Source organism: Oncorhynchus keta, chromosome 25 (genome assembly GCF_023373465.1).
Source record: "Oncorhynchus keta strain PuntledgeMale-10-30-2019 chromosome 25, Oket_V2, whole genome shotgun sequence".
Lineage (NCBI taxonomy): Eukaryota > Metazoa > Chordata > Actinopteri > Salmoniformes > Salmonidae > Oncorhynchus > Oncorhynchus keta.
Window position 1 is genome coordinate 23,766,300 of NC_068445.1, and position 228,957 is coordinate 23,995,256.

Consider the following 228,957-nt stretch of genomic DNA (forward strand, 5'->3'; position numbering starts at 1 on the left):
GGTGTATTGTATTTGTTGTGGTAAATGGATGGTGTATTGTATTTGTTGTGGTGTATTGTATTTGTTGTGGTAAATGGATGGTGGTTTATTGTATTAGTTGTGGTAAATGTATGGTGGTGTATTATATTTATTGTGGGAAATGGATGGTGGTGTTTTGTATTTTTTGTGGCATATTGTATTTGTTGTGGTAAATGGATGGTGGTGTATTGTATTTGATGTGGTGTATTGTATTTATTGTGTTAAATGGATGGTGGTGTATTGTATTTGTTGTGGTGTATTGTATGGTGGAATATTGTATTTATTGTGGTAAATGGGTGGTGGTGTATCGTATTGTTGCGGTAAATGGATGGTGGTGTATTGTATTTGTTGTGGTAAATGTATGGTGGTGTATTGTATTTGTTGTGGTAAATGTATGGTGGTGTATTGTATTTATTGTGTTAAATGGATGGTGGCGTATTGTATTTTTTGCAGCATATTGCATTTGTTGTGGTAAATGGATGGTGGTGTATTGTATTTGTTGTGGTGTATTGTATTTATTGTGTTAAATGGATGGTGGTGTATTGTATTTGTTGTGGTAAATGGATGGCGGTGTATTGTATTTGTTGTGGTGTATTGTATGGTGGTATATTGTATTTGTTGTGGTGTATCGTATTGTTGTGGTAAATGGATGGTGGTGTATCGTATTGTTGTGGTAAATGGATGGTGGTGTATCGTATTTATTGTGTTAAATGTATGGTGGTGTATTGCATTTGTTGTGTCAAATGGATGGTGGTGTATTGTATTTGTTGTGGTAAATGGATGGTGGTGTATTGTATTTGTTGTGGTAAATGGATGGTGGTGTATTGTATTTATTGTGTTAAATGGATGGGGGTGTATTGTATTTGTTGTGGTAAATGTATGGTGGTGTATTGTATTTGTTGCGGTGTATTGTATTTATTGTGGTAAATGGATGGTGGTGTATTGTATTTATTGTGTTAAATGGATGGTGGTGTATTGTATTTATTGTGTTAAATGGATGGTGGTGTATTGTATTTATTGTGGTAAATGGATGGTGGTGTATTGTATTTGTTGTGGTGTATTGTATTTGTTGTGGTAAATGTATGGTGGTGTATTGTATTTGTTGTGGTAAATGGATGGTGGTGTATTGTATTTGTTGTGGTGTATTGTATTTGTTGTGGTGTATTGTATTTATTGTGGTAAATGGATGGTGGTGTATTGTATTTGTTGTGGTGTATTGTATTTGTTGTGGTAAATGTATGGTGGTGTATTGTATTTGTTGTGGTAAATGTATGGTGGTGTATTGTATTTGTTGTGGTAAATGGATGGTGGTGTATTGTATTTGTTGTGGTGTATTGTATTTGTTGTCGTAAATGTATGGTGGTGTATTGTATTTGTTGTGGTAAATGTATGGTGATGTATTGTATTTATTGTGGTAATGAGGTTTCATTGATTCAAAAACTCCATTGCTTCAACCTTCCTTAATTGAAGTAGTGCCTAAATGTAATGCCGTATAGTACATGCGACAAGAATACTATATAAAATAAGGGTAGTACAGATAGTATTTGTACAATGTGGGGCGGCAGGTAGTCTCGTGGTTAGAGTGTTGGGCCAGTATCAGAAAGGTTGCTCGATCGAATCCCCAGGCTGACAAGGTAAAAATCTGTCGTTCTGCCCCTGAACAAGGCAGTTAACTGTGCCTAAGAATTTGTTCTTAACTGACTTGCCTAGTTAAAGGTTAAATAAATGAATGTGCGTATATAGTGCATTGGAAAAGCCAATTGTGTCAGCTACATTAGGCTTTCCCCTTGTACTAGGATAGGACTATTACGAAGTATTAAAACCCAATTTGGATAGTCCCAAGTAGATGGTTTGTAGATGTTCACAATAACTGTCAGCGTTTCAACTAACTATCCACTTGCCCTAAACCTAACCTTAACCGTAGCAAGCAGTTGCTTATCAACAGATTTGTTGATAGTATGACCATCTAAATAAAGTGTGACTTAAGTATTCTCCCAAAATCATATGATGGCCTATAAATGAGAAATTGGCTCAAGGCCATAAGGATTTCAATCTCTGTCCAATCTCAAGTGTGTGTATTCATTTGGGTCCTACAGTAGAAAGCCTCCTCTTCAAATATTCTAAGGACATTTAATGGAGAATTTCCATGACTCAGCTGTAGCATCATGTTGCCTCTTCCTTCTGCATGTTACAACCAGTAGGTCTATCCTGAGCCCAAACAGTGGTTTCCAATCCATATAATTGTGGAGTGGAGGTATGTTTTTTTATCACAGCTAGATTATAAATCAGGAGTGAGAGATCATCAGGCTAATAATCTCGGTCTTGTGACCAAATGTAATAGATCACTCACATGTGACTCAGGTCAGGTGACCGACCGTTCACCATGGCAACTTAACTGGTTAAACCAGAACCTCATCCCCACATGATTCATGACTACAGTCTATGTACAGTAGGATTACAGTAGGTGTGTTATTCCTCTCAAAGAGTAAGCATTACACCAGATAGCATATACAGTAGCCTTTAAGAAAATCTGGTATACAGAGTAGCCTACAATTACGCATTGGCTTGGCAGCACAGTCTTGTGTTATCCAGAGTTCTCAGTGTCATACAAGGCAATACATGAGTCAAATACCTTTTTGAATGGAGATACAGTCTTTATTGTAACAAGCCGAGGGTAAAGCGCGCGTGTGTGTGAGCATTACTGAACCTAGACGGCATGAGTATCTCACCCCTTTCCTTTTCAGATTCCTAAAAAGTAAGTTATATTCACTCACTGTAATACACTTTGGATGACAGTTCAATTATATTATCATATCCCTTCTATTGAAAAAAAGTTTACATTTTCTCTAATATCCTGAAATGCACTTTTCACCTCCTGAAATGCACTTTGTCATCATTTACATTTACATTTAAGTCATTTAGCAGACGCTCTTATCCAGAGCGACTTACAAATTGTTGCATTCACCTTATGACATCCAGTAGAACAGTCACTTTACAATAGTGCATCTAAATCTTAAAGGGGGGTGAGAAGGATTACTTATCCTATCCTAGGTATTCCTTAAAGAGGTGGGGTTTCAGGTGTCTCCGGAAGGTGGTGATTGACTCCGCTGTCCTGGCATCGTGAGGGAGTTTGTTCCACCATTGGGGGGCCAGAGCAGCGAACAGTTTTGACTGGGCTGAGCGGGAACTGTACTTCCTCAGTGGTAGGGAGGCGAGCAGGCCAGAGGTGGATGAACGCAGTGCCCTTGTTTGGGTGTAGGGCCTGATCAGAGCCTGGAGGTACTGAGGTGCCGTTCCCCTCACAGCTCCGTAGGCAAGCACCATGGTCTTGTAGCGGATGCGAGCTTCAACTGGAAGCCATCAGAGACATGCCGTCATCAGCAGATCTATGCGTTGAAAGCCCAATCTTCTTTCAACAATGTCTCAAAACGGGCTGCACCCACTCCACACCTGTTGTCGCCTTAGGATGCCACCATAGGGAAGAAACTGCGTTTTGGATTGAAGGAGATGATTCAGGACAGTGAAAAAGAGGTGGAAAAGGGAAGGAGGAAGTGGAAAAGATAAAGAGGGAGAGAGAAAGCAAGTACATGGAGAAGAGGGTGAAGAAGGAAATGGAGCAGATGAGAGAGTGAGAATGAAATAATGATGGAAGGCGGGAAGTAGAGAACAAAGGAAGAGAAGGAAGTATATGAGGAGGCATTAATGGAGCTGGAGAAAGACCAAAAAAGACTGGAAAGTGTAATACAGAATCTGGGGGACGTGATGGAGAGCGTAGCGATGGCAAGGGATTCCCTCAGAAAGAGCAAAGAGAGAGAGTAGGAGGACGATGAGAGGACGACAAAATAAATGCAGGATGAGAGGAGGGAGTTTAAGACTTTTCAAGAAAAAGTGCAAGAAAACAGGATGGAAAATACAGGTACAGACACTTCACATAACGAGAATTTGAGTAAACTAACTTCTGTAATTACCTCAACGGTAGTCTATAAGACAATGATATTGACACCCTTGTTTGTGTACTGCACAACACCAGCGTCATATGAATAGAATACTATACAAGTACCTACAGTTCAAATGGAAAGTTTACATACACTTAGGTTAGTCATTAAAACTTGTTTTTCAACCACTCCACAAATTTCTTGTTAACAAACTGTAGTTTTGGTAAGTCGGTTAGGACATCTACTTTGTGCATGACACAAGTAATTTTTCCAACAATTGTTTAGACAGATTATGTCACTTATAATTCACTGTATCACAATTCCAGTGGGTCAGAAGTTTACATACACTAAGTTGACTGTGCCTTTAAACAGCTTGGAAAATTCCAGAAAACTATGTCATGGCTTTAGAAGCTTCTGATAGGCTAATTGAAATCATTTGAGTCCATTGGAGATGTACCTGTGGATGTATTTCAAAGGCCTACCTTCAATCTCAGTGCCTCTTTGCTTGACATCATGGGAAAATCAAAAGAAATCAGCCAAATTGTAGTCCTCCACGAGTCTGGTTCATCCTTGGGAACAATTTCCAAATGCCTGAAGGTACCACGTTCAGCTGTACAAACAATAAAATGCAAGTATAAACACCATGGGACCACACAGCCATCATACCGCTAAGGAAGGAGACGTGTTCTGTCTCCTAGAGATGCACCTACTTTGGTGCGAAAAGTACAAATCAATCCCAGAACAACAGTAAAGGACCTTGTGAAGATGCTGGAGGAAATGGGTACAAAAGTACGTGGGTGGCAGCATCATGTTGTGGGGGTGCTTTGCTGCAGGAGGGACTGGTGCAATTCACAAAATAGATGACATTGAGGCAGGAAAATGATGTGGACATATTGAAGCAGCATCTCAAGACATCAGTTAGAAGAAGTTAAAGCTTGGTCGCAAATGGTTCTTCCAAATAGACAATAACCCCAAGCATACTTCCAAAGTTGTGGCAAAATGGCTTAAGGACAACAAAGTCAAGGTCCTATAGAAAATTTGTGGGCAGAACTGAAAAAGTGTGTGCGAGCAAGGAGGCCTACAAACCTGACTCAGTTACACCAGCTCTGTCAGGAGGAATGGGCTAAAATTCACCCAACTTATTGTGGGAAGCTTGTGTAAGGCTACCCGAAACATTTGACTCAAGTTAAACAATTTAAAGGCAATAATACCAAATACAAATTGAGTGTATGTAAACTTCTGATCCACTGGGAATGTGATGAAAGACATAAAACCTTAAATAAATCATTCTCCACTATTATTCTGACATTTCACATTCTTAAAATAAAGTGGTGATCCTAAGACAGGGAACTTTTACTAGGATTAAACGTCAGAAATTGTGAAAAACTGAGTTTAAATGTATTTGGCTAAGGTGATTGTAAACTTCTGACTTCAACTGTATATGGCCACCGCAGATGTCATTCACTAACTAACATTAGCTTGTATTCATAGCCAGAGCCACTATTCAGTTGCGAATGAATAGTAGCATGGTCTTGTCTGAATGCAGAAACCACATCATGATGCTGTAACTATAAAACTGTTTCTTTCACCTTCAGATTTCCTGACCTCATCAAAGGGGAGTAGGATGGAGGAGTGCATGCACACACACACACACACACACACACACACACACACACACACACACACACACACACACACACACACACACACACACACACACACACACACACACAAGCTAGTACTTTTCTAAAATGTCTTAGTGAAAAACTCTAATTCAAATAAAGTCATGCAATGGCAAAGCGGTTGTGTTTTGGTCCTTAGTGTAATGCCACCTTAGCTTTAGAGGTTATAATGAGGTAAGAAACACAGCAAATTCCTCTAGGTATTTGAAATGATATCCATTTAATTTTGATTGTGATATTATGGAATCTGGTTGGTTTCAATCCGTATCGCAGAAGTATCACAGAAGATCTGCATTATAGCTTGATTGAAATTTAAAGGCAATCGTTACGGTAAACTCTGCATATGACGGCTCAATTGGAAATGATCTTTACATTTTAACGCGGCTCTTCTGGGATACGGATTGAATCCAGTCCTTAAACAGCATATGCTGAGGAGACTTCCGCACCTTACAGTACATATGTTATGCAGCACTTACTGTAGGCAAAAGCAAGAGTCAAAACAGTCAATCTACCATTACTGACAACACAGATTCAAAGGCATTGGGCGCTAAAAGCTCAATAACAATGCATTTCATTTACTATTCCACTGATGCAAAATAAAGCAATGTTTTCTTGTTGTTAGGGCAGACATTTGTGCAGACTCAGACTGTTCTCACATTATTACACTGTACAATCAAGACCCTGAAAACCTAGATGAGATGATGGATTAAAAAATATATAATACATTGTAATGGTTTCAAAATAGTTGTTTTCGTAAATGAATAGGCACATCTGCAAGGCAACAACAAAGAAACAATTTAAAATACTAAAACAACCCCCAAAATGGCACCAAATGTAACAGAATGTCAATGATTTAGAATTTTTAAACGATTGACAACAAAGGCCTCTGGAATGATTGGAATGTGTGTGGATGGAATGAGAATGTTCCCCCAGGGTTCCATCTCAGAACGTGGCTGATCTATCTGGAACACAAACATCTGTGGTAGGAATCTGGGTTGAGTCGGAATGAGCTGTAATGAACCCAATGCGACCTCTTGCACCCACCCAATCCCTCCAGTACTTTAATGTTAACACTGTAGCGCATTGGCTTACTATTTAGTACATAACACTGCACAGTATAACAGCAACGGTCTCAAACACAAAGACGCATTAGTCAACATTCAACGATCAATAAATACATCGATAAAGACTCTGATCAATATATTATGAATCAGTATATTATTTACATTTGTTTTCTTCTCTTGGTCAGAATATATTACTCTATGCATACTTCTCACTTGGGGAAAACGCTGTTAGCCAGCCCAAAAGGGTGAGTTGTGTTACAGTAGAAACTGTAACAATAATTAGGTTTGTCACAATTTGGCAGCTTGCTACTGGAGGGCTTGGCATCTGGAACAGAGTAAAACAAACTCTGCAATTAAACATTTATTATTCTAATCATAAGTATTATAAAAAATATGTTGTATCACACTTAAAATAATTGCATTAAAGGCTTGGTCATAAATGATCAAAAGGAAAACCTTTTTCATTGGGTGGTATAAGTTTAAACTCATGTAGCTGTTACTGTAACTGTAGCTAGACCCTCAGGCCAAGGCAGAACCACTATGCTTTAACTCAGAATGACAGGGCACCCACTACAGAGTGGTAGTAGGCTCATTTGTCCGGTCCTGTCTGGCCCAGAGAGGTCAGAGCCTCCAGCTGCACCCCCTCACTCTGTCTTCCAGACCGTGTTGAGAACCTTGACCACCTCCTCATAGATGATGAAGACGATGGCCACATCCAGACACACACGGCCCAGCCGAGGAACCGTCCCCTTATAAAACCTAGAGAATATAGAACAAGGAGAGTAGAACATAGAATTGCATATAGAACACATGATCTCTGGAGTAGAACCTCGAGAATCCTTATGCTCCTGAAGGGTGTCATGAATAAAGTTTGATTGTATAGAAGAGTATAGTGGTGCACTTACGCTCGTACACCCTCGTGTCTCATGATCTTGACGGCACAGTCCAGTGTACTCTTATACTTATGAGCCTCCAGACCCTTAGAAAGAAGAAAACAGGGTTATTCCCTTAGACAGAGGTAGAGTTAAGTCAAACATATATTTTTTAACACATTCAATCCTTTCAGATCTAAACAAGTGCCTGTAGATGCTACCCTATGCTGTACCTGCATCCTGGTCTTGATGACATCCAGTGGGGTGTTCCCGAACACACTGGCTGCTCCTGCAATGGCTCCAAACGTTCCCGTCACCACAGGGTTAATAGCCTTATTGGGGTTATCCCCTGGGAAAAGGAGACACCGGCAGAATGCTGTTTAACACTCACCCAAGTGACATACTCTCTTTTGACGCTTGTCAAAGAGAGTACCTTTTTCCAATTGACCACTAGAGGTCAGCATTTTCTGTCTGTGTGGTGTAGACCTGTACTCAAGCTTCCTGATGATGATGGCTCAGGGTGCTTTTGACCAAAGTCCTATATAGGGAACAGGATATCATCTGCCACACAACTTTGAAGTCTCATACCTTTGTACCAGTTCCTGAGGGAGGTCATGACGTAGAATCGGATGGCTTGGTTGGAGCCCTGCTTCAGAACGGTGGCTGTCAGGCCTTGGTAGGTCCCCCTAATACCTTGGGGACAAAAGCAGACAGCAGCACTTAGCAGCACTTAGCATCACTGGATGTAGTAGCAGCATATGCATTACCCTCTTTAAACAGTGAATGTCAGTGTGAATCCACATGTAAGGCCTTTGTTGACCGCTACAGTTTAGAGTGGTAGGACAAAGATTACCCTCCCTAAACCCTAACCTTACCATGGAGAAATGCAAAAGTGACCTTAGATCAGTGTCTATGGGTAACCTCCCCCTACACCTTTCTTACCTTGGGTTCTGATGATCTCCCTGACTCCATGGTAGAAGCCTCTGTATTTGGGGTTGGCTGAAGACTGGTCATGGATGAACTTAACCTTGAGAAAGAACACAGGGACAGTGTGATCGCCACACACACACACTTTTATTAACAATCTCAAGCCTGCTCCAGGAAAATAGCATTATCACTTTTTCCCACTGTTCCTTATTATTTTATTATCAGTTTCTCAGAGCACTGAGAGCAGACAAGACAGCCTTGGGCTTTACTTCAGAGAATATCAGAGTACACTCCTTGAAGGATCGGGTCAACTCACCCTCACACAGCTGTTGGATTAGACAGTTAACAAATCTAGAGACTGATTTGGGATCAGCTCTTTCTACCCATCTCCATCTAAAACAGATAGCCTAGCGGTTAGAGTGTTGGGCCAGTAACCATAGGTCGCTAGTTCATATCCCCAAGCTGACAAGGTGAAAATATGTCGATGTGCCCTTGAGCAAGGCACTTAACCCAAATTTCTCCAGGGTCGCCGCTGATAATGCCAGACCCTGGCCGTGACCTCAATATCTGAGGGTGTCTTAGGGAGAGTGGGATATGCAAAAAAAAAACATATCTCCAATTCACATGTGTGAAATAGGAAAAATATAAGCACCCACCAAATTATTATTAAATATTATTATCATCAGCTGAACAGCCAATCTGACCTCAGTGGGTAGGGGATATCAGTGACACTGAATCGGAGAGGAGTGGAAGATAAAGACAAGAAAGAGGAGAGGGGGGGTGAGAGGTGGGCATGGAGGAGAGAAAGAGATACAGGAAAAGAAAGGGAGGAGGAGAGCAATAGGAAGAGGAGAGGGGTATAGAGGAGAGGAAGGGGAGAGAGACAGGAAGAGGAGAGGAGGAGAGCAATGGGGAAGGGGAGAGACGAGGAGGAGGAGAGCGATAGGAAGAGGAGAGAGGGGTATAGGGGAGAGATACAGGAGGAGGAGAGGAGGAGGAGAGCGACAGGAAGGGGAGAAAGACAGGGAGAGGGGTATAGATGAGAGGAAGGGGAGAGAGACAGGAAGAGGAAGGGGTATAGAGGAGAGGAAGGGGAGAGAGAGACAGAAAGATGAGAGGGGGGTAGATAGATGCTCTGTCTCACACGCACCTTGACAGTCTCCATGGGGCAGACGATGAATACAGCCTCCATGACTCCAGCCCCCAGCCCACATAGTAGACCCCTGGTGCTGTTCAACTTCCCTGCCTCGTCACGGGCATGGTTACTGAGATACTCAAACACTCCAAACCTGAGGGAGGGGAGGGGAGGAGAGAGAGAGAAAAAAAAGAGAGATCGAGAGAGAGAACAGGTTAATATACAGTCCATTCAGTCAGTTTGACCAGTTCAATCAATGTAGTTCTTCTGAGTTAGAGTCATCAATAACAAGCAGAGCTGCTGCTCAGGTTTGAGTGTGGTACAGTGATATCAGGAAGAGGAGTTTAACATTAGTCTATCTCTAAGAATATCAGACTAGAACCTAAATCTAAAATGTTTTAGAATCATATTAGAATCTCATTAGAATCTCCCTCTAGCCTACGTCCTCTTCAGCTGAGTGGCTGAGCTTGTTACCTTGGTGACAGTAAAACACAGAAACTGATACTGTATAACTGTGAAGATGAGGAAGGTCAGAGTTACTGATATCTCTGGATGAGCTACAGAAACAATGAAAAGTCTTCAAAGAGTTCTAATCCCACTGGACACCTTAGAGGAAGCCATTTTGGGTTTAATCAGTTAAACTACCGATGAGCAGAATTTCACACGAGTTTTATCTCTGAACCCATAGTAAAGAACTGCTTAGCAATCACAGTAGAAGTCTTGCCTCAGTCCTATGGAAGTGGATACATAGATACACCTCAAGGCAAGAGGCAAATGACTTCCTTCGATGCCCAGGTGAAGTGAAACAAACTGCTAGTGAACTCAATTGTTTTTACAACCCAGCACAAGGCGCTTCCATGTTAAAAAATGTAGCAATAAAGTCTGATGCCTCAGCAAGCAACGGATGCCCAGCAACTGCAACCATGGAAGTGAGCTGAGAGTTCCGTTTCACCTCAGGAAGCAAGTGTGTGTGTGTGTGTGTGTGTGTGTGTGTGTGTGTGTGTGTGTGTGTGTGTGTGTGTGTGTGTGTGTGTGTGTGTGTGTGTGTGTGTGTGTGTGTGTGTAATCAGTTAGGAGATGCTGTTCCATAGAGTCCTTCACTGGGAAGGTTATTTATAGCAGGAATTGGATTGTGGTGATAGCAGGGACAAACTGAACATGGTGGAAGATAGGAGGAGAGGGGGAGGAGGAGAGGGGGAAGAAAGACACTTTGCCACTTAGTGTTGATGAACAGTATGTTTTCATGTAGCCTATTAGAGCAGTACACTCACAGAATGTGAACTACTGCAAGATCAGGTTGGTTTCACAAGGCTAGAGTTCTTGTGCCTCTGCCCTCTCACCCAAGAGTGTCTGGTCTGAACGATGTCTTCATGTCTGTCTCAGACATTGATGATCTGTCTCCATCTCTGGGTTTGTTTTGCGGTTCTATTTCCCCATCTCTTCTCCCTCTACCCCTCCTTTTGCTCTCACTATCTTTCTTTTTCTTTTTTTTTACCTCATATTTCTTTGTTCTTTCAAATTCAGCATATGTTTATCTGTCTCTATTCAAGACTCGTGTTTGTTTGTTTGAGTGACAGCCGCTTCATGACTCACATACTCTCTCTGCCGTGCAGGAACACACACACTCTGACTGGCAAACAGAAGGCAATGATACCTCTATACCGTGAAAGGAGTTTCAAAACAGGTGTCTCTCATCTCCCTCGCTCTTTCTATTTCTCTCCCTCTCTCTTGGTCTCTCTCTTTCTCTTACTCTCTCCCATACACCTGACTACAAGGAAGTGGCAAAATACTTTTTTGAACTACACTTTAGATTAGCACATTAAAATGACTAAATAGACAAGAACTACCTCCTCTCTTTAGCCAATTCAAACAGAAGAGAAAAAAGTGTATTGTTACAACATGACGGATGACAGCTGGGCCTTCATCCATAGTCCAGGATAAGTCAGAGGCACTTTGGTTGTCACAGAGACCATGGAGAGTCTCCTAAACCCCATCAGGGCTCTATCTGCAAGGTCAGTCGCTCTTTGCCAAGAGATGGGGGGGTGTATGGGGATGAAAGGACGGGAAAGAGGATGAGCAGGGGATGCAGGGAGAGTTAGGTGGGTGGATGAAAAAGATCAGTCTCTCTACATTAAAGCCCAAGGCCTCTATCTGCCCCCCCCCCCCCACAGAATGTGAACTACTGCACACACACACACACACACTGCATAAAGACAATCAGCTAATGGGATGGGGGAGATGGTAGGAAAGGGGAGAAAAGGATGGATTGGTAGGGGAAGGAGGGAAAGAGGGAAAAGAGGGAGGTGGGGAGAAGACAGAGGATGAAAAATACCCCCCCCCCCTACACACACACGACTGTCACTGAGAGTGTAGACAGATGATGTGGCCTACTCTTGTTGCCCTGTCCATCTCTATGCCCTGTTTGCCTAATGTCCCCCTCCCCTATCTGACTGACACACACAAACACACATCCACAGGTTTTCCTCTCTGTATCTCCACTGAGAGACTGAGTGGCAGCTCTGTCCAGTCTACAGACAGGCTCTGCCCTTTAAGACACACACACACACACACACATCCACAGGTTTTCCTCTCTGTATCTCCACTGAGAGACTGAGTGGCAGCTCTGTCCAGTCTACAGACAGGCTCTGCCCTTTAAGACACACACACAGGTTTTCCTCTCTGTATCTCCACTGAGAGACTGAGTGGCAGCTCTGTCCAGTCTACAGACAGGCTCTGCCCTTTAAGACACACACACACACACACACACACACACACACACACACACACACACACACACACACACACACACACACACACACACACACACACACACACACACACACACACACACACACACACACAAACACACACACACACACACACACACACACACACACACACACAAAACACATCCACAGGTTTTCCTCTCTGTATCCCCACTGAGAGACTGAGTGGCAGCTCTGTCCAGTCTACAGACAGGCTCTGCCCTTTGACACACAGAGAAAGATGATAAATGCCCCGGTCTCAGACGTTCCTTAAGCCACACTACAGAGAAAGATGATAAATGCCCCGGTCTCAGACGTTCCTTAAGCCACACTACAGAGAAAGATGATAAATGCCCCGGTCTCAGACATTCCTTAAGCCACACTACAGAGACCAGTGTGACATTTGTGCTATGCATTGTGGGTATGTGAGTGAGTGTGCATGTGTTTGTGTGGGGTTAGGTGCCTTCTACATACCTGACAGCTGATTTGGGTATGGATCCGTAGAGCAGTGAGCTGAGTCCTCTATACAGTCCCCTCACCCCATGACCCTGTACTGTCTGCTTCACACAATCACCTACACACACACACAATTAACACACAACCTAAAATTAACATACAACCAGCTATAGACACACAGTGAGCATTAATCACATATTCATATTCACACACACTAGCTAGTATGAGACAGCGACATCTGTCTGCAGGCCTCATTAAGATGGTCTCAGATCCTCAGAGCTCCAGCCAAGAGAAACCAGACTGACACTGTGTGTGTGTGTGTGTGTGTGTGTGTGTGTGTGTGTGTGTGTGTGTGTGTGTGTGTGTGTGTGTGTGTGTGTGTGTGTGTGTGTGTGTGTGTGTGTGTGTGTGTGTGTGTGTGTGTGTGTGTGTGTGTGTGTGTGTGTGTGTGTGTGTGTGTGTGTGTGTGTGTGTGTGTGTGTGTGTGTGTGTGTGTGTGTGTGTGTGTGTGTGTGTGTGTGTGTGTGTGTGTGTGTGTGTGTGTGTGTGTGTGTGTGTGTGTGTGTGTGTGTGTGTGTGTGTGTGTGTGTGTGTGTGTGTGTGTGTGTGTGTGTGTGTGTGTGTGTGTGTGTGTGTGTCTGTTTACAGTCATACAAACAAGCACAGTGACAGCCTGCCAGAATCACTAATGCACCTGAGGATGATGGGTAATTTGATCATTAGATCCTGAGAGGGCCAGAGAGAAAGAGAGAGAGAAAGAGAGAAAGAACGCACGAGAGAGATGAAGGTTGATTGGTTTGGTAAACACAATAATGACCTTGTATCTTTTGAGGGTTAGGGTAAGGGTTAGGGTAACGGTTGGGATGGTTATTTCAAGTTTTATTAGTCGTATGCAGGGGCGCAACATTCACTAGGGACGGAGGGGACATGTCCCTCCACGACATTCTGAAATTGCATTTTTGTTCCCCCCAGTTTTATCATTGGAATGTGATAGAAAACGAGACAACCATGTGCTTTAGGACCATGGGGACACCTCCGAACGGTACGGTAGGCTGTTTGGAGTGTTTATCAGACTGGATTTAAAAAATGTATATATACAGTACCAGTCAAATGTTAGGAAACACCTACTCATTCAATGTTATTATTATTTTATTCTTTTTACAATTTTCTACATTGTAGAATAATAGTGAAGACATCAAAACTATGAAATAACACATATGGCTAGCTAGTTAGCTGTGGTGCGCGCTAATAGCATTTCAATCGGTGACGTCACTTGCTCTGAGACCTTGAAGTAGTGGTTCCTCTTGCTCTGGAAGCGATGGGGAACGATGCTTCGAGGGTGACTGTTGATGTGTGCAGAGGGTCCCAGGTTCGAGCCCAGGTTGGGGCGAGGGGACGGATTAAAGTTATACTGTTACACCTACTTGAAATGTAGTCAATTAACAGAATTCTCACATCGGTGTTCCTCGTGTCCAGATGTGTTACGGCCAGCTGGTCAGCACACACTCTGAGGACACGGCCAAGGCCTGCGGCTTTGTGAGTATTCACGAGAGTTTTCCTTACAGAGTGAGAGCATCTTGTCATCCGGAGCAGTGAGAGTCTTCCTTATACACAAGCAGATACGAGACATCAGGGTTTGTTCTTCTGACATAAAATGCTGCAGTACGGGCTCTCAGCATGGCACAGATATCTCTGTTCATCCAGGGTTTTTGGTTGGGGTATGTCCGTACTGTTATTGTGGGTACAACATCAACACATTTCCTAATGAAGCCTGTGACTTCATTAGGAGAATGAAGCTGAGCACGCCCCCATTCTCATCGACGGGGCTGCAGTGGAGCAGGTTGAGAGCTTCAAGTTCCTTGGTGTCCACATCACCAACAAACTAACATGGTCCAAGCACACCAAGACAGTTGTGAAGAGGGCACGACAAAACCTATTCCCCCTCAGGAGACTGAAAAGATTTGGCATGGGTCCTCAGATCCTCTCGCACCATCGAGAGCATCCTGACTGGTTGCACCACTGCCTGGTATGGCAACTGCTCGGTCTCTGACCGCAAGACGCTACAGAGGGTAGTACGAACGGCCCAGTATATCACTGGGGCCAAGCTTCCTGCCATCCAGGACCTCTATACCAGGCGGTGTCAGAGGAAGGCCCTAAAGATTATGGACTGTTCTCTCTGCCACCGTATGGCAAGTGGTACCGGAGCGCCAAGTCAAGGTCCAAGAGGCTTCTGAATAGCTTCTACCCCCAAGCCATAAGACTCCTGAACATGTGCATTGCCCCCCCCCCCATCACCACTGCTACTCTCTGTTGTCATCTATGCATAGTCACTTTAATAACTCTACTTACATGTACATACTACCTCAATTACTTGTTACTTGTTACTTTTCTGTTGGTTAGAAGCTCGTAAGTAAGCATTTCACTGTAAGGTCTACACCTGCTGTATTCGGCGCGTGTGACTAATAAAATCTGATTTGATTTGACTAACGATAAATATTCTTCAATGTTGATGGATTAGTCCTGGGTGGATGAATCTTTGAACATATTCCAATTAGTATTCTCAAAACAGTCCTGCAGCATTGAGTCTGCCTCTGTCCACTATTCTCTGTGTTGGTGGCTCCCCATTGAAATGCTGCTTGTAGGCGGAGAGTAGGAACAGAAAGATGTGATCTGATTGACCGAAGTGGGGGTGGGGGATGACTTTGTATGCATCAGGGATCTTTGTATAGACTGCATTCAGAAAGTATTCAGAACCCTTGACTTTTTCCACATTTTGTTACGTTACAGCCTTATTCTAAAATGGATTACATTGTTTTTTCCCCTCACCAATCTACAACAAAACCCCATAATGACAAAGCAAAAACTGTTTAGACATCTTTGCAAATGTATTACAAATAAAAAGTGGAAATATAACATTTATATAAGCATTCAGACCCTTTACTCAGTACTTTGTTGAAGCACCTTTGCCAGCAATTACAGCCTCGAGTCTTCTTGGGTATGACAGTACAAGCATGGCACACCTGTATTTAGGGAGTTTCTCCCATTCTTCTCTGCAGATCCTCTCAAGCTCTATCAGGTTGGATGGGGAGCATCGCTGCACAGCTATTTTCAGGTCTCTCCAGAGATGTTTGATCGGGTTCAAGTCCGGCGTCTGGCTGGGCCACTCAAGGACATTCAGAGACTTGTCCTGAAGCCACTGCTGCGTTGTCTTGGCTGTGTGCTTAAGGTCGTTGTTCTGTTGGAAAGTAGACCTTCACCCCAGTCTGAGGTCCTGAGTGCTCTGGAGCAGGTTTTCATCAAGGATTTCTCTGTACTTTGCTCCGTTCACCTTTCCCTCGATCCTGACTAGTCTCCCAGTCCCTGCCACTGAAAAACATCCACACAGCATGATGCTGCCACCACCATGCTTCACCGTAAGGATGGGGCCAGGTTTCCTCCAGATGTGACGCTTGACATTCAGAACAAAGAGTTCATTCTTGGTTCCATCAGACCAGAAAATCTTGTTTCTCATGGTTTGAGAGTCTTTATGTGCCTTTTGGCAAACTCCAAGTGGGCTGTCATGTGCCTTTTACTGAGGAGTGGCTTTCGTCTTGCCACTCCACCATAAAGGCCTGATTGATGGAGAGCTGCAGAGATGGTTGTGCTTCTAGAAAATTCTCCCATCTCCACAGAGGAACTCTGGAGCTCTGTCAGACTGACCATCTGGTTCTCATTCACCTCCTTGACCAAGGCCCTTCTCCCCCAATTGCTCAGTTTGGCCAGGCGGCCAGCTCTAGGAAGAGTCTTGGTGGTTCCAAACTTCTTCCATTTAAGAATGACGAAGGCCACTGTATTCTTGGGGACCTTCAATGCTGCAGAAATGTTTTGGTACCCTTCCCCAGATCTGTGCCTCGACACAATCCTGTCTCAGAGCTCTACAGAGAATTCCTTCGACCTCATAGCTTGGTTTTTGCACTGAAATTTTTGCTCTGGGACCTTATATAGACAATGGTAGTGTCTATCCAAATCATGTCCAATCAATTGAATTTCCCACAGGTGGACTCCAATCAAGTTGTAGAAACATCTCAAGGATGATCAATGGAAACAGGATGCACCTGAGCTTAATTTTGAGTTTCATAGCAAAGGGTCTGAATACTTATGTAAATAAGGTATCTGTTTTTATTTTTAATACATTTACAAAAAATTCTAAAAACCTGTTTTCACTTTGTCATTATGGGGTATTGTGTGTCGATTGATGAAGAACACACACACACAAATTATTTTTTAATACATTTTAGAATAAGACTGTAACGTGTAACAAATGTGGAAAAAGTCAAGGTGTCTGAAAACTTTCCGAATGCACTGTACAGTCGTGGCCAAAAGTTTTGAGAATGACACAAACATTAATTTTCACAAAGTCTGCTGCCTCAGTTTGTATGATGGCAATATGCATATACTCCAGAATGTTATGAAGAGTGATCAGATGAATTGCAGTTAATCGCAAAGTCCCTCTTTGCCATGCAAATGAACTGAATCCCCAAAAAACATTTCCACTGCATTTCAGCCCTGCCACAAAAGGACCAGCTGACATCATGCCAGTGATTCTCTCGTGTTGAGTGTTGACGAGGACAAGGCTGGAGATCACTCTGTCATGCTGATTGAGTTCGAATAACAGACTGTAAGCTTCAAAAGGAGGGTGGTGCTTGGAATCATTGTTCTTCCTCTGTCAACCATGGTTACCTGCAAGGAAAAGGGTGCTGTCATCATTGCTTTGCACATAAAGGGCTTCACAGGCAAGGATTTTGCTGCCAGTAAGATTTATATGATCATCAAGAACTTCAAGGAGATCAGTTCAATTGTTATGAAGAAGGCTTCAGGGCGCCCAATAAAGTCCAGCAAGCGCCAGGACCGTCTCCTAAAGTTGATTCAGCTGCGGGAACGGGGCACCACCAGTACAGAGCTTGCTCAGGAATGGCAGCAGGCAGGTGTGAGTGCATCTGCATGCACAGTGAGGCGAAGACTTTTGGAGGATGGCCTGGTGTCAAGAAGGGCAGCAAAGAAGCCACTTCTCTCCAGGAAAAACATCAGGGACAGACTGATATTCTGCAAAAGGTACAGGGATTGGACTGCTGAGGACTGGGGTCATCCGGAAAAAAGCTTGTCCGGAAAAGACAAGGTGAGCGTTACCATCAGTCCTGTGTCATGCCAACAGTAACGCATCCTGAGACCATTCATGTGTGGGGTTGCTTCTCAGCCAAGGCAGTGGGCTCACTCACAATTTTGCCTAAAAACACAGCCATGAATAAATAATGGTACCAACAGATCCTCCGAGAGCAACTTCTCCCAACCATCCAGGAACAGTTTGGTGACGAACAATGCCTTTTCCAGCATGATGGAGCACCTTGCCATAAGGCAAAAGCGATAACTAAGTGGCTCGGGGAACAAAACATCGATATTTTGGGTCCATGGCCAGGAAACTCCCCAGACCTTAATCCCATTGAGAACTTGTGGTCAATTCTCAAGAGGCGGGTGGACAAACAAAAACCCACAAATTTTGACAAACTCCAAGCATGGATTATGCAAGAATGGGCTGCCATCAGTCAGGATGTGGCCCAGAAGTTAATTGACAGCATACCAGGGCGGATTGCAGAGGTCTTGAAAAAGAAGGGTCAACACTGCAAATATTGACTCTTTGCATCAACTTCATGTAATTGTCAATAAAAACCTTTTGACACTTATGAAATGCTTGTAATTATACTTCAGTACTCCACAGTAACATCTGACATAAATATCTAAAGACACTGAGGCAGCAGACTTTGTGAAAATGAATATTTGTGTCATTCTCAAAACTTTTGACCAAGACTGTATGTGTTGTAGGGTGGGAGGACACACACATACACAAACACACAACCATACAGTCAGAAACTCACCGATGCCCCTGTATTTGGGAGGGTTGGCCTTCTCGTCCAGTTGTAGCTGAGTCTTCACATACTCTGTAGGGAAGGTGATACAGATCTCTATACCCCCTGCTATACCACCTGTAGAAAACACAGAGAGCAGAGGTCAGATAAAGCTATACCACCTGTAGAATAGATAGCCTAATTTAGTTACTGTCAACCTGGCACTGCTAAGGATTCAGGGATGAACCAAACGTTGTAAATGTATTCAGAACCATATGTGCTTACTGTCATTACAGTTTGTTGAATTCCTTCGAACTGGGCTGAACAGAGAGCAATGGTCAGATAAAGCTTATCAAGCAGAAGATTTATTTTGTGAATCTTCAGGTAGCTAGCCTTGGTACCAGACTGCTTCTGCTTTTAATAAAGTACACAATGACAGGCTGGCTGAAGCAGGCTTCACTTTGGGTAAAGTCATTATATCAAGATAAATAACAATAACCCTACAAATAGCTGTTATCCATAAACCTTAAAAGCTCAGAGAGTGTGAGAGGAATGTTATGGGGAGATGCGGCCATTTTCTCTGTGTATGAACGTGTAGCTGTTAGATCGAACAGACAAAGGAACAAACAAACAAACGAATGAATCGATTCATTAATAAATGATGTTGGACAGCTCTATATTGTGGATGAATTCAGAGGATGGGTATGAGTGTCAAGAGCAGAACTATGCAGATGAGTCACTTGGGAAGAAGGGAGGATGAGAGGGAGGCAGGGAGGGAGGGAGGGAGGACGAGGAAGCTGACATTAATTAAATTATCTGCTCTGCCCAGAGGGAGGGGCTCCCTTACACAGCCCAAGACCAACCATTAGCTCAATAACACACACAAACACCCCCCCCCCCTCTCTTTCTCTCCCTCTCACATTCTAATCCCAGAGGCCCTCTCTCTCACACACACACACACACATTCTAATCCCAGAGGCCTTCTCTGTATAAAGAAATAATGGGAAGTATACAGATATGTCATCCAACTGTGTGACAGCTTGGCATCCATCCCACTGCTGCCATTATTATAGGCCAAGGCTCTCAATCTCTTCTCTACAGCACATAGCATTTTATCATCCTGGAGGTGGTAGGAGATACTGTATATTTAAACTATGACACATACAATACATGTACAGTAGATATAGAAGGAGTTTAAGAGGTTGGTGTCAATTACACATTGATATATGGTTGAGTGAGAGTATTCAGCAAAGCAAATTGCCCTAACAAGGCAAAGCCGCGTATACAGTAGCTGATACATAATGCATTTGTACAGTATTTTCCACAGGCAAGATAAGGTTGTACAACAGTCTAGAAAGCTGAGTTATGATGCTGCATTATTTTTTATTGCATTACAACCTGTAATTTAAAAGGATTTTTATTTGCATTTCATGTAATGGACATAAACAAAATTGTCCAAATTGGTTAAGTGAATTGAAAAAAAATACTTGTTTAAAAAAACTCTAAAAAATAAAAAACGGAAAAGTGGTGTATTCACGCCCTTTTCTATGAAGCCGCTAAATAAGATCTGGTGCAACCAATTACCTTCAAAAGTCACAGAATTAGTTAAATAAAGTGCACCTGTGTGCAATGTAAGTGTCACATGATCTCAATATATAAACACCTATTCTGAAAGGTCCCAGAGTCTACAACACCACCAAGCAAGCGGCACCATGAAGACCAAGGTGAGGGACAAAGTTGTGGAGAAGTGCAGATCAGGGTTGGGTTATAAAAAAATACCAGAAACTTTGAACATCCCACGGAGCACCATTAAATCCGTTATAAAAAATGAAAAGAATATGGCACCACAACAAACCTGCCAAGAGAGGGCCGCCCACCAAAACTCACAGACCAGGCAAGGACCACTTAGGACCACTTTAAGCCGTACACTCCACAGAGCTGGGCTTTACGGAAGAGTGGCCAGAAAAAAAGCCATTGCTTAAAGAAAAAAATAAGCAAAGATGTTTGGTGTTCGCCAAAAGGCATGTGAGAGACTCCCCAAAAATATGAAAGAAGGTACTCTAGTCAGATGAGACTAAAATATAGCTTTTTGGCCATCAAGAAAAACGTTATGTCTGGCGCAAACCCTACACCTCATCACCCCGAGAACACCATCCACACAGTGAAGCATGGTGGTGGCAGTATCATGCTGTGAGGATGTTTTTTCATCGGCAGGGACTGGGAAACTGGTCAGAACTGAAGGAATGATGGATGACTCTAAATACAGGGAAATTCTTGAGGGAAACCTCTTTCAGTCTTCCAGAGATTTGAGACTGGGATGGAGGTTCACCTTCCAGCAGGACAATGACCCTAAGCATACTGCTAAAGCAACAATCGCGTGGTTTAAGGGGAAACATTTAAATGTCTTGGAATGGCCTAGTCAAAGCCCAGACCACAATCCAATTGAGAATACTGTGGTATGACTTAAAAATGGCTGTACACCAGCAGAACCCATCCAACTTGAAGGAGCTGGAGCAGTTTTGCCTTGAAGAATGGGCAAAAATCCCAGTTAGATGTGCCAAGCTTTATAGAGACATACCTCAAGATACTTGCAGCTGTAATTGCTGCAAAAGGTGGCTCTACAAAGTATTGCCTTTGGGGGGGTGAATAGTTATGCATGCTCAAGTTTTCAGTTAAAAAAAAAAATCTTATTTCTTGTTTGTTTCACAATAAAAACTTTTTTTGCATCTTCTAAGTTGTCACTGGTGGGTGTAGCTTGTGCATGGAAGTCAGGCGCAGGAGAGCAGAGATGAATGGACAAAGCACTTTACTGGGCAATCATAATACAGAACGCAACCGCGTGACAAAACAAATGCCCACAGAAAAAGTGAGGCAGCAAAAGTACAAAACCCAAGTACAAAGTAACGGCTGCCACAAAGCACGGTTATAAAACAAAACCCGGCGTAAACCAGCCAGAAGCGTGCCAACCTTGACAATAAACAATACCCCACACAGACATGGAGGGAACAGAGGGCTAAATACACATGGTAATTAGTAGGAGATGTAAACCAGGTGTGCAGGAAGACAAGACAACACAAATGGAAAATGAAAGGTGGATCGGCGATGGCTAGAAGACCGGCAACGTCGACCGCCGAACGGACAAGGAGAGGAACCGACTTTGGCGGAAGTCGTGACAAAAGTGGGCGGCATGTTGTGTAAATCAAATCATACACAACCCCAAAAATCCATTTTAATTCCAGGTTGTAAGGCAAGAAAATAAGAACAATGCCAAGGAGGGTGAATACTTTCATAAGCCACTGTACATACATATTAAAAATAAAAACAGAAAAGAAAAAAAATATTTACATAAGTATTCAGACCTTTTGCTATGAGACTAAATTGAGCTCAGGTGCATCCTGTTTCCATTGATCATCTTTGAGATGTTTCTACAACTTGATTGGAGTCCACCTGTGGTAAATTCAATTGATTGGACATTATTTGAAAAGGCACACACCTGTCTATATAAAGACCCACAGTTGATAGTGCATGTCAGAGCAAAAACCAAGCCATGAGGTCGAAGGAATTGTTCGTAGAGCTCTGAGTCAGGGTTAAGCACAGATCTGGGGAAGGATACCAAATAATGTCTGCAGCATTGAAGGTCCCCAAGAAGACGCAGGGCCTTGGTCAAGGAGGTGACCAAGAACCCAATGGTTTCTCTGACAGAGCTCCAGAGTTCCTCTGTAGAGAGGGGAGAGCCTTCCAGAAGGACAACCATCTCTGCAGAACTCCACCAATCATTCCTTTATGGTAGAGTGGCCAGATGGAAGTAAAAAGGCACATGACAGCCCGCTTGCAGTTTCCTAAAAGGAACCTAAAAGACTATCAGACCATGAGAAACAAGATTCTCTGATCTGATGAAGGTAAGATTGAGCTCTTTGGCCTGAATGCCAAGTGTCACGTCTGGAGGAAACCAGGCACCATCCCTATGGTGAAGCATGGTGGTGGCAGTATCATGCTGTGGGGATGTTATTCAGTAGCCGGGACTGGGAGTCTAGTCAGGATCGAGGGAAAGATGAACGGAGCATAGTATAGAGACATCCTTGATGAAAACCTGCTCCAGAGTGCTCAGGACCTCAGACTGGGGGTGAAGGTTCACCTTCCAACAGGACAACAACCCTAAGCACACAGCTAAGACAACGCAGCAGTGGCTTAGAGACAAGTCTCTGAATGTCCTTGAGAGGCCCAGCCAGAGCCTGGACTTGAACCCAATCGATCTCCGGAGAGACCTGAAAGTAGCTGTGCTGTGACGCTCCCCATCCAACCTGACAAGAGCTTGAGAAGATCTGCAGATAATGGGAGAAACTCCCGAAATATAGGTGTGCCAAGCTTGTAGCGTCATACCCAAGAAGACTTGAGGCTGTAATCGCTGCCAAAGGTGCTTCAACAAAATACTGAGTAAAGGGTCAGAATACCTATGTAAATATGATATTTCAGTTTGTCATTATGGGGTATTGTGTGTAGATTGATAAAGAAAAAAAACTATTTCATCAATTTTAGTATAAGGCTGTCACGAAACAAAATGTGGAAAAGTCAAGGGGTCTGAATACTTTCCGAATGCACTGTATGTCTACATTAGACTTCATTCATGCCAGACAGTACTACTACAGTTTTACACGTGAAGGCTATTGGGGAAGCAGTGTCTCCATCACAAACACATATGCATGCGCACTAACACAACTCAGATGATTAATTCTCATCAGACATGCAAGAGCGTGTTTGCCATCCAACCCATAACACACACACACACACACACGCGCACACGCACACGCACACCCACTTAAATGACTCCAGTAGTACTTGATATATTTCTGAATCAGACACACAGAAAACAGAACATTCTCATTCTCTCTCTCCATCAGTTTCCCCCCTCTCTCATTCTCTCTCTCCGCCAGTTCCCCCCTCTCTCTCACCTTTCCTCTCTGCTTCTCTCTCTCTGCCAGGTCCCTCCTCTCTGCTTCTCTCTCTCTGCCAGGTCCCCCCCCTCTCACCTTCCCTCTCTGCTTCTCTCTCTCTGCCAGGTCCCCCCCCTCTCTCTCACCTTCCCTCTCTGCTTCTCTCTCTGCCAGGTCCCCCCTCTCTCTCACCTTCCCTCTCTGCTACTCTCTCTCTGCCAGGTCCCCCCCCCCCCTCTCTCTCACCTTCCCTCTCTGCTACTCTCTCTCTGCCAGGTCCCCCCTCTCTGCTTCTCTCTCTCTGCCAGGTTCCTCCTCTCTCTCACCTTCCCTCTCTGCTTCTCTCTCTCTGCCAGGTTCCTCCTCTCTCTCACCTTCCCTCTCTGCTTCACTCTCTCTGCCAAGTCCACCCCTCTCTCTCACCTTCCCTCTCTGCCAGGTCCCCCCTCTCTCTCACCTTCCCTCTCTGCTTCTCTCTCTCTGCCAGGTCCCCCCTCTCTCTCACCTTCCCTCTCTGCTTCTCTCTCTCTGCCAGGTCCCCCCTCTCTCTCACCTTCCCTCTCTGCTTCTCTCTCTCTGCCAGGTCCCCCCTCTCTCTCACCTTCCCTCTCTGCTTCTCTCTCTCTGCCAGGTCCCCCCTCTCTCTCACCTTCCCTCTCTGCTTCTCTCTCTCTGCCAGGTCCCCCCCCTCCTCTCTCTCTGCTTCTCTCTCTCTGCCAGGTCCCCCTCTCTCTCACCTTCCCTCTCTGCTTCTCTCGCTCTGCCAGGTCCCCCCTCTCTCTCACCTTCCCTCTCTGCTTCTCTCTCTCTGCCAGGTCCCCCCTCTCTCTCACCTTCCCTCTCTGCTTCTCTCTCTCTGCCAGGTCCCCCCTCTCTCTTACCTTCCCTCTCTGCTTCTCTCGCTCTGCCAGGTCCCCCCTCTCTCTCACCTTCCCTCTCTGCTTCTCTCTCTCTGCCAGGTTCCCCCCTCTCTCTCACCTTCCCTCTCTGCTTCTCTCTCTGCCAGGTCCCTCCTCTGTCTCACCCTTCCTCTCTCATTCTCTCTCCCTGCCAGTTCCCCTCTCTCTCTCACTTCCCTCTCTCCTTCTCTCTCTCTGCCAGTCCCCCCCTCTCTATATACCTCTTCCCTAGGCTGTGCTCTCTCTCTCTCTCTCACCCTCCCTCCCTCCCTCCTTTTCTCTCTCTGCCAGTTCCCCCCTCTCTCGCCCTCCCTCTCTTCTTCTCTCTCTCTCTCTCTATACCTCTTCCCTAGGCTGTGCTCTCACTCTCACACTCCCTCTCTCCTCTCTCCCTGCCAGTTCTCCCCTCTCTCACCCTCCCTCTCTCCTTCTCTCTCTCCACCAGCCCCCTCTCTCTCTATACCTCTTCCCTAGGCTGTGCTCTCTTTCTCTCTCCCTCTCTCTCTCTCTGCCAGCCCCCCCCCCCTCTCTCACCCTCTCTCTCTCTCTATACCTCTTCCCTCGGCTGTGCTCTCTCTCTCTCTATACCTCTTCCCTCGGCTGTGCTCTCTCTCTCTCTATACCTCTTCCCTAGGCTGTGCTCTCTCTCTATACCTCTTCCCTAGGCTGTGCTCTCTCTCTATACCTCTTCCCTAGGCTGTGCTCTCTCTATACCTCTTCCCTAGGCTGTGCTCTCTCTATACCTCTTCCCTAGGCTGTGCTCTCTCTATACCTCTTCCCTAGGCTGTGCTCTCTCTATACCTCTTCCCTAGGCTGTGCTATCTCTATATATATATATATATATACACACACACAACTTCCCTAGGCTGTGCTCTCTCTCTCCCCTAGGCCGTGCTCTCGCTCTCTCTCTCTCCCCTAGGCTGTGCCCCCTCTCTCCATACCTCTTCCCTTGGCTGTGCTCTCTCTATTTACCTCTTCCCTTGGCCGTGCTCTCCCTCTCCCTCTTCCCTCGGGCCGTGCTCTCGCTCTCTCTCTCTCTCTCTATACCTCTTGCCTAGGCTGTGCTCTCTCTTTCTCTATACCTCTTCCCTAGGCTGTGCTCTCTCTCTATAGCTCTTCCCTAGGCTGTGCTCTCTCTCTATACCTCTTCCCTAGGCTGTGCTCTCTCTCTATACCTCTTCCCTAGGCTGTGCTCTCTCTCTCTATATACCTCTTCCCTAGGCTGTGCTCTCTCTCTCTATACCTCTTCCCTAGGCTGTGCTGTCTCTCTCTCTCTCTATACCTCTTCCCTAGGCTGTGCTCTCTCTCTCTCTATACCTCTTCCCTAGGCTGTGCTCTCTCTCTCTCTCTATACCTCTTCCCTAGGCTGTGCTCTCTATATATATATACCTCTTCCCTAGGCTGTGCTCTCTCTATATATATACACCTCTTCCCTAGGCTGTGCTCTCTCTCTCTCTCTCTCTCTCTCTACCTCTTCCCTAGGCTGTGCTCTCTCTCTCTCTCTCTCTCTCTCTACCTCTTCCCTAGGCTGTGCTCTCTCTCTCTACCTCTTCCCTAGGCTGTGCTCTCTCTCTCTCTCTACCTCTTCCCTAGGCTGTGCTCTCTCTCTCTCTCTACCTCTTCCCTAGGCTGTTCTCTCTCTCTCTCTATACCTCTTCCCTACGCTGTTCTCTCTCTCTCTATACCTCTTCCCTAGGCTGTGCTCTCTCTATATATATACCTCTTCCCTAGGCTGTGCTCTCTCTATATATATATACACACCTCTTCCCTAGGCTGTGCTCTCTCTATATATATATATACCTCTTCCCTAGGCTGTGCTCTCTCTCTCTCTACCTCTTCCCTAGGCTGTGCTCTCTCTCTCTCTCTCTACCTCTTCCCTAGGCTGTGCTCTCTCTCTCTCTCTCTACCTCTTCCCTAGACTGTGCTCTCTCTCTACCTCTTCCCTAGGCTGTGCTCTCTCTCTCTCTCTACCCTAGGCTGTTCTCTCTCTCTCTATACCTCTTCCCTACGCTGTTCTCTCTCTCTCTATACCTCTTCCCTAGGCTGTTCTCTCTCTCTCTTTACCTCTTCCCTAGGCTGTTCTCTCTTTACCTCTTCCCTAGGCTGTTCTCTCTCTCTCTCTCCCTCCCTCTCTACCTCTTCCCTAGGCTGTGCTCTCTCTCTATACCTCTTCCCTAGGCTGTGCTCTCTCTCTCTCTCTATACCTCTTCCCTAGGCTGTGCTCTCTCTCTCTCTCTCTCTCTCTATACCTCTTCCCTAGGCTGTGCTCTCTCTCTCTCTCTCTCTCTATACCTCTTCCCTAGGCTGTGCTCGCTCTCTCTCTCTCTCTCTATACCTCTTCCCTAGGCTGTGCTCGCTCTCTCTCTCTCTATACCTCTTCCCTAGGCTGTGCTCTCTCTCTATACCTCTTCCCTAGGCTGTGCTCTCTCTCTCTCTCTCTCTCTATACCTCTTCCCTAGGCTGTGCTCTCTCTCTCTCTATACCTTTTCCCTAGGCTGTGCTCTCTCTCTCTATATATATATATATCTCTTCCCTAGGCTGTGCTCTCTCTCTCTCTATATATATATATCTCTTCCCTAGGCTGTGCTCTCTCTCTATATATATATATACCTCTTCCCTAGGCTGTGCTCTCTCTCTATACCTCTTCCCTAGGCTGTGCTCTCTCTCTATACCTCTTCCCTAGGCTGTGCTCTCTCTCTATACCTCTTCCCTAGGCTGTGCTCTCTCTCTATACCTCTTCCCTAGGCTGTGCTCTCTCTCTATACCTCTTCCCTAGGCTGTGCTCTCTCTCTATACCTCTTCCCTAGGCTGTGCTCTCTCTCTATACCTCTTCCCTAGGCTGTTCTCTCTCTCTCTCTCTCTCTCTATACCTCTTCCCTAGGCTGTTCTCTCTCTCTCTATACCTCTTCCCTAGGCTGTTCTCTCTCTCTCTCTCTCTCTATACCTCTTCCCTAGGCTGTGCTCTCTCTCTCTATATATATATACATCTCTTCCCTAGGCTGTGCTCTCTCTCTCTCTATATATATATATATCTCTTCCCTAGGCTGTGCTCTCTCTCTCTATATATATATATCTCTTCCCTAGGCTGTTCTCTCTCTATATATATATATATCTCTTCCCTAGGCTGTTCTCTCTCTATACCTCTTCCCTAGGCTGTTCTCTCTCTCTATACCTCTTCCCTAGGCTGTTCTCTCTCTCTATACCTCTTCCCTAGGCTTCTCTCTCTCTCTCTCTATACCTCTTCCCTAGGCTTCTCTCTCTCTCTCTCTCTCTCTCTCTCTCTCTCTCTCTCTCTCCCTAGGCTCTCTCTCTCTCTCTCTCTCTCTCTCTCTCTCTCTCTTCTCTCTCTCTCTCTCTCTCTCTCTCTCTCTCTCTCTCTCTCTCTCTCTCTCTCTCTCTCTCTCTCTCAGGCTGTTCTCTCTCTCTCTCTCTATACCTCTTCCCTAGGCTGTCTCTCTCTCTCTCTCTCTCTCTCTCTTCTCTCTCTCTCTCTCTCTCTCTATACCTCTTCCCTAGGCTGTGCTCTCTCTCTATACCTCTTCCCTAGGCTGTGCTCTCTCTCTCTATATATATACACCTCTTCCCTAGGCTGTGCTCTCTCTCTATACCTCTTCCCTAGGCTGTGCTCTCTCTCTCTATATATATACACCTCTTCCCTAGGCTGTGCTCTCTCTCTATACCTCTTCCCTAGGCTGTGCTCTCTCTCTATACCTCTTCCCTAGGCTGTGCTCTCTCTCTATACCTCTTCCCTAGGCTGTTCTCTCTCTCTCTCTCTCTCTCTCTCTATACCTCTTCCCTAGGCTGTTCTCTCTCTCTCTCTCTCTCTATACCTCTTCCCTAGGCTGTTCTCTCTCTCTCTCTCTCTCTCTCTATACCTCTTCCCTAGGCTGTTCTCTCTCTCTCTCTCTCTCTATACCTCTTCCCTAGGCTGTGCTCTCTCTCTATACCTCTTCCCTAGGCTGTGCTCTCTCTCTCTATATATATACACCTCTTCCCTAGGCTGTGCTCTCTCTCTCTACCTCTTCCCTAGGCTGTGCTCTCTCTCTCTCTACCTCTTCCCTAGGCTGTGCTCTCTCTCTCTCTCTACCTCTTCCCTAGGCTGTTCTCTCTCTCTCTCTATACCTCTTCCCTACGCTGTTCTCTCTCTCTCTATACCTCTTCCCTAGGCTGTGCTCTCTCTATATATATACCTCTTCCCTAGGCTGTGCTCTCTCTATATATATATACACACCTCTTCCCTAGGCTGTGCTCTCTCTATATATATATATACCTCTTCCCTAGGCTGTGCTCTCTCTCTCTCTACCTCTTCCCTAGGCTGTGCTCTCTCTCTCTCTCTCTACCTCTTCCCTAGGCTGTGCTCTCTCTCTCTCTCTCTACCTCTTCCCTAGACTGTGCTCTCTCTCTACCTCTTCCCTAGGCTGTGCTCTCTCTCTCTCTACCCTAGGCTGTTCTCTCTCTCTCTATACCTCTTCCCTACGCTGTTCTCTCTCTCTCTATACCTCTTCCCTAGGCTGTTCTCTCTCTCTCTTTACCTCTTCCCTAGGCTGTTCTCTCTTTACCTCTTCCCTAGGCTGTTCTCTCTCTCTCTCTCTCCCTCTCTACCTCTTCCCTAGGCTGTGCTCTCTCTCTATACCTCTTCCCTAGGCTGTGCTCTCTCTCTCTCTCTATACCTCTTCCCTAGGCTGTGCTCTCTCTCTCTCTCTCTCTCTATACCTCTTCCCTAGGCTGTGCTCTCTCTCTCTCTCTCTCTCTATACCTCTTCCCTAGGCTGTGCTCGCTCTCTCTCTCTCTCTCTATACCTCTTCCCTAGGCTGTGCTCGCTCTCTCTCTCTCTCTATACCTCTTCCCTAGGCTGTGCTCTCTCTCTATACCTCTTCCCTAGGCTGTGCTCTCTCTCTCTCTCTCTCTCTATACCTCTTCCCTAGGCTGTGCTCTCTCTCTCTCTATACCTTTTCCCTAGGCTGTGCTCTCTCTCTCTATATATATATATATCTCTTCCCTAGGCTGTGCTCTCTCTCTCTCTATATATATATATCTCTTCCCTAGGCTGTGCTCTCTCTCTCTATATATATACACCTCTTCCCTAGGCTGTGCTCTCTCTCTATACCTCTTCCCTAGGCTGTGCTCTCTCTCTATACCTCTTCCCTAGGCTGTGCTCTCTCTCTATACCTCTTCCCTAGGCTGTTCTCTCTCTCTCTCTCTCTCTCTCTCTATACCTCTTCCCTAGGCTGTTCTCTCTCTCTCTCTCTCTCTATACCTCTTCCCTAGGCTGTTCTCTCTCTCTCTCTCTCTCTCTCTATACCTCTTCCCTAGGCTGTTCTCTCTCTCTCTCTCTCTATACCTCTTCCCTAGGCTGTGCTCTCTCTCTATACCTCTTCCCTAGGCTGTGCTCTCTCTCTCTATATATACACCTCTTCCCTAGGCTGTGCTCTCTCTCTCTACCTCTTCCCTAGGCTGTGCTCTCTCTCTCTCTCTACCTCTTCCCTAGGCTGTGCTCTCTCTCTCTCTCTACCTCTTCCCTAGGCTGTTCTCTCTCTCTCTCTATACCTCTTCCCTACGCTGTTCTCTCTCTCTCTATACCTCTTCCCTAGGCTGTGCTCTCTATATATATATACACACCTCTTCCCTAGGCTGTGCTCTCTCTATATATATATATACCTCTTCCCTAGGCTGTGCTCTCTCTCTCTCTACCTCTTCCCTAGGCTGTGCTCTCTCTCTCTCTCTCTACCTCTTCCCTAGGCTGTGCTCTCTCTCTCTCTCTCTACCTCTTCCCTAGACTGTGCTCTCTCTCTACCTCTTCCCTAGGCTGTGCTCTCTCTCTCTCTCTACCCTAGGCTGTTCTCTCTCTCTCTATACCTCTTCCCTACGCTGTTCTCTCTCTCTCTATACCTCTTCCCTAGGCTGTTCTCTCTCTCTTTTACCTCTTCCCTAGGCTGTTCTCTCTTTACCTCTTCCCTAGGCTGTTCTCTCTCTCTCTCTCCTCCCTCTCTACCTCTTCCCTAGGCTGTGCTCTCTCTCTATACCTCTTCCCTAGGCTGTGCTCTCTCTCTCTCTCTATACCTCTTCCCTAGGCTGTGCTCTCTCTCTCTCTCTCTCTATACCTCTTCCCTAGGCTGTGCTCTCTCTCTCTCTCTCTCTATACCTCTTCCCTAGGCTGTGCTCTCTCTCTCTCTCTCTCTATACCTCTTCCCTAGGCTGTGCTCGCTCTCTCTCTCTCTATACCTCTTCCCTAGGCTGTGCTCTCTCTCTATACCTCTTCCCTAGGCTGTGCTCTCTCTCTCTCTCTCTCTCTATACCTCTTCCCTAGGCTGTGCTCTCTCTCTCTCTATACCTTTCCCTAGGCTGTGCTCTCTCTCTCTATATATATATATATCTCTTCCCTAGGCTGTGCTCTCTCTCTCTATATATATATATCTCTTCCCTAGGCTGTGCTCTCTCTCTCTATATATATACCTCTTCCCTAGGCTGTGCTCTCTCTCTATACCTCTTCCCTAGGCTGTGCTCTCTCTCTATACCTCTTCCCTAGGCTGTGCTCTCTCTCTATACCTCTTCCCTAGGCTGTGCTCTCTCTCTATACCTCTTCCCTAGGCTGTGCTCTCTCTCTATACCTCTTCCCTAGGCTGTGCTCTCTCTCTATACCTCTTCCCTAGGCTGTGCTCTCTCTCTATACCTCTTCCCTAGGCTGTGCTCTCTCTCTATACCTCTTCCCTAGGCTGTTCTCTCTCTCTCTCTCTCTCTCTATACCTCTTCCCTAGGCTGTTCTCTCTCTCTCTATACCTCTTCCCTAGGCTGTTCTCTCTCTCTCTATACCTCTTCCCTAGGCTGTGCTCTCTCTCTCTATATATATATACATCTCTTCCCTAGGCTGTGCTCTCTCTCTCTCTATATATATATATATCTCTTCCCTAGGCTGTGCTCTCTCTCTCTATATATATATCTCTTCCCTAGGCTGTTCTCTCTCTATATATATATATATCTCTTCCCTAGGCTGTTCTCTCTCTCTATACCTCTTCCCTAGGCTGTTCTCTCTCTCTATACCTCTTCCCTAGGCTGTTCTCTCTCTCTATACCTCTTCCCTAGGCTCTCTCTCTCTCTCTCTCTCTCTCTCTCTCTCTCTCTCTCTCTCTCTCTCTCTCTCTCTCTCTCTCTCTCTCTCTCTCTCTCTCTCTCTCTCTCTCTCTCTCTCTCTCTCTCTCTCAGGCTGTTCTCTCTCTCTCTCTCTATACCTCTTCCCTAGGCTGTGCTCTCTCTCTATACCTCTTCCCTAGGCTGTGCTCTCTCTCTCTATATATATACACCTCTTCCCTAGGCTGTGCTCTCTCTCTATACCTCTTCCCTAGGCTGTGCTCTCTCTCTCTATATATATACACCTCTTCCCTAGGCTGTGCTCTCTCTCTATACCTCTTCCCTAGGCTGTGCTCTCTCTCTATACCTCTTCCCTAGGCTGTGCTCTCTCTCTATACCTCTTCCCTAGGCTGTTCTCTCTCTCTCTCTCTCTCTATACCTCTTCCCTAGGCTGTTCTCTCTCTCTCTCTCTCTCTATACCTCTTCCCTAGGCTGTTCTCTCTCTCTCTCTCTCTCTATACCTCTTCCCTAGGCTGTGCTCTCTCTCTATACCTCTTCCCTAGGCTGTGCTCTCTCTCTCTATATATATACACCTCTTCCCTAGGCTGTGCTCTCTCTCTCTATACCTCTTCCCTAGGCTGTGCTCTCTCTCTATATATATATACACCTCTTCCCTAGGCTGTGCTCTCTCTCTATACCTCTTCCCTAGGCTGTGCTCTCTCTCTATACCTCTTCCCTAGGCTGTTCTCTCTCTCTCTCTCTCTCTCTATACCTCTTCCCTAGGCTGTTCTCTCTCTCTCTCTCTCTCTATACCTCTTCCCTAGGCTGTTCTCTCTCTCTATATATATATATACCTCTTCCCTAGGCTGTGCTCTCTCTCTCTATATATATATACCTCTTCCCTAGGCTGTGCTCTCTCTCTCTATATATATATACCTCTTCCCTAGGCTGTTCTCTCTCTCTATACCTCTTCCCTAGGCTTCTCTCTCTCTCTCTCTATACCTCTTCCCTAGGCTTCTCTCTCTCTCTATATATATACCTCTTCCCTAGGCTGTGCTCTCTCTCTCTATATATATATACCTCTTCCCTAGGCTGTTCTCTCTCTCTATACCTCTTCCCTAGGCTTCTCTCTCTCTCTCTATACCTCTTCCCTAGGCTTCTCTCTCTCTCTATACCTCTTCCCTAGGCTTCTCTCTCTCTCTCTCTCTCTCTCTCTCTCTCTCTCTCTCTCTCTCTCTCTCTCTCTCTCTCTCTCTCTCTCTCTCTCTCTCTCTCTCTCTCTCTCTCTCTCTCTCTCAGGCTGTTCTCTCCCTAGGCTGTTCTCTCTCTCTCTCTCTCTCTCTCTCTCTCTCTCTCTCTCTCAGGCTGTTCTCTCTCCTAGGCTGTTCTCTCTCTCTCTCTCTCTCTCTCTATACCTCTTCTCTAGGCTGTGCTCTCTCTCTATATATATATATATATATATATATATACACCTCTTCCCTAGGCTGTGCTCTCTCTCTATACCTCTTCCCTAGGCTGTGCTCTCTCTCTATACCTCTTCCCTAGGCTGTGCTCTCTCTCTATATATATATACACCTCTTCCCTAGGCTGTGCTCTCTCTCTATACCTCTTCCCTAGGCTGTGCTCTCTCTCTATATATATATACACCTCTTCCCTAGGCTGTGCTCTCTCTCTATACCTCTTCCCTAGGCTGTGCTCTCTCTCTCTATATATATACACCTCTTCCCTAGGCTGTGCTCTCTCTCTATACCTCTTCCCTAGGCTGTGCTCTCTCTCTATACCTCTTCCCTAGGCTGTGCTCTCTCTCTATAACTCTTCCCTAGGCTGTGCTCTCTCTCTATACCTCTTCCCTAGGCTGTGCTCTCTCTCTATACCTCTTCCCTAGGCTGTTCTCTCTCTCTATACCTCTTCCCTAGGCTTCTCTCTCTCTCTCTCTCTCTCTCTCTCTCTCTATACCTCTTCCCTAGGCTGTTCTCTCTCTCTCTCTCTCTCTACCTCTTCCCTAGGCTGTGCTCTCTCTCTATACCTCTTCCCTAGGCTGTGCTCTCTCTCTATACCTCTTCCCTAGGCTGTGCTCTCTCTCTCTACCTCTTCCCTAGTCTGTGCTCTCTCTCTCTACCTCTTCCCTAGGCTGTGCTCTCTCTCTCTACCTCTTCCCTAGGCTGTGCTCTCTCTCTCTACCTCTTCCCTAGGCTGTGCTCTCTCTCTATACCTCTTCCCTAGGCTGTGCTCTCTCTCTATACCTCTTCCCTAGGCTGTGCTCTCTCTCTATACCTCTTCCCTAGGCTGTGCTCTCTCTCTATACCTCTTCCCTAGGCTGTGCTCTCTCTCTATACCTCTTCCCTAGGCTGTGCTCTCTCTCTCTATACCTCTTCCCTAGGCTGTTCTCTCTCTCTATACCTCTTCCCTAGGCTTCTCTCTCTCTCTCTCTCTCTCTCTCTCTCTCTCTATACCTCTTCCCTAGGCTGTTCTCTCTCTCTCTCTCTCTCTCTACCTCTTCCCTAGGCTGTGCTCTCTCTCTATACCTCTTCCCTAGGCTGTGCTCTCTCTCTCTACCTCTTCCCTAGGCTGTGCTCTCTCTCTCTACCTCTTCCCTAGGCTGTGCTCTCTCTCTATACCTCTTCCCTAGGCTGTGCTCTCTCTCTCTCTATACCTCTTCCCTAGGCTGTGCTCTCTCTCTCTATACCTCTTCCCTAGGCTGTGCTCTCTCTATACCTCTTCCCTAGGCTGTGCTCTCTCTCTATACCTCTTCCCTAGGCTGTGCTCTCTCTCTCTCTCTCTCTCTCTCTCTCTCTCTCTCTCTCTCTCTCTCTCTCTCTCTCTCTCTCTCTCTCTCTCTCTCTCTCTCTCTCTCTCTCTCTCTCTCTCTCTCTCTCTCTCTCTCTCTCTCTCTCTCTCTCTCTCTCTCTCTCTCTCTCTCTATACCTCTTCCCTAGGCTGTGCTCTCTCTCTCTATATATATATATACACCTCTTCCCTAGGCTGTGCTCTCTCTCTATACCTCTTCCCTAGGCTGTGCTCTCTCTCTATACCTCTTCCCGAGGCTGTGCTCTCTCTCTATATATATATACACCTCTTCCCTAGGGACTGCTCTCTCTCTATACCTCTTCCCTAGGCTGTGCTCTCTCTCTATACCTCTTCCCTAGGCTGTTCTCTCTCTCTCTCTCTCTCTCTATACCTCTTCCCTAGGCTGTTCTCTCTCTCTCTCTCTCTCTATACCTCTTCCCTAGGCTGTTCTCTCTCTCTCTCTCTCTCTATACCTCTTCCCTAGGCTGTGCTCTCTCTCTATACCTCTTCCCTAGGCTGTGCTCTCTCTCTCTCTATATATATACACCTCTTCCCTAGGCTGTGCTCTCTCTCTATACCTCTTCCCTAGGCTGTGCTCTCTCTCTCTATATATATACACCTCTTCCCTAGGCTGTGCTCTCTCTCTATACCTCTTCCCTAGGCTGTGCTCTCTCTCTATATATATATACACCTCTTCCCTAGGCTGTGCTCTCTCTCTATACCTCTTCCCTAGGCTGTGCTCTCTCTCTATACCTCTTCCCTAGGCTGTGCTCTCTCTCTATACCTCTTCCCTAGGCTGTGCTCTCTCTCTCTCTCTCTCTCTCTCTCTATACCTCTTCCCTAGGCTGTTCTCTCTCTCTCTCTCTCTCTCTCTCTCTATACCTCTTCCCTAGGCTGTTCTCTCTCTCTCTCTCTCTCTCTCTCTCTCTATACCTCTTCCCTAGGCTGTTCTCTCTCTCTCTCTCTCTCTCTCTCTCTCTCTCTCTCTCTCTCTCTCTCTCTCTCTCTCTCTCTCTCTCTCTCTCTCTCTCTCTCTCTCTCTCTCTCTCTCTCTCTCTCTTCTCTCTCTCTCTCTCTCAGGCTGTTCTCTCTCTCTCTATATATACACCTCTTCCCTAGGCTGTTCTCTCTCTCTCTCTCTCTCTCTCTCTCTCTCTCTCTCTCTCTCTCTCTCTCTCTCTCTCTCTCTCTCTCTCTCTCTCTCTCTCTCTCTCTCTCTCTCTCTCTCTCTCTCTCTCTCTCTCTCTCTCTCTCTCTCTCTCTCTCTCTCTACCTCTTCCCTAGGCTGTTCTCTCTCTCTCTCTCTCTCTCTCTATACCTCTTCCCTAGGCTGTTCTCTCTCTCTCTCTCTCTCTCTCTCTCTCTCTCTCTCTCTCTCTCTCCTCTCCCTAGGCTGTTCTCTCTCTCTCTATATATACACTTTTCCCTAGGCTGTTCTCTCTCTCTCTCTCTCTCTCTCTACCTCTTCCCTAGGCTGTTCTCTCTCTCTCTCTCTCTCTCTCTCTCTCTCTCTCTACTCTCTCTCTCTTCCTCTAGGCTCTCTCTCTCTCTCTCTCTCTCTCTCTCTCTCTCTCTCTCTCTCTCTCTCTCTCTCTCTCTCTCTCTCTCTCTCTCTCTCTCTCAGGCTGTTCTCTCTCTCTCTCTCTCTCTCTCTCCTCTCAGGCTGTTCTCTCTCTCTCTCTCTATACCTCTTCCCTAGGCTGTGCTCTCTCTCTATACCTCTTCCCTAGGCTGTGCTCTCTCTCTCTATATATATACACCTCTTCCCTAGGCTGTGCTCTCTCTCTATACCTCTTCCCTAGGCTGTGCTCTCTCTCTCTATATATATACACCTCTTCCCTAGGCTGTGCTCTCTCTCTATACCTCTTCCCTAGGCTGTGCTCTCTCTCTATACCTCTTCCCTAGGCTGTTCTTCCCTCTTCCCTAGGCTGTTCTCTCTCTCTATACCTCTTCCCTAGGCTGTTCTCTCTCTCTATACCTCTTCCCTAGGCTGTTCTCTCTCTCTCTCTCTATACCTCTTCCCTAGGCTGTTCTCTCTCTCTCTCTCTCTCTCTCTCTATACCTCTTCCCTAGGCTGTTCTCTCTCTCTCTATATACCTCTTCCCTAGGCTGCTCTCTCTCTCTCTCTCTCTCTCTCTCTCTCTCTCTCTCTCTCCTCTCTCTCTCTCTCTCTCTCTCTTCCCTCTCTCTCTCTCTCTCTCTCTCTCTCTCTCTCTCTCTCCTCTCTCTCTCTCTCTCTCTCTCTCTCTCTCTCCTCTCAGGCTGTTCTCTCTCTCTCTCTCTATACCTCTTCCCTAGGCTGTGCTCTCTCTCTCTATATATATACACCTCTTCCCTAGGCTGTGCTCTCTCTCTATATATATATACACCTCTTCCCTAGGCTGTGCTCTCTCTCTCTATATATATACACCTCTTCCCTAGGCTGTGCTCTCTCTCTATACCTCTTCCCTAGGCTGTTCTCTCTCTCTCTATATATACACCTCTTCCCTAGGCTGTTCTCTCTCTCTCTCTATATATACACCTCTTCCCTAGGCTGTTCTCTCTCTCTCTCTATATATACACCTCTTCCCTAGGCTGTTCTCTCTCTCTCTATATATATACACCTCTTCCCTAGGCTGTTCTCTCTCTCTATATATATATACACCTCTTCCCTAGGCTGCTCTCTCTCTCTCTCTCTCTCTCTCTCTCTCACAAAATCAATGTGTTCACAAAATCAATGTGTTTTCAAATGACACTGACACTTGTTATTAGTGGGAATTGATGTACCTAGAAACCAGTTTACCATTTCCTACCCAACAGTCACTGGGAGAGAGGCTCTGCAGGGACTGACAGAGGAGCTGTCAAAAACAGAGCATGCACAGCATGTAAACCAATCAGACAACTAGGATATACAGTTGAAGTCAGAAGTGTACATACACTTAGGTTGGAGTCATTAAAACTCATTTTTCAAGCACTCCACAAATTTCTTGTGAACAAACTATAGTTTTTGCACGTTGGTTGGGACATCTACTTTGTGCATGACACAAGTAATTTTTCCAACAATTGTTCACAGACAGATTATTTCACATACAATTCACTGTATCACAATTCCAGTGGGTCAAAACTTTACATACACTAAGTTGACTGTGCCTTTAAACAGCTTGGAAAATTCCAGAAAATGTTCATCTGTACAAACAATAGTAAGTATAAACACCATGGGACCACGCAGTGTCATACCACTCAGGAAGGAGACGCGTTCGGTCTCCTAGAGATTAACATACTTTGGTGCGAAAAGTGCAAATAAATCCCAGAACAACAGCAAAGGACCTTGTGAAGATGCTGGAGGAAACAGGTACAAAAGTATCTATATCCACAGTAAAACGAGTCCTATATCAACACAACCTGAAAGGCCGCTCAGTAAGGAAGAAGCCACTGCTCCAAAACCGCCATAAAAAAAGCCAGACTACGGTTTGCAACTGTACATTGGAACAAAGGTTGTGCTTTTTGGCGAAATGTCCTCTGGCCTGATGAACCAGAAATAGAACTGTTTGGCCATAATGACCATCATTATGTTTGGAGGAAAAGGGGGGAGGCTTGCAAGCCAAAGAACACCATCCCAACCGTGAAGCACGGTGGTGGCAGCATCATGTTGTGGGGGTGCTTTCCTGCAGGAGTAACTGCTGCACTTCACAAAATAGATGGCATCATGAGGCAGGAAAATTATGTGTATATATTGAAGAAAGACATCAGTCGGGAAGTTAAAGCTTGTTCGCAAAAAGGTCTTCCAAATGGACAATAACCCCAAGCATACTTCCAAAGTTGTGGCAAAATAGTTTAAGGACAACAAAGTCAAGGTATTGGAGTGGCCATCACAAAGCCCTGACCTCAATGATATAGAAAATCTGTGGGCAGAACTGAATAAGCGTGTGCGTACAAGGAGGCCTACAAACCTGACTCAGTTACACCAGCACCAGCTATTTTCATCAGTACATTTTGATAGAGGAACTAGTGAGTTTATTTGCAGGAGTGTATTAAACGCAAGGTAACAGTGAAGAAGGAGTGTATTAAACGCAAGGTAACAGTGAAGGAGTGTATTAAACGCAAGGTAACAGTGAAGAAGGAGTGTATTAAACGCAAGGTAACAGTGAAGAAGGAGTGTATTAAACGCAAGGTAACAGTGAAGAAGGAGTGTATTAAACGCAAGGTAACAGTGAAGAAGGAGTGTATTAAACGCAAGGTAACAGTGAAGGAGTGTATTAAACGCAAGGTAACAGTGAAGGAGTGTATTAAACACAAGGTAACAGTGAAGGAGTGTATTAAACACAAGGTAACAGTGAAGGAGTGTATTAAACACAAGGTAACAGTGAAGGAGTGTATTAAACGCAAGGTAACAGTGAAGGAGTGTATTAAACACAAGGTAACAGTGAAGGAGTGTATTAAACACAAGGTAACAGTGAAGGAGTGTATTAAACACAAGGTAACAGTGAAGGAGTGTATTAAACACAAGGTAACAGTGAAGGAGTGTATTAAACACAAGGTAACAGTGAAGGAGTGTATTAAACGCAAGGTAACAGTGAAGGAGTGTATTAAACACAAGGTAACAGTGAAGGAGTGTATTAAACGCAAGGTAACAGTGAAGAAGGAGTGTATTAAACACAAGGTAACAGTGAAGGAGTGTATTAAACACAAGGTAACAGTGAAGGAGTGTATTAAACACAAGGTAACAGTGAAGGAGTGTATTAAACACAAGGTAACAGTGAAGAAGGAGAGTATTAAACACAAGGTAACAGTGAAGGAGTGTATTAAACACAAGGTAACTGTGAAGAAGGAGTGTATTAAACACAAGGTAACAGTGAAGAAGGAGTGTATTAAACACAAGGTAACAGTGAAGAAGGAGTGTATTAAACGCAAGGTAACAGTGAAGAAGGAGTGTATTAAACGCAAGGTAACAGTGAAGAAGGAGTGTATTAAACGCAAGGTAACAGTGAAGGAGTGTATTAAACGCAAGGTAACAGTGAAGGAGTGTATTAAACGCAAGGTAACAGTGAAGGAGTGGTAACAGTGAAGGAGTGTATTAAACACAAGGTAACAGTGAAGGAGTGTATTAAACGCAAGGTAACAGTGAAGGAGTGTATTAAACGAACAGTGAAGGAGTGTATTAAACGCAAGGTAACAGTGAAGGAGTGTATTAAACACAAGGTAACAGTGAAGGAGTGTATTAAACACAAGGTAACAGTGAAGGAGTGTATTAAACACAAGGTAACAGTGAAGGAGTGTATTAAACACAAGGTAACAGTGAAGGAGTGTATTAAACGCAAGGTAACAGTGAAGAAGGAGTGTATTAAACGCAAGGTAACAGTGAAGAAGGAGTGTATTAAACGCAAGGTAACAGTGAAGAAGGAGTGTATTAAACGCAAGGTAACAGTGAAGAAGGAGTGTATTAAACGCAAGGTAACAGTGAAGAAAACGCAAGGTAACAGTGAAGAAGGAGTATTAAACGCAAGGTAACAGTGAAGAAGGAGTGTATTAAACGCAAGGTAACAGTGAAGAAGGAGTGTATTAAACTGGTAACAGTGAAGAAGGAGTGTATTAAACGCAAGGTAACAGTGAAGAAGGAGTGTATTAAACGCAAGGTAACAGTGAAGAAGGAGTGTATTAAACGCAAGGTAACAGTGAAGAAGGAGTGTATTAAACGCAAGGTAACAGTGAAGAAGGAGTGTATTAAACGCAAGGTAACAGTGAAGAAGGAGTGTATTAAACGCAAGGTAACAGTGAAGAAGGAGTGTATTAAACGCAAGGTAACAGTGAAGAAGGAGTGTATTAAACGCAAGGTAACAGTGAAGAAGGAGTGTATTAAACGCAAGGTAACAGTGAAGAAGGAGTGTATTAAACGAAGAAGGAGTGTATTAAACAAGGTAACAGTGAAGAAGGAGTGTATTAAACGCAAGGTAACAGTGAAGAAGGAGTGTATTAAACGCAAGGTAACAGTGAAGAAGGAGTGTATTAAACACAAGGTAACAGTGAAGAAGGAGTGTATTAAACGCAAGGTAACAGTGAAGAAGGAGTGTATTAAACACAAGGTAACAGTGAAGAATTAAACACAAGGTAACAGTGAAGGAGTGTATTAAACACAAGGTAACAGTGAAGAAGGAGTGTATTAAACACAAGGTAACAGTGAAGGAGTGTATTAAACACAAGGTAACAGTGAAGAAGGAGTGTATTAAACACAAGGTAACAGTGAAGAAGGAGTGTATTAAACACAAGGTAACAGTGAAGGAGTGTATTAAACACAAGGTAACAGTGAAGGAGTGTATTAAACACAAGGTAACAGTGAAGGAGTGTATTAAACACAAGGTAACAGTGAAGAAGGAGTGTATTAAACACAAGGTAACAGTGAAGAAGGAGTGTATTAAACGCAAGGTAACAGTGAAGAAGGAGTGTATTAAACACAAGGTAACAGTGAAGAAGGAGTGTATTAAACGCAAGGTAACAGTGAAGAAGGAGTGTATTAAACACAAGGTAACAGTGAAGAAGGAGTGTATTAAACACAAGGTAACAGTGAAGAAGGAGTGTATTAAACACAAGGTAACAGTGAAGAAGGAGTGTATTAAACACAAGGTAACAGTGAAGAAGGAGTGTATTAAACACAAGGTAACAGTGAAGGAGTGTATTAAACACAAGGTAACAGTGAAGGAGTGTATTAAACACAAGGTAACAGTGAAGAAGGAGTGTATTAAACACAAGGTAACAGTGAAGAAGGAGTGTATTAAACACAAGGTAACAGTGAAGGAGTGTATTAAACACAAGGTAACAGTGAAGAAGGAGTGTATTAAACACAAGGTAACAGTGAAGAAGGAGTGTATTAAACACAAGGTAACAGTGAAGGAGTGTATTAAACACAAGGTAACAGTGAAGAAGGAGTGTATTAAACACAAGGTAACAGTGAAGGAGTGTATTAAACACAAGGTAACAGTGAAGAAGGAGTGTATTAAACACAAGGTAACAGTGAAGAAGGAGTGTATTAAACACAAGGTAACAGTGAAGAAGGAGTGTATTAAACACAAGGTAACAGTGAAGAAGGAGTGTATTAAACACAAGGTAACAGTGAAGAAGGAGTGTATTAAACACAAGGTAACAGTGAAGAAGGAGTAAAACACAAGTAACAGTGAAGGAGTGTATTAAACACAAGGTAACAGTGAAGAAGGAGTGTATTAAACACAAGGTAACAGTGAAGGGAGTGTATTAAACACAAGGTAACAGTGAAGGAGTGTATTAAACACAAGGTAACAGTGAAGAAGGAGTGTATTAAACACAAGGTAACAGTGAAGGAGTGTATTAAACACAAGGTAACAGTGAAGGGAGTGTATTAAACACAAGGTAACAGTGAAGAAGGAGTGTATTAAACACAAGGTAACAGTGAAGAAGGAGTGTATTAAACACAAGGTAACAGTGAAGAAGGAGTGTATTAAACACAAGTGTGAAGGAGTGTATTAAACACAAGGTAACAGTGAAGGAGTGTATTAAACACAAGGTAACAGTGAAGGAGTGTATTAAACGCAAGGTAACAGTGAAGGAGTGTATTAAACAAGGTAACAGTGAAGGAGTGTATTAAACACAAGGTAACAGTGAAGAAGGTAACAGTGTATTAAACGCAAGGTAACAGTGAAGGAGTGAAGAAGGAACAGTGAAGAAGGAGTGTATTAAACACAAGGTAACAGTGAAGAAGGTAACAGTGAAGGAGTGTATTAAACACAAGGTAACAGTGAAGGAGTGTAACACAAGGTAACAGTGAAGGAGTGTATTAAACACAAGGTAACAGTGAAGGAGTGTATTAAACACAAGGTAACAGTGAAGGAGTGTATTAAACACAAGGTAACAGTGAAGAAGGAGAGTATTAAACACAAGGTAACAGTGAAGGAGTGTATTAAACACAAGGTAACAGTGAAGAAGGAGTGTATTAAACACAAGGTAACAGTGAAGAAGGAGTGTATTAAACACAAGGTAACAGTGAAGGAGTGTACCACCTCATATAAATAACACTTTCCTAAATAGAGCCCTACCCAACCCTGTCCACCCTTACCCTTAATATAACCCATCCACCTTACAGGACAGGACACCAGAGTTACAGCAAATGTTTCTATGTTTTAAAAGTCAACTCGGCGATCGCATGATTGTTGATGACTACAGGCTAGCACACTTGGCAAATGATGACACGGCCAAAATGAAAACAACAAAAAAGCAAAAAAGGAGAAGAGAAAGGGAACAATGTGAACATCACCATCTCTCTCTCGCACACACACACACACACACACACACACACACACACACACACACACACACACACACACACACACACACACACACACACACACACACACACACACACACACACACACACACACACACACACACACACCATCAGTCCAGAGCATGTACAGTGCCTTCAGAAAGTATTCATACGCCTTGGTTTATTCCACATTTTGTTCCACATTTTGTTACAGCCTGAATTTCAAATGGATATATGTTGTTTAAGTATCTCACATCTACACACAATACCCCATAATGACCAAGTGAAAAAATATTTGTAGAAATGTTTATTGAAAATGAAATACAGAAATATCTAATTGACATAAGTATAAGAACCTTTGGAATAAGTCAAGGGGTATGACTACTTTCTAAAGACACTGTATAACTGTGGACCTGGTTGAGTGGATAGGCTGCAGCCCAGCAGTAGACACATATCCCAGACAAGCCACCCAAAGGCACTTTTCACACCATTACACACTAGTAGATCAAACATGGAGGAGAGACAGAAAAAGAGACAGAAAGAGAGAGAGAGAAAGAGAAAGAGAGAGAGAGAGAGATTCAAATTAGGAGAGAAAGGGGATAGCAACAGATGGAGAGCGATCAAGGGAGAAAGAGGGAGAAAATAAGTGCATTTATTTATTATTTATTTATCCAGACATGTCAATTGAGAACAAATTCTTATTTACAATGATGGCAAAGAAAGAGGGAGATAGAGAAGAGAAGACCTCTGAAGTGCTATCTATCTTCCTGCTGTTGAGGTAAATCTAATGAGTGTTTTCCACATCTGCTCCTGATGAGAACTTCCAGTTTTTCACTGAGAAAAACAAACTTTCAAATCACCCAACCTGGCAACCAATAAACATAAATCTGGCAACCCCACAGTTAATGGACCAGAACACAGTTTATGGACCATAACATGCAAGAACCAAAACACAAAAAATACTACTAAACAGGGGGGAAACCATTTGTACTTTAAATGTATTCTTATTTATCCAGACCAGTCACATTAAAATGAAATATGTTCTTCAACAACAGAGTGAGAGAGAGATTAAACTACTTGTTTTCAGGCCAACTCATACGTTTAATCATATACATATATGGACCAGAACACTATAATGTGCAAAAGCCAGGACACCAAATTACCCGAAAACCCTCTCTATACCTTTAGTTATCCAGGCTCATCTCATTTATGAAAAATATGTTTATCGGGGACTTGGTGTGAAGAGAGATGAGAATACAGGGGAGAGTGTAGAAAGATGGTGCCACATGTCCCTATTCCTCAACCCCAATGTAGACTGTAGCCAGAGGTCTTAACATCAAACACGATGTATTAATACAGTCTTAATATTTCTGTTTGCCTCATCTGAAAGATGAAAGGAAATCATCTATCGTCTTCCTTTTTAGGCTTTGCCTGTTCAAAACACTGCTCCCAAACCCTACACTAATGTTTAATTACACATGTCTATTAATTTTACATGGAAAATCTTTTGAACTGCTACTAACCCTCCAGTAGGCCGTTCCCTGCAGACTGGATGGACGGAGTCTGATGTTGTTCTGGCAATGTTGCTGTGTTTTCCTAAAACAGTTTGTCTCTCATGAGGATGAGTTGGATGTTATTGTCACTTTCTTAGACAGCAATGAATACATCTGTCAGAGAGAGCGAGAGAGCGAGAGAAAAAGAGGCAGAGAGAGAGAGAGAGAGAGAGAGAGAGAGAGAGAGAGAGAGAGAGAGAGAGTGTGTGTGTCTGACAGAAAGGACAGCAGGGGTTTCATGATTTGACGTCTTGCCCCTCAAGGCGCTGGTGGGTCATGAGTCATAGATTCAGAGTGTATTGCCTAGTGCATAGTGTGCAGAGTTCAGTGGGGTATGAATGAGCAGGGAGTGAGTGCACACTTTGACAAGCCCTCTGAGTCTAAGAGGAGACAGCCACTCAAAGAACTTAACCGGCTGCCCTGCGGCAAGAGTGAGAGAGAGAGAGAAAGTTACAAACAGAGCAATACAGTGCTCTCTCAGACCTCACACACATGCACAGATGCACACAAAACCAACACACACACATACACACACATTGTATGACAATAAAAACCTCTACTACAAAGGAACACACAAATAGAAAAAGAAAATCAGGACCAGAAACCCATTTAAAGTTCTCAGCCCCAGGCCAATCCTGTCTCATATCATAGCCTCCACCTCTCAACATCGGCCATCACCATTGGCTGCTGAGCCCAGGAGAGGGAGTATAAAGAGCTCATACACCCTTCATGTAGAAATGTGCCTCATTGCCATTGTCTGGGTTTGTAAGATGCAAGATTTTTCTTCCATTAAGCTATGACTCTCAATGTTCTGTCCATATAACTTCCCCCCAGTGCCTCCAGGCCGATACAAGAGACCAATACGCACACACACACACACACACACACACACACACACACACACACACACACACACACACACACACACACACACACACACACACACACACACACACACACACACACACACACAGGGTTACTGTAAGGGTGAGACAGCACCATTAGCTAAGACTAAACAATGTTTCTTTTACAACGCCAGATGTCATCTAAGACAAGCTCTCTCTCCTCTCACTCTCCCCCTCTCCCCCTCTCTCTCCTCTCACTCTCTCTCCTCTCTCTCCTCTCACTAACTCACTCCATCCGGTAGGCCATCATTGTAAATAAGAATTTGTTATTAACTGACTTGGCTAGTTAAATTAAGGTTAAAAAAATCAAATAAAAAATCCTCTCATCCCATCTTGCATTACAATCAGTCCCAAAAGTGGAATATTTCTCACAAGCAAAGCTAGGTCCGTTATGGCACCAGACACATGGAGTCATACTAGAGGCATCCGGGCTATGGTCTTTATCTACAGCCCTGAGTTCAAACAACCAGGTTTATGTCATTGGCACAGAAAGATAATGTCTTGCTGTGGTCCTAGGGCCAACAAGGATACTCTCAAGAATATGTACTTTGGAACTCAGCCAGTTACTGAGAAAAGAGTGCAGGCAAAGGAGAGAGGTCTCTAACAAGCAGCACACACTCACAATCTCTCGCATACACACACACTCATTACCACTCCGAGTGCAGGGTTAAGTAACCAGATATAGCTGTGGTTCCATGTCTAGGCACTGAGAGAAGTGCTTGTCAGATTTATTAAGTGTCAAACCGGGTGTCAGGAGGATTCTCTATAGTAAAGCATTGGCTTGGCTGTTGAGTAATATCTCAGATCAGAGTTATAGACAAGAGCATTTTACCTGATTGCTTTTATCTCACTGAGTCATAGCGACTCCTTCTCTGAGAGTAGATCAGTTCCTAGGGTAACACAGTGTGATTTCAACACACACTCATCTACTATACATACATACACAAGCCATTAATCAAAATATCTAAATATTCTTGGTCTCCCCCTAAATTTGCACCCATAGATTCAGACAGGATGAAAAACAGAGAAAGAGAGAGAAATATATTCTATAGATAAGGAGTTATCAACTGGCTTTAAAGAGTGGAGTGTACAACTACACAAACAGCTTAAATAAGAGTTGGGCTGACAGAGAGAGAGAAGAAAGATGGAGTCTGTTTCGGCTGTTAGCGTTCCCAGCCAGCTTGTCTGGTTAGTCTGGTTGAAAGGATAGGAAGGGAGGGAAGGAAGAGGCCAGGCGGGTTTCTCCAATCTAACATCTAGATGGATGGCCTCATTTAAATGTACCAATAGCTGAGAGGAGGAGAGTCTGGAGAGACTGTGTGTGATATGGCACCATAGGTTATTAGGATTGTGAAAGGATATCTACAGAGGAAAAGGTTGCACAAACCTGCAGTACCAAAGAGTACTGTATGAAACTGTGCATGCTGGCCAGTTTTACAGCTGGAACAACATTACTACAGTACAAGGTTTCAGGGTCACTGTGGTCTCTTGTCAAGGCTGTAATCAATAGAGCGGTGGCCTCTCCATGAGGGTGCCTCTCAAGGCCTCGAAATGCACCAGCCTGCCCTGCCTCACTCTAATCACACACAAAGTGTGTGGGGGGGGGGGGTTCATGAGTTTCAAATGCAACCAGGTTCAGTCTGAGGTTACTTTGACGAACCAATATGCGTAATATCCTATGGAAGAGTATGGGATATGGGCCTGTTATAACTGCATACTGCAGCATTACTAAGATATGTATATTACTACTGCATTATTCAACCTAGTCCTCCACTATAACAGACATGATTCTGCCCTTTTATACATGCACTCACGCCACTGAGGAATGTTTATTGTGAATCTCATGCTTTCTACACGTAGGCCTAGTGTATGGCAATTTCGTAATCAAACTACTGCAACCAAATGGCATATCAATGGTTTATGTATAGTACAAGCACAACCCCAGATTCCTGAAGCCTTAATTGAACTTAATAGCATTATCGAATGACAGCATCTCTCCTTCAGCATGGTCTACATTTAAATATATCCAGTGTGATGTAGTTGAAGGTAACTAGCAGTGATCACTAGACTAGATCAGAGTAATAGAATGTCAGTGCACTGATCCGACCGTAGCCGTTTGGGGCTACGGAGAGAGACCCTGCCAGCCAGGCAGGATAAGGACACAAGTAGAAAACAGATTCTTTCATTCAGTGCTTGAGAATGTCTTAAGTCCTCGCTCTACCAGTATCCCTCACAGCAGTGGAGGTTTCAGAGATGAAGGCTACTAGCCTACTACTGCTAATGGGGAGATGTCTGAGCTACTCAATACTCATTTTAGAGACATTATCCTGCTCAGTCCACAGTGCTTGGGTTTCTATATTTGATCCTCATCCAATGCTTGTTATGGTCTTTCTTAAGAGACAGAGGTGGTGGTTTTACTTCAAAGACATTCCAGTCCAATTTCAGGGTTATTCGTTTTAATTTCACTGTGTGGAGGGAGCAGTCCAGAGGAGAAACATGTAATTTTAAAGAAGGATACACCCGAGAAAGATGACTGTGTCTGCTGCCTAACAGAACAGGGCTGCAGAGTGGGGACTACATGCCTTGGCCTGCTAAGAGTCTGCCTGTTAATTCCTCTGAACCAGATGGAGATACAACAGATGCTCTTTGTCATCACAGGTAAATTGCACAGTAACATGAATGAAGGATCTGTATATCCTAACATATGCAGGTAAACATTTCAGCATTCCCCAGTCCTTCTACCTGAGTAACTACTGTCTGCTGCTGAGGTGGGAAATGAGGGGTGTTGGCTCTGTGGTGACCATTCATAACCCGACAGTTGTTTTGCAATACAGTATTAGAAGGCTAGTGTTACAACAGTCAGTTACAGAAAAGATCATAAGATAATTTCATAATCATCCATTTTCAAGTATATTCGAAATCGTATTCATTAGAATCTAAATAATATTAAGTTAATAATAACAATAATAAAGCCTACAATTCAACAGCTCCATGTAGCCTACTAGTCTAAAAAGAGTTCACTATTTTGTCATGCGCTCTACGGGCAGCTAAGCAAATGGCCTCTTTATTGAAATGCAAACATACAGCGCATGTTAAACTGACAATAATAACACCGAAGACTAGCATATTCCAACTTTTGTTGTGAATTAACTGTTGAACACAATACAACACATGACAGTTGTAACTTATTCTAATGGACGCTCTCGCTTCGTGCACGGCTTCTAATGAAACACCGTCAGTACATCATTTACAACAACCCCTGGCTGTCAAGTGAAAGTGACATGATCAGAAACAATGTTACTTTACTCTACAGGCTAACGCTTTCTCTCCACGACGGTGCGCTATACAGTAAAGTCACTTTAGTGTGTATCTGAAAAATGTTAAGTCATCTCTATTGGCAAAAGGTGGTGTCTGAACAAAGGATGACAAAACTTACCTGCTAGAATTGCCTTCCCTGGGTGAGTTAATTTCGCTTTTCCTCCAGGTGCCGCCGCCGCCAGACACCTGGGTCTGTGAAAGAGGCTGGTGAATTTACTGTTTCCTTCCATTGTCAAGAAATAATTCAACCAATATCTATCTAGCTATAAACTAAGTCTACGAAAGTCCTTAAACTAGTTTCTAGTTGATATAACGTTCAGTGCATACCATGGATATCATGTCAGACATCCGCTGTATGTGGGCAGTAAGCTACTACACAGCTCGCAGTTGCGGGGAGAAAGCCTATCTATCCCTGGGGCGGAGGGAGGAGAGACGGGGCATTTTCGTTCCACACCAGGAGAAGGGCGGGGCTGTGTCGCTCTCGCTCTAGTCTAGGCGCGTCACATCCTTGTACGCGTCAACTCGCAAAAATGAATACATTAGCAAACATACATTTCTCAGTTCAGAAAACAAACACACAGCGATGTAAATTAAAGTATCAGCCCCAGTAGAGAGCGTAATGTTGAAATAGCACCTTCCTCCACCCTGCTCCCATCAGAGCAAGAGAGCCGTGGTACAAAGGCGCTTCAGACACAAAACACCATCAATCAAGTGGTGTGACTCAGTGACATCCACCCCCCTTATAGGCTACATCCATGAGAAGACTGCATCCACAACAATATTCATACAGATATCTGTCTTGCTATGAATAGAAACATCATATCAAAATAAAGTTTAAACCATCAACAATTTTATTTTGTTCCTAACCTCACTTACAAATAAGACCTATGCTTACATAATTAACTTTTTACCATAACCAATTTTTCACTTATCTATTCTGATTATCAAGTTGAATAGATGCTGCTTTGCATTGATGTAGCCATTACAGAAGGCCTAGTACAATAGGTGTACAAAAAGGCAGTTTCTCCATCAGTAGCAGTTCCCAGGTTGAGGACAAAGTGCAGCAGTACATTTAAACTCAACTGATGCAGGGCCAGTTTTGCTCCTCAGCTTCAGCTGGTGATCCGCAGGACTGTGGCATCAGAAGTTGAGGGCACAAGTCACAACACTCTCTCCACTATTTATTGTAAATCCAAAAGTTAAAAACATAGCCTGACGTATCGGTCAGAGACCTTCATCAGACAGAGCCTCAGTACTGGTCCTGAAACCACTCTAGTAGAGTGAAGTCTTGCCATGGAGTAGTCTGGCCTGGTTACAGAACTATATGTGCTTTTACAAACTCCGCTGACTTGTCATGTCATAGGAGTAGCTAGGCTGCTAGAGGATTTCTGCAGTGCAAGACAAAGACCAGTTGGATAGAACAGAAACCAATACATTCTGGAGATATACAGTCCATTGTATAGTATTGATTGCATTGTCAGAACTGAAAGAAGCAAGAACATCCTTGAAGTGGCGAAAACCGCTCAACACCAAACCTAATCTCAGACGTTTGTTGATGACCTATTCTCCCCAAGGCAGGAAGTCAGATTTCATTGTCAACTTACTCTATACAATTTGCTTGAACTATTCATCATAAGGGCCACACAACATATCAATGACATAGCACTTTATGAACAGCCGGGAGGGACAGTGTCATAAGCTGAGATGAACCATTGTGACAGTCTGTGCCAGTGTTATGTAGGCCTTATGACCAAATGTTCTTAGGAAAAGCCGGGGTTAATAGTATGACAATGCAAACATATGGTATTACCACAAACATCCACGTTCCCTCTGGGGTTACTGCTAGGAGCATTGTGAAATGATCACAGCCAGATGTGTGTGTAAACTTTATTATCCTTGAGAACACTTGTCTTGAACAGAGAGTAATGGGTGTACACAGGTCAGATTTCAGTGTTTTCTACAAACCTCAAGCCAACATTTGTACAATATAGTGGCACAGCTCCGGATGCATGAGGCCAGATTTACCCATAAACCATGGTGGTAGTTTTCCAGAATATTCTCACTAGACATGTGCTACTTGAAGAGGAAGAAAACAAACCCTAGAATGATGGCTGCTGCAAGCAATCGTTCTGAAGAGTTTTATGTTTGTATCCTGCTCTTTTTGTATACTGTCAATTTTATTTTTAAGTATCATGTTTATGACCAACTACAACAATACACTATACACAATGCATACTGTATGGTATTCTATCATACTGAACTTCTTTCTTTAAGTATCACAACATATCATAAATTCTACAATGTTTCTTCAGTACATTAAATAACTCTGGACCACTGGCACAGGGACATACAGGAGTTCTATTCCCTCTTATGTTTTTATTCTCCTTTGTGTAATATTGGACTTCCTTCACACTCCTGTTAGTTGGTGTCCATGGTGGGACAGTAAAGGCTTCAAAATACATGTGTTCAGCCTTGAACACAACATAGGTAATACTTGTTATTAAATGCATAACATGGACATTGTGCTCCTGGTTGCATTGTTACAGCATTATATGTTTGGCAGCACATGCACAGACATCAGCATATAGCAGTTATATTTCACATCATCATCAACTCCAGAGCTGTGGGATCGTGTATCATACATCACAGTGTTAAGTGGAGAGACCCAAACGTCCATGTTCACCTAGATATTATCAGCTAGCACATGAGCATTTGGAGAGGAGAATCAATGCAAACCTCCCCAGTCTTGGTGTTGTCAACATATCCCTACATGCTTGATAAATTACACACAGTAAAATTACACCATAATCCCAATAACTAGTGTTCCTAGTCCATAGTACTGTATAGTGTTGTGTCTTCAACACATAGTACCTGTTCAGATGGACAAACAAAAACGATTGAACAGAAACAGTCAAGAACCAAACGTAGGAGAGAGAGAGAGTGGTGGTGAACCAAACGTAGGAGAGAGAGAGAGTGGTGGTGAACCAAACGTAGGAGAGAGAGAGAGTGGTGGTGAACCAAACGTAGGAGAGAGAGAGTGGTGGTGAACCAAACGTAGGAGAGAGAGAGTGGTGGTGAACCAAACGTAGGAGAGAGAGAGTGGTGGTGAACCAAACGTAGGAGAGAGAGAGTGGTGGTGAACCAAACGTAGGAGAGAGAGAGTGGTGGTGAACCAAACGTAGGAGAGAGAGAGTGGTGGTGAACCAAACGTAGGAGAGAGAGAGTGGTGGTGAACCAAACGTAGGAGAGAGAGAGTGGTGGTGAACCAAACGTAGGAGAGAGAGAGTGGTGGTGAACCAAACGTAGGAGAGAGAGAGTGGTGGTGAACCAAACGTAGGAGAGAGAGAGTGGTGGTGAACCAAACGTAGGAGAGAGAGAGTGGTGGTGAACCAAACGTAGGAGAGAGAGAGTGGTGGTGAACCAAACGTAGGAGAGAGAGAGTGGTGGTGAACCAAACGTAGGAGAGAGAGAGTGGTGGTGAACCAAACGTAGGAGAGAGAGAGAGGTGGTGAACCAAACGTAGGAGAGAGAGAGAGTGGTGAACCAAACGTAGGAGAGAGAGAGAGTGGTGAACCAAACGTAGGAGAGAGAGAGAGTGGTGAACCAAACGTAGGAGAGAGAGAGAGTGGTGAACCAAACGTAGGAGAGAGAGAGAGTGGTGAACCAAACGTAGGAGAGAGAGAGTGGTGAACCAAACGTAGGAGAGAGAGAGAGTGGTGAACCAAACGTAGGAGAGAGAGAGAGTGGTGAACCAAACGTAGGAGAGAGAGAGAGTGGTGAACCAAACGTAGGAGAGAGAGAGAGTGGTGAACCAAACGTAGGAGAGAGAGAGTGGTGAACCAAACGTAGGAGAGAGAGAGTGGTGAACCAAACGTAGGAGAGAGAGAGTGGTGAACCAAACGTAGGAGAGAGAGAGTGGTGAACCAAACGTAGGAGCGAGAGAGTGGTGAACCAAACGTAGGAGCGAGAGAGTGGTGAACCAAACGTAGGAGAGAGAGTGGTGAAACAAACGTAGGAGAGTCGTGAAACAAACTTGAAAAATGACTCAAAGTTGACACCTCCTGTACAAGGCCAAGCTGTGCTCAGAGGGCAGGGGCACTGCGTGATGAGCCCTTCACCCACTCCCTCTCTGGCTCCTCAGTAAAAGTCTCCACTACCAGTACTCTATTATCATCTCTAGAAAAACAAATATTTTAAAAAGCTGCTCTATGGTTGATACAGTCTATGGAACAGTGATAGAATATACCTGGACAGAGTGGTGTACTGTACATTAGCTATTTTCTCTAGGAGCTAAGAGCTGTCGCCATGCTGTGCAGTGGTGAATGGGGGGGCTGGTCAGGCCAGCCTAAGTAGAGGGGTCAGTTAGCCTTGCTCTAGTCCATTGGAGAGGGAGGGGGAGCAAGAGGAGGTGGGGAGTAAGAGGAGATGAGAGCAAAGAGGTCTTTTTGGTTGAGTTGGGTGTGGTGGTGTTGAGGTTTGGAGTGTCCTAGGTGTCTCACAGAGTAGAGAGATTGTGTATTAGGGGTTTCAAGGCAGGGAATCCATATTGAATCCATAAGCAAGCTGCATCTGTAATGTATTTGATCCCCGTGTAGGGTAAGTTTGATTCAGATTGGGATGTGGGGTTACTGGGGCCTTATGCTCTACATGATCTGCAAACCCAAATGGACACCTTAAAGCCTATATAGGACACTACTTCTGACTGGAGCACTATTGGCCCTGGTCAAAAGTAGTGCACAAAACAGGGAATAGTGTGCCATTTGAGATGCATGGACCCATGTTGTAGCTGTAGGGGGGCTGGGTGGGGTAGAGGTGGTCTACATGTTGTAGCCGTAGGGGGGCCGGGTGGGGTAGAGGTGGTCTACATGTAGTAGCTGTAGGGGGGCTGGGTAGGGTAGAGGTGGTCTACATGTTGTAGCCGTAGGGGGTTGGGTGGGGTAGAGGTGGTCTACATGTTGTAGCCGTAGGGGGGCTGGGTGGGGTAGAGGTGGTCTACATGTTGTAGCTGTAGGGGGGCTGGGTAGGGTAGAGGTGGTCTACATGTTGTAGCTGTAGGGGGGCTGGGTGGGGTAGAGGTGGTCTACATGGTGTAGCTGTAGGGGGGCTGGGTGGGGTAGAGGTGGTCTACATGGTGTAGCTGTAGGGGGCTGGGTGGGGTAGAGGTGGTCTACATGTTGTAGCTGTAGGAGGGCTGGGTGGGGTAGAGGTGGTCTACATGTTGTAGCTGTAGGGGGCTGGGTGGGGTAGAGGTGGTCTACATGTTGTAGCTGTAGGGGGGCTGGGTGGGGTAGAGGTGGTCTACATGTTGTAGCTGTAGGGGGGCTGGGTGGGGTAGAGGTGGTCTACATGTTGTAGCTGTAGGGGGGCTGGGTGGGGTAGAGGTGGTCTACATGTTGTAGCTGTAGGGGGCTGGGTGGGGTAGAGGTGGTCTACATGTTGTAGCTGTAGGGGGGCTGGGTGGGGTAGAGGTGGTCTACATGTTGTAGCTGTAGGGGGGCTGGGTGGGGTAGAGGTGGTCTACATGTTGTAGCTGTAGGGGGGCTGGGTGGGGTAGCCTGGAGCAGTGTATCCATAGCCTCCTGGATATCCTGGCTGGGGAGCCACTGGAGCGGAACCTGCTGTCAACATCTGCTGTTGACCTGTATGTGTACACACACACACACACACACACACAGTTATACATACAGGGTTGTCTACATTTCATCAGTAACACAGCCAGTTTTCTAGCGTTACATTCAGATTCCATGACTCATTCCCCACCACAGAGGATTCCTTTAACAGGCTAGAAGGAACCGGAGCAGAAGGACTGGAGCCAGTTTGGGATTTTAAAAGCATCATAGACTGCGCTACCGAACCTACCAAACACTATGGGGGTGGGATCTGGGACTTTTCCCTCAGTCTTCCTTTGGCTTTCTGACTCCTCCAGTTTGTCCACCTGAGAACAGAGGGTAAGACAGGAGTCAGAGAGAGGAGCCAGTCAGCTGCCTAATGGGTGGGCTCACTAGACAAAAATAAAATTAAAATAAACTACAAATCTTAATGTTCTGCAGACAGAAATTAATTTATTGGTGTTAACTTTTGTCATGAAGACAACACTACACACAATATTATACACTACACCTTTCAATATCATAGTTTATAGACCAGTATATAGCTCTACAGTGAGGATGCCTTAGCGAAGATGTCATGCGGAACTGGTGAGAAACTTCACTACAGCTTTCCTTACAGGTGAGGAAGCGTCTTTAAAACTACTCTTTAAAACTACTCTTTATTAGCATTTCATTGCGTCTCGTGTTGAGGAGAAGCTCAGTCCATGCCAAGATACTGACAGTCCACTTTTATCCAATCTTAGAAAACACAAACGCATCTCAGTCCAGGAGCAAAACAGACAAACCAAAATCATAACTTAGCATGCTTCTACTACAGGGCACTCCTTACCTAGCAAAATGCTACATTTCATCAATTCATCTAGAGCTGTTTATCAAAGGTATTTTGCTTGGTTAAGAGCATGCATCTTTATTTTCCTTTTTACTGTAAGCGGTACATTTAACTGCTATCTTATCCAAGGCTAGTTTGTGGTAATTTTGTTAAAGTAAAATGTGCAGCAATCTTCCCAGGCAATAATTCAGAAGTGTGAGAAGCACATGGTCAAATAAAGGCTAAATAAAACATAAATCAAGCAAGGATTCTGATGTATTCAAGAGTCAAACAGAAATGTTTAATTTACGTCATGTAATACTCCTTGTATAAGTCTTAGAAATCACTCCATCTACAGGTAGTTCAAAATGCTGCAGCTCGGCCTTTAACAGGCACCAGGAAATGTAACCATATCGCACCTATTTGAGCTTTTCTATAGTGGCTACCAGTCACTTTTACAATTGATTTTCAAATTGTATTAATCACGTTTAAGGCTATGAGTGGTTTAGCCCAATCCTATATCTCAGATCATTTCTCTCCCTTTCGAGCCAGGACACAGCATGAGATCCTCTGGCAGAGCAACGTTGACCATTCCAAAGTCTAGGTTGAAAATAAAAGAACACTGGGCATTTGCCATTAGGGCCCTTAGACTTTGGAATGGATTTGCAGATTCAGTGCCTCTTTAAATCCCCACTGAGGATCCTTTCGTAAAGATACTTTTATGTATGATTTATTAGCGTTTGTGTTTCATTGTCCTTCCTCCAGTCTTTGTTAGTACTTTTTATTGTATAATTTCATGATGGGAAGGACTTTGTTGCCTCTATTGAAAAGCGCTATACACAAAAGTATTATTAATAATAATAAATTCATGCAATTAAATCATTTTGAAGTTATTCCAAACGGCAAAGGGCATTTGGAATCTCTTATGAGTAATAGCTCCAAGTGACAAAGATGTGCCCGGTCTGTACAGCCAATTAAATAAAACCAACTGAACAATTACAATGGAATAACGACAACATAAACTGGCAGTGTAATGGTAAGAATTTCAGCAGCAGAGGGGAAAGAGACTACAAGGGAGTACAGGCCTCTTATGATTCAAATCATTAAAGTGTAGAAAGCTAGTAGGGAATATGGTGCCATTTGGGACACACAGACAGTGTGTGGGAGAGGTGCATTTGGTTGTCTGTGGCTGTATACCTAGGGAATCTTCTCACCATGTGGTACTGTGCACTACACTGTTGTTAAAGCTATATGAGAATAGTACAACAGATCTGTATCTGCAGCAGGGGTCTGTGACTCCAGTCATCCAGGAAACGCCACTGTGTCTGTGACACTTCATCTGCTGCCCATCTAACCAGGTGAGTACAGAGGAAACCAGCAGACCCTGCAGCTGCTGACTACTAGCCTGCTCCCAGATCTGTTAGTACTATTGCCAACTCCATTGCCGTCATTGTCAGGCCAATATGTGACAAGGAGTTGGCATGATAGAACAAACAGATTGACACTCAGGCTAGCTGACTACTGATGTGGAGGATTTCAGCACAGCACCTTCCAGAGTTGTGGACTGGAGTCATAACGTGGACTCGAGTCACAAATATGTTGACTCAAGACTTGACAGAAAATAAAAATAACTTGACTCAAGACTCGACTTTGACTTGGAACTTATCTGGCCAGATTTCGTAATGTTTTGTGTGTCACTCATTTTGTGGATTATTCTACACAGCCAGGGGCAGTAGCTTCACACTTGGAAAAAAAACCTGCAAAAGATTGTATAGTGAAATGTACACTGATTGGAGCTAGTGAACAGATTGCTGATTTGCTGTGAAAATGTCAAATTGTGGAGAGAGGATTGCCATATTAAAGAAAATAAATATGTATCTTCAAAAATGGTTTGGTGATCAAGAATATTAACTGTTTACTTTTCAAGCTCACCAGCAATGGAGCAACAACTACTAGCATGGGCCTACTGGTCTTTTGGTATGTAACAATTGCTTGAAATTGATCATTTACTGAAGCTTGCATTTGGAATTTGTTTTTCAAATGAATTATTGCTGTGGCGAAGGCGCAACATAGTCGCGGTCTTCACTTGCGGTCTCCAAACTCCCGTAAGTGAAGTGCTTTTTCTCTTGTTGAAAATGTTTGCTTTTAATTTCAAACATTTAAATGCATAGGTCCCATGTGGTCAATCTATATTACATCTAATACCACAATAATTGCTTGCGTTTCATCATTCCATCCCTGTAGTTGCAACACATAGACATTTCTATTTCATGTTTGATAGGCCTTTCATTTAGCCGACCATTTCTTACCCTCCGAGTGGCGTGATGTTTATTGTGCACATGAACGTTCACAAGACTCATGAGGTACAAGTTCCCTTAATTTAATTCAACATATGGTTCCCTTTGTTCAAATTTCCCAGAGTTGCGTGTGTCTGTGTCCTACTTCCGCGTTCAAAACAACCGGAAACTCTGAAATCTCCGACTTCGGTACATTCAAGACAACTGGGAACTTGAAAAAAAGCGAGCTCCGACTCAACGGTCATCCAACTTGGGATGTCGGGACTCTATCTAGAGCTCCGACTTTCCAACGTGATATCACCGACGTCATGATTTGACCTTGTACTTTTCAGAGTTCCCAGTTGTCTTGAAAGCACCATTAGTCTCTGTCATTCTGGTTGTGCGTAACACGAGCGTGCACGCCTCAGTGCCCATAGAAATAGGCCTGTGCTCCACACTTTGGAGTCAGAACGTTGAATAAAAGAACATTGTTCCATGTATGCATGGTGTTGAAATATCAATAATAATCATTACGTCTGATTAAGAGGAATGTACCAACGGATGTGGAAATGGACTTTTACATTGTAGAACCAGTTTATTGGTTTTAATTGCCAATTGGGAAATGGTATGGTCCTAGGGGCCAAGTGCTTTTATAATTTATGTAGACCTACCGGTTAGATCTTTGGTTTCTCAAGGCGAGGCTGTACAGTCTTGCCCTCTACCTGTGTCTGTTCAGATAGGACAGGTTAAGCCCGATAAGCCCGATAGAGGATATTTCTCTTGGGCTATTGCTTGTGTATATTTGGTAAATCTACGTATACCTTTTGTAGGATATGGCACTTTCACCATTGGATCACCAAGGCCTGTAAATAAATGTACACTGAGCACATCAACCTGCCTTGCCTTCTGCTGATGTCATGCCCTCACGACTGATGTCATGCCCTCACGACTGATGTCATGCCCTCACGACTGATGTCATGCCCTCACGACTGATGTCATGCCCTCACGACTGATGTCATGCCCTCACGACTGATGTCATGCCCTCACGACTGATGTCATGCCCTCACGACTGATGTCATGCCCTCACGACTGATGTCATGCCCTCACGACTGATGTCATGCCCTCACGACTGATAGTCAAAATGCCCACACACACTGACACACACACTATTTTACAATTATATATGTTTTTACACAACTTGTGACTAGTCTTGACCCATTCTACCACGTGTTACTGTTCCACCACGTGTTACTGTTCCACCACGTGTTACTGTTCCACCACGTGTGACTGTTCCACCACGTGTGACTGTTCCACCACGTGTGACTGTTCCATCACACCGTACATATACTGTTCCATCACACCGTTCTACCACGTGTGACTGTTCCATCACACCGTTCTACCACGTTACTGTTCCATCACACTTCTACCACGTGACTTCTACCACGTGCTACTGTTCTACCACGTCTACTGTTCTACCCATTCTACCACGTGTTACTGTTCTACCACGTGTTACTGTTCCACACACTGTGTGCTACTGTTCTACCACGTGCCACGTGTGCTACTGTTCCACCACGTGTTACTGTTCCACCACGTGCTACTGTTCCACGTGCACTGTTCTACCACGTGCTACTGTTCTACCACGTGCTACTGTTCTACCACGTTACTGTTCTACCACGTGCTACTGTTCTACCACGTTCTGTTCTACCACGTGCTACTGTTCTACCACGTGTTACTGTTCTACCACGTGTTACTGTTCTACCACTGTTCTACCACGTGTTACTGTTCTACCACGTGTTACTGTTCTACCACGTGTGACTGTTCTACCACGTGTGACTGTTCTACCACGTGTTACTGTTCTACCACGTGTTACTGTTCTACCACGTGTGACTGTTCCATCACACTGTTCCACCACGTGTGACTGTTCTACCACGTGTGACTGTTCTACCACGTGTGACTGTTCTACCACGTGTGACTGTTCTACCACGTGTGACTGTTCTACCACGTGTGACTGTTCTACCACGTGTGACTGTTCTACCACGTGTTACTGTTCTACCACGTGTTACTGTTCCATCACACCGTTCCACCACGTGTTACCGTTCCACCACGTGCTACCGTTCCACCACGTGCTACCGTTCCACCACGTGCTACCGTTCCACCACGTGCTACCGTTCCACCACGTGCTACCGTTCCACCACGTGCTACCGTTCCACCACGTGCTACCGTTCCACCACGTGCTACCGTTCCACCACGTGCTACCGTTCCACCACGTGCTACCGTTCCACCACGTGTTACCGTTCCACCACGTGCTACCGTTCCACCACGTGTTACCGTTCCACCACGTGCTACCGTGTGCTACCGTTCCACCACGTGCGTTCCACCACGTCCGTTCCACCACGTGTACCGTTCCACCGTTCTACCACGTGTTACCGTTCTACCACGTGTTACCCGTTCTACCACGTTCTACCACGTTACCGTTCTACCACGTGTACCGTTCTACCACGTGTTACCGTTCCACCACGTGCTACCGTTCCACCACGTGTTACCGTTCTACCACGTGTTACCGTTCTACCACGTGTTACCGTTCTACCACGTGTTACCGTTCTACCACGTGTTACCGTTCTACCACGTGTTACCGTTCTACCACGTGTTCCACCACGCTGTTCCACCACGTGCTACTGTTCCATCACACTGTTCCACCACGTGCTACTGTTCCATCACACTGTTCCACCACGTGCTACTGTTCCATCACACTGTTCCACCACGTGTTACTGTTCTACCACGTGTTACTGTTCTACCACGTGTTACTGTTCTACCACGTGTTACTGTTCTACCACGTGTTACTGTTCTACCACGTGTTACTGTTCTACCACGTGTTACTGTTCTACCACGTGTTACTGTTCTACCACGTGTTACTGTTCTACCACGTGTTACTGTTCTACCACGTGTTACTGTTCTATGACACTGTTCTACCACGTGTTACTGTTCTATCACACTGTTCTACCATTTGTTACTGTTAACTAGGAGCAAGCAGTCAGGGATTAGCAGTTAGAGACCCGGGGGTGGTCAACCCTGGTCCTAGAGCACAGGAGGTTGGTGGCACCTTAATTGGGGAGGACAGGCCCGTGGTAATGACTGGAGTGGAATGATGTCAAACACATGGTTTCTATGTGCTTGATGCCTAGAGGTTTTTGTTTCAGCCCTGCACTTACACACCTGATTCAGACTTCAATCTAGAAACACAATTTGCTGAATCAGGTGTGTTGGTGCTGGGCTGGAACATAACTTCACAGGGGGTGCAGGGTTCTCTAGGACCAGGGCTGGCCAGCACTCCCTCCAATATCACACTGTTCTACCATGGTAGGTTCCTACATCAGAAACCCAGGGTCTATGTTACAACAGAAAACAGACTGAACAAAAAATAAATAAATAAAGATCCAGAGACAGTCACCTTCTCCGCAACCTCATCAACCTGGAAGAGAACCAAAAGTTATTTGACCTCACATGGCTTGGGGTCAAAGGTTACAGGAAGTGGTGTCATGAGAGATTGCTTTAACTCTAGAGGAATGCTAAGGTTCCCCAATTTAGTGGCTCATGTTTTTAACTTAGTGAAGAAATACAAAATAATCAACTTGTATAATTGTACAGAATCATTCTAGCCTTGAAAAGAAACCGAGTGAAAGCATTCCCTAGCAGCGTTATCACATTTTTCAGTAAACTTTCCACTACTTTCCTCTTCATTTGTATTGCCAAAAGTATTGCTTCATGTCTACCCTGTCTGTTAGCAGGAAGAGATCCATTATTCATCTTATATTTTACAACATTTTCACCCACTGAAAACAAATGTGATGTGTGTCTGAAATGGCACCCTATTCTCTATATAGTGCACTAATTTGACCAGGGCTCATAGGGTTCTGTTCAAAAGCAGTGACAGGGTGCCATTTGGGACACAGACTGTGCTTGCTGTGTTTACAGCAGGACTGACCTTGGTGAGATACTCCCTCATGACCTGGATGAAGTATGGCATGGCAAAGTCCACGATGTTGTGTCTCCAGGCCAGCTCCAGCACCACATCAGGGTGCAGCAGGTCATAGGAGGCAAACAGACAGGCAGCGAAACACTCCTTCCTACCCTCCTCCAGGAACCACTGCAGCAGGGTCTCAGCCAACTCTGCATCCTTAGACTCGGCAGCATACAGCATTGCATCCTGACGAACAAACACAGGAAGAGGGGGCTTTATTGACTGATCGATTAGTGGATTGATTTGCGATCGATTAAAAGATTGATTTGAAACTACAGCAGAGTGTCTAGAGCATCCAGCATCCCATCCTGAGACAGGCTGACAGAGGAAGGTACGGATATTTTTTATTTGAAACTTTATTGAACTAGGCAAGTCAGTTAAGAACAAATTCTTATTTACAATGACGGTCTACCCCGGCCAAACCCTAACACGGACGATGCTGGGACAATTGTGCGACGCCCTATGGGACGCCGAATCATAGCCGGTTGTGAAATCGAACCAGTCTGTAGTGACGCCTCTAGAACTGCGATGCAGTACCTTAGACCACTGCACCACTCGGGAATATTTTGATTCTCATAGATGTTGCACCAGTGGTTACATACTATTGCAAAGCTGAAAAGCTACTGAGGAGAAAACTGAAGACACTTATTTCAACAGGTTGCAGTTGGCCAAATGTATTCACTAGAATTTCCCTCCTACAAAGCGAAACAGTGTCCGCATCAGGCTATAGTCAGAGTAGAGTGAAATGTTAAAGGGTCCAACAACAAAAATGTTCAGTGCAAAAAGAGGAAAACCCTGTGCACAGCAGTGTGTCTGCATCCAGACGCTGGTTTGGCAGGAACAGCTAGTATCTAAAATGTTTACCTTGTATAATTTGTCCTTCTTGCAGAGTTCCACGCTCTGTCTCCAGCGGTTGTTGCCTTTGTAGAGGTATGCTGCTATGCGTCTGAACTCAATCAGCTCATGCTTCTCCAGTCTCTGGGCCAGAACAATGGTGTCAAAGTTACCATACGCATCGATCGATGCCCTCAGACCCTATAGACAACACAGGCAGACAAATCAGGCTCAGAGTCTATGGACAAAAACACACACACACAGTACACACACTCACCTGGTAGTCCTCCTCCTCTGTCAGTAGGTTATTGAGGGCCTCGTTGACTCCCTTGTTGTTGTGACTCTGGACTGACCGCAGGTAAGGCTTTACCAACATCAACTGGTTCATCTGGAGACAGACGTCACATTATTTGGTCTTGTGTTGCTGCTAAATTGAAAGTGTTCTATTGTGCAATTAAATGTATTTTTTATTTACATTCATTCATTCATTCAATTCCTGGTTTAAATGACTGTTTTTTTTATTGATTACCTTGGTGAAGTATGTGACCACCCGGCTGTGGTCTAACCGTGGTGATAGTATGGTTAGAAGGTCGTTTGTCAGCAGAGGTTTGTAATCCAGGTAAAAGGAAAGGGATTTGTAGTACAGCTCCACATTGGCCACCTAGAAAGAGTCATACAACACAATGAAGTTCCTTGTGAAGAGAGGTGAAAGAACTACAAAATGAGAGCGATTGGCTACAGTTGTGGTTAGTATACTTTTAGTCCTTCAGTGAGGTTCTCAACTGTTTTGTGAGAGAGGGCTGCGGAGGTTATTACCTTGGCGATGATGTCCTTGAACTGCACCTCCTTCCATGCATCAGTAGGGTGTGACATCATCGTGAGGACAGCATTGTCATACTCCTCGTATTTATCATACAGAAACACTAGCTCCGCCCACAGGTGGGACTGCTCCGCCGCTCGCAGCACCTGATTAGAAAACCGCAGGAAGTGAGGTAACAGACATGACCGATATGGGAGAGAGAAATATTTACTTCCAATAAATATTTTCAGAGCCACACATACACATGCGTCACACCTTAGGGATGTTGACACGGGACCAGAAGAGTTCCAGATGTTCTCTCATCTTCTGGGGTTTGAATTTGGAGTAGAGGATGGCCAGCTCTGTGAACATGCCCATGTGAGCGCGCTCTAAACCCAATGCTGCCTCCAACAGGGCTATCAGCTCCTCATAATAGCCCCGGTCCTGATGCACACAGAGACAAACGTGAGTTAACCACAAAACATAGATACTGTACAGACACCTGAAATATCTGAAAACAGTAAACACCTGACAGTAAACTATGGAGGGCCTCATCAGGTGAATGATAGTGTATTTACCTGATAGTCACCGATGAGCTCCTCCAGTTCATCAGCGTGGATGACGATGTGAAGACCACAGATCTGAGCCAAACGAAACTCCTCCCCAGCCACACACGCAAAACACACCTGGGGGGAGAAAGAAAAAGAAGTCATGATACACAGCCCAACAAATGGAGCTTCCATCTATCTCTTCCCCATAGAGCAGAATGCGTGTAGAAATGTTAAGGTGCACCTCCTTCCAGGTGCGTGTGCTGTTGGCTTTCCTGGCGCTGTCCACAGCAGCTTGGTACTCTCCTAAGTGGACCAGCGTGGACGCCAGGCGGGCAAAGTTGGACACATTATTATACAGCAGCTTGGCCGCATCATACATGCCCTCCTCAAAACACCTATCTCCCACCTGGATGAGGAGAAGAACAGGAAGAGAGAGAAAGGGAGGAATGAGAGGAGAGGGAGAAAGAAGAGTTGAGACAAAGGGTCTCAGTGACCAACCGTTGCATGTTAATATACAGTGTCTTCGGAAAGTATTCAGAACCCTTGACTTTTTCCACATTGTTACTTGAGAGCCTTATTCTAAAATTCAAAAAAATGTCAAAATAACTCAGCAATATAGTAAACACAATACCCAATAATGACAAAGCAAAAACAGGTTTAGACATTTTTGCAAATTTATCAAAAGTTAAAAACAAATACTTTATTTACATAAGAAATCAGACCCTTCGCTATGAGACTAAATTGAGCTCAGGTGCATCCTGTTTCCATTGATCAATGTTGAGATGTTTCTACAACTTCATTCTTATTTGAGTCCACCTGTGGGAAATTCAATTTATTGGACATGATTTGGAAAGGCACACACCTGTCAATATAAAAAAGGTCACAGTTGACAATGCATGTCAGAGCAAAAACCAAGCCATGTGGTCGAAGGAATTGTCCGTAGATCTCCGAGATAAGATTGTGTCATGGCACAGATCTGGGGAAGGGTACCAAAACATTTCTGCAGCATTTAAGGTCCCCAAGAACACAGTGGCCTCCATCATTCTTAAATGGTCGCCCATGCAAACTGATCAATCGGGGGAGAATAGCCTCGGTCAGGGAGGTGAATGAGAACCCGATGGTCACACTGACAGTGCTCCCAGAGCTGCTCTGTGGAGATGGGAGAACCTTCCAGAAGGACAACCATCTCTGCAGCACTCCACCAGGCCTTTACGGTAGTGGCCAGATGGAAGGCACTCCTAAGTAAAGGGCACATGACAGTCCACTTGGAGTTTTCCAAAATGAACCTGAAGGACTCAGACCATTAGAAACAAGATTCTCTGGTCTGATGAAACCAACAGTGAACTCTTTGGCCTGAATGCCAAGCGTCCAGTCTGGAGGAAACATGGCACCATCCCTACGGTGAAGCATGGTGGTGGCAGCATCATGTGGGGGGAGGAGGTTCAGCTGCAGGGACTGGGAGACAAGTCAGGATCGAGGCAAAGATGAACGAAGCCAAGTACTGCAAGATTATTGATGAAGTCCTGAGCGACCTGGACCAGGTTCTCAGACTGGGGCGAAGGTTCACCTTCCAACAGGACAACGACTCTAAGCACACAGCCTCTGAATGTCCTTAAGTGGCCCAGCTTCAGCCCGGACTTGAACCCGATCAAACGTCACTGGAGAGACCTGAAAATAGCTATGCAGCAACGCTTGAGAGGCGCATACACACACACACACAGTGGGGCAAAAAAGTAATTTTCATCATAGGTACACTTCAAATTTGACAAACAAAATGAGAAAAAAAAATCCAGAAAATCACATTGTACTTTGTAAATCACATTTAATCAAATTATGGCAGAAAATAAGTATTTGGTCAATAACAAAAGTTTCTCAATACTTCGTTATATACCCTTTGTTGGCAATGACAGAGGTCAAGCGTTTTCTGTAAGTCTTCAAGGTTTTCACACACTGTTGCTGGTATTTTGGCCCATTCCTCCATGCAGATCTCCTCTAGAGCAGTGATGTTTTGGGGCTGTTCCTGAGCAACACAGACTTTCAACTCCCTCCAAAGATTTTCTATGGGGTTGAGATCTGGAGACTGGCTAGGCCACTCCAGGACCTTGAAATGCTTCTTATGAAGCCACTCCTTCGTTGCCCGGGCGGTGTGTTGGGGGATCATTGTCATGCTGAAAGACCCAGCCACGTTTCATCTTCCATGCCCTTGCTGATGGAAGGAGGTTCTCACTCAATCTCACAATACATGGCCCCATTCATTCTTTCCATTACACGGATCAGTCGTCCTGGTCCCTTTGCAGAAAAGCAGCCCCAAAGCATGATGTTTCCACCCCCATGCTTCACAGTAGGTATGGTGTTCTTTGGATGCAACTCAGCATTCTTTGTCCTCCAAACACAACGAGTTGAGTTTACCAAAAAGTTATATTTTGGTTTCATCTGACCATATGACATTCTCCCAATCTTCTTCTGGATCATCCAAATGCTCTCTAGCAAACTTCAGACGGGCCTGGACATGTACTGGCTTAAGCAGGGGTACACGTCTGGCACTGCAGGATTTGAGTCCCTGGCGGCGTAGTGTGTTACTGATGGTAGGCTTTGTCACTTTGGTCCCAGCTCTCTGCAGGTCATTCACTAGGTCCCCCCGTGTGGTTCTGGGATTTTTGCTCATCGTTCTTGTGATCATTTTGACCCCACGGGGTGAGATTTTGCATGGAGCCCCAGATCGAGGGAGATTTTTAGTGGTCTTGTATGTCTTCCATTTCCTAATAATTGCTCCCACAGTTGATTTCTTCAAACCAAGCTGCTTACCTATTGCAGATTCAGTCTTCCCAGCCTGGTGCAGGTCTACAATTTTGTTTCTGGTGTCCTTTGACAGCTCTTTGGTCTTGGCCATAGTAGAGTTAGGAGTGTGACTGTTGAAAGGATGTGGACAGGTGTATTTTATACTGATAATGAGTGGAGGACAGAGGAGCCTCTTAAAGAAGAAGTTACAGGTCTGTGAGAGCCAGAAATCTTGCTTGTTTGTAGGTGACCAAATACTTATTTTCCACCATAATTTGCAAATAAATTCATTTAAAAATCCTACAATGTGATTTTTTTTGGATTTTCTCTCATTTTGTCTGCCTTAGTTGAAGTGTACCTACGATGAAAATTACAGGCCGCTCTCATCTTTTTAAGTGGGAGAACTTTTGCACAATTGGTGGCTGACTAAATATTTTTTTGCCCCACTGTATATACACCAAGCTTGTAGCGTCATACCCAAGAAGACTCAATGCTGTAATAGCTGCCAAAGATGCTTCAATAAAGTATTGAGTAAAGGGTCTGAATACTTATACAAATGTGATCAGTTTAAAAAAAAACATTTATTTAATTTGCAAACATTTCTAAAAAACGTTTTTTTTGTTTTGTCATTATGGGGTATTATGTGTAGATTGATGAGGAAAAAAAACATTTGAATCTATTTTAAAATAAGACTATAATGTAACAAAATGTGGAAAAGGTCAAGGGGTCTGAATACTTTCGGAAGGCACTGTATATCAGCATTTTATACGTATTTGACACCTTTACCTGTTGTATATGGGCATTGTTAGGGCCGTTAACAAACTCATCTAGTTCGGCCAGTCTGCCAGTTTTAGCCAGAGCAAAGATGAGTTCTGTCTCTACGTAGGACTCCCGGGCCTTCTTACGAGCCATCTGAAGGAACTTCACCAGATCCTCACAGTTATCTACAATGCACACATCATACATTACATACACGCAAACATTATACACTACTTGACCAAAAGTATGTGGACACTTGCTTGTCGAACATCTCATTCCAAAATCATGGAGTTGGTCCCAACTTTGCTGCTATAACATCCTCCACTCTTCTGTGAAAGCTTTCCACTAGATGTTGGAACATAGCTGCAGGGGCTTGCTTCCATTCAGCCACAAGAACGTTAATGAGGTCGGGCACTGATGTTGAGCGATTAGGCCTAGCTCGCAGTGGGCGTTCCAATTCATCCCAAAGGTCTTCGATGGGGTTGAGGTCAGGGATCTGTGCAGGCCAGTCATGTTCTTCCACACCGATCTCAACAAACCATTTCTGTATGGACCTCGCTTTGTGCACAGAGGCATTGTCATGCTGAAACAGGAAAGGGCCTTCCCCAAACTGTTGCCACAAAGTTTGAAGTACAGAATCATCTATAATTTTATTGTATGCTGTAGCGTTAACATTTCCCTAGCCCAAACCACAAAAAACAGCCCCAGATAACCATTCCTCATCCACCACACTTTACCGTTGGCAATATGAATTCAGGCAGGTAGCGTTCTCCTAGCATCCTTCAAATCCAGATTAGTCCGACTGCCTGATGGTGAAGCGGATGAATCACTTCATAGAACGCGGTTCCACTGCTCCAGATTCCAATGGCGACGCTTGGCATCGCACATGGTGATCTAAGGCTTGTGTGCAGCTGCTCGGTCACAGAAACTCATTTCATGAAGCTCCTGACAAACAGTTCTTGTGCTGACGTTGCTTCCAGAGGCAGTTTGGAACTCGGTGGTGAGTGTAGCTTAGTTATGGTGATGTGTTGTCTTACCGTTCTTGCTGGCCGCGGTGACCACCTCCATGTAGGCTGACGGGTCATCAGCTTTGATGTAGGAGTCGATGGCTTCTTTAACCAGGTCTCTCTGGAGCTGGGCTCTGGCCAGCTGACTCCATACAGCAGCCTCATTACAACGCTCTGCAAACTCATAGGCTCTGTCCAGGTTACTGATATGCTCGATCAGAACCTAGAGACACAGGTGGACGGTATGGTTACGCTGTGTGAATGAGTAAATGGCACAAAGAAAAGTATTATTGGTATTAAATAGAGGGTACCGTGATAAAATATTTGTAAGGAGCACGAAGAAAAGCAAAGCATTATTGGTGCATTGAAATAAAGCAGATACAATGATTAGCTAAATATTTGGATCATCTTCAGACTCGTTTACCTGAATGGCGGAGGTGTTGACGTCAAACTTTTTGAAGATGGCGAAGGCCTCCTCGAAGAGCTCGTTGCTGATGGCGATGTTAGCGATGTCTGGGGCGTCGTAGTTGTCTAGGCGGTTGATGTACTCCATCACACGTGTCCGGTCTGCCTTGATGGCCGTCAAGATCAACAGGTTCTGGAGGTTTCTGGAGGAGAAACAGAAGATAAAGACGCTAGATAAGATATCAACTACAGATATTCGTACAACTTCTGAAATATTTTAGTCTTTTCATCCTCGAAGCTTAACTTTGGTGACAAGTAGTGTGTGTGTGAGAGCGAGAGAAAACGTGTGGTGACTGACCGGTGCTCGCTGAAGACGGAGTTGTCCAGTACAATCTTCTCCAGTAGTTCAATGAGCTCATTGGGCAGGTCAGCTGTCATAAAGGCCTTGACAGTCACCGATACCTCCTCTGGGTCCTGGGTCTCTGACAGAGCTGTCTGTACCACCTGGCCAACACAAGTTACCACAGGGAACCACAGGTCAGAACACAAGGAAGTAAATTCTCTACTTCCGGGGCCGACAGAGATGGCCGCCTCGCTTCGCGTTCCTAGGAAACTATGCAGTTTTGTTTTTTTACGTGTTATTTCTTACATTAGTACCCCAGGTCATCTTAGGTTTCATTACATACAGTCGAGAAGAACTACTGAATATAAGATCAGCGTCAACTCACCATCAGTACGACCAAGAATATGTTTTCCGCGACGCAGACCCTGTGTTCTGCCTTACAAACAGGACAACGGAATGGATCGCATGCAGCGACCCAAGAAAACGACTCCGAAAAAGAGGGAAACGAGGCGGTCTTCTGGTCAGACTCCGAACAAGGGCACATCGCGCACCACTCCCCAGCATTCTTCTTGCCAATGTCCAGTCTCTTGACAACAAGGTTGACGAAATCCGAGCAAGGGTGGCATTCCAGAGGGACATCAGAGACTGCAACGTTCTCTGCTTCACGGAAACATGGCTCACTGGGAAGACGCTATCCGATGCGGTGCAGCCAACGGGTTTCTCCACGCATCGCGCCGACAGAAACAAATATCTTTCTGGTAAGAAGAGTGGCGGGGGCGTATGCCTCATGACTAACAAGACATGGTGTGATGAAGGAAACATACAGGAACTGAAATCCTTCTGTTCACCTGATTTAGAATTCCTCACAATCAAATGTAGACCGCATTATCTTCCAAGAGAATTCTCTTCGATTATAATCACAGCCGTATATATCCCCCCCCCCAAGCAGACACATCGATGGCTCTGAACAAACTTTATTTAACTCTTTGCAAACTGGAAACCATTTATCCGGAGGCTGCATTCATTGTAGCTGGGGATTTTAACAAAGCTAATCTGAAAACAAGACTCCCTAAATTTTATCAGCATATCGATTGCGCAACCAGGGGTGGTAAAACTTTGGATCATTGTTACTCTAACTTCCGCGACGCATATAAGGCCCTGCCCCGCCCCCCTTTCGGAAAAGCTGACCACGACTCCATTTTGCTGATCCCTGCCTACAGGCAGAAACTCAAACAAGAGGCTCCCACGCTGAAGTCTGTCCAACGCTGGTCAGAACAAGCTGACTCCACACTCCAAGACTGCTTCCATCACGTGGACTGGGACATGTTTCGTATTGCGTCAGATAAAAATATTGACGAATACGCTGATTCGGTGTGAGAGTTCATTAGAACGTGCGTCGAAGATGTCGTTCCCATAGCAACGATAAAAACATTCCCTAACCAAAAACCGTGGATTGATGGCAGCATTCGCGTGAAACTGAAAGCACGAACCACTGCTTTTAATCAGGGCAAGGTGTCTGGTAACATGACCGAATACAAACAGTGCAGCTATTCCCTCCGCAAGGCTATTAAACAAGCTAAGCGTCAGTACAGAGACAAAGTGGAATCTCAATTCAATGGCTCAGACACAAGAGGCATGTGGCAGGGTCTACAGTCAATCACGGACTACAAGAAGAAACCCAGCCCAGTCACGGACCAGGATGTCTTGCTCCCAGGCAGACTAAATAACTTTTTTGCCCGCTTTGAGGACAATACAGTGCCACTGACACGGCCTGCAACGAAAACATGCAGTCTCTCCTTCACTGCAGCCGAAGTGAGTAAGACATTTAAACGTGTTAACCCTCGCAAGGCTGCAGGCCCAGACGGCATCCCCAGCCGCGCCCTCAGAGCATGCTGGCCGGTGTGTTTACGGACATATTCAATCAATCCCTATACCAGTCTGCTGTTCCCACATGCTTCAAGAGGGCCACCATTGTTCCTGTTCCCAAGAAAGCTAAGGTAACTGAGCTAAACGACTACCGCCCAGTAGCACTCACTTCCGTCATCATGAAGTGCTTTGAGAGACTAGTCAAGGACCATATCACCTCCACCCTACCTGACACCCTAGACCCACTCCAATTTGCTTACCGCCCAAATAGGTCCACAGACGATGCAATCTCAACCACACTGCACACTGCCCTAACCCATCTGGACAAGAGGAATACCTATGTGAGAATGCTGTTCATCGACTACAGCTCGGCATTCAACACCATAGTACCCTCCATGCTCGTCATCAAGCTCGAGACCCTGGGTCTCGACCCCGCCCTGTGCAACTGGGTACTGGACTTCCTGACGGGCCGCCCCCCAGGTGGTGAGGGTAGGCAACAACATCTCCTCCCCGCTGATCCTCAACACGGGGCCCCACAAGGGTGCGTTCTGAGCCCTCTCCTGTACTCCCTGTTCACCCACGACTGCGTGGCCACGCACGCCTCCAACTCAATCATCAAGTTTGCGGACGACACAACAGTGGTAGGCTTGATTACCAACAACGACGAGACGGCCTACAGGGAGGAGGTGAGGGCCCTCGGAGTGTGGTGTCAGGAAAATAACCTCACACTCAACGTCAACAAAACTAAGGAGATGATTGTGGACTTCAGGAAACAGCAGAGGGAACACGCCCCTATCCACATCGATGGAACAGTAGTGGAGAGGGTAGCAAGTTAAGTTCCTCGGCATACACATCACAGACAAACTGAATTGGTCCACTCACACTGACAGCGTCGTGAAGAAGGCACAGTAGCGCCTCTTCAACCTCAGGAGGCTGAAGAAATTCGGCTTGTCACCAAAAGCACTCAAACTTCTACAGATGCACAATCGAGAGCATCCTGGTGGGCTGTATCACTGCCTGGTACGGCAACTGCTCCGCCCTCAACCGTAAGGCTCTCCAGAGGGTAGTGAGGTCTGCACAACGCATCACCGGGGGCAAACTACCTGCCCTCCAGGACACCTACACCACCCGATGTTACAGGAAGGCCATAAAGATCATCAAGGACATCAACCACCCGAACCACTGCCTGTTCACCCCGCTATCATCCAGAAGGCGAGGTCAGTACAGGTGCATCAAAGCTGGGACCGAGAGACTGAAAAACAGCTTCTATCTCAAGGCCATCAGACTGTTAAACAGCCACCACTAACATTGAGTGGCTGCTGCCAACACACTGTCATTGACACTGACCCAACTCCAGCCACTTTAATAATGGGAATTGATGGGAAATTATGTAAATATATCACTAGCCACTTTAAACAATGCTACCTTATATAATGTTACTTACCCTACATTATTCATCTCATATGCATACGTATATACTGTACTCTACATCATCGACTGCATCCTTATGTAATACTTGTATCACTATCCACTTTAACTATGCCACTGTTTACATACTCATCTCATATGTATATACTGTACTCAATACCATCTACTGTATGCTGCTCTGTACCATCACTCATTCATATATCCTTATGTACATATTCTTTATCCCCTTACACTGTGTATAAGACAGTAGTTTTGGAATTGTTAGTTAGATTACTTGTTGGTTATCACTGCATTGTCGGAACTAGAAGCACAAGCATTTCGCTACACTCGCATTAACATCTGCTAACCATGTGTATGTAACAAATAAAATTTGGTTTGATTTGAAGGAAGCAGGTAAAACACAGTATACCAACACAGGGTTATGAGAGGGTATTCTACTGACCTGGTCTATGAGTTGGCGTCTATAAGGGTTGTTCTCCTCTAGAACATTGGCCCATAGTTCTGGGTCTTTCCGTCTGACCAGGTAGCGAGCCTCACTCTTGAACAGGGAGTTCTCATTGCACACCTACAACAGAGCACAATGAAACCACATCAATCAATGCATCATAGTCATGTGTGTGTGTGTGTGTGTGTGTGTGTGGGAGGGTGTACGAGCGTGCGTGCTCAGACCTTGATAAGGTCCAGGTCACACTGGCCCCTCTCATAGGCGACACAGGCGAGGTGGGGGTCTCTCTTCTCACAATACTTCCCCACTACAGTGCTGTCGTAGAAGGTGTTCTCCTTCAGGAAGTGCTCCGGGTTATTGTTACTGTCTATGTAGATCTTAGCCAAGGCATTGTGAGTAGCCGGCTCCTCACAGCCCTCGTGGATACGAGACTCCAGCCACGGCAACAACAGCTTCAGTCTGGGAGACACACGCAAAATTTACTTCTGAGAGCCCCTTTCGAAAACCTAAGTCACACACAATACTTGGACTTTGAAGTATGGCCTCACAGGGGGGAAAAAGGGCTGAACGACTAAATGTTGAGGACGTACAGGAGCAGACAGTGTTGGAGACCATGTGTGTAAGTGGTGTGTCTGTACCTGTTCCTCTTCTCCACCTCTGCCACCAGCTCATCTGTGGAGAACTGTCCTCTCACCACCAAGATCAGGTTCTTAATGACATCTTCAGCACAGTCTACATCCAACAGACCTCCTATCACCACTGGCAGCCGGCTAGGGTTCACCTACACACACACAAACATCAATGCGAGGCAATGACAGCAGAAAATATTTCTAGGATAGCTAATGCTATTGGTAAAACCAACAATAAGGTATCTTGACATGTTTCATCTTCCTTCCCTGCAGTGCTGTGTTCCTCCTCACTCTGCCTACTGCCAGACTGATGACTCTTACCTTCTGAACATAGATCTCAATGTACTTCTGCAGAGTGTTGCGGTAGAGGTAGAGAACCAGGTCATGGACAAAGTCAAAGCGGTCACACACTATGATCAGAGGCAGCTGGTCTGTCAGTTTAGCCTCCTGAAGAGAGAGAAAGCGAGATTGTAGTCTGCTAGACTAACGACTGTGTTAAACATTCCCCCAACCAACCCTGCTAGGGTCGCCCTGGTACCTTGAGGAAGTTCTTGACCCTGTCCGGGTCGTAACAGTTGCTCTCTCTACAGATGCGTTCCACCTCCTTGATCTGTCCGGTCTTACAGGCCGCCTGGATGTATTTAAAATGAACGTCGGGGTCCTGGCTAAAGTTCACTATGGAACCCAGGAAGTAGAACACACCTAGGGGAGAAAGAACACCGTTTCACATTGGATTCCTAGTTTCCCTGTGAATGCCACCCAGGTAAACCAACACGTAGGGGGTTGTGTCTCTTTTTTGGGCGATAGGACCATAAAGAGAGGAGACCATAAAGAGAGGACAGCATAAAGAGAGGACAGCATAAAGAGAGGACAGCATAAAGAGAGGACAGCATAAAGAGAGGACAGCATAAAGAGAGGACAGCATAAAGAGAGGACAGCAAAGGTAGGAGATGTAAACCCATGGTATACCCCTTTTGTGTTCGCAAATTCATCAGGGACCACCTCACAATCAGACTCAAGTACAATAAAAATAACCTTTTAATTTGGATTCTGCAGTACATGGCTGATAAACCGAGTCTCAGGCACGGGAAAATATCATTCTTAAAGGCCGCCTCTTGGCATCAGAGAGAATTTTGCAGTTTTCAAGCTAATTTCCCACAATTCTACACATTTTGCCATGAGGCAGATAACACTTTACAAGCTTAAATTACAGTGCATTCATGTAAAATAATTATAAAATGGGGAATAGTATTAGAATAGAGTTTAACAATTTATAATTGGTGGAGTGCTGTGGATACCAATATCCCTGTGAGCCTCGCTGGCCCATGATGACCAGAGTTACGAACATACATTGTAGATAATAATATTACATTGTATTGTATTACACACAGGCCATAAGCTGACACGTTTTAAAACATAATAGGCCAGATCCAGACATACCCTCAAAGCTCTTGAAGGACTCGAAGAGATCCACCAGGGCATTTGTTCCCAGCTGTTCGTGGTATTTAGATGCCACCTGGACACACAGCTGAAGGTTCTGTCGGATGTTGGCTGATAACATGGCCCGAAGACACTCTATAGAGTCCTCTACTGACAGGGCGCCAAAGAAGTTCACCAGCCACTGCAGGGAGAGAGGAGAGGGTTACTACAACACACCCCACACAGAGGATACATTTAAACACACCTACAGGTACATACCTCAGGGTTGAGCAGGTGTGTGTGTACGAGAGTCCTTTTGATGTCGAACAGGTCAGTGTAGTGCTCTAGAGCCCTCTGCAGCAGCCCAGCCTTCTCACACAGCTGGGCGATGTGGGCTCGGTCATAGTGACTAAACATCTGGTTTCCCAGGATTGCATCGGCCACCTGGATACACGCACAAGTTATAACACAACGGACCAATAGAACCACAACTGACATAATGAAAGGTGTGTGTGTGTTTACCTGGGGAGCATGGAGGAGGTTCATTTCCAGTAGGCGTGTCTGTAGGTGTCCCTCGGCTGGCTGGTTGTTCTTCAGAGCGTCCAATAGGAATGAGGTGCACTGCTGGATCAGACTGCCCTCCATGAACACATCCACTATCTACACCAATCAGGAGAGAGAGGGGACATCAGCAACCAATCACAGGAGAGAAAGAGGTAATCAAGTGTCATAGGGAGTACACTACTGGATCAGATCTCTCAACCCTAATACAACCTCTAGTGCCATAGACACCGTGTAGATCCCAAAACAATCATTTAGGTATGATAAGTAATATGGTAATTGCACCACTTTATGATATGCTACGGTATACATTTTGAACCTCTCCAATCTGCTATACTTTAGCACCTAAGAGCTAAGGGTTAGAGGGGGATTTGCTCTCAAAGGAGCAGCTTATAAGGAACCAACAGGAAGTCAGTATAATATTCATTTGAAAGAATTCCATTCAGAATGTGGGAATCATCAGGTAGCATGACATTACCTCTAAACTCCTGATTATAGGCGTGTGTCCAAAAAGGCATCTTGTTATTATTATTATTATTATTATTATAATATAGAGAACTAAAGTTGACCAGGGCCCATAGGGCTTTGATTGAAAGTAGTGCACCATGTTGGGAATAGGCAACCTAAATCTGTGGTTGTGGGCAACTTGTACCCAGAGCCAGTTCAGACAGGAGGAAGGGAAAGTTGATATGCCATTAAAAGGAGGAAGGCTCACTCAGTCAGAGAATTCCTGGCATTGCTCTCCCACATGGAATAACAAACCGGGAGACTCCCACACTGGGCAGTGTGTGTGTGTGTGTGTGTCTGTTACCTGGTTGATGTTGGCCAGGGGCTCCTCATCTGCAACCAGCATCTGAGAGAACTGTAGACCCTGTTCTGGACTGACCCGCATCACATTCCTCAACAGAAACACCCAGTCTGGAGAGTAGCCCACCTACACCAGGGAGAGAGAGGGGGAGACCACATCACAACACCGTCATCTGATGAGACAAGCAGGATCCCATGCCAAATCTGAATTCGCTATGAAAATGCTATGAGATACTATGAGAGTTGTGCATCCCAAATGACACCATATTCCCTTCATAGTGCGCTACTTTTCACCAGGGCACTATACTGGGAATAGGGTGCAATTTGCAACACATCCAAAGAGATGTCCATCCACTCTGGAAGTGAATTGTACCTTCTTGGCGTAAAGCACTATCTTCTGGAACTGTCCGGTCTCAGCGAAGCACTGGATCACCTTGCTGGGTACGTTGGCCCTGAGGTAGACGCTGAGGGCCAGAGTAGGATCTACTGCCTTAACCAGGTCACCAAGCTCCTCACAACACTCCAGCTACACACACACAGTACATCAACTGTAGCTATACTGCAATTTCAGAGTAAATATACAAAGGGAACAGGTTGAAAGTCTCAATGGACCCTGTTAAAGGACTCCTGTTTACATAGTGTGTGTGAGCATTGTACTAGCTCAGACTTTGCTGATAGCTACTTTATTGACAAAAAGTGTACTTACTATGACAGATGTGGTTGTCCCACCTAGCTATCTTAAGATGAATGCACCAACAGTAAGTCTCTCTGGATAAGAGCATCTGCTAAATGACTACCATGTCAATGTGGCAAAACTGTCTAGTCCACAGCTGAATCTCCAGTCAGTCCTACCTTATCCTCTTTCAGCCACTTCTCCAGCAGCTGCTTGCGTCCCTGCTGTAGCACGGGCCTGCACAGCTCCAGAGACTCAAACTTGTTGAGCTGGCCTTCGTCCAGCAGGATGCCAAAGTACTGAAGCAGGGGAGAGGCCTGGCCCGGCTGGCCTGGCACACTCTGGAACTTACGGATGGTCTCCGCTGTACGCAGGATACCCTGGAGGAGGGAGGGGGAGTATAGGAGAGGAAGAGGACCATATAGTGTTATTGTAGCAAAGTGTATAACAAAGCTAAGGAGGATATATTCAAAAACAATTGTCTCCTCTTAGGTTTGCAAAATTCCAGTAACTTTCCCCAAATTCCCAGGTCTTCCAAAAATTCTGGTTGGGGGTTTCTGGATATCCTGCATATTCCCTCCTTATTCTGGGAATCCTCCAACTGGAATTTCAGGAAAGTTACTGTAACCCTCCTCCAGACCCAACAGATCATCTCCTCTCCCCTGGCCCTGGGGTCTGACCTACCTTTGGTGTGGAGGCAGCCACCTTGGCAGCCTCGGAGTAGGAACCCTGGGCGAACAGCGTGTTGAACTTCCTGGCAAACAACTCATCTGCCCCGGCCAGGTTAGAACGCATGGCCATCCTCAGGCCCAGGTCTGGGTTCTGCAGCACGTTGGTGGCATAGTTAACTATGTTCTCCTCCTCCACACACACTGACAACACCTGAGGGGGGATGCATCAAATGAATTGTCTGATACTGAACAAAGCCCTATTCAAAGTACAGCACAACATAAGGAATAGGCTGCAATTTGGTACACAGCCCAAATCAAATCAATCAATCGATGATTAACTCTGAATAGCTTGTTATGTGTATATGCTTTCACATGTATCCACTAAAACTAAATAACTCTATAGTGTTCCTGTAGTATACAGACGGTAAGTCTGATGGGATTTAGAGGAGTTCTTACCTGTCCCTTCTTGTTCACCCCGATGATGCCGGAGGTGGGTTCGTGGGGGGCAGTGACGAAGATGGTCTCAGCGCTGATGCGGTTCATATAGATACACACTCCCGACTCCAGATCATACAGGTGGATGTAGCCATACTTAGTGATCAAGTAGATCACGCCATGCTTGGTGCCAATCTGAGTTCAGAATCATGGGGTACAGCTATTACACCCTGTGTATGGGCCAAAGACAACTATGGGTTCTCTTAGAAGTGTACAACACCAATAAAAATTCCAATCAACATTGTTGAACAGCAGTTAAGTCTGACCCTTCTGATATACTGCACAACTGATTCATTTCATTCAGGCATTGTGAGAGCCACCCTAAGCCTTCCCTGCTGGGTCTTTAGGGGTCCTTACCTGCATGGCGACGGGGAAGTCTGTCTGCGCCTCAGGAGGGAAGAACACATCAACCGCCTTCTTGGTAAATGGCTGGTTCCCTGTAGCCGGGTGACCCACCTCTATGATATGCAGCTGGAACACAACACGACCACACGTCAACATACTGACCGCATACTAACCGCATACTAACCACAGTAACATACTGACCGCATACTAACCACAGTAACATACTGACCGCATACTAACCACAGTAACATACTGACCGCATACTAACCACAGTAACATACTGACCGCATACTAACCACAGTAACATACTGACCGCATACTAACCACAGTAACATACTGACCGCATACTAACCACAGTAACATACTGACCGCATACTAACCACAGTAACATACTGACCGCATACTAACCACAGTAACATACTGACCGCATACTAACCACAGTAACATACTGACCGCATACTAACCACAGTAACATACTGACCGCATACTAACCACAGTAACATACTGACCGCATACTAACCACAGTAACATACTGACCGCATACTAACCACAGTAACATACTGACCGCATACTAACCACAGTAACATACTGACCGCATACTAACCACAGTAACATATTGACCGCATACTAACCACAGTAACATATTGACCGCATACTAACCACAGTAACATATTGACCGCATACTAACCACAGTAACATATTGACCGCATACTAACCACAGTAACATACTGACCGCATACTAACCACAGTAACATACTGACCGCATACTAACCACAGTAACATACTGACCGCATACTAACCACAGTAACATACTGACCGCATACTAACCACAGTAACATACTGACCGCATACTAACCACAGTAACATACTGACCGCATATTAACCACAGTAACATACTGACCGCATACTAACCACAGTAACATACTGACCGCATACTAGCCACAGTAACATACTGACCGCATACTAACCACAGTAACATACTGACCGCATACTAACCACAGTAACATACTGACCGCATACTAACCACAGTAACATACTGACCGCATACTAACCACAGTAACATACTGACCGCATACTAACCACAGTAACATATTGACCGCATACTAACCACAGTAACATATTGACCGCATACTAACCACAGTAACATACTAACCACACGACCACAGTAACATACTAACCACCCATGACCCCAGAAACATATTGACCACAGTAACAAACTAACATACTAACCACAGTAACACACGTCAACATACTAACCACAGTAACAGACCATACATGTCAACATACTTACGGCATACTAACCACACATGACCACAGTAACATACTAACCACACATGACCACAGTAACATACTAACATACTAACCACAGTAACACACGTCAACATACTGACCACAGTAACAGACCATACATGTCAACATACTTACGGCATACTAACCACACATGACCACAGTAACATACTAACATACTAACCACAGTAACACACGTCAACATACTGACCACAGTAACAGACCATACATGTCAACATACTTACGGCATACTAACCACACATGACCACAGTAACATACTAACCACACATGACCACAGTAACATACTAACCACACATGACCACAGTAACATACTAACCACACATGACCACAGTAACATACTAACATACTAACCACACATGACCACAGTAACATACTAACATACTAACCACACATGACCACAGTAACATACTAACATACTAACCACACATGACCACAGTAACATACTAACATACTAACCACAGTAACACACGTCAACATACTGACCACAGTAACAGACCATACATGTCAACATACTTACGGCATACTAACCACACATGACCACAGTAACATACTAACCACACATGACCACAGTAACATACTAACCACACATGACCACAGTAACATACTAACCACACATGACCACAGTAACATACTAACATACTAATCACAGTAACACACGTCAACATACTGACCACAGTAACATACTAACCACACGACCACAGTAACATACTAACCACACATGACCACAGTAACATACTAACATACTAACCACAGTAACACACGTCAACATACTGACCACAGTAACAGACCATACATGTCAACATACTTATGGCATACTAACCACACATGACCACAGTAACACACTAACCACACATGACCACAGTAACACACTGACCATATGCATTTTGACCACATAGTAACATACAGTAACCACAAAACAACAAGTCTGCACAAGTCTTAACAGTGATTGGCATTAATATTTCACATGCATATAGGGTGAGTCCTGGTTTGAACTGGAACTAGTTTCACCATGCCTGTATATCCCCCAGTGTCCTCTTCTCACCTTGCCACCAGCCTGGCTGCGCACAGCAAAGCAGAAGAGAGTGGAGGCTTTGGTGTTGCCCTCCACCTTAAACTCTCCGAAGGCTGCAGCATGTCCCTCGATGGGCTGGGACACCTTCCTGTCCACAGAGTACAGCTGCATGGCCCCCACCACACGGTTTTGCTGCAGGATAGAGGAGAGAGAAGAGGGGATGTCCTCACTGTCTGAACATGCTAGAAAAGGACCAAAGTACGGTGCTTTTAGAACACAAACCCTCCCTAACGTACACTGTATGTCTGATGCGTGTGCTGTGAACTACGGGTGTGTATAAGACGTGTGTGGGTGTGTGCATACCTGTGCCGAGATACCGATAAGCAGAAGCCACTTCTGCTGTTCGTCTGTTCTGTAGTTTATGATCTGGCAACCAGCCAGACTGGCGTGCCGATCAAACACTTTGATTGGCTGAGAGTCCCCCTCCATGCTCCAATGGTAGACGGCCGCTTCAGTCACCAAGGCGACGGTGTTGACAGAGATCCACTTCCAGAACATGACTTCTTCTGTCATGGTGTGAGCCTTCATCTTACTCTTCATCTCAATGTTGAAGATCTGCAGGCACTTAGCAGCTGGGGACAAAGGGAGGGCAATAGGAGAGACCAATATAACAATTCATAATATTGTTCTATATCTATGGGAGATACAGTGAGACAGTGAATGAAGCTAATGCTAAACTGTAGCTAGTGAACTGCATCTTTGGGTAGCTAGCTGACTATCCAGGACAACGGACTTCTAGGTCTCCATGAGATTTGTACTTTGTTTGAACAATCCCTTTAAGTTCCCAGCAAACTGGATTTCCATGATGGGTCAAAAGTGTGCTATTTCCCTGTCCAGTGAAAGATTGTGACCGGAGTGGGGATAAAGAGCGAGGCCGATAGGTAGATAATACACTCAATGACCTAATATATAGTATCTAGCAGACAGATCCTCCAGACCATCAGTGGAACTCTTCCCCAGGTTGTTTCTGTAAAGGAGAACATGTTCTGAATCTCTTAATTACATGGATGGTGAAATAAAAAGGTAAATAAATAGACATACATACAAACATACATCACAAAAAAGTACTCTAACAGAGACACAGAACGTGGTGCAGCGGTCTAATGCACTGTATCGCAGTGCTAGAGACATCACTACAGACCCTGGTTTGTTCCCGGGCTGTATCAGAGTCCCATAGGGCGGTGCACAATTGGACCAGCGTCATCCGGGTTAGGGGAGTGTTTGGCTGGGGGGGGCTATACTTGGCTCATTGCGCTCTAGCGACTCCTTGTGGGGGGGCCGGGCGCCTGCAGGCTGACCTTGGTCATCAGGTGAACGTTGTATCCTCCAACACATTGGTGCGGCTGGCTTCCGGGTTAAGCGAGCGGGTGTTAAGAAGCGCGGTTTGGCGGGTCATGATTTGGAGGATGCATGACTCGACATTCGCCGCCCGAGCTTGTTTGGGAGTTGTAGCGATGAGACAAGATCGAAATTGGAGAGAGACAAAAATATTTGGGAGTGGCGGCAACGTTTTAGCAGCGGCGGGACGACACTGTAAATCAATATAGGGGGAACACTTGAACTAGCAGGCTATTTAAAGGATAGTGAGAGAGAGCTACTATAATCAGTGTTGGCTACTATGGTACTGTTCTAGTCTCTGGCATGCTGAGAGAAATTAGTGAGGAAATAAAACTCCATCCTTTACTAACCTCCCATATGACAACCATTGTAAATGGAACTAAGCCCGAAGGACATCATTTAAAGATGAAACTAGACCAGTACTGACAGCATGTCCTATAGTTTCAGGTTTAGTGAGTGAGGAATAGATGCGGGTTTCAGAGACCACCACACGTAGGTGAAGAGGTACGGCATACCTGATACGCTGCAGAGAGAGATCTAGAGATTGAGAGGAATACCTCAGACACACACACACACACACACACACCTCCTAGTGTGTATGATATCTGATGAGGTATACCACACACAGTCAACCAGCATACAACAGGTCATGCTAGCATGTACGGTTCTCATAAAAGCATGTGTGGGTGTCTGTTTGTGGGGGGGACTGACAAACTGAAAAGTTCCACACTTGATGTCACAGCCAGGAGACAGTTACAAAGTGTGGATTCAAATGTACAGAATCGAATGCTCATCCAAACGATCTCATCGACTTGGTTACTTTTCAGAAGGAATCAGATTACAGTGCCTTCAAAGTATTTACACCCCTTGACTTTTTCAACATTTTGTGGTTACAGCACATATTTCAAATGGATTAGATTGAGATTGTGTCACTGGCCTACACACAATACCCATAATGTCAAAGTTGGAATTATGTTTTTATAAATATTTACAAATTATTTTAAAAGTGAAACGCTGAAATGTTTAGAGTCAATAAATATTTAACCCCTTTGTTAAGGCAAGCCTAAATAAGTTCAGGAGTAAAAATGTGCTTAACAAGTCACATAAGTTGCATGGACTCACTTTGTGCAATAACAGTGTTAACATGATTTTTGAATGACTACCCCATCTCTGTACCCCACACATACTGATAATTGTAAGGTCCCTCGGCCGAGCAGTGAATTACAAACACAAAGACCAAGGAGGTTTTCTAATGCCTCGCAAAAATGGGCACCTTTTGGTAGATGGGTAAAAAAAAGCACACATTGAATATCGCTTTGAGCATGGTGAAGTTATTAATTAGCATACACTTTGGATTGTGTATCAATACACCCAGTCACTACAAAGATACAGGCCTCCTACCTAACACAGTTGCCGGAGAGGAAAGAAAACCGCTCAGGGATTTCACCATGATGCAAATCCTGACTTTAAAACAGTTCAAATAAATGGCTGTGATGGGAGAAAACTGAGGATGAATCAACAACATTCTAGTTACTCCACAATACTAAATTACAAAGTGAAAAGGAAGCACGCAAAAAAAAAATGTTTTAATGAATTTGCATCCCGTTTGCAACAAGGCCCTAAACTAAAACTGCAAAAAATGTGGCAAAGAAATTAACTTTATGTCCTGAATACAAAGTGTTATGTTTGAGGCAAATCCAACATCACCGAGTAGCACTCTTCATATTCTCAAGCATAGTAATTGCTGTATCATGTTATGGGTATGCTTGTCAATGGCAAGGACTAGAGAATTTTGGGGGGATAAAAACAAATGGAATAAAAATAAGCACAGGGCAAAATCCTAGAGAAAAACATGGTTCAATCTGCTTTCAACAGACACTAGGAGACAAATTCACCTTTCAGCAGGACAATAACCTAAAACACAAGGACAAATATGCACTGGAGTTGCTTACCAAGACAACATTGAATTTTCCTGAGTGGCTAGTAATGGTTTTGACTTACTTCTACTTGAAAATCTATGGCAATACTTGAAAATGGCTGTCTAGCAATGATCAACAGCCAACTTGACAGAGCTTGAAGAATTATTTTAAGAATAATGTGCAAATATTGTACAGTCCAGATGTGCAAAGCTCTTAAGAGACTTACCCAGAAAGACTCTCAGCTGTAATCGCTGCCAAAGGTGATTCTAACATGTATTGACTCAGGGGTGTGAATACTTTTGTAAATTAGATCATTAGTATTTTTTAATTTTCAATAAATTTGGTTAAGGAAGGGAAGCTTTTATGAGAGACATGATGACCACAGACAGAAGAGACAGACCAGAGACCACAGACACAAAGACAGCGATAACACCACAGACAGAGAGTGACAGGCAGGAACTCACCGTCTGAGAGAAGGTGACAAGAAAGCAAGCAAGGGAAAGAAAGCCAAGAGTCAGTCTGAGAAAAATAAGTTGAGAGCAAAGCAGACATCTCAGAGATAGAAAAAGGGAGAGAAAAAAAAGGTATGAAAGAAAAAGAGTGAGACGAGAGAGAGATGGAGAGGAACACTCACCCTCTGATAGATGACAGAAAGCAAGGGAAAGAAAGGTAAGAGTCAGTCAAAGAAAAAACGAGGGGGAAAGAGAGGTAAAAAGAGATGTGCAAAGCCTGAAGAAATTGCATTAGAAGTAAGGCAAACCGATACCGACAGAAGACTAAATGTGCCTGTGTTTTGACAAAGGGGTAGAAGCAGTGGCGGAAAATCAATTTACATGACCAATTTAGTACATTTAGGCAATGTGTCTGAGTGCACTGACTTTGTTTTTACAGCACGGGAGGAAATAGTGCATTATAACACAGATACACCCAACACTGCATTTGACAGCTATGTTAAAGTTGGAGTTACATAAACAGCAATCCTGTGTGCAATACTACACCTGGGGGTGTGGTATATGGCCAATATACCACAGCTAAGGGCTGTTCTTAGGCACGATGCATCGCAGAGTACCTGGACACAGCCCTTAGCCGTGGTATATTGGCCATATACCACAAAACCAAGAGATAACTTATAGCTATTATAAACTGGTTATCAGCGTAAATAGAGCAGTAAAAATAAACATTTTGTCACACGGTCTGATATTCAGGGCTCAAACCACCCAGTTTATAATGCTAACACACTGCTTTTAGATAACTTTTTCAGAACAAACGTGATGTTGAAATAGGTTTCTCATATAACCATGTCGTATTTTTTAAATATTTTTTTTATTTGACCTTTATTTAACTAGGCAAGTCAGTTAAGAACAAATTCTTATTTTAAATGATGGCCTAGAAACGGTGGGTGAACTGCCTGTTCAGAGGCAGAACGACAGATTTGTACCTTGTCAGCTTGGGGATTGGAACTTGCAACCTTTCGGCTGGTAGTCCAATGCTCTAACCACTAGGCTACCCTGCCACCCCAATGATAATGATTTAATTACTCTAGTAACAGCATTGGATTAACAAGTAACTATGTAGTAAGTGTATTGCAACAGAGCGTTTTTGTTGGTTGTATTACACCAGTGGAATAAGGAGCAGTGAGGGCAGGGGTCAGGGAGCAGGGGTGTCAGGGAGCGTCCCAAATAGCACCCTAATCCCTATACAGTGTGCCATGGGCCCTAGTCAAAAGTAGTTTGCTACATAGGGAATGGGGTGCCATTTGGGACTCACACACAAGGATGTGGGGCCGTGTTGGTAGCCTACCTTTCAGGGCGATGACCTTGCTTGTAGGGTTCATAATGGCGCTGTCAGCGGAAATGGGTCGCCTGCTGGGGTTATTGGGGTCAGCCATGTCTATGATCACCACCTGGTTTTGCTCACCCACCTTCTCCCGGATGCAGATGAATTTGTCAGACTCCATGGTCAGGTAGCTGAACCCGATGTTGGCCGGATTCACCCCTAGGTTCTGCAGCTGAAACACACCGCAACACACACAGCCGTTAAATTTAATCTAAGTATTTCAGAGGCAACTGCTATAGTCAACCAATAACCCTAGACACGTGTAGTACAGATCAATGGATCTGAAATTAGCAATGTGGGTATTTGATCTCTTTTGGGCTAGTTGAAATGTGTGCCATTATTGCTCATATCTAACCAATCCTTCAGGACTACACCAGCGCTTAGGTGTACAGTACAGGCTAGGGGTCATTTGGAATTGGGCAGTGCAGTCAGTGGCACAATGTAAAGATATGAATCTACAACTGATATTTTCTGGAGTCGTACAAGGATGAAAAAAAAACTAACGTTTCCAGTTGATAACATTTGCCTTGGGTCAGGGAAAACAATCCTCTTAACACTCACTATTAAAATAACTGCTGTTCTGGTCCAGTTTTCCAGAAGGATATTCTTAAAGGTTGTTTTACAAGGAGAAGGTTAGGTGGAGTTACATAAACAGCACAGTCAGGCCTGGGAAACATGGCATAGGGCAGGCAGACAACAACAGGGTATTAGGATGACTCTGGAAAGCTTTGTGTGCTGTGACAGCTGCTATTAATCTGGCTTTTACTGAGGCATTATACCATAACATACAGTAGTCATTTTCCGCAACTTATTTAATTCAAATAACCCAACACTCCCAAATACCAAACTCTACCTAGTAGTGCTTGAGAGAATCTCAAACCCCAAACAGTAATGACTATTTAATTACCATGCATTTTTTCCCCCTAAGTTAATACAATGTAAACAGCAGACTAAAATACAAATGCTGTGTAACCATAAACACTGGCTGATTCAGGTCAGGCCTCTGCTAGTGTTTTCAGAGACTGAGATGGGAGGGCTTCCCGGGTAGGCCTAGAATGTGCCCTGATCTCCAATGTCCACCCACTGAATGGCACCCTATTCCCTAGTGCATGTAGGGTCCTATGCCCTATAGAGAATAGGATGCCAATTGGGACATAGATCTGACCTAGAGTGAGATTAGATGTGATCTCACCCAGCAGGTCATACTCTTCAAAAAGAGATATATCTCCAGATAGGAATACGTGATCCTCAGTAGTAAATTATATCCATCATTGAGCTCATTGTTGTCCTAATGAGGGGATTACTCTTGATCTGAAGACGTAGCCAATATAATTGAGTACTGAACATCGTCAGTTACAACCTGATCAAGGGTTAGTCCGGGTGGAGCACCAATCAGCCGATAACATGAGAGGCCAAAGAGTAGATATCTTTACTGGCTGCCAGAAATCTCTGATGAGGAAAGAGGGAGGTGAAGGAAAAGGAGGTAATGTTAGGGGAAGAAGGACCAGGGGAGTAGCTGCCAGCTGGGCTGAAGAGGGGAGGCAGTATGGCAGTCCTATGGAACCCTATTCCCTAAATGTAGTGCACTAGAGGGAATAGGATGTAATTTGTAACTTAGCCCAGAATGACAGAAAGATGGATTAAGATGGGGGGGAAGGTGGGTAAGCTAAGGCAATAGGGGAGGGAGGACATACCATGTATAGAGAGAGGAGTTCCTATAATACAGGGCTTGTGAAAGGCCTGGGGAGGGGTGGCTGAGTCACTGGAAGCATCTCCCCGCTGCCCTCCTTCATAGAACATTCCAAACTAAATCACTCGCAACCACAACCCAGTGTCTTCAGAACCCAATCTCTGTGTACACATTGACATGCACAGGCGTGCGTTTTGACCAATCATATCAGCTCTGAAAAACACCTGATTGGTCAAAAGACCAATTAGTGGAAAAAAATATCAGAATTAGGCTGCCTGTCTAAACGCAGCATCTGAGGCGGCAGGCCTGCCTAAATGTGTATGTACTCTAGTCCTAAGTGTATTGCATTTGCTAATAACACAGCTCAGATTTGTTCTCTGCATTCCTCTGGCTTGACGTTTCCTAAAAACGCTAATAATAACGAATATTAACTGAGACATTATCTGATCTAGTAGAGCCGGGAAGATACCAGTATCGCGATACTCGTTAGTATAGTGGCAAGGAAACAAAACAATAAGTGGATTTAACCTTTTTAGGAAAACAGCCCTAATGTTGGAAACAAACATTATGTTGTCATCTAGAGTTACATTTACAGAACACAATAGTTTACATACAGCAGGTTTTTAAAAGGGACCAAAGAGTTCTGCTTTGTGTTCTAATATTTGCCAAAGAAAAAAATGTACAATACTGTATCGTCACAGCCCTATTAGGCTTATCTAGTCTTTTGCAATAGTGCTATGTCTTTAAAAAATATTTCTCTCAAAACTGTGATTCCTAAAATGTGTCCAGAAATTTGGTCAACGGTGTCAGATTTCTCTACAATCACAAATCAGGAATGAACTACACCATAATGACCTCTTCTTCATGTCTTCCTGACATGTAGTACAACAGGACTATTCATGGTCTGTCAAGTTATATAATTTTGAGAGATTTAAACAATATTGAAATCACCTTGGTCACAACCATAAACTCAATGCTATCTCCGTGATAGGATATACATTTTGGTTCAAATATCTTTATTTTAAATGAGGTTTTAGAGTCATAAAGCAACTGAGGTAAAACTACATTTCTACTTTGACTACCACTGGAATAAGGGGATTGTGTTTGTCAACTTCGTAAAACATCAACTCCGTCAAATTTTTGTCTAATGTCAATTCCGTCAGAGTGCTGAAAAAGCTGATAGAATTAGATTTTTTAGGAGGATTTTCAAATGAATAACTTTCTACATTTGAAAATTATTGTTGAACTTTTATTTTTAAAGACAAAAATAGGTCTGTTAGTATTTGTTGTCAAGTCCTCACTGATGGCTAACCCCCTTAAGATCAATTTGTCAATATTGAGAAAAATATATTTATATTACTGTTCTGCAACATACACTTAAACAATGCATTTGCTGTCTAAATGTAAAAGATGTTTGTTTTATGAAATGTTTTACGTGCTGAATGTAGAAAAACATGCCAAAATGCAAACGAAATGAGCGCTGGAGCATTATACAGCGTTATGAAAAAAAATAACTTGAGATCTATATGACATATTTGAATAATGTAATGTTAGAATTACACAATCAAGTCCTTTAAACACTTGAAAACAAATGTGAAAATGTAAATGCAATTTAAATGGTGTCTGACAAGAGTTGACATGGGCTTAAATCCAGTTCATTGCATTTTATGAAGAAATTAAAGAGTTAGGTTGTTCCTTTACATGGTGTGAAATTTAGAAAAATTTAGAAAAATATGAGAAAAAAAGTAGAGATTCTCATCTTTCAAAAATTCCTGAGCTGTCAGTTTAATAGCATGTTAGCCTGCCATATGCAGTATCACCACTCTTGCTATAAAAAAAGTCAATAATATAGGCTAACAAAAATAGACTCTAGTTTAGGACAGCTCCTTCCAGTTAGGTGTATTGTTTCAACTGAGAGAGACTGGTGTGGGTGTGTTATTTTTAGAGTTTCATTACTTAGGCTTTGTCCATATCAATGTGTTGTGCAGGAGGGTAGTAAGCAGTAATAAGACTGACTGGTTGGCTGGACACCAGCCATTAGTTCCAGTGCAGACAGAGCTGTTCCAGCCGACAGCAGTGCTGTCAGAGGTTCTCTGCTGGGCATTATGATCATGATCTCTCTTCCCCTTCCTGCCCTGATGTGATTTTATGGGTTAAATTGGCCTGCTTACCTAATCTTTCTATTAGTGGAGACAACAGCAACAGCCCTGAGCAGGGAGCTGCTCTTCTGTTAGTACTGGAGAGTAATATCCCAAAGCAGGGAGCTGACAGGCAACCAGCTGATGGACAGGCAACAGAGACTGACTGGGACCAGAAATCAACCAAGGCATTTAACACACCAGACTATTTTTTGGCCAAATAATGGTAATTATTTATGTGCAAAAACACACAAAAAAACTGTCCCAAAGACAGACCAGCCCATCTGGCATTTGCTCAAAGTGCCCTATGGCCAATCTGTTTATGACTGGCTACATACCTCACAGGTCTCTCCCTCTCACTAGGGCAGACTCAGACTGAGGCTAAACTACAGGGTATTGAACTTGGGACTACTGTGAGACTCATGGACTCCATTAGCCTACTGAGCTAAAGGAAAGGTTGGGTGTTTTCAGCAACATCTGGCCTACATAATGCAGAACCTAATTTGTCCCAGACTGAGCACCAAAATAAATTATGAATCTGCTAATAGACTAACAAACACAATGTAGCATAAATGAAATACTAAAGGGCACAGATCACTGATCCATTTCCATTAAATAAGTCTCCACGAACACACACGAGTAGGGTCAGTCAGTCAAGCCTGGGAAAAGGGAGTATTAGACTAAACACAGCTTAGTGTTATTGACATGTTTAAGAACACACAATGAGACACTGGCAATGTTAATTTACAGTGTGCGTGCCTATATTGGGGGTGCTATGTTTATGGCTAACCTTATACAATTGGGATAAGTCCAGCAGTAGTTGTACATAAAGCTAAAACAACAAATACAGTCTCACCTGTGTGTACAGGGCAGTGAATGTCAACCCAGACTATACTGTTTAATGCATAGAGGCTGTAAATACCAAGACAGGAGAAAAAGAAAAAAAAAGAACTTCAGGGCCAAAGTCCTCCGTTCGCAAATTCCTGACATTTCTCTCTCAGCTGGAGCCATGACGGATCACAGCAGCCTACCAATCAGAGCAAGCCCGAAACGAAATCATACATGGAATAAAAAATAAAGGGATACACTAACAATCGATTTGTCTGGTAAAATCTTGCTCAAATAATGTTGTGTTGCCTTTTAATATATGCTTTTGTAGCAATGGAGGGGGAATAACCAGAGTAGGGCTTGAACCAGCAAACCTATAAAAGGAAAGCATGCCACCTGTGCTATAGAGGTTCAGATCTCGACCCTGTTACCAGATTTGTTAGTGCTGTTTTGCCAACTCCTCATATAAAAAGGGCTCCACATTTTAAAATGGAACTGGTTAATGTTGGTGGGCTCTGTTGGCTGCATTGGAACGAGTGGGTAGTAGACATGGCAAATGGTAATTTGCTGGGGAGTGTCCAGAGTGAGAGGTCTTTAGTGAAAGGCAATTTCAGTCTTGATGTTGCCACAGCAACGAGCCACTGAAGGGGAGTGAGGTGGGCACGTCACAAACTTTCTCTTTGGCCCCAAGAAACCGATGGATAATTGGTGTTCTACAACATGGCCTACCATTTAAAAAATATGACGCCATCTAATCAAGCCACATCCAAACACCGTTGAGCCATAGTTTATCTAACTGCATACATTTATCGTAAATCACTCAATTCCAACAAGAGTTAATTGCTTAGTCCAGTCACTGGCTGTATTGTCGGGTCCGCTGAAAGCAGACTAACGTTATAGGCTACCAATACGATCTGACTGTTCAAATTTTACAAGTCATCATCTGCCCCACAGAAGCTAGCAAGGCCTGTGAGTGTCTATATTGAGCACTCTCCAAACAGCCCTGTCAAATTCCATTTAAATGCGGTATGGTGTTTCTATGTCTGAAAAACGGAGCGAAAATGCCTCCTGTGTTTTTTCGGCTGTTAGCGTCTTCTTACCTGCAGATGTTCCTGAAATCGTATCGGCAGTATCTGAGCCATTTTTTAGGCTTTTTGTGTTTCAAGTGTCCGGAGAAAAGGAAAGGGGAAGGGGACACGAGGAGGTATGAATGTTGTCTTGTTTTAAAAGTGCCCAAAAAGCTCTCAAAAGTAAAATACGATGTACAATGAAAGGCGTCTCGCCGGCTTACGTTGATATCACCCGAATTGGGTGCTGCACTCATTCAGTAGCCTAACACCCAAACAACACTCCTGAACCAAAACTCCACGCTTCCGCTAAGTAAAATAGTCCACAACAATTAGACTTTAAAGCTCTGAGAGAAGACAAACAAATTGATGGAGCTCAAATGTTTATGGTATTCTACAAAATAACAAATTTGCTATTCATAAGCCCCACAGTCGGTCAATAGGATTCCCCCACAAATACCAATGCATTGGCAAAAAAAATCGATGTCCTTAATGTACCCCTCCGCAGCCCCTTCCCCCTTATTTTTTTCTAACTTCGAAATTAAGGCACGTGACAAGCCCCCTCCCATTCCGATTTCTAAAAACTCCAATGTTTGGACGTCGGAAATGTGCCTTTACCCCACCCGCGTAAAAGAGGAACTGAAACAGTGTATGAGACAAGGTAATAGTATGCGTTTATGCTATGTATGTGTGCATCGCTACCAGCACACCTCAACTAGTCAGCACCTTCATCATTCACCTATCCCTTTGTAATTATCATCATCAAGGTTTTTATTGTCTGCCTCAAATCCACATTTCTAAACTGCTCACTGGTGAGTTGTGCTATGGAAAGACAAGTCGATTATTGTCTTATTTCGGTGGGTTGAAATAGGGTGAAACCTTAGAATTTGGGAAATCTAAACAACTTCAACTTTGAAGGAAAATAAAATGCTATTCATGCTGTGGTGTTCCAAATGTAACAGAATTTAAAAAACACAGACCGGATGTCAAAACATTTCAGTCTATTATTATTATAATAAATAGAAACATACAGATGACCAACACTTATACAGTATTCACAACACAGGTGTAGACCCAAAAGTGAATCCAACATCACTGAAACAAAACAAAACTGCATAAAATGGAGTCAGAGCAAGAATGAAGTATTGAATATTCATTTTCATAGTCTACTCACTATTCTATTCAGGTGCAAGAGTATTCAAATCAACCCCCCCCCCCCAAAAAAAAAAGTGTTGATAAGGTCATACAGGCATAATTGCAGCATATTTTAAAACATTCAAACATATACAGTACACATATATACTGTAATACACTTCCAACCATTTTCATCACAAAACAAAAAGAGAGGAGTTGTAATGGACATGTTGTGGGTGAGGAATACGACTATTGAAAGTAGTATTTCCACGTTTGTAAAATGTATTTAGTTATTAATGGTAGCATTTAATATACTTTATGGACAGGCTGGTATAGATACATTTTGTTAAGGGTAGTGTAGATTACGGTCAGGCTGGGTATGGGTAATGTAGTTTATGGACAAGCTGGGTGAGTGAGATGTGTGGTGTGCTTGGCCTGACTCTTGCTATCGATCAGCAGCAGTTGGTTATTCTTGTGGTGAGAGATGATCTCCTGGAGACTACAGAAAAACTGAGAGGGAGGGATGGAGTAGCGATAGAGAGAGAGAGAGAAAGGGAGAGTTACTACAGTAGTTATTGCAGAGGTTACAGTATAATACTAAGTTGCATTCCTTAGTCTCTTTTCCACACAGCCTCTGTTCCTCCCACATCCTCCCTCTATCATCTCCTTTCTCACCTGACCCCTTCATTATTTTAAATTCTTTAAATCCTCCTTTCCTCCTGCAGCCTGTCTTTTCCCCTCTCCTTATCTCTCTTCTCCTCATCCCAACATCCCCTTTTACACCTCCCCCTGCCTCTTCACCTCCTCGTTCTTCTTGCCCTCCTTTCCGAGGGCGTAGCCGCGCGTCTCCTCCAGAAAGCGGATGGGGATGTTATAGACCTTCTGTCTGTATAGGACAGCCAGTGTGTAGGGCTGACGGGCATTCTGGGCTGAACTGTGACGTATCAGGAATGCCCCGTCCTACAAGGGGGAGAGTGGTAGGAGAGGTGAGAAGAGGGTGAGGGACGAGGGGAGATACAGTGGATATCAGTATCAAAACCCACATGACCTCTGAATCAGCACAGATGATTCAGACTCACTGATGGTGTGTATGTGTCAGCTAAACCCAGAAGCTACACACACACACACACACACACACACACATGAATACCCTATTACCCTCTGCCCTGCCCTGTGCCTTTCCTGTCAACCTGTGATATAACCTCCCTGCAAACCTGTGTGTCTGCAGTCAAATAAAAGGGGAGTTATGACTGATTACTCTCACATCATTGCTTGTCCATTTCAGCGTGAAATTAAACAGGTCGGCTGTGTTAGTGAAGACAAAGGACCAGAGACAGAAACACTCATATAGCCAGCAGCATTATAACACATAAAACACAGCAGTTACTGAGCAGCACAGAGAGAGGAGGGGAGAGAACAAAAGAGAAACAGGTGGATGTATTTGACAGGCTAATGCACTAATGATGCCGGACTAACTATACTGAACAAAAATGCAACATGAAGCAATTTCAACATTTGAGTTACAGCTCATATAAGAAAATGTGTCAACTGAAATGAATTCAATAGGCCCGATCTATGGATTTCACATGACTGGGAATACAGATATGCATCTGTTGGTCACAGATACCTTGCTGCCGGTAGGGGCATGGATCAGAAAACCAGTCAGTATCTGGTGTCACCAACATTTGCCTCATGCAGCGTGACATATCCTTCGCATAGAGTTGATCAGGCTGTTGATTGTGGCCTGTGGAATGTTGTCCCCTTCTTCTTCAATGGTTGTGCAAAGTTGCTGGATATTGGCAGGAACTGGAACACGCTGTCACACACGTTGATCCAGAGCATGCCAAACATACTCAGTGGGAGACATGTCGAGTGAGTATGCAGGCCATGGAAGAACTGGGACATTTTCAGCTTCCAGGAATTGTGTACAGATCCTTGCGACATAGGGCTGTGCATTATCATGCTGAAACATGTGGTGGAGGTGGATGAAGGGCACGACAACGGGCCTCAGGAGCTCATCACGGTATCTCCATGCATTCAAATTGTCATCGATAAAATGCAATTATGTTCATTGTCTGTAGCTTATGCCTGTCCATACCATAACGCTTTATGCCCACAGGTACACCTGTGTAATGATCATGCTCTGTAATCAGCTTCTTGATATGCCACACCTGTCAGGTGGATGGATTATCTTGGCATAAGAGAAATGCTCACTAAAAGAGATTTAAACAAATTTGTGCACAACATCTGAGAGAAATAAGGTTTTTGTGCGTATGGAACATTTCTTTGATATTTTATTTCAGCTCATGAGACATGGGACCAACACTTTACAAGTTGAGTTTATAACTAATCATATTGATTACCATGGTGTGCTTCAGAGCTGGAGATTCTACATCTACATGCATTGTTATTATGTTGAACTTCAAGAAAGGAAAATGAAAGGAGGATACCTAGTCAGTTGTACAACTGAATGCATTCAACTGAAATGTGTCTTCCGAATTCAACCCAACCCCAAGAACTGTATGTCTGTGTCCATGCTAATCTCCAGTTTGTTATTGTTTCCCACCTTGTTGATCTGCAGTAAGAAGTCCTCGGCAGTCTTTCTATTGCAGTTTCCAGCGAACCACTCTTTCTCCTGTAACACACCACAGTTCTCTATGACACCCTGCCCTATCTGTCATGATACTTTACCCAAGGGCAGCCCATACATCAGGTATGTCACTACTTAACTAAGAATTGCAGCAACATTTGTATCACTTTAACACTGTATTACACAACTATATGAGAGGTGCAGTATGAGATGGAATGACGCATACCTGCATGGTCGTCTTCATACCAGGGGGAGAAACTTTGACAGATAAAAATTAGTGTTGACCAATGTGTTGAGTGCTACTACAGTCTACTCATAATAAAGCAAGTTCACTAGTATAATGGATAGCACTACTGACAAAAACCACAGTGACCCTAGATTACCCAGGGGTTAAAACATGCTGTTATAATGAAAATGGCTTCCAGTTTACGTAAGTATAGAAAAAAACAATATGCACCTCCAACTTGTTAATGGAAAAAAATAACCTAAAGGAATGAAGGGTGCCCACAACTCTGACAGGCATACCATAGTTGGAGCCGAGTGGTGAGAGAGGTGAGCCAGAAACCAGAGGGTTTCCAGTTCGAATCCCGGGTACGAAAATCTGGTGGGAAGTGAGTGTTGCTGGTATAAAATCCTAGATGCCATTGCCTGCCGTTGTGACCCCCCCCCCACAACAACAGCTCCCCAGGCACCCAGTGTGGCAGCCCCCAAACCTCTCCAAAACCTGTATATGTATGTGTCGTTTACAGCATTTTGGGTTAAAAGCGGAAGTCAAATTTCAGTTGGACTGTGTGTGCAATTGACCAATAAAGGGATCTTCATTTCAGAGTTCCGGGCATCCTTCCCATTTCTATCTTTCAGCTGTGACCCAAAACTGGTCCTGTTTCCAGCAGGCTCTTACCTGCTGCAGTAGAGTGTACAATAGGAGGGGGAGGAGGGCTGCAACAAACACACCAAGTCCAACAATAGCCAACATTCTTACTATAAAATTAGCAATATAGTCCCGTGGCTACATTATTTATACACAAGAATAGTAGGCCTTTATAATCCAAAGACATACATTATGAGATACACACACTTATCAAATATAATCTTTTTAGACCAAAGTTAACACTGTATGGATAACTATAAACAGAATGGAAATCATTATCAGGCAATACTAAGTGGTATCTATGTGTGTTTGATTGTTGATGCTTGTACAAGATTGAATGTTCATAAAGCATGAACCTGCTAAACATGTTTAACACATAAAACATGCATGTTGTGTGTAGCATGGTCTCATTCAGCGTGTATATGCATGGTGCTGTGAGCGTGACCTCACCTTGGTTTGGGTTCCTTTAGTGATGCAGGGAGGGGGGGTTTGATGCCCAGGGTGGGTGGGGGCAGTTTGCCAGGGAACATGGAGCACCTGATATCAGGGGGAGGAGCTGGGGGTGGGATGGTCACAGAAACACAGAGCAGTTTCTGCATTTTCACTTAAAGATACACTCCAGGATCTTAAGCACAACAAATTGATTACATATAGTACAAATTGGATTCGTAACATATAATACGAATTGCTAAAAAGGTAAACAAACTTGGACGTAACATATAAGAAATGGATGACATAGTACACAACAGACAGAGACCACTTTTGTCTCGTGAGCACCACTCAAAACTATTGGCTTAAATTAAACTAAAGTTCGAGAGTGCATCTTTGATGCTTGCATTCCAAATGGCACCCACCCAGTTCCCTATGTAGGGCTCTGGTCAAAAGTAGTGCGTGTAGGTAATAGGCCATTTGGGATGCAGACATGATCTCTTTTCAATGCAGATGGAAGGTAGTGTGTCACTTACCTGTCTTTGCCTCATTGACCAATAGAGAACTCTGGAATGGAGCAAAAAGTTAAACTAATACAAACATATGGCCATAGATTAACCCTATACTCCTGCACTAAAAAACATGTTCAGTGGAGAATGTGTGAAACAGGCCATTGTTGTTTTAAAACGTGTGAACCATGGAGAAACTTACAGACTTGGCTCTGGGCACTGGAGGTTTTCTACAGAGAGACAGGCAGAAAGGGTGGGACTGATATCGCATGTCAAACAACAGTACTCAAATACAATATGGCTTCTCTCAAGACATACAACGGTACCAGTAACTGGGATGGTGCAAAGGCCAGTTTAACCCAATTTTTTCATTTACATAACTATAAACAGAATGGAAGTGAGGATATACACAGGGGTGAAAGTAAGGCGGTCCGGTATGGCGTCCCGTCTAAATAAATAGTGGGGGTACGTCGTTCTGGTAAAACGTGACCCTATCACAATTAATACAGCATGCCCATAGCATTCCCAAAAAACTATAGGCTACTACACCATTATTTAACATTACCGCATGTCAGCCGCATGACAAATTAGTGAATTGACTGGAAACCGGGATGTATAAGCTCCAAATTCCGTTGTGGTTTGAGAACACTTACATTTTGTCAAAGCAGAGACGAGTGCTGGAGATGTTCATGGACAAGGTGGAGATGAGTGGCCGAGACCAAGGCGCGCGTGGACAACACTGGATGCATTAATTCAGGCTACATGTGTATATGTTGTAAGCCTAATGCCAACTGCAGAATGTCATTACACTACATGTGGTGTAAAGTACTTATGCAAAAATACTTGAAAGTACTACTTAAGTAGTTTTTTTTAGTATCTATACTTTACTATTTATATTTTTGACAACTCTTACTTTTACTTCACTACATTGCTAAACAAAATGATGTACTTTTTGCTCCATACATTTTCCCTGACACCCAAAAGTATTTGTTACATTTTGAATGCTCAGCAGGACAGGAAAATGGTCTAATTCACACTTATTAAGAGAACATCCCTGGTCATCTCTACTGCCACTGATCTGGCGGATTCAGTAACACACATGATTTGTTTGTAAATTATGTCTGAGTGTTGGAGCGTGCCCCTGACTATCTGTAAATTATGTCTGAGTGTTGGAGCGTGCCCCTGACTATCTGTAAATTATGTCTGAGTGTTGGAGCGTGCCCCTGACTATCTGTAAATTATGTCTGAGTGTTGGAGCGTGCCCCTGGCTATCTGTAAATTATGTCTGAGTGTTGGAGTGCGCCCCTGACTATCTGTAAATTATGTCTGAGTGTTGGAGCGTGCCCCTGACTATCTGTAAATTATGTCTGAGTGTTGGAGCGTGCCCCTGGCTATCTGTAAATTATGTCTGAGTGTTGGAGTGCGCCCCTGACTATCTGTAAATTACGTCTGAGTGTTGGAGCGTGCCCCTGGCTATCTGTAAATTATGTCTGAGTGTTGGAGTGCGCCCCTGACTATCTGTAAATTATGTCTGAGTGTTGGAGCGTGCCCCTGGCTATCTGTAAATTATGTCTGAGTGTTGGAGTGCGCCCCTGGCTATCTGTAAATTATGTCTGAGTGTTGGAGTGCGCCCCTGACTATCTGTAAATTATGTCTGAGTGTTGGAGCGTGCCCCTGACTATCTGTAAATTATGTCTGAGTGTTGGAGCGTGCCCCTGGCTATCTGTAAATTATGTCTGAGTGTTGGAGCGTGCCCCTGGCTATCTGTAAATTATGTCTGAGTGTTGGAGCGTGCCCCTGGCTATCTGTAAATTATGTCTGAGTGTTGGAGCGTGCCCCTGGCTATCTGTAAATTATGTCTGAGTGTTGGAGTGCGCCCCTGGCTATCTGTAAATTATGTCTGAGTGTTGGAGTGCGCCCCTGGCTATCTGTAAATTATGTCTGAGTGTTGGAGCGTGGCCCTGGCTATCTGTAAATTATGTCTGAGTGTTGGAGTGCGCCCCTGGCTATCTGTAAATTATGTCTGAGTGTTGGAGCGTGCCCCTGGCTATCCATAAAAAAAAGAAAATGGTGGTATCTGGTTTGCTTAATAAGGAATTCAAAATTATTTATACTTTTAATACTTAAGTATATTTTAGCATTTACATTTATTTTTGATACTTAAGTATATTTAAAACGAAATACCTTTAGACTTTTACTGGGTGAATCACTTTTACTTGTGTCATTTTCTGTTAAGGTATCTTTACTTTTACTCAAGTAGGACAATTGGGTACTTTTTCCACCACTGGTGTTTTATAACAGATGTCTCTTTCCATTCATCAAATTGCAGGTACACAGTACACTTGCTGTTTGGATGCTTAAATTATTTTCTGAGTGGAACGAATGTACGCGGGTACCCTACAGAAGAACCTTTGTTAAGTGATTGTCAAACAATCAGGTGATTGTTTATACCACATTAAAAATGCATAGACAGTATGTCCATAAGGCTATGAGATGCTTTCCCTAAAGCAAATTGAAAAAAATATAGCCTAATTAGCTTTCTCCTTATACAGAAATAAATAAAATCATTCAAAATAGGCTACTACACCAGAAATCATGATTTGGCTACAGAGGATAATTTGCTTTAAAAATAAAAAAATTAAAATCTGAGGCCTCCCAAGTGGTGCAGCGGTCTAAAACACTGCATAGCAGCGCTTGAGGCATCACTACAGACCCGGGTTCGATCCAAGGCTGTGTCACAGCCGGCCGTGACCGGGAGACCCATGAGGTCGAGCACAATTGGCCCAGCGTCATCCGGGTTAGGGAAGGGTTTGGCCGGCTAGGATTCCTTGTCCCATCACGCTCTGACTTCGGTCACCAGCTAGATGGTGTTTCCTCCAACACATTGGTGTGGCTGGCTTCTGGGTTAAGGGAGCAGTAGGTCAAAAATCAGTGCGGCTTGGCAGGGTTGTGTTTTGGGGACGCATGGCTTTCGACCTTCACCTCACCCAAGTCTGTAGGGGTGTTGCAGCGATGTGACAAGACTAACTACCAATTGGGAAGAAAAAGGGGTAAAAGTTAAATCACATAGCCTACACTCGGAAAGGCCCGCAATTTGGGCAGCGAGCGCTGCAAATACCAAATAGATGATTGTTAAGTTGCGACTGTCAGTGAAAAGCAGAGATCCAGCCAGGCCAATGGCAATATTTAAAAAATACAATTGCAGAAAAACTGTTTGTCATGTCTATACAACAATAGCTATTTGCAATGAAAAGACTCAAATCTGTCTTTTAGTTATCAAAATTGTTAACTTAATTGAGTGAACAGTAAGTATTGGTATCTTATTGGCACCAGCAGAGAACATCGGCCATATCCCCTGTGAGTGTGCATATTGACTGTCTTTATCATTGGGTCAAGGCCACTTTTGTTTGTTCTTGGACAATAATTTCCTCCTCCAGGTTAGATGGACGTCATATTGTATGTGCGTCTCCCCTTTTCGTAGGCCGATTATATGGATCAGACAACATTTTATTGATCTGTTTGTCAGTGTCAGCAGAGTTGGCTACTGTCTAGTTTTTGTAGTATAAAAATAAATGCGTGCGTGCTCTTGGGTGTCCCGTACCATTAAGAAATTACATTTATTTTAACTCCTGGATAAGATATACACTTATGTTACACCATGATGAGTTTGAGCATTTGTCATCTCATGTCTTGACAGGTGTACTCACATGGGCATGGGGGGAGGGGCGGCTGCTGTCTTGGGTGGGAGGAGCATCCTCATGGGCCCACGAGGAGCAGGGGGGCACGCTGGAGATAGTGGAGAGACAATGGAGAGATAGTAGTATATTTTTTTTTCTCAAAATAAGACTTGTATAATATCTCATAAAATATAGTCTCTCTGAAGTTATAACCAATCAATCAACCAACCAACCAACCAATCAAACCAGTAGCTACAGGATTGTAATGTGATATGTGAATGTTTACATCTACATCTACGTTACAGCTTAGGTAGTGTTAAGCACCGGCAGCAATTTTTCAACTAACCTTTACATGACGATACTTCCATAGTTACCAGTGTCTTCTCCACTCTCATCGCTAGTTGTAGGTGAAATGTTTGAATTTAGAAAATGCTCTCTTATTAAATTAAATACATGCTCCATGAGGTAATCTAACCATGTGTACGCATATTGTCTATTTCAGATCTTCTCTCATTGAGCGAGACAGGTGTGTCATTCAAAGCGACGCTTGATTTCTGATTCGTGTTCATGATGTGCAGCATTTTTGGGTGGACACCCAACTGTCTCGATTACAATCACATTACAATCCTGCAATACACATACTAGTCAAAGCCTCAGTATAAATACAATGGGTGGCCCTACGGGAGTAACTAACCCGCTGTGGGCTCTAGATACAGGTCATCACTGTCTTCCTGAAACAGAGACACAACACACATATTAATCACCTCTCTCTGGCTGAATTAAAAAACCACTGAATATACTGAGTGTACATTGTGACTGTTAAAAGGGTACAGTAGATGCAAAGGCTTAAGCTTTGGGGCTGGAGGTAGGGGGTTAGGGGTGAGGCTGTTTGTTAATGATGTGTTGGACTCACCTGTCCTTCATTAGGATCCAGGTAGACATCTGCAGAGAACAAAGAAAAGATGCTGATGTAGAAACAGTTGCAGTATCACACATCCCTCTAGTGGTCATTTGATGTAATAGCACACTGATATCGGTCCAGGGTTCCAGGGTATTATTTTGGTCAAGTTCCAGCCTGAATACATTACAGACAGATGCCAGATATTACAACACCTGGATAGGAATTTAACATATTAGCTCCACATCATGTGCTATAGCCATCTGATGTTAACATTAGAAGCCTCCTCCCTAAGTTTGTTTTATTCACTGCTTTAGCACACTCTGCCAACCCGGATGAAAAATTCTGAAATCTCCATCCCAAACTAAAACATTTTCAGACAAGATAGAACGGCCAAAGGGGGCAGTGTTGCAATCTACTGCAAAGATAGCCTGAAGAGTTCTGTCCTGCTATCCAGGTCTGTTCCCAAACAATTTGAACTTCTACTTTTAAAAATCCACCTCTCTCAAAACAAGTCTCTCACCGTTGCCGCCTGCTATAGACCACCCTCTGCCCCCAGCTGTGCTCTGGACACCATTTGTGAACTGATTGCCCCCGATCCATTTTCAGAGCTCGTGCTGCTAGGCGACCTAATCTGGAATATGTTTACCACCCCAGCCATCCTACAATCTATGCTTGATGCACTCAATCTCAAACAAATTATCAATGAACCTACCAGGTACCACCCCAAAGTGGTAAACACGGGCACCCTCATAGATATCATCCTAACCAACTTGCCCTCTAAATACACCTCTGCTGTTTTCAACCAAGATCTCAGTGATCACTGCCTCATTGCCTGCATCTGTAATGGGTCAGCGGTCAAACGACCCCCACTCATGAAACACTTCAGCGAGCAGGCCTTTCTAATCGACCTGGTATCCTGGAAGGATATTGATCTCATCCTGTCAGTAGAGGATGCCTCGTTATTTTTTTTAAATGCCCCCATTCAAGAAATTTAGAACCAGGAACAGATATAGCCCTTGGTTCTCTCCAGACCTGACTGCCCTTAACCAACAAAAACATCCTATGGCGTTCTGCATTAGCATCGAACAGCCCCTGTGATATGCAACTTTTCAGGGAAGCTAGAAACCAATATACACAGGTAGTTAGAAAAGCCAAGGCTAGCTTTTTCAAGCAGAAATTTGCTTCCTGCAACACAAACTCAAAAAAGTTCTGGGACACTGTAAAGTCCATGGAGAATAAGAACACCTCCTCCCAGCTGCCCACTGCACTGAGGATAGGAAACACTGTCACCACCGATAAATCCACTATTTTTTTTCTACGGCTGGCCATGATTTCCACCTGGCTACTCCTAACCCGGTCAATAGCACTGCACCCCCCACAGCAACTTGCCCAAGCCTTCCCCATTTCTCCTTCTCCCAAATCCAGTCAGCTGATGTTCTGAAAGAGCTACAAAATCTGGACCCCTACAAATCCGCCGGACTAGACAATCTGGACCCTTTCTTTCTAAAATGATCTGCCGAAATTGTTGCAATCCCTATTACTAGCCTGTTCAACCTCTCTTTCGTGTCGTCTGAGATTCCCAAAGATTGGAAAGCAGCTGCGGTCATCCCCCTCTTCAAAGGGGGGACACTCTTGACCCAAACTGCTACAGACCTATATCTATCCTACCTTGCCTTTCTAAGGTCTTCGAAAGCCAAGTCAACAAACAGATTACAGACCATTTCAAATCCCACCATACCTTCTCCACTATGTAATCCACTTAAATGTAAATGTAAATGTAATCTGGTTTCTCAAATGATTTCCTCGCCTGGTTCACCAACTACTTCTCTGATAGAGTTAAGTGTGTCAAATCGGAGGGCCTGTTGTCCGGGCCTCTGGCAGTCTCTATGGGGGTGCCACAGGGTTCAATTCTTGGACCAACTCTCTTTTCTGTATACATCAATGATGTCGCTCTTGCTGCTGGTGAGTCTCTGATCCACCTCTACGCAGACACCATTCTGTATACTTCTGGCCCTTCTTTGGACACTATGTTGACAACCCTCCAGACGAGCTTCAATGCCATACAACTCTCCTTCAGTGGCCTCCAATTGCTCTTAAATACAAGTAAAACTAACTAACTAAACTATGCATGCTCTTCAACCGATCGCTGCCCGCACCTGCCCGCCCGTCCAACATCACTACTGTGGACGGTTCTGACTTAGAATATGTGGACAACTACAAATACCTAAGTGTCTGGTTAGACTGTAAACACTCCTTCCAGACTCATATCAAACATCTCCAATACAAAGTTACATTTAGAATTGGCTTCCTATTTCGCAACAAAGCATCCTTCACTCATGCTGCCAAACATACCCTTGTAAAACTGACCATCCTACCGATCCTCGACGATGTAATTTACAAAATAGCCTCCAATACCCTACTCAATAAATTGGAAGCAGTCTATCAGTGCCATCCGTTTTGTCACCAAAGCCCCATAAACTACCCATCACTGCGACCTGTACGCTCTCGTTGGCTGGCCCTCGCTTCATACTCGTCGCCAAACCCACTGGATCCAGGTCATCTACAAGACCCTGCGAGGTAAAGTCCCCTCTTATCTCAGCTCGCTGGTCACCATAGCAGCACCCACCTGTAGCACATGCTCCAGCAGGTATATCTCTCTGGTCACCCCCAAAACCAATTCTTCCTTTGGCCGCCTCTCCTTCCAGTTCTCTGCTGCCAATGACTGGAACAAACTACAAACATCTCTGAAACTGGAAACACTTATCTCCCTCACTAGCTTTAAGCACCAACTGTCAGAGCAGCTCAAAGATTACTGCACCTGTACATAGCCCACCTCTCCCCTACTGTATTTATTTATTTTGCTCCTTTGCACCCCAGTTTATCTCTACTTTGCACTTTCTTCCACTGCAAATCTACCATTCCAGTGTTTTACTTGCTATATTGTATTTACTTCGCCACCATGGCCTTTTTTTGTTGCCTTTACCTCCCTTCTCACCTCATTTGCTCACATTGTATATAGACTTAATTTTGTACTGTATTATTGACTGTATGTTTGTTTTACTCCATGTGTAACTCTGTGTCGTTGTATCTGTCGAACTGCTTTGCTTTATCTTGGCCAGGTCGCAATTGTAAATGAGAACTTGTTCTCAACTTGCCTACCTGGTTAAAAAAAGGTGAAATAAAAAAAACATTTTTAAATAACTGACTGCATAGTTGATAACGTGGCATGCAACCATTGGTAGATGCAATACAACGTATCTAGTCAGGTAGGAACTCGACTTGACTGTAGAGTTTACCTTCCTCTGCAGGTGGTGGGTGAGAGGCAAACTTCTTAGGAGTAGACCTCTTCCCTGGCTTCTCCTTCCTATCTACCTCAGGTGCTAGAGAGGGAGAGAGGGAATTCTCCTGTACAATAAATGTGTCAAGAATTATACTAACTGTTACACCTTTTCATGAATCAACATTCACATCTATGTATAGGGCACAATGTGTTCATATTCAAAATACACAATCAAATAGGATGTCCTGGACTAAGAGGGGAGGGTAGAGAGCAGAGGATAGGAGGATAGGGAGCAGAGGATAGGAGGATAGGGAGCAGAGGATAGGAGGATAGGGAGCAGAGGATAGGAGGATAGGGAGCAGAGGATAGGAGGATAGAGAGAGGGGAGGATGGGAGGATAGTGAGAGGGGAGGGTAGAGAGCAGAGGATAGGAGGATAGGGAGCAGAGGATAGGAGGATAGGGAGCAGAGGATAGGAGGGTAGGGAGCAGAGGATAGGAGGATAGGGAGCAGAGGATAGGAGGGTAGAGAGCAGAGGATAGGAGGGTAGAGAGCAGAGGATAGGAGGATAGGGAGCAGAGGATAGGAGGATAGGGAGCAGAGGATAGGAGGGTAGAGAGCAGAGGATAGGAGGATAGGGAGCGGAGGATAGGGAGCAGAGGATAGGAGGATAGGGAGCAGAGGATAGGAGGATAGGGAGCAGAGGATAGGAGGGTAGAGAGCAGAGGATAGGAGGATAGGGAGCAGAGGATAGGAGGATAGGGAGCAGAGGATAGGAGGGTAGAGAGCAGAGGATAGGAGGATAGGGAGCAGAGGATAGGAGGGTAGAGAGCAGAGGATAGGAGGATAGGGAGCAGAGGATAGGAGGATAGGGAGCAGAGGATAGGAGGGTAGAGAGCAGAGGATAGGAGGATAGGGAGCAGAGGATAGGAGGATAGGGAGCAGAGGATAGGAGGATAGGGAGCAGAGGATAGGAGGATAGGGAGCAGAGGATAGGAGGATAGGGAGCAGAGGATAGGAGGATAGGGAGCAGAGGATAGGAGGATAGGGAGCAGAGGATAGGAGGATAGGGAGCAGAGGATAGGAGGGTAGAGAGCAGAGGATAGGAGGATAGGGAGCAGAGGATAGGAGGATAGGGAGCAGAGGATAGGAGGGTAGAGAGCAGAGGATAGGAGGATAGGGAGCAGAGGATAGGAGGGTAGAGAGCAGAGGATAGGAGGATAGGGAGCAGAGGATAGGAGGATAGGGAGCAGAGGATAGGAGGGTAGAGAGCAGAGGATAGGAGGATAGGGAGCAGAGGATAGGAGGATAGGGAGCAGAGGATAGGAGGGTAGAGAGCAGAGGATAGGAGGATAGGGAGCAGAGGATAGGAGGGTAGAGAGCAGAGGATAGGAGGATAGGGAGCAGAGGATAGGAGGGTAGAGAGCAGAGGATAGGAGGATAGGGAGCAGAGGATAGGAGGATAGGGAGCAGAGGATAGGAGGATAGAGAGAGGGGAGGATGGGAGGATAGTGAGAGGGGAGGATAGGGAGAGGGGAGGATAGAAGGATAGGGAGAGGAGGAGGATAAGAGTATAGAGAGGGGAGAATAGGAAGATATACGAGCGGAGGAAAGAGAGGGGGAAGTCTCACGTTTCTTGGTGTTGGGGTCAATGTAGAACTCCTCAGGGTGAGGCTGCTGTTTCTATAGAGGGGAAAGACGACATTAAATAAAACTAAAATAATGCACACAGAGAGGTAGGCACACAGGCTAAAGTGAAAGGTAGGTATGGGCAGTGATACTCTGATAGTTTACCAATGCTTTGCCCATGGGTGCCATCTTGGCTGGCCTTGGGGGTGCAGCTGCCTGCCTTTTGGGGAGAACAGGATTGGACCGCTCTGACGTCCTCTCTGTGGAACCCAAAAACAGCCAATCAGAGCGCTATGTCCTTTCCTACAAAGCAAAGAGCTATAGTCCCTCTGAAAATGTTTACACATAAATGCACACCTCAATACAATACACACAGGGACAAAACCTAAATTGGAGATCCACGCACCAAACTTAAGTTTTCAAGCAAATCTCCCATTGGCATGAATGCATGATTTACATGAAAGTCAGATTAGCGGATCTCAAATGGGAATGATATTCTACAGTGGTGGTTACCCAAATAGACATTCTCCTCCACATGTCTGGAAGGAACCTTCATGGCGGGTCTCTCACAGGGGGGCACCTCATATGTGTCCCCATCCTCTTCATCCTGTCATCCACACACAAACACACCAAGATGACTACACAGGACCTCTCACAACCAAATATCCATTGGTGTATCAGTCGTGTGTGTAACATTTCGCCAGTCACTGAGGGAAAATGATATTTTAGGGTTAGGGTTCCAATTAGGGTTAGAAGTTATGGGTTAGGGAAAATAGAATTCTGCATGGGAATCAATTGTTTGATCCCCACAAGGATAGTAAAACAAAAGTGTGTGGGTGTGTGTGTTCTCCTACTTACAAACTCATCTTCTGGCCACCCACCATACCCCGCATTGTTCTCTGAAACAAAGAAATAGAGAGCGAGAGAAAGTAGAGATGGGAATAGAATAAGAGAGAGAGAAATGGAGGACAAGAGAGGTAGAGTCATGAGAGAGAGAGAGAGAAATGGAGGACAAGAGAGGTAGAGTCATGAGAGAAATGGAGGACACGAGAGGTAGAGTCATATGAGAGAGAGAGAGAAATGGAGGACAAGAGAGAGAGAGAGAAATGGAGGACGAGAGAGAGAAATGGAGGACAAGAGAGGTAGAGTCATAGAGAGAGAGAGAGAGAGAGAGAGAGAGAGAGAGAGAGAGAGAGAGAGAGAGAGAGAGAGAGAAATGGAGGACAAGAGAGGTAGAGTCATATGAGAGAGAGAGAGAGAAATGGAGGACAAGAGAGGTAGAGTCATATGAGAGAGAGAGAGAGAGAGAGAGAGAGAGAGAGAAATGGAGGACAAGAGAGGTAGTCATATGAGAGAGAGAGAGAGAGAGAGAGAGAGAGAGAGAGAGAGAGAGAGAGAGAGAGAGAGAGAGAGAGAAATGGAGGACAAGAGAGGTAGAGTCATATGAGAGAGAGAAATGGAGGACAAGAGAGGTAGAGTCATGAGAGAGAGAGAGAGAGAGAGAGAGAGAGAGAGAGAAATGGAGGACAAGAGAGGTAGAATCATATGAGAGAGAGAGAGAGAGAAATGGAGGACAAGAGAGGTAGAGTCATATGAGAGAGAGAGAGAGAGAGAGAGAGAGAGAGAGAGAGAGAGAGGGAGGACAAGAGAGGGAGAGGAGAGAGAGAGAGAGAGAGAGAAATGGAGGACAAGAGAGGTAGAGTCATATGAGAGAGAGAGAGAGAGAGAGAGAGAAATGGAGGACAAGAGAGGTAGAGACATATATGAGAGAGAGAGAGAGAGAGAGAGAGAGAGAGAGAGAGAGAGAAATGGAGGACAAGAGAGGTAGAGTCATATGAGAGAGAGAGAGAGAGAGAGCAGAATAAGCACTTCACACTATAACTTCCATAAAGAGGAACCATATATTCCCAATTGCATAATAAGGGGGATTTCCTGAAGGCTCACCTATCCTTTTGGGTGGAGTTGGAGGCCCACTGTGTCTGTAATGAAAAAGAGGAAAGAAAAATGTTGGTTACTTCTGTGCTGTATCATGGCAGTGGCTTATGGTTCTGCTCAGAGGAAGGCAGATAAGAATGAAGAACAGAACTTTGATAGGCTACTTACAGGTTCTTTAATTTTCCAAAGAAACTCTGAAAATGAAAAGAAAACAGAAGGACTGTAAAATCTCTCTCACACACACAGGATCTAAACACTAACCTTTTCAAACCGTTTGTGTGACATTATACAATAAAGGGCACCCTCAGTTATAGTGTATGTCTAGGCCATCCCAGACATTTACATGTAGTTAACCCTCTCCCGGCAGCCTCGCTATCAGACCTACAGGTTGCGTCAATGACTGCTTTAAGTACCGACGGTCACTAAGCCAGGCAACAGCGGTTTCATCAAAAGACAAGACCTCAGGTCACAATCAATTCAAAGAAAACAACTTTGATGAAGACTTAAACTATCACAAACTACAACAGGGGAATATTGATCATTGAAATGTCCCAAAATCTAAAATAAACACTACCATTCAAAGGTTTGGGGTCATTTAGAAATTCTTGTTTTTAAAAAAAAGCTACTTTTTTGTCCATTAAAATAATTAAAATTGATCAGAAATACAGTGTAGACATTGTTAATGTTGTAAATGACTATTGTAGCTGGAAACTACTGATTTTATGGAATATCTACATAGGCATTATCAGCAACCATCACCCCTGTGTTCCAATGGCACGTTGTGTTAGCTAATCCAAGTTTATCATTTTAAAATGCACTTTTCTTTCAAAAACAAGGACATTTCTAAGTGACCCCAAATGTATGAACGGTTGTGTATATTTGTTATACACTAGCCTTGCATGCAGAAATAAACTATTTACACAATTTAACAAATGATCTAGTGAAGCCACAACAATGTGTGTATCTGGGAGGGGAGGTTAAGGGAGGCTACATTGTGTGGCACACTGAACCTATGATGAAACAGAAATAAAAACAGGTGACTAAAATTAGGAAGTGAATATGGCTGTGTTTTCCCACAAGGCTGATTCTCAACAGGGATGGTCAGAGAGGAGAGGAAGGATTGATGTAAAATTATCACAAAAATAGAGATAGGGGGAGGGACAGGGGAGAATGAGACTGGGAGAATAGAGAAACAGGGGAGAATGAGACTGGGAGAATAGAGAAACAGGGGAGAATGAGACTGGGAGAATAGAGAAACAGGGGAGAATGAGACTGGGAGAATAGAGAAACAGGGGAGAATGAGACTGGGAGAATAGAGAAACAGGGGAGAATGAGACTGGGAGAATAGAGAAACAGGGGAGAATGAGACTGGGAGAATAGAGAAACAGGGGAGAATGAGACTGGGAGAATAGAGAAACAGGGGAGAATGAGACTGGGAGAATAGAGAAACAGGGGAGAATGAGACTGGGAGAATAGAGAAACAGGGGAGAATGAGACTGGGAGAATAGAGAAACAGGGGAGAATGAGACTGGGAGAATAGAGAAACAGGGGAGAATGAGACTGGGAGAATAGAGAAACAGGGGAGAATGAGACTGGGAGAATAGAGAAACAGGGGAGAATGAGACTGGGAGAATAGAGAAACAGGGGAGAATGAGACTGGGAGAATAGAGAAACAGGGGAGAATGAGACTGGGAGAATAGAGAAACAGGGGAGAATGAGACTGGGAGAATAGAGAAACAGGGAGAATGAGACTGGGAGAATAGAGAAACAGGGGAGAATGAGACTGGGAGAATAGAGAAACAGGGGAGAATGAGACTGGGAGAATAGAGAAACAGGGGAGAATGAGACTGGGAGAATAGAGAAACAGGGGAGAATGAGACTGGGAGAATAGAGAAACAGGGGAGAATGAGACTGGGAGAATAGAGAAACAGGGGAGAATGAGACTGGGAGAATAGAGAAACAGGGGAGAATGAGACTGGGAGAATAGAGAAACAGGGGAGAATGAGACTGGGAGAATAGAGAAACAGGGGAGAATGAGACTGGGAGAATAGAGAAACAGCAAGAGAAGCACAGTTTGAGTTGATTCATCTGTTTAATATTTAGATTTCCTGTGTGTGGACATTGTTAATGAACAAAGCCAGCCCCCATAACATGGTATTTTCTGTTCTACAGTATCCTAATTCTTAAAAACAGTGTGTCATTGTCAATAAATCAATTTCAAGTAATCAATCAATGAACATTTGATAGACTCCAGGGATTCTTTGGCATTATGGTTAGCAACGTGAAGGTCTGTGTATTCAGTGTAAAGGAAGATATCATGACTGATATGTATGCCTCAGGTCGACAAAACCTTGAATATCATTTCCCCAATTATCACAGTCCTAGGCCCCATCTTTAACATATTTATGTCCTGCCACATTGTCTTAAATCATTAGCATGTCACGTTTTGTGTTGAACGAGTTCATTTAATCATGTGGGTTTTTTCTACCTTAGAAGTAGTTGGTTATTAGATCAAAAGTCACTGAAACATGTCGATGGCCAAATATAGAAAAGCACAGCAAGTAAGCTGAGGAATCCTTACTTTGTTATCGTTTGTGTCCAAGGAGTCTAAATCTGTCATTTCAGAATGCATGTTCCTTATCCAACCAACAGTATCTGTGGAATCTCTTTCAAATAGCAACCTCTTGCTTTTCACACAGTCTGAAACACCCGCAGTCTAATATAAGAGCTGCCAACTTCTTTAAAAAGGTTTATAGCTCACCCCATATTCAAACTTTGTCAGACGTTTCCTACGTCATGTGTTCCAAAGTCAAACTGACTTTAACAAGACAACAATACACACAAGACCTCATATCTTGTTGGGATCTTTACTGTCTGCATTAGGAGAGATATGTATGGTAGATATTTATGGTAACCCATAAAGATGCTGCCAATGTTTCCCATTCTTTAGGGATCGAGGTTGCAGATTTTAACAATATCTACAGTGAAATCTACTAGAGGGTGTTGTGTCCCAAATAAAATGTCACCCTGTGCCCTGGTCAAAAGTGCACTACAAAGGAAGGGAGCAGGCAATGTGTTCAACAATGAGCTCGGCTTGACTTTAGACCACATCTGAGGTATGAAAACCATACCTCTGAGCCAGGGTGAGTAGTTACCAAAAAGAAGGGCATTGTTACGGACCCTGGGAAACCATAAGCCGCAGGAGGAAAAGGGAAATGACCTTGTGACTGTGAACCTTGTCTGATGCAAACAGGGACAGTGGCGTCTGGTCCTGTCAACACCTGGTTAAAGTTTTTTTTTAATTTTTTATTTTACCTTTATTTAACCAGGTAGGCTAGTTGAGAACAAGTTCTCATTTGCAACTGCGACCTGGCCAAGATAAAGCATAGCAGTGTGAACAGACAACACAGAGTTACACATGGGGTAAACAATTAACAAGTCAATAACACAGTAGAAAAAAGGGGGAGTCTATATACAATGTGTGCAAAAGGCATGAGGTAGGCGAATAATTACAATTTTGCAGATTAGCACTGGAGTGATAAATGATCAGATGGTCATGTACAGGTAGAGATATTGGTGTGCAAAAGAGCAGAAAAGTAAATAAATAAAAACAGTATAAAAACAGTATGGGAATGAGGTAGGTGAAAATGGGTGGGCTATTTACCAATAGACTATGTACAGCTGCAGCGATCGGTTAGCTGCTCAGATAGCTGATGTTTGAAGTTGGTGAGGGAGATAAGTCTCCAACTTCAGCGATTTTTGCAGTTCGTTCCAGTCACAGGCAGCAGAGTACTGGAACGAAAGGCGGCCAAATGAGGTGTTGGCTTTAGGGATGATCAGTGAGATACACCTGCTGGAGCGCGTGCTACGGATGGGTGTTGCCATCGTGACCAGTGAACTGAGATAAGGCGGAGCTTTACCTAGCATGGACTTGTAGATGACCTGGAGCCAGTGGGTCTGGCGACGAATATGTGTGCAATGGTACAGCCATACATGTATTGGGTAACTCTTTCTTGAGATTTCTCTTAGTCTATTTCACATCATGGTGCATTACTATTGTATAAGCATAACCATAAGTGATTATGGATATCTTCCTAGTATGTGTACATAGCTACTACGACCACTTCCAAGAGGTTTGGACCTTTATGGCACAGGTCAGGTGATTGTGGCTCTCCATGTGCATTTGCTCACTTCCCTTCAATGATTTAAAAGAAAATGACTAATATTAGAAATATGGTGAAATCTCTCTAGCCCATGCACCTATCCTAGTCTTTTAAATGTGGGGGAAGTAGCCTAGTGAACGAGTATACACAAAGGAAATGAGACATTATTGGTAATGGCACACACCAAGCCATGCTTCAATTTTCCTTTCAATCACTGCACGATCACTATTTAATAACAAATACATCATTAACACACACGGAAATAACAGCAATTGATGCACATGGACATGTTGCTATGGAAACCTTTAATTTAGGGAATTATTTTTTTAGGAAACATTCCTTCACATAATCCTATAGGCATTACACTGTGTTGGTGTTTATATTGGGATCTTGTGTAGACAGTGGTTGAACGCAATAACTGGGAACACTTATCAACAATAAAGCCACTGTACGAAAAGTTGAAAGTCCACGCTGCCTTTATAAAAGTATGACGCATCATTATTACAATATTCACAGTCTTCCATACTGTAATGAAGGTAGAAGGTCTACTACTGTATTTCCAATAGCTTGCGAACAAGATCAGAAGATGTAATGTTATACACCAGCATTTCCTAAACTCGGTGCACGTTTTGGTTTTTGCCCTAACACTACACAGCTGACAGGTGCAGGTTTTGTTTTTTACCCTAATATTACACAGCTGATTCGAATTATCAAAACTTGATGATGAGTTGATTATTTGAATCAGCTGTGCTACGCTAGGGCAAAAAACTAAATGTGCACCCCTTGGCGTCCCTAGGACCGAGTTTGAGAAACCCTGTTATAGGCAAATAGGCCTAGGTGCAACTTCCTTTAATCAACACGAAGTGAGAAGTCTCTATACGAATAGAAAAGTGTATATGCTCCATTGCTGTCTGATTCTTTTGAGAAGGTAAAAAAAATCTAAATGTACATTACCATTGTCATGATTCAGGTGTCTCTCTCTTCTCAAATCATGAGGAAATTAATTTGTTGCTGGCCTCATGCAAATAGGCTATAGAGAAAGAGGGGGACAAGGGATACAGAAGTGAGTGTGAACAGGTAGGCCAGCACACTAGTATTCTGCCAGCAGCACAAACAATGACGTCAAATTGGTATGGTAATAACAAAACCTTCAAAATAAAAGGATGCTTTTCAAAACATTGCAATGTGGATAACTAATTCAAATTATATGGAATTTTAATCAGTTGTCACTTTCAATGTGCCAATAAGAAAATGCAATAAGTCATTTATGAAAACAAATACAAAATATGGTTTTAAAATATATATTTTTAAGACCAATAATGAAAAAATACAATGTTGACGCAGGTATATTGAGAATATTGTAGAGAACATTTCTACCTGTCTCAGCTAAAGTGGGGTGGAAAATATTCAGTGGGGTCTCTACTAACCAAATATGGTTCGTTTTGAAGGGGGACTGTGTCACACGGCCTGCTGCTGGCTTTTCACTCCGCCCCCTCTATATTGCCTAATGCAATACACTGTAATAGACTGTACATGTGATACATATTGGCTTGTAGAGAACTGATCTACCTGTCTCCGCCAAAGTGGAGTGGAAAATACTCAGTAGTCTCTACTAACTAAATATGGTTAGGTTTGGAGGAGCACTGTGTTGTAGACATGCATTTAGTCCTGCATGTTATAATAATTCCAAAACAATTAATGATTGTACTGTTGTGTTGAATATCAGTTGTAAATACAACACACTTTAATACCTTGCTTAGTTTGTTTCCAGTGTGAAATACAATATAAACAAAGACACAATGTGAACCATGATGGACTGGCATACCTGTTAACAACCTAGATCAACCGAATGGTGATCAAATCAATTCCACTTCTAAACATAAACGCACATGTAGTAAATGTGCAGCAGAACTCAGTAGACAAACAATTTGGACCTGCATTCCAGATATTCTTGTACTTTATGTTTCTCGTGTAAGGTCAAAAGTCACCATTGTAATGTGAAAACCTGTATCCCATCTCGCTTTATTGATCTTCCAGCAGTTGGCAATGAAAGGTTGACCTACAGATTGAGCTCTGGTAATATGATCTCAGCCCATGATCTCCTCCACAATCACAGATTCTACTCTCAAAATTGCTGTCAGAATGAAGTGGTGCTGGTTATGTACAACACAGTCCCCCTCCTAAACACATATTTGATTAGTAGAGACCCTACTGAGTATTTCCCACCCCACTAGCTGAGACAGGTAGAAAAGTAATCTCTACAAGCCAATAAGTATTCCATATACCGTGTATAGCATTGCAGTGAGTGGAGTAAGGAGTCACTAGTACTCTGTATTAAACCCATTGCCCAGCACAAGAGACCCATTTATGTTTTGCAGACTCTATTGAGTAATTCCAGTAACATAAATGTGTATTTTATTTAAAGTGTATTACTTTAAATATAGCCTAATCGAAAGAGATCCATCAAGCTCTCCCAGAAGCTTGTCTGGTGCGTAAAACCCACAATGGTAGGCTATCTCATGAATTGATATGATGTAGTCAGGTGAGCGGACACCTTGGCGGTTGATTCATGAGTTGCCTTTCATGCCTGCTTCCATACCCTTTAATTCTGTATTTCTCATCCCTGATTGGCAGATGAGTAGCAACCCTGATTAGAAGCACCTGCTGCTCATCGGTTGTTCTTTGCAAATGCTGTTTTGAATTAAAATAAAATTGTACCTACACATTGAAGAAGGCTGTAAAGCTGAAATGTTTGTGTACACTATCCCTGATGCAGTGAAGAAAAACAAACATAACACCTTTTGGTTTGATTAAATAGAGCCTACACAAAAGCTTTCAACATACCAGTATTTTTATAAACTTTCAAAATAAACAATATTACAAATAATATACATACAATTATCAATACATTTTTTCAAAGGTGGTTGCAATGCTGTGAAAAACAGTTGAACTGCACTGGAGTGACAAAAATATCGATATTCCCAAATGTCTTTGCAGGGGGACTCTTATTTTGAGAAAAAAATCCACGATGGTGCTGTCAGTATAATATACTGCTGCTTGGAAACCCATCTATGCTATCAGCAGAACATGCTTGATTTTCATTTGCGAGATAGGTTGACCAGCAGTGCTGCAACAGTCCTAATGTGCCTCTTTTTCCCTCTGAGAATTTGCATACTACTTGGTCACTGACTTGTATGTGCCACCTGCCTGTCTGTCGCAAAAAAAACATAATAAATGTTAATATTAAATTCTTCCCCAGTAAAATGTTGAATCAGTCAAATTTTATGGCCCAAAACATAAGGAAGAACGCACTTTACTTCAGAGACCAGGCAGATTGGGCTGCTCCTCAATAGTCTAAAGATACCTCCTCTCCTCATCTTCTCTCCTTTATCTGCACATAAACTGAACTGAAAACTAAGAAGACATGGTATACTGTCGGTGAAAGCAACATGGTGGATGTCTCTTCAGAATCTGTAAGGAGAGGAAACAAATGAGACAAGAAGAGGAAGCTTTTTGGAATAGTGGGATGCACCCTACACTGGCCTTTGCTCTCACACTGTAGGGAAGCACTCTAACCGGGACAGAGAGGAAGAGGTGAAGAGGCTCCACTCCCATCAATATCTGTGTACGTGCCTCCCGAGTGGCGGAAGTGGTCTAAGGCACTGCAGTGCTACTAGAGATCCTGGTTCGAGTCCAAGCTCTGTCGCAGCCGGCCGCGACCGGGAAACCCATGGGACGGCGCACAATTGTCCCAGTGTCGTCTGGGTTGGGAGAGGGTTTGGCCCGCAAGGATGTCCTTGTCCCATCGTGCTCTAACGACTCCTGTGACGGTCCGGGTGCATGCACGGTCACCAGGTGTGCAGTGTTTCCTCTGACACATTGGTGTGGCTGGCTTCTGGGTTAAGCAGGCATTGTGTGAAGAAGCAGTGTGGCTTGGTTTGGTTGTGTTTTTTCATATGGAGGTCTATGACCGTGTTGGATTTGGTCAACAAAAAATGTGATTGCTAATTTGTGAGACTTGTTTGATTGAATAGAAGTTTTGTAATATTTAGGTTGTTACGAATGTGCTGATATAAGTGGACTCAGCTGGCATCTTGGCAACTTTGAGAAAACAATTTTATATCAGAGTTGTGTCTGTCTGTTGGTCCCAATCTGATCTCGCCGCCTCCTACCTTTCCCCTTTTGCGACAACGACTTCTATTGTTAGGGCAGAGACAAGACCATCTCGTCATTTTACAGCGCATCATTTATACAGTGCATTCAGAAAGTATTCAGACCCTTTGACTTTTTCCACATTTTGTTATGATACAAGTCCCAGCTCTGGCTGGGCAACTCAAGGACATTCAGAGACTTGTTCCGAAGCCACTCGTGCCTTGTCTTGGCTGTGTGCTTAGGGTCGTTGTCCTGTTGAAAGGTGAACCTTTGCCCCCGCCTGAGGTCGTGAGCTCTCTGGAGCAGGCTTTCATCAAGGATCCCTCTGTACTTTGCTCCGTTCGCCTTTCCCTCGATCTTGACTACTCTCCCAGTCCCTGCCTCTGAAAAAGATCCCTACAGCATGATGCTGCCACCACCATGCTTCACCGTAGAGACGGTGCCAGGTTTCCTCCAGACTCTTGGCATTTGGCCAAAGAGTTCAATCTTGTTTTTGTCAGACCAGAGAATCTTGCTTCTCATTGTCTGAGGGTCTTTCGGTGCCTTTTGGAAAACTCCAAGCGGACTGTCATGTGCCTTTTAATGAGGAGTGGCTTCCATCTGGCCACTCCACCATAAAGGCCTGATGGTGGAGTGCTGCAGAGATGGTTGTCCTTCTGGAAGGTTCTCCCATCTCCACAGAGGAACTCTGGAGCTCTGTCAGTGACCATCGGGTTCTTGGACACCCACCTGACCAAGGCCCTTCTCCCCCAATTGCTCAGTTTGGCCAGGCGGCCAGCTCTAGGAAGAGTCTTGGTGGTTCCAAGCTTCTTCCATTTAAGAACGATGAAGGCCACTGTGTTCTTGCGGACCTTCAATGCTGCAGACATTTTTGGTACCCTTCCCCAGATCTGTGCCTCAACAACCCTGTTTCGGAGCTCTACGGACAATTCCTTCGACCTGATGGCTTGGTTTTTGCTCTGACATGCACTCTCAACTGGACCTTACATAAAGTTGAAGTCGGAAGTTTACATACACTTAGATTGGAGTCATTAAAAGTCGTTTTTCAACCACTCCACACATTTCTTGTTAACAAACTATAGTTTTGGCAAATCGGTTAGAACATATTCTTTGTGCATGACACAAGTAATTTTTCCAACAATTGTTTACAGACAGATTATTTCACTGTATCACAATTCAGTGGGTCAGATGTTTAGATACAGTAAGTTCAAGGTTCCTGAATACTTTCCGAATGCACTGTAGACACGACAATAAAGCAGTGCTAAAATTAAAGGATATCTTTGTTTCATATCTATGACATTCAGAGGCTGAGTTAGGACCTAATGTTGAGGAGTAAAAAAGACTGGAAGTGTAGCACGCTGTTTGAAGGTTTCGAAGTTCAACATCAGCTTATATGAAAGATAAAACTTGGACACGTGACAAGACATATGGAACTCAGCAGGACGTGGCACTGGCCTTTTCTCATTTGGGAAAAAGTCAGTCCTCCGTCCTCTCTCCTCCATGACCTGGAAACAGATGAGTGGCTGAGGAGAATGGCACTGTCAATTCGTTAGTAGCAGAGAGGAAGAGGCGAAGAGATAGGGACAACTGGCCAAAAAACTGTGTCCTCCAGTTGGTGGGGTAGTTTTGTTTCTTTTGCTCACCAAGTGAGGAGTTTTTGTATGGAAGTCAATTGCTATGTGTGGTTTATTTGATTAGATTATAACTTTAATAATGCTTAGATTGTTACGAGTGTACTGATATAAGTAGGACACGTGACATTTGAGAAAAAACACTTTATCAGAGTTGTCTCGAGATGGCTATGCATATTCATGACATGTATATATTAGCATATCATCTCTATCCGTTAAATACAGGCGGTTGACATCAACACCCATCATCAAATAGTTTAAAAAGTATACAAATATTGAGATATATCCACCAATCCAAAGAGAGGAATAGGTGGCAGCTTGACAGCCCGCCGTTCCGCTCTGTGGACAACAAATCTCCTTGTTAGGGTGGAGACGGGTATCTTGTCATTATATCCAAATCTATATTAGTAGGCAAACAGACGGCAGTCCTTACCTCCTTGATAGCCTCCTTTAGGCGAGGAAGCACAAGTGTATCTTACCTGAGTTTTTTGCAGAAGAGTATCGGAATCTGCCACACCCCCATTTGAATCAGCTATTGTTTTCTCAAAGGCATGCAAATGTTTAAAAACAACATGCTGCTTATCCTTTTATCTATCAAATGTATTGGACAACTAGCTTCATTTGTTTCTATCACTTTATGTATTTCTTTTGGGATTCCATCCTGTTAACGTAATTTGCCTGACGACACGCAATTGGAGAAGAAGAGTCTTATTTCATACAGCCACATTTTTGTCCACTTTCCCTCTTCTCGCTGCCTCTCCTTGACTACTTTTGATCTTTTTCAAAAGGAGGCCAGAGAGGACGGAGGAGAGAGTACACAGGAGTTGAGCAAATTCAATTGAGGGTCAAGCAACCACATAGAGAAAGACATAGGACTCATGTTTGTATCTGCACCATTGACAACATGGGCAGCACCATCGAGGCTATCTACATTTTGAAGTACTCAATTTTCTTCTTCACAATTAGTTGATCCCTCCTGGTGACCCTGTTGGGGTCATGTCCAACTGGGTCATCAGGAGGGATCAGCCAATGAAATTGGAAGTCCCACCCAGTTGACTACATTAAAATGGTGGAAGCCCTCAATGGCACTGCCCATGCTAATACTGCCTTTTGGCCATTAGACCGCTCTATCGTTCTCTATGGGCAACCACCATCTCAATTAGTTGACATGACAGACAGGAATTTATAGACACGCGTAAGTCATTACTAATGAATCATGAACATCCTATTCTCACCCTTACTGAAGTAATCTAATGTGTGACTGTTGCTATCAAATGAGTTTAAAATATGTTTAAATAAATTGATACTTGATGGCTCATAAATTAAAATGTTAAAATATATTTGTTAGTGAAATAATATTTGTGAAAATATTCTAGACTTTTTCTTTATCCATATTGAATGAAATATGATATGACATTATAATGAAATAGCTTACACAAAAGATATCATTAGTCATGTTACACTACAGAAAATTGCAGGAAATTTGCTTCAAAACTGCCCAAAAATCCTAGGGACCTGAATTAAACAAAACAAACTTTTGGTGGTGTATTTAACATATCTCAATGAACAGCAATTAAAATAAGCACAAATGCAGACTCGTTCACATCTGTTGAACTTATTTGGTCTTTCACAATAGTTAATGTAGGTCATTGGAAAAATTCTAATTCCTTACAATGGGCAAAAATATAGGGCAATTACTGTGCTTGTGTCAGCAACAACACTACTGTAATTCTCCATACTTCTTCTATTATTCCACTTCTTCAAAATGTTTTAAGCTAAAGTATGTCCTGGACAGTCTTGTATGTCATACAAATGAGAAAAGGCTATATTGAAATGCTTCAAGTATCTTATTTTGTACTTTTAGTACTTCAAACCAAGTCGTCAAGTTTTGAATGTTCATTCAAAGCATCCTGAATACACCTGACATGTGATTTTATTTGAATTCCACCCTGGTTGTAGTCGTAAGCCTCCCAGGAGTCCTTCGAATAAAAATGTAAAAAACTGTGGGGGCATGCCCCTGGACCCCGCTAGCCACCCTTTTGTCTCCTTTTCTCCTTCCTGCCTCTCACAATCTTTGCCATCTCTCTCTCTTACAATGCACTTACGATACACTTCTAAATCACACTTGACTCTTTTTCAACCGTGGTACAGCACTCTCCCTTTTAAACTCCTTCTTTTGAGTACATGAATAGGGGCAAGTCCATTGATTACGTCACATCAAATTGAGACAAAACAATCACCTACTTGTTTCAAATAAACAATTGAGCACACACCACAGCACCCAAGAGTAAAAGTGTTTTTCTGTAGACACTTAACTGTACATGCATACATGATGTAGGTATGATGCATGAGCTGTTCGACTTGACAGGGAGCGATAGAAGTGAGGGATGGGGAGAAGAAATCGGCGGCAGGGAGAGGGATAGAGAGGAATAGTTTCAAAGGTGCGAGATTTATTTATTGAAAAATAATCCCACTGTCCCCTGTGGATACTCTCACCTAGGACACACCCCAAAGCCTTGAATCCTCTCAATTTGACAAAGGAGTATCTCGATAAAGGAGACAAGTATTTTACAGTTAGCAGGGTAGAGATGGCGAAAAGAGTAAGGGGAGCAAGACCACGTAAGCGGGCCACGGAGTTGGAAAAGGGGGTTAGTGAGAGGGTGACGGAGAGAGGTAGAGAGATTGAGAAAGGTGAATTCACGTTTCGTCCTTAACCTCTCCGTGTGTGATGACATAACAGATGTTCTTGTAGTCTACATTGCCAGCCACATCTGGGGGGAAGGCAGCCCATAGGTTGGTAATCTCCTCAGTGGTGAATCTGTCGCACTGAGTGATCAGGAGCTCCTCAAGGAAATCCTTCTTGATGAAGCCGGTAGCCTCTGGTAGTAACCGAAAGGTTGCAAGTTCAAATCCCCGAGCTGATAAGGTTCAAATCTGTCGTTCTGCCCCTGAACAGGCAGTTAACCCACTGTTCCTAGGCCGTCATTGAAAATAAGAATTTGTTCTTAACTGACTTGCCTAGTAAAATAAAGGTAAAATAAAAAATGGCCTCCTTGCCCATGGCTTCCAGCTCTTCATTACTATATTTTGAGAATGATTCCTCTGTCATAGACATCAGTTTTGCCAGAAGGGCACAAAGTATCCCCTTCTAGGAATTGACTATGTATTGTCATTGACCTCTAAGGATGCTCTGTCTATATATATATATATCTCATTCTGAAAAATGGTTAACCGCCTTTCAATTAGTCACATGGCAGTGAAGCTTGGCTTTGCTTCAGATTTCTATGCCTGGGTGCTTCTAGCATTCGTTTGAATAAATTGTACCAATCCAAATCAAATCAAATTGTATTTGTCACATACACATGGTTAGCAGATGTTAGTGCGAGTGTAGCGAAATGCTTGTGCTTCTAGTTCCGACAATGCAGTAATAACCAACAAGTAATCTAGCTAACAATTCCAAAACTACTACCTTATAGACACAAGTGTAAGGGGATAAAGAATATGTACATAAAGATATATGAATGAGTGATGGTACAGAGTGGCATAGGCAAGATACAGTAGATGGTATTGAGTGCAGTATATACATATGAGATGAGTATGTAAACAAAGTGGCATAGTTAAAGTGGCTAGTGATACATGTATTACATAAGGATGCAGTAGATTATATAGAGTACAGTATATGCGTATACATATGAGATGAATAATGTAGGGTATGTAAACATATTAGGTAGCATTGTTTAAAGTGGCTAGTGATATATTTTACATAATTTCCCATCATTAAAGTGGCTGGAGTTGAGTCAGTGTGTTGGCAGCAGCCACTCAATGTTAGTGGTGGCTGTTTAACAGTCTGATGGCCTTGAGATAGAAGCTGTTTTTCAGTCTCTCGGTCCCTGCTTTGATGCACCTGTACTGACCTCGCCTTCTGGATGATAGCGGGGTGAACAGGCAGTGGCTCAGGTGGTTGCTGTCCTTGATGATCTTTATGGCCTTCCTGTGACATCGGGTGGTGTAGGTGTCCTGGAGGGCAGGTAGTTTGCCCAAGTCACACATTCTCAGCATAAGGCTTTCATAGAAAGGTGAGTTGTATAAAATACACTTGTCCTGTTCTGTTGTAGCTTCAGATTGGTTAAGATTATGTAATATCTCTAGAGCAGTGGTCCCCAAACATTCTTTGAGTATTTCCTTTTGATGCACCAATTCAACAGAGTTTTTAAGCTACAAGACGGTCTTGGGTCTTTGGTTCAGGAGGAGCCAGCTTCCACCAATGGGTCCTGAACCACCATTTGGGTAACTGTTCTAGAAGTCTCTAATTGTAATTCAGTCCATTTTTGTGCCATTATATGGTTGCTTTAGTATCCTATCAGTTTTACTGTAGACAATCCAAAGATGTTGTCCAATAAGAGGTATGCGAACACACTCACCATGTCTTAAGAGTTTATTGGGGTTTTGCTTGTTCAAGAAGAGAAGCCTACGCCAAGCTAATGTGACTGAGGCGGAGGTGTTGGCCCCTTGGGGCCTTATAGCCCAGCCCAAGGGAGCCAACTTTAGCCGAACCATCAGGTTTGGCATGGAATGAGGGAGCTGAGGAAAATAGGAGAGAAAGGGAGGAGCAAGGAGGTGCTTGGGGTATCACCTTTCCAGCACTCCAAAATAGGCACCGGGAGTCCTGGAATGCAGTGAATTCAATCCCAACATTCAGGACTTTGTCACACGTGGACTAATATGGACAGACCTATATTGCAGCCATGGCGGCTATGTAACAGTCCTGTTATTTCAGCACTGTAAACTGAAGTGCTTCCTCTTCTCTGTACCACTTAATTCATAGCATGCCCAGGGTATTTGGGTAACACTTTAGGTCATTCCTGTGTACAGCTCTTTACACTGCGCATCAAGAGATATGTAGCCTGTGTTTAGGAGACTTTGGACAAATGAGTTCAGTGGTGTTGAAAAACTATTTAAATTATATAACTACAAACATTAAATGATTTGCAAATGTAAAAACATTGATTTCTTATAAATAGTTAACACCTGCTCTTTACATGAAATAGACTGACCAGGTGTATCCAGGTGAAAGCCATTATCCCTTATTGATGTCATGTCTTAAATTGACTTTAAAAATCGGTGGAGATGAAGGGGAGAAGACAGGTTAAAGAAGGATTTTTAAGCCTCGAGACATGGATTGTGTAGTTGTGCCATTCAGAGGGTGAATGGGCAAGACAAAATATTTAAGTGCCTTTGAACTGGGTATGGTAGAAGGTGCCAGGCGCACCGGTTTGAGTGTGTCAAGAACTGCAACACTGCTGGATTTTTCACTCAGTTTCACGTGTATCAAGAACAGTCCACCACCACCCAAATGACACAACTGTATTGGAGTCAACATTGGCCAGCATCCCTGTGGAACGATAGACCTAAGATTTAATGATGTGTGAGGACAGGCTGACCAGCTGCCTTTCCTGACTAATTTTTCTCAATAATGACCATGGAATAAAATGTGGATGCACAGATGTGAATAGCGCTACAATAAATCTGTAGCCTAAGTATTACAAACATGTTATCTGATGTGTGCCAGCATGATGATACATGAAAGTGATGCATGTGCTTTTATGTGTCTAGGCATAGCCCTCTAGGTCTACTCTAGTCGACGGCTTAGCCTCGTAACAAGAAAAATTTAAGAGGTAACCAAAAATGTTATTTAAATGTTCTTTATTTAAAAAGATGGGAGTAAGTCTCAGAAAAAAGTTATAGCCCCAAAAATAAATTAAACAAAACAACTTTCAGAACTCTACACATTGAACTACTAACAAAACTGCATAAACTATTACAGTAGAAAAACAGGAATAGACATAAATATTAACTTAATACACACATGTAAAATACAAATATTAAAACATTACTGTCCGAGAGGGTATATATTTGTGAGATAATAAATAATATGAACACTCACTCAAACATGAACAAATACTGTACTATGTTAGGGAGGTGGAGTCCAAGAGCTTTGCAGTGAAATAGCTTTCGTTAGATACAAACACCTCCCAGTTCTTTAACATAAATCAAACTTTAAAAGACTGGATATGCTGATCGCTGGGCTCAACCCAACGCTTATGGAATGGAGACAGATAATGGTGGCTGTGTTCAGGCTTTAGCTATATTCCAATCTGACAACTCTACGCCTTAATTCATGCCTTTCAAGCATCTGGAAGGTGGGTTTTTCCTCCCGTATTTCTAACGCCTATTGAGAACTGTTAGGGGCTGAGGGAGTCAACACAGAGGGATTGGGTTGAGTTTCCAGTTGTAGCTGCTGTCTTTGACTCTGATCCAGCAGATTGTTTTGTGGTTAGTGCTATAGTGGGGTAGGAGGGTAACACTGCAAAATTCAATTCAAACAGCAGGCCACCCATGTAAAATTAACTCTAAATGAACTGGGAAATGTTCATTGGAGTGGCAATATACATTCCTATGGAACCTTATGTGCAAAGTAAATGTCCAACATTCTATCAGCTGCATATGGAGTGGTGGAAGCAGAGCCATATTCCTAAATATATACTTTACATGTAGCTCTGGGTAGAACAGGAATCAGCTGGAAGGTACAGAGCTGGACTGAGTAACAGTCTATTCTCTTTGGAGGTGTAGTGTTCAGAGTTTCTTCTGACCTTACTGCATTCTCCCTTTCAGCCCAAGAGTTAAACAATGCATACACATAATGTATTGGAGTACTGGAGGTTCCTCTTGTGCATTGAGTGGTTGTCCCTTCCTCAGTTAAGGCATTGTGATTGATGGACAGGAGTCAGATGAATTCTCACAAGTTCTCTCCAGGTGTATGTACTGTGTGTGTGCGTGTTTGTTTACTGGCTAGTTTCCTGTTTCTTGCTGCTGATCCAGTCAGTGTATTGTGTAACACGTGTGTACACCCCGGGTGTGTCTTTCTTCCCACAGCCATCACCCCAGCTGATCAGCCCCATCAGAGTCATCTTCCCATCCTTGGGACAGACGAGAGGACCGCCAGAGTCACCCTGCATAGGAGAGAAGGAGATGAGGGACACGTCAGTTGTGGTTCTGTCATGGTTCAGCAGGAGGTCTACAGTACCATTTTATAAATATTATCAGGAGCACTAACATCCAACATGACACATCCTTGTACCAGCTAATTAGCTATTTAAGTGCTTAGTGTTGTAGAGTTTTTGGGGCTACATACTGCATGGCACCATATATATATATATATAACTACTTTTGACCAGGGCACATAGTGCTATGGTCAAAAGTAGTGCACTATATAGGGAATATAGTGCTATTTGGGACACAGACAGTGTGTTTGGGTCTTAGGAGGGTGAAAGAAGAGCCCTCTTCACCTTGCAGGCGTCATCCAGACCCCGGGTGTCCCCGGCACACAGCATGTTGGAGGTGACCAGACGGCCAGATAAGACATTAGGGACACAGCGGGCCTGAGGCCACAACCTCACGTGACCCCTCTTCACCCGCTCAGAATACATCGCATTAACTATGGAGAGGGGAAATGGGAGGGTATTAAGCTCTGGACACACTATTCATGTTGGTCGGCCTGCATTGCTCCATGCCCTCTAACACCTATATAACATTTTTTATTTTACATCTCTAGACTGAATAAAAAAAGATAGCAAGGGTTATGCACCCCTTTGGGCCCCCAGGACCAGGAGTAAGAAACACTGCTTTAGGTACACTATATATACAAAAGTATGTGGACACCCCTTCAAATGACTGGATTTGGCTATTTCAGCCACACTTGTTCCCTTTTTATCTTTATTCAAATACTTTTCATTCAAATCCATATGCTTTGGTTTCAATACTTCAAACCAAATGGTAGTTCCAGGTAGTCAGAGAAATAAGATGGGTGTTGGTTAAATTGTGATTTTAATGAATGGAGCGAATTTGGAGCGGCAGTTTTTTTTCCCTGTGTGAGCGGAGCGGTTTTTAGCAGAACAGTTGGAAAGGACATGGATCAGCGTTGCACACCGCTCCATGAGAGAGGAGCAGGATTTTCAACCGCTCAACTCTGCTCACATGCTCTGCTCTGGAAGCAACGTCAGCACAAGAACTGTTAGTCGGGAGCTTCATGAAATGGGTCTTCATGGCCGAGCAGCTGCACACAAGCCTAAGATCACCATGCGCAATGCCAAGGGTCTGCTGGAATGGTGTAAAGCTCGCTGCCATTGGACTCTGGAGCAGTGGAAACACATTCTCTGGAGAGATGACTGCCATCTGGCAGTCCGACAGACGAATCTGGGTTTGGGGGATGCCAGGAGAACGCTACCTGCCCCAATGCATTTGTCGTGCCAACTGTAAAGTTTGGTAGAGGAGGAGTAATGGTCTGGGGCTGTTTTTCGTGGGTCGGGCTAGACCCCTTAGTCCAGTGAAGGGAAATTAACGCTATAGCATACAATGACATTCTAGACAATTCTGTGCTTCCAACTTTGTGGCAACAGTTTGGGAAGGCATGAAAACCCCATCAAACACCTTTGGGATGAACTGGAAAGCCGACTGCGAGCCAGACCTAATCGCCCAACATCAGTGCCCGACCTCACTAATGCTCTTGTGGCTGAATGGAAGCAAGTCCCTACAGGAATGTTCCAACATCTAGTGAAAAGTCATCCCAGAAAGGGGCCTCCCGAGTGGCGCAGCAGTCTAAGGCACTGCATCAGTGCTTGAAGCGTCACTACAGACCCGGGTTTGATCCCAGGCTGTGTCACAACTGGCCATGACCGGGAGTCCCATAGGGCGACCTTCATTTGGCCCAGCATTGTAAGGGTTTGGCCGGGGGGCTTTCCTTGGCTCATCACGCTCTAGCTGACTGGCCATGACCGGGAGTCCCATAGGGCGACCTTCATTTGGCCCAGCGTTGTAAGGGTTTGGTCGGGAGGCTTTCCTTGGCTCATCACGCTCTAGCTGACTGGCCATGACCGGGAGTCCCATAGGGCGACCTTCATTTGGCCCAGCGTTGTAAGGGTTTGGTCAGGAGGCCTTCCTTGGCTCATCACGCTCTAGCTGACTTCTGTCGTCAGTTGAACCGTTTCCTCCGACACGTTGGTGCTGCTGGCTTCTAGGTTAAGCAGGCAGGTGTTAAGAAACGCGGTTTAGCGGGTCATGTTTCAAAGGACGCAGGACTATACCTTCGCCTCACCCGAGCCCGTTGGGGAGTTGCAGAGATGACACAAGATCGCAATTGGAAATCTCAAAATTGGGAAGAAAAAGGTGGTAAAATAAAAAAAGTATTCCCAGAAGAGTGGAGGCTGTTATAGCAGCAAAGGGAGGGACCAACTCCATATTAATGCTCATGATTTTGGAACGAGATGAGCAGGTGTCCACACACTTTTGTTATGTAGTGTACATCAACATTTTTCTCCACCCTTTCACAAAAACCTGAGTGTGCCTCAGGCTACTGCCCTCTACTGGGCATCAGAAAAATAAGCACAGAAACAACACTTAGCTAAGCTTCATGAGTTTAAAAAGAAACATTTCAAAGAAAGGGTGATGTCTGTCTTACACTCCTTCTCTTTGCCGTAGCCAGAGATCTCACACTCGGTCCAGTCAGGCAGTACCAAGCCTGGGTCGGGCAGACAGGCGGGCAAGACCTCCGGGGAGTTCACAGCGCAAAGGCCAATATCACTCTTCAACTTCAGCAAGACTGAGAAGAGGGGGAGGGAGGAGGAGGGCAAAGAGAGAATTAGTGATATTGCTTTACTTTGGTTACAACGGCTCTTTATGGCTCTTCACATATGCTACATAGTCAAGCCATAAGCCTCTTGCGAGTCAGTGCCTAACATTGTGCTGTCCTATACAGCTCAGTTGGTACAGGTTCAATTCCCACGGGGTAGCAGTATAAAAATGTATGCAATCACTACTGTAAGTCGCTCTGAATAAGAGCACCTGCTAAATGACTAAAATGTCATGTAAAAATGGGTCACCAATGTCGTTGTCAAAGGTTTCCTCGTTGTATTTCTCATGGGTCCAGTACTTCTCCACCTCAAAGATCTGGTCACTGCTGGAGGAGTTCTTACGAAACGTCTGACCCAGAACCACTTGCAGACGCTCTGGTTTAAATCTAACGGAGAAAGCAAATCAGTGAGTCACACTTGGGTGTCTGTGTGTGTGTGTGTGTGCGCGCACACACACACGTGTGTATTAAACCTACCTCTCGTCAAAGCAGTGTGCAGCAGAGAGGACCCAACAGGAGTCTATGAGGACCCCTCCACACAGGAAGAAGTGTGCTTTGTATGTGGACCGGAACACGTTGATGGCTGCCTGCCATGGCTGCTCTGTGATGTCACTCTTCCGGGCCCCCCCCAGGATACGGAAGGAGGGGTGACTGAGATTGTTGTCAGCACGTTGTCCACAGGTACCTATGGGGGGGCAGTCAATATATTGTTTTCTGTTTTTAGATGTATAAACCTCAAGGTTTAAAGAGGAAGAAGGGGAGGTGTGAAGTAGGAAGAGAAGGACACGGGGGGAGGTTTGGTGTGGGAGGAATAAAAGGAGAGGGGGAGGTGTGGAGGAGAGCAGGACATGGGGAGGAGGAATAGAAAGAGGGTGTGGTGTGGAGGAAGAACAGGAGGGGGAAGAAGACAAGTGTACAGGTAAATGTAATGTGTTGTTTTGTGGCTGTCCTCCTACCTCTGTTGGTGGTGGTGGGAGCCCTGGGGCCTAGAGTAGTGATGGTAGTAGGTCTCCTTCCTAAAGAACAAACAGATACTGTTCAGTACGACATCAGATATCAAATACTCAGTGTGACTACAGTTGCAAATGTACTCAATTAAACTCATTGCAATCCCAACAAATTGCATCCTTGTCTTCTTCATCATTACAGTAAGCTACTGTAGGTGATGACAATTCTTGGCAGAATATACAGTGTTCATCTGACCGGCACATGAGGACATATGCATGCATACGGTTGCCGATATTATTGGACAGTAGTCATGGTAACAGAGATACTCACTGCATTTGGTGATGTTACAGAGCTCCCAGGTCAGCTTCATGTTTCTGTAGACGTGACACCAGGGGCCGAGATCACCGTCTGGGTTCCTGAAAGAAAGAGAGAGAGAGAATGTACAAGTGTGTGGCTGTGTGTGCGTGCATGTGTCTAGCATGCATGTGTGAGAGTTTCTCTGTGTGTTTATAATCCTACCTGCAGAAGTTGTGACTTCCCAGCCCCAGCTCTCTGGCATCAGACCTCCATGCGTTGTAGAACTTGTGGGTGATGAGGGGTGAGTCCCAGGCAAGACAGCTGTAGCCCCTTTTAGTGATGGCTGTCGTCCCCCTGTACGTCTGCCCCGAGCCCTGCACACACTCCGCTGGGCTCTGGTCTGGAAAAACACAGGGTGAGGCACAGATTTCATTTACGCTGTGGACTACACAGTCAGTCAAGTAGCCTTCTTGTCATAGTTTGGAAAGGCGACAATGTAACTGTATCATGCAGGATATGAACCCCACAGGAGAAACCAACGTTTTAGACCGTTACACCAAGAGGAAATTGCCGAGGGCAGACACTGGTTTTGACGTTTGCAGGCGGGGCTACCTCATCACGTGACCATGACCAACTCATGTCCGTTACATTCACTCCCCTTTGACCTCCTCCCCCATGAGACACCACTGCACGTTTGGCGCCATTGTTAACAAGCAGGACATGAACCCAGGTCTCCCATGGGAACAACCAACCTCTTAGATCAAGAGGAAATTCCCTCTTGGGCCAAGTGCCGACACTGGTTTTGAAGTTCACAGGGCGGACTATCTCATTAGGTGACCATGATGGACTCATGTCCGCTACATAACCAAATAGCATTATGTTGTCATGTCATTACCTGCAGGGCAGCTGGAGAGAGTACAGAACTCCCAGGCGATCTGGGTTCCCTTGTAGACATGACACCATGGCTTAGTATCATCGCTTGGATTCCTAAGAGAGAGAACAAGGGAAGGGAATATTTATATTGAGTGCTCGATTGATGTATGTGCGTGTGTGTGCGCATTTATGCGTGTGTACCTGCAGTAGTTGTGATTGCCCAGCCCCAGGCTGTTCGCCTCTGGTCTCTTAGCTGTGAACGTCCTCCCTCTGAGGGCTGTGGAGTTCCAGTTGATACATTCTGAGCCGGTTCGACTGATACTCCACGTACCACGGTACCCTTTACCCTGGCCCACCACACACTTCTCAGTGGTGTCTGTAGAGAGGGAGAGAAATTAGTCTATCCAATCCAGCCATCAAACAATTTCTGTCCCAAATGGCACCCTATTCCCTTTATAGCGCACTAATTTTGACCAGAGCATATAGGGCTCTGGTGAAAAGTAGAGCACTGTGTATGTAATAGGGTCCCATTTGGGACACAGAATCTATGGGAAAATACATCATAGCAACCATGTTGATCTGATAGTCTGTGTCTAGCTGTCGTCCTTTCTCTATGGCTTCCTCCTATCGTCATACATCCTGGTTACATGACTAAGGACTCACATCTATTCCGTGTTTTGGCTCCCTGATCTTATGGTATCCATGCAATGACACACGCATGAGTAAACTCATTTAGAGAGGATGTACCGCTCTTTTAGGCTCACTCAGTCACATGGGGACAGTTTGGCCATTGTGGTTTCATCAAATGACCAACGATGAATTATGACGCCGATAGATGACGTCATATAATATGACTCTGGGCTCACGCTTTTGGCTGTGTACTCACTCATTAGACCATCAACATGTGTTACGAATTTACATGTTGAGTGGGTGGGGTATTTACAACGGCCTCCCAACGGGATTAAAACAAACCGATTGATGCCAGCTAACCACTGAGTTCCATGGCGTTCCAGATTTTGGCTTCTGGGGTGTAAACAATTTTTATTTTATGGCTGGCCCACAGACCACAACTCCATAATATTTTCTAGTCATTGTCACAGGATTACATTCTACCATTTTCTATGTGTCTACAGCCCTAATGATAGTAGTAACCAACATTACTACTAGATGCTAATAGATAGGCATCAATAGCAATCCCTTGTCCTTGTTTTTCAGTAGTATACGAGGCGAGAGGAGAAGTATTTGACAGTGTAGCGTGGTCTCTGATTGTGCTCTACTTACTGATCTCACACTGAGCCCCAGTGAAGCCTGGTGGACACTGACACAGGTAGTCAGAGGAGTAGACCATCTCCTTACAGGTTCCCCCGTTGTAGCACCTTGACTGATAGCAGGCTACAGGGATGAGAGAGGGATGGTTTGACGTGCTGGAGTTGTTCTTTTATTTCTCTAACCATATTTACTAGACCACAGACGAAGAGCCCACCTGTTATGCCAAATGTCATGACTTCTTTTACGTCACATACAAAATGTCATAATCTCCTAATCTCCCTTTTTTCAGAACAGCTTCAACCCCAATTTGCACGTCTCTTGACAGCGTATGACCTCACAAGCTGAGAACAAGGTAGTGATTTGTCTGTCAGATGGGTGGTCATGCATCATAGCATTGTTCAGTGGAGGTGAAGGAACATGTGCATTTAAATAGTGAAAGTCACAATGGGTGGGTGTTCTAATGACTATACATCCTAGACTACACCCTTTCTCTCCATGACACCAACCACTCTCCATAGTGGAGGGAAGTAAGGGACCAGAAGGGAGAGATACTGTAAATACAGAGTGGACAGAGGGAAGGCAGACAGAGGGAAGGCAGACAGAGGGAAGGCAGACAGAGGGAAGGCAGACAGAGGGAAGGGGTTCTGGAAAAGGAAACAAGTTACAGAAAAACAAGCTGAACAGTGTTGTCACTCTACCCGCCTAAAGGGGGTTGTGAGTGTGTGTCTATTTATATACAGTATGCGTTTGTCTGTGTGTTTCCACTCACTGGTGACTGGCACATAGTGACAGCGCTGTCGTCCTCGTGATGCACAGGTGCAGCGCTCCACAAGCTGGCCCCTCCATCTCAACCACGTGTCCCCAAAACCACGCACCACAGCTGACTGGCCATCCACACACCGCTCTATGCACACGAACACAGAAAGACACAGGGGTAAAGACAAAAACATAGACACATGAGTCACTTACAAGATGAGACAGATACATAATGTATACACATGAAAAGAGAAGGTGTAGGTGACAAACTAATTATTTGTTGTAGCTAACACATGATTAGTGTGAAGCACAGGTGGCCAGTGGCACCTTAATGGCTGGGCACCAGTGGCTGGAACGGAATAAATGGAAAGGTATCCAACACATGCTTACATGTGTTTGATACCATTCCATTATTATGAGCCATCCTCCATTCAGTAGCCTACTGTGGTGTGAAGAGAGGGACAGCAGAGGGGTGTAAGAGGGTGAGGGGGCAGTCCATGCTCACCTTTATGGTTTCTTGTCCCTCTTTTGGTGTGAGGGAGCTCAACCTGCCATGGGAGAGGTAAGAAATGTGAGCTCAAATCTCCACAGTACCAACAAACACATACAGTGGGGCAAAAAAGTATTTAGTCAGCCACCAATTGTGCAAGTTCTCCCACTTAAAAAGATGAGGCCTGTAATTTATCATTAGGTACACTTCAACTATGACGGACAGAATGAGGGAAAAAAAAGAGGAAAAAAATCCAGACAATCACATTGTAGGATTTTTTATGAATTTGCAAATTATGGTGGAAAATAAGTACTTGGTCAATAACAAAAGTTTCTCAATACTTTGTTATATACCCTTTGTTGGCAATGACAGAGGTCAAACGTTTTATGTAAGTCTTCACAAGGTTCACGCACTGTTGCTTGTATTTTGGCCCATTCCTCCATGCAGATCTCCTCTAGAGCAGTGATGTTTTGGGGCTGTTGCTGGGCAACACGGACTTTCAACTCCCTCCAAAGATTTTCTATGGGGTTGAGATCTGGAAACTGGCTAGGCCACTCCAGGACCTTAATGCTTTTTACGAAGCCACTCCTTCGTTGCCAGGGCAGTGTGTTTGGGATCATTGTCATGCTAAAAGACCCAGTCATGTTTCATCTTCAATGCCCTTGCTGATGGAAGGAGGTTTTTACTCAAAATCTCACGATACATGGCCCCATTCATTCTTTCCTTTACACGGTCGTCTGGTCCCTTTGCAGAAAAACAGTCCCAAAGCATGATGTTTCCACCCCCATGCTTCACAGTATGTATGATGTTCTTTGGATGCAACTCAGCATTCTTTGTCCTCCAAACACGACGACTTGAGTTTTTACCAAAAGGTTATATTTTGTCAGATGGTCAGATGAAACCATTCTCCCAATCTTCTTCTGGATCATCCAAATGCTCTTTAGCAAACTTCAGACGGGCCTGGACATGTGTCCCCTTGCTTAAGCTAGTAAGTCTGGCACTGCAGGATTTGAGTCCCTGGCGGCGTAGTGTGTTACTGATGGTAGGCTTTGTTACTCTGGCCCCAGCTCTCTGCAGGTCATTCACTAGGTCCCCCCGTGTGGTTCTGGGATTTTTGCTCACTGTTCTTGTGATGTTTTTGACCCCACGGGGTGAGATCTTGCGTGGAGCCCCAGATCGAGGGAGATTATCAGTGGTCTTGTATGTCTTCCATTTCCTAATAATTGCTCCCACAGTTGATTTCTTCAAACCAAGCTGCTTACCTATTGCAGATTCAGTCTTCCCAGCCTGGTGCAGGTCTACAATTTTGTTTCTGGTGTCCTTTGACAGCTCTTCGGTCTTGGCCATAGTGGAGTTTGGAGTGTGACTGAGGTTGTGGACAGGCGTCTTTTATACTGATAATGAGTGGAGGACAGAGGAGCCTCTTAAAGAAGAAGTTACAGGTCTGTGAGAGCCAGAAATCTTGCTTGTTTGTAGGTGACTAAATACTTATTTTCCACCATAATTTACAAATTAATTAAAAATCCTACAATGTGATTTTCTGGATTTTCTCATTTTGTCTGTCATAGTTGGAAGTGTACCTATGATGAAAATTACAGGCCTCTCATCTTTTTAAGTGGGAGAACAATTGGTGGCTGACGAAATACTTTTGCCCCACTGTATTGTCTGAATGGCAACAGTAGTGATGAAGTTACCTCTAGACTCTGATCTAAGGTCAGTTTAGCATTTTTCACCTTGTGCATTTTGCGAGGTGAAGTTGGCCCTATAGGTGAAGCTGAGACTAGATCTGCACCTAAGGGCAACTTCTACCTGGAGCTGTGGTTAGTGCAGTGGATGTGGTACCTACTTTGTCCGCTAGGGAGTAGCAGAAAGCTGACAGGAGGAGCAGCATTCCCAATACTCTGGCCATGGCTGTGTCTGGATCTTTTCTGATGGAAAATAAATACAAATGATTAGACTCTAAGCCATGTGAAGAAAGACTGTTTTGGTTGATTCAGGAAAAGTCAAGTCATTGGGTACATACATCAAGCACTCAACATCCCTTGGACACAGTCACAACTTATGAAAAATAGAACAAAAAAAGCCAACTCCTAGTGAACAATGGGTCCAATGTCACGAGCATGCTACTCTGATGTGGGTAGAGGATGGATGGACTTTTCAATACTACCCCTTCCTCTAACCCTTCCTTTGAGTAAGACAGAGGGAAATGGTGGGATAGGTGGAACGTTCTGGGGAATTGGCGGGCATTTGATTCCTTGAAGTTGTGATTTCCTGTGAAGCCTTTTAGGCCTACTGACATACAGGAAGGAAGTTAAAGCAGTGCTCGTGTGTGTGCATGGACGGTCCTCTGTAGCAGTTGGTAGATCATGGCGCTTGCACCGCCAGGATTGTGGGTTTGATTCCAGGGGCCACCCATATGTAAAATGCATGCACATATGACTAAGGTACTTTGAATAGGTCACTGTGTGGGGGCTTGTAATTAAAGGATTTTTTTATTTTAAATAACTGGGCAAGTCAGTTAAGAACAAATTCTTATTTACAATTACTTTCCTCGTTATTACTATCCTCGTTGGTACTGGATGTCCCCACAAGCATAGTAAACCAAGGAACATTTCCCCATGAGGACAAAGGCTATTTAAGTTTAGGGTTAGGAGTTACGGTTAGTCCTGAGGGACAGAGAACAGTGACAAACTAAGCACAGTTTGCCACCGAGGAGAAGTCTCACAAGCTCACATGTGTGTGTACAAACTGTATGAGTGTGTGAACTCACAACGTTGCCAAAGCCTCTCTCCCAACATACCAATGCAATATGGAAGCAGTTTGTAAACAGGAGTGCAGATGTACAGACGGGTAGAATGACAGATGTACAGACGGGTAGAATGACAGATGACAAACAGATGAGGACAAGCGAGAAAATGGAAACTTTAGAGTTGGACACCACTTAGCCGGCTTTCCAAAAAGTTTGTTGCACTACTATAGAGTTAGCTACATTTTGTAACCAGAATACACACTTTGTTGAATCTGACAAACTTTTGTATTTTTAAATGTGTGGTGATGGTGACGGTGTGATGGTCGTGCTATTTGGTAATACTGAAGGATGCTCTGGATAAGAGCATGTGCTAATGGAATTTTACATATACATTTACATTTTAGTAATTTCAGAGCAACTTACAACTAGGGAAGGTAAGACAAATACATAGTCACTGCAATAAAATAAGCATGGGAATAAATGTAAATTAATCTAGTTCTCTGTAAACACACAGACTAGAGATGGTTCTGCAGTGCCTTTTAGGCCCTAAAGCCTCTGTCAACTGACTAACCATGACTCACACACTTAGAGAGAGAGAGGGAGAAAGGGAAGACAGAGGCAATGACAAGAGAAAAACTTCATTAAAGATGGAAAGAGTGAAAAGGGATTGAGGAAGACTACAGCAGTGGTCATTGCATGGGACCAAGGCATAAACCTTACCTACCAACATACATACACACACACCACATCTGGCTGATGGTTTTTCTGATCCCCTGTGGCTGATTGGGCTGGTGTTTTGTTATAAATGAGGTCAAACTGTGCACACACACACACACTGCTCAGAAACATGAAGCTCATCAACTCACCAGGTGCAAAGAGTAGATTTTCCTGGAACCCCGACTCCCTGAGTCTTTCACTGGGACAACTCTGCAAGATGTGTGGGACTTACACACAGACAGAGTACATACCCCTTTCAAGCCAGTTGTTTGTCACTCCTGGTTTATTTGGGCTACCCTTAGCTGCTCTGGTCCCCTACTGTCCCTCCCCTGGCCTATCAGACCAGGCCATATGTTTCCTGCCAACATTGAGCCTGTGTGCCTGACGTCACTCACTTTCATGTTTTATCTGTCAAACACACATGCCTAGTGCCTGTCCGCCATCATTAACATGCGTCTTAGCACACACACACACACACACAAATGCACATACAAACGTGGGTGCCGTCAGACACCACAGGATTATCAGCTGCCGTCTGACAATCCCACAATGCAGTGTGTCTGTAGGACTGGTTTGTGGTCTGGCAATGATCCTACTAAACCAGCTCTTACAAGAGCCAACAGACACATGCACATGTTTAAGCCCACACTAAAAACACTCAGACAGTTACACACCCTTATGTTGGTAGGAGTTTACAAGATAACAAGAACATCTCTTACAAGTCAGTATGTTGTTTTGTTGATGAGTTTAAAACCTACTGCAGTGGTCTAAATCAGGGTCACAGTGATTATTGGTAGTCTTGAACAAATCTACTTTTAAACAAAAGTACACACCTCATACACATGTGTATGGACTTTAAAAAAGAAGACACCTGTACCATGTCAGATAGAGTTGAAATGTATTATATTTTGATGTGGAGAATTTGTTTAAGGGTCAAATTGACTCCAACCAAACACAACGTAATCTTTCTAAGACAGAGGGATGCAGTTGAATCATTGTCCAAAAATGAACAGATTGTGGTTAAAAAAAAGCAGACAAAGGTGGCCCTACAGTAGTGTGGAGTAAAGACAAAGGCGGCGCTACAGTAGTGTGGAGTAAAGACAAAGGCGGTGCTACAGTAGTGTGGAGTAAAGACAAAGGCGGCGCTACAGTAGTGTGGAGTAAAGACAAAGGCGGTGCTACAGTAGTGTGGAGTAAAGACAAAGGCGGCGCTACAGTAGTGTGGAGTAAAGACAAAGGCGGCGCTACAGTAGTGTGGAGTAAAGACAAAGGCGGCGCTACAGTAGTGTGGAGTAAAGACAAAGGCGGCGCTACAGTAGTATGGAGTAAAGACAAAGGTGGCCCTACAGTAGTGTGGAGTAAAGACAAAGGCGGTGCTACAGTAGTGTGGAGTAAAGACATGTGACAGAAGCCTGCCATCAATTAGACAACGAATTCTACCAATCTTACCTTCAACCCTACAGAGGACCTAAAAACTGAACGGGATCCTCACAGAAGCTAAGGAGAAGGGCTACATTTCAGACAGAGTTCAAATATATTTAATGGCAGTCTGCTTATGGCTTCTTTTACCTTCTTCCAAAGGTCCACAAACATCTTGAAAACCCCCAGCAGACCAGTCAGTCATCAGTGGTAATGAAAGTCTGACAGAATCCATCTAAGTACATTGATTACTTTATTAAGCCTTTTCTGATGTCACTCCCAGCCTGTCTTCAAGATACCACAGATGTGTTGAACAAAATGAAGGAATTGAACAATATAGGTCCAACTTCCTTTTTAGTCCCCATGGATGTGGAGTCTCTACACACCACCATTGAACATGAACAATGTTTGGCAGCTATACACCAGTTCTTGAGAACCCGACCTGAAACTGAGATGCCTCCTACAGAATTCATTGTCTCACTAACTGAATGGACTCTTAAATCATAACACCTTTATCTTTCAGGGCCATATTTCTAAACAGGTCAAAGGGTGTGCCATGGGAGCTTACAGCCCTTCCTACGCTGGTTTGTACTTGGGTAAATGGGAAAATGACTTACTTTTGGATCCTTCTGATAACCATTTCTTTGACCGGATTATATGGTGGGGACACTATATTGATGATGTTTGCCTGTTCTGGTCCGGCTCAGAAGATTAACTTATTTCCTTCCACCAATACCTTAACAACATTAACCCTAATATCAAACTAACTATGGAGTACAGCAAGGATAAAATTAATTTTTGGGACCTCGACATTAGTAAAAATGACCAAGGTTGTTGGCACACATCTTTAGGAAGCCTACAGATGGGAATACCATTCTGAGGGCAGACAGCTTTCACCCAAAAAGGCTAAAAGAGAATATTCCATATGGCCAATTCAAAGAGTCCGCAGAATTTGCGATCAGGAAACAGACTAGTGTCAAATCTGCTGAATCGGTTCTTGAATCGGGGCTACAGCGTTCAGGTCCTGAAAGACGCAGGTATAAGGGCTGGATTACTTGACAGAGAAATTGTTGCGAAGAGGAGTGCGTCGTGATACATCGGAGATAGTGTATTTTGTTACAAAATATAGAATTGAAGCAGAGAACATTAAAAGGATCATTAAATAATTGGGGAATCATCCAAAGTGATACGTTACTACGCCAAGTCTTTCCTGAGCCACCAGTCATAAGCTTTAAGAGATGTCCTACCCTAAAATGACAAATTAGTCCAGTTATCTTCCGGGTGACTCAAAAAAAAAAAAAAAAAAAAAAAAACTTGTCTTAACGACAAACCCAAGGGCTCTTTTAAATGTAACCATTGCAGTAATATTGCACAGAAGTATTTTGTTGACACAGCTTCCAAAATGGAGTATTACGTCAAGCATTTCATTAACTGAAAAACCACTCATGTCATCTATAGATTGGAATGTGCAAGGTGTTCTACATTGGATGGACAAAGAGATGCCTTCAAGACCGCTTAGCGGAATACAAGTACGCCATACTGGTAGGCAATGACAACCCCATGGCAAGGCACTACAAGTCCTTACACCATGGCAACCCTGCCTCCCTACAAGCTATGGGTATTGATCATATTCCGGCCTCTATTAGAAAAAGGGGACAGTTTTAAACAGTTAAACCAAAGGGAAAGTTTTGGATTTACAAACTACAGGCCACTAAATACCCTGGTTTAAATGAAGATATGGATTTACAAACTACAGGCCACTAAGTACCCTGGTTTAAATGAAGATATGGATTTACAAACTACAGGCCACTAAGTACCCTGGTTTAAATGAAGATATGGATGTACAAACTACAGGCCACTAAGTACCCTGGTTTAAATGAAGATATGGATGTACAAACTACAGGCCACTAAGTACCCTGGTTTAAATGAAGATATGGATGTACAAACTACAGGCCACTAAGTACCCTGGTTTAAATGAAGATATGGATGTACAAACTACAGGCCACTAAATACCCTGTTTTAAATGAAGATATGGATTTACAAACAGGCCACTAAATACCCTGGTTTAATGAAGATATGGATTTCTCACCCTTCCTGTAGGGTCGTGATGGGTCCATTTACTGTCATCTAGTGGACATTTTGCTCAATTGCCCTCATCTATGGTTAGACAGTTCATGTTTTGCTGTGTTCTAGTGGACTATGGAATATATTGCTTTCTTATTCTTGACACTTCTCCCACTCATATTTAAGGTTAGAACTACCTTTGTTCTGATACTTCTAGCTTGGAGTTGTATTTATGATAACTTAGCTACAGTATTGCACCTTTTAATGTGTATAGTATTGCTTACTAGGTGTGCCCAATCAATTGTGTAACCACTCCCTCCTCCAATTAGGGCTAATTGATAAGCTGTTTAAAAGAGGACATTGTATTCCTTTTTTTGCTACTCCCTGTCGAAAGCCATGCAGCCGAAACACGTCAGTTTTTAAAAACTTTATTTCTATTGAACATGCCATACTAATGAAGGCATTTTAATCAATTATATGAAGAGTGCCTTGGTCCTCTTCTTTTTGATGACCAATTTACCAAAGAGCACCTTTATCTACCAAAATGTACTATTGTGTACCTTAGTAGCACTTTCCTTCCTCCTAGTATTACCTTAGTAGCACTTTCCTTCCTCCTAGTATTACCTTAGTAGCACTTTCCTTCCTCCTAGTATTACCTTAGTAGCACTTTCCTTCCTCCTAGTATTACCTTAGTAGCACTTTCCTTCCTCCTAGTATTACCTTAGTAGCACTTTCCTTCCTCCTAGTATTACCTTAGTAGCACTTTCCTTCCTCCTAGTATTACCTTAGTAGCACTTTCCTTCCTCCTAGTATTACATAGTTTGCATCCCAATATTACACTTTATATACAGTACATCTCAGAAGACTAAAATATAACAAAACTGTTTGACATAGAAACAGGATTTCCGTCTTTAAAAACAAAATGTTATTAATTATGATTTTGAAAAATATTAACATTCCACCAATGAGGCCAAAGAGGTTGTTTTTGGTCATTGACTGCAGGAAAGGGCTACCTCATTTTCTAGCAGGGATTAGAAGGCAATGGTCTGTCCCACCCAGTTAGTTAATGGTTTCTTTTGATTGTGTTGTATGACAATATATTCCCTACACACCCATGAGGGCTGTAGCTCTCTTAAAACAGTCGGTCAAGTCTGAGTTATGGTAAGAAGATGAGGCTGTTAAACTGTGATTGGAGCTTAACTAGTGCTAGACTGAGGCAACACACAGGCCCCCCCCACACACACACACACACACACAGGCCCCACACACAGGCCACATCCGTTCTACTGATGTAACTCTCATGTCCTATTAGAGTTCAGTCATAAAGCAGAACTGTAATTATAGTAACAGAGTTGTCTCTAAGTGCTGAGCACAGCTCCTTCTCCCCCTGTCAGTCTGTGTGAGGATGAGTCTAGCTAGCTGACCTGTACAGTAAGGATGTGTGATTTGCTGACCAGTGACCACAGTACTGGTACAGCAGGTAGAGACTAATCAGCGGCCATTTAACCTCTCGAGGGAAATAGGAAAGAAAGTGTTAAATATTAGGGTTAGGGATCAGAGGACAGGGCTAGACAACCCAGCACAGTGTTTGCAGTACTCTAGTGGAATCTCTCCACACTGCTAAAGCTGACTGTGTACATGTTCTCATCCTCCTAAATCTATCTATTGCCTTCAACACGATGAACCATCAGATCCTCCTCTCCACGCTCTCAGGGATGGGCATTTCAGACTCCACACATGCTTGGATTACATCCTACCTAGCAGGTCACTCCTACCAGGTGACGTGGAGAGGATCTGTATCTGCACCACGTACTCTCACTACTGGTGTTCCCCAGGGCTCGGTTCTAGGCCCTCTTCTCTTTATACACCAAGTCACTCGGCTCTGTCATATCCTCACATGGTCTCTACTATCATTGCTATGCGGATGACACTCAACTATATACTTTTGTCCTTCCCCCCCTACTGACACCCAGGTGGAGACATGCACCTCAACCTGCCTAGCAGATATCTCCATTTGGATGTCAGCCCACCACCTCAAGCTCAACAAGACAGAACTGCTCTTCCTCCCGGGGATGTCCTTTCCAAGACCTCGCCATCACGGTTGATAACTCCACGGTGTCCCCCTCCCAGAGTGGGAAGAACTTTGGCATGACCCTGTCATTCTCTGCAAACATCAAAGCAGGGACTCGCTCCTGTAGGGTCATGCTCAACAACATCTGTAGAGTACAACCCTACCTCACACAGGAAGAAGCGCAGTTCCTAATCCAGGCACTTGTCATCTCCTGTCTGGAGTACTGCAATTCACTGTTGGATGGACCCCACTTGTGCCATCAAACCCCTGCAACTTATCCAGAACGCTGCAGCCCACCTGGTGTTCAACCTTCCCATGCAAAAAGTATCTTAAATAATCCTACATTACCCCTTGCTCACCGACCCCTCCCTGTGAACTAACACTCGCACTTTGTTTACACCTGACTAGCTCTGACTTTGCTGATAACTACTTTATTGAGGAATGATTGACTTACTATGACTGATGTGTGGTTGTCCCACCTAGCCATCTTAAATTGAATGCAGTTAGTAAGTCGCTCTGGATAAGAGCGTCTGCTAAATGACTACCATGTAAATGTAAAATGTCTAGTCAAATCTTAACAGTGATCAAACTGAATAGAATGATTTTTTTTAATTACTGACCTACAGCTGCTAGAACGAGGACAAAGAAACAGGAAACATCTTTAAAGTGTACCAAGCCTTGGTACTGATGTTGCTGTTGGTAAAATATGATGTGTGTGTGTGTGTGTGTATGGATGGGCATATGTGACTGTACATGCACACATGCCAAAGTTATGTGTTTATTCTTCACTGAGAGAAAGCAGGCAGCCATGGGCGTAATCTGATTAGCATCACATTGAACCAGTTTTATAAACAATGACACAGAACTCTGGTTTGGTTCTAGCTAATTATCTTCCTTTCCTTCTCTTCTTTAGGTTTGGTTCCAATACTCTAAAATAACCTTATTTTCCATGTCGCCACATTACTTTTTGGGGAAGATTCACTGGATATGTTAATCCCAACACTTGAACCCTTAGTCATAAAGGTCTATACTAGGTTAGTGACTGTCATAATAAAGATATTACATGTCATGAGAGCTGATGTCTGCTTATGACAACTGATCTAACACGGTCATGACACTATGTGTTACTTAGGGATAGTAAGCTACTTGGCTGGAGCTATGCCTGCTATACCGGGCTCTTAACCTGTGAATCAGGTCAGCAAAAGCACTGAGAGGCCCCCTGGCCTAAAACACCAGCCCAGCCACCACAAAGAATGCACTAAATTCACTGATCCATGATTAATGGTCCGGGATCAACGTGTTACTTAGCAACATTGCTGAGTTTGGACTACAATGCTGCCCATTAATGGTCAGCCAGATCCTGAAAGTGACCCTGTCCTGTAGGTGGCGCATGTGAGCCACTTCAGGTTTGTCTTGTTCAGTCACCTTGTATCGGAGGACAATAGGGGTGCGCTCTAGTATTGACAAAAGCTATCCAGAGGAATTCCCTATTTAAACTAGCTGCTTTAAACATACAATTCTATACAGGGCTAGTCAGGCAAAGGGTAGATTAACACACACAGTTGACTCCAGGGAACCACATTCCTAGAAACATTCTGTGTAATCTCTGTTCTGTTATCTGAAGGAACACTGATTCACAACTGCTTTCACTTGTTATTGTTGTTTTTGAATGTGAACTATTGCAACAAGAAATTTTAGAATGACCTCATTCCAGAGCTGTGGATTACTGAGTGAAGTGACAGATGACGAAGTGATACAGTATGTGCAATGGGAGTATCAGGTGAAGGGAGGGGTAATGAGATAAATGGAAAGAGAGAGGTGGGAGAGAGCTGACGGTATGAAACAGAATGTGAGGGGAGTATCAGGTGGAGATGGGGATAAAGAGAGAAGAATGGAGACAGGTGGAAGGATGGAGAGGGGGATTACAGTAGTGAAAGAATGCAAGGTGGAGAGAGGGATGAAGAGAGAAGTGGAGTGATGTGGTGGGATGGGGAAAGAGTGAGATTAGTGTGGGTGTGAAAGATGTGGGATAGAAGGGGAGAGAGGAATGTGGAAGAGAGATGTGGCAGGGTATGGTCAGCAGTATTTGACTTAGTCACTGAGTAAGAACTAGGTGACTATTGCACTATTGCTCTTGGCTGGCTCAGTCACTTTCACTTCCCCCCACTCTTAGAAAAAAGGGTTTCGAAAGGATTACTCAGCTGTCCCAATAGGATAACCCTTTTTGGTTCCAGTTAGAACCCTTTTGGGTTCCATGTAGAACCCTTTGTGGAAAGGGTTTTATATGAAACCCAAAAGGGTTATTTATACCTGGAACCAAAAAGGGTTCTCCTATGGGTACAGCCAAAGATCCCTTTTTTCCCCCCTAAGAGTGCACATAGCCTACATGTGCCAAGGTGGCGACATAAACATCAGGTGAGAAGAAAATGGCAGACATAAAATGCACGAGAGCTACATGCTCTGCAAGTAACAGAATAACTAGCCTACACAATAGCAGCCAAGAGTGTAAATATTTGCTTTCTGCCCTTAATCCGTTGAGTTGGCCGACTACATATTTGAAACAGTCCTTTAATTGAGTCCCCAATATAGGATAAATGCCATTATGTGATGTAAGTATCCATTATGTGATGTTTCAACCAGCTTTCTCGACCTCTGAATGCTTGGCTATAAAAAGCCAACTGACATGTACTCCTGAGGTACAAATCTGTTGCACCCTCTATAACCACTGTGATTATTATTTGATCCTGCTGGTCATCTATGAATGTCTGAACATTTTGAAGAAAGATCTGTCCTTAACGGACATGTACTCTTATAATCTCCACCCAGCACAGCCAGAAGAGGACTGCCCACCCAGCACAGCCAGAAGAGGACTGCCCACCCAGCACAGCCAGAAGAGGACTGCCCACCCAGCACAGCCAGAAGAGGACTGCCCACCCAGCACAGCCAGAAGAGGACTGCCCACCCAGCACAGCCAGAAGAGGACTGCCCACCCAGCACAGCCAGAAGAGGACTGCCCACCCAGCACAGCCAGAAGAGGACTGCCCACCCCCCTGATCCTCTGTCCTCTGCGTTTCTTCCTAAGTTCCTGTTTACTAGGGAGTTTTTCCTAGCTGCTGTGCTTCTACATCTGCATTGCTTGTTCTTTGGGCTTTTAAGCTGGGTTTTGTTAAGCACTTTGTGACAACTGCTGATGTAAAAAGGGCTTTATAAAATATATTTGATTGATTAATCAATTGAGTATTTGGATTTCATAAATAAATGGAGTTTGCTGACTACATATTTGAAACGTTCCTTTATCCAATGTGGAATAAATGGTATTATTAAGTATGTGTATTTTCAAAATGGTACATTTGTTAAACTTTCATTAAGTCTACAATATGGGATAAAAAAAATGCAGAGGTTTACTGACACCATTCAACCGATGAGGGTGCAGCCAAACTACCGCCTGGGAGGCTTGTGGTCGGCGTATGATGCGTGTAACGTGTTGTGTTGGTACCGAATCGAAAATAAAATAAAGTCAATAGCCTACAATTTCTTTTGGAACATTTGCGCGTATGTCTACCACCGCAGTGTGCACCTTGCTGTGCTTCACATGTGAAAACATAATAGTTGATCAACATTTTAAACTAACCGTTCTGATCTGTTCCATCAGCCTTATTGATTGATATGTCGCATACCTCCACTAATCTACTTTGATACGCATCATGGGGATTAAGTGGTGATCACACAATGCCCACAAAAAAAGTGGGTATACGGCAAATACCTGCGTATATACCCTCCAATACACTACCCCATACGTTATATCTAGAAGGGATTGAATTGGTCCATATTCCAGGTATAGTAAATTAAGGGACACAAAGTGTAGAACAAACGACGTAAACCCATCTAGAGAAGAGAAGCACCTACAAGCATCTGGGACCACAACCTACTGTCTGTATGAGAGACTGCGCTCATAATAACATAGCCTAATCATATAATAGCCTACATGCATTCATTCAGCTTTTCAAACTATGCACAAATGCTTGGGAAAATTAGATCCACAAAAAGTATTTAAAATGTCACATTGTTTACTGAAATGTATTTGACATTCCATTTGAAATCATTTGTCCCGGCATGCTTCACAGAAGACAATTAGCAAATGTTGTAGCCTAATGCAATCACTATGACTTTTAGCATAGCCAGTAAATAACTATTAAAATCTGGAAAACAATGTGTGGTTACATATTAACATAAATATCCTTACCTTGTCCTTGTGTATGGTATGTTGCCAGTTCTGAATCTCCCTCTAGAAACAATTGTCATCGGAGGATATTGACAATGAAGTGTGATAACTGCTGTGCTTCTCTCGGGTTTTATCCTAGCCTCGGCTATTTCCGCTGAAGGGGGATGTTTGGATTACAACATGATTTGACCATTTTTACGTATTACATTATTTTGCGGAAGTGTGACTCAAAGGCACTCAGGCCTTTACGTGACACACACACGCACACAAAACTGAACCTGAAGCTGTCTTTGGCTCAACATTGAAGGGTTGATTAAGAAAAATATATCATATTCTAATAAAGTGAATATTTGTCTTGTACAGACTTCAGTTGATCTTGGTTGCAAATCTGATGTTATTAGTGATTAAATTCTTCGCAACCTGAGTTTATACTCTGCAGCTGTTTGGAATTTGCCTCCCCATGGCTCCTGACCAGGCCAGGGTAAAGACTGTGGGTGGGTTCAGTACCAATGGAAATCCAGTTAGTGGCGAATCCCCTGCCAGAGTCTGGGCCGTTCCAGACTGCGTTGGCCCAGGGCTCTTACCTGTCAGACAGGAGACGAGGCTCACATTCGAACCGTAGCCAGGTAGAGCTCGAGCAAAAATCCCTGGCACCCAGACGCCGCTCCATCATTACTCCCTCTAGGGCGCGAGATGCAACGCGCTGGGACCGGACGCCACCGGAGGAGGAGTGGGTTGCGTCGTCTGTGGGGGAGCTGGGGTTGATGTCGGGAGACCACTCCTTTCCATCATTTGGTCCATCGACGAACCGATCCGAGGATGGCCGTGTGATAGAGGACGCGCGCCTCCATTGATGGAAGAGGGGTGGTCGCTGCCCCCGCTGACTCCATGTCGGTAGTGCGGGCTTCTGTCACGGCTTCTAGGAGTAGTGGGTGGAGGAGTCAGGCGCAGGGAGCAGAGTTATTTCAAACGTGGGTCTCTATTCCAGGAACAAGAGTAACGGTCACGCCAAACACAAGGGCGCATAAATAACCAAGTCCAACAAACAGGCCAAAACCTTCCGGAAAAAGAAATCCACACACATGAACAGGAAAAACTAGCCCACACAAAAGCAGGTGGGCATAACGAGTTTAAATCGCCCAAAACAAAACCCAAACAAGAAACAGGTGAAACTAATCAGACAAAACTAACTGAAATAGAAAAGGGGATCGGTGGCTGCTTGTTGGCCGGGGACGACGACCGCCTTCATTGCAACTCCACATCAGAGGGCTGCGACAAGTCAAAGACATCAAAATGTGTCGGTGTATGCTTTTATATAAATAAATACATTATTATTAGTCCTTGTGTGCTGTTGAGGAGAATATGGCTGAAGTTGTTAAACTTTTATTCCATTTTTGGAAAGGAAATTGTTCAGCGAACACTGGACTAATTGTGGACTAACACGCTGTCGCCTCGTTGTCAATTCCATCTATGTTCGATTAGTATGGAGTCTCCAGTGTTTAATGAGGACACCACACATTTACAGTACACACACACAGTGCACACACACATGTTTATCACTCATGGTCTGACAAGGTGGTTGTGTACTACTTGATGAATAAGGATACAATTATGACATCAAGCCATGTCAACAAAATCATTTCCCCTAATTAATGCAATGCCATGACCACAATACCAATAAAATGTGATGCAGTAGTTTTGACCTCCTGTTAGAAGCACGTAGCACATGTAATGCAACTTGGTGAAAGTATTAGGCCTAAAACCCAGGTTTTTGTACATTTAAGACATGCACATTTGGAACACAGAAGGCTAATGGGGAGAGGACAGCTCGTAATAGTGGTGGAGACAGAGCAAATGGAATGGCATCAAACACATGGAAACCATGTGTTTGATGTATTTGATAGCATTCCACTCATACCATTCCAGCCATTACCATGAGCCTGTCCTCCCCAGTTAAGGTGCCACCAACCTCCTGTGATTTGGAATTACATAAAGAGACAGCTATACACTTTTACCTCTACTAAAATGCATAGTTTTGTGTAGTTAATTTAGGCCAAAGGCACCTGTATTGTAATTGTGAGGCTGCTGGGCCTTTTTACAAAACACCATATTAAACAAACAGCACTAGCCTAGGAAACAACACCATATTTAGTAAACGTAAACAGGAAATACTTTCTCAAAACAGGCTACTCAGTGAGGGGGTCTATGCACCTACAAAACCACACATTACTAGTGTAAAAAATATATATCTACGCCATACGCATGGAGCTTTTGCATATAAATAAAAGCATGTATACAGTATGGGAACCAAAGTGATGCAAGTCAGCCGGATGTAGGGAGGATGTTTCATGTTGTTTGTTGATGTGGAAATGTGATAACGTTTTCATTACAAACAGGGGATTACTCTTGAAAACTGAGGTTTTGGGTGTCGAGAATCTGCTGAACAGTCATTGATTGCATCATTATCTTACAGTTGACAATTAAGGCAATGTCATTGCATAGCTTGAATACTCCGAACACCATGGTAGGGTATTTTCCAAGTAGACATTGTACATTGATTTTTCATTCTTATAATTATTATAAATTATTGTAGATATATTTTTAACCCTTATTTTAACAGGTAAATTGACTGAAAACACATTCTCTTTTACAGCAATGACCTGGGCAATAGTTACATGGAAGAGGAGGGGGGATGAATGGGGGATGAATGAGCCAATTGTATTATGACACTAGTCAAATAGGTCTTAGATCACTATACGTATGAAAGAGTCATGTTGTTTTCCAGGAAGTAGCTGTCGCGACTTCTGCCGAAGTTGAAGCCTCTCCTTGTTCGGGCGGTGCTCGGCGCTCGACGTCACCGGTCTTCGAGCCATCATTGATCCATTTTTAATTTTCCATTGATTTTGTCTTGTCTTACTACACACCTGGTTTCAATCCCATTCATTACCTGTTGTGTTTTTAACCCTCTGTTACCCCTCATATGTTTGTCAGTGTCATGTCCTGACCTGGCCTCCTGTAGGTCCTGTAGCAGCCCCATGCACCAGGCTGTCTCTCCGTCTCCCCCTTCCAGGTTCTCCCGTCTGTCCGGAGCCGCCAGAGCCACCCGTCTGTCCGGAGCCGAGGGCGCCGCCAAAGTCTCCCACCTGTCCGGCGCCGCCAGAGTCTCCCACCTGTCCAGCGCCCGCTGCAAAGGTCCGGGGTCGGCGGCGAGGGTCGCCGCTCCAAAGGTGCCACCTAAGTGGGCCAAGACTAAGGTGGGGTGAGGTTAGGTGGGGTCCATGTTCTGCCCCAGAGCCGTCACCTCGGACAGATGCCCACCCAGACCCTCCCCTATGGGTTTAGGTTTTGCGGCCGGAGTCTGCACCTTTAGGGTCCTGACCTTAGTTCCTTTTTTATGTCTCTATTCTAGTTTGGTCAGGGCGTGAGTTGGGGTGGGCATTCTATGTTTTTGTTCTATGCTTTGTATTTCTGTGTTTGGCCTGGTATGGTTCCCAATCAGAGGCAGCTGTCTATCATTGTCTCTGATTGAGAACCATACTTAGGTAGCCTGTTCCCACCTGGTGTTTGTGGGTAGTTGTTTTCTGTGTGTGTGCTCTTCACCATACAGAGCTGTTTCGATTTTCATTTTGTTGTTTCACTTGGTTATTTTGTATTTCGTGTTCAGTGATATTAAATTAACATGGACACTTACCACGCTGCGTTTTGGTCCGATTGTTCCTCAGATGAAGAAGATCGTTACAGTCAGAGATGGTTTATTGTTCAGATTTCGTGTTGTATTGGTGCGCGATGGGTCCTTGTACCCACTTTGTTTTATTATTTCATAGTTTTGGAGTTATGTTTTGTTTACAGTCATTAAACAACTCCATTTCATTAAGTTTGATTCTCCTGCGCCTGACTTCCCTGCCACCTATACACACGACTCTGACCGTAGCCTTGTTGTTTTCTGACTTTTGTAGACTTTTTGAATGGTATTCAATGAGCAAAAACGTCATAAGGCATTAGGCAGAAGAAAATTCAGCCACAAACACGAATATAATTGTATATATATAAAATTATACATATATCTTAAATGACCGCATTTTCACGGATTTTATGATATAATCGTCAAGCCCATTCAAAAGATAAGGGGACAGGATCGTTGCAAGCAGTGCAAAGGCCTTACATGGTGGTATCCTCCATAAAGACTGTAACGACACATTTTATCTGAGCAAAATAAGAGCACAATGTATTGTAAAGACTTGTTGTTGCAGTATTTAGGGGAGATACATTCACCTTTTTCTTTTTTGGACTATGTTTACTCAGGTGAGCACCCCATTCCATACAAGCCTTTCCACTGGGCACAAACTGGCTGACTCAATGTTTCATCTTAATTTGTCAACATATTGTGATATGGAATCTGTTTAAAATACATTGGATTTGCAAAAAGTCGTCAACTTAAACTGTTATGAGGGTGAAATTTCAACCCCAGGATTATGTCAACTTGGTAACCAATTTTCAACAGACAAACCTTGTATAAAATGATTAATTTGTGACTTTGAAAAAATGTCATATCTTTAACGTTATATACACTATCAGAAGAAAAAAAACTAAAGGCTGGGAAGCACCTACTGAGGAAGTGATCAATCAACAACTTCCCTTTGGTCTTCCATTCAGGGTTCTAACCAAACCTGTTCCTGCTTAGCTTTGATATTTGTCACTGAGTTCTACAAATGTGCTATCGTGAGAATGATTTACTGGAATCCTCCACTTAAAAATTTAATAAATTCACTTTTGCTATCGAAGTCATTTCAAAGAGTAGGTACCAGAGCAAATGAAATGTAACTACACTTTATGAGTCATACATCATCCATGATACTATTTAGGCCGATATAGCATATTCAAAGTCATCAACAGCTATTGTTTCAATTCAACCCAAGATTCAACTAAAAATAGACATACAGTACCAGTCAAAAGTTTGGACACACTTACTCATTCAATGGTTTTTCCTTATTTTTTACTATTTTCTACATTGTCGGATAATAGTGAATAAATCAAAACTATGAAATAACACATGGAAACATGTGGTAACCAAAAAAGTGTTAAACAAATCAAAATATGTTTTATATAGATTCTTCAAAGTAGCCACCCTTTGCCTTGATGACAGCTTTGCACACTCTTGGCGTTCTCTCAACCAGCTTCATGAGGTAGTCACCAGGAATGCATTTCAATTAACATGTGTGCCTTGTTAATTTGTGGAATTTCTTTCCTTAATGCGTTTGAGCCAATCAGTTGTGTTGTGCAAAGGTAGGGGTGGAATACAGAAGATAGACCTATATTATGTCAAGAACAGCTCAAATAAGCAAAGAGAAACAACAGTCCATCATTACTTTAAGACATGAAGACATGAAGTTCAGTCAATCCGGAAAATTTCAAGAACTTTGAAAGTTTCTTCAAGTGCAGTCGCAAAAACCATCAAGCGCTATGATGAAGCTGGCTCTCATGAGGACCGTCACAGGAAAGGAAGACGCAGAGTCACCTCTGCTGCAGAGGATAAGTTCAATAGAGTTAACTGCATCTCAGATTGCAGCCCAAATAAATGCTTCACAGAGTTCAAGTAACAGACACATCTCAACATCAACTGTTCAGAGGAGACTGTGTGAATCAGGCCTTCATGGTCAAATTGCTGCAAAGAAACCACCACTAAAGGACACCAAAAAGAAGAAGAGACTTGATTGGGCCAAGAAACACGAGTAATGGACATTAGACCGGTGGAAATCTGTCCTTTGGTCTGATGAGTCCAGATTTGAGAGACGCAAAGCAGGTGAACGGATTATCTCTGCATGTGTGGTTCCCACCGTGAAGAATGGAGGAGGTGGTGTTAAGGTGTGGGGGTGCTGTGCTGATGACACTGTCTGTGATTTATTTAGAATTCAAGGCACACTTAACCAGTATTGCTACCACAGCATTCTGCAGCTATACGCCATCCCATCTGATTTGCAAGCTAGTGGGACTAGCTTTTGTTTTTCAACTGGACAATGACCCAAAACACACCTCCAGGCTGTGTAAGGGCTATTTTACCATGAAGGAGTGATGGAATGCTGCCTCAGATGACCTGGCCTCCACAATCACCCGACCTCAACCCAATTGAGATGGTTTGGGATGAGTTGGGCCGCAGAGTGAAGGAAAAGCAGCCCACAAGTGCTGAGCATGTGGGAACTCCTTCAATACTGTTGGGAAAGCATTCCTCATGAAGCTGGTTGAGAGAATGCCAGGAGTGTGCAAAGCTGTCATCAAGGCAAAGGGTGATATATATTTTTTGATTTGCTTAACACTTTTTTGATTACTGCATGATTCCATAGGTGGTATTTCATAGTTTTGATGTCTTCACTATTATTCTACAATGTAGAAAATAGTACAAATAAAGAAAAACCCTTGAATGAGTAGGTGTGTCCAAACATTTGGCTGGTACTGTACATATAGGGCTAGGGTTTCAAGCTGTAACGGTTTTCTAGGTGTGGTGAAGGAGAGTTGGACCAAACTGCAGCGTGTAGATTGCGATCCATGTTTAATGAACAAAAACGTAACACGAATCTACAATACAAAACTACAAAACAAAGAACGTAACGAAAACCGAAACAGCCAATACTAGTGAAAACTAACACAGACAGGAACAAGAACACTAAGGACAATCACCCACGACAAACTCAAAGAATATGGCTGCCTAAATATGGTTCCCAATCAGAGACAACGATAAACACCTGCCTCTGATTGAGAACCACTCCAGACAGCCATAGACTTTGCTAGATCACCCCACTAGCTACAATCCCAATATATACACACCAAAACCCCAAGACAAAACACACCACAATACAAAAACCCCATGCCACACCCTGGCCTGACCCAATACATAAAGATAAACACAAAATACTTTGACCAGGGCGTGACAGAACCCCCCCCCCTAAGGTGCGGACTCCCGAACGCACCTCAAAACAATAGGGAGGGTCCGGGTGGGCGTCTGTCCATGGTGGCGGCTCCGGCGCGGGACGTGGACCCCACTTAGTCAATGTCTTAGTCCCCTCTCCTCGCGTCCCTGGATAGTCCACCCTCGCCGCCGACCATGGCCTAGTAGTCCTCACCCAGAACCCCACTGGACTGAGGAGCAGATCGGGACTGAAGGACAGCTCAGGACTGAAGGACAGCTCGGGACTGAAGGACAGCTCGGGACTGAGACAGCTCGGGAGTGAGAGGAAACTCGGGAGTGAGAGGAAACTCGGGAGTGAGAGGAAACTCGGGAGTGAGAGGAAACTCAGGCATGTAGTTAGATCTACCAGATTCTGGCTGGCTTGTGGTCTCAGCAGCTCCTTGCAGACTGGCGGATCTGATTCTGGCGGATCCTGGCCGACTGGCAGATCCTGGACGACTGGCAGTTCTGGCAGATCTGGAAGAGTCTGGTTGACTGGCAGATCTGGAAGATTCTGGTTGACTGGCAGATCTGGAAGAGTCTGGTTGACTGGCAGATCTGAAAGAATCTGGCTGACTGGCAGATCTGGAAGATTCTGGTTGACTGGCAGATCTGGAAGAGTCTGGTTGACTGGCAGATCTGAAAGAGTCTGGCTGACTGGCGGATCCTGGCTGACTAGCGGATCTGGTAGATCCTGGCTGACTGGTGGATCCTGGCTGACTGGCGGATCCTGGCTGACTGGCGGATCCTGGCTGACTGGCAGATCCTGGCCGACTGGCAGATCCTGGCCGACTGGAAGTTCTAACGGACCCTGGCAGACTGGCGGATCCTGGCCGACTGGCAGATCCTGGCCGGCTGGCAGATCCTGGCCGACTGGCACCTCTGGCAGATCCTGGCTGACTGGCACTTCTGGCAGATCCTGGCAGACTGGCACTTCTGGCAGATCCTGGCAGACTGGCACTTCTGGCAGATCCTGGCAGACTGGCACTTCTGGCGGATCCTGGCAGACTGGTGGATCCTGGCAGACTGGCGGATCCTGGCTGACTGGCGGATCTAACTGATCCTGACAGACTGGCGACGCTGGGCAGACTGGTGGCGCTGGGCAGACTGGCGGCGCTGGGCAGACTGGCGGCGCTGGGCAGACTGGCGGCGCTGGGCAGACTGGTGGCACTGGCAGCTGGGCAGACTGGCGGCTCCTTGCAGACTGGCAGCTCCTTGCAGACTGACAGCTCCTTGCAGACTGGCAGCTCCTTGCAGACTGGCAGCTCTGGCAGCTCCTGACTGACAGCTCTGGCTGCAGACTCTACAGCATGCAGACTGACAGCTCTGGCTGCTCCATGCAGACTGACAGCTCTGGCTGCTCCATGCAGACTGACAACTCTGGCTGCTCCATGCAGACTGACATCTCTGGCTGCTTCATGCAGACTGACAGCTCTGGCTGCTCCATGCAGACTGACATCTCTGGCTGCTCCATGCAGACTGACATCTCTGGCTGCTCCATACAGACTGACATCTCTGGCTGCTCCATACAGACTGACAGCTCTGGCTGCTCCATGCAGACTGACAGCTCTGGCTGCTCCATGCAGACTGACAACTCTGGCTGCTCCATGCAGACTGACATCTCTGGCTGCTCCATGCAGACTGACATCTCTGGCTGCTCCATGCAGACTGACATCTCTGGCTGCTCCATGCAGACTGACATCTCTGGCTGCTCCATGCCAACTGGCAGCTCTGGCTGCTCCATGCAGACTGACAGCTCTGGCTGCTCCATGCAGACTGACAGCTCTGGCTGCTCCATGCAGACTGACATCTCTGGCTGCTCCATACAGACTGACAGCTCTGGCTGCTCCATGCAGACTGACAGCTCTGGCTGCTCCATGCAGACTGACATCTCTGGCTGCTCCATGCAGACTGACATCTCTGGCTGCTCCATGCAGACTGACATCTCTGGCTGCTCCATGCAGACTGACATCTCTGGCTGCTCCATGCCAACTGGCAGCTCTGGCTGCTCCATGCAGACTGACAGCTCTGGCTGCTCCATGCAGACTAACAGCTCTGGCTGCTCCATGCAGACTAACAGCTCTGGCTGCTCCATGCAGACTGGCAGCTCCATGCAGGCTGGCAGCTCTGGCTGCGCTAAACAGGCAGGAGACTCCAGCAGCGCTGTAGAGGAAGAAGGCTCTAGCTGCGCTGAACAGGCGGGAGACTCCGGTAGCGCAGGAGAGGAGAAAGGCTCTGGCTGCGCTGAACAGGCGGGAGACTCCAGCAGCGCTGTAGAGGAGGAAGGCTCTGGCTGCGCTGAACAGGCGGGAGACTCCGGCAGCGCAGGAGAGGAGGAAGGCTCCGACAGCGCTGGAGAGGCGAGGCGCACTGTAGGCCTGATGCGTGGTGCTGGTACTGGTGGTACTGGACCGAGGACACGCACTGGAAGCCTGGTGCGGGGAGCTGCTACCGGAGGACTGGTGTGTGGAGGTGGCACAGGATGGGCTAGACCGTGAAGGCATACTGGAGATCTTGAGAGCAGTGTTGGCACAGGACGTGCAAGGCTAAGGATGTGCACAGGAGGCCTGGTGTGTGAGGCTGGCACCAACTTCACCAGCCGACTAACACGCACCTCAGGATGAGTATGGAGCGCTGACCCAGGTGCCATCAAATCCCTGACACGTTCCGTCGGGCGAATTCCATGCAAAAAGCACCAACACAGCAACTCCCTCATTTCTCTCTCCTCCAATTTCCCCATGAACTCCTTCACAGTCTCTGCTTCGCTCACCTCCAACACCGGTTCTGGTCTCCTCCTTGGCTTCTCACGATAAACAGGGAGAGTTGGCTCAGGTCTGACTCCTGACTTAGCCACACTCTCCCTGAGCCCCCCCCCCCCAATACATTTTTGGGGCTGACTGAGGCTTCCATCCGCGTCGCCGTGCTGCCTCCTCATCCTGGCGCCTCTCCGCTCTCGCCGCCTCCAGTTCTTCCTTGGGGCGGCGATATTCTCCAGGCTGAGCCCAGGGACCTTTACCGTCCAGTTCTTCCTCCTCTTTGGGCTGCTCCTGTTGCCTCTTCTCCTGCTGCTCCTTTGGGCGGCTACACTCCCCTGGTTTAGCCCAGGGCCCTCTCCCGTCGAGGATTTCCTCCCATGTCCAGAAATCCTTCTTACGCATCTCCTCTTTGGGCTGCTCCTGCCTGTTGACACGCTGCTTGGTCCGTTTAGGGTGGGTGATTCTGTAACGGTTTTCTAGGTGTGGTGAAGGAGAGTCGGACCAAACTGCAGCATGTAGATTGCGATCCATGTTTAATGAACAAAAACGTAACACAAATCTAAAATACAAAACTACAAAACAAAGAACGTAACGAAAACCAAAACAGCCTATACTAGTGAAAACTAACACAGACAGGAACAAGGAGACTAAGGACAATCACCCACGACAAACTCAAAGAATATGGCTGCCTAAATATGGTTCCCAATCAGAGACAACGATAAACACCTGCCTCTGATTGAGAACCACTCCAGACAGCCATAGACTTTGCTAGATCACCCCACTAGCTACAATCCTAATATATACACACCAAAACCCCAAGACAAAACACACCACAATACAAAAACCCCATGCCACACCCTGGCCTGACCCAATACATAAAGATAAACACAAAATACTTTGACCAGGGCGTGACACAAGCTTTAAGAATAGGATTAAATTATATCACACTTTCATTTAAAGTGCATTTAAAGTTTGATTTGATAACACATTAAGTTGTTGTATAAATAAACAAAATATCCAACATTGCATTTCCATTTCAACTTTGCTGTGCTTTCAAATGGTTGAAGTGCAGTGATAACACATTTAGGTGAGAACTAAACCAAAAACCAGACAATATAAACACAACATGTAAAGTGTTGGTCCCATGTTTCATGGGCTGAAATAAATTAAATGTTCCAGACGCACAAAAATCTTATCTCTCTCAAATGTTGTTCACAAATTTGTTTACATCCCTGTTAGTGAGCATTTCTCCTTTGCAAAGATAATCCACCCACCTGACAGGTGTGTCATATCAATAAGTTGCTTAAACAGCGTGATCATTACACAGGTGAATCTTGTGCTGGGGAGAATAAAAGGCCACTCTAAACACAGTGCCACAGAGGTTTCAAGTTTTGAGGGAGCGTGCAATTGGCATGCTGATTGCAGGAATGTCCACCAGAGCTGTTGCCAGAAAATTAAATGTTCATTTCTTTACCATAAGCCACCTCCAACATCGTTTTAGAGGATTTGGCAGTACATCCAACAGGCTTCACAACCGCAGACCACATGTAACCACGCCAGCCCAGGACCTCCACATCGGGCTTCTTCACCTGCTGAATCATCTGAAACCAGCCACCCGGACAGCTGATAAAACTGAGGGTTTGCACAATTGAAGAATTTCTGCACAAACTGTCAGAAACCATCTCAGGGAAGCAAATCTGCGTGCTCATCATCCTCACCAGGGTCTTGACCTGACTGCAGTTTGGCGTCGTAACTGACTTCTGTCGGCAAATGCTCCCCTTCAATGGCCACTGCACGCTGGAAAAGTATGCTCTTCACAGGTTAATCCCGGTTTCAACTGTACCGGGCAGACAGTGTGTATGGCGTTGTGTGGGTGAGCAGTTTGCTGATGTCAACGTTGTGATGAACAGAGTGCCCCAAGGTGGCGGTAAGGTTATGGTATGGGCAAGCATAAGCTACGAACAACGAACACAATTGCATTTTACCAATGGCAATTTGAATGCACACCTAAAACACAAACTTTTACAGATGCACAATGAAAGAGCATCCTGTCACCGCTTGGTACGGCAACTGCACCGCCGGAACTGCAGGGCTCTTCAGTGCATCACCGGGGTCAAACTACCTGCCCTCCAGAACACCTACAGCACCCGATATCACAGGAAGGCCAAAAAGATCATCAAGGACAACAACCACCCGAGCCACTGCCTGTTCACCCCGCTATCATCCAGAAGGCGAGGTCAGTACAGGTGGATCAAACGGGGACCGAGAGACTGAAAAACAGCTTCTCAAGGCCATCAGACTGTTAAATAGCCATCACTAGCACATTAGAGGTTGCTGCCAATATACATAGACTTGAAATCACGGGCCACTTTAATAAATGGCACACTAGTCACTTTAATAATGTCTACATATCTTGCATTACCCAGCTCATATGTATATACTGTATCCTATACTACTCTACTGTATCTTATTCTATGCCGCTCTGACATCGCTCGTCCATATATTTTTACATTGTTAATTCCATTCCTTTACTAGATTTGTGTGTATTGGGTATAGGTTGTGTAAATGTTAGATATTACTTGTTAGATATTACTGCATTGTTGGAGCTAGAAGCACAAGCATTTCGCTACACCCGCAATAACATCTGGTAAACACGTGTATGTGACCATTAAAATGTTATTTTATTTGAGATCCTGAGGCCCATTGTCGTGCCATTCATCCGCAGCCATCACCTCACGTTTCAGCATGATAATGCAAGTTTCTTTGTCGCAAGGATCTGCACACAATTCCTGGAAGCTGAAAATATCCCAGTTCTTCCATGGCCTGCATAATCACTAGACATGTCACCCATTGAGCAAGCTTGGGATGCTCTGGGTCGACATGTACGACAGCGTGTTCCAGTTCCCACCAATATCCAACAACTTCCACAGGCCACAATCAACAGCCTGATCAACTCTATGCGAAGATGTCGTGCTGCACACCAGATACTGACTGGTTTTCTGATCCACGTTTCTACCTATTTTCAAGGTATCTGCGACCAACAGATGCAATCTGTATTCCCAGTCATGTGAAATCCATAGATAAGGGCCTAATTTATTTATTTCAATTGACTGATTTCCTTAAATGAACTATAACTCAGTAAAATCTTTTAAAATGTTGAATGTTGCGTTTATATACGATTAATACGGTGACCAGTGGCGGACTTACCATTAGGCAGAAGGGGAAATCGCCTTGGGCCTCACATCATCAAGGGGCCTCACATCATCAAGGGGCCTCATGAGCTGGGCATAGTAAAATAATAATAATAGTACTCTTTTTTTGAAGTACACTACATGACCAAAAGTATGTGAACACCATCGAACATCTACTTCCAAAATCATGGACATTAATATGGAGTTCCCCCTTTGCTGCGATAACAGCCTCCACTCTTCTGAGAAGGCTTTCCACTATATGTTGGAACATTTCTGTGGGGACTTGCTTTCATTCAGCCACGACAGCATTAGTGAGGTCAGGCACTGGTGTTGGAGGATTAGGCCTGGCTCGCAGTCGGTGTTCCAATTCATGTCAAAGGTGTTCGATTTTGTTGAGGTCAGGGCTCTGTGCAGGCCAGTCAAGTTCTTTCACACCGATCTCTACAAACCACTTCTGTATGGACCTCGCCTTTGTGTACAGGGGCATTGTAATGCTGAAACCGGAAAGGGCCTTCCCCACCCTGTTGCCACAAAGTTGGAAGCACAGAATCATCTAGAATGTTATTGTATGTTGTAGGGTTAACATTTAAATTCACTGGAACTAACGGGTCTATCCCGACCATGAAGAATAGCCCCAGACCATTATTCCTCTTCCACCAAACTTTATAGTTGGCACTATGCATTGGGGCAGTACCGTTCTCCTAGCATCCACCAAACCCAGATTCATCTGTCGGACTGCCAGATGGTGAAGAGTGATTCATCACTCCAGAGAACGCGTTTCCACTGCTCCAGAGTCCAATGGCTGCAAAATTTATACCACTCCAGCCAACGCTTGGCATTGTGCATGGAAATCTTAGGCTGCTCGGCCATGGAAACCCATTTCATGAAGCTCCCGACTAACAGTTCTTGTGCTGACATTGCTTCCAGGGGCAGTTTGAAACTCGGTAGTGAGTGTTGCAACCGAGGAATGACGATTTTTACATGCTATGTGCTTCAGCCCTCGGCGGTCCCATTCTGTGAGCTTGTGTGGCCTACCACTGAGACGTTGTTACTCCTAGATTTTTCCACCTCAGAATAACAACACTTACAGTTGACTGGGGCAGCTTGCAGGGCAGACATTTTACTAACTGACTTGCAGGAAAGGTGGCATCCTATGACGGTGCCACAATGAAAGTTACCGAGCTCTTCAGTAAGGCCATTCTACTGCCAGTGTTAGTCAGAAACGGGTGTGGCTGAAATAGCCAAATACACTCATTTGAATGGGTGTCCACATACCTTTGGCCATGTAGTGTATATGGAGTGAACAGACCACTTGTAGTGAACAGACCACTTGTAGTGTCATGGCTAGAAGGGGCTAGAAGGGATCCAGCTTTTGTCAAATTAACTTCAGATTTGAATTTTTGTAGCAGTTTAGGAGAATTTACACAGCAGGTTAGGATAATTGCGTTAAGGTTAGGACATTTTTTAAATGCAAAACATTTAAACTTTTCACGTTAATTTTACAAAAGCTGGATCTCTTCCCTCGTTTAATGTTACGTTAGGAGCCTATCATTATTTTACGATAACAGCTATTGGCACATCTGACACATTATCTCTTTAGATATCCTACTCCAAACTAAGACAACAGTCGTCACAGATTCTCCATTGGAGACACTGACAGAGATTATGAACCAAGCTACTGTATCCGTGTATCAGGCATCGACCCATATCAGCAGTACCAGTCTACAGACTAAGAATACGCCATGCTCTTTGTGGGCGGATCGACCCGCGTTCAGGTTTACAGGAAATATGACTTTCAGGAAGTAGACTTTGAGAATTCCCCCCAGCTACAGTAGTAAATCGAGAGAAAGTGAAGGTTACTTTCATGAACAAAAGTCTATGCTAGGTAGCTGCGTCTATCATTATCAAACTAACTTTTTTCGTTGGCCAAAGTCTACTTTTCAGGTAGGACTAATTTTACAGCCACTACTCACGAACGAAAGGTGAGAGGTGCTCGCTGTAGTTGTGCTACATTACAGTAGCATCGGGGAAGCCTAATGCCAGCTGTAATCTTCTATAATGAGTGGAAAACAACTAGTAAGCTTGTAAAGTTTCTAAACACAATATAAGCATACTTTTATTTTTTATAAATCGAAACAAACTATCCGCATGATACTGCTGTGCTGCTGCTTTATAAAGAATACATTTGATGTTCTCCTGTATGTATGTAGCCTGCTGACAATCAGTCTGGTCATTTCAGTGTTTATACAATGTAGCCTATTATGTATTCAGAGAGAACAGCTATGGATGTGGGGCTAGTAACAATGTCATTATAGGGCAAGTAGTAGCTGTAGTTACTTGTTACCATATATTTTTAAATCGTTGCGGCTCTGCTTGCCTTACCTTCAGTGCCCCAATGGTCCAGACATGCGTTAGTTAGGCCTACATACAGTGTACATACAGGCTAATAATGCTGTAGTAAACATTTTTTCAGATCCTGTGTTGTTGTGTGGCTGAGGTCAGGACTATCTGAGGACCATGAGTCGCGTTCCCCTGCAGCAGCAGCAGAGCTGTGGCTCCTGGGAGCTGAAGGAACGCCTGGGGACCGGGGGCTTCGGGAATGTCACCCGATGGCAGAACAAGGTGCATAACTTTAACAGTAGCACACCATTCATGTGTGTATTTTGTTACCTATAACTTTTACCATATTTTGTGTGTTTGCAAAAGTGCTATGCTATGATGTATGAGCAAGTGGCATTTTTCATGTTTCATACTGTCATCAGATAGCCTACAACCTATGCTGCTGCATGCCTAGCAGAACCTATGGAGGCTCCCACATTAATATTTGATGTAATATTAAATTCCCTCATCATGAATGGTTTAAATGTAACTTACAGGAAATACACTCATCTTTATTCTGTGACCTGGCCCATAGAACTCTGCATCCTCCCTGGCCTATGACATCACACCTAGTCACAGGATGAGAGGGACATAGATGTACATTATTATAGCTACACCATTGGAACTTGTCCACACCCATTTAGTTAGCTCTTTCTGTCCTCTATCTGTGCACTGTCTATCTGTCTTTATGTCTGTATGCACCACTTTGTTTACTGGAAATGCTGCTCAGTGTTGTCTCAGGTGAATTCCGCTGAAAGGGCACAGTGGTAGCACTATGTGGACCCCTACCAACAATGGAGGTCAGTGGTAATGACAGTTAGCATTGTGTCAAATCCTCTTGCTGGCTGGTACTTTACATGCTTCATTGTCATAGATGTATGACCCCATCAGAGTTATGAAAAGGATGTTAATGTATTAAGAGCTTTAGACCTTTGTTCTCTCTGATTTCTGAATGGTCCTTTATGTAACTTTATGTCTTTATTCAGATAGATTCAATGACCTTCCTCTCTCTGTGGTCCCTGCGGCTCTCATGCTTTGGTCTTTCAGACACCTGTCAGTCTTTAGTCTCTACTGCCTATAATAGTCCAGAACTGCTCACTCCACTCCTGGAGAACAATGTCTGTGTGCTGGCTGGCTTTTGTCCCCCCTAGGGCTTGATCCCTTTCTCTAGGGACTGATCCAACTGTTAAAAACAAACTTGACAATTATCTCTTCTTTTTCGGTTTCCTACTTATGAAATGTACAAGACTTTAAAAGTAACATGTAATGCGCCACATTTATAAAATACATCAGTCAATTCATAAGAAAAAAAAACACATTTTGGAATATCAGATCCTTTTCCTGCCCACAACTTCAGTTCATTGCAGTTGTATCCTGCAATAAGTAATACCCATGTTTAGATTTAAATTATGTTCATGGTCACAGCTCTATCGCAATTACCAATCCACTATTATTAGAATTCATTAGATGTAGGTAACTGTCCCTTATTTGATTCAGTTATTTAAATACGACTCCATTTAGGCAACAGACAATGTATTACATTGTAAGCAGATTATCTTTTCTCAAGCGACATATTTCAATTATTTTACTACATCACATTAGCTCCGCAATGATACTTAGTTTGATGGAAACCCTAGGCTTTGTACAACGTTATAAGTTACATCGAGATTCAATCTTAATTCGCTCTAACTTTATGGAAAAAGGTTTATTCCATAAATATATCAACTCCTCTCATACTACCTTATGGGCAGTTTTATTTTAAATGTAGTACCCTGTTGGAGTTCGTTCCTTGTTCCTTGTCAATCATTGGCTCATTGGTGAAATTATCATTCAGACAATATCTTTAATTAAATAATTCAAAAACCTTTATTAATGCAATTGCATTAACAGGAGTTGACAACAGGAACATAGCACACATGTTTCCGAATAAGTTCTTCAAAATAGGAAAAGTCCCAAGTTATTTTATTAAGCCCGAAGTCCAGCCCTAGTGATGTCACTGCATACGTCATTACCTTCTACTCATCAGACCAAGCCCATGCATACACAGCTATACAAACTTGCAAGAGAGATACAATAGTTCCAGTGTTTTCTAAGGGCTAACCAGTACATGTCCACTCCCCAAGCTGATTTATAGTGGAATGTCTGACTAGTCTCTTATCTCTTACACTCCCCTACACAGTTCTGTCTCAGTCACACATTTCTCAGACCGTTTCCTTATAAGAGGTAGAGACTAGAAAATAAACTGTGGAACAATATTAATCCTCTATAATGAATATATATATTGATAATCTGTAGTCTAGGACCCAATAAATGTATGGAGGGATGGTTCTTTGACCCCTCCCCTTCTATTAATACAACATAGCATAATCAATTATTATAATACATCAAACATTTGGTACAGCCCCTATCATGACCCCAAGGTGAACACCCAACAACCCGTACAGAGAATAATCCAATAAGCGTTTTATAGTTACATCGTTAGGGTAAGTTAACCAAAAGTAGACACACTCCAATCAGTTTCTGAGACAATTGCCCAGACTTTGTAGACAGTTGAATAATGCTTAAACCTCATCTTTATCAAATAATCCATTAAAGGGACCTACGTATGGGTTGTTTAAGTTGCATCTCGTTATATTCCCAGTATTACTTTATCAAATCTCCAGTAATCGATTATACACACATACAATTCATCATATTTTCATATCTTCACAAAATCCATATAAAATGTAAGAAATTCTTATGTACTCACATCAACGATTCCATTTGCGTTTTCAAGGACACTCCACAGCTACAAAGCAGCTCTCCAAGCAAACTCCCAGCGGAACCCCCAAAAATGTACATTTGTTTCCCGTACAATAACCAGCCCGTCATGGAATCCTCAACAGTTCTCTGACCTCCCAGAAACCACGGCAAAGTCTAGGCTCCCAGAAATTATAGACTTGCTGCTAACATCCCTCTCTCAATACTGTCCAAGATATTCTATAATGGCCAGTGATGGACGGAACCCCAAAATAACATTATATGAACATTTATTAACCAAATTTCAATCATCTTATTATACAAATGTTTATATCTTATTTACCCACTCACACAACTCTCATATCACATTCACACAGTACTGTTCACAAACACACATAATCAATATTTGTATAACCTGCAGGAATATTTTCTTACTTCTATAGGTGGATTTGGTTTATAGCTTTCACATATGTACCTAACTATTTTAAACCATTTCATATCATTAACTTATCTACGAATTATTATTTATCTCAGGCTCACAAAGAGCCTTCATGTTCAACCACACATGATTGATCAAATGCTCACACAAAACAAATACTAAATAACCATCCATTAGTGGTCCCAAAACTGGGTGTTGTAGCCACACTGGGATATCGCCTACTGCGATTACTATAGATTATCTTCCATCTATCCAAATGTGCAAAACAACCTACAGAGTACCCATGTCTCCTATCTACCTTTTTAACATGGTCCCAAAAATCCTTTCTTACCTTGTATTTTCTAAGTACCAGGAATATCAAAAACACCTACAATTACACCCAACAATTGCAACCCAGGGCATACCTGTTTACCTCATTTAACAAAACATTTGATCAATTACATACACGTTAAAATTTGAACTTCACCAAAGTCAGATGCCTCGCAAGGCGTCACCTGCACTCTCGTTCTTCGTTCAATACGTTAACCTCACCAGTCCTATTGTCATCAAGCCATTACCACGGATCTGGACTTTTGGTAGCCCGCAACTGGCTAATTAACAATCATGTCCAAGGATACCTCACTTAAGAACACTCTCATCAACTCAACTCAGTCCTGTTAGTTACCCCAGCTGTGCCCCTCTTAAGGAAGACCTCGCTCTGAGTGTACCCTCAACAGGGGCATTTGTTATTTTTTACATTGTTTTTCTTTTTTCTTATCTTTTCATCACTTAAACGTTCAGTTAATGTCAAATTAGTACTATTAATTCTGTGCACTTTCAAGTTCAATTATTGAAAGAAACCCGTCTCATCCTTAATTCAATTCTGTTCGAGATGATGTATCCATTCAGCTGACGCTTCCAGCCAGGTGGTGATCTGATCTGCTCCAAATAGTGGAGAGTGGCTTTCCCCTGGTTGCATCTAATGCATCTAATTAAGTTTATGCATCTAATTAAGTTCATCATTGCATCCTCGCCGCCAAAATGTTGGTGGAATTATTGTAATCAAAAGGAGAGACTTCTAGATTTCTTCAAAACAATCTTTATTATTTAATTAGTGCAGTAATGGAGCTGGTTGGTAACCACCCCTGGAGGTTATCACTGAGAACTCAACAAGCTGGTTTGAGCCAAAGCATTTTATAGCAAAGTCCATTCTCCTTCAGTCTACATGAGAAACAACAGATGTATGGAATGGGTTAAGATTTGTATGAAATATACTTATAATTCACAGCAGACAGTATCTCATTGTGTAGAGACCATGGTCTGGCTCTGGAGTCATCTCTCCCTGGTACCGTATAGAACAGAAACATTAACTCATGCTCTGGAATGCGGTATCACCCAAAGACATCGTAAATCTTCAGAGACCCATCCTCAGTAGAACACACACAGATTAGTGTTCTTACAACCCCTTATTCTGTTGCATAAAACAACCATTTGATGCAATAACAGTATTATAACATAATCTTGTAATTTCCACCATACTTTCCACTAGCTCTGTGCAGGCCAGTCAAGTTCTTCCACACTGATCTTGACAAACCATTTCTGTATGGACCTCGCCTTTGTGCACAGAGGCATTGTTATGCTAAAACAGGAAAGGGCCTTCCCCAAACTGTTGCCACAAAGTTTGAAGCACAGAATTGTATAGAATGCCATTGTATGCTGTAGAGTTAAGATTTCACCATGAAAAAACAGCCTCAGACCATTATTCCTCCTCCACCAAACTTTATAGTTGGCACTGTGCATTCCGGCAGTAGCGTTCTCTTGGCCTTCATCAATCCCAGATTTGTCCGTCAGATTGCCAGATGGTGAAGCGTGATTCATCACTCCAGAGAACGTGTTTCCAAGCTTTACACCACTCCAGCCGACGCTTGGTATTGCGCATTATGATCTTAGGCTTGTGTGCAGCTGCTTGGCCATGGAAACCCATTTCATGAAGCACCTGACGAACAGTTCTGGTGCTGGCGTTGCTTCCAGAGTTAGTGAGTGTTGCAAATGAGGACAGACGGGTTACATGCTTCAGCATTCTGTGGTCCCGTTCTGTGAGCTTGTGTGGCCTACCACTTCGCGTCTGAGTCGTTGTTGCTCCAATACGTTTCCACATCACAATAACAGCACTTACAGTTGACCGGTACAGCTCTAGCAGGGCAGAAATTTGACGTACTGACTTGTTGGAAAGGTGGCATCCTATGACAGTGCCACATTGAAAGTCACTGAGCTCTTCAGTAAAGCCATTCTACTGCCAATGTTTGTCTATGGAGATTGCATAGCTGTGTCCTCAATTTTATACACCTGTCAGCAATGGGTGGGTTTGAAATAGCCAAATCCACTCATTTGAGGGGGTGTTCACATACTTTTGTATGTATAGTGTAACTTCGGTCTGTCGTAGGAAGTGGAGGGACGGGCATGATGGGCTATGGCATTGTGTTAATGGGACTTCCTCTGCTACTTTCTGAATCACTGGTGATGATTCTATCCGTTACTTCCTGGATTGTTGAGGATAACATCATAATACCAAAAATAAACGATAAGCTGGTCGTACAGCTCATTATGTTTTGCCCAGAGTTGAAGTGTTACAGTGAAAACGTATGCGAACCCTTTGGAATTACCTGGATTTCTGCATAAATTGGTCATCAAATTTGATCTGATCTTCATCTATGTCACAATAGACAAACATAGTGTGCTTAAATTAATAGCACACAAATTATTGTATTTTTCTTGTCTCTATTGAATACATAATTTAAACATTCACAGTGTAGGTTGGAAAAACTATGTGAACCCCTAAGCTAATGACTTCTCCAAAAGCTAATTGGAGTCAGCTAACTTGGAGTTAGGGCTGCCTTGCCCTAAAAAAAAACCTCACTAAATTTTTTTTTGCTATTCACAAGAAGCATTGCCTGATGTGAACCATGCCTCAAACAAAAGAGATCTCAGAAGACCTAAGATTAAGAATTGTTAACTTGCATAAAGCTGGAAAGGTTTACAAAGTATCTCTAAAAGCCTTGATGTCATCAGTCCACGTTAAGACAAATTGTCTATAAATGGAGCAAGCTCAGCACTGTTGCTACTCTCCCTAGGAGTGGCCATCCTGCAAAGACGACTGCAAGAGCACAGCACAGAAAGCTCAATGAGGTTAAGAATAATCCTCGAGTGTCAGCTAAAAACACTTACAGAAATTTCTGGAACATGCTAACATCTCTGTTGATGAGTCTACGATACGTAAAACACTAAACAAGAATGGTGTTCATGGGAGGACACCACGAAAGAAGCCACTGCTGTCCAAAAAAAACATTGCTGCACGTCTGAAGTTTGCAAAAGTGCACCTGGATGTTCGACAGCGCTACTGGCAAAATATTCTGTGGACAGATTAAACTACAGTTGAGTTGTTTGGAAGGAACACACAACACTATGTGTAGAGAAAAAAAGGCACAGCACACCAACATCAAAACCTCAACCCAACTGTAAAGTATGGTGGAGGGAGCATCATGGTTTGGAGCTGCTTTGCTACCTCAGGGCCTGGACAGCTTGCTATCGTCAACGGAAAAATGAATTCCCAAGTTCATCAAGACATTTTGCAGGAGAATGTTAGGCCAGTTGAAGCTCAACAATAGTTGAGTGATGCAACAGGACAACGACCCAAAACACAGAAGTAAACCAACAACAGAATGGCTTAAACAGAAGAAAATGTGCCTTCTGGAGTGGCCCAGTCAGTCCTGACCTCATCCCAATTGGGCGGCAGGGTAGCCTAGTGGTTAGAGCGTTGGAGTAGCAGCTGAAAGGTTGCAAGTTCAAATCCCCAAGCTGACAAGGTACAAATCTGTCGTTCTGCTCCTGAACAGGCAGTTAATCTACTGTTCTTACTTGGAAGTAAGAATTTGTTCTTAACTGTTTTGCCTAGTTAAGTAAAGGTTAAAAAAAAAGATGCTGTGGCATGACCTCAAGAGAGCAGTTCACACCAGACATCCCAAGAATATTGCTGAACTGAAACAGTTTTGTAAAGAGGAATGGTCCAAAATTCCTCCTGACTGTTGTGCAGGTCTGATCCGCAACTACAGAAAACATTTGGTTGAGGTTATTGCTGCCAAAGGTGGATCAACCAGTTATTAAATCCAATGGTTCATACTTTTCCCACCCTGCACTGTGAATGTTTACATGGTGTGTTCAATAAAGATTTGAAAACGTATAATTGTTTGTGTGTTATTAGTTTAACCTCACTAGGGTACGTGGGACACTAGCATCCCACCTGGCACACATCCAGTGAAATTGCAGAGCACCAAATTCAAAAACAGAAATACTCATTAGGAAAATTCGTAAAACATACAAGTGTTATACATCGGTTTAAAGATGAACTTCATGTTAATCCAACCACGGTGTCAGATTTCAAAAAGGCTTTACGGCGAAAGCATACCATGCGATTATTTGAGAACAGTGACCAGCAGACAAATCATTATAAACAGTAACAAGCCAAGAAGAGGAGTTACTCAAGTCAGAAATAGTGATAAAATGTATCACAATATCACTGATCTTCATATGGTTGCACTCACAAGACTCCCATTTACTCAATAAATGTTTGTTTTGTTCGATAAAGTCCATGTTTATATCCAAAAACCTCAGTTTTGTTTGCACGTTTTGTTCAGTAATCCACAGGCTCAAACGCATTCACAACAGGCAGACGAAAAATTGAAATAGTATCCGTAAAGTTCGTAGAAACATGTCAAACGATGTTTATAATCAATCCCCAGGTTGTTTTTAGTCATAATAATCAATAATATTTCAATCGGACAATAATGTTGTCAATATAAAAGGTAAACAAGTAAGGCACGCTCTCGGTCATGCGCATGAAAAAGCTCTGGGACACTGAAGTAAGACCACTCATTACTCCTTCATTTTTCAGAATACAAGACTGAAACCATTTCGAAAGACTGTTGACATCTAGTGGAAGCCATAGGAAGTGAGTCCTAAGTCAATGGATACTGTAATGGCATTCGATAGAAAACTACAAACATTAAAAAAGGTCCCACTTCCTGAATGGATTTTTCTCAGGTTTTCGTCTGCCAAATCAGTTCTGTTATACTCACAGACATTATTGGAACAGTTTTGGAAACTTTAGAGTGTTTTCTATCCAAATTCTACCTATTATATGTATATCCTAGCTTCTGGGCCTGAGTAGCAGGCAGTTTACTTTGGGCATGCTTTTCATCCGGAAGTGAAAATAGTGCCCCCGACCATAGTGAAGTTAAGCAGACTGTGTTTGTCTACTGTTGTGATCTAGATGAAGATTAGATCAAATGTTATGACCAATTTATGCAGAAATCCAGGTATTTCCAAGGGGTTCACATACTTTTTCTTGACACTGAAATTGATTCATGTGGCTATTGCGTGTGTACTTCCGGCGCCGACAGAGATGGCCGCCTCGCTTCGCATTCCTAGGAAACTATGCAGTTTTTTGTTTTTTTTACGTGTTATTTCTTACATTGGTACCCCAGGTCATCTTGGGTTTCATTACATACAGTCGAGAAGAACTACTGAACATAAGAGCAGCGTCAACTCACCATCAGTACGACCAAGAATATGACTTTCGCGAAGCGGATCCTGTGTTCTGCCTTTCACCCAGGACAACGGAATGGATCCCAGCCGGCGACCCCAAAAAACGACTTCGAAAAAGGGGAAAACGAAGCGGTCTTCTGGTCAGACTCCGGAGACGGGCACATCGTGCACCACTCCCTAGCATTCTCCTCGCCAATGTCCAGTCTCTTGACAACAAGGTTGATGAAATCCGAGCAAGGGTAGCATTCCAGAGGGACATCAGAGACTGTAACGTTCTTTGCTTCACGTAAACATGGCTCACTGGAGAGACGCTATCGGAGACGGTGCAGCCAGCTGGTTTCTCCACGCATCGCGCCGACAGAAACAAACATCTTTCTGGTAAGAAGAGGGGCGGGGGCATATGCTTTATGGTTAACGTGACGTGGTGTGGCCACAAGAACATACAGGAACTCAAGTCCTTCTGTTCACCTGATTTAGAATTCCTCACAATCAAATGTAGACCGCATTATCTACCAAGGGAATTCTCTTCGATTATAATCACAGCCGTATATATTCCCCCCCAAGCAGACACATCGATGGCTCTGAACGAACTTTATTTGACTCTTTGCAAACTGAAATCCATATATCCGGAGGCTGCATTCATTGAAGCTGGGGATTTTAACAAGGCTAATCTGAAAACAAGACTCCCTAAATTTTATCAGCATATCGATTGCGCAACCAGGGCTGGAAAAACCTTGGATCATTGCTATTCCAACTTCCGCGACGCATATAAGGCCCTGCCCCGCCCTCCTTTCGGAAAAGCTGACCACGACTCCATTTTGTTGATCCCTGCCTACAGACAGAAACTAAAACAAGAAGCTCCCGCGCTGAGGTCTGTTCAACGCTGGTCCGACCAATCTGATTCCACACTCCAAGACTGCTTCCATCACGTGGACTGGGATATGTTCCGTATTGCGTCAGACAACAACATTGACGAATACGCTGATTCGGTGTGCGAGTTCATTAGAACGTGCGTTGAAGATGTTGTTCCCATAGCAACGATTAAAACATTCCCAAACCAGAAACCGTGGATTGATGGCAGCATTCGCGTGAAACTGAAACCGCGAACCACATGACCGAATACAAACAGTGTAACTATTCCCTCCGCAAGGCAATCAAACAAGCTAAGCGTCAGTATAGAGACAAAGTAGAATCTCAATTCAACGGCTCAGACACAAGAGGTATGTGGCAGGGTCTACAGTCAATCACAGATTACAAAAAGAAAACCAGCACCGTCACGGACCAGGATGTCTTGCTCCCAGGCAGACTAAATAACTTTTTTGCCCGCTTTGAGGACAATACAGTGCCACTGACACTGCCCGCAACTAAAACATGCGGACTCTCCTTCACTGCAGCCGACGTGAGGAAAACATTTAACCGTGTCAACCCTCGCAAGGCTGCAGGCCCAGACTGCATCCCCAGCCGCGCCCTCAGAGCATGCGCAGACCAGCTGGCTGATGTGTTTACGGACATATTCAATCAATCCCTATCCCAGTCTGTTGTTCCCACATGCTTCAAGAGGGCCACCATTGTTCCTGTTCCCAAGAAAGCTAAGGTAACTGAGCTAAACAACTACCCCCCCGTAGCACTCACTTCCGTCATCATGAAGTGCTTTGAGAGACTAGTCAAGGACCATATCACCTCCACCCTACCTGACATCCTAGACCCACTCCAATTTGCTTACCGCCCAAATAGGTCCACAGACGATGCAATCTCAACCACACTGCACACTGCCCTAACCCATCTGGACAAGAGGAATACCTATGTGAGAATGCTGTTCATTGACTACAGCTCGGCATTTAACACCATAGTGCCCTCCAAGCTCATCATCAAGCTCGAGACCCTGGGTCTCGACCCCGCCCTGTGCAACTGGGTACTGGACTTCCTGACAGGCCGCCCCCAGGTGGTGAGGGTAGGCAACAACATCTCCACCCCGCTGATCCTCAACACTGGGGCCCCACAAGGGTGCGTTCTGAGCCCTCTCCTGTACTCCCTGTTCACCCACGACTGCGTGGCCACGCACGCCTCCAACTCAATCATCAAGTTTGCGGACGACACAACAGTGGTAGGCTTGATTACCAACAACGACGAGACGGCCTACAGGAAGGAGGTGAGGGCCCTCGGAGTGTGGTGTCAGGAAAATAACCTCACACTCAACGTCAACAAAACTAATTAGATGATTGTGGATTTCAGGAAACAGCAGAGGGAACACCCCCCTATCCACATCGATGGAACGGTAGTGGAGAGGGTAGTAAGTTTTAAGTTCCTCGGCGTACACATCACAGACAAACTGAATTGGTTCACCCACACAGACAGCATCGTGAAGAAGGTGCAGCAGCGCCTCTTCAACCTCAGGAGGCTGAAGAAATTCGGCTTGTCACCAAAAGCACTCACAAACTTCTACAGATGCACAATCAAGAGCATCCTGTCGGGCTGTATCACTGCCTGGTACGGCAACTGCTCCGCCCACAACCGTAAGGCTCTCCAGAGGGTAGTGAGGTCTGCACAACGCATCACCGGGGGCAAACTACCTGCCCTCCAGGACACCTACACCACCCGATGTCACAGGAAGGCCATAAAGATCATCAAGGACAACAACCACCCGAGCCACTGCCTGTTCACCCCGCTATCATCCAGAAGGCGAGGTCAGTACAGGTGCATCAAAGCTGGGACCGAGAGACTGAAAAACAGCTTCTATCTCAAGGCCATCAGACTGTTAAACAGCCACCACTAACATTGAGTGGCTGCTGCCAACACACTGACTCAACTCCAGCCACTTTAATAATGGGAATTGATGGGAAATGATGTAAAATATATCACTAGCCACTTTAAACAATGCTACCTAATATAATGTTTACATACCCTCCATTATTCATCTCATATGTATACGTATATACTGTACTCTATTTCATCTACTGCATCCTTATGTAATACATGTATCACTAGCTACTTTAACTATGCCACTTTGTTTACATACTCATCTCATATGTATATACTGCACCGCTCTACCATCACTCATTCATATATCTTTATGTACATATTCTTTATTCCCTTACACTTGTGTCTATAAGGTAGTAGTTTGGAATTGTTAGCTAGATTACTTGTTGGTTATTACTGCATTGTCGGAACTAGAAGCACAAGAATTTCGCTACACTCGCACTAACATCTGCTAACCATGTGTATGTGACAAATAAAATTTGATTTGATTTATTATACTTCTGACAGGCTTTACGCTGCTTTTTACGCTTTACGTTGTGTCAGGCCTGTCTCTTTCTGTGTACTGTGTGTATGTATTGTAAAAGCATTGTAATAGTGTTAGTGTGTGTGTGTGTGTGTGTGTGTCTAATCCTACCTGTGTGTTGTTGTGTAGGACACAGAGGAGCAGATAGCCATTAAGCAGTGTCGTCAGGAGCTGAGTGAGAGGAACAGAGAACGCTGGTGTTTGGAGATACAGATCATGAAGAGGTGAGAGACTTTTATGTCTATGAAGATGTTTTCTTATTATTTAGCAATCTTAAGGGACTTGCATGGTGCGAGCAGTATGGCAATGGGTCCACTTAGCTTTACAGTGGGTTTAGGTTTAGCTGTAGACCAATCCATATGGGTCATATCTGCCAACTCAGCAGGGGAAGGGATATGGATGACGATGTAGTACAGTAAGACAGGAGGTTTGGTAGTGTGAATCCAAAAAATTAGGCTTATTACCAAATCACCAATTGGGATTACGTTACGATAATCCCATTTGAGCCTATTTTACTCACAGCATCGCTCAATATTACTCAGCATCACTCATACGCTGCTGCTTCTCTGTTTATTATAAATCCTGATTGCCTAGTCACATTTACGCCTACCCACAAGTACATGTTGTATTCCCTCAATTACATCATACCCCTGCACATTGACTCGGTACTGGTACTCCTTGTACGGTGCATTCGGAAAGTATTCAGACCCCTTTAGTTTTTCTACATTTTGTTACGTTACAGCCTTGTTCTAAAATGGATTGAATAGTTTTTTCCCTCATCAATCTACACACAATACCCCATAATGACAAAGCAAAAACTGCTTTTTAGACATTTTGTTTTGTTGCGACTCTTGGGGCAGTATTTTCATTTTTGGAAAAAAAAAACGTTCCCGTTTTAAACGGGATATTTTCTCAGGACAAGATGCTAGAATATACATATAATTGACAGCTTTGGATAGAAAACACTCTAACGTTTCCAAAACTGTAAAGATATTGTCTGTGAGTATAACAGAACTGATGTTGCAGGCGAGTGCCCCATATTTTGAAAGCGCTGCGTTCCAATGAGTCCCTATTGAGCTGTGAATGTGCTATCAACCAGCTTACGCTTTACGTATTCCCCAAGGTGTCTACAGCATTGTGACGTAGTTTTACACATTTATGCTCAAGAATAGCCGTAGGTGGTCACCTGATGGCTCCCAGGGTGACTCTGTAAAATATAGAGGTAGCCATTACTCCAATCGGTCCTACTGAAAAACGAATTGTCCTGACGGATATATTATCGAATAGATATTAGAAAAACACCCTGAGGATTGATTATAAACAACGCTTGCCATGTTTCTGTCGATATTATGGAGCTAATTTGGAATATTTTTCACCGTTTTCGTGACTGCAATTTCCGGGCGATTTCTCAGCCAAACGTGAAGTACAAACGGAGCTATTTCGCTACAAAAATAATATTTTGGGAAAAAATGAACTTTGGCTATCTACCTGGGAGTCACGTGAGTGAAAACATCCGAAGTTCATCAAAGGTAAACGATTTAATTTGATTGCTTTTCTGATTTGTGAAAAGGTTACCTGCTGCTAGCAAGGCATAATGCTATGCTAGGCTATCGATAAACTTACACAAATGCTTGTCTAGCTTTGGCTGTAAAGCATATTTTGAAAATCTGAGATGACAGGGTGATTAACAAAAGGCTGAGCTGTGTCTCAATATATTTAATTTGTGATTTTCATGAATAGGAATATTTTCTAGGGATATTTATGTCCGTTGCGTTATGCTAATTAGTGTCAGGCAATGATTACGCTCCCGCATGCGGGATGGGGAGGCAGTAGAGGTTTTAAAAAACAACAACATAAATATCACATTTACATAAGTATTGAGATTTACAGAAGTCTTTATTCAGTACTTTGTTGAAGGACCTTTGGCAGTAATTAAAGCCTTGAGTCTTCTTGGGTATAACGCTAGAAGCTTAAGTTGACACACCTATATTTGGGGAGTTTCTCCCATTCTTCTCTGCAGATCCTCTCAAGCCCCTCAAGCTCTGGATGGGGAGCGTCGCTGCACAGCTATTTTCAGGTCTCCAGAGATGTTCGATCGGGTTCAAGTCCGGGCTCTGGCTGGGCCACTCAAGGACATTCAGAGACTTGTCCCAAAGCCACTCCTGCATTGTCTTAGCTGTGTGCTTAGCGTCGTTGTCTTGTTGGAAAGTGAACTTTCACCCCAGTTTGAGGCCCTGAGCGCTCTGGAGCAGCTTTTCATCAAGGATCTCTCAGTACTTTTCTGTATCTTTCCCTCAATACTGACTAGTCTCCAGTTCCTGCCGCTGAAATGGTGCCACCACCATGCTTCACCGTAGGGATGGTGCCAGGTTTCCTTCAGACGTGACGCTTGGCATTCAGGCCAAAGAGTTCACGCTTGGTTTCATCAGACCAGAGAATCTTGTTTCACATGGTCTGAGAGTCCTTTAGGTGCCTTTTGGCAAACTCCAAGCAGGCTGTGATGTGCCTTTTACTGAGGAGAGGTTTCCGCCTGGCCACTCTACCATAAAGGCCTAATTGGTGGAGTGCTGCAGAGATGGTTGTCCTTCTGGAAGGTTCTCCCATCTCCACATAGGAACTCTAGAGCTCTGTCAGAGTGACCATCGGGTTCTTGTTCTTCGGGTTCTTGTTCTTGTTCATCATCCTGACCAAGGCCCTTCTCCCCGATTTCTCAGTTTGGCCGGCACCAATCAAGTTGTAGAAACATCTCAAGGATTATCAATTGAAACAGGATGCACCTGAGCTCAATTTCAAGTCTCATAGCAAAGGGTTTGAATACTTATGTAATAAATGTATTATTTCTTTAATTTTTGATAAATTTGTCAAAAAAATTTAAAACCTGTTTTCACTTTGTCATTATGGGGTATTGCGTGTAGATTGATGAGGGAAAACATGTGTTTAATCCATTATAGAATAAGGCTGTAACGTAACAAAATCTGGAAAGAGTCAAGGGGTCTGAGTACTTTCCAAATGCACTGTATATAGCCTCATTATTGTGTTACTATCTCCTTTTTTATTTACAAAATATTTTTCTTACTTTTTAACTCTGCATTGTTGGGAACGGGTTCTTGTATTTGGCACATTTTATTTGATTTCTTTGTAAGGAACATTCAGGGAGATTTGCATTTTTCACAATGCCTATTTGCTTTGTTCTCTCTGCTATTAACGTCCTTGTCACGCCCTGACCTTAGAGATCCTTTTAATTCTCTATTTGGTTAGGTCAGGATGTGACTAGGGTGGGCAATCTATGTTTTCTATACCTTTGTTGGCCGGTATGGTTCCCAATCAGAGGCAGCTGTCTATCGTTGTCTCTGATTGGGGATCATACTTAGGCAGCCTTTTTCCACCTGTAGTTTGTGGTATCTTGTTTTTGGTACTGTGCTGTTTAGCCCTACTAGACGTTACATTTTGTTTTGTATTTGTTGTTTTTTCGGTGTTCATTTAATAAATTAAAATGTAAGCCTACCACGCTGCACCTTGGTCCGATCCTTCCATCAACGAACGTAACAGAAGATCCCACCACAAACGGACCAAGCAGCGTGGCCAGGAGGAGCAGACATCCTGGACATGGGAGGATATCCTGGACAGTAAGGGTTCCTGGACGTGGGAGGACGACACCGGGGTTCGCGACCACGACGGAAACCCGAGAGGCAGCTCCAAAAAAAATGGGGGAGGGGGAACACGGGGTGGTTGGCGGAGCCAGGGTTTGAACCAGAGCCAACTCCCCGTGCTCACCGTGGGGAGCGTGATACCAGTCCACAGCCCGGTGCGTGCTGTGCCAGCTCCCTGCACTTGCCATGCGAAAGTGGGCATCTGTCCAGGACGGGTGGTGCCGGCTCAGCGCGCCTCCACGACCCAGTATATCCTGCGCCAGCCATACGGACCGTGTCTCCAGTGCGCCTTCACAGCCCAGTGCGTCCTGTGCCAGCTCCCCGCACTTGCCATGCGAAGGTGGTCCTTTGTCCAGGACGCGTTGTGCCAGCTCTACGCTCCAGACCTCTAGTGCGCCTCCATGGTCCAGTATATCCTGTGCCAGCTCCATGCACCCGGCCTCCAGTGTGGTACGTCCTAAGCCTGCTCCACGAAGCACGAAGCCTCCAGTGATGATCCATGGCACGAAGCATCTAGTGATGATCCATGGCCCGAATTCTCCAGTGATGATCCATGGCCCGGAGCCTCCAGTGATGATCCATGGCCCGGAGCCTCCAGTGATGATCCATGACTCGGAGCCTCCAGTGATGATCCATGGCCCGGAGCCTCCAGTGATGATCCATGGTCCGGAGCCTCCAGTGATGATCCATGGCCTGAAGCCTCCAGTGATGATCCATGGCCCGGAGCCTCCAGTGATGATCCATGGCCCGGAGCCTCCAGTGATGATCCATGGCCCGGAGCCTCCAGTGACGGTCGGCGGTCCAGAGTCCCCGGTGAAGATCTACTGTCCGCAGTCCCCGTCGACGATCTACGGTCCGGAGTCCCCGGCGATGATCCACGGTTCGGAGCTCCCGCCGACGATTCCCGCACCAGAGGTGCCATCGAAGTTGGCGGAGCCACGAGCAGAGCGGGGTCTGCGTCCCGCACCGGAGCCGCCACCGAGGGTAGATGTCCACCCGGAACCTCCCATATAGGTTCGAGGGGGTGTACTGTCACGCCTTGACCTTAGAGATCCTTTAAATTCTCAATTTGGTTAGGTCAGGGTGTGACACGGGTGGGCAATCTATGTTTTTTATTTCTTTGATGGCCCGGGTATGGTTCCCAATCAGAGGCAGCTGTCTATCGTTGTCTCTGATTGGGGATCATACTTAGGCAGCCTTTTTCCACCTGTAGTTTGTGGGATCTTGTTTTTGGTACTGTGCTGTTTAGCCCTACTAGACGTTACGTTTCGTTTTGTATTTGTTGTTTTTTCGGTGTTCATTTAATAAATGAAAATGTAAGCCTACCACACTGACACTTGGTCCGATCCTTCTATCGACGAACGTAACAATCCTGCCGCAACTTCTCTTCTGTTGTAGAGACAGGCCACATAAGATGTCACGGGCACATTCCATGACACTGACACTTGTTATGTCTCTGGGTTCTGTGTCGGTCATTTGGCATAGGATAGGTAGTGTTCCACCAACTCAGCTTTGCTGTGATGCCAGTGGTACTCCTGTTGGTGAGTGGCACTGTGTGTGGGGGTGTGACGATTATGTCTTGGTGTCAGATGGGGTGTGAAGGGGGGGATAATTCTTGGTGTCAAGTTGGGTGTGGGTGTGGAGAGGTAATTTGTAAGTGTGTGTACTTTAGTATGTATGTGTGAGAGAGAATGGGTGTGAGGACTTCTTGTTATCAGGTCATGCTTTAACGAGTGTGTTGTTGTAAGACAGATGTGGTCGCAAACACAACCCTCTCTTGCACTCACGCACTGCTAAGCCACACACACACCGTCCTAGCTTTGCCCATGCGGAGTTTAAACCCAGGTTGCCAAGAATCGTATCAATGTAATAACATCAGATTTTCAGCCAAGGTCAACTGAAGCCCTTAAATGTTGAGTCAAAGTCTGCCTCAGGTTTTTTGTGTGGTGTGTGTGTGTGTGTGTGTGTGCGTGCGTGCGTGCGTGCGTGCGTGCGTGCGTGTGCAGTCCAGGCATGAAAGCCTTTGATCGAGTCACACTTTTACAGAAAGCTTATAACGGCTCACACACACCCCACCCACTACATCATACATTTACAGACACCCCATAACTGCACACCCTGCCCAGCGGAGGCCAGCTAATCTTACAGAAGTCACTAGGGAGAAGAGGGAAAGACTTTCCATATCCAGTCATACCTTTTTCACTATACTGCCTCTCCGTTTCCAGTGTTGATGGGTTGTTATGGTATTCTGATCATGTTTGGTTTAGCAATCAGTTACTTCTCAGACTACCATTATGTGACTAAAACACAATGACTGTACATTGTCTGCTGACCGATGTTGACCGCATGACTATTTGTTATCCTAATGATTACCATCATCAGTATCACCTAACCACTTGGTACAGTAATATAGTAAACAATTAGAAAGTGTTATTTTTCCTAATGTTCCAATGTTATTGTTTTGCCTGTAGAATCTGGAACCAATTACACTTTTAGTTTAATTTGTTTTCACTGGTTTTTATTGGACGGTTTTAGGACAGTTCAGCCTGCGACAATCAGAAACACATTTCTACATTCTACAGTGATGCAACAGTACATAACTGTCTCCCTCCCCCCTCTACCTTCCTCTTTTTCATAGCAATTATTCACTGTTCTACATCCCTTCTCTCTCTCTCTCTCTCTCTCTCTCTCTCTCTCTCTCTCTCTCTCTCTCTCTCTCTCTTCTCTCTCTCTCTCTTCTCTCTCTCTCTCTCTCTCTCTCTCTCTCTCTCTCTCTCTCTCTCTCTCTCTCTCTCTCTCTCTCTCTCTCTCTCTCTCTCTCTCTCTCTCTCTCTCTCTCTCTCTCTCTCTCTCTCTCTCTCTCTCTCTCTCTCTCTCTCTCTCTCTCTCTCTCTCTCTCTCTCTCTCTCTCTCTCTCTCTCTCTCTCTCTCTCTCTCTTCTCTCTCTCAGACTGGACCATGTGAATGTGGTAGCAGCGAGGAGGTTCCTGAAGGGCTGCAGTCCTCCTTACGCATCAATGATCTACCTCTACTGGCCATGGAGTACTGTCAGGGAGGTGACCTGAGGAAGGTGTGTTACACACACACACACACACACACACACACACACACACACACACACACACACACACACACACACACACACACACACACACACACACACACACACACACAGAGAGAGCCTTATGCTGATCATGTTTCTCCTGTGTCTGTGTGTGTGTGTCTCTCCAGTATCTGAACCTGTTGGAGAACTGCTGTGGAATGAGGGAGGGTTCCATCCTTATTCTGCTACGGGACATATGTGAGTAATAGCTCTAAGGCATTGCATTTACACACTGATTTTGACTAATTCTCACAGTGTCAGACATTGTGTAGCATGGTGTCTGTGTCATATGCCAGCAGTTTGGCCATGTTCCACGTTCCTGAAGGTGACATCACAGAGCCACTTCCTGTGAGGCCGCAGTTAATGTGTGATAAACTTCCTGTTGGATGGAGTAAATGTGTGGGGACTTTGTGTGTCACACACACCTGTCTGTCTGACCTTTAGAGTGACATCATCAACGTCCCTAACCACAGGCCAGTCACCATTGACAGTACTCACACATAGTGTGATGGTTTGATTCCTGCACAGGCCACATGTACTGAATATATGTGTTTACTGTGAGCTTCTGGTTTTGGACAATAGTGTCTTCTAAATGACTATGTTAGTACATGTATATTACATGAAGACAAGCCAGGGCGTCCAGTGAACCCAGAAACATGTGTTTTTATTGTTCTTTATAATCATGGAGTAGAGGTATTTTTAGATGCTCCACGGTTGCTGAACTTTAACTGCTGACATGTTTCAGATGAGTTTTGTTTTGATACTTTGACACAGTGTTTTCCATCACTCTGTATACCTTTTACATTCAGCTGACTCTCTTATCCAGAGCCACTTACAGGAGCAAGTACGGTTAAGTGCCTTACTCAAGAGTACATTGACAGATTTTTTTCACTGGCTTGACATGACCAGACATGACCATACTAAATATAAAGCTGAACGTCATAAGCTAACTTCAAACTTCCTGATATTCATAGGCTCACATCGTCACACTCACACCAAATAAATCATCTTCTACATGCACGCAGATATGAGAGCACAGGACCGTGTACAGACTTCTACACTTGAACACACTCACAGGAGGAAACACGTATCAATAAACAAACACAAACACGCTCAGGAATGCATATATAAATCCATACATCTCACATCTATGAGATCAGGCACAGACAGACAGGTGAAAACACTTGAAATACAGACATGCAAAACATATACTCAAGTAGTAATACGCACACAAATCATTCCTCTTCCTGTTGAACTTTTGTGGGAACTTCCTACTGATGAGGGTTTTACAATGTAGCACCCACTGGGCCCTGTCATACACACATACAGGGGCACTGGGGTTACGGTATCCACATCATTTAACACTTGTAGCCAACTCCCATTGACACACACACACACACACACGCGTCAGGCTGCTTTTCGATGCCCTATAAGCAGTGTAATGTAATGCCAAATGATTCACCCCCTAAATGGTGCTGACGCTCTCCTCCGGTTAGTCTGTATGGACAAGAGAAAGTAGGAAAGAAGCCCAGGATCCTATTTGATTACATGTTTGATTAAAATACCCGGATCCTGTTTGATTACACTGAATAGCTTGGCTTTGTTTATTCTCTCTCTGTCTCCCCCATCTCTCTCTGTCTCCCCCATCTCTCTCTGTCTCCTAGCCTCTGCTCTGACCTACCTTCATAAGAAGAGGATCATCCACAGAGATCTGAAGCCAGAGAACATCGTCCTCCAGCAGGGAGAGAAGAGAGTGAGTCTCCTGTGTGATTTTAGAAACTGAACTCTTTGCAGTCACTCCCAGACAAATACCTAGGATTTGGCTCAATAGCCTAACTTGATCTTGAGTCGCACAGACAATATGGGTTCATTACCTGCGTAATCACAGAACCACAAACCACTGCAAACCCCAAAGCCGACAGACACCACATCTCTGGAATAGATCCTACCTTGTATGATATGTCGTCATCTAGTTAATGAGGCAGAATATACCATCCATCAGTAAACTCCTCAATATGTTTGCATGGACACAAATAAAGTTCTATAACTAAGGCCAGACATACTAAAACATGTTGTTGCTAAATGGTTATTTACTCCCTTGTATTATTTCATAGCATGAAGGGTACGGCACAAAACACATTCATTTCTTTCCGGTTTAAATTGACCGTAAATATTTTTCATCGTGAAATGTTTCACACACAATAGCAATACTAAACACCCTCCTGGTGAAGGTGAGTGTTTGGAGTTCAGGGCTTGCCGTATAACTATTATATGAAACAGTTTTAAAATGCCATAGAGCACCAAAGTAGTTATTTGATATTCATTAGTTAATTATATGTTATGTAGTTACTGTTTTACCGTGTCATTTCTTAGTTAATACTAGGAATATGTCATACATCATGAAGTTAAGCATAACCGTTGACACTGTTATCTCTTCGTCTCTGTAGTTGATCCATAAGATCATAGATCTGGGCTACGCCAAGGAACTGGACCAGAACAGTCTGTGTACCTCATTCGTTGGAACACTGCAATACCTGGTGTGTGGCGCTACTGTGGCTAACACTTCTTCTATCTGTTCTATTTCTACATATCTGTGGTAGAATCAGAATAACTTTTATTCGCCAACACATTTACTAGGAGTTATCTCACTTCTCTTTTATTTTAGCTCTCATAGATTCCTCTTTTTCATAGCAATTCGTCACTGTTCTCCATCCCTTCTCCCACTCTTTCCTCTCTTTTTCCTCTCTCTTTCCTCTCTCTTTCCTCTCTCTTTCCTCTCTCTTTCCTCTCTCTTTCCCCTCTCTCTCTCTCTCTCTCTCTCTCTCTCTCTCTCTCTCTCTCTCTCTCTCTCTCTCTCTCTCTCTCTCTCTCTCTCTCTCTCTCTCTCTCTCTCTCTCTCTCTCTCTCTCTCTCTCTCTCTCTCTCTCTCTCTCTCTCTCTCTCTCTCTCTCTCTCTCTCTGTCTCTCTCTTTCCTCTCTCTCTCTCTCTCTCTCTCTGTCTCTCTCTTTCCTCTCTCTCTCTCTCTCTCTCTCTCTCTCTCTCTCTCTCTCTGTCTCTCTCTCTCAGGCTCCAGAGCTCTTGGAGAGACAGAAGTATACAGTGACTGTGGATTATTGGAGCTTTGGTACATTGGTGTTTGAGTGCATCACTGGGTTCCGGCCTTTTCTGCCAACCTGGCAACCCGTGCCCTGGTACTGCCACACACAAACGAACACACACTCACTACACACACACACACACACACTTCCTCCAGCTAAACCTCTAATTGTCTTTTCCCCTGTTAGATACACAGACCCATTGTTGCTTTATCCTGCTGTGTTTAACCTTTTGATCTACAATAATAAACATGTTGAATGTTATTCCTAAAGGGTGGGATGTTTGGTTATAATAGATCCCACTCCAGACTCAAAATGATTATATTTCAACACACTATCAAAGACCTACATAATGAGGGGAAATGTGTGTGTACTGCCCATGTGGGCCTCTGAGGCCAGCGTTGACAAGACTGGCATGGCCAAGCTTGCATTCCCTATGTATGTGCATGTGTGTTTGTCTGTGTGCAAGCATGCAAATGTTATTGTTAGCAATCTAAGCAATTGAAATAGAAAAATACTAATGATCTGTTCTCCTCCCCCTCATCTCTCTTTCTCTCTGTCTCATTCCCTCTCTCAGGCATAGTAAGTTGAAGTTGAAGCAGGATCATGACATTGTGGTTTATGAGGACCTGACAGGGGAGGTGCGCTTCTCTAAACACCTTCCCCAGCCCAACAACCTCAACACGTGAGTCACTACACCGCCACCTCGGGGCCATTTCAACTCGCCTATAAAGTACCTTCAATTTATTAAGACATAAGATAAGTAATTTGATCATTTGGGTGAATTATTCCTCATTGCATGTGTGTGTTTTTGTAGTCTGTTGTTGGGCCGTCTAGAGAGCTGGCTGCAGCTGATGCTGAGGTGGTCTCCCCAGGAGAGAGGCAAGGCAGACCCCCAGACCACTTCCTCAGACTGCTTCTCTCAGCTAGAGACTATACTGGAGCTGAAGGTACACTACACACACACTTTCTCTCTCTCTAATTCAATACAAATCTCTCACAGGATCTTTGTTTGGCTAGTGACTGGGTTGTAATGGAAGGATTGTGTTTATTTTCTCTCGAACTCTCTCTCTCTCGCTAGCTGGTTCACGTATTGAACATGGTGTCTGCTAAGATCTTCACCTACTCTGTCTCAGCCAATGAGAGCGTGGCTGATCTGCAGCAGCGAATCGGGTCTGACACCAACATCCCTCCAGCCAATCAAGAGCTACTGTTGGAGGCGGGACTAGCCCTGGAGCCACAGGGAGAGGCGGGACAGTGTGCCATCGACTACACTGTAATCTATCTGATGTTTATACATAATCTATAATCCAATCAAAATGTCTTTCATATAGCATGTCGGACAGAGCAGTCAAGATATTGCAGGTGTAAAGGCTAATAAGAAGTCTTCACGTATCTTTACTATCTCTCTCTCTCTCTCAGGAGATCGACGGGAGGAGGACAGACCTTCCTCTGGTGTTCCTGTTTGACCGTTCCTCCTGCACCTACGAGCCCCAGTTCACCCCCCGCACAATGCCTGAGAACATACGCTTTGTCCGTGAGTATACCCGCACACTAATGCTAAGAAAAGTGAAAAATATCAATGAATAGTGGTCATCTCTGACAACCGTCTCAACTTTTTACATGTGAATATGTGAGGATTCTGTTATACACTGGAACTCTCTCTTTACCTTTCTCTCTTTCCATCTCTCTCTCTCTTTCTTTTTCTCTCTCCCACTCAGAGACGGATCCTAAGCACGTGTTGTCTTACAGTCCTCTGAGGAGGACCTGGGGCCAGGCCTGGGACACCATCCGCACCCTGAAGGAGGACTGGCAGAGGTTACAGCAGGGACAGAAAGCTGCTCTGTAAGATTCAAAAACACCCTTATTCTATCCGGGGAGTCAAATGTCAAATACTTAAAGAGATTTGTTCAGTACAATGCAATGAAAGTCATGGAATAGTCCCAAAACTCTCTCTCTCATTCTACCTTTCTTTCTCTCTCTCTCTCTCTCTCTCTCTCTCTCTCTCTCTCTCTCTCTCTCTCTCTCTCTCTCTCTCTCTCTCTCTCTCTCTCTCTCTCTCTCTCTCTCTCTCTCTCTCTCTCTCTCTCTCTCTCTCTCTGTCTCTCTCTCTCTCTCTCTCTCTCTCTCTCTCTCTCTCTCTCTCTCTCTCTCTCTCTCTCTCTCTCTCTCTCTCTCTCTCTGTCTCTCTCTCTCTCTGTCTCTCTCTGTCTCTCTCTCTCTCTCTCTCTCTCTCTCTCTCTGTCTCTCTCTCTCTCTCTCTGTCTCTCTCTCTCTCTCTCTCTCTCTCTGTCTCTCTCTCTGTCTCTCTCTCTCTCTCTCTCTCTCTGTCTCTCTCTCTCTCTCTGTCTCTCTGTCTCTCTGTCTCTCTCTCTCTCTCTCTCTGTCTGTCTCTCCCTCTCTCTCTCTCTGTCTCTCTCTCTCTGTCTCTCTCTGTCTGTCTCTCTGTCTCTCTCTCTCTCTCTTCTCTCTCTCCTCTCTCTCTCTCTCTCTCTCTCTCTCTCTCTCTCTCTCTCTCTCTCTCTCTCTCTCTCTCTCAGCATGAGTTTGCTGAGACACAACAGCTCCCTGTCGAAGCAGAAGAATGAGATGGTATCTATGAACCAGAGGCTGACGGCCAAACTAGACTTCTTCTCTACCAGCCTGCACATAGACATGGACAAATACCAGGAGCAGAGAGCTACAGGGATAGGTATGCATCTGGATACATAGGTACTGTACTGTACAGAGGTCACACTGGAATATATGAGGACTAGACAACAGTCATAGTATATGTTTATGACTGCCCCAGACTGCAGCTTAGCATGGATAGGTTGGCTACATATTGACTTTACACTAAGTGTACAAAATATTAGGAACACCTGTTCTTTCCATGACATAGACATCCCAATATTACACTTTATATACACTACCGTTCAAAAGTTTGGGGTCACTTAGAAATGTCCTGGTTTTTGAACGAAAAGCACATTTTTTGTCCATTAAAAAAACATCTAATTAATTAGAAATACAGTGTAGACATTGTTAATGTTGTAAATGACTATTGTAGCTGGAAATGGCTGAATTTGTAATGGAATATCTACATAGGCTTACAGAGGACCATTATCAGCAACCATCACTCCTGTGTTCCAATGGCACGTTGTGTTAGCTAATCCAAGTTTATCATTTTAAAAGGCTAATTGATCATTTGAAAACCCTTTTGCAATTACTTTAGCACAGCTGAAAACTGTTGTTCTGATTAAAGAAGCAATAAAATGGGTCTTCTGTAGGCTTGTTATGCACGTGAGTGAGGACCCAAAAGCGGTTTAACAGATACAGAGTCTTTTAATGTCAAATCACAGGGAAGACATAGATCCTCTTCAGAAGTATAAAAATGGCAAAATAGACAACCCGCAGAGAGGGCGACAAAAGAATAATAAAGTCCCTCTGAATATGACAGAAGAGTCCCCTTCTTGCAGCAGAGGACAGTAGCTGGGTTAGAGTCCCCTTCTAGCAGCCGAGGATAATAGCTGGGTGAACGGCGACAGACTGCTGGTCTCTCTGGGTAGGCGCGGGTCGTAGATGACAGAGGTACCTGATCACATGTAGCATCAGAAGAACAGGTAGATTCCGACAGGACGGGACAAGGGTGAAGCAAACAAGACGATAGTTTGGTTCTGGCATGAGAAACTCAAACGAGAATCTGACAAAGACAGAAGCAGGAACAGAGAGAGAAATAGAGACCTAATCAGAGGGAAAAAGGGAACAGGTGGGAAAAGGGTGAACGAGGTAGTTAGAGAAGATGAGGGACAGCTGGGGGAAGGAAAGGAAGAGAAGGTAACCTAATACGACCAGCAGAGGGAGACTGAGTGAAGAGAAAGAACAGGAACAAGACATAATATGACAATACATGACAGTACCCCCCCACTCACTGAGCGCCTCCTGGCGCACTCGAGGAGGAAACCTGGCGGCAACGGAGGAAATCATCGATCAGCGAACGGTCCAGCACGTCCCGAGAGGGAACCCAACTCCTTTCCTCAGGACCGTACCCCTCCCAATCCACTAAGTACTGATGACCACGGCCCCGAGAACGCATGTCCAAAATCTTACGGACCCTGTAGATAGGTGCGTCCTCGACAAGGATGGGGGAGACGAGCGGGGCGCGAAGAACGGGCTTAACACAGGAGACATGGAAGACCGGGTGGACACGACGAAGATATCGCGGGAGAAGAAGTCGCACTGCGACAGGATTAATGATCTGAGAAATACGGAACGGACCAATGAAACGCGGGGTCAACTTGCGAGAAGCTGTCTTAAGGGGAAGGTTTTGAGTGGAGAGCCATACTCTCTGACCGCGACAATATCTAGGACTCTTAGTTCTACGCTTATTAGTGGCTCTCACAGTCTGCGCCCTATAACGGCAAAGTGCAGACCTGACCCTCTTCCAGGTGCGCTCACAACGTTGGACAAAAGCCTGAGCGGAGGGGACGCTGGACTCGGCGAGCTGAGACGAGAACAGCGGAGGCTGGTACCCGAGGCTACTCTGAAAAGGAGATAGCCCGGTCGCAGATGAAGGAAGCGAGTTGTGGGCGTATTCTGCCCAGGGGAGCTGTTCTGCCCAAGACGCAGGGTTACGAAAAGAAAGACTGCGTAAGATGCGACCAATAGTCTGATTGGCCCGTTCTGCTTGACCGTTAGACTGGGGGTAAAAACCGGAAGAGAGACTGACGGAAGCCCCAATCAAACGGCAAAACTCCCTCCAAAATTGAGACGTGAATTGCGGACCTCTGTCCAAAACGACGTCTGACAGAAGGCCATGAATTCTGAAAACATTCTCGATGATGATTTGTGCCGTTTCTTTAGCAGAAGGAAGCTTAGCGAGGGGAATAAAATGAGCCGCCTTAGAGAACCTATCGACAACCGTAAGAATAACAGTCTTCCCCGCTGATGAAGGCAGTCCTGTGATAAAATCTAAGGCGATGTGAGACCACGGTCGAGAGGGAATGGGAAGCGGTCTGAGACGGCCGGCAGGAGGGGAGTTACCGGACTTAGTCTGCGCGCAGACCGAACAAGCAGCCACGAAACGACGCGTGTCACGATCCCGAGTGGGCCACCAAAAACGCTGGCGAATGGAAGCAAGCGTACCCCGAACGCCGGGGTGGCCGGCTAACTTGGCAGAGTGAGCCCACTGAAGAACGGCCGGACGAGTAGGAACGGGAACGAAAAGAAGGTTCCTAGGACAAGCGCGCGGTGACGGAGTGTGAGTGAGTGCTTGCTTTACCTGCCTCTCAATTCCCCAGACGGTCAACCCGACAACACGCCCCTCAGGGAGAATCCCCTCGGGGTCGGTGGAGACTACTGACGAACTGAAGAGACGAGATAAAGCATCAGGCTTGGTGTTCTTAGAGCCCGGACGATAAGAAATAACGAACTCGAAACGAGCGAAAAACAGCGCCCAACGAGCCTGACGCGCATTAAGTCGTTTGGCAGAACGGATGTATTCAAGGTTCCTATGGTCAGTCCAAACGACAAAAGGAACGGTCGCCCCCTCCAACCACTGTCGCCATTCGCCTAGGGCTAATCGGATGGCGAGCAGTTCGCGGTTTCCCACATCATAGTTACGTTCCGACGGCGAAAGGCGATGAGAAAAATACGCGCAAGGATGGACCTTGTCGTCAGAGAGGGAGCGCTGAGAGAGAATGGCTCCCACGCCTACCTCTGACGCGTCAACCTCGACAACGAACTGTCTAGAGACGTCAGGTGTAACAAGGATAGGTGCGGATGTAAAACGATTCTTGAGAAGATCAAAATAATAATAATAATAATAATATATGCCATTTAGCAGACGCTTTTATCCAAAGCGACTTACAGTCATGTGTGCATACATTCTACGTATGGGTGGTCCCGGGGATCGAACCCACTACCCTGGCGTTACAAGCGCCATGCTCTACCAACAAAAGCTCCCTGGGCGGAAACGGACCACTTAAAGCACGTCTTGACAGAAGTAAGGGCTGTGAGAGGAGCTGCCACCTGACCGAAATTACGGATGAAACGACGATAGAAATTCGCGAAGCCGAGAAAGCGCTGCAGCTCGACACGTGACTTAGGAACGGGCCAATCAATGACAGCTTGAACCTTAGCGGGATCCATCTTAATGCCTTCAGCGGAAATAACGGAACCAAGAAAAGTGACGGGGGAGGCATGAAAAGTGCACTTCTCAGCCTTCACATAAAGACAATTCTCTAAAAGGCGCTGGAGGACACGTCGAACGTGCTGAACATGAATCTGGAGTGACGGTGAAAAAATAAGGATATCGTCAAGGTAAACGAAAACAAAGATGTTCAGCATGTCTCTCAGGACGTCATTGACTAATGCCTGAAAGACAGCTGGAGCGTTAGCGAGGCTGAAAGGAAGAACCCGGTATTCAAAGTGCCCTAACGGAGTGTTAAACGCCGTTTTCCACTCGTCCCCCTCCCTGATGCGCACGAGATGGTAAGCGTTACGAAGGTCCAACTTAGTGAAAAACCTGGATCCCTGCAGGATCTCGAAGGCTGAAGACATAAGAGGGAGCGGATAACGATTCTTAACTGTTATGTCATTCAGCCCTCGATAATCCACGCAGGGGCGCAGGGTCCCGTCCTTTTTCTTAACAAAAAAAAAACCCACTCCGGCGGGAGAGGAGGAGGGGACTACGGTACCGGCGTCGAAAGCTACAGACAAATAATCTTCGAGAGCCTTACGTTCGGGAGCCGACAGAGAGTATAGTCTACGCCGGGGGGGAGTGGTTCCCGGAAGGAGATCAATACTACAATCATACGACCGGTGCGGAGGAAGAGAGTTGGCCCTGGACCGACTGAACACCGTGCACAGATCGTGATATTCCTCCGGCACCCCCGTCAAATCACCAGGCTCCTCCTGTGAAGAAGAGACAGAGGAAACAGGAGGGATAGCAGACATTAAACATTTCACATGACAAGAGACGTTCCAGGAGAGGATAGAATTACTAGACCAATTAATAGAAGGATTATGACAAACTAGCCAGGGATGGCCCAAAACAACAGGTGTAAAAGGTGAACGAAAAATTAGAAAAGAAATGGTCTCGCTATGATTACCAGAGACAGTGAGGGTTAAAGGTAGCGTTTCACGCTGAATCCTGGGGAGAGAACTACCATCCAAAGCGAACAAGGCCCTGGGCTCCCTTAACTGTCTGAGAGGAATGTCATGTTCCCGAGCCCAGGTCTCGTCCATAAAACAGCCCTCCGCCCCAGAGTCTATCAAGGCACTGCAGGAAGCAGACGAACCGGTCCAGCGTAGATGGGCCGACAAGGTAGTGCAGGATCTTGAAGGAGAGACCAGAGTAGTAGCGCTCACCAGTAGCCCTCCTCTTACTGATGAGCTCTGGCTTTTACTGGACATGAAGTGACAAAATGACCAGCGGAACCGCAATAGAGACAGAGGCGGTTGGTGATTCTCCGTTCCCTCTCCTTAGCCGAGATGCGGATACCCCCCAGCTGCAGCTCCCCCAGCTGCATAGGCTCAGCACCCGAGCCGGCGGAGGAAGATGGTAGTGATGCGGAGAGGGGGGCAACGGAAAACGCAAGCTCCTTTCCACGAGCTCGGCGACGAAGATCTACCCGTCGCTCTATGCGAAAAGCGAGTTCAATCAAGGAATCCACGCTGGAAGGAACCTCCCGGGAGAGAATCTCATCCTTTACCTCTGCGCGGAGACCCTCCAGAAAACGAGCGAGCAAAGCCGGCTCGTTCCAATCACTGGAGGCGGCAAGAGTGCGAAACTCAATAGAGTAATCAGTTATGGACCGATTACCTTGACATAGGGAAGACAGGACCCTGGAAGCTTCCTCCCCAAAAACAGAACGATCAAAAACCCGTATCATCTCCTCCTTAAAGTCCTGATACTGGTTAGTACACTCAGCCCTCGCCTCCCAGATTGCCGTGCCCCACTCACGAGCCCGTCCAGTAAGGAGAGATATGACGTAGGCGATACGAGCTGTGCTCCTGGAGTACGTGTTGGGCTGGAGAGAAAACACAATATCACACTGGGTGAGGAACGAGCGGCATTCAGTGGGCTCCCCAGAGTAACACGGCGGGTTATTGATTCTGGGCTCCGGAGATTCGGAAGCCCTGGAAGTGGCCGGTGGATCGAGGCGGAGATGGTGAATCTGTTTAGTGAGGTCGGAGACTTGGGCGGCCAGGGACTCAACGGCATGTCGAGCAACAGACAATTCCTGCTCGTGTCTGCCTAGCATCACTCCCTGGATCTCGACGGCCGAGTGGAGAGGATCCGAAGTCGCTGGGTCCATTCTTGGTCAGATTCTTCTGTTATGCACGTGAGTGAGGACCCAAAAGCGGTTTAACAGAAACAGAGTCTTTTAATGTCAAATCACAGGGAAGACATAGATCCTCTTCAGAAGTATAAAAATGGCAAAATAGACAAGAGTTAGGTTAGAGTCCCCTTCTAGCAGCCGAGGATAATAGCTGGGTGAGCGGCGACAGACTGCTGGTCTCTCTGGGTAGGCGCGGGTCGTAGAGGACAGAGGTACCTGATCACATGTAGCATCAGAAGAACAGGTAGATTCCGACAGGACGGGACAAGGGTGAAGCAAACAAGACGATAGTTTGGTTCTGGCATGAGAAACTCAAACGAGAATCTGACAAAGACAGAAGCAGGAACAGAGAGAGAAATAGAGACCTAATCAGAGGGAAAAAGGGAACAGGTGGGAAAAGGGTGAACGAGGTAGTTAGAGAAGTTGAGGGACAGCTGGGGGAAGGAAAGGAAGAGAAGGTAACCTAATACGACCAGCAGAGGGAGACTGAGTGAAGAGAAAGAACAGGAACAAGACATAATATGACAATACATGACAAGGCTAGTTGAGTATCTGGAGCATCAGCATTTGTGGGTTCGATTACAGGTTCAAAATGGCCAGAAACAAATACTTTTCTTCTGAAACTCGTCAGTCTATTCTTGTTCTGAAAAATGAAGTCTATTCCATGCCAGTAATTGTCAAGAAACTGAAGATCTCGTACAACGCTGTGTACTACTCCCTTCACAAAACAGCACAAACTGTCCCTAACCAGAATAGAAAGAGGAGTGGGAGGCCCCAGTACACAACTGAGCAAGAGGACAAGTAGATTAGTGTCTAGTATGAGAAACAGATGCCTCGCAAGTGGCAGCTTCATTAAATAGTATCTTCAAAACACCAGTCTCAACGTCAGCAGGGAAGAGGCAACTCCAGGATGCTGGCCTTCTAACATAATTGCAAAAGTTTTTTCTTATGATCAATTAGCCTTTTAAAATGATAAACTTGGATTAGCTAACACAACATGCCATTGGAACACAGGAGTGATGGTTGCTGATAATGTACATATGTAGATATTCCATCAAAAATCAACCGTTTCCAGCTACAATAGTAATTTACAACATTAACAATGTCTACACTGTATTTCTGTTATTTTAATGGACAAAAAAATGTGCTTTTCTTTCAAAAACAAGGACATTTCTAAGTGACCCCAAACTTTTGAACGGTAGTGTGCATCACAGAAGACTGAAGTATAACATAATGCTTTTGGTCATTGACTGCAGTAAAGGGTTACAGGATTTTACATTTTTGAGACAATTCTGACATGGATTGTGTATGTGTGCCAAAATGGGCCATCATCCCTATGGAAGGCTTTCAACACGTTGTAGAATCCATGCCCTGACGAATTGAGGCTGTTCTGAGGGCAAAAGGGGGTGCAACTCAATATGAGGAGTGTTCCAAATGTTTAATACACTCAGTGTATATTCCACACTATAGTACTAGACTCATGTAATGTAAGGTGTTCTGTCTCTAGCCTCTGAAAAGCTGCTGGGTGTGTGGAGGGAGATGGAGCAGACTGCAGTCAGCTGTGGCCAGGTAAGTGTGCGTGCCTGCCTTCCTATTTGTGTGTTTGTGTTTTGTTTGTGTGTATGTGTGTGTAAATGTGTTTGTGTTGCAGGCAGAGAGGGTGACAGAGCTGGACGAGGAGATGATGCTCCTCCAGACAGACATCGTGGACCTCCAGAGACAACCGTGGAGGAGTGGAGAGGCCCTGGACACACTGTAAGAGACAGACAGAAACATATCAATAGACCAGTCTTTAATCCAGAACAAGATCTAGAAATGCATCTATCCAGTTTCCCCCTAGCAACTGATGCCTGGCTGTTAGTGAGATAAAACATGAACTGCTCCCTCTCTCCTCTTTGGGCCACAGTGAGGGGAAGGCCATGGAGTTGTTCCGTAAGCTGAAAGAAAAACCTCGAGGTTGGTTTACCACTTCTCCATTCATCACCATTTACCATCACAGTGTAGACTTCTGCTGTCTACTTATGATTCTGAGAACATGTCATTATAGACTGGAAAACTTCCTCGCTCCCTTCTCCCGTTCTCTCTCCTTCCCCCTGTCTGTCTCTGTTTCTATCTCCTCTCTCTCTCTCTCTCTCTCTCTCTCTCTCTCTCTCTCTCTCTCTCTCTCTCTCTCTCCTCTCCTTCCCCCCGTCTGTCTCTCTCTCTCTCTCTCTCCCCTCTCCTTCCCCCCGTCTGTCTCTGTTTCTATATACTCCCTCTCTCTCTCCCCTCTCCTTCCTCCCGTCTGTCTCTGTTTCTATATACTCCCTCTCTCTCCCCTCTCCTTCCTCCCGTCTGTCTCTGTTTCTATATACTCCCTCTCTCTCTCTCTCTCTCTCTCTCTCTCCCCTCTCCTTCCTCCCGTCTGTCTCTGTTTCTATATACTCCCTCTCTCTCCCTCTCCTTCCTCCCGTCTGTCTCTGTTTCTATATACTCCCTCTCTCTCTCTCTCTCTCCCCCCTCTCCTTCCCCCCGTCTGTCTCTGTTTCTATATACTCCCTCTCTCTCTCTCTCCCCCCATCTGTCTCTGTTTCTATATACTCCCTCTCTCTCTCTCCCTCTCTCTCTCTCTCTCTCTCTCTCTCTCTCTCTCTCTCTCTCTCTCTCTCTCTCTCTCTCTCTCTCTCTCTCTCTCTCTCCCCTCTCCCTCCCCCCGTCTGTCTCTGTTTCTATACACTCCCTCTCTCTCTCTCTCTCTCTCTCTCTCTCTCTCTCTCTCTCTCTCTCTCCCCCTCTCCTTCCCCCGTCTGTCTCTGTTTCTATATACTCCCTCTCTCTCCCCTCTCCTTCCCCCGTCTGTCTCTGTTTCTATATACTCCCTCTCTCTCTCTCTCTCTCTCTCTCTCTCTCTCTCTCTCTCTCCCCTCCGTCCCCCCTCTCTCTCTCTCTCTCTCTCTCTCTCTCCCCCTCTCTCTCTCTCTCTCTCTCTCTCTCTCTCTCTCTCTCTCTCTCTCTCTCTCTCTCTCTCTCTCTCTCTCTCTCTCTCTCTTTCCTTCCCCCGTCTCTCTCTCTTCCCTCCCCTCCCTCTCTCCAGACCAGAGGTGTGGGGGGGACAGTCAAGAGGTCGTACGTCTGGTGGTCCAGGCAGTCCAGTTCTACGAGAGGAAACTCAAAGACTTCTACACACACCTCAGGTGTCCATGCACACACACACACTAGTCTACACACACCTCAGGTGTCCATGCACACACACACACTAGTCTACACACACCTCAGGTGTCCATGCACACACACACACTAGTCTACACACACCTCAGGTGTCCATGCACACACACACACTAGTCTACACACACCTCAGGTGTCCACGCACACACACACACAATAGTCTACACACACCTCAGGTGTCCATGCACACACACACACACACTAGTCTACACACACCTCAGGTGTCCATGCACACACATACACTAGTCTACACACACCTCAGGTGTCCATGCACACACACACACTAGTCTACACACACCTCAGGTGTCCATGCACACACACACACTAGTCTACACACACCTCAGGTGTCCATGCACACACACACACACTAGTCTACACACACCTCAGGTGTCCATGCACACACATACACTAGTCTACACACACCTCAGGTGTCCATGCACACACACAACTAGTCTACACACACCTCAGGTGTCCATGTACACACACACACTAGTCTACACACACCTCAGGTGTCCATGCACACACATACACTAGTCTACACACACCTCAGGTGTCGATGCACACACACACACACTAGTCTACACACACCTCAGGTGTCGATACACACACACACACTAGTCTACACACACCTCAGGTGTCCATGCACACACACACACTAGTCTACACACACCTCAGGTGTCCATGCACACACACACACTAGTCTACACACACCTCAGGTGTCTATGCACACACACACACACTAGTCTACACACACCTCAGGTGTCCATGCACACACACACACTAGTCTCCACACACCTCAGGTGTCCATGCACACACACACACTAGTCTACACACACCTCAGGTGTCCATGCACACACACACACTAGTCTACACACACCTCAGGTGTCCATGCACACACACACACACTAGTCTACACACACCTCAGGTGTCGATACACACACACACACTAGTCTACACACACCTCAGGTGTCCATGCACACACACACACTAGTCTCCACACACCTCAGGTGTCCATGCACACACACACACTAGTCTACACACACCTCAGGTGTCCATGCACACACACACACACTAGTCTACACACACCTCAGGTGTCCATGCACACACACACACACTAGTCTACACACACCTCAGGTGCCGTTCCATATACACACATTTGCGTTTTCACACTTCCTGCAGTACAACAAGTGTGTGTGTTTGTGTTGCAGTAAGACGGTGGTGTGTCGTCAGCGTGTAATGGAGCTGCTACCCCGTGTAGAGGGCGTGGTACAGAGAATGGCTGAGAGTGAACAGGTCCTGATGAATCTACAGGAGAGACGGCAGAGGGAACTATGGAACCTGCTGAAAGTAGCCTGTGTAAGTGCACGCACAAATGCATACAGAAACACGGACACACACACACGGACACACACGGACACACACGGACACGGACACACACACACACACACACACACACACACACACACACACACACACACACACACACACCCCTACCTGATCAGTGTGTATCCTTGGTTATTATTCAGAGTAAGGTGCGCAGCCCGGTGAGTGGGAGTCCTGTGGATGGGGGACGCTCTTCCTCCTCTCTTCCCCCTCTACTGACCCCTAGACCCAGCCTACAGCAGCTGTGAGTACACCCAACCACTCACACACCTCCTTCAGGTGGACAGACAGACAGACAGGCAGGCAGGTGGCGGGCAGACGGACAGACAGACGGACGGACGGATGTGTTTATAATGGTGTGCTCTTCTCTGTAGTGAGTTGGTGTTTTGTGTGTTAATAATGTGTGTATTTGAAGTGTGTGTGAGACTGCTTGCATGTGTGTGTGTTTCAGGGATGAGTCTCTGTCGGTGATCGAGGAGAGCAGGACGTTTGAGAGTCGACTACAGAGTCTGATACAGGAGACCATCCAGGAGTCTGAAAGCGATATGCAGGTACGTACACACACACACACACACACACACACACGGTTGTGATAACATACAACTGGCTGTCTTTGTCTCCTAGTTGCTGAGAGAGTGGACGTGGCTGAGTGAAGGACAGGACCTTTCCTCTGATCTTTCCTGACTCTACTGGTTCCCACGGAGGCAGGGTTTCCCCTAGTTACTGATACCGGGTCAGAAATGTCATGTTAAGGATTGGAGTTAGACCTGAGGTTAAGGGATGATTCTGTCTCAAACTGATGTCAAACAGAAGAGCCGTCCCATTCCAGACCCCCTGTTGTGGTCCTCTGCTGCCGCTGTGTGGCGGGGAAGACTTACTGCAGCAGATTGCATCGCACAATTTGACACTGACTCTTGGGGGTGCTCCAAAAAGAATGGATTGAGCCAACATTGATATTTTTCAGGCTCATTGGCGTGCCGATATTAACATGTGCAACACCGCTGTAATCTATACCCTGGTGTATTGGGGTCATCTTAAATCCTGCTCTAAAAGGTGTAGGTTTGAATGAGGAAAATGTTGACCACTGGCATAGCTGTATTTAAACCTGGTCCAATCAAAACCAAACAATCTCACTGGTTGTCCTCTTTACTAAAGTCCTGGTGGTACTGGTTCTAAAGTCTGGTCTGTTCCCTGGTGATGATTCCTAATCTTTCAAAAATGTTTTTATGCGTGCCACAAAATATTCTCTGACCAAGGTTTTAAGCTGTAGCTTTTATATTCAGTTACCAGTCTCACAGTTCCCCCCAAAGAATGTAAAAGAGGCCCCATTGTGGACTTGCTGTGCCACTATGTAAAACATATATTTTTACTTTGTTATCATATAGGACCATTTTTGGGTCTAGATTGCAGGAAATGGCAGTTACAGGTGTTAAACACAAATATCGCTGCCCCTCACTCCGGGCCTCACTCCGGGCCTCACTCCGGGCCTCCCCCCGGGCCTCCCCGGCAGCACAACGTTATTAAAAAATCCTGGGGAGGACCCTGCATACTATAACAGTTAGAACTGGGCCTTTGGGGATTTTTTGGTTTGAAACTGTATATCTTCTGATGCTGGATCTCTATGTACATTACTAAGACTGATGCAGAATATCCTGTGTGTATATACTTATTTTTAATTGTTAACATTTTTAAATAATTGATATTGCAACATTTACTGCAGTATATTAATTGGTTGGGTTATTTTACTTAACTGTGGTCTATTATGTGTAAGTACGTGTATCTGGTTGAATTAAACTTCAACCACCACAGATCAATAAGAATGCTCAACATATGGTGACATGACTTTAAACAAAATATGTATTCATTTCAAATACAGGACACTCAGTGTTTGACATTCTTCTTTATTCCTTAAAGTCAGTTTGAGGTTTCACCTATCAACAACTGTCCCTCTGCCAAACACAGACACAACATAATGTGGTAGATAGAATTAAAATATGGCAAAAAAATAAACATGACAGGTTTTGAAAATACCCACACATGCCTCGTCTTCTCAAAACTCAACCACAAGAAGAGAATTTGGAAAAAGAAAATCAACCAGTCCCCCATTTTGAATAGAGTTCTAAACTACCCATCTTATTCCAGTATGCTCGTTTGCCACTGAAAGTGATCATCTGCCCACAGAAATATATATATATCTGGGACAGGGGAACATGAAATGTAAAAATAAATTGTTCCTTCAAAACAAGTCCCTACTGGCTTTGATTGACAGACTGTCTATCTCATTCAAGTCAAAAGTAAATTAAATACATGATCTCAGGCAAAGTGAAATTATACCACACAATAAAACCCTACTAAAAAGGTGCCTACGATCCCATCTCACAAAAAAAAGGAGAAATGTCTGCTTTTGGGGAGGAAGTGGAACACAAGGTTGACTTGTGACTATATATTACACCACTTTGGACCAGAGCCCTATATGAAGTAGTCATAAATAGTATACCATCTGGTGAATAGGGTTTGTACTGGTATTGCTAAGGAGATGGTGAACCAAAAAAAACAACTGGCTTCAACGGTACTGGAGGTCTCAGAGGGTGCCAAGGGCTGCAGGGTTCCGGCCAAAAGACTTGGGAGGTGTGTGTGTGTGGCATACAGAGGTGGAGATGTGTCAGGTGTCGTTGAGGCTCTTTTCTCTCATCCACTTCTCTTCCCTCCATCCTTATGCCTCCAGCTCAAAGCCCATGCCAACCTTGTGACCGCCTGCATTGAAGTTTTTCGCATCGATCAGAGCTGAGAGAGTCAGCTTCACTCCTAGAGAGAGAGACACCAGTCTTAACACAGAAAGTACTGCTCCTTTCATATACACTGAACAAAAATATAAAATATTTTACTAAGTTACAGTTCATATAAGGAAATTAGGCAATTGAAACAAATTCATTAGGCCCTAATCTATGGATTTCACATGACTGGGAATACAGATATGCATCTATGGATCCCAGATATCTTTCAAATAGGTTAGGTAGGTGGATCAGAAAACCAGTCAGTATCTGGTGTGACCATGATTTGCTACATGCAGTGTGACCCATCTCCTTCACATAGAGTTGGCCTGTGGAATGTCCCACTACTTCAATAGCTGTGCAAAGTTGTTGGATATTGGTGGGAACTGGAACACGCTGTCGTACATGTCGACCCAGAGCATCCAAAGCTTGCTCAATGGGTGACATGTCTAGTGAGTATGCAGGCCATGGAAGAACTGGGACATTGTCAGCTTCCAGGAACTGTGTACAGATCTATGCAACATGGGGCCTTGCATTTTCATGCTGAAACAGTGGCAATTTTACCATGTACATCTTGAGGAATTTTTTTTTTTTTACATGACATTCAGGCAACAGCTCTGGTGGACATTACTGCAGTCAGTATGCCAATTGCACTCTCCCTCAAAACTTGAGACATCTGTGGCATTGTGTTGTGTGACAAAACTGCACATTTTCGAGTGGCCTTTTATTCTCACCAGCACAAGGTGCACCTGTGTAATGATCATGCTGTTTAATCATATTATTGATATGCACAAAATTCCAGAGAAATAAGCTTTGTGCATATGGAACATTTCTGGGATCTTTTATTTCAGCTCATAAAACAAAGGACCAACACTTCACATGTTGGTTTATATTTTTGTTCACTCTATAGAGTAGACATAACCTATTCCTTTCTTCTAAACAACTCCTCTGGTACTAATAGTCAAGGTTTGTAGATAGACAGATGTAGCTCGGCATCTGGTAGATACAGGTAAAGGTTGAGGTGATTTGAGTTACCTGGCCGGAGGGCTTGTGTGTAGCCGACTCCAATTAGACTGGCGTTATTGACTTTGGCCTGCAGGGGGAGACAGACAGGTGAGACAAGCACGCATTTGGCTGGTTGTGTGGTTCTAGTCCTGGCATTATGGACAGGTATGTGGTTCTGTGTGGTTATGTATGTGTGGTACACACAGACAGGGAAGCGTCCTTGTCCAGCTGGTATTTGGCTCCGATGCCGAAGCGTGTGTTGTTGCTGCCGGCCGTCCAGGCCAGGTTGATGGCTGTTTCCAGGTGGCAGTTCACCTTCTGGTAGATGGAGCCGCCGAACTCTGTACCATCATTACTGAGAGGACAAAACACCATTGACTTATTCAGTACGATGCTGCATAGCTTTTAAATCAACTTCTGGTGGATCATGACTGGTCAGTTGGCAAATGTAACACAGAAGTAATAGAAATAATGAAACGCATGGAGAAAACATCCTCTGCTGGTCAGTGGTTAGGTTAGAGTCAGGGATAGTGGTTAGGTTAGAGTCAGGGTTAGTGGGGTCAGTGGTTAGGTTAGAGTCAGGGTTAGTGGGGTCAGTGGTTAGGTTAGTAGGGATAGTGGTTAGGTTAGAGTCAGGGTTAGTGGGGATAGTGGTTAGGTTAGAGTCAGGGTTAGTGGGGATAGTGGTTAGGTTAGAGTCAGGGATAGTGGTTAGGTTAGAGTCAGGGTTAGTGGGGTCAGTGGTGTGGTTAGTGGTTAGGTTAGAGTCAGGGTTAGTGGGGATAGTGGTTAGGTTAGAGTCAGGGTTAGTGGGGTCAGTGGTTAGGTTAGTGGGGATAGTGGTTAGGTTAGAGTCAGGGTTAGTGGGGATAGTGGTTAGGTTAGAGTCAGGGTTAGTGGGGATAGTGGTTAGGTTAGAGTCAGGGATAGTGGGGTCAGTGGTTAGGTTAGTGGGGATAGTGGTTAGGTTAGAGTCAGGGTTAGTGGGGTCAGTGGTTAGGTTAGAGTCAGGGTTAGTGGGGTCAGTGGTTAGGTTAGAGTCAGGGTTAGTGGGGTCAGTGGTTAGGTTAGAGTCAGGGTTAGTGGGGTCAGTGGTTAGGTTAGAGTCAGGGTTAGTGGGGTCAGTGGTTAGGTTAGAGTCAGGGTTAGTGATTAGGTTAGGGTTAGTGATTAGGTAAAGTTAGTGATTAGGTTAGGGTTAGTGATTAGGTTAGGGTTAGTGATTAGGTTAGGGTTAGTGATTAGGTTAGGGTTAGTGATTAGGTTAGGGTTAGTGATTAGGTTAGAGTCAGGGTTAGTGATTAGGTTAGAGTCAGGGTTAGTGATTAAGTTAGGGTTAGTGATTAGGTTAGGGTTAGTGATTAGGTTAGGGTTAGTGATTAGGTTAGGGTTAGTGATTAGGTTAGAGTCAGGGTTAGTGATTAGGTTAGAGTCAGCGTTGTGGGGATAGTGGTTAGGTTATAGTCAGCGTTGGGGATAGTGGTTAAGGGTAGTAGTTAGGGTCAGTGGTTATGAGTAGAAATAAAGGTTAAGGTTAGGAGTTGTGGTACTCACACGTTGGTGTGGAGCTGGAAGTCCCCAGCCTTGTATCCCAAGGCAAAGTTGTTCTGGGCCAGTTTAGACTTGGATGTGTCGAAAGCCATCTGGTACCCGGCCAGCCAGCCCTCGTAGCCCAGCACAGCAGCAGCGTGGACCGTGGGGCTGGCCATGTCAAAGTCCAGGTCACAGCCCAAGTTGATGAAGTCACGCTTGTAGCCAGTCTTCAGCTTGGCACTCTTCTTACTGCAGACAGAGAGGAAGGGGCCAGATAAAAGTAGAGGGGGTGTCGGGCTCCATGTGACATTATGGGCCGTATTATGTCTATACTGGTGCTGTGATTATTTCAAAATCCTTCATGTTCATGTGCACTACTAAAGATTAGGCGGGGAGGTAAAGATTAGGCGGGGAGGTAAAGATTGGGCTGGGAGGTAAAGATTAGGCGGGGAGGTAAAGATTAGGCGGGGAGGTAAAGATTGGGCTGGGAGGTAAAGATTAGGCGGGGAGGTAAAGATTAGGCGGGGAGGTAAAGATTAGGCGGGGAGGTAAAGATTGGGCTGGGAGGTAAAGATTAGGCGGGGAGGTAAAGATTAGGCGGGGAGGTAAAGATTAGGCTGGGAGGTAAAGATTAGGCGGGAGGTAAAGATTAGGCGGGGAGGTAAAGATTGGGCTGGGAGGTAAAGATTAGGCGGGGAGGTAAAGATTGGGCTGGGAGGTAAAGATTAGGCGGGGAGGTAAAGATTGGGCTGGGAGGTAAAGATTAGGCGGGGAGGTAAAGATTAGGCGGGGAGGTAAAGATTGGGCTGGGAGGTAAAGATTAGGCGGGAGGTAAAGATTGGGCGGGGAGGTAAAGATTAGGCGGGGAGGTAAAGATTAGGCGGGGAGGTAAAGATTGGGCTGGGAGGTAAAGATTAGGCGGGGAGGTAAAGATTAGGCGGGGAGGTAAAGATTAGGCGGGGAGGTAAAGATTAGGCGGGGAGGTAAAGATTAGGCGGGGAGGTAAAGATTGGGCTGGGAGGTAAAGATTAGGCGGGGAGGTAAAGATTAGGCGGGGAGGTAAAGATTGGGCTGGGAGGTAAAGATTAGGCGGGGAGGTAAAGATTAGGCGGGGAGGTAAAGATTGGGCTGGGAGGTAAAGATTAGGCGGGGAGGTAAAGATTGGGCTGGGAGGTAAAGATTAGGCGGGGAGGTAAAGATTGGGCTGGGAGGTAAAGATTAGGCGGGGAGGTAAAGATTAGGCGGGGAGGTAAAGATTGGGCTGGGAGGTAAAGATTAGGCGGGAGGTAAAGATTGGGCGGGGAGGTAAAGATTAGGCGGGGAGGTAAAGATTAGGCGGGGAGGTAAAGATTGGGCTGGGAGGTAAAGATTAGGCGGGGAGGTAAAGATTAGGCGGGGAGGTAAAGATTAGGCGGGGAGGTAAAGATTAGGCGGGGAGGTAAAGATTAGGCGGGGAGGTAAAGATTAGGCGGGGAGGTAAAGATTTATCAGTGAGTGATCAGCTTACCCGGTGTTGGGCACAAACGACATGTCCAGGCCCAGCTTCAAGCCCTTAGCCAGCTACAGACATACAGGATAGAGGAGATATATCACATATCGTTGAACAGAAGACAAAACAATATGGTTAATAATAGTAGTGACTTTCAGACGTTGTGTATATTTACCCGTTTTCATTGAATAAGTCAATATCAAGTGCTGTCGGATGGTTAAGTGTCATGTAACCTGGTTTTAGGCTGAACTTGTTTCAAACTCACCTGGTCCTCCATGGAGACCTCTGTGGCCAGGGTGTTGTCTGTGTTCCATTTCTGGGTGAAGCTCAGGCCCAGCTCCTTCACCTTGTACTTGGTCTCCAGGTTACCTGCTGCCTTCCCTGTGTCTGTGTTACTGGAGCCTGAGGTTGAAAACTCCTGAGAGAAGGAAGGAGAGGGGCGGGAGAGAGAGGAGGTAGGGGGGTTGGAGAAGGAGAGGGGAAATGAGGGATGGTTAATAGCAGAAAAGAAAGAGCACAGCAGAAGAAAATGAAGCAAGGGAGAGAAAAGAGAAGGGGAACTGATACAGACGAGTAGTCTTAACAAGAGCTTAGCACACACACCTCACTGAAGAGAGAAAGATGTATATGAGAGAGAAACAGCGAGAGAGAGAAATAGATGAGCACACCTTCCACATCTCTGCCAAGCAATTCCTCTCAGGTTTGCATGACTGGTTGTAGCCAGTAGTTACTATTTTGAGTAGTGGTAGATACCCTGAAGCAGTGATCACCAACATTAGTCCTGGGCCGTGTCCAGGCTTTTGTTCCACCCAGCACACCTCCTTTAACTAATCAACTAATCCTCTAGACCTTTAGTAGTTGAATCGGGTGTGTTAGTGCTGAGCTGGAACCAAATCTTGTGTTGATGACCACTGTGTTAGACACTGGTGGAATCCATGGAGAGGTGAATGGCGAAAGGATGCTAGGAGAAGGCTGTGAGCTGAGGGAAGAGACCCTGTTTGTTGGTCAAGACAGTCATCTAGTCGCTGGCCGACCAGTAACCTATAGAGCAGTAGCCTGGCCACTTAGACCACTCTAAAGTTGTGTCTATGGAGAAGAGTTAATGATGTTAGTTTTAGCAGTGTAGGGGGAATGGTATCAATCAGCTGGGACACTGCTGCAAGAAAGCCTGCAGGGAGCAAAAGCCTGCTCCACACAATCACACACACACACACACACACCCTTACCATCTGACAATGGAAGTCCAGAGAGGAAGCAGAAAAAAGGCAAAGGAAGAGAGAGGCAGAGAGTTAAGTCAGAAACAGAGGTATTCACACCCAATCGCTTTTCCACGCTTTCAGAAAGATCAGATGTCCATTTACATATTGTATACCAGAGACACCAACACGCTTTCAGAAAGATCAGATGACCATTTACATATTGTATACCAGAGACACCAACACGCTTTCAGAAAGATCAGATGTCCATTTACATATTGTATACCAGAGACACCAACACGCTTTCAGAAAGATCAGATGTCCATTTACATATTGTATACCAGAGACACCAACACGCTTTCAGAAAGATCAGATGTCCATTTACATATTGTATACCAGAGACACCAACACGCTTTCTGAAAGATCAGATGACCATTTACATATTGTATACCAGAGACACCAACACGCTTTCAGAAAGATCAGATGTCCATTTACATATTGTATACCAGAGACACCAACACGCTTTCAGAAAGATCAGATGACCATTTACATATTGTATACCAGAGACACCAACACGCTTTCAGAAAGATCAGATGTCCATTTACATATTGTATACCAGAGACACCAACACGCTTTCAGAAAGATCAGATGTCCATTTACATATTGTATACCAGAGACACCAACACGCTTTCAGAAAGATCAGATGTCCATTTACATATTGTATACCAGAGACACCAACACGCTTTCTGAAAGATCAGATGACCATTTACATATTGTATACCAGAGACACCAACACGCTTTCAGAAAGATCAGATGTCCATTTACATATTGTATACCAGAGACACCAACACGCTTTCTGAAAGATCAGATGACCATTTATATATTGTATACCAGAGACACCAACACGCTTTCTGAAAGATCAGATGACCATTTACATATTGTATACCAGAGACACCAACACGCTTTCTGAAAGATCAGATGACCATTTACATATTGTATACCAGAGACACCAACACGCTTTCTGAAAGATCAGATGACCATTTACATATTGTATACCAGAGACACCAACACGCTTTCAGAAAGATCAGATGACCATTTATATATTGTATACCAGAGACACCAACACGCTTTCAGAAAGATCAGATGACCATTTACATATTGTATACCAGAGACACCAACACGCTTTCTGAAAGATCAGATGACCATTTACATATTGTATACCAGAGACACCAACACTGCACCAACGTGTTTGAACTGTGAATCAGAGCTGTACAATCTCATTTTACAAGGTAAGGTTGGGTTTTCGGAGAAGTCCAAGTAAAGTGCATGTCATGAAGCCTTGGTGATTGAATTTAGTCAGAGGGAGAGTTAGATTAGTTATCCAAACTGGAAATATACATATCCAACATGTGTACAGGTGAAAATTAGATGAAGATAATGACACACCAACCTAAATAATCCTGCACAGAGCAATGCTGCCCCTAACACTTTTAAGAGAGGACAATGACAGTTTCAGGGAACAGCAATGCTATGAGCGGGATCCATTTTGTTCTAACGTATAAGGAGATTCTAGTGAGATAGACAGTGATGCACCAAGCTGAGTTAAACAGTCTGCCAGACAGACAGACAAACACCACCAACAGACAGACTGTGAGTCAGCCATTTTGACTGTCCTGCTCAGCCCTGAGGCGCTAGGGCTTATATTGCCAGACTACACGCAAACACACAAATGAATGGGTCACTCGGATCGAGTGAAGCCCAAATGTAATAATTACCCTCCTAAAATATGAGAGAGAGAGCGCGATCCTAAAATATGAAAGAGACAGGTTGTACTTACAACTCCACTCTGGGCCTTTGTCTTTAGGTCCAGTTTCACGATTCCAAAGCCTAGAGAGAAAGAGGGGGAAGAGAAAAATGATGTCTCTATTCATGGTCCTGTATGGCTCAGTTGGTAGAGCAAGGCACTTACAACACCAGGATTAAAGTCACTGGATAAAAAGCATATATCATATACTGTATATATTCAAAATAGAGGAGCAAACCACATTTGGACCTTCGTTATTGTATACATAATTACATGACTGTTTTCAATGAGGGTCAGCCAAGCTTTCAAGCATCACAGTTGTGAAACAAGAACATTTGCAGAAAAGTTGATCTGATAGTCAGAAAGAAAGATGACGAGGCACTGTGACTCATAACGGGAGTCCCTGCCCCCATCCCCTGACGGTTGTAAATCAAAGGCTAGAGGTCACAGTCCTGGATGACCAGCTGAGGTTTATGGTTTCAGACGGAGAGAGAAAAAGCGAGAGAGAGACAGATGTTGGAGTTATCCTAAGAGCGTACAGACATGAAATATGCAGGTGTCTCCTCCCTTTCTCCTTGTGTGTGTGGTGGTGGAGGGGGCTATTTGATGACTCACCATAGCCCTTGCCGAAGATGTCTTTGGCGGCTTTTCCCAGGTCCGAGTATGCAGGAGGAACCGCCATGGAGACTGTGGAGAGAGATGGACACGTTAGGGTGCATCTCTGATACTAGAACATCACTTCTTTAACGCACAGGAGGCAAAAAGCTGATCAAACGGAGCGCCCAAGCCAGCACACATCACAATTCTACGCAGAACAGGTCCAACACAGCACCTACCTAGAACTTCACACAGAACACAGCTTTTAGGCCCACACACAGCGTCCACACAGCATCTAGGCCCATACACAGCGTCCACACAGCATCTAGGCCTATACACAGCATCTAGGCCTATACACAGCGTCCACACAGCATCTAGGCCTATACACAGCGTCCACACAGCATCTAGGCCTATACACAGCGTCCACACAGCATCTAGGCCTATACACAGCTTCCACACAGCATCTAGGCCTATACACAGCGTCCACACAGCATCGAGCACTAGACACGGTGTCCACACAGCATCTAGGCCTATACACAGCGTCCACACAGCATCGAGCACTAGACACGGTGTCCACACAGCATCGAGCACTAGACACGGTGTCCACACAGCATCGAGCACTAGACACGGTGTCCACACAGCATCGAGCACTAGACACAGTGTCCACACAGCATCGAGCACTAGACACAGTGTCCACACAGCATCTAGGCCTACACACAGTGTCCACACAGCATCTAGCACTAGACACAGTGTCCACACAGCATCTAGGCCTACACACAGTGTCCACACAGCATCGAGCACTAGACACAGTGTCCACACAGCATCTAGCACTAGACACGGTGTCCACACAGCATCGAGCACTAGACACGGTGTCCACACAGCATCGAGCACTAGACACGGTGTCCACACAGCATCGAGCACTAGACACGGTGTCCACACAGCATCGAGCACTAGACACGGTGTCCACACAGCATCGAGCACTAGACACGGTGTCCACACAGCATCGAGCACTAGACACGGTGTCCACACAGCATCGAGCACTAGACACGGTGTCCACACAGCATCGAGCACTAGACACGGTGTCCACACAGCATCTAGCACTAGACACGGTGTCCACACAGCATCGAGCACTAGACACGGTGTCCACACAGCATCGAGCACTAGACACGGTGTCCACACAGCATCTAGCACTACACACGGTGTCCACACAGCATCTAGCACTAGACACGGTGTCCACACAGCATCGAGCACTAGACACGGTGTCCACACAGCATCGAGCACTAGACACAGTGTCCACACAGCATCGAGCACTAGACACAGTGTCCACACAGCATCGAGCACTAGACACAGTGTCCACACAGCATCGAGCACTAGACACAGTGTCCACACAGCATCTAGGCCTACACACGGTGTCCACACAGCATCTAGCACTAGACACGGTGTCCACACAGCATCGAGCACTAGACACGGTGTCCACACAGCATCGAGCACTAGACACGGTGTCCACACAGCATCGAGCACTAGACACGGTGTCCACACAGCATCGAGCACTAGACACGGTGTCCACACAGCATCGAGCACTAGACACGGTGTCCACACAGCATCGAGCACTAGACACGGTGTCCACACAGCATCGAGCACTAGACACAGTGTCCACACAGCATCTAGGCCTACACACGGTGTCCACACAGCATCTAGGCCTACACACGGTGTCCACACAGCATCGAGCACTAGACACGGTGTCCACACAGCATCGAGCACTAGACACGGTGTCCACACAGCATCGAACACTAGACACGGTGTCCACACAGCATCTAGCACTAGACACGGTGTCCACACAGCATCGAGCACTAGACACGCTGTCCACACAGCATCGAGCACTAGACACAGTGTCCACACAGCATTGAGCACTAGACACAGTGTCCACACAGCATCGAGCACTAGACACAGTGTCCACACAGCATCGAGCACTAGACACAGTGTCCACACAGCATCGAGCACTAGACACAGTGTCCACACAGCATCTAGGCCTACACACGGTGTCCACACAGCATCGAGCACTAGACACGGTGTCCACACAGCATCGAGCACTAGACACGGTGTCCACACAGCATCGAGCACTAGACACGGTGTCCACACAGCATCGAGCACTAGACACGGTGTCCACACAGCATCGAGCACTGGACACGGTGTCTACACAGCATCTAGCACTAGACACGGTGTCCACACAGCATCGAGCACTAGACACGGTGTCCACACAGCATCGAGCACTAGACACGGTGTCCACACAGCATCGAGCACTAGACACAGTGTCCACACAGCATCTAGGCCTACACACGGTGTCCACACAGCATCTAGCACTAGACACGGTGTCCACACAGCATCGAGCACTAGACACGGTGTCCACACAGCATCGAGCACTAGACACGGTGTCCACACAGCATCGAGCACTAGACACGGTGTCCACACAGCATCTAGCACTAGACACGGTGTCCACACAGCATCGAGCACTAGACACAGTGTCCACACAGCATCGAGCACTGGACACGGTGTCCACACAGCATCTAGCACTAGACGCAGTGTCCACACAGCATCTAGCACTAGACACGGTGTCCACACAGCATCGAGCACTAGACACGGTGTCCACACAGCATCTAGCACTAGACACAGTGTCCACACAGCATCTAGCACTAGACACAGTGTCCACACAGCATCTAGCACTAGACACAGTGTCCACACAGCATCTAGCACTAGACACAGTGTCCACACAGCATCTAGCACTAGACACGGTGTCCACACAGCATCTATCTATGCGTTCACAGTAACACACACCACACGCTGCTCTAGAAAGGTTTCAACATACACCACACAGTTTCTACTAACTAGTGGATCTACAGGCCCACTAATGCCTTCCTCTTGGTAAGGTGCTCACACAATCCTTGACTGTGTCCTAAATAATATTCACATTAGTATACCAGGCTATTCAGTATGAATGGCAAATTCATTAATTCATACTAAAGTAGTTTCCAAAGTTGTGTTGGAGCCTTATCACTGAGCTAAATTTGGGAATCTTATTCTCTTTTATAAAGGTGTGCTTTGTAAAATCAATGTACTGTCAAGTACTGACGGCCGGGCCAGCTACAGTAGCTCTGATGTGGTCTACTGGGCCTGTGATATATTGCTTTTCACTCCCCCCTACATCCCCACTCTAGGCAAGCCAATTGGTTTAACTCAATTTATTCATGACATCAGTCTATAAGCAAACCGCTAGCTAGCACGGTTTAACTTAATGGGATTGACTCTTACGGGGGAGGGACTGCTTGTCTTTTGACCCCTGGTATACCAGGTAAACATCTCTATAAATAGGAAACCACATGGCACAGCCTGATCAGAGCCACCTTAAGATTAAAGGAATAGTTTGCCCTAAATCAAAGTCTGTGTGATTTTGGGGTGAACTGTGCCTTTAAAAGCCTGCCACTTCATTGCCTAAGTTAGCGCTGTTAGTAGTTAGCTGCCTGCGTTGAAGCTGTTAGCGTAAGAAGATGTGGAAGAAGATGTATGCCATATAGCAATCACAGTATACGTCACGTCGAGCTAGTATGCCACTATGCGCTATTGAATGACAGTGAGCCTAAGTCAGAGTTTGGTCGGTTCAACAACTATCCCCACTGCACACAACTGCACTATGCTAGCTTTCATAATGTCACCAGGGTCCCCTGTGTCTCTGCTTTCATATAGGACCGGTGTGTGTGTGTGTGTGTGTGTGTGTGTGTGTGTGTGTGTGTGTGTGTGTGTGTGTGTGTGTGTGTGTGTGTGTGTGTGTGTGTGTGTGTGTGTGTGTGTGTGTGTGTGTGTGTGTGTGTGTGGTGACTTTGCTGTGGCAGTGTGTCTCTTTCTGCTCAGTGGTTTCTTTTCCTCAATGACCACTTGAATATATGCCCTTTCAGATGAGTTGCTTGTAACGTACCATGTTACGTATCAAGTCCTCACACATCCATAGTTGTGAAGGAATGGAGACAAGGACAGGGCAAGAATAGCGACCAGGACTGTTGGGAAAAAGCCCAGTGTTTCTTAAAGTGATACTGCGGGATATTGACAATGAGGCCCTTTATCTACTTCCCCAGTCAGATGAAATTGTGGATACCATTTTTATGTCTCTGTGTCCATTATGAAGGAAGTTAGAGGTCGTTTCATGAGCCTGCTAACAGATACCCAATCTGCCCTACCAAGCAAAAAGGCAGTAACTGCTCATGGTGTGGAACTGAGAAAAACATATTTTTTTTACCTTGGTTTAACAGTAACTTTTTGCAGTTACTACTAACATGACCCCCATGTTCTCCAAAACACAATACTACAATAGAGGCAGGATACTTGTCAACATGATTAAGCATGTATTTAATGTAAAAAAAAAATACATTAACTCATTTTCGACCAAATGAGCAGTAGCATAGACTTCTAGTCATTGTGCTAAAGCTAGTTATCAATTGCGGTAGCAATAGTTAGCAACTTCCTTCAAACCGCAGACAGAGACATAAATATGGTATCCAAACGTTAATCTGACTCTGGGGATGTAGATTAAGGGCCTCATTTCCAAAATCCTTTAAGTACTCTCTGACACTTGTGTTTAATACGTGCTAAACATCCGTAACATCTGAATGATAGATTGATCAATCTATTGAGACAGTCCAGGGAACCCTGATGACATCTTTGTCTCCCCACCTCCTGCTCTCCACACCGCTCTCACTCACCCTTGTGGCAACATGGTGCACAGGGAACTCCTTTGTTCTGAATGGCCTGTGATGCTGGACTCGCCTCCTCCTTCCTCACCAGTCTCGCCTTCTCTCCTCCTTTGTCTGACATGACTCTTCAGATGTGGGGAAGAGCACAAGGAAGGACAGAAGACTTAGGCATGCAATCTCTCACGATTTTCACAACAATGCTAGTGGTGGGTGTACTGTGAGGTTGGTCTGCTTTGGCTGAACTGGACAGGAAATCTTTGTGTTTTTCATAATGAGTTGTAGGTGCTGCCTTTTGTTGGTAGTGGATTTGTAAAGGATAGCTGAAGCGGTCTCTTAGTTGCATGCCTTATACTGGCATGGTTATCATCAGTCAATGCACCACTGTGAGTGACTCAAACTAGCACTGTCACTTTCCTCTGAGCTCTTCACATTTGACAGAACACATTATATATATTATGTATACATCAATGATGTCTCTCTTGCTGCTGGTGATTCTCTGATCCACCTCTACACAGAATACACCATTATGTATACTTCTGGCCCTTCTTTGGACACTGTGTTAACTAACCTCCAGACAAGCTTCAATGCCATACAACTCTCCTTCCATGGCCTCCAACTGCTCTTAAATGCAAGTAAAACTAAATGCATGCTCTTCAACCGATCGCGACCAGCACCTGCCCGTGCGTCCAGCATCACTACTCTGCACGGTTCTGACTTAGAATATGTGGACATCTACAAATACCTAGGTGTCTGGTTAGACTGTAAACTCTCCTTCCAGACTCACATTAAGCATCTCCAATCCAAAATTAAATCTAGAATCTGCTTCCTATTTCGCAACAAAGCATCCTTCACTCATGCTGCCAAACATACCCTCGTAAAACTGACTATCCGACCGATCCTTGACTTCGGCGATGTCATTTACAAAATAGCCTCCAAATTGGATGCAGTCTATCACAGTGCCATCCGTTTTTATCACCAAAGCCCATATACCACCCACCACTGCGACCTGTATGCTCTCGTTGGCTGGCCCTCGCTTCATATTTGTTGCCAAACCCACAGGCTCCAGGTCATCTATAAGCCTTTGCTAGGTAAAGCCCCACCTTATCTCAGCTCACTGGTCACCATAGCAGCACCCACCCGTAGCACGGGCTCCAGCAGGTATATTTCACTGGTTACCCCCAAAGCAAATTCCTCCTTTGGCCGCCTTTCCTTCCAGTTCTCTGCTGCCAATGACTGGAACTAATTGCAATGATCACTGAAGCTGAAGACTCATATCTCCCTCACTAACTTTAAGTACCAGCTGTCAGAGCAGCTCACAGATCACTGCACCTGTACATAGCCCATCTGTAAATAGCCCATCCAACGACCTCATCCTCATACTGTTATTTATTTTTATTTGTTTGCTCCTTTGCACCCCAGTATATCTACTTGCACATTCAGCTTCTGCACATCTATCACTCCAGTCTCTATCACTCCAGTGTTTAATTGCTAAATTGTAAGTATTCCACCACTATGGCCTATGTATTGCCTTACCTTATCTTACCTCATTTGCACACACTGTATATATACTTTTTTTCCTATTGTGTTATTGACTGTATGTTTTGTTTATTCCATGTGTAACTCTGTGTTGTTGTTTGTGTCGCACTGCTTTGCTTTATCTTGGCCAGGTCGCAGTTGTAAATGAGAACTTGTTCTCAACTAGCCTACCTGGTTAAATAAAGGTGAAATAAATAAATAAATTATTTAAAATGATCAGTTCCCCATGTGCATGTCTCCAGGGCAAGGCCTGTAACCAGTAGGCTAATACTTAGGGTGTCCATTCAAAAAAACATATTTTGACCAATGGGTAAAATAATATGTTAATTGTGTAGATAATCCTCTAAGAAAACCAGTGGTCCAAACCTCATGTCTCTATCATAATTTGTAACACATGTGTTGGTGTTTTTACCCTTGTAGGGTGGTAAAGATTAGGGAGACTCAATCAATGGAGGCCAGAGAAAAAAGTGACCAAAAATCAGGAAAATAGTATTTAGACTGGATGCTGTGCAAGAATTAAGGCACCTGACCAGCTTACCAATGAACTCATCTTTCTTCTCAAATCCGGAGGACAGAAAACAATACAGATGTAAGATAGATATTGATTTGTTGTATTTTCATATTTTAGTATACACTGTTCATATTAATAGGAAGTTCCTGATAATTTTGGAAGACTTCTCACAAAAACAAATGTTTCTGTGAAAACGGAGCAGAAACAACTTGGAAGACAACCTCCACAAAATGTAAAATCCTCGAACGTTTCAGCGAGAAAGTCAACAGAGCTCAGTGCTTATTAATGAATGTATTAGGTTACGAAATCCAACTTTTTGGATATAATGTTAAATGTTCCCTATGTTAATAGTTATTTCAGTTTGTGACAAAACAAGCAAGTATAGTGTAGAGAATCATTGTACCAGCTAAACCGCTGTGAAATATGCACCAATTTGTAAGTCGCTCTGGATAAGAGCGTCTGCTAAATGACTTAAATGTAATGTAAATGTAAATATCTTTTGCATAACCAAAAATATTGTATTTTCAGCTGTTTGAAGCTGGTGTACAAAACCAAAAGTAAAAGATGCAAAAACAAAACTTAAGCAAAGTAAGTGTAGAAATAGCACACCTAGAACATATATACAGCTTCTTAAACTTGCTTTCAATGAAAATGACAGATCTATAACTAACATTTCTGTGTGTATTTGGCCGTGTCACCTAAAAAGTTACATATTGCAGCTTTAAATTATATGTTAGAGTAAGACCCCATTGAATGATTCAGGAAATGAAAAATCATATTTGTCTTGGTAAAATATATTTTATAACATAAGGAAGTGAAATGACATCACCAAAGCACTGGGCAGAGTGGGTGGACACCCTATAATATTGAACCACAGGGTGTGTCCTCAGCACTGATAAAGCAGTGCTCTATGGCCCGTAGAGAACTGCTGATATGTTTATCACCCAAAGGGCCCATGGCTGTATAGACGACTAACACATACCACCTATGACAACATCTGATGATCTGGTAACATACACACACCTTACTGTGGTACCGAGAACATCAGGTGATTTGTGGTGTGGTGAGGTGGATGGTATGTTTCCGTGGTGATGGTTACCCTGGTGTCACTGAGAATTTAGACTCACTCACCCACTACCACACACACGTACGCATCATGCGCACACGCACACACACACACACACACACACACACACACACACACACACACACACACACACACACACACACACACACACACACACACACACACACACACACACACACACACACACCATAATGTGAGTGATTAGATGAGAGCAATCCTGTCCTCTATGTCTGTCTCAGTGCTGATGTCTATGCTCAGGGACTCAAACCCAGCACGGTTTGGGATCTGTCTTTGTCACTCCCAGTTAGGGGGAGTGATGAGCTCTACAGCAGAGTCTCACAACTCAATCGCTGGTTGAAAACTGTTTTCTGCCCCTCCCAAAAGATAGAATTTGTAGATAATTGGCCCTCTTTCTGGGACTCACCCACAAACAGGACCAAGCCTGACCTGCTGAGGAGTGACGGACTCCATCCTAGCTGGAGGGGTGCTCTCATCTTATCTGCCAACATAGACAGGGCTCTAACTCCTCTAGCTCCACAATGAAATAGGGTGCAGGCCAGGCAGCAGGCTATTAGCCAGCCTGCCAGCATAGTGGAGTCTGCCACTAGCATAGTCAGTGTAGTCAGCTCAGCTATCACCATTGAGACCGTGTCTGTGCCTCGACCTAGGTTGGGCAAAACTAAACATGGCGGTGTTCGCCTTAGCAATCTCACTAGGATAAAGACCACCTCCATTCCTGTCATTACTGAAAGAGATCATGATACCTCACATCTCAAAATAGGGCTACTTAATGTTAGATCCCTTACTTCAAAGGCAATTATAGTCAATGAACTAATCACTGATCATAATCTTGATGTGATTGGCCTGACTGAAACATGGCTTAAGCCTGATGAATTTACTGTGTTAAATGAGGCCTCACCTCCTGGCTACACTAGTGACCATATCCCCGTGCATCCCGCAAAGGCGGAGGTGTTGCTAACATTTACGATAGCAAATTTCAATTTACAAAAAAAAAAAAATGACGTTTTCGTCTTTTGAGCTTCTAGTCATGAAATCTATGCAGCCTACTCAATCACTTTTTATAGCTACTGTTTACAGGCCTCCTGGGCCATATACAGCGTTTCTCACTGAGTTCCCTGAATTCCTATCAGACCTTGTAGTCATTGCAGATAATATTCTAATCTTTGGTGACTTTAATATTCACATGGAAAAGTCCACAGACCCACTCCAAAAGGCTTTTGGAGCCATCATCGACTCAGTGGGTTTTGTCCAACATGTCTCTGGACCCACTCACTGTCACAGTCATACGCTGGACCTAGTTTTGTCCCATGGAATAAATGTTGTGGATCTTAATGTTTTTCCTCATAATCCTGGACTATCGGACCACCATTTTATTACGTTTGCAATTGCAACAAATAATCTGCTCAGACCCCAACCAAGGAACATCAAAAGTCGTGCTATAAATTCACAGACAACACAAAGATTCCTTGATGCCCTTCCAGACTCCCTCTGCCTACCCAAGGACGCCAGAGGACAAAAATCCGTTAACCACCTAACTGAGGATCTCAATTTAACCTTGCGCAATACCCTAGATGCAGTTGCACCCCTAAAAACTAAAAAAATGTCTCATAAGAAACTAGCTCCCTGGTACACAGAAAATACCCGAGCTCTGAAGCAAGCTTCCAGAAAATTGGAACGGAAATGGCGCCACACCAAACTGGAAGTCTTCCGACTAGCTTGGAAGGACGGTACCGTGCAGTACCGAAGAGCCCTTACTGCTGCTCGATCGTCCTATTTTTCTAACTTAATTGAGGAAAATAAGAACAATCCGAAATTCCTTTTTGATACTGTGGCAAAGCTAACTAAAAAGCAGCATTCCCCAAGAGAGGATGACTTTCACTTTAGCAGTGATAAATTCATGAACTTCTTTGAGGAAAAGATTATGATTATTAGAAAGCAAATTATGGACTCCTCTTTAAACCTGCGTATTCCTCCAAACCTCAGTTGTCCTGAGTCTGCACAACTCTGCCAGGACCTAGGATCAAGAGAGACGCTCAAGTGTTTTAGTACTATATCTCTTGACACAATGATGAAAATAATCATGGCCTCTAAACCTTCAAGCTGTATACTGGACCCTATTCCAACTAAACTACTGAAAGAGCTGCTTCCTGTGCTTGGCCCTCCTATGTTAAACATAATAAACGGCTCTCTATCCACTGGATGTGTACCAAACTCACTAAAAGTGGCAGTAATAAAGCCTCTCTTGAAAAAGCCAAACCTTGACCCAGAAAATATAAAAAACTATCGGCCTATATCGAATCTTCCATTCCTCTCAAAGATTTTAGAGAAGGCTGTTGCGCAGCAACTAACTGCCTTCCTGAAGACAAACAATGTATACGAAATGCTTCAGTCTGGTTTTAGACCCCATCATAGCACTGAGACGGCACTTGTGAAGGTGGTAAATGACATTTTAATGGCATCGGACCGAGGCTCTGCATCTGTCCTCGTGCTCCTAGACCTTAGTGCTGCTTTTGATACCATCGATCACCACATTCTTTTGGAGAGATTGGAAACCCAAATTGGTCTACACGGACATGTTCTGGCCTGGTTTAGGTCTTATCTGTCGGAAAGATATCAGTTTGTCTCTGTGAATGGTTTGTCCTCTGACAAATCAACTGTACATTTCGGTGTTCCTCAAGGTTCTGTTTTAGGACCACTATTGTTTTCACTATATATTTTACCTCTTGGGGATGTTATTCGAAAACATAATGTAAACTTTCACTGCTATGCGGATGACACACAGCTGTACATTTCAATGAAACATGGTGAAGCCCCAAAATTGCCCTCGCTAGAAGCATGTGTTTCAGACATAAGGAAGTGGATGGCTGCAAACTTTCTACTATTAAACTCAGACAAAACAGAGATGCTTGTTCTAGGTCCCAAGAAACAAAGAGATCTTCTGTTGAATCTGACAATTAATCTTAATGGTTGTACAGTCGTCTCAAATAAAACTGTGAAGGACCTCGGCGTTACTCTGGACCCTGATCTCTCTTTTGAAGAACATATCAAGACCATTTCGAGGACAGCTTTTTCCATCTACGTAACATTGCAAAAATCAGAAACTTTCTGTCCAAAAATGATGCAGAAAAATTAATCCATGCTTTTGTCACTTCTAGGTTAGACTACTGCAATGCTCTATTTTCCGGCTACCCGGATAAAGCACTAAATAAACTTCAGTTAGTGCTAAATACGGCTGCTAGAATCCTGACTAGAACCAAAAAATTTGATCATATTACTCCAGTGCTAGCCTCTCTACACTGGCTTCCTGTCAAAGCAAGGGCTGATTTCAAGGTTTTACTGCTAACCTACAAAGCATTACATGGGCTTGCTCCTACCTACCTCTCTGATTTGGTCCTGCCGTACATACCTACACGTACGCTACGGTCACAAGACGCAGGCCTCCTAATTGTCCCTCGAATTTCTAAGCAAACAGCTGGAGGCAGGGCTTTCTCCTATAGAGCTCCATTTTTATGGAACGGTCTGCCTACCCATGTCAGAGACGCAAACTCGGTCTCAACCTTTAAGTCTTTACTGAAGACTCATCTCTTCAGTGGGTCATATGATTGAGTGTAGTCTGGCCCAGGAGTGGGAAGGTGAACGGAAAGGCTCTGGAGCAACGAACCGCCCTTGCTGTCTCTGCCTGGCCGGTTCCCCTCTTTCCACTGGGATTCTCTGCCTCTAACCCTGTTACGGGGCTGAGTCACTGGCTTGCTGGGGCTCTCTCGTGCCGTCCCTGGGGGTGCGTCACCTGGGTGGGTTGATTCACTGTTGTGGTCGGCCTGTCTGGGTTGCCCCCCTTGGGTTGTACCGTGGCGGAGATCTTTGTGGGCTATACTCGGCCTTGTCTCAGGATGGTAAGTTGGTGGTTGAAGATATCCCTCTAGTGGTGTGGGGGATGTGCTTTGGCAAAGTGGGTGGGGTTATATCCTTCCTGTTTGGCCCTGTCCGGGGTGTCCTCGGATGGGGCCACAGTGTCTCCTGACCCCTCCTGTCTCAGCCTCCAGTATTTATGCTGCAGTAGTTTATGTGTCGGGGCTAGGGTCAGTTTGTTATATCTGGAGTACTTCTCCTGTCCTATTCGGTGTCCTGTGTGAATCTAAGTGTGCGTTCTCTAATTCTCTCCTTCTCTCTTTCTTTCTCTCTCTCGGAGGACCTGAGCCCTAGGACCATGTCCCAGGACTACCTGACATGAGGACTCCTTGCTGTCCCCAGTCCACCTGGCCATGCTCCTGCTCCAGTTTCAACTGACCTGAGCCCTAGGACCGTGCCCCAGGACTACCTGACATGAAGGCTCCTTGCTGTCCCCAGTCCACCTGACTGTGCTGCTGCTCCAGTTTCAACTGTTCTGCCTTATTATTATTCGACCATGCTGGTCATTTATGAACATTTGAACATCTTGGTCATGTTCTGTTATAATCTCTACCCGGCACAGCCAGAAGAGGACTGGCCACCCCACATAGCCCGGTTCCTCTCTAGGTTTCTTCCTAGGTTTTGGCCTTTCTAGGGAGTTTTTCCTAGCCACCGTGCTTTTACACCTGCATTGTTTGCTGTTTGGGGTTTTAGGCTGGGTTTCTGTACAGCACTTTGAGATATCAGCTGATGTACGAAGGGCTATATAAATAAATTTGATTTGATTTTGATTTGAGTTACACCCCCCCTTCTCACTTCCATTCCTCCTTACTCAGTCCCTTATTCCCAGCTTCCTCACCCTCTCCTTCCCCCTTCCTCCTGACCCCTGTTCTATAAATAACCCAGGTGGACTTGACACCATGCCTCATATGACCATGCCATTTTGAAATGGGTGCTTTAACCCTCTACCTCCTGCTACCCTAACCTCTCACACACCTCGTCACTCCTACTCAACCCACACCACCATAGACACACACTCTCTCCTATCACCAACATTGACCCCTACTTTCCTCTCTCTTGACCCCCCACCCACCCACCACTCTCTCTCTCTCTCACTCGCCTCCTCTGACCCCTTCACTAGCCTGTCCCCCAAACAAATGTCAAAATGTAGATACCAGACAGCCAGTATTCACCATTGTATTCCTGCGTCTTTATGCTATTCAAACAAAAGAAGCACCACTGTTGGGGATATCAGTCAGCTGCAAAAGTTATTATCATGCCAGCCCAGAGACATTGTTTTGGTGATGAAGACAGACTAGTGTGATGACCCTCCCACTCTGTCTGCCATATTCTTTCTCTTTGCTCTTCTTTTCCTTATTAGGATGTCGGTGGGCGGAGCTGGGAGGGTTGTCAGCTAAATAGGACACACCTGGGTCCGGGTTTGTGCTGAGATAAATGCACCTTTTCCCCATCGAATAGCCCCCGTGATATGCAACTGTTCAGGGAAGTCAGGAACCAATACACGCAGTCAGTCAGGAAAGCTAAGGCCAGCTTCTTCAGGCAAAAGTTTGCATCCTGTAGCTCCAACTCCAAAAAGTTCTGGGACACTGTGAAGTCCATGGAGAACAAGAGCACCTCCTCCCAGCTGCCCACTGCACTGAGGCTAGGAAACACGGTCTCCACCGATAAATCCATGATTATCGAAAACTTCAATAAGCACTTCTCAACGGCTGGCCATGCCTTCCGCCTGGCTACTCCAACCTCGGCCAACAGCTCCGCCCCCCCGTAGTTCCTCACCCAAGCCTCTCCAGGTTCTCCTTTACCCAAATCCAGATAGCAGATGTTCTGAAAGAGCTGCAAAACCTGGACCCGTACAAATCAGCTGGGCTTGACAATCTGGACCCGCTATTTCTGAAACTATCTGCCGCCATTGTCGCAACCCCTATTACCAGCCTGTTCAACCTCTCTTTCATATCGTCTGAGATCCCCAAGGATTGGAAAGCTGCCGCAGTCATCCCCCTCTTCAAAGGAGGAGACACCCTGGACCCAAACTGCTATAGACCTATATCCATCCTGCCCTGCCTATCTAAGGTCTTCAAAGCCAAGTCAACAAACAGGTCACTGACCATCTCGAATCCCACCGTACCTTCTCCGCTGTGCAATCTGGTTTCCGAGCCGGTCACGGGTGCACCTCAGCCACACTCAAGGTACTAAATGATATCATAACCGCCATCGATAAAGACAGTACTGTGCAGCCGTCTTCATCGACCTCGCCAAGGCTTTCGACTCTGTCAATCACCAAATTCTTATCGGCAGACTCAACAGCCTCGGTTTTCGGATGACTGCCTTGCCTGGTTCACCAATTACTTTGCAGACAGAGTTCAGTGTGTCAAATCAGAGGGCATGCTGTCCGGTCCTCTGGCAGTCTCTATGGGGGTGCCACAGGGTTCAATTCTCGGGCCGACTCTTTTCTCTGTATATATCAATGATGTTGCTCTTGCTGCGGGCGATTCCCTGATCCACCTCTACGCAGACGACACCATTCTATATACTTTCGGCCCGTCATTGGACACTGTGCTATCAAACCTCCAAACGAGCTTCAATGCCATACAGCACTCCTTCCGTGGCCTCCAACTGCTCTTAAACGCGAGTAAAACCAAATGCATGCTTTTCAACCGATCGCTGCCTGCACCCGCATGCCCGACTAGCATCACCACCCTGGATGGTTCCAACCTTGAATATGTGGACATCTATAAGTACCTAGGTGTCTGGCTAGACTGCAAACTCTCCTTCCAGACTCACATCAAACATCTCCAATCAAAAATCAAATCCAGAGTCGGCTTTCTATTCCGCAACAAAGCCTCCTTCACTCACGCTGCCAAGTTTACCCTAGTAAAACTGACTATCCTACCGATCCTCGACTTCGGCGATGTCATCTACAAAATGGCTTCCAACACTCTACTCAGCAAACTGGATGCAGTCTATCACAGTGCCATCCGTTTTGTCACTAAAGCACCTTATACCACCCACCACTGCGACTTGTATGCTCTAGTCGGCTGGCCCTCACTACATATTCGTCGCCAGACCCACTGGCTCCAGGTCATTTACAAGTCCATGCTAGGTAAAGCTCCGCCTTATCTCAGTTCACTGGTCACGATGGCAACACCCATCCGTAGCACGCGCTCCAGCAGGTGTATCTCACTGATCATCCCTAAAGCCAACACCTCATTTGGCCGCCTTTCGTTCCAGTACTCTGCTGCCTGTGACTGGAACGAATTGCAAAAATCGCTGAAGTTGGAGACTTTTATCTCCCTCACCAACTTCAAACATCAGCTATCCGAGCAGCTAACCGATCGCTGCAGCTGTACATAGTCTATAGGTAAATAGCTCACCCTTTTTCACCTACCTCATTCCCATACTGTTTTTATACTGTTTTTATTTATTTACTTTTCTGCTCTTTTGCACACCAATATCTCTACCTGTACATGCCCATCTGATCATTTATCACTCCAGTGTTAATCTGCAAAATTGTATTATTCGCCTACCTCCTCATGCCTTTTGCACACATTGTATATAGACTGCCCATTTTTTTCTACTGTGTTATTGACTTGCTAATTGTTTACTCCATGTGTAACTCTGTGTTGTCTGTTCACACTGCTATGCTTTATCTTGGCCAGGTCGCAGTTGCAAATGAGAACTTGTTCTCAACTAGCCTACCTGGTTAAATAAAGGTGAAATAAAATAAATAAATAAAAATTCATTGAGGAGACTCTCTCCATGCAGACACACTGTTGGATTTTGGTTGTGGCTGTTTTGTTTTGTTTGTTTGTTTGTTTGTTTGTTTGGGCACCTTTCAACGCCCCTCATTATCACATCTATGCACGCAACCAATCACTTACACTACTGATTACACACCATTGTTTATTGTATATAAGTTACTTCAGTTAACTTCTTGAGTGTAGGGGGCAGGATTTTAGTTTATTTTTGTCTAAAAATACGTACCCATTTGAAACTGCCTATTTCTCAGGCCCAGAAACTAGGATATGCATATAATTGTCAGATTAGGATAGAAAACACTAAAGTTTCCAAAACTGTCAAAAATATTGTCTGTGAGTATAACAGAACTGATATTGCAGGCGAAAACCTGAGGAAAATCAAACGAGGAAGTGCTGTTTTTCCTGAAAGCTCTCTGTTCCATTGGAAGCCTTGCCTCCATTTAAAGGGATATCAACCAGATTAATTTTCCTATGTCTTCCTCAAGGTATCAACAGTCTTTAGATATAGTTTCAGGCTTTTAGTTTGAAAAATGAGCGAGAAAGATAACATTGCGTCAGTGGATAGCTGGGTGTTCGCTGAGTTTTGCTTGCGCAACAGAGTGGGGCAGCCATTGTCTCTCCCTCTCCTATTGAAAAAGCAACAGTCCCGGTTGATATATTATCGATTATATATTTTAAAAACAACCTACGGATTGATTATAAAAAACCTTTGATATGTTTCTGTGGACATTACGGATAGTATTTGGAATTTTCATCTGCGATGTCGTGACCGCTCGAGCCTGTGGATTTCTGAACATAACGCGCCAAACAAATGGAGGTATTTTGGATATAAAATAATCTTTATGGAACAAAATGAACATTTATTGTGTAAATAGGAGTCTCGTGAGTGCAAACATCTGAAGATCATCAAAGGTAAGTGATTTAATTTATTGCTTTTCTGACTTTCGTGACCAATCTACTTGGCTGCTAGTGTTTGTAATATTTTGTCTACTGAGAGAAATGTTCTTACATAAACACTTGTTATGCTTTCGCCGAAAGGCTGTATTGAAATCTGACACGCCAGGTGGATTAACAACAAGCTAAGCTGTGTTTTGCTATATTGCACTTGTGATTTCATGAAAATTAAATATTTGTAGTAATTTCATTTGAATTTGGCGCTCTGCAATTCAGAGGGTGTTGATGAAAGTGATCCCGCTAAAGGGATGGGTGCGTCAAGAAGTTAATAAATATATTTTTGTTATTCCTTATCGCCATGTTGTCTCCCTCTGTTACGGGCTACCTGCAGTATGTACTTTTTTGGGAGACCTGACCAAATTCACATAGAAATGTGAGTTATAGATATATAATTCTCACGGAGCGGCAGGGTAGCCTAGTGGTTAGAGCGTTGGACTAGTAACCGGAAGGTTGCAAGTTCAAACCCCGAGCTGACAAGGTACAAATCTGTCGTTCTGCCCCTGAACAGGCAGTTAACCCACTGTTCCTAGGCTGTCATTGAAAATAAGAATTTGTTCTTAACTGACTTGCCTAGTTAAATAAAGGTAAAAATTAAAAGCAAGTATATGAAGCAAGTCTATGAAGTGGTAGATCTGTTCTATGTGAAGATTTTAATTTTTGAATCTTTTACTTTCCATTTTGTACACCAGCTGAAAATACTTTTTGGTTATTGAAAATTAATTTCACAGCTGTTAAGATGGTACAATGATTTTCTACACTTGCTTGTTTTGTCACAAACTGAAATTAGGCGAACTACTCGTGTGTGTGTGTGCGTGTGAGATAAGGTCGAAGGCAGTCAAATTAGGCTACACCTAGTGAATTTATAGCCTGAATATTCAGTGGTGCATGGGTTAGCTGTGGCTACCACATGGCCTACTCAACAGGTAGCCTAGCAGAAAGGTCACTGGTTAGAATCCCCGAGCCGACTAGCTGAAAAATCTGATGTGCCTTTGAACAAGACACTTAAAGCAAAATGCAACTGTAAGATGCTCTGGATAAGTGCATCTACTAAATGACCAAAATGTAAATTCCTGCCAGGCATTTCAGGACAGCCATTTTCCTATAGGGGTTGATATTCAGCCTGTGTACATGAAGCTAAATATTAATCTGCTCAACACTATAGGTAGCCAAGGAACCTAGATTGTGATGAACAGCATTCTTTTACCATTGGACATACTATCACTGGGTATAGGCCTACTCTCTTCAGGCTTATTAAAAGGACTATGTCTACTGCTTCAGACACTACCAGAAAAAGAAGCAAGGCTTGGATCATTATTTGCTGTCCATAGGTGCAATTGGATTTCAGAACTTCGGAGAGCGACAGAGGCTGTCAGAGGTTTATAAATAGGAAAACACCTATTGTGCAATCGTACAACCACACTTACTGTGATTACCTTTTTTTTCACAATGACTTGAAATTCCAAATCGTATTCACTTTCATTTCTGTTGTGGGCCGACCTTCTGGCCATGGATTATTGAATTGCTGCGTGTTACATCAGAACCAGCGTGCGTAAAGAGCATTGTGCCAACACGAGGATAAACCTAACCCTCTTTGTACCTGAGGCACAAACCATGCTGTTAATAATGGGAATTCAAATTTACAAAACATTTTATAAAAACACTGACACTAGATTATATAGGGTGTAATGTATGGGCTCATATATATTGCCCTTTGGAATAGAAAGATGGCTAGCCTAGATCTCCATTGTTCATAGTTCAATGCATTGCTCATGTTTGTAAAAATCTACAATGCTAGAACCAGATACTCTGGGGGAAAAAATTACAATTCACAAAATCTACAATTTAATTGATTTACAATTTAATATTCTGCTGAAATTCTGAGACTGCAATTGGCACGAAACGTGAAATACCGTGCGCAATGCTCACTAGTTAGCGTCAAATGTATTATAGTCTATATAATCGGTTTATTTATAGCCTATAATTAACCTACATAGCCTAGTGATATCTACTTTGTCCCAATGTTGTAATGCCTGAATATCTAAAAGTGCTGAGACTTATGCAGTTGTCAGACATTCAGGCCTGCCCTGTCCTGAAGCCCTACTATCCTGTAGCCTACCCCACTGTACTCTCGCTTCCACACTTTGAGCCATCTAAACAACAATCAAATAAGTAAAAAATGATTTCAGTATCACTCCGCTAGCTGAGATTAAAATATCGTTGGTGTTATGAATTCCCTACCTTGTTTGCAGGGCGATGCACGGAGTTTCAGAACGGTGTGGGTCTCACGCAATATAGGGCAGAGTGAAGGAGAAAGAGAAAGCACGGAGGGGCGGACTGAGCAGGCGCAATCAGACAACAAGGAGGGCGGGGTCGTTGTGTAATTGTCATTGAGCAAAGAGAGGTAGCCTACAAAACAAGCTAACCGTTTTCCAAACCTTTCAAAAGAGACCCTAGCTCACAGGCCTCTAAATATAGCCTCTCAAAGAAATTGTACAAAATATTTGAAGAAATACATGCAGTGGCTGATAGGGAAAACATATCTGGCAATAAGAATAGGCTATAGATAGTCTTGCCCATTTGGGATCCCTTGGCTATTTCGCTCAGGGCAGGTTATAGGCAAGACTTAATCAATATTTTGTTTTGTCTCATTTACTGATATGGATATAGCCTCTGTGTGATGAGGTTGTGCAACGCAAATTGCCATAACAAGCTTACCACAGAGGGGAATTCATTAATACTGCAGTCAAAATGCCTAATATAAAGGCCTACAGTCTGTGCTCCCAAATACTGGAAAAAATGTGTTTCATTAGGTTACATGATCACCACGATAGCACCACGTGGCTATAAAAATTAATTTGTCCCATTCAGGACAAATGCTCTCATGGGATAACTGACACATCCTACCTTTATCTGGTAAAGACTCTGCATCAAAACTCAGTGGTACAGACAGTTTCAACCACGCTCTCCACCGGGTCTGCGTCGCACCAAACAGCGGGCGTCACAGACACCTGGAATCTTCAACTTTCAATGACAGCCCAGCTCCAGAGCTGAAAGCAAATCACAGTTCCTGTTGTCATTTGGTGGTGTGGAGCCAAGGCTCATCTCTGGACGGCAGAAACTTTTTTTTAAATCAGGCGGGTAGGTGGGTATGAAGTCTGGGGAGCAGGAGGGAGACAGGAGGAGTGGGTAGCTTCAAAGTGGCTATTCAGCATCCTGATGATCTGGGATATAAACTATTGGCCAGTCTGACAGTTTTTGCCATGATACTTCTATCCTGCACATGTCTGAGTGATTAAAGAGGTCCATGATGATCTTCTTGGCCTTCCTGCGACACCGCGTGTTGTAGTTGTCCTGAAGGTCAGGCAGTGAGCACCCAATGGTGCGTTCGTCTGAGCGTACCACCCTCTGTAGAGCCTTGCGGTCATTGGCGGTGGAGTTGCTGTACCAGGCCGCGATGCAGCCCAACATAATGCTCTCGATGGTGCTCCTGTAGAACAGGGATTCCCAAACTCGGTCCTGGGGCCCCCCGGGTGCACATTTTGGGTTTTGCCCTAGCACTAATCAAAGCTTGATGATGATTTGGTTACTGCTGTAGAACACTGTAAGGGCCCTCGGGGACAGGGCACATTTTTTTGGCCTCCTTAGGTTGAAGTTTCTGCCTTGCCTTCTTCACCACGGTGTCCAGGTGGTTTGACCTTTTCAGCAGCGTCCCCATTGATGAGCATAGGGATGTGTCCAACCTGGTTCCTCCTGAATTCCACATTCAGCTCCTTTGTTTTGTTAAGGGAGAGGTTGTTGACCTGGCACCGCACCGTCAGAGTGCCTACCTCCTCTGTAGGCTGTATTGTTGTTGTTTGTAATCAGGCCTACTACTGTTGTGACGTCACCAAACTTGATGATGGAGTTGGAACTGTGTGAGGCATGCTGTCATGGGTATACAGGGAGTACAGGAGGGGACTGAGGACACACCCTTGTGGGGCCCCCATGTTGAGGATCAGTGTCGAGGAGGTAATGTTGCCTACCTTCATCACCTGAGGGCCGCCCGCCCGTCAGGAAGTCTACGACCCAGTTACATAGGAGTTCAGTCCCAGGGTTGTAATCTTTGTGTTGTGATTAGCTTAGAGGGCACTATGGTATTGAAAGCCAAGCTATAGCGGATGAACAGCATCCTCACATATGCATTCCTTTTGTCCAGGTGCGTGAGGTTCGTCTGTGGATCTGTCATGGCGGTCGGCTCATTCTTCTTCATTTTTCAAAAAACAAGCCTGAAACAATGTCTAAAGACTGTTGACATCTAGTGGAAGCCATGGGAACTGCAATATGGGTCCTAACCCATTAGATACTGTATAGGCATTCAATTGAAAATACCCACATCAACAAAATTCCACTTCCTGGATGGATTTTCCTCAGGTTTTCACCTGTTCTGTTATACTCACAGACATTATTCTAACAGTTTTGGAAACTTTAGAGTGTTTTCTACCCAAATCTACCAATTATATGTATATCCTAGCTTCTGGGCCTGAGTAACAAGCAGTTTACTTTGGGCACGCTTCTCATCCAGACGTCGAAATACTGCTCCCAAGCCATAAGAAGTTTTAATAAGCAGCATCTTTCTCCTTCAATTTCCCAACAAGGCTGCCATCAATCCACATTTTTTGATTGGGGTAAGTTTTGAAAAGCACAATCTTTGCATTTTTATTCAAATTCCGCATCTAGTTCAACATCCACTCAAGGTCAGGGAACATAATTAGAATGCTACACTGAACAAAAATAAAACACAACATGCAACAAATTCCCTAGATTTGACTGAGTTACAGTCCATATAAGGAAATCAGTCAATTGATATAAATTCATTAAGCCCTAATCTATGGATTTCACATGATTGTGAATACAGATATGCATCTGTTGGTGACAGATACCTTTAAAAAAGTAGGGCAGTGGATCAGAAAACCAGTCAGTATCTGGTGTGACCACAATTTGCCTCATGCAGCACGACACATTTCTTCACATAGAGTTGATCAGGCTGTTGATTGTGGCCTATGGAATGTTGTCACACTCTTCTTCAATGGCTATGCCAAAGTTGCTGGATATTGTCTATAACTGGAACACGCTGTCGTACACATCGATTCAGGGCATCCCAAACATTCTCAATGGGTGACATATTTAGTGAGTATGTAGGCCATGGGAGAACTGTGACTTTTTCAGCTTCCAGGAACTGTGTACAGATCCATGCGACATGGGGCCATGTTTTATCATGTTGAAACATTAGCTGACGGCTGCGGATGAATGGCACGGTATCTCTGTGCATTCAAATTGCCATTGATAAAATGCAATTGTGTTCATTGTACGTAGCTTATGCCTGCCCATACCATAACCCCACCACCACCATGGGGCACTGTTCACAACATTGACATCAGCAAACCGCTCGCCCACATGCCACCATACATGCTGTCCATCAAACTGCAGTCAGGTCAAGACCCTGGTGAGGATGACGAGCACACAGATGAGCTTCCCTGAGATGGTTGCAGAAAGTTTGTGCAGAAACTCTACAGTTGTGGAAACCCACAGTTTTATCAGCTGTCTAGGTGGGTGGTCTCAGATGATATCGCAGGTGAAGTTGCTGGATGTCGAGGTACTGGTAACATGTAGTTTACAGTTGTGAGGCTGGTGTGACCTACTGCCAAATTCTTTAAAACAACTATGGAGGGTGCTTATGGTAGACACATTAACATTCAATGCATTAACATTCAACAGCTCTAGTGGACATTCCTGCAGTCAGCATGCCAATTGCACTCTCCCTCAAAACTTGGGACATCTGTGGCATTGTGTTGTGTGACAAAACTGCACATTTTAGAGAGGCCTTCAATTTCCCCGGCACAAGGTGCACCTGTGTAATGATAATGTTGGTTAATCAGTTTCTTCATATGCCACACCTGTCAGGTGGATGGATTATCTTGGCAAAGGAGAAATGCTCACTAATAGGGGTGTAAACACGTTTATGCACAACATTTGAGAGAAATAAGCTTTTGTGCATTTGAAAAATTTCTGGGATCTATTATTTCAGCACATGAGACATGGAACCAACACTTTACATGCTACGTTTATATATATCTTTTTGTACAGAATGGACATGAACCTTCTTACGATGGTCCAAATGTCAGCCATGTTGGTCAGGGAGATGGTCAACCATGGTTTGCCACTGCTGTGATAAGATATTATGTGAAGAAATGTTCTGCGCTGTATGTGAGTTAACTAGCTAGCCAGACAGTTTTAGAGGAATGATTCTATTCATTTTCCAAATTAACTGCCAATATGCCAACATTCCATTCAAACAATGCAGTCAATCCACC

At 44.5% G+C, this 228,957-nt stretch overlaps 6 protein-coding genes and 4 long non-coding RNA genes across 62 annotated transcripts; 3 read left to right on the plus strand and 7 right to left on the minus strand.

The window, feature by feature from the left end:
• Positions 1-5,836: 5,836 nt before the first annotated feature.
• Positions 5,837-49,012, minus strand: LOC118371604 (tricarboxylate transport protein B, mitochondrial-like). Its single transcript, XM_035757126.2, has 9 exons — positions 48,576-49,012; positions 18,764-18,871; positions 12,873-12,972; positions 9,649-9,787; positions 8,514-8,598; positions 8,160-8,264; positions 7,805-7,920; positions 7,605-7,678; positions 5,837-7,458 (listed from the first exon to the last, which is right to left on the minus strand). The coding sequence occupies exons 1-9, from the start codon at positions 48,685-48,687 to the stop codon at positions 7,344-7,346; spliced, it is 954 nt and encodes a 317-aa protein (XP_035613019.1). The 5' UTR covers positions 48,688-49,012; the 3' UTR covers positions 5,837-7,343.
• On the minus strand, positions 28,052-38,812 carry LOC127911698 (uncharacterized). Its single transcript, XR_008078930.1, has 10 exons — positions 36,937-38,812; positions 36,104-36,206; positions 34,733-35,137; positions 33,624-33,964; positions 33,101-33,378; positions 32,150-32,221; positions 31,790-31,964; positions 30,665-30,746; positions 29,166-29,233; positions 28,052-28,274 (listed from the first exon to the last, which is right to left on the minus strand). It is a non-coding gene; the product is annotated as an uncharacterized LOC127911698 (long non-coding RNA).
• A 4,180-nt stretch (positions 49,013-53,192) lies between the features above and the next one.
• Positions 53,193-54,012, plus strand: LOC127911699 (uncharacterized). 6 transcript variants are annotated; one of them, XR_008078931.1, is made up of 3 exons: positions 53,193-53,619; positions 53,664-53,838; positions 53,882-54,012. It is a non-coding gene; the product is annotated as an uncharacterized LOC127911699 (long non-coding RNA). The 6 variants fall into 6 exon arrangements; XR_008078935.1 differs by having other exon boundaries at positions 53,193-53,576; XR_008078933.1 differs by having other exon boundaries at positions 53,193-53,576; positions 53,707-53,838.
• On the minus strand, positions 53,685-91,674 carry LOC118371605 (clathrin heavy chain 1). Its single transcript, XM_035757127.2, has 32 exons — positions 91,213-91,674; positions 85,421-85,628; positions 80,667-80,935; positions 80,334-80,495; positions 77,996-78,109; positions 77,600-77,773; positions 77,157-77,354; positions 76,652-76,852; positions 76,173-76,325; positions 75,804-75,926; positions 74,954-75,091; positions 74,711-74,875; positions 74,453-74,633; positions 73,551-73,714; positions 73,334-73,459; positions 73,022-73,164; positions 72,608-72,842; positions 72,381-72,503; positions 68,660-68,805; positions 68,321-68,504; positions 67,927-68,119; positions 66,917-67,074; positions 63,594-63,758; positions 63,380-63,487; positions 63,078-63,245; positions 62,819-62,968; positions 62,532-62,663; positions 62,280-62,390; positions 62,033-62,203; positions 61,133-61,354; positions 54,317-54,392; positions 53,685-54,096 (listed from the first exon to the last, which is right to left on the minus strand). Exons 1-32 carry the CDS (start codon positions 91,252-91,254, stop codon positions 53,975-53,977), a joined length of 5,025 nt encoding a protein of 1,674 aa, XP_035613020.1. The 5' UTR covers positions 91,255-91,674; the 3' UTR covers positions 53,685-53,974.
• A 486-nt stretch (positions 91,675-92,160) lies between these two features.
• LOC118371606 (B-cell linker protein-like) lies at positions 92,161-113,397 on the minus strand. The gene is made up of 19 exons (XM_035757129.2): positions 113,251-113,397; positions 108,302-108,327; positions 108,143-108,177; positions 107,057-107,097; positions 106,712-106,805; positions 106,364-106,458; positions 106,201-106,252; positions 104,587-104,670; positions 101,303-101,331; positions 101,084-101,120; positions 100,420-100,498; positions 96,915-96,942; positions 96,740-96,770; positions 96,225-96,330; positions 95,805-95,842; positions 95,130-95,161; positions 94,880-94,948; positions 93,115-93,273; positions 92,161-92,823 (listed from the first exon to the last, which is right to left on the minus strand). The coding sequence occupies exons 1-19, from the start codon at positions 113,257-113,259 to the stop codon at positions 92,707-92,709; spliced, it is 1,161 nt and encodes a 386-aa protein (XP_035613022.1). The 5' UTR covers positions 113,260-113,397; the 3' UTR covers positions 92,161-92,706.
• A 10,368-nt stretch (positions 113,398-123,765) lies between these two features.
• Positions 123,766-146,830, minus strand: LOC118371607 (tissue-type plasminogen activator-like). Of its 3 annotated transcripts, XM_035757131.2 has the most exons (16): positions 146,224-146,823; positions 145,661-145,793; positions 134,244-134,325; positions 132,413-132,455; positions 131,921-132,055; positions 131,164-131,274; positions 130,084-130,258; positions 129,905-129,996; positions 129,232-129,409; positions 129,043-129,128; positions 128,721-128,780; positions 128,242-128,449; positions 128,015-128,151; positions 127,594-127,734; positions 125,426-125,574; positions 123,766-125,089 (listed from the first exon to the last, which is right to left on the minus strand). In XM_035757131.2, the coding sequence occupies exons 2-16, from the start codon at positions 145,717-145,719 to the stop codon at positions 124,922-124,924; spliced, it is 1,824 nt and encodes a 607-aa protein (XP_035613024.1). In that variant the 5' UTR covers positions 145,720-145,793; positions 146,224-146,823; the 3' UTR covers positions 123,766-124,921. The 3 variants fall into 3 exon arrangements, with proteins under 3 accessions (XP_035613024.1, XP_035613023.1, XP_035613025.1); XM_035757130.2 differs by lacking the exon at positions 145,661-145,793 and having other exon boundaries at positions 146,224-146,830; XM_035757132.2 differs by lacking the exons at positions 145,661-145,793; positions 146,224-146,823 and adding an exon at positions 136,013-136,173.
• A 13,518-nt stretch (positions 146,831-160,348) lies between these two features.
• ikbkb (inhibitor of nuclear factor kappa B kinase subunit beta) lies at positions 160,349-197,590 on the plus strand. The gene is given in 23 exon segments (XM_052478977.1): positions 160,349-160,470; positions 161,000-161,148; positions 173,073-173,167; positions 179,544-179,569; positions 179,572-179,663; positions 179,825-179,894; positions 181,361-181,449; positions 182,144-182,233; positions 182,764-182,888; positions 183,370-183,477; positions 183,610-183,742; positions 183,874-184,068; positions 184,215-184,329; positions 184,514-184,637; positions 185,333-185,484; positions 192,621-192,682; positions 192,765-192,868; positions 193,020-193,069; positions 194,187-194,286; positions 195,526-195,673; positions 195,844-195,944; positions 196,152-196,251; positions 196,325-197,590. Coding segments are annotated over 22 exon segments (2,244 nt in total). The 5' UTR covers positions 160,349-160,470; positions 161,000-161,043; the 3' UTR covers positions 196,385-197,590.
• On the minus strand, positions 194,320-195,440 carry LOC127911701 (uncharacterized). 8 transcript variants are annotated; one of them, XR_008078979.1, is made up of 5 exons: positions 195,320-195,440; positions 195,113-195,194; positions 194,947-195,028; positions 194,575-194,656; positions 194,320-194,404 (listed from the first exon to the last, which is right to left on the minus strand). It is a non-coding gene; the product is annotated as an uncharacterized LOC127911701 (long non-coding RNA). The 8 variants fall into 8 exon arrangements; XR_008078975.1 differs by having other exon boundaries at positions 194,320-194,445; XR_008078982.1 differs by having other exon boundaries at positions 194,320-194,445; positions 194,947-195,071.
• LOC118371599 (voltage-dependent anion-selective channel protein 2-like) lies at positions 197,586-224,991 on the minus strand. Of its 2 annotated transcripts, XM_052478979.1 has the most exons (11): positions 224,846-224,896; positions 213,905-214,015; positions 210,844-210,959; positions 206,114-206,185; positions 205,532-205,581; positions 202,764-202,916; positions 202,517-202,569; positions 201,031-201,258; positions 199,681-199,831; positions 199,507-199,564; positions 197,586-198,505 (listed from the first exon to the last, which is right to left on the minus strand). In XM_052478979.1, exons 3-11 carry the CDS (start codon positions 210,953-210,955, stop codon positions 198,414-198,416), a joined length of 969 nt encoding a protein of 322 aa, XP_052334939.1. In that variant the 5' UTR covers positions 210,956-210,959; positions 213,905-214,015; positions 224,846-224,896; the 3' UTR covers positions 197,586-198,413. The 2 variants fall into 2 exon arrangements, with proteins under 2 accessions (XP_052334939.1, XP_052334938.1); XM_052478978.1 differs by lacking the exon at positions 213,905-214,015 and having other exon boundaries at positions 224,846-224,991.
• On the plus strand, positions 201,272-202,571 carry LOC127911700 (uncharacterized). 38 transcript variants are annotated; one of them, XR_008078949.1, is made up of 6 exons: positions 201,272-201,405; positions 201,482-201,538; positions 201,652-202,125; positions 202,183-202,277; positions 202,315-202,371; positions 202,486-202,571. It is a non-coding gene; the product is annotated as an uncharacterized LOC127911700 (long non-coding RNA). The 38 variants fall into 38 exon arrangements; XR_008078969.1 differs by lacking the exon at positions 202,183-202,277 and having other exon boundaries at positions 201,652-202,030; positions 202,107-202,182; XR_008078973.1 differs by lacking the exon at positions 202,183-202,277 and having other exon boundaries at positions 201,652-202,049; positions 202,088-202,182; positions 202,296-202,371; positions 202,448-202,523.
• Positions 224,992-228,957: the final 3,966 nt, after the last annotated feature.

Excerpts from the sequence above, each read along its gene's own strand:
- LOC118371604 (XM_035757126.2), bottom strand. The coding sequence starts at position 48,687 with ATGGAAGGAAACAGTAAATTCACCAGCCTCTTTCACAGACCCAGGTGT. Across the intron at positions 12,973-18,763 it reads TCCCAAATACAGGGGCATCG|GTGATTGTGTGAAGCAGACA; the intron begins GTGAGTTTCTGA and ends GTGTGTGTGTAG. Across the intron at positions 9,788-12,872 it reads ATACCCAAATCAGCTGTCAG|GTTTGGAGTGTTTGAGTATC; the intron begins GTATGTAGAAGG and ends CCCCTCCCTCAG.
- LOC118371605 (XM_035757127.2), bottom strand. The coding sequence starts at position 91,254 with ATGGCTCAGATACTGCCGATACGATTTCAGGAACATCTGCAG. Across the intron at positions 77,355-77,599 it reads GGGTGAACAAGAAGGGACAG|GTGTTGTCAGTGTGTGTGGA; the intron begins GTAAGAACTCCT and ends ATCCCCCCTCAG. Across the intron at positions 63,759-66,916 it reads ACAATGCCCATATACAACAG|GTGGGAGATAGGTGTTTTGA; the intron begins GTAAAGGTGTCA and ends CTCCTCATCCAG.
- LOC118371606 (XM_035757129.2), bottom strand. Across the intron at positions 101,121-101,302 it reads TGGATCCTAATGAAGGACAG|GAAGACAGTGATGACCTGTA; the intron begins GTGAGTCCAACA and ends TCTCTGTTTCAG. Across the intron at positions 92,824-93,114 it reads AGGGCAAGAAGAACGAGGAG|TTTTTCTGTAGTCTCCAGGA; the intron begins GTGAAGAGGCAG and ends CCTCCCTCTCAG.
- LOC118371607 (XM_035757130.2), bottom strand. The coding sequence starts at position 146,312 with ATGATGGAGCGGCGTCTGGGTGCCAGGGATTTTTGCTCGAGCTCTACC. Across the intron at positions 129,997-130,083 it reads GGCAATCACAACTACTGCAG|GAATCCAAGCGATGATACTA; the intron begins GTACACACGCAT and ends TCTCTCTCTTAG. Across the intron at positions 125,575-127,593 it reads CTACGGCAAAGAGAAGGAGT|TTAATGCGATGTATTCTGAG; the intron begins GTAAGACAGACA and ends CCCTCTCCATAG.
- LOC118371599 (XM_052478978.1), bottom strand. The coding sequence starts at position 210,955 with ATGTCAGACAAAGGAGGAGAGAAGGCGAGACTGGTGAGGAAGGAGGAG. Across the intron at positions 202,917-205,531 it reads CAAAGGCCCAGAGTGGAGTT|GAGTTTTCAACCTCAGGCTC; the intron begins GTAAGTACAACC and ends TCCTTCTCTCAG. Across the intron at positions 202,570-202,763 it reads AGGTCTCCATGGAGGACCAG|CTGGCTAAGGGCTTGAAGCT; the intron begins GTGAGTTTGAAA and ends GTATGTCTGTAG.